The following is a 288,358-nucleotide window of genomic DNA, read 5'->3' as shown; positions in this document are numbered from 1 at the left end:
CAGACGCCTGGAATCCTGAGTCCGCAATCCCGTTTACACCACGAGCCGGTGGCTCAGGGACTTGACTCCACCACGAACGGGCGCACACCAAGAATTGGCACATGAACTGCCCGTTGCGGATGGATACAAGCCCTGATATGTTCCAATGTCTTTAAGTGAAATGTATTACTGTTTTAATACGTTACAATTGAATGTTTGCGACTGACTTACCTACACAGGTAAAACACTAGAAGGGAACCCAGACGATAGCCACACAACGGCCGACAGACTCACCCCCCCTCCACCCCCCACCCTTGGATGGGGCAACCCCTATCACTCTCCCCCAGGACTCTGACTCACACACAACCCCATCAAGACCTTGGAGATGCCTCCTAATCGCCCATCTCCTCGCCCCACTGAACCCCAGACACCGGGGCAATTAGTCTGGCGTTGACAGCACAGATATGCAATACACACACCTTAGCCCCACAAGGAAAGACTCCAGCATATCCCCAATTCAGAACCTGAGAACCTGAACACCGACCCACACAGACCCTAACTGACATTGACTCTTCAGGCATCTCCACGTTGTTTGTAACTTGTTAAAAAAAAAACTAAAACAGTACATTGATATCACCATCTAACTGCCACCTACATGTTCAACAATGGCATATTGTTTTCATTTTTGTATTATAACATGCAAAATAAGTAGCACTGCTAAAATAAAGAATTATTAAAAAAGAAAAAAAGTAACATGACTTGATTACTCTTTTCTGATGAACACAAAGCTTACATTATTTGCCACTTGTTTTGGAAAAGTCCCTCAACTAGAAAAACAGGTTTCTTTTAATGTTAGGTGAGATTAAACTCTGTTTAATTTATAACTTATTATTAAACATGATTATCACAGAGCATGTCTGGACAACTGGTCTTTCAGATACTGACATTAGATCATTGAAACTTACTAAAATAATAATATAATAAAAGTAAGTCCAAGGGAATGTCAGAAAATATTTACTGCTATTTTTCTATACAAATCTGGCATTAACTGAACATGCTGACAGTATCACACTCTTATCACCCTCAGGCAGCCAGTGCAAGCTGTGATAAGTGAAATCTCAGCATGCACAATCCTGTTACTGATAGAAGTGTGATTGCTGACTGCAATCACACTCATATTACTCTCAGGCAGCAAGCCCAGTACATGAGAGTAGATTATTCACTGTCTCACCTATGTGAGCTTAATGTAGTTGTTATGGTGAGTATAGTCCCTGCAGGCCCTTTCATGTAAGCACTGTCTATTTAGAGAAAAGGTTGTGTTTACATTGCTGCCTAGGGATACCTCCAGTGTCAGATGGCCACTAGAGGTGCTTCCTGGGTTAGTGCTGTACTGTGTGCAGCACTGGCGTACAGCATCTCTATGCTCTACATGGAGACGCTGAACTTTCTCCATAGAGATGCATTGAATCAATGCGTCTTTATGAGGATATGCTGAATGTCCAGGGTGGAATTAGGCTCCGCCTCACCTACTTAGCATCATCATCAGAATTGACATTCTCAGCCAGGGGCGTACCTAGAGCATTTGGCAACCGGGGCGGACCCTGAGTGTGCCCCCCCCCCCCTAATAAAAATGTAAGAAAACACCCACATTTTTTTCAATGTTTTCAATAATATTTATTGCACACATTTGTAAACTGCTTGTAAAATGCGCCAGTTTTGTAGAAGGGGGAAGACCAGTGCTTTTGTAGAAAGGGGCTGGTGAGAACCTTCTAGAAAACTCCTGCCCTGCCCCTTTCTACAAAGCCCCTTGTCTCGCCCTTCATATAAAAACCCTGCACCCCGATCACATAAATGTCATACACTCCCTACACATAAAAACCCTGCACCCCAATCACATAAATTTCATTCACTCCCTACACATAAAAATCCTGCACACCCCCTTAATAAAAAACCCTGCACACCCCCTTAATAAAAAACAAAAACGTGCACAACCCCTCTTAATAACAAAAAACCTGCACACCCCCCTTATAAAAACCCTGCACACCCCTTAATTAATCCTCACTTTCCCTTAATTAATACACTCCCCTTAATTAATACACACACCCCTTAATTAATCCACACCCCCCCTTAATTAATCCACCCCCCTTAATTAATCCTCACTCCCCCTTAATTAATACACCCCCCTTAATTAATCCACACACCCCTTAATTAATACACCCCCTTAATTAATCCAAACCCCCTTAATACACCCCCTTAATTAATACTCACCCCCATTAATTAATACACCCCCCTTAATTAATCCTCACTCCCCCTTAATTAATACACCCCCTTAATTAATCCTCACTCCCCTTAATTAATACACCCCCCTAAATTAATACACATCCCTTAATTAATACTCACTCCCCCCTTAATTAATACAGCCCCCTTAATTAATACTCACCCCTTTAATTAAACCTCCCTCCCCTTCTTTAATTAATCCATTATCCACCCCCCCTTTAATTAATTTAGCCCCATCACATAAAATGACTACTCACATTTTGATGATGTATGACCGCCAGAATATCCGTGAAGGCGGGCTGACGGCGCTGCGCACGACGTCATCATGTTGCGCGACGTCGAGGCCCTCAACACTCCTCCCCCTTCTCCTTGAATTAAGTCCCGCCGGGCGCAAAGGTGCTGCGGCTGTGCGCAGCCGCCGCAGCGTAATGATGGGGGGGTGACACATGACACTGGACGTCATGGCACCCCCCTAGTCAGTGGCACCCGGGGCGGGCCCCCCCCCCGACACCCGCCCCTTAGTATGCCACTGTTCTCAGCCAATCCAATGCTTTCTCAAAGTAAAGCATTGGATTGGCTGAGATTGTCAATTATGATGATGTCAGTCAAAGAGGTGGGGCATTGCCACCACCAGCGGACCCGTGCAGTGCTAGAATAAAGGTGAGTAAACTACTTATTTTAGGGACCTAAATAGTGTTAACATTATAGGGTCAGGAATACAAGTTTGTATTCCTGACCCAATAGTGCTCCTTTAATAATTACAAATAAATTGCAACTAGTAATCATGAAGAAAGTTGTACTGGACACATATAGAAGCTACTATACTAGCCAGTCCTTGCTGGGAGTGAAATTCTACTAGTCAGGATAACATTTTCACTTGTGAATAGCTAATTGACAAGTATAGATTTTGAGCCATGATTAGGTACAATAATAAGTTAACCTCACTATGGTTGCATGATGCCCCCCAACAGACTAGCCCACTGTGCTCATTGATACAATAGGTTTTTAAACTTACAGTAAGCAAAAAACAGTGTTCAGGAGTGACAAAGAGAACATTGCGGTAATGTCCTTAGTAGGTCTTGAAATTCGATAAATACAACTGTCCTCAGATGAACAACGCATGACATAATACACAGTATCATGATTTAAAGGGATCCTATAGTATCAGAAAAACAAAGCCGTTTTCCTGGCACTATACGGTTAATAGGTCCCCCCCCAAAACCCCTTCAGCCACTAACCTGAATCAAGCGCCGATGTCAGGCCGACAGGGGAGACCGCATGCGCGGCAATGGCCGCATGAGCATTAGACCTGTTAATGTACTGTGTGTGAGGGTGCTGTTTGTGTGTGAGGGTACTGGTAGTGTGCTGTGTGTGTGTTTGTTAGGGTCCTGTTTGTGAGGGTACTGTTAGTGTGCTGGGTGTGTGTGTGCTGTTTGTGTGCTTTGTGTGAGGGTACTGTTTGTGTGCTGTGTGTGAGGGTGCTGTGTGTGTTTGTGAGGGTGCTGTATGTGGGTTGGTGCTGTGTATGTGTGTGCTGTATGTGTGTAGATGCTGTGTATGTCTGTGGGTGCTGTGTATGTGTGGGTGCTGTATGTGTGTGCTGTGTATGTCTGTGGGTGTGCTGTATGTGTGTAGGTGCTGTGTATGTGTGTGGGTGATCGTGGGGGGTGGAGGTGGGGGTACATTACTTAATATCCCCCCTCCCTTCTTACCTTATGTAGGGAGAGGGGATCCTCGTTCCTACTGCCATCCTTCCCTGGTGGTCCAGTGGAGAGTGAACTCTAGCCTGCGGGGCTAGAGTTCACTCTCGCGAGATCTGAGCTTTGCCGCGAGAGGAACCTGGCGGAGTTGCTGGCAAGAGCTCCCCGGGTCCTCTCCTGCCTCCCTCACTGCCTGTGGGTCGGTGGGGAGGGAGGCTGAGAGCAGAGCCGGCCCTCGGATAGCGACGGCTCTGCATGAGCCGACAGGGGAGATCCTGAGATCTCCCCTGCCGGTCTCACTCCATAGGCGTGCCGCGGGGATTAGGGTGTGCCCAGGCACACCCGGCACACCCCATGCGCACGCCTATGCCTCCACATAGGAGAGCATTGTTGATTGTTTTCCAATGGGCAAAATCTGACGCTGGAGGTCCGAGAGCACATCCAGCATCAGATAACTGGATCAAAAGTCTGTTTGGATTCCGGAAGCACCCCAAGTGGCTGTCTGGCAGACAGCAACTGGGGGCAGACTTAAAGCTGCAATGTAAACATGTTTTACATTGCAGAACTAAGTGCAAAAGGGTCACAGCACCCAGACTACTTCAATTAGCTGAAGTGGTCTGGGTGCCTACAGTGTCCCTTTAAAAACGCTTGGATCATTTCCAGACTAGAGAATCCTTCTGTTTACCTCACATGGTCCTACAATGCACTTTTTTTTTTTTCAATTCTTTATTTTGATTAAGAAAGTTATATTGCGATCGGTATGCATTGTGTGGCTTACGTAGAAGCCCGGTGGTATCTTGGTAACCGTCAGATTTATTTTTTACATAAAACATGTATATCATGTATAGAGAACGTACAGAAAATAAACAGATGAATCGTAATAAACATACGTATTATTATTGTATGAGGCTAAGTGATCCGTTTTGCGTGTTGTGTGTATGCGTCGACTGTGTTGGTTTCGTGTTGTACCCTTCTGTGTTGTGTAATGCTTTGTCTCTGTGTTGGTCCTGCCTTTGTGATCTGGGTTTCCCCCAGCAGTCAGATGTCGAATTGTTCTACAATGCACTTTTAAAAGATGATTATTAAGTAGTGAATAAAAAAAAATATTTATTGTCTGAGGGGGCGCCATAATTACAAAGGTTCACCCTGCCCACGTTCAAAGGTTGGATAAATCCGACTGTGAGCATCGCAGCCAAGTCTGTTGCATCAGTCTGTGTACCAAGTAAGATCTGCATCCAAGAGGAGTGGCTTACCTCGCATATGGGCGTGTCCTGTTGGCGGATACCATTAAATGGGCGTGGTTTCAGAGCTGCTGTACACGGTGAACGCGGGGTGAAGGGGCGTGGACTCACTGAAAGGGCCGGGTTATTGCTGGCTCTGCGGATTATCGGGAATGAAAGGGGCGGGGCCAAAATGGAACGTTGCCCTGTTACTCCGTGTTCTGTATAGAATCTCAGGGTTCCAGGGAGAGCAAGCATTCACAGCCTTACTGGGGCATAGTCTGAGCACCCGCTGGGCACTGCCAACATGCTTTGGGCAGCCAATCAGTTTATCAGAAAGTTCTCCACCGCTTCGGTGAGTACCTACCGGACACACACAGGAATAATGCGATCACCCAGGATGTCATTGGCATGCATTGTGAAAGGGCCACACTAACCTGCTTTCTATCTAGCAGAACTGGGCTCCCTGGGAGCATTGGACGTAGGAACCACGATGCTGTATTTTATATTCAGCAGTGAAACGGTTAATGATCAGGGCAGGACTGCAACATGACCATGACCAATTACTATGGGAGTTGTAGTCATCCTACAGTGTACACACAATGCCATACACTAGTGCACCCCCTCCCCTCAGACACGGAATACATTCACTGCTGTTGACATTAAAGTGACCCCTATAATAAAGTCATCAAACACCATATACACTGTGCATCGTTAGCAATCGCAATGTAGAACTCAACAGACCGAGCCAATCTCATCTTTTGGTTTTATACGTAAATCACATATACAGTGTTATTGGATGCTCTGCACGTAAAGCAGTCTATTCTATGGGCTGGCAGCCTGCCAGGATCTCAGAGCTGCTTTGCCTTGTAACCATAGCTACTGCCAAATTCATACAATAGGCTTTCCTCCAGATTTGGAGTTACATCAGCAGCAGACATGGGGTGCACACGAGGTATAGCTTTGTTCATTGGATCCCAGAGATTATTCCCACAAGCACTTTGTTTTGTCTCTGGAGCACGTTGGATAAAAGTGATTCCTTAAAAATAGATGTAGTGCTAGCATTCAGGACTATTTAGCCCCATTTTGGAGAATTGAAAACTTGCACCATTGGGCCCCTCTTCTGTATAGGAAATTTAGGCCAACAATCTGAATTGGAAAATTCTTAATTCAGCTATTCTTTTGATTTCAGCTATTGTAACCTTCTTTCTAAACAATTCACTTTTGGTAAATAACCCTGTTAGAATGTTGGCTAATATCAAGGTGTTTTCAGCAAGGGAAGTCAAACATATTTTGGTTTTGCTTATTGGAAAATAAATGCTTAAAAATCTTTACAGAAAACCTAAAGACAGAATTACTGACAGCCACTAGAGGTGCTTCTGGGAAACAGTGGAGTAAAATTGCAATATTTCTATCAGATTGTCTTATGGAAAAGCCAGAAGTTGTCAAAAGGCAGAGGATTGCCTTCAACTTTTGTCCAATCCCAGTACTCATCACAAGTGATAACTGTGGGATTCAGTCATCGTCTCACCTATCAAAGCAAGACGTGATATGTGGAGGCTCCAATTGTTTAGCAGGATCCTCCGTAGACCTCAGTGTTGTACTTTCGTGCATGCGCACGAATACAACACTGGCCAGACTCCTGGCAAGGTGAAACATCAGGAGCTAAAAAGGATCTCCCAGAAGAATATGCCGGCAGCCGTGTGGAATATCTTTAGATCTTTTCCACCCTGTTGCCACTGGACCCTAATCAGAGGTGTCTCTTACTGGGGTCCTTGCAAAAAAAATGGACCCCCCCACCTAAAGTGTCAGCTCCACTTTAAAATGAGCATGTGACATAAAAGGTTTGAGAGTTGTTTAGACATCACTACCTGAACAAATGTTTGTATATATATGTATATATATATATATATATATATATATATATATATATATCTCATGTGCATTGGCACGTGCACACATGCCTAAGATGCTTCTTTTCAAACTCACAACCTCTTTTGTCAATGTTCTACTTGTGACACTACCATTCGACCATTCTTTTTATAATTCCTTCGGCCATATAATTATTTTACCTAATTTTATAGGTAAATAATTAATTGCTATTTAGAGTGTTAAAATGATAAGCTGTTTCTTTACTTTAAAATTCTATTGTTCATGTAACGTGATCTCTGGATTGGCTGATGGTCAGGTTTTCAGAACTGCCACGTTGTGACAAAAGAAGCCTTCTCTCTAGCTATTGAAAGTAGAGTTCACACTAGAGGCACTGGATTAGTGTGTGTTTATATCTTTAAGAGGAAATTCGATAAACATTTAAAAATTGCTACTTTTTAAAAAGTTTTTATATATTGCATCAGTATAGATTTGTAGAATTAAAATGAGACACAATATATAAGAAACAAGCTTACCCATCATACTATTTCATACCTGACAAGTGTCCCTATTTACGAGGGGCAGTCCCTAATTTTGTCTCAAATCGCTCTGTCTCAATCTTCTGTCGGTAGGTCCATCTTATCGAAGAGCTCTATATTGTTGGTGTGTCTGAGTGTATAACAGAGCTCCACAGCAATAATACTCACAGTTATGTGAATCACTATCACAAATCAAATTTCTCATAGCAGCTCTGCCCCTGGCAACACACCTAAAATCAAAGTGTCCCTCTTTATCCATCTGAAACATTGGGAGGTCTACTATTTTGTTTCTTTCTATTAGTGATAGAACTGTTGAACGTTCAAGTTTATTTTTTTGTTTTTTTTTTAAACCTTAGCAATGCCAACTGGTGTCATATTTACTTTGCAGCAAGCTGGAACAATTTGTTGTCGGGATGGAATGATGTGCTATAAAATGCGTATAAAATGTGTAAATAAGCAGAAAATAACTTTGTAGACAGAACGTGCAGCCTGTTAGATGCAAATTATCTACCAAAGTTAAAACTTCTTACTCGGGAGTTTTGGTATAACGTATCATGCTGGGTGTCGATGGCATTTTGATGCAGTAGACGTTTTGTTGAGTGTTGTCGTACAATATTCTTTGGAGAATACTTTTTTTTATTATTTTCAGTAGCATATGAAGCAGATACAGCAGTTGGCGTATCTTTTACACGCTGCATGACTCGTGATCATAGAAAGCTCATTGGATCTTACTTGTCACTCCCAGCAGTACTTTGCTTATCTATTTACATAAATTCCAAAGGCAACCTTCCAAATATGAGTGTTTAGTAACTCGCACCGTGTCATTGTCCTCATGGAATTGGAATAAAACAATCTTCTTTAAACAAGCAGTTTTATTTTCTTGTGATACTTAAAGGGACACTATAGTAACTAAAATAATTTTAGCTTAAAGGACCACTCTAGTGCCAGGAAAGCATACTCGTTTTCCTGGCACTAGAGTGCCCTGAGGGTGCCCCCACCCTCAGGGACCCCCTCCCGCCCGGCTCTGGAAAGGGGAAAGGGGTAAAAACTTACCTTTTTCCAGCGCTGGGCGGGGAGCTCTCCTCCTCCTCTCCGCCTCCGTTCCTCCCCGTCGGCTGAATGCGCACGCGCGGCAAGAGCTGCGCACGCATTCAGCCGGTCACATAGGAAAGCATTCATAATGCTTTCCTATGGACGCTTGCGTGCTCTCACTGTGATTTTCACAGTGAGAATCACGCAAGCGCCTCTAGCGGCTGTCAATGAGACAGCCACTAGAGGACATAGGGGGAAGGCTTAACTTTTTTTTTTTTTTTAATTTCTATTTATTGGTATTTTTTTACAATATAAAAGACAAACCAGTAAAACATTCATCAAACAAGTATAGTACATTGTGTATATAGATAAGATTATAGAAGCATATACTCAATAATACAAATTGTATTACCCTATAAGAATGTTTGAGCATTTCTCTATTCTCCACAAAGTACTTCTAACAAGTAAGCTTTGGTAGAGGAAGGAGTGCCAGAATTTTAATGACCTCCACCCCTATCTTCTTACTCTGCAGCCATACTGTCTCTGAACACATGCATATACAAACATACAAACAGTAAAGTTGGCATTTCTTTTCTTTATCAGTCATTTACTAAATTATACCTCTCCTAATTCGTAATTAATTCCTCCTTTTTTTTAAGGACTCCAAAAAGCTTACGGCACCTGAGGTTCCTAGTTGGTCTCCCATGCAAGTACTAACCAGGCCCGATATTAACCGTGAGGAGACTATCCTCGGTAGGATTTTCAAGAACCTTTATCCATTCATCCCATATCTCAAATAATCGGGTATTAATATTTAAGTGTGATGCTATACCCCTTTCCATTTTGCATTGGGTTAAGATAATCGCCTTAATATGTGGCCAAGAATCAATTCCTGTTTTTTTCCAATTTTTTGCTATGGCTAATTTAAATGCCATCAAAGCGTGTATCAATAAACACTTCTTCTCTTTTGTTAGTTGCGGTAAATTTATATGAAGGAGCAATGTATCTGGAGTCCAACTATGCGTAATATCTAAAAGAATGTTAATGTGTCCCATATATTGAACCCATGCTGCTTTAATTGGAGGACAATCCCACCAAATATGGAGTTCGTTAGCCCCCTCACAACCACATCGCCAGCAGCTAGAGGTCTCTCCCTTCGAAAACTTCTGGATCTTTTTAGGGGTCAAGTACCATCGATTTAGAAGCTTATAATGAGCTTCCCTAATATTTAAACAGTGTATCGTAGAGTACACTGTTTGGAGAGCCCTGTTCCAATCCCTTATATTGATTTCTATCGATAGATCTCTTTCCCATTTACATTTTGCTAGAGGCTGAACATATCCTTTTATGCTTTTCATGATCTCAGCACATCTGGTTAGTAATTTTATGTCCTTCTCTGTGTCTATTAATTCATTTAATTTGACTACTGAGGGAGACTTCAATTTACTACTGAGGGAGCTTAACAAAAAGCTCCTGATCCTAATGAAGTTGAAAGTCTGTGCATTTGAGAGACCATAAATTCTCCGTAGGTCGGAGAAAGGTATAATCCTACAGTCCTCTAATATGTCCGCTACTTTTTTAATCCCCTTTCCAATCCATTCTGTTGTTTCCAGATTTTCTATCCAGACCTCTAAACTTTTAAAGGGCACAGCGGGTAATATTTTGTTTTTTAGATCTAATTGATTTTTGAGTTGAGTCCAAAATTTTACAAGGGGTTTTGTTATCATGTTATCCGTAGTACATCCTGTATTTTTAGTTCGACTTTTTTTTCTTATAGGCCACATTAGATCTACACTATTATAAGGAGTAGTGATATCTTCCCCCTCTATTTCAAACCAGTTTTGTGAAGTTTTATCCTGTTTGATTAGTGGCAGGGTATGCATTAGCTGAGCCGCTTGGTGATATATAAAGATATTTGGAAAGCCAATACCTCCTTGTTTATATTTCATATACAGGAGCTCCTGCCCCAGTCTAGGTTTCTTCTGTAGCCATACATAATCTCTAAAAATCTTATTTATAAGCTTGAGTCGTTGAGGCTGCATCTGAATCGGAATCATCCTCAGAAGGTAAATAAACCTAGGAAAAATGTATGCCTTAATAAAGTTAACCCTCCCCCACCAGGATAACTGCATGGAGTTCCAGTGTTTTAACGATTGGATACATTCTTCAATCAAGGGGATTACATTAGCCGTCATTATATTTGCAGGGTTTTTCACTATATTGATCCCGAGGTAAACAAATCCCTTTTTTTCCCACCTAAAGGCAAAATGTTCAGATAAATACTGATACTCTTCCTCTTGCATATAGAAAGGTAAAACCGTCGTTTTTTGAACGTTAAGTTTATAATTTGACAGGCGGCTGTAATTTTCAATTGCCTGCATAGCAGCTGGTACAGACTTAGATGGGTTAGTTAGCATTAGCAGTGTATCATCCGCATATTGGCATATCTTGAAATGTTTATCTCTTTTTTTTAGCCCTGTTATTGCAGGGTTTTTACGTATTTCATATGCCAGGGGTTCAGCTGTTAAGATGTATAATAAAGGGGGTAAAGGGCATCCTTGGCGGGTGCCGTTTGATACCATAAACCAGTCAGACTTGATCCCCCCTCCAACAATCCTACTGGATGGCAAGGAGTAACAGGCCATAATTGCCGGGATAATGCGCCCAGAAAACCCGAAAGCCTTCAGAGTTGCTTGCATGAAATTCCATCCGACTCTGTCGAATGCCTTTTCTCCGTCTAAGGCCATCGTTAGAAAGGGGATTTTGTTCATATGAATCTTTGTAAGTATATTTAATATCTTCCTAATATGATTAGAGGACATCCTTCCTGGTATAAATCCTACCTGGTCTTCTGAGATCAGGGAGGAGATTATATTCTTTATCCTTTTAGCGATGATAGAGGCGTAAATTTTATAGTCGTTATTTAAGAGTGCTATTGGACGGTAATTGCTAATTTCTTCCGGATTTTTATTATTTTTTAAGATAGGTAGAATATTTGCAGTCAGCATCTCTTTCGGTAGTTTACCTGTATTCATCGCTAAGTTATAGCAGTCTACCAGTCTCTGAATCAGCCTGTCCTTATATGTTTTGAAAAAGAAATCTGTGAACCCATCTGGGCCCGGTGCTTTATTTTTTTTCATGGCGAGAATTGCGTCATGGACTTCTTGGAATGAAATCTCTGTATTCAGTTCTAATTGAGAATCATCTAGGAAGATGAATATTTAAGAAATAACTATCTATCTCCTCTTGGGAAGATGTGGCCGGTAAATTATTTTTTTTTTTTTTTTTTTTTGATTTGTAATTCTTTATTTTCGTTGTGCATAGGAGATTACAACATTGCTTGTATAGCCACAACAGCTCAAACAAGCGCGGTGTTCATAGAGTGATAGACATAGTTGTGGCATAAAAATAACTTGCACATTTTTTAGTTAATTAGACGTTTCATAGTATTGCTAACAAGTTTAGCGTGAGAGTAAAAAAAAGTAAAGAAACATAAGCTTAATATCGAGTAGAAGTTTAGCAGGTATGTGCCATGAGGAACAGTGCACTTTTTGCGTAATTTTTACATACATCAGGGAAGGCAAATATGTGCATCAAGGATAATATGTAGCTTTACAGTTTCATGGTATAGCGTATTATTTAAATACATAGCAGAAAATAACTAAGCCTACAGCACACAGTTTAGTCAAATTATGTCACCATGTATGTCAGTCTCAAAACGTTATATTTAAAATGATCAAAAACAGGTTAAACACGACTAACGCATATATTAATTTCAGTGATCCATAACAGTCGTCTACAATTGGTTATGTCAATTAATGAATGCTTATGAAAGATAAAATAATAATAAAACTTTAAATAAGACAGGAGCAGTGTTGTCCTCAGCATCTGAGCTTTCAGCAGGATGAGTCCTTTATGTTGTCCAGTTAAGATGGGCCATTCACACCCGCGGGCATCTCCGCAATGGGTCACCCTCTTGTGCCCCCACCCTGGGCAGACTCCAGTCCGTCGGTGGGTAGATCCTTGGTGCCGTGGGCACTCGGTTACTTGGGCAGTCCAGCTGATCCCCCCCCCACGTAGAATCCTCAGGTCACCCGTCCCCTGCACCTCCCCGGCTCTCCCAGGTCCACCCCTAGGCCCCAGCCATTCCATGCCTCGCCTGGTTCCGGTCACATACTTGGTACCAGTGCGCGCCCCCCGGCCACCGGTCCGCCGGAGGGTCATGCGCCTTCCGGTCCCACAGGGCTCACTGAATCAGGGGCAAAGTCCTCTGGATCCCCACCAAGTCCAAAGGGCCTGGCCGGCTCCGTGCCGACACACCGGTCACCTGAGGGCGGGCATCCGTGGGTCTGCCACCGCGGGGGGCCCGCGGTATCCCGGCCTGGTATGTGCTGTTGTAGGTGCATATGTCTCTTACCCGGGCTCCAGGAGGGAATGGGTAGTGTATTGGGTAGGATTCTCATCCGCAGTTGTTATAGTTGGGACTCAACGTGGGCTGTGGTGCCACCTCAGATGGTTGCATGCGTCCCTGTATTCCTCATTAGAGTTGTCCATATCTGCTAGCAGGCTGTTTTTCTTGCAGCTAGTGTAGGCGAGCGGCATGGGCCGAGCGCGGGATTTCCCGCCACCCTGCGGGCCGCCGCCATGATGCCGGGGTAACCCCCACCGGCCGGGGGGGGGGGGGGGGAGCGGGGCCGTGCCCCGAGCCGGGGTATCACCCCATGCCTGGAGGCTTTGTTTATGCGGCCCCTCCTGTCCCAGTGGAGCGTGTCACACCGTGGCCGTACAAGGCTGTGTGCGGGCCGAGAACGGCTGTGTGGCTGTGTGCGGGCCGAGAACGGCCGTTTCTGTGAACCCGGTGCCCGGTGTGTCACTCACGGGCATCGGGCTGATGCTGGCGTCACCCTCCATACAGCGGCAGTGAGGGCTCCGATAATGCGGCTAGTTTCATCTTCATTTTGAGCCCTTTCCACGAGCTCAGAGCTGGAGCCCAAGCGGATGGCGTCCAGTCGGCTCGGCGGCCCGGCCCCGCCCCCTGGCCGGTAAATTATAAAGTTTATAATAATAATTTCTAAATGCTTCTCCAATTTTTTTGGGTTCTAATACAATTTCATTTCCTTGTTTTATTTTTGTAATTAGTTTAGTTTTTTGTATATTTTTAACTTTATTAGTGAGCAATTTATCCGCCTTATTTCCCCTATAATAATAATTTGTTTTCATATACTGGAGATTCTTATTTATTTTAGTTATCAATATTTCATTTATTTTATTTTCTATTATCCTAATTTGATTCGAAGTCATTCTTGACGGTATCGTAGTATTTTTTTTGTAACAGTCACTTAATTCAATGTATAGACTGGAAAGGGATTCCTGTCGGTTTTTCCTAACCTGTGCTTCTAAACTAATAAGGTGTCCCCTTATGACGCTTTTGAATGCGCACCACTTTGTAATTGAGGAGACTTCGTTATTGTCATTATCCAGCCAGTACATATCTATCGCCTTTGCGATCTGTTCCCTATTAGGTTTGGGGATTAATAGCTTATCATTCAATTTCCAGTCTGTCCTATTTTTAAGCGATTGTTCTTTAGTTGTATTTTCACCATGTTATGATCTGACCATGTCACCGTGATTATTTTTGTAGATTTCACATTTTCTATTAATTCCCTAAGTCCCTAATTTTGTCTCAAATCGCTCTGTCTCAATCTTCTGTCGGTAGGTCCATCTTATCGAAGAGCTCTATATTGTTGGTGTGTCTGAGTGTATAACAGAGCTCCACAGCAATAATACTCACAGTTATGTGAATCACTATCACAAATCAAATTTCTCATAGCAGCTCTGCCCCTGGCAACACACCTAAAATCAAAGTGTCCCTCTTTATCCATCTGAAACATTGGAAGGTCTACTATTTTGTTTCTTTCTATTAGTGATAGAACTGTTGAACGTTCAAGTTTATTTTTTTGTTTTTTTTTTAAACCTTAGCAATGCCAACTGGTGTCATATTTACTTTGCAGCAAGCTGGAACAATTTGTTGTCGGGATGGAATGATGTGCTATAAAATGCGTATAAAATGTGTAAATAAGCAGAAAATAACTTTGTAGACAGAACGTGCAGCCTGTTAGATGCAAATTATCTACCAAAGTTAAAACTTCTTACTCGGGAGTTTTGGTATAACGTATCATGCTGGGTGTCGATGGCATTTTGATGCAGTAGACGTTTTGTTGAGTGTTGTCGTACAATATTCTTTGGAGAATACTTTTTTTTATTATTTTCAGTAGCATATGAAGCAGATACAGCAGTTGGCGTATCTTTTACACGCTGCATGACTCGTGATCATAGAAAGCTCATTGGATCTTACTTGTCACTCCCAGCAGTACTTTGCTTATCTATTTACATAAATTCCAAAGGCAACCTTCCAAATATGAGTGTTTAGTAACTCGCACCGTGTCATTGTCCTCATGGAATTGGAATAAAACAATCTTCTTTAAACAAGCAGTTTTATTTTCTTGTGATACTTAAAGGGACACTATAGTAACTAAAATAATTTTAGCTTAAAGGACCACTCTAGTGCCAGGAAAGCATACTCGTTTTCCTGGCACTAGAGTGCCCTGAGGGTGCCCCCACCCTCAGGGACCCCCTCCCGCCCGGCTCTGGAAAGGGGAAAGGGGTAAAAACTTACCTTTTTCCAGCGCTGGGCGGGGAGCTCTCCTCCTCCTCTCCGCCTCTGTTCCTCCCCGTCGGCTGAATGCGCACGCGCGGCAAGAGCTGCGCGCGCATTCAGCCGGTCACATAGGAAAGCATTCATAATGCTTTCCTATGGACGCTTGCGTGCTCTCACTGTGATTTTCACAGTGAGAATCACGCAAGCGCCTCTAGCGGCTGTCAATGAGACAGCCACTAGAGGAAATAGGGGAAGGCTTAACTAATTGATAAACATAGCAGTTTCTCTGAAACTGCTATGTTTATAAAACAATTAGTTAACCCTAGCTGGACCTGGCACCCAGACCACTTCATTAAGCTGAAGTGGTCTGGGTGCCTAGAGTGGTCCTTTAATTAAGCAGTATTAGTGTATAGAACATGCCCCTGCAGTTTCACTGCCATTTAGGAGGTAAATCACGTTCTTTATGCTGCCCTAGTTACACCTCCCTGCATTTGACTTACACAGCCTTCCTACACACTTATTGTAAAGAGATCTAATGTTTAAACTTTCTTTATTGCACATTCTGTCTAATTTATATTTTTGTTTCCACTGCTCTCTTTATCAGCCTTCTAGACCCTGCAGGCGCCTCCTATGTGTGATTAAAGTTCAGTTTACAGAGCAAGAGATTAAAAACTCCTACATCAAGTTAACATTTGATTAATGCAGGCTGTGTATCTCAGCCAGGGGAGGTGTGGCTACGGTTGCATGATCAGAAACCAAAGCGATTAAACTACTAAATGGCAGATAATTGAGCAGTGCGACTGCAAGGGCATTATCTATACACCCAAACCACTCCATTAGGCTAAAGTTGTTTTGGTGCCTATAGTGTCCCTTTAATGCTATATTATTATATTATTATAGGCAGTGGATGTGATAAATACAGAATTAAAGGACCTCTATAGGCACCCAGACCACTTCAGCTCAATGAAGTGGTCTGGGTGCTAGGTCCCTCTAGTTATAACCCTGCAGCTGAAAACATAGCAGTTTCGGAGTAACTGCTATGTTTCACTGAGGATTAATCTAGCCTCTAATGGCTGTCTCACTGACCGCTGCTAGAGGCGCTTCCGCGATTTTCACAGTGAGAAGACACTGGACCTCCATAGGAAAGCATTGAGTGATGCATTTTAACCCCTTCAGCCCAGCAGGAGGGGGCCCTGAGGGTGGGGAAAACGAGTTTGTTTTCCTGGCACTATAGTGCTCCTCTAAGGAGCATAATGACACATAAGAAAGGTTATAGGTGATTTTCATTGTTTTCAGAGACATGACGGTTTCTCTTTAAGTACTTATATTGTATTGGAGAACATATTTCCACATTACTTGCCACACAACACCATAAAACATGGATTCATGTATTTTTACTGGGATAAGTAATAGTTATTAATTTTATAATCCTTTACGTTAAACTCTGGGATTATTACCACATCCGTCCAAACTTTCTCTGTTAACTAATTAGCTAGTGCTGTAAAGTTTGCTAGCACTGTATAAATACATCGTGTGGCAATATATTATTAATGCTATCGCTTTGTCTTTCAGATCTACTACCAAAATAAGTTAAGGCTAGCCCTTATAGGTCAAAGCCTTTTCGGCCAGGAGGTCTATAATAATTTGCGCAAAGAAGGACATAAAGTTGTTGGAGTATTCACTATTCCAGACAAGGATGGGAAGGCAGATCCCCTGGGTAAGTAATCGATTCATAGATACAAGTTTACAGCAGGACTGCAAGGATCCATTTATGGAAGGTGTTATTATTAACTTGCAATACCATAAACGGACACTGTAGGCACTATAACCATTTAATTTCATTGAATCGGTTATATTGCCTGGAGTCTCCTGGTGCTGTCACTCCATTCATCCTTATTATGAGCACCTTAAGGGCAGGGAGCCTTTGAGTTTAAATCATTTGTGAATGGTTACAAAGTTACATAGCTGAACAGAGACTTGCATCCATCAAATTCAACCTTCCTCACATATGTTTTTGCTGTTAATCCAAAAGAAGGCAAAAAACCTAGTCTGTAGCGCTTCCAATTTTTCAACAAACTAGGAAAAAATTCCTTCTTGACCCCAAAATATCAGTCAGATGTCTCCTTGGATCAAGCAGCTATTACCCTACTACCGTATATACTCGAGTATAAGCCGACCCGAATATAAGCCGAGGCCCCTAATTTTATCCCAAAAAACTGGGAAAACTTATTGACTCGAGTATAAGACTAGGGTGGGAAATGCAGCAGCTACTGGTAAATTTCTAAATAAAATTAGATCCTAAAAAAAATATATTAATTGAATATTTATTTACAGTGTGTGTATAATGAATGCAGTGTGCGCGTATGTGTGTGTGTATGAGTGCAGCGTGTGTGTATGAGTGCAGCGTGTGTGTATGAGTGCAGCGTGTGTGTATGAGTGCAATGTGTGTGTGCATGAATGCAGTGTGTGTGTGCATGAATGCAGTGTGTGAATGCAGTGTGTGTGTGTATGAATGCAGTGCATGAATGCAGTGTGTGTGTGTATGAATGCAGTGTGTGTGTGTATGAATGCAGTGTGTGAATGCAGTGTGTGCAGGGCCGGTGCAAGGATATTTGCCGCCGTAGGCAAAAAACATTTTGCCCCCCCCCCCCATATGTCCTGACTTCCCCTCCTCCTCCCTCAGTGGTCCTTACCTCCCCACCCCCGTGTTCCTTCACCCCCCCCCCAGTGGTCCTGACTCACCCCTCCCCTAGTGGTCCTTACCCTCCCCTCCCCTAGTGGTCCTTATCCCACCCCCTCCCTCCCATAGTGGTCCTTATCCCACCCCCTCCCTCCCATAGTGGTCCTTATCCCCCTTCTCCCTCCCATAGTGTTCCTTATCCCCCCCATCCCTCCCATAGTGGTCCATATACCCCCCCCTCCCTCCCATAGTGGTCCTTATACCCCCCCTCCCTCCCATAGTGGTCCTTATCCCACCCCCTCCCATAGTGGTCCTTATACCCCCCCTCCCTCCCATAGTGGTCCTTATACCCCCCTCCCTCCAATAGTGGTCCTTATACCCCCCCCCTCCCTCCCATAGCGGTCCATATACCCCCCCTCCCTCCCATAGTGGTCCTTATACCCCCCCTCCCTCCCATAGTGGTCCTTATCCCACCCCCTCCCATAGTGGTCCATATACCCCCCCTCCCTCCCATAGTGGTCCTTATACCCCCCTCCCTCCAATAGTGGTCCTTATCCCTCCCTCCGATAGTGGTCCTTATCCCCCCCCCTCCCTCCCATAGTGGTCCTTATACCCCCCTCCCTCCCATAGTGGTCCTTATCCCCCCCCTCCCTCCCATAGTGGTCCTTATCCCCCCCCTCCCTCCCATAGTGGTCCTTATCCCCCCTCCCTCCCATAGTGGTCCTTATACCCCCCCCCTCCCTCCCATAGCGGTCCTTATACCCCCCTCCCTCCCATAGTGGTCCTTATACCCCCCCTCCCTCCCATAGTGGTCCTAATACCCCTTTTTTTGGTTATTATTAATTTTTTTATTATTATTATTTCTTATTTTTTTTCGTCCCCCCTCCCTGCTTGATATATGGCAGGGAGGGGGGCTCTCCTTCCCTGGTGGTCCAGTGGCAGTTCAGTGGGGGGGAGAGGGGGGCTGGCAGAGCTGTACTTACCTGTTCTGCAGCTCCTGTCAGCTCTCTCCTCCTCTGCGCCGTCTGTGCAGCTCCCTCTGTCAGCTTACACTGTAAGTCTCGCGAGAGCCGCGGCTCTCGCGAGATTTACACTGGGAGCTGACCGAGGTGCTGACCGGACGGCGCAGAGGAGGAGAGAGCTGACAGGAGCTGCAGAACAGGTAAGTACAGCTCTGCCAGCCCCCCTCTCCCCCCAGTCTGTATTATGGCAATGCAAATTGCCATAATACAGACCTTGACTCGAGTATAAGCCGAGTTGGGGTTTTTCAGCCCAAAAAATGGGCTGAAAAACTCGGCTTATACTCGAGTATATACGGTAATTAGAAATTTATCCCTGTATGTTATGTTTTTGCAAGTATTTATCCAATTGCATTTTAACCCCTTCAGGACGAAGTCAATAGTACACGTTCTGATCAAAACAAAATGTAAACAAAAACCGTAATTCACCTCTTTCATATTAAGTGCACCCACACTTATAATATATCATTTTGTTCAGGAGAGACAGGGCTTTTACAATGAACTATTCATATATGAAACATAATGTATTATGAATAAAATTTAAAAAACGGTGAGAAATTAAGATCTTTTTAAAAAATTGTAGTTTCGCCTGACATTTTAGCTGTTAATGTCATAATACTGTTTTCTGCAATAAAATGCACATATTTGTATTCAGCAAAGTCTCACGAGTACAACAGTACCCCCCATTAACAGGTTTTACAGTGTTTTGGAAAGTTACAGGGTTAAATTGAGCACATTCCATTTTTCATTTTTTTCACATTGAAATTTGCCAGATTAGTAATGTTGACTTTCAGACCATATGGTAGCCCAGGAATGAGAATTACTTCCATGATGGCATACCATTTGCAAAAGTGGACCACACAAGGTATTGCAAATGGGGTATGTCCAGTCATTTTTAGTAGCCACTTAGTCACAAACACTGTCCAAATATTAGTTTTTTTGCTTTTTTCAGACAAAAACAAATATGAATGCTAACTTTGGCCACTGTTTGTGACTAAGCGGCTACTAAAAAAGACTGGACATAACCCACTGCAACACCTTGGGTTGTCTATTTTTGCAAATGGTATGCCATGTCCAATCTTTTTAGTAGCCGCTGCAACACCCTGATCTATACTTCTACTTACTTCTTTGTTGAATGCAATAAAGTTAGTTTGACATGACCTATGTTTCATAAAATCATGTTGATTATTGCTAATAACAAAGTTCTTCCCAATGAATTCCTGAATATTATCCCTTAATAGCCCTTCAAATATTTTCCCAGTCACAGAAGTTAAGCTCACACGTCTATAATTTCCAGGCAAGGATTTTGAACCCTTTTTAAATCCAGTCCTCCGGTACAATACCTGAAACAAAAGAATCTTGACAAATTAAATACAGAGGTTCACTTATTTTCCCACTTAGCTCCTTAAGTACTCGTGGGTGAATACCGTCAGGCCCCGGAGCTTTATTTACATTCATTTTCTTTAACTGCTGTAGCACCTTGTCTCGAGTCATCCAATCACAAGTTATCTGCACGTTTTTTGCAGCAATCATTTGCATATCTCTTGCCATAGGATCCTCATTAATATATACTGAAGAAAAATTGTTATTTAAAATTTCTGCCTTTTCCTGGTTTTCATTAGCTAACAGACCCAGATCTCTGTTTCCAATGTACCTACACTTTAATTTTTTGTTTTTTTAGGATTGATGTATTTAATAAAAAAAATTGGGGTTGGTTTTGCATTCTTTGGCTATCAATTTATCATTTTCTTGTTTAGCCACTTTAATTGCCTTTTTGCACGCATTGCACGCATTGGCTTCCTTATATAGGATGCCTCTGATTTGCCTGATTTAAATGCCCTTTTCTTATTTTTAACCTCTTGTTTTACTTCTCTACTAAGCCACATTGGTTTCAATTAGTTTCTTTTATATTTATTACCCAATAGTACATACTGAGAAATGTACCTTTCTAATATTTGTTTGAAGAGTTTCCATTTATCCTCAGTGTTTTTTTCACTAAGGGTTTAACATACAAGATTTACATTTTATTCATTGTGAGTGAGCACTTTTTAAAATGTTGTGGAATGGGACCCAAATTATGTACATGACATTACTTTGGTGACCCGTTCTTTGAATGGGACCCAAATTATATACATAATTTATATACATAATTTTCATTACATTGATGACTGATTCTTCAGTTGTAAAATTTGCTCAGTTACTCACTCAATTGTAATCGAATATTGTAGGACTAAATTCCTACTAGGGAGTACTGCTGATGAACCTGTTGGCCAACATACACCTGGGCCTGAGCAAGACAGGTCGTGGTGAACTCTGACAGACAGTTAGCGGGGAGAAGAAACTAATTCACACAGACAGCATGTCTGTATGCAAAACCAAGTGTTCTGTTTATTAAACATAAAGTCAGGGGTCTTACAGACATTTTATTCAATATATTCCAACGAGTGGTACAAAACGAAACTTTTTCATTGGCTAGTATATTATCTGTCTTTTCCAGCTTCATGACATAGAAAAGGGCATCGCTGGACTCATCTTCAGTTTGTTATTCACTTCAAACGTATACACTTCTCTGCACACCTAATTAAATACTTCTATATGTGTCTGTTCGTTACACTCTATTAACTAGACCGCTATATTCACATTCAAGATATCCAACTGCTTGAATTGGGTGACTGACTGATTACCTCGTATTGCTTAGCTTTTGCCTTAGAACCATATGCCTTTTATTCCCCCATAATACCAACCTCTTACCTTACATTTGAACAAGTAAACACCTTTGCGAATCTCTCCCCTTTTATCGTTTATTTTTTTCCGTTTTTTGGTTCAATAGAAGCCCATTAATCTAAAGTCGATCCAGACCAGATATCCTGATGGCTTATTTGAAAATGGACTAATATAACGGTTTGTAATTGAGAGACTTTATGCCATAACAGACTAATACCATTAGTATCATTCTGCCATTTATTGACAGAAATGAGTGTTTCTGGGTAGTACATTTTAGGCAAATAAATATAGCCTGTTGGTTTACCTATTAGATATATAGTCACCCTACCGTCACTATATGGTATCTACTAAATTATCTCTTCCTCATTAATTGTTATATGTTGTGGGTACCACGCACACTGACCACCCCTGACCAGGATATCTCCCATAAAGGGGTTATTCAATATTTCTCCGTTGATCTATTCCATGCATCCACTACCCTCTCAGTAAAGTAATACTTCCTGATATTATTTTAAAACCTATGCCCCTCTATGGTCTACCCTTGAGAATGTTCACATCACTGCGCAGACTATGTAAGACAAGCTCTATGTGCTCTTTACAAATAGTAATTGTTTGCTGTGCTCAATAGAGCCACCGAAGGGCGAACAAACTGTAATACATATAGAAGGGAAATGGAAATAGGAACTATATGTGCATTATATTTCAGTGTCTTTAAGGTTTACAAAAATGGTGGCATTTGCAATTATTTTACATTTGAATCACCTTCTACACATAGGTTGCGGGGGAGGACAATTTCCTTTATCATTTGAAGGGTCTTTGGGATGTCCATTTATTTTTTTGCGGATTTTACAAGCCTCCACTCATCGGCTCAAGGGAGATCCGCGCCATGATCACCCCTTGTTATTTGTCTGGTCTTAGGGACCCCCACATTTTATTACTCATATATAGCCCGAGGAAAGAAGAGGGACCTGATCATAGGTGACTATTGTTATTAAGGGATATAGGATTTTTATTATTATTTAATTATTTATTTAACAGACTTTTTTTAATTTGAAGGTGATTTTTCACACGCTATACAAAGTCATCCAGCCTTAGTTTGCCATGTAAGCCATTTTTGTTTGCTTATTGCCTGTTCATTTTTTTTTTTTTGTAACTTTTACAGTTATCATGCATGCTCTCATGTATTTGATTTCCTCCTTTGTACTGGTGTACCAGTTCTTGATTCTACAATTAATCAAAATAGAGTGAATAAACGAGAATTGCAAGTATACAGTATACAGTGTATTTAGTCATTGTATTGGTGGGTGAAACTACTCACAGAGCATTTGTTAATCTGTAAGTCGAAATAAGTGCCCATCACTTGTACTGTGATCCACTAAACTTGGAAGTTAACCTACGCATTGTACATTTTGGGCTGAATTGCAGAAATGATTCTGTTATTTTTCTAATTCTGCTATTTCAGTCTAAAATTTGAAATTCCAATTCCATTTCTGGATTAAAGAATAACCCTAAGAGTGCATATTTTCTCATTTCTTATTCAATTTCATGAATGCTACATAACTATCCAATGTTTTTTTTTTATCTTTCCCGTTCTATTTTAGCGGTGGCTGCAGAGAAAGATGGAACACCAGTATTTAAATTTCCCCGGTGGAGAGTAAAAGGAAAATCTATCAAGGAAGTAGTAGATGCATATAAGTCTGTAGGAGCTGAGCTGAACGTTCTCCCTTTCTGCTCACAGTTTATTCCCATGGATGTCATTGACAACCCTAAACATGGCTCCATAATCTACCATCCTTCTATCCTCCCAAGACACAGAGGAGCATCTGCTATCAATTGGTGAGCTTTTCTTTTAATTTTTAAGTTTGCATCAAGGCCAGTGAGTACCTTCTGGCTCCTCTTAAAGGGACACTATAGTCACCAGAACAACTGCAGCTTATTGTATTTGTTCTGGTAAGTAGAATCAGTTATTTCATTTTTTTCTTGGCAGTAAACACAGCCTTTTCAGAGAAAATGCAGTGTTTACATTACAGCCTAGAGATAACTCCACTGGCCACTCCTCACATGGCTACTAGAGGTGCTTCCTGGGGCAGTGTTGCACACTCGTCTCTACCCTCATGAAGACACTGAACTTTCCTCATAGAGATGTATTGATTCAATTCATTTATATGAGGTGATGCTGACTGACCAGAGCTGTGTTTGATTTGTGCTGGCTCTGCCCATGATCTGTCTCCTTGACAGTCTCAGCCAATCCTATGTGAAAGCATTGTGATTGGCCCAGACCACCACTTCTGATTATATCAGCCAGGCAGGCAAATCAGGGGCAGAGTCAGCAGCTGCAGACTTAAACAAAAGTAAGATTTTACTATATTGAGGTAGGATGGTAGTTTTAGCACTATAGGGTCAGGAATACATGTTTGTGTTTCTGACCCTGTAGTGTTCCTTTAACTCTTGACTTGGAGATAGCCCTTCTTGTCACTGCAGTTATGTCACAGCTGTATTCCCAGACCCCAGATAAAAGACATAATAGGTCAGGAAACATTTAGAAAATTCCCCAGCAATCCATATTGAGTACTGAAAATCTTTTAATGGAAACTCTTTAAAGAGGACACATCACATACATAAACAGGTTTGCCGAGAATTGATACAACATATGTTTGTGCTAAGAACACAGGGGTTGTTGTAAAGAATGTTTGGGAAATAAACTACAACATTCTACTGAGCCCCTTATGTTCTATGTTGTAGCTCTCTCTCTCTCTCTCTCTCTCTCTCTCTCTCTCTTTCTATGTATGTTTGTTTATATTTATATATGTGACCCATAAATGATGTGAAATTAACTTATTTGCGGAGTTGTGGAGAAGCCATAATACATTCACAGTCAAGTAGTTTAGAAATATCTCCAGAACCCAAGGAAGGGATACCTTTCCCCCCAAAAACATGTCTTGTGTATATTTGTATTATTTAATGATATATTTAGGTTAGGGTTACTGTTAATGTAAGCATTTTTATAGTGTAGGGGTCACTTGTTAGTGTTACAGTAGTGTAGCAGTTAAAATGCTTAGCATAGTGAAATTTAAGGTTTACTTTCTAAGTTTCCAGTGCTGATTACTGCCATTAATGGGAGTTACAGTCCTATTTTAGCCGACACCATTAAATGGCAACAGCTGCCACTCTAGAGTGTAACTACCACTAATCTCGTGCGGACTGGGACATGAGTACCCCAGACTGCATGGAGGTGATCTGTGCATTATTACTCGTTCATTACAGGAAATAATTTCACCGATGACTTCATCAAACGTAAACGTAAACGTACCTGATTTTTAATTTCCTTAATTTTATTGTTGTGGTCTGAAATTAGTTTTTTTTGTCCTTATTTGCCGAGCCAGCTCAACATGTAATTAACGGTAATATACATTTTACACAATAAGTAATTAAACAGAATTATGGCATTCATTTGTGGCAAAGAAATTGTCAGTGAAGAAATGCAACTGCTACGGATAAAATTGTACATTTAATCTTATCTAAATGTATTATAAATTACATGCTTCTGTGTCCAGTGATTTTTAAAATTGCAAGGGAGGTTAAAACCATTAAACTACTAAACAGATTTAATATATATATACACACACAAAGTAAATTATGTTTTTGAATGGCTGCATGACTTTAAATTGAAAACCTGTGATGACATGCTATTTTAAAGCACCACTTTGCCAATCATTGACTTTTGTTGTGGGGGAAGTGTCAGTGTATCAATAAAGTACCCCACTTACCCCACATGACAGTCTTGTAACCTGTTGTCCAATTATTTGTGGACTCCACTAGGTGCCTTCTGACTGTATAGGCCTTAAAAATCTACCTGCCTCAAACCTGGCACAATCTGGACTGCAGGCGACTGTGCCCAAGGAGAAAAAAAAAATATTTCATAATATCAATTATTCATCCTTCATGGATCCACTGTTACATTCTGTCCTGCGCGTGTCAAATTGTATAATGTCCTTCCTTAGCAAAGATGTAAAGATGTCTCACAATAGGGAGCAGAGCTTTATTCAAAGTGTAGTAGAGTTAATTCAGGGGCATTGTATATGTATAGGCTGTGGATAGTTTGTCCTGGCTGTATATAATCTGTTCTATATATAGCGTGTGTGCCATGAGTGTAATGTGTGTATCAGCTGTGTAGCGTGCCAGCTTAGTGCAGGGGTAGGCAGCCTCCCTTCGGCACTACAGACTTTGTGGACTGCATCTCCCCTGAGGCTCTGCCAGTATCATGGCTGTAAGAGGATTATGGGATATGTAGTCCACAACACCTGGGTGCCAAAGGTCGTGTACCCCTGGTTACAGACTCAATGTAAAAGAGCTGTTTAAAGATAATTGTGTATAGTGCATCAGCTATACGTGTGCTAAGAGCCATGGAATTTTCCGGTTCGTAGATAATTTTCTTATACCAGTTTTATTTGCTGTGTGAATTTGAGTATTGCGCAAAAAGTGTTTTATTTAGAAGTCATTTACCTGGAAGTTTTTGTTTTGGTTTATCTATATTTTTACCAAGCTTACCCTGAGCTACACAGCAGATATTAGAAATTATTAAAGAAATGCTGCACTGGATGTTAAAAATTGTGTTTCTCTCTTTGAGCAGTAGATGTGTCTAATAGCCGCTCAGAGCTAGGAACACCGCAATTGACACTCGCCAACACAGCAGATAGCATGCACACATACTGCAGCTCTGACACTCCTATACAAACAGACGACAGAGTTGCAATTTCTTAAGCAATAACAGCTTAGCTCAGATAATAATGGATTTGGAAAAAATTTACAGTGTTGAATATCTTGGCTTAAAATTGACAATTTCAGTGTAACTGTTAGGAACTGTAATTGTTATGAGCTACAGTTTGCAATTTAGTTGTCCAGTTATGAGGAACATAAATATTCCATTATAACAATGCTAACATAATTGAATTTATTCACTGAAGTTAATGTAAATGTAGGCCATTACAGAATGCACCTTGGAAATCCCTTAGAATGCTTTGCATATCTCTCAATATTCGTAAATACCAGTGTGAGGGCATAACCTCAGGTAGTGTGTGTGTGTCATTAACACTATAATTTAAATGCTTCTTGCCAATCACTGTTGCAGCTGTCCCCAGTATTAATAGTTACATGGGTGCACATAAGGCTGTTTATAACACACTTAAACTTTTTATTTATTTATCTTCTACTAAATAAAGTAGAGTATTGTGGGTGTCAGAGATAAAATGCCAAGCACCCTAACAAATATTTACACTGTGATAATAAGAAGCTAAAATTAACATTCTAATAATTATGACTAGTTTCATAAAAAGAGAGAGTTGTAGATTTCCCCCCAAACCCCCCCTCGCACTGCAGCTGCTCTGAGCTCACTGCTTGCTGGCAGGCTAAATATTGCTAGGACATGCCTCCTATGGAAATTGTAAGCGGCTGTCCTGCCTCTCCTGGCCCCTGTCCATGGTACTGATACTTTGTGTTTGGTATTCAAATAAACACGTACAACGTATAGATTAGTTTAGTGGATTTATAAATTGGTTTCATATCCTAAGGTATACCTGTTCCTGAAACTTTTAGTTTGAGCAGGGAAATATTACATTGATATTACTTTAACAATTATTTTTTCTTACCTGACTTTCGTTGGTGCAATTAAAGAATAAATGCATAATCCTTAGTGATATTGGAAGCACAGTAACACTTTACATTTTTCCAGGGACACAACACATGTATCAGTCTTTTTGCCACTTTTTCTGACCGAAAAGTGTTATGTTTTTTTTTTTGCCACTGTAAATTTGAGTGTCTTTTTAAATGGAAATTTCTGCAAAAATAGTATTAAAGGATCACTATAGTGTCAGGAAAACAAAGGCATTTTCCTGACACTATATAACCCTTAGGTCCCCCTCCCTTGACGCCGAAGGGATTAAAATCCCTTGAGTTACTTACATTAATCCAGTGCCGGGCTCCCTCGGCGCTGGTGATCTCTTCTCCCCCACCAACGTCAGCCCCCAAGTGGAGCGGAATGCTTTCCTATGGACGTTCTGCATGCTGGATGCAATTTTCGCATCCAGCGTCGCAGAAGCGCCTCTAGCAGCTGTTAGGAAGACAGCCAGTAGAGGCTGGATTAACCCTGCAATGTAAACACAGCAGTTTCTCCGAAACTGCTGTGTTTACATCTGCAGGGTTAAAACCTGGGGGACCTGGCACTCAGACCACTTCATTGAGCTGAAGTGGTCTGGATGACTATAGTGTCCCTTTAATTTATAAATACAATAAAACTGTATGGTAAGGTATGTCTTTTTGCTGATACTAAGATATGTAACAGGGTTGGTTGATGTTCTAGGAGGTATAAGCCAAATGGTAAATAATTAATGTAAACTAGAAAAATGGTCAGAGTTGTGGCAACTGACATTTAATGTGGATAAGTGCAAGATAATGCATCTTGGACGTAAAATCCCAAGGACAGAGTACAGAATATTTGATAGAGTCCTAACCTCAACATCTGAGGAAAGGGATTTAGGGGTGATTATTTCTGATGACTTAAAGGTAGGCAGACAATGTAATAGAGCAGCAGGAAATGCTAGCAGAATGCTTGGTTGTATAGGGAGAGGTATTAGCAGTAGAAAGAAGGAAGTGCTCATGCCATTGTACAGAACACTGGTGAGACCTCACTTGGAGTATTGTACGCAGTACTGGAGACCATATCTTCAGAAGGATATTGATACCTTAGAGAGGGATCAGAGAAGGGCTTCTAAACTGGTTCATGGATTGCAGGATAAAACTTACCAGGAAAGGTTAAAGGAACTTAACATGTATAGCTTGGAGGAAAGACGAGACGGGGGGATATGATAGAAACATTTAAATACATAAAGGGAATCAACAAAGTGAAGGAGGAGACTATATTTAAAAGAAGAAAAATAAAAATGTTTAATTGTGCTCCCAACTTCAATTTAGATCAAAGTAATAACAATAGATTGGGATCCTAAAGTTAGAACTGCTAAGAATTTCAGTGAATTCCTGGCTAAAAATCCATTTTATGACTGTTGGAGGACTGTTAATCCAGGGTTGAGGGACTATACATATTTTTGTGTACACTCTGTGTAGCGTGGCCAAGCAGAGCAGTGCGCACTGCGATACAGGAACTTATGTTTCCTGTATCCAGCCGGACTGAAAGGAAGTGCTCACTGAAAGAGCACTTCCGGTCAGTCCGACCGGGTACAGGAGACTGAATCTCTTGTACCGCGGTGCGCACTGCTCCGCTCAGCCACGCTACTAGGAGACACACTGAGGAGCGTGGACCAAGGAGGGGAGATGCACACTGGGGACCAAGGAGGGGAGAGAGGGGCACTAAGGGACGAGGAGGGTACACTATGGGACGGTGGGGGTGGTAAGGAACACTGGGGGGGTTGGAAAGGAACACTATGGGACAGGGGGGTGGTAAGGAACACTAAGGTACAAGGGAGGGAAGGGAAAAGGAACACTGGGGTGGAGGGGGGGGACCACTAAAAGAGAAGGGAGAGGAACATTACGGGGAATGGGGGGGCACAAAGAGAAAGGTAAGTGGGGGCACTAAGAGACAGGTACAGGGTGGGGGGAAGTTCCTACCGCACATATTTACACACAAACACACTGCATCCACTACACAAACACGCACACACACTGCATCCACCACCCACATTGCATCCACTACCCATACTGCATCCACTACACACACTGTATCCGCTACATCTACTACCCACACTGCATCCACTACACCAAGCATGTCAAACTCAGTCTAGCACAGGACAAATAAAGGTTTTAAGTTTGTGTGGGCCGCAAAAAACCCCAAAACTTAAATTTTCATAGAAATGTAGGTATATACCAAATGGCACCGTCCGCACCCTGTGCCAAAGTGGATCCTCCCGCTACTTCTTGAAACCCTGTGAAGGTGGCGCTTGTCGACGTCACGTCAGAATGTGATGTGGCGTTGCGTGCCTCTGTGCACCTCCAGGTACTCCACTGTCCAGTCGCAACACTGACTGACACACACTCACTTACACAGACACACTCACTGACAGACACACACACACACACACACACTCACTGACACACACAGACAGACACACACACAGACACACACTGACACAGGCAGACACACTAACTGACAGACACAAACACACACACACACACACACTGGCAAACACACAGACAGACACACACACACTCACATTTACACATTCTTGCACACACTCACATAATTTCCTGGGGTCCAGTGGGGATCTTCTATCTGGAGCTCAGTCTTCCTGCTCCCTCGCGCGCAGTTTAGTGATGCCGGGTGCCGGAATGTGAGGTCATATTCCGGCACCCTGTATCACTTAAGACGTTGCCGCCAGGGACCTCTCCTCCCCGGCCGGATAAGGTTTAGCAGAGTAGGCACCTGCAACGTGGAGAAAGCAGGTGCCTACTCTGCTTTAACACAAAGCATGTACTCGCGGCTCGCCGGGCCGCAAAGAGGTCCATTTACATGCTTGCACTACACAAACAAATACATCGCATCCACTACACAAACACGCGTACACTGCATTTACTAATCAAATACTCTCACTGCATCCGTTATACACATATAAATATTCTAAAAACATAAATAAAATCTGACTGTCATGTATATTTTGTGCATTTACAACTTAATAAAAAAAAAAAAAGATTTGCACAAAAAAAAATATACAGTAAATGTACAGAATATCGGTAAACTATCGGCCTGAAAGTTCACAGATTATCGGTATTGGCTCTAGAAAATCAATATAGGTCGATCCCTACTTTTGATGTGATTAGACTGGAATAATGCTTTAATATCTGTTGTATTGTCAACCGATGTTTTATACAAAAAAAACCTAGTGATAAATTAATATTTTCTGTATATAGCCATAAATCAGATTTCTTTTTGTGGACCACTGTGCAGATGTTTTTGTGCTGTTCAGCTTACTCTCTTTATGCACTGTTTGGCACGTTGCATTTGGGAACATTTAACCATGTGAGAAACATTCATGTGAAAAGCTTAATTAATGCTGGCTTCACATAATGTCATAATTAGGACTACTATGTAATCTATTTTGCTAATTTTTAGGAATCTGCCTCCACATCGTCTGTAAATGGATATGATTTGTGTTTCCTATTATTATCAATGGCGCAATTGGATGATAACATTTCTTATAGTAATGGGTCATGTATTTAATATTCATTCATTGCCTATTCAGAAAACCTAGCTAGTATATACATAATACGATAAATGCTACATCATGCTTTAAACCGTGTGTGATTTAATATACTGTATATGGAGAGATTGGGAGTTGTTTACTTAACACCTGTTGTGCTATTCATAGATTTACTAATTTTGTAGCTAGAGTCGGGCAATAGTCTAGTAAGCCTTTTGCATGTATTATATATTTACACACATACAATGTATAGATTACATGACTGGCAGAACATGTTATAGAATTCCATGCTGCACTGATGATAAAGACGCCCGTTCAGTTATTCCCCATAATGAATTGATGGATACGTATGCACAGATCACCTCCATGCAGTCTCGGGGCCCTAATCCCAGGCAGAATTGGAGTATATAATAAAATATACCATTATTTTTTTTATTGTATATCCAAGTGCTACCCCAAAAGTAAAGTTCTCCCCTTAAAGGAACACTATAGTGTTATGAATACAAACGTGTATTCATAACTCTATAAAGGCCTGCTACCTATCTATGTGTCTTCCCGACAGGTAAGTGTTTGAAAGGTGAGTGTTACTTAACTTTAGGCCCATGCCATGCTGCCCTCCTTAATGCCGCTCCTCCTCATTGGCAGAGATAATTAATATTGATGATCTCAGCCAATCCAATGCTACCCCTTGACGAACCATTGGGAGGCTAGTGCACATGTGCAGCAAAACACTGTGCTACACCAGTGAAAGGCAGTATTTCAAATATATGTGCGTTTAGCTCAGTTGTAGCATAGGAAGCACCTCTAGTGGCTATCAGGAAGACAGCCAGTAGAGGCACGGTAAACCAGCAATAGCTTAAACAGACAGGGAAAGTGCACCGTGAACACTTCTTTGAGATGAAGTGGTCTGGGTGTATCTGGTGTCTCTTTAACTTCTACTATTCTAACAAACTACCCAACACATTAAAGGGATCCTCTAAGCACTAAAACAACTTTAGCTAAAGCCGTTTTTCTGTATAGTTCATGCCCTGGCAGTATTTCTGGTCAGTTCTCTGCAATTTAGAAGTTAATTTATTTAGAATTCACTTTTGTTTCTCTTGATTCAGCCCTATTCATACCTCTCCTGACTCACACATTCTACATGACAAAAATGTTTACTTAAGTTCTTATCTTGTACTCTGTTAAAGGAACGGCCTATTGATTAAAATAAATAAATACAATTTGTAGATAATTACCCAAAGAACACATGCATGTATTTTTATTCCTTTGCAGGGTGCATGCACAGACTTTCCCCAGACACAGACGTTTAGTGAATGCGCCAATCATCACTTTCTCATTAAGAAGCGCAAATGCCAAATGAGAAGCGCAAATGAGCTGTAGTACACACCTGCTTCTTCTGTTAGCTCTGTGCATGAAAGCCTCCTTAGCTGTGTGAGTGACATCCAGGGAGTGTTTTTGCCCCAAATGTTAAAGTGCCGAACGCTATTGAAATCGACCCTTTTCCAAACTGCCCATATCTGACAGATTCCAGACACATTAAGCAAGCTGAAGTGGAAAGCAATGGGCTTTTAGCTCAATAAATAACTTGTGCAGTGCTGCAAGTACAGGCAGGGAAGGAGTTAAGAGAAGCTAGTTCTAAACATTTTGCTGGAATGAACTTTATGATTAATTTAATGCATTTAATTAGACTCAGGTTTAGCGGCTGGCACTATAGAACGTTAAAGGGCTCTTAGCTGATTTGCAAAGTTAAAGGAAACGTATGTGCAAATAAGTTTGTAAAATTATCTTACTGAACTAGTTCCAAGAATGTTAAGCAATATATTTTCTGTGTTCGATGACAAGTCAGATTTTTTTTTCCATTTCCGTATTTTACTTGTGTACTTTCCTAAATTACATTGTCTGCTTGTCGCTATTGATCTCAGCCTGTTGAAGCTACACGTACACTTGAAGCTCATCTACTTGAGCTTCAGGGCCATCTTTTTCGCTTCCCTATTTCCCCCATGTGCTAGTCTGTCATTTTCTTCTTTCTCCCATTCTTTTTTTTTTTTTTGTTCAGTATCTTTCTATCCATTTCCAAACAAAATATAGCAAACTCCCCAGATAAAACAGGGGGGTGCAGCCTGAAATATATGTGAAGATAAGGCGCACTAAATACCACACCGATAGATTACTGCTTAAATACGGTAGTGTACAAATAATTCCTAAATAAAATATGACTTAACGGGTTAAGTCCTAGACCTCACCTGGGAGGTCCACGGGTAACTTGGTCAACTTGATTGGCCAATTTTGAATTTTTCTATCTCTTACTATCCATTTGCCCAACTCTCTGTCTTTAAACTTTTGGTCTGTTTCTTTCCCAGTTTGTCATTTGTAACCTAACTAGCATATCTCACTGTCTTTCCACCATTTTGTAAATGCATGTGGGGGAGGGTATGTGCCCTGTGTGGTGTTTATGATTTGTAACCTTTTTAAAAAAAATAAATAAATACGGTAGTTGGCATGCTAATTTTCATAATTGGTTATATATACCTGACATCACAGGACACAATGCCACCTGATATTACATAACATCTCAGGGAGTCGCATACAAGGAACAAAAAAACATTCAGAAGGGTAAAATTCCCTAAATCACTAATAAATTACTTACAATGTGTGTACTATGTCTGACTGCGCGTGAATGTGTAATAGTGTGAATACTGTCAGAATTAGTGTGTGTATAACAGTGTTTGCATAGTGTTGTCATAGTGTGAGTGTGATTGTGTGTATACTATGTCTAAGTGTGTGTATAACAGTGTGCATAGTGTTGTCATAGTGTGTGTGTGATTGTGAATACTATGCCTGTGTGTGTATAGCAGTGTTTGCACACTGTGTCTGAGTGTGCATGTCCATGTGTGCATACTGTGAGCGTGTGTAGCACTGTGTGTGTGTATATAGTAATGTGTGTACCTGCCATGTATAATTGAGAGAGTCAGAAGAGAAATTTAGTAAAACGGAACGGTAAGTGGGGAAAAGTGCAACAAACCGTGCAGGCTAGCCACTCAATAAAGGGATCACTCCCAAATCCCACAATCACAAAAAAAAATGCAAAGAGTATACTAAAGTACAAGTGAGGGCGCCACTATCACATTTGTTATAGTGGCGCCCTCACTTGTATATTAGCATTCTCTTTGCATTTTTTTGAGGAGAGAAATTTAGCCAGATTATCCACCTTTGAATCCCATCAGAGAAAAAAATCCCTGTAAATTTCCAGTATTTTTGCTATACTAGCACTGGCTATACAGCCTAAAACACCCGTAAAATACAGGCCAAATGGCAACCCTAGCTGATGTTAAAGGCAGGGCCGATCCTAGGGTCACTGATGCCTGGGTGGTGAGGATAGGGCTGCAATGGGTAGTTGAAGATGCAGTGGGAATAAGGGACTATAGTAGGGGGTTGAGAGCTGTAGTAGGGAGAGGGACTGCAGTGGGGGAATAGGGGCTGTTGTTTGGTTAAATGCATTGTAGTGGGGGAGGGGGGGATTAGGTGTTGAAGTAGTGTGATGGCTGCAATTGGGGAAAGAAGCTGTAGTTTGGGGGGATATAGGCTGTAATTGTGAGTTAGGAGCTTTAGTAGTGGATAGGTGCTGCAATGGGGGTATATGGGCTGTAGCAGTGCACAGGAACTGCAATCGGGGAGTAGAGGCTGTAGTAGGTGGGTTAGTTGCTGTAGTAGGTCTTGGGGGCTGTAGTAGGGCATACAGGCTGCAATTGGGGGACAGGGAGTAAGGGTAGTAGTTACGGCACATGGACTGCAATTTGTAGGTTAGGGGCTGCAAATTAGGGTTAGGGGCTGTAGGGAGTTAGGGGCTGCAGTAGGACATAGGGGCTGCAATTAGGGGACAGGGAGTAAGGGCAGTAATTACGGCATATGGACTGCAATTTGAGGTTAGGGGCTGCAATTTAGGGTTAGGGGCTGCAGTAAGGCATAGGTGCTGCAATTAGGGGTAGCGAGGAACCGCACTATTTAGGGCATAAGGACTGCAATTTGAGTTAAGGGGCTGTAATAGGAGGTTAGGGGCTGTAGTAGAACATAGGGGCTGCAATTGGGGGAAATAGGAGCAGAAGAAAAAAATACTAGTTTATTCCCCCCTCCCCAAGACTTACCTTGGGACAGGAAGGGGGAATCCTGTGGTCTGGTGGGAGATGTGCTGCTTTGTCTGCTCTGACCAGTGTTTGCGTTGTCCCAGGTGCCGAGTGTGTCGCGGCATTAACAGGTGTATAACATATCTAAAATAAATACATTTAGGTTATTTTATCTGTAACACTTGACTTCACTTTTTTCTCTGTTGGTTGTTAGCTAACAACCAACATATTAAATGTAGGCCAACACAGCTTAGCTGTAAATATCTCTCTAACTCAGAGTTTAATGTTTTGGACTATGTAGCATTGCCTACTCCAATTCCAACTCCCTATTTAACTCCCTATTCCCAGTCCTTCTGTGTTTACTGTATTTATTATAATTAATTTCCAGGACTTTAATTCACGGAGATAAGAAAGCTGGATTTTCTGTTTTTTGGGCTGATGAAGGTCTGGACACTGGGCCAATACTACTGCAGCGAGACTGTGAAGTAGAACCCAATGATACAGTAGATACACTCTACAATCGCTTTCTGTTTCCCGAGGGGATCAAAGCCATGGTGAGTTGTACATCATACTGCTAAATAATCAGCAGTTCATAGTCTAGCTAGCTCGTGGGATAGATGAACAGGGAACCCCATGCTGTTTGGATGTTGGTAAAACCACTGATGGGAAAATTCTTGAGGTTTTCTGAGTAGTTTGGTCGCAGGGCCATGGCCTACTTGATGAAATAGTGAAATAACCAGAAAACGAGGAACTAGTGATTCTTACACAGATTATGGTGCAATAACATTTCCTGCCCCTGTCTTTGTGTAAATATTTGCTAGTCACTGCAGCTATATCTTTGCAGCTTTAAGTTGATTAAATAAGTGGCAGGTGAAATAAGTGACTATCCTGATCCTCCCACTCATTTGGACCTTCCCATGTGGCTTCAGGTGACTCTAGATTATTATTATTATTATTTTTTTATTAAAAGTTTTTAAAATGGAATGCAGAAAAGAAAATGCTATGTCATTACATGTATCACACGTGTGGCCACGTTGTACAGGCTATTGGTAGAAACCTATTTTCCCATGATCATTATCAGTGTGTTGTGCATAAAGGCCGACAGACAAGAAAATCAACTGGATAAGTAAGAGTATTAAGAGAAAAGAAATTGAAAATGGAGGAAGGAGAAAAATATGGAGAAAGAGAGAAAATAAAAGGATAAAACTGGATTGGGAAGAGTTGAATGTTCCCCCTCTGTGGTCGCGGCAAACAGTGGGTTGGTAAAACTCCCCCAATGTCCCCAATGTAATGGTTATGGCATTCAAAAGAAAAGGCTTTAGTGAGCCCTAAGCCCATATATCTTTGTTAATTATTTAGACTTCCAGAGAGAGGGTGGCTTTCTTCTCAATTTACCATGTGGTCCTGCGGATCATCTTTCCTTTATATCTTTTTATTTTTTTCAGACAGAGGAACATAGAAATAAATAAAAGGTGTTGATGTCTCCAATGTGTTTTTTTTTTCCTGCAGCAGGGAGTTGTGTTCTGTAGTTCTGCTGCAGAATTGAAAGATTATATTCTGGATAGGCTTGTTATTGAGTTACTTCATCAAGCACCGACATTTAGTTTCCCCGCTATTTCCATGAAATGCTTTTATCCTGAAACATTCACCTGCCATTCTTCACAATATAGTCACAATCCCACCCTCAAACATATATTGTTCTGGGTGTGTATTACACAGTGTCATTTGGAATAATTAGCCTAAGGTTATAAAATGAAATGTCACGGTATTTCTCTCTATTTTCTAGGTGGAAGCGGTACAATTAATTGCAGACGGTAAAGCTCCTCGAATAGGCCAGCCAGAAGATGGCGCTACTTATGAAGGAATTCAAAAGAAAGAAAATGCAAAAGTAATGATTGACATATTTGTTGACAGTATTCAATCCTGCAAAACGCGTGGGTTTTTTGAAGTGCTTCTTGTAACATTATGTACAGCCTTAATGAATTTGTTAAAAATATATTCGAAAAGAAAAGTCATTGAATCTCTCTTGGCAAATAATTATAATTTCCTCATTAAACAACTATGGTTTGAAATAGGGATCTTAAGTATAAAAATATTTAATAAAAAAAAAAAAAAAACTTAATTGCAAATACTTTGTCAATAATTTATATATTTTTGAATATTTTTATTAGTGTCGCAGAAAAGCTTGAGCAGGCATAGTACAGGGTAATAAATGTAGTATATGGTTGCCTGCGCAGAAGCATATAGGTCAGGATAAACCAGCATTGAAGTATATTCAATAAAACATGCGGTACGGTAGTCATACATGGTGATAGGGTTATAAGAGGCATGCATCTCGGTGCGATGAAAAGTCCTATCTATGAACATTAAGACAGCGCCCAATCATTTACAAAACATGCATGCCGCGAAGTGTGTGCATAATCAATAGAAAGGTAACAATGGCACAAGTAGCCTAGAGCAGTTTAGCCCCCAGTAACTACTGTCAGTAAAGCAGAGTCCTAACTATATAACGTAATATTAAACGCATGCGGCTAGGATGTTATGTAGTAATCAAGCAACGTATGTCAGCGAGAAAAAGTTAATCTTTTGCTTTTAAATATTAAAGTGACATTTTGGCGTGTGTTAAAGTAAGCGGGTTTTCGAGATATAGCAGGTGATCTGACTGTGTATTGTTACCCGCAGCGTTAAACAGGTTGGACTGTTACAAGATCGTTACGGTGTTATGCTAATTGATATAGGAAGGATATACATTTTTTTACGTTAATGGCTGACCCCATTACGTGCTTAATCGCCAGTTCTTTAGTGTATCTGCCAACCAGTCTAAAAACGTTGCAGCATAAACTGCATGATCATAGCTAATACAGCTTCTGACATATGCAACATATGACTGATGAGTCAGAGCCATTTGTCACGCATCAGCGTCTCATAAATTATGGCGTAGGTTTATAATAATTATGAATTATAAATAAAATGATCATACTATATAGTGCGGTCTGACCTAGGCTGTAGTTAACGGTGCGGTGTTAGCTTATGAAATATATAATCAGACATAGTACATAGAATGCAGTGGTTGCGCCTAGTATGTTATGTCTCCAACATGCAAAAGTAACGTTCATATAAGAAATTAAATGCACTAATAAAAATAATAATCAATCAGCAGATATAGATTGACTGCGTGTTCTGGGGCGTTGCAATCCGTAATGCTTTGCATGTCGCTGTTGCGGTGTAGCCCTTATGTCTCCATGCCTCAGCCCATTCACCCCACACCAGCCCGTGCCCATAGGCCTGGGTCCTCCGCGGCGCCGTGGGCACTCAGGGGCAGAGATTGTCCACCAGACCCCACCACAAAGTCCGTGGCCCTCCCGCCCCCTGCACCTCCCCAGCGTTGCATTGTGCCCCAGAAGGCGAGCACCCCCATGTCTCGCCCACTGCCGGCCTCACTCTTGATGCTGGTACACAGTCCCCTCGGCCACTTAACCGCCTGTGGGTCCGCACACTCCTGCCTCACAGGGCTCGCGGCAGCGGGGACATTGGACTCCAGGGACCCCCATACCTGGAGATCGGGGTACTCACTGCTCCGGCTGGCGCGAAGGCAGTGTGGAGATTCCGTTTAGTGCTTGATACCCTCTGGGCCTGCCTGTGCTGTCCATGTCGGTTTCCCTCATTATGTACTGCTGAGGCATTCTGAATGGACTGCTAGCTTGCTGTCTTAGTTATGATCTGCAAAACTGTGTAGCAAAACAAGTAAAGTATCACCTATGGGCCAATTTGAGTGTTCGCAGAAGTTTCTGGGTGCTTCCACTCGGTGGCCCCCTTAAGACTGCTGCAGTAGAGCGTCCATATATGAAGCTCATTGTAAGGGTTCTTGTTGCAAGTCCAGGCGTTAGTTATTCCATTCGAACCTTATATGCAGAACAAAAAGTTATAGAATCTGACTGGCTGAATGAGAGCAGTGCGGGTTTGGCCCCTGTTGGCTTGTGGAGCATGTGGAGTTTCTGGGTCGCCCGCATAGTTCATGTGGCAGCCAGCGTCGCCTGCTTTCCCCGGGTGCCCGGTCTCCGCCCGCCCCCCCGTTCAGTCCAGGCTGCCTCCCGCAAGCACCTCTGTCCGGTGGGCACTTGGGGGCGACATGTGCTCCTGCGGTCCCCCCTCCAAGAATCCGCATTCTCAGTGCCCCCTGCACCTCCCCCTGCACCTTCGGTACCCCGGTAAGTACATGGGTTGCCTTGCCTGTCTCTCCCAGCGCCGTCCGCTTCTACGGGACAGGAGATGCATTACCTCTCAGCCACCGGTCCGCCGGAGGCGTGCGGCGTCCAGTCCCGCTGGGCTCTCAGCGGTGGGGACAAGTTCCTCCTTGTCAATCATTTTAAATCAATAAACAATGATTTATTGGGAAGTCACTAGAGAACTCTAAAGGGACAGCAGTACCAAAATCATGTAATCTTAATGAAGTCATTTTGGTGAATAGATACTTTACCTGTAGTAAATAAAAACTGCATCGGGTGTGAGAAACATCAATAAATATGAACAGATAAATTAATACAGAGGAGTAATAAAATTACATATATTTTTTATTACAATGTTGCTTTAAAGACAGGCAGAATGTTGCTGTAAAGACACTAGACTACTACAGCTCATTGAGAATCATAGGAAAGCTATAATCGGCTCTAGCACAGAGACGTTCTCAATGAGAAGACTCTGATAGGAGTATTCCCCGGCACAGACTGATCATACAAGTGATCTACAGCTTTTGCAAACTGTTTTTCATATAACCACAAATAAAACTTGTTGCATGTTTTCTTTTGGTATATATATTTTCTATAGTGTTAAAAACAGTGGAAGAAAAAATTCAATTGAGTGTTCCTTTAAAGCAAAGTTGATGAATCAGGGGGAAAAAAACAAAAACCTCTTCAACTCGCCAATTCTTATTGGTCCATACATTTTATTTTTTAAAATGGTACATGGTAGCATTGCCGTAGAAACATAGGAGCCTCAACTACATCCATATTTTCCATGAAAAATGATTTCTGGTCCAATAATTGGTCTCTATGTCTTGTAGGAAGAAGTTTTTTATTTATTTATTACTGGCATTTATAAAGCGCCAACATATTCCGTAGCGCTGTACAAGAAGTGAGTTACTTTAAAAACATTTGGCTGTATTATATTTCTAGATATGTTGGGACAACTCTGCTGAGGCTATCCACAACTGGATAAGAGGACATGACAAGGTTCCAGGAGCATGGACCATAATTAATGGGCAAGTAGGTGAAATCAAGGAATCTTCAGGCTTACGTTTACTGTTTTCTTTGGTAATACGTTGTATAAAGAGTAAACTTTTCAATTATTTTACTAGACAGTCACATTGTTTGGATCTTCTTTGCTGCAAGGTTCTGTGCCGGCTGGGGAAACATTACCCATTGATGGAGCTTCAAAACCTGGTCTCGTCACAAAAAATGGACTTGTCCTTTTTGGAAATGATGGAAAAATGGTAAGTTGACCAAACCTATTAGGGCAGACACCAAATAGAAATTCATTGACATAGTTCTAAACACAACACAATATAAGACTTGATGGCTTGTTTTCAGGAAAATATTTAAAAACTCACAAGACATCACATCTTTCTGCAGTGCCTCCTAGTGGCTCAACAAATCATTGCAGAAGCATTGAAATCCACATGTGGTTAAATCTTAATAATGATAGTCACAACCAATCAAAGGCAAAAACTCAAAAAATAGAAGGGAAGGCGTAACATTATTAAATTAATGGTTCATTAATGATGCAATAGAAATAAACATTTAGGGGTTTCCAGGTATTTTCATTTTATTAACTGCAGATACAGCGATTAACAATCATTCTTGAGATACAACTACATAGAGACCCAAATGGCTGTCAATGGTCTGTAAAATAATTCATGTGGGCACTGACTCTGTCTTTAAATACAATCCATCCAAGTTGTTTTAAGCCCTTGAAAGGAGAAGAGGCTACATAATCCCTCGAGTCTGGGGGCTCTCAAAAACTTTGCACGTTAAACTTGTTTTCTTAAGATCTGATACTAAATTCCTGCCATTTGGACTTCAACATGTAATATTACCTTAATTTTTTTTATTTTTTTTTACCTTGGGACACTTTTACGATCCATCCAATGGAATAATCTTTCCATGTGTTCTTAGTCTGTTTACGTGCTATTCTTTGGTATTTTCAATATGCATTAGCTTTGCTGCAGACATTCTTACTTTGCGTTTGGAATTAGAAGCTTGGCTCTGGTCTATAATTACTACATCAGATCCAGTCATGCTTTTTATTTCCATTCCCTAGTTTAATGTCACTGACGCAGTAGTAATGGGACCCCAGGGATACTCAGAATAGTGACACTTCCAAAGTTAAACCATGTGTTTACCAGCAGAAGCTGGGCGTTACAATAAAAGGCAATATCCAGAACTCAAGCGTGGAATCAATTACAATTTATATTAGAGGAATTGGCTGAAACTCATGTTTGAACAAGTCTACTCTATGTAGTGGCATTAACATTAGATGGCCAGATGCCCATACCCAGTACACTGACTGCCATGAATGAGGACAGCCGTGTCAGGCTCTGTGGCATTGGAGGTTAAATAGACATTTAAAAGCAGCCAGTAATACACCTGCTGGAGGTTATCTAAACTGCATGATTCTGAGGAGCTGTCATCATGGAAACCAATAGAACATTCATGCAGATCGTCCCTCTTGTAAAATTCTACACCAGAATCTCTCTTTTTACATAACGTGATTTAGTTATTTAGAAGTGTAATTTTTATGGATGTTAATCTCCCTGGAAATGTTATTATTAATTTATTTACAACTTTAAGAAAAAAATTAAGTCATTTGTTTGGAACAGGGGGTGGATACATATCTAGCATATTATATAAAAAGAAAACATCAGGTTAGTATATATAGTTCTTTATGGATAGGTAATAAAAATCTATTTTATGCACATTACAGAATCATTTCTTCGGATTACAGATTATGGATCTCTTATTGTGCATTTTTTTGACAGGACCGTTTTATAATAAAGTTTGGATTCCAATATCCTGTTGATTGATATGGTAAAAACATTGCCATATGTTATAAAGCATATGCATTGCCATCTACAAGTATGCCCTGATATATGCCCAAAGCTCTCCTCAATTCTCCTTCGCCCGACCTGTTCTACAATAGTACTCTACAGAGTTATGGAGGTTGCTGTCCGGGCCAGATTAACATTTCAGGTTCCTATAGGCACTTAAACAAAATTCAGATAAAGTAATACCGCTGTTCAGTAAGCATATATAAACTCAACATGCAGGCATATAGAAAGAACTTTTGATAAATAAACATATATAATATCTTCTATTTGGAGTTTACATGTACTGGAACAAGGTGTCCATATATCCCAGCTCCCAAAGATGTATATACATCCATCCCCAGACATCTACCAGTTACTGCAATGGATGGCACCATGCACCTGTGTAATAATAATAATACAATTAAATATGTATACACACACAGACACACACACAAACACACTCACCCAAAAGTAAGTAGTCAGTTGAGTCAATGAAATGCATCACAGATATTAAATGTTGTGATGAATTTCATTTATTCAACTGTATACCTACTTTTGGGTGATTTTGTGTGTTTGCGTATGTATGTGTGTGTGTGTGTGTGTGTGTGTATGTATGTATGTCACATATATATATGTATATGTGTGTGTGTGTGTGTGTGTGTGTGTATATATATGTATGTATATATATATATGTGTGTGTGTGTATATGTTTGTGTGTGTGTGTGTGTGTATATATATATATATATATGTGTGTGTGTGTATGTATATATATATATATATATATATATATATATATAAACAAAGAATGAAGACAGGAGCACTCTCTTGGATTTTCCAAAGTGTATTTAAAAAAAATCACCACCTCTACATCAACGTTATCTTTATCAAGATAATGACAGTGCCCAAAATATACATATATATAGCAAATCTTAACTATCAAACTTACCCCATCTGTGCAAAGTGATTCCCATTCCTCATCAAGTGAAAACTGCCGAAATGCGTGTGTGGTGACGTGGGCGCGTGTGTGCCTATGTTTGTATATATTTATATGTGTGTGTGTGTGTGTATAGATAGATAGATAAATCCTTTGACACTTGCACCTGAAGGCATGGGAATGATGTGAAAAGTAAGTCTTTAGTTATTTCCTTTTTGGGGTAAGTTGGTCATTTATTTAAATTCAATGCAAAACAAATCCAAGTCACTTTAATTTTATTTTCCCACTTAATAAAAGACACTGTCCATATTTTACGTGGCAGTAAGAACCAATATGTATCTTGCCTTCTGTTTACAGCTAATGACCCGGAACCTTCAGTTTGAAGATGGTAAAATGATCCCTGCTTCAAAATACTTCTCCACTGATGACGCGGCAGCTCTCGAGCTCACGGAGGAGGAGAAGGCAATGGAGTCAGAGATTAGGGTAAGTCTGCTGGGAGCAAAGAATGTGAGGCGTCTCCTAACACCAAACTTTTTATATATATATATATATATATATATATATAATGCCGCTGAAATTATCTTCACAGTATCAACATCGTTTTGAGTACGAAAAAAAAAAAAGGGCTATTGCCAGTTTATCTATGTCTTATCAAGTTGTGCTAAGAAAGTGTGGCATAGCATAAAATTAACTGAAATCAGTATAGGGAGATATACGCCACAGTGTGATAAAACATACTGGCAAACATACACACTGTATCAAAAACCATCCAGCAAATATTATAGTAATACATAATCCAACAAATAAATATTAAAAATATATATAAAGATATCTGTATGCCTTTGACTTCTATGAATTAAACTAACACAATTTTACATTATAATAGATCACAATATAATTCCGGTAGTGATTAAAATCCAAATATTGAGTTCCACGCTCAATTAGAAAGTAAGTTAATAGTTAGATCTGAGAGCTTACTGTATACTTCGTTCCCATAGAGGACAGGTCCGATTACCAAAGTATTGGATCTGTATATTTAGTTCTTGTAGGTGAAAGGTCCAATAAGCAAAGTCTTGATTCCTAAAAAGGATAGCCAAAAATAGTCCCACTACAGCTTCTAGTAGGTAGTGTTCTCTGTACTTCCCTATAATAGCAGTTTAGTAGATGAAGGCTTTAAAGAGCAAAAGAAAATCTATATGGTGCAATATCTTTTTATTTCCAATATATAAAACATAAAAATGATTTGCCTCCCCCTAAGTCAAACAAATGCAAAGTCAAACAAGGTGATCGCTCACTGCCTGCTCCTGCACGTTTCGTGAGGGCGTTCTCACCTTTTATGTTTTTTATATTTGAAATTAAAGGATATTGCAACATATAGTTTTCCTTCGTGCTTTTTAGGCTTTACCTACTAAATACCCAATATGCACTGAAAGTGTGCGATTAGTCCAGTGTGTACAACACATCCAGCTCTCCTCTTGCACTGGGTAGACCTCTCAAATATATAAGATATCAGTTAAAGCAACACTATCATGGCCACATCTGCTTTTGTTGGTTTTTTTTTTTTTTTTAAACCCCCTCCCAACTCCACTAGATTTTATTGCCCCCCTAGTCACCCCCAAATGACCCTAGATCCCCCATTTCACTTTTTTTTAAACCTATTTATTCCTTGCCCAGATCTAGGTCCTAGTTGTCGCCATCTTAGTGTGGGCAGAAGAAGGCCCTGCGGAACATGTCACCTGCCCACACTATGTAGCGCTATGAAATTCCCGCACATGCCCAGTTGCAGGGCGTGGGTGAGGGCGGAAGCAGGACACTATGTCCAACCTCCACAGTATTAGTATTATAATAGATCTCCCAACATGGGGTCATTAGGAACCTGTATCAGGTCCCCCTTTATTGAATTTGGGGAGTTTATTTTTTACAGACAGTGAGAAGCCACTGGCTGCTCACTGTTTAGTAGACATGCCCTTATTTGCGGCATAGCGAGTAGGGGCAGGAGGAAGATTTTAAACTCTCTTATTTACTAATACTAAGTAATTTTTACTTTTAGTTTCTCTGAAAGACCAAATATGGTCTTTCTAGCTTTTTTAGTAGATAGCTCCCTAATACTGTGTGAATTAGGAGGCTATCTACTAAATGGCCCAGATTGGAATTACATTCTCCGAATTAAATTCCAAACAGAAAATGATGTATGTTTTTCATCCTAAACTGAATGGACAAAGATTCGACATTCTGTTAGGACAAAATTCAGTGGATTCTCTGACGCCTTAGTCTAAATGACAGGACGTTCGGGAATGGCGAATAAAGCAGCATGAAAACACGGAGGAGGGTGAGTATTGTGGGAAAACTTTCTCTGACACAGGAAATGAAGATGACTTAAGTTCCTCCTTGTCTCAAAGAATATCAGGTGTAGGAAATGTACACAAGACAAAGTAGTCCCTACCTTGACTTATGTTTTAAAGAAAACTAGATCAAAAATGAAGACAAGGAGAACAGATTCTGAGAGAGGATGAGAAGAGGAAATGATGGGGGGGAAAGGCAAGTAAAACATTATTTTATTTTAAAGGATGTCTCAAGTAGTAAAAAGCCAGATGGGAAATGCAGCAGACATTATTTGGTAGTTTTGTGGAATATTGATGAAGATATGTACTGATAAAAGATCCAGCACATAGCCAGGTTTTTTTTTTTAACTTTTTCTGACAAATTCTGGGATCCTTGTCTCAGAAAACAATGTGTTGCTGCTACTATTTACATGTATTTTCAGTATTTAGAATGCCTTTCTAACGATCCACCTCACCTCTGTATTTAACAAACTGAAATCGTGGTGGTAGCATAATAACTCCATTATGAATTCACTTGTCCATACTATAATATCCATTTTCTAATCTGTATTCTCAAAATGGCGGCTGCATACATATGGTGCTTTTTATAGCCCTCAAACTGTCATAGATCTTCTGAAATTTAGGTTTTAGTATCTTACAGGTGGCAAGGTTTAAGACTATTTAGTAGAATCTAGCAATCTAGAGAAGACATCAGCTGGGGAAGGGAGCATTGAGAATTCTTTTACTGTATGGTTTTACGATGTTGAGCAGCAGATAGTTTATTGTTAATCTTACTATCCAATATTTTGGTCTCTTTTACCAATGCAGAACATTTGGAAAGCAATTCTAAGCAATGTTGCTGTGATTGAGGATACTACAGACTTTTTTAAATCTGGAGCAGCATCTATGGATGTTGTCAGGTGAGTAGGGCATGCTTGATGACATTATAGACATTTTAGTTTCTCCTGAGCCACAACCTACTCCCTTCCTTTCTTGTAGTTTGCAGTTCTATCAATGCTCTAGTGAAGGTACAAGGGGCGTCCAAAAGGCTTTTTTCCCCCGTAATAACCCTCCTAAAGGTACAAATTAATTACCCATGGCGGGACTAAAAGTAATAAAAAGAGAATAGTCAAAACCAAGCCCAAGTCAAAGGGAGCCAGAGAACAACCAAAACTAAATACCAAAACCGAGTCAAGAGAACCAGAAATCAGAGTAGTCCGGGAAAAGCCGAGTAAAAATCAAAATAGCCAAAAAAAAACAGATACAAACGCACTCTTGAGACACTAGTAAACTAGGATCTACAACAGGGCACTGAAACACCTGCTAAATGTGCTTTTATATGTTTGGGAGCGTGATTTATGTTGTCACGCCCCCAAAACGTGAGAGGGCTCCTGTAAATCCTGTCCATAGTACTGCCCATCGTCTGAAGTCAGCACGCGTCTTAAAAGGGGGCGTGCGCACAGCGCACAGCGTCTGGGAGACTAGCCAATCGGGCAGGAAGACTGGAGGAGGTGGTCCGCCCGATCAGAGAAACAGCTAATTGTCAGATCGCTAAGGTAAGTATCGGATTACTTACAATAACGTTCTCTAATTTATTTTTCGTGTTTGTGTATAAAGTGGTGTATAACACTGGAAACATTCACGTGAATGGTTACAAATAATGTCCCCTTAGTTTTCTTATGATTTTATGTTACAATATACAATGTTTATTAACTGGAGTTATTATACAAATAGGATTTGATGTAAGAATTAAAAGTTTGACAACACTCCTGTCCGCCCGCACCACCCACGCCTTACCCCTCTGTCAGTCCATGTATTGGCTTCCTGTAAGATATAGGGCTCAATTTAAAATTCTGATTCCTGCTTTCAGCTCTCTATATAATGCTACTCCCACCTATCTATCCTCCCTAATACACCAGTATGTCCCGTCGAGGCCCCTACGCTCGACCGAAGACCTACGTCTAACCTCTGTTCGTACTCCTACCTCTGATGCCTGCTTTCAAGACTTCTCTCGGGCTGCACCGTTCCTGTGGAACTACCTTCCCTTTTTCCGTTAGACAATCTCCATTCCTTTACAAAATCATTAAAAACTCACTTTTTCACAAAAACTTGTTAATTAAACTGTTAATGGCTCCAAACTGATTCCTGTCCTGCAACTGTCATTTAAAAAAAACAAACCACAAACACAAGTCTTCAGTGAATATTGTTCTACCAATTTACTTCCCTAATACTATCCTTACCTTTTGTGTCACTTTACCCCACTCCCTCTAGCATGTAAGCTCATTGAGCAGGGCCCTCAACCCCTCTGTCCTTGTGTGTCCAACTTGTCTGTTTATAATTACGTTTGTTCATCCACCCATTGTAAAGCGCAAGGGAATTTTTTGATTCTGTATAAAAATAATAACACTGTTGTTTATTTAGTTGATTTCTTATTTGCCCAAGTATGTAATATGGAATTAAGGAGCTTTGCCCTTCTTGGGAAATGGTTTGATGGAGTTGTAAGACAGTATATTAAGAAACTGGAAAAGCCCTACTTATGCTAAAAGTGACATATTGAAAGTTGATAAACACAGGTTGAAGGGTTACTCTTGCCACCATTAATCCTTCTAATCCTGCGGAGATAAAGAAAATGAAATCCTAAAAGAGAATAGCACATGAAATAAAAAAAAAAATAGAAATGCATTATGGAACCTATACTAGCAGAATGTATGCATAATAACATCTATTTTAAGTTAAAGTTGGAACCTTACATTTTGTTGAAACATCGTAACTGGGTTGAATACTGTGCCTCCTTATAAATGAAATAATTAATCAGTGGAATTTCTGGTGGGGAAAAAAAAATCTACAAATACAGACTTTAAATTTAATAAGCCCACTGGAAAAAAAGTAATCTTGTAGTCAGGAGAATTTGAGCGATGTTCTTCAATGTTCTCTTTCATTATTTCACAGGTTAGTAGAGGAGATCAAACAGAAATTTGGAGGACTAGAAGTCCAGAATGAAGATGTCTACATGGCGACCACATTTCAGGATTTCATACAGATGGTTGTAAGAAAATCAAGAGGGGAAGGAAAAGAGGAATTAATAATCGATTACGTAAGTTGGAATGTAGTATTATCTGTGAAATAAGATGTGTTCAAATAAATATAGAATTTAATTTTGGTAGAAAACACTAATTTCCCTACATTTGTGAAGATCCAGAGTTTTTTTTGGTTTTTATGTATTTCAGTTTCCGAGCCCTTTGTACCTCATCCAAAAGCTCAGAATTACATATCCATGAAATTAAGGATACCGTATGTCCTACCAAGTGTAATGAATACACACTGGGAAAAAAAATATGCTAAATTTGTTTTTATTCTAACATTAATGTTAATAATTAATGTTAATTAGCACTTGCCACTTCACTTAAGATCTATAATCTTGAATTTACTTTTTTTAAATGTTGTATGTGAACAAAAAGAACTGTGTTGATAAATAGTGACTGCCTTGCCCTGGCATTTCACTGTAGTGGACAGGGGAAACAATTATCTGAAATTTGTGATGCTACTGAATATCATTGTGCCCACAGTAAGTCAATGTTAGCTAGAACAATTTTTTATAAAATACTGAATAGATACTAAAAATTGAAACCCAATATATAATCAGTATTAATGTGATACTGCAAAACTTTGATGACATTTTTTTTTTTTTTTGCAATGGCATTTTTATTAGTATAAAGGCATTTACAAAGTTATAGAAAAAATAAGATCAACGCTAACAGTGTTCAAAAGTAACAAACATATTATTAAAGGAACACTATGGTGTCAGAAATAAAAACATGTATTCCTGACACTACAGTCCTGAAGTGCCTGTTTAAGTGACCGGCCCCCCTCCAATCACAGTAAAAAAGTTTTTTTACTTGCATTTTCTTCTACACTGCGCCAATCAGCATCTCCTCGTAGAGATGCATTAAATCAGTGCATCTCTATGGGGAACATTCAGCGCCTCCTTGCAGAGCGTGGAGACCCTGAATGCTACTACTGGACTAGGCAGCACCTCTTGTTGCCGTCTGAGTGACTGCCACTAGAAGAGTCACTAGACGCCAATGTAAACACTGCCTTTTCTATGAACAGGGCATACTGGGATATCCCTGTTGACCGCTGGGGGAGTGACACTTCTTGATGGCGGTAGCTCTGCCCTCTGTCATGAAGTGTCAAGCGGATGAAAAATACAACTTTGTCTTAGTATATCTTTTGACTGGTTTAGACTTTCAGTGAAAGTGTGTGTGTGTGTGTGTGTGTGTGTGTGTGTGTGTGGAGGGGTGAAAGTGCCACTTTAAATTGCTAAGCTGTGTCTTTAATAGTGTTGGAGGATATTTACAAAATAACACTTTTTCTTAAAGGACCACTATAGGCACCCAGACCACTTCAGCTCAATGACTTCCTGCAGAGGTGCCAGGTCCCTCTAGTTTTAACCCTGCAGCTGAAAAGATAGCAGTTTCAGAGAAACTGCTATGTTTAGACGACAGGGTTAATCCAGCCTCTAGTGGCTGTTTCCCTGACAGCCTCTAGTGGCCGCTTCCCTGATTTACATGGTGCAAATCACACTTTTTTGACGCTGGCCGTCCTCACGGAGTCCAGTGTCAAATAAGATCCCCATAGTAAAGCATTGAGTAATACTTTCCTATGGGTAGGTTTGAATGCGCGCGCGTCTCTCGCCGCGCATGCGCATTTGGCTCCACTCGGAAGCTGACGTCGGTGGAGGAGGAGAGGTCACCAGTGCTGAGGGAGTCTGGCGCTGGATTAAGGTAAGCAAAGAAATGGACACACTAAAATTACAAGTATAAAATGGCGCTGACAATAAAATATACATAAAAATCTATACTATACTAAGTAGCAGCACCGTATTTAGCTCTAAAAACACTAAAATTGAAAATATCAAACCAAAAAAATAAAGTGCGGTGTGCCTTTGAGAATTGTGCCAGTAGTTTATCATACAATAACCACAATATTGCAGATGAAAATTGTGCCAAAAATATCATGCAATACAATAACCTCAATATTGCAAAAATCAGTGCTAAAATAATGTGCAAATATTACATAAAAAGTGCTTCAATATAAAGTGCAATAACTCATCACATACATGTGTAAATAGCCAATTAAAGTGCTTATTGTGCCAATCCACTGTGAAAGTATTAAAATATTATACTTGCAAATTTGCAGAGTTCAAACAAAATATATAGTGTAACAATGTAAAACCCTCTGGGTCCCCCTCCCGCCGGGCTCTAAGGGGAGTAAGGAGTTAATTCCTTACCTTTTATTCCAGTGCCGGGCTACCTTCGCGCGGGGAACTCTCCTCCTCCTTTCCCCGTCATTGGCTGAATGCTCATGCATTCCTAACGCTGTAGTGTCCCTTTAAATGTCACAATTCGGTTTTAAGTTCTCAATAATTCAGTATGTGTTGATTAAAGCCCAAATGATTTACATGATAATATAGTCTGTATAGTTCTAATTTCTGATAACACTAATGTTGTTTCAGCTGTAGTTAACTAAAAAAAATCATTTGTGTTGCCTATTGTATTCATAAGGTTAAAAATAAAGATTAGCTAAGGGCTGGGCAAACCAGCATAGCCAGCTACACTAACCTGTACAGTACTCTGACAGGGGCCTAGCTTGTTATCTCTAACATAATGTCAGACTCTGTAGAACTAGCAAAAACTAAGACATGCCGTACTAAGGAAATGTTCTCTAAATCTCAGGGGCAGAACACCCAGGCTCAATTGCTCTTACTAAATGTAACCAAGCGGTATCTACCTGTTTAAAAATGTATAATGCAAACTAATGTATAATGAAGGATACGCGACCATAACTGTTCATAGTTACTCTTGCTAGACCAGTCTTGTGTAACCCTGTATGGAATGTTTCAATGACCATTGTGTATTTGCACCACTGTCAAGCAGTATTTTACTGTATATCTATACAAGCATATACCGTAAGTATGTTGTATTCAATAGACATGCATGAAACTATAAATAAAGATTTTAAAAAACCCAATTATAATAACACTCAGTTAAAACTTGTAAAATAGAGGCTGTTATTCGCAGGAGTTCCAGCAGTGACCTTGCTATCTTTATGTTTTACACACCATGTGATCTATGTGCACTAACTCCTGGCTTTACTTTCTGTATTGTTTTACTATATGCCTCAATAAAAACAAAGATTAATAACTTCATACAACGAAGAGGGAGGCTGCAAAATACACTACACATCTTACAAAAGTATACATTTTAAATATATATGAAAGATATGTAATGAATAAACCATTGAGAGCCTTTCATCTTAACATAATTATGCTTTGACTGACCATAGTTCAGATGTTTGCAACACCAGTCCTAGCTGGTATATGTATATTTTCTATAGTCGAATTGTAAGGCTTCTGGATTTATAATGTTTGCCTTGAACTGTTGTTGTAAAGGTATATTTAATTTTTTTTTTTTCTGTTATGTCCGCTTGTATGTATGTAATTTTATTTTTACAAGTCTTGTGATATGTATCTAAAAGGAAAAAACGTAATAAAGATTATTAAAAAATAAATAAAAAAATAAACCATTGAGAGCCAAGGTCTAGTAATCCTATTGCTTTATTTTCAGGTTATAAAAGACGTTAACAATATGACTGTGAAAATGCCTTACCAGTGTTTTATTAATGGACAATTTGTGGATTCAGAGGATGGAAAAACATACGATACCATAAACCCAACTGATGGTTCTGTAAGTACGGCTTCCATCATCCTGTTATGTTTTTTTCCCCCATGAACATTCACAAATCACATTCACTAGTAAATATCTTACCTTTCAGTGTGTGTTCTCTCCTAGGTAATCTGCAAAATCTCGTATTGCTCGGTTGCAGATGTCGACAAAGCCGTTTCTGCAGCAAAAGATGCTTTTGAAATTGGTGAATGGGGTAAAATGAATGCGAGAGACCGAGGCAGGATACTGTACAGGTTGGTGTGCTATACTGTATTACTTATATACAACTAATGATTGCATTGATTGCTTTCCTTTAAAGGGAAACACCAGTGCCAGGAAAACAATCCGTTTTCCTGGCACTGGAGGTACCCTCTCCCTCCCACACCCCAATCCCCAGTTGTTGTAGGAGTTAAAACCCCTTCAGTCACTTACCTGAAGCAGCGACGATGTCCCTCGTCGCTTTCTCCTCCTCCGTGCCGCTCCTCCCTCTGATTCCGTCGGCCGGTGGGCGAGACTGATCCCACCCACCGGCCGAGGAGACCTAATGCGCAAGCGCGGCAATGCTGCGCATGCGCATTAGCGCTCCCCATAGGAAAGCATTGAAAAAGATTTTCAATGCTTTCCTATGGGGAAATGAGCGACGCTGGAGGTCCTCACACAGCGTGAGGACTTCCAGCGACGCTCTAGCAAGGAAAATCCTTGCTAGAAATCAGGAAGTGACCTCTAGTGGCTGTCTAGTAGACAGCCACTAGAGGTGGAGTTAACCCTGCAAGGTAATTATTGCAGTTTATAAAAAACTGCAATAATTACACTTGTAGGGTTAGGAGTAGTGGGAGTTGGCACCCAGACCACTCCAATGAGCAGAAGTGGTCTGGGTGCCTGGAGTGTCCCTTTAAGTGTGTGTTAGTCATATTTGTGCATTACCTAATAAATTAGTGATTGACAAAAAGGCGGTAGTAGCAGGTAAAATAGCGTTTTACCTTTTTTATATATCTATGGTTAGATCAAGTCTGAATATACATCGACAGCTTAGGTACCAGTTCCTAAACTGGATATTAAGTTTATTAAAAAAAAAAATAGATTTATAAATAAGTTAATTAAATAAATAGGTTTTACTAGAGCAGTTCTTAATGGAGATTGCATGATCATAGTTATAGTGTTGTTAGGATTCAAAGTGTATTTCAAATTAAAGCCCAAAATAGCTGATCTGAAAACATAGCTGAAATTAAGAACTAGACTTTTTGGTGTAAAATGTGAAATTTATTTTGAATTGATTTGGGATTTTCATCAATTCAGTTTGCTGAATAATTATATGTGTGTTATATAAGTATGTTATATACTTGTAATGCTTGTATGAAGGGCAAAGACCGACGTATTAACAGGATTATTTACTAAAGTGAGATTTTTTCAGAATTAAAATTGAATTTTAAATTTAAAGGGACACTATAGTCACCAGAACAACCACAGCTTATTGTATATGTTTTGGGGAGTATAATCATTCCCTTCAGGCTTTTTGTAGTTAACACTGTCTTTTCAGAGAAAAGGCAATGTTTACGTTACAGCCTACTGACACCTCCAGTTTCTACTTCTCAGATGGCTGCTAGAGGTGCACTACTGCCATTCAGTGTCTATTCCCTCTGCATGGAGACACTGAACTTTTCTCATAGAAATGCATTGATTCAATGCGTCTCTATGGTGAGCTGCTGATTGGCCAGGTCTGTGTTTGGCTTGTGCTGGCTCTGCCCCTGTTTTGCCTCCTTGACATGCTCAGCCAATCCTATGGGAAAGCATTGCGATTTAAATCAGGCTGTTGCATATGGCAGTAGAACAGCTGATGGAGCTTTGTGTTGCTTGCAAGTCTGGGGCTGGATAGATTTTAAATCAGGCTGTTACTTTTTTTTATCTCAAAAATTGTTCTTTCAATTTGATTGTTAAAGGGACACTATAGCCACCAAAATAACTTTAGCTTAATGAAGCAGTTTTAATGTATGTATCATACCCCTGTTGTTGATACAGTCATGGTCACACCTACCTGCATGTGACTTACACAGCCTTCCTAAACATTTCCTGTAAAGAGTCATCTAATGTTTATACTTCCTTTATTGCATTTTTTGTTAAATTTAGAATTGCTTATCTCCTGCTCTATTAGCTTGGTAGACCCTGCAGGAGCCTCATGTGTATGATTAAAGTTAAATTTGCAGAGCAGAAGATAAAAAACTTTTAAAGTAAGTAAAATCTGATTGAAAGTAAAAGCATTTTGTTTTTATGGATGCTGTGTCAGTCACAGTCAGGGGAGGTGTGACTAGGGCTGCATAAACAGAAACAAAATTGATTTATCTCTTAAATGGCAGAGAATTGAGCAATGAAACTTCAGAGCCATGATCTATACACCAAAACTGCTTAATTGAGCTAAAGTTGTTTTGATGATGTAATGTCCCTTCAATTTATGTATTTATTTATGTATGGATTGAGGAAATTATTTGTGATTTTAATGTGTCTTGACATTTGTACACTGGTCCGGGAGTAAATTAAAAGAAATATGGAAAATTAAATTACATACTTACCTAGTAATTTTCTTTTCCTGGCTATTTATAATGGCAGCATCACTAATGGGTAGCTCCGCCCCTAACCAGATCAGGACAGGATAAACCAATAAAAAAAAGAGAGTGAGGCTGGAGGCATAAAAGGTCCCTCCTCCTTCCATACCTCAGTTAAGTTAAAAAGAAAGAAGGGTGCGTGACTGATGCTGCCATGATAAATAGCCAGGAAAAGAAAATACTATGTAAGTATGTCATTACATTTTCCATATTCCTGGCTAATCATGGCAGCATCACTAATGGGTAATACCCAAGAAGAAACCTTGAAAGGGAGGGAAAACAAATTGAATAGACACAGACTCATATTGATGTAAACTATATCTCATTTTTATTATGCATGTTAACTGCAGATAAGACTCCTCTCCCAAAGGAAGTAGTGGTAGAATGAAGATACAGTTTTTAGTGCTTACTAAATGTTGTTGGAGTGGACCTAGAAGCTGCCCTGCAGATGTCATCCGGAGGAACCTCTGCCCAATTAGCCCAAGCTGTAGCCAGGGATCTGGAAGAGTGAGCTCTGATCTTGGCCAGAGGAGTCAGCTTGTTCCGATAGTAGTCTGTTATGACAGAAGCTATCCATCTCCTTAAGGTAGAGGAAGAGGCCGCTTCACCCCTATGAAGACCAGAAGAAAGGACAATTTTTTTTGTTTTTTCTGAAGTCCGAAGTAACAGATACTAAATGAGAAGTTCTCTCACATCGAGTTCATGGAATCGCTCTTCCTCAGGAGAAGACAGGGAAGAACAGAAGGACGAGAGTACCACTTTCTGGAGAGGATGAAATTTAGAAACGACTTTAGGAAGGGGATCTTCTAAGGGAAAACCTCTTTCTTTCTTGCCTCTTGTTTCCAGTTGCTGCGATGGTTGTTGAACTGATTTAGGAAATTTAATTGAATTGTTCTTGAGTTCCATTGAGCCCAACGGACTAATCCTACGGTTGAAGTTAGTGAGCCCAGAATGCTCATGTACTCCTTGGCTGTTATGGAAGATTGGGGGAGGACCGAGAGAATCTTGTTTTCCAGTCTGCTCATCCTCTCTTGTGATAGAAAGACCTTTGCTTCCTTGGTGTTGATGTAGGCACCCAGGAAAGTTGTTTGTTGAGAAGGATTCAGAGAACTCTTCTCCTTGTTGATAATCCAACCGTGTTCTTGTAGACAGTTCAGGGCTTGTATTGTGTGACGAGAGGCTTCCTGAAGGGATGGAGCAACTATTAATATGTTGTCTAGATAGTGAAATATGACTAGTCCTTGTTTTCTTAGATGTGCTGTAAGAACCAATAAGATTTTTAAGAAAGGTCCTTGAGGCAAGGCTTAAGCCGAAAGGAAGGCCTCTGAATTGGAAATGCTGTCCTAATATATGAAATCAGAGAAACTTGCGGTGGAGAGGATAGATGGGAACATGGTAATATGCATCCCTCAGGTCTATGGGCATTAGCCAATTCCCTCTGTTGATGTTGGGAATAATAGTGGATATGGATTCCATCTTGAATGATAGGCATTTCAGAAATATGTTGGTGTTTTTCAGATCTATAATCAGTCTCCATTTCCCGTTGGGTTTTGGGGCCAAGAACAAGCATCAAATAGATGCCTTTGTATCTTTCTGAAAGAGGTACCTCTTCTATGACACCTGCTATCAAGGCTTCCAGTTTTTTCCCCGACGGTTTTCATGACCTTATGAAGAAGTTGATTGGAGGAAAGGAGTCAAATTAGATTCTGTAGCCTTGATCTAGGATAGACGTGACCCATGAGTCTGAAATATTCGTGGCCCAGACAGATCAGAAATTATAAAGCAGTCTGTATGGGCTGTAAACCTTCAGAAGTTTTTAGAAGGGGTTGGTTTAGAGGAAGAAGGCTGATAGGATCTCCAAGACACATATCTGTAATATTCTTTCCCTGGTCGATATGATCTGTTGTCTCGAAAGGACTTGTCACCTTTTCTCTTCACTTAGGTAGGTAGGAAATCTTTCTTGCTGCCTGCAGCTTTTTGGATGGAGTCACAGAGGATTTTTTCAAAGAAGGGAAGAGCACAAAGGGAGGCTTTTGAAGAGTAGTCAGCTCCCCAAGAGTGCCATGCTTTTGGCAATCATCTTGGATATATCCAGGGAAGCTTCGGAACTTAAGTCCGCTGCGAGTCTAAAGTTGTCCAGAAGGTGTTCTATTCTTACACCTCTTTGGATATCTTCTTTCTGTCATCCAGACCACCAGACGTGTTTGCCCCAGAAGTGTCCAACAGGGGATTTGAACCTGGGTACTTTGCGGTCCTGGGCCTGCTCTACTGCCTCTTCCACAGCAGCTCCTATTCCTCAGAGCATTTCTAGCCCCGTTCTCCCTGGGTATGTTTCCGGCACTAGGGGGCTGGACTTTTCCTGTGACTGCTCCTGTCTATCTCATCCCACCTGAAGCAGATGCCAAATCAGCCAGGTATAAAACACTGCCTCTCTCTCTGAGGGCAGTGTCAGTTCATGCGTCCGTGTGCTTCCCCAGCTAGCTCCCCCTATCCTGAATTTTAGCCCACCCTGTACATTCGCCAGTTGACTTTATAAATTGGTCTCCTGGATTAACATGGTCTGCGGAACTTTAGACTAAAAGTGGGACATTTGGTAAAAAAAAAAATATTCCAGAAAGTTCGTAATCTGTAGATTAAAGAGCTATTCCTCTTCTTGGTCACTTTACCCAAATCATTGAACTGCACCATTTTTTTTTTTAAAGTAGGCATATCAGGATTATAAACATGCTTTGGATTCTTATTTTTAAGGGTAACTTTCTTCTCTTTTCTGGCCCACTCATTAAGGATCATTATCTTTGAAGGATGCACTGGAAATGAGGGTTTGGAAGGTCTGAGGTCTTCTAAATATTTGTCGGATTCTAGGGATTCTGTCTTTTCTTCATGTACTTTAAGGGTATTCCTTATTAGGAAGATAAGCTTCTCAACAGATTTGGAGTCTAAGGATTTAAGGCATACTCCGTATCCTCCTCTTCTTCGTCAGAAATATCCTCAAAGAAGTCCAGCTCAGACTCAGAAAGAGGATTCAACGCTATGACGTTTTTGAGAGGAGGTGTGTTTTGTAGAAGCCTTGAAGCCTTCAGCTATGGCTTGGGATATCCAGGTTTTAAGTTCTTCTTGAGGGAAACATTTAATGTCTGCCACTTCTGACATACAGTTGAGGCATACGTTTTACCCTCTAGGGCAGTCTTGTTGCAGGCCAAGCAGCAATTAGATTTTTTTCCTTCTGTTTCCTGGGGTATCTATCCTGGCTCATGCTTGGGCTGCAAAATAAGAAGGGCCATGTAAGTAACTATGGGGCCCGTGTGGCACTCTTTTAACCCCTTAAGGACCAAACTTCTTGAATAAAAGGGAATCATGACATGTCACACATGTCATGTGTCCTTAAGGGGTTAATCCCCTTATATACATAAAAATGTTGGCTTACCTATGTTTCTTTGATCCTGAGCGATGGGAGGCAGAGGGAGAAGAAATCTATTAAAAAAGGAATAAAGGTTGCGAAGTCAGAAGACTTTTATTCCCGAGAATTTATTTATAACCTATGACTATTAAGAAATTGAAAGATAAGAATATAGTCTTACCTTAAGTCGAGTAAGAAAATACTATGGCAGTACTAAAGATAATTCTTTAGGAACAAAAGCGCTTGTCACTTTAAGATTCGTTAGGAAACCTGTAACTTTAAGAGAGGAAATTTGTGCATGCGCAGATGGTTTGGGAGACGGCTGAGCCGTTCGCTCCCTTTCTCTAGTTCAGTTTGCGCCAAATTGTGTAAACGGGTATAAACAAACTGAAGCTAGCCGGGGAATCCCTTTGAAAGGAAACGAACGCCGTGGCGTTCGTACGGCAGAATTAGATGAACAGACAGGTAAACACTTACCAGAATGCGAGCTGAGCCACAAGTGAACATCAAACTCCCGAACAAGGAATTCCACCGACCCGTGAGTACACAAAATGAGGAAAAGGGAGGAATAGGAGACAAAACTCCCGAATGAAGAGGAGAAAGGTCTATCTCCCAGATTGCCACAAGGTTCAGTAGGGGGGATATGTAAGGCTTCTGAATTTCCAACGAAGCCATAGTCCTCAGCATGTGGAATGTTCATCCACATGGCAGATTCAAATAACTAATTTGAATCTGACCCAGTTAGTCCTGCTCAAGCAGGCTGTTTACTGGGTCCTTCAGGCACAGAAAGGCTGATCTGTGCCTGGGAGAACTATGGTGCACATGGGAAGGTGGCCAAAAAGAAAAATGTTAAGGTATACATTTAAACCTGCCTTGTCCTGTTAAGGACAGGAAAAAAGACTGAGGTATGGAAGGAGGAAGGACCTTTTATGCATCCAGCCTCGTTCTATCTCTCTTGCTTTTTTTTTTAATTGGTTTATCCTGTCCTGATCTGGTTAGGGGCGGAGATACCCATTAGTGATGCTGCCGTGATTAGCCAGGAAATTCTGATTTTTAACAGATTATTTTGCTAAATAAAAAGTGAAAAAGAAAGGAAAAGAAAAAAAATTCTTGCTAATGGAGATTCACAGCTTATGGTCAAGCATATTATGACATGATTAAATCCCTTGGTAATATAGTATGAGATGGAAATTACACAGATTAAAAAAAAAAAATTTGAAGAAAAATCCAAACTCCAATGCTATAGAGCACATTAGTTTTTTAATAGGAAATGATTTTTTTTTATTGATTTGTTTTTAATCTTAAAGACTTGCTGACCTTATGGAAGAACATCAAGAGGAGCTGGCAACGATCGAGGCAATAGATTCAGGAGCAGTGTATACACTGGCACTAAAGACCCACGTGGGAATGTCAGTACAAACCTTTAGATACTTCGCTGGTTGGTGCGACAAAATTCAGGTAAGATGCTATCAATTTAATATATCCCATTACACAAAATTTACAATATATTCCTGTGGCGGAACCAGCCTCGCCACTGGGAGTTGGAGAAGACTGATTGCCAGCCTCCTGCCATGTGACTATGGCCCCTGGGATGTATTGCCTGCTGTCCTGTACTGTTGAGGTTTGCTAACAACTAGGTGGATTTGGCTATGGAGCTTGTCTAGTGCCCTTTGTTGGTAGCAACAGTAATATGCACTACCTGAATAGCAAGACTGGTTCATTTGCATATTCAGGTAGATTTGCATATTGCTAATTCTGCAGGCACGTTAGATATTTTCTGTTAATTATTGTCTTCCCCACCCATTTAAAACTATGCCATTGTGTTATAATAAGTCACTGTATGTTGCCTGCTATGATTTTGACTGTTTGTAATTTTATTGAGTTTTCACAGCAATGTTAATGTGATGACCATATGGGCTAGTTCTTCTTGATCCCTCAAAACGTAGCTTTGTCTCGTTATTGGAGGGAGCTGTTATAATCACACTGGGGATTGCAATGCTCTGCATACTCCCTTGAGCTTGAATCACTTAGCTCTTTAAGAGCTGTTCCTGTTACGCTCTCCTTGGAGGAGAGGTCTTCCCCACACGGTCCTGGATGCTGGAGGTTCATACAGGGTAGAAGGAAGAGGTCTTTCCCACATGGTCCTGGAGGACAGAAGCTGATCCAGGGTGGAAGGAAGACGGCGAGACTCCAGTCAAGATACTGCGGTTGCGGAGTCTGCGGTGGTTGTGGTGTCTGGTGCGGTGCTTGTGGTCCTCGGTGCAAGCTAGGAAGCGTCCATCAACGGAGGGTACTCGGTCGGAGTACGGGGAGCTCCGTTAAAATTCCTTTATTATTTTATATGTATCCTTACATACTTAATCAGTTATTGGGAACCCAGTATTTTATGCAGCTGTTTTTATATGTGTATATAAGGGAACACATATGCACATATACTTATATGGTAATTTATTTAATTTTTTAATAGATATTTTATGGATTATAAGAGAAAATATATTCCTACTTACCATAATTTTCTTATGTATGATGTGTTCGCAGGATTTGTAGCAAAATGTATATATTTAATAAGAGGTCTTTCTTTCACCTGTCAATCAATCAGCTCTCCGGCATAAATTTCTGTGCAGAAGAACTGAGTTACAGGCGAAGGTGTATCCACCCCCACCCTGCTAAAAAAAATGCATCTTCACCTGTGTTTCTTTTAACCCCCCCTTTTGAATGTTTTGCTCTGTTTTGTATTTTTATATCCCCTCTTTAGATTGTCGCTTTGGTGTATCTTATCCAGGGCCGGACTGGCCCACTGTGATACTGGCAAATTCCTCGGTGGGCCGTCGGCATCTGGGGCCGTGGGCATACAGCTGTGGCTGTCTGTGCTGGCGGCTGCTGGGCTCGGGGAGCTGTGCTGGCGGCCGCTGGGGGAGCTGTGTTGTCTCTGCTCCCCAGCGCGCAGCTTAATGAGACGTCATATTCCGGCCCTGGTCTCATTAAGTAGCGCGCAAGGGCGGGGGAGCAGAGCAGAGACGAGACGAGACAACAGAGCTCCCCGAGCCCAGTGGCCCCCAGCACAGACAGCTGTCTGCTCACAGCAATTGTGTGTGTCTGTCTGTGTCATGGTGTGTGTGTCTGTCTGTGTCATGTATTTTTTTTTTTTTTTTTTTTTTAAATAGTGTTTTTACTCACCTTTTTGATGATCTCAGCCAATCCAATGCTTTGCCATAGGATTGGCTGCAAAATGTTACACCAATCAGCATCTCCTCATAGAGATGCATTGAATCAATGCATCTCTATGAGGAACGTTCAGCGCCTCCAGAGGGTGGAGGCCCTGAATGTAGGTGCTGCACACTGTGCTGCACTGACACAGGAAGCACCTCTAGTGACCATCTGAGTGTCTGTCACTAGAGGTGTCAATAGGAAGCAATGTAAACACTGCCTTTTCCCTGAAAAGTCAGTGTTTACATTGAAAAGCCTGCAGGGACAGGCTATAGACACCATAACCACTACATATAGCTGTGTGTGTGTGTGTGCCTGCTAGTGAGTGAGCTTGTGTTTTTATGTCAATGACCTTATGTATATCAGTGAGATTGTTTGTCTATGAGGCTGTGTATCAATCAGCTTGTGTCAGTGAGATTGTCTGTGTCTGCATGTGAGGATGCTTACTGTATAATTAAACCTTTACTCTGAAAGGACCAATATTTTATATTAGAAAAAGCAATATATACTATTACTCAATCATCTGGGGTGGCAAGACATAGCTTTACATATTACATGTGACAATATATAGTGCAATGACTTATGGGGCTGGCATAGATTTTTTTTTTTCCAGGGCTGCTTTTTATCCCCAGGCCTGATCTTATCCCCCATTTTTCCCTTTTGTGTGTATTATGTATATCTCTTTCTACCTCCATGCACCTTTTGTGTATCTTTTTACCAGTCTCCTATCCTTCAGTTTGTCTTTTACCCTCAGCCCCTTTTGTATGTTTCTTAGCCCGAGCCCCTTTTCTCCCCTTCCCCAGCCCTGCCTCTCTCTGTGTCTCTGCCCCCCAGCCACTTTAGGTTGCTCTCTCTTTTTTTTTTTTTCTCAATCTTTTTTTTTGAAGTGCAGAGTAAAGTTCATAAAACATTACGGATGTATTTCATGACAGATATTGTACATGCAAAAGATAAGAAGTCAAGGTATATTGCACTTTTTTTTTATAAGAAAAAACTGGAGGAATCCATAAGCTTTGAAAACTCACTTCTTCGTTAAAGCGTATCAATTAAACTGTCAGCAGGCTTCTCATCCCCAACCCCATGACTCCTTTCCTGCAACTGTCAAAAATGACCTACCAAGCACTCAATAAACCCTTCTCTAACAAACTATTTAATTCCCCTACTTTAACCCGTTTGTGTCACTATACCCCACTCCCTCTAGCATGTAAGCTCATTGAGCAGGGCCCTCAACCCCCTCTGTTCCTGTACGTCCAGTGGTCTGATCTCAATTATGTGTCTGTTAGTCCACCCATTGTACAGCGCTACGGAATTTGTTGGCGCTATATAAATAATAAAATAATAATAATAATAAGCAAGAATACATGACTGAATGAATTACTTTAAGGAAAAAGCAAGACAAAGGCACAGAGTAATAATAAAACAGCTTTAACTGAATAGATATGCTAGCCTATGTAGCAAGTTTTAAACCTCTGGAGCCAAGCACTTCTGAATGGCGCCATACCACCTTTAAAAAGAACAATAGAACCAGCAGGGTGTCAACGGTGGTACTGGCTACAGGCAAAAGTACCCAATGCAGGAAGGCTGCTGAGTCCCGCAGTAGTGTAGGGTATAAGCGGCGTCAAGGCAGGGAGTTCTGCCGGTTTGTGGCAGGTGAGGACTGTCCTCCAGCCCCAGGCCTGTGTGAGGGCCAGTATCGATTCTGTCCATAGACTTGGGAGCCCCTTGGGATCAAGTCTTTTCCCTTATCAGGGTGAGCTGAGGGTTCGAGATGGTAGGTGCCTTTTGAGGCGGGCAATCCTCCGCTTGTGTGGTAGATGCCTGGAGGCTACACCTACACCCGGTGGGCTCTCTGACTAGGTAGGCGGACTGTAGAGTGTTGTGACACTTGTGTGGTGGGAATGCCTTGAGGGGTCCCCCTCTGTCCAGGCAGCTCTCCCCCCTCGATTACCTTCAATCGCCCAGATTGGGTAGCTTGTGCACGGGTCTGTAGCTTTAGCCAGAAGTGCTGGAATATAACATTTAGCCTCTGCAGGATAGATTCCAAGGGGTCATAGTGAGGCTTGGGAGGTGGAGGCACGTTCCACTTGGGCAATATGACAGCCGCCATCTTGGATTCTCAGTTTGAGCGATTTGCCCCCTGTGCAGGCGATAGGGACTGCTTGTGCCGCGTCTGAGAGTCCATTGGGAACCGGGATATCCCCCGGTCCAGTGAGGGGGGTGAGAGGTCAGCGATTTGTACTGTGAGTGGCCACCTCTCCCGAGCTTCAACACCAGCAGGCTGCAACGGTGCTCCCGGGTGAGTAGGAGTAAGCTTGAGGACTTGTTTTATTCCCCGGTGCACTACCGAGCTGGGTAGTACACTGTGGTGCTTGTAGAGGCTCAGTGATTGGGGGTAAGCTCCAAAACCCGGCAAGTAGTGCGGGAGCCTCTGCAGCATGTGTCTGGCCGGCTCAGTGATCAAGCTCCGCCCCAGGTTTCTCTTTTTCCCCTTCTCCAGCCCATGTGTGTCTCTTGTTCCTAGCCTCTCTGTGTCTCTTTCTCTGCCAAGCCCATTTAGTGTGTCTCTTTCTCCTCCCACACCCTCTGTGTGTTTTACTCCCTCTCAGCCCCTCTGTATGTCTCTTTCTCCCCCCAGCTCTTCTGTGTGTCTCTTTCATCCCCAGCTCCTCTTTGTCTCTTTCCCCTCCAGGACCTCTGTGGTCTGTTTCTTCCCCAAGCCTCTCTGTGTGTCTCTTTCTTCCCCCAGCCAGTCTGTGTTTGTCTTTTTCACTCCCAAGACCCTTTAGTGTGTCTATTTCTCTTCACCCCCCCCTCCCCCCCCCCAGCTTTGACCTCCTCAGGCCCAGTGAGTACTTCCTTTCAGACCAGGTATAGGATACCATGCTACATGTAGTGACCGGGAAGAGGGGAGTGCTCCTCCTGCCAGTCACCCAGCGATTGTGTGTCTCTAAATAGATAACTTGATATTTCTTTTCTTTTTTTATAAGGGTTCTACGATACCAATAAACCAGGCTCGTCCTAACCGCAACTTGACATATACTAAAAAGGAACCACTTGGGTTAGTAAGTTTCTGTAATGGAGAATACCCTCTTTAATTCCTTGTGATTAGTCACTGCTTATGTTAAAATCCGCTGTCCTCTATTTTCAGAGTCTGTGCTATTGTCATTCCTTGGAATTACCCTCTGATGATGCTGGCTTGGAAAAGCGCAGCCTGTTTAGCTGCAGGAAACACGTTGGTTCTGAAACCAGCACAGGTACCTTTTATTTATTTAAAATACAGATTAAGGAGGGGTGCACACACAAAAAAAACTGTTTTAAATTTAACAAGGCTACTTAATGTTGCCTACCTTAGCAAACAAATATGGGGATTTAGTTACACCATATGGCCGCATTCTGTTAAGCCCACCACTACGTCACAGCACACAAATAACAATGGGTCCTACCCTAGTTTTAACTAAGGAAATTAACATGCTATCTACAGAACTCGTGGCTTCCATAGGTATTAAGATGTGGGGAACATATTATAGGCAAAACCAATCAGCGAAAAGCCTTGCGTTCTTAAAGAAATCTTATATTGCCTACTTCAGTGGGTAGATAGCACATACCCCAATTTAATATTCTACGTCAAGCCCTATGAAGTTATAATCCACCTCCAATTGATGGCAGGCTTTAACTAGATTTCTAAAGTGTATTTGATTTGTTGTGTTTTGTTCCATAATGTTTATTTATCTGCACTTAGCCTTGTTAAATAATCTCAGACCTAGGAGACAGCAATTCAAATGCTTAAGGAAAACATGGGTTTTATCCCATTTATGATGGACCTCCTGGCACCATGACTGGGTACCTCCTTCAATTGCTGCTTCCTAGTAATCTTTGAGTACCATAAGCACTACATTAGACACCACAACCACTGTAAACCCCACAAACTGCTGCATCATGGTTTGGGTCTCACTGTCCTCCATCCACTCTGGACCCAAGACCAGGATCCAGCTTTTACAAAACCCCAAAATACCTTTAAACACACAAAATCCTCACAAAAGTTATATTTCCTGATAGTCCCGATCTGGATGACCAACATATCCAAAAATCACCCAGATCGGTTCAGGGGTTCAGGAATTTCCTGAAAATCATAGTTTGACCGACCGCATGCATGGACCCATGCCGAAAATAGTTACATAGAATCGTGGCTAAGTGCCGCTGGGGACCGACCGGAAACCGCAAAGTCTTCATGCCGAAAATTGTTCCAGGGCATTCGCGGCTAAGTTCCCCTGAAGTTATTCGCAGTTTTGGTCCATGCGAACTGCCGCCAGGGAGCTAGTGTTCAGTTCTATGCGCATGAATGGAAACCGCCGAACCAGAGGGAATAAAATATGGGTCTTTACAGTCGCTGACCTGGCCCATAGTTTGTGGGCAGGAGGCCAGCTTCCACACTCCTCCAGGAGTCCGTGGCAAAAGTCTGTGGAAAGCGGCATTTGTCAGGTGGTTCTAACCACATTATGTAATCCTTTGCAGTACATTCATTACAAAGTATGATGTCATACCATGCCCTCTACAGATGCAGATATTATTAGAAATTCCTGAAGTGTGTATGTAAGAAAATGTAAAGGATTTGGTTTTGAACGCATTTTTTTATATCTCTTAGGTCACCCCTCTGACAGCTCTAAAGTTTGCAGAACTGGCAGCTAAAGCTGGTGTACCCAAGGGTGTGATCAATATCCTGCCAGGATCAGGTAATGGGTGCTATTTGGTACCACCATAGTCTAACCACATATCTACATACAATGTAAAAGAATCTAAAAGAAATGTGGGATGGCTGTGTTCTTCATTGCAAAGGTTAACATTTGGCAGCATATTCAGATGATTTCGTTATTTCATTAACTCTGGCACACATCAGAGTATTCCCTGTCAGAGTATGCTTGCTTTGCTGGGACTGTTGGATTCATTACATTTTTTTGGGCTCGTGTAGGTGGTCTTGTAGGACAACGCCTGTCTGAACATCCAGATATTCGCAAACTTGGTTTCACTGGTTCTACGCCAGTCGGTAAACAGATCATGAAAAGGTACATAGCAATTATGATTGGCATGCAATATCCTGTTGCATATATGTTACTGTCTTTTTCTCAAACACACACTCCGGACCCACACCTGCAGGACTTCTTTAGGGCTGTCCTGCCTTATGGTATGCCCACCCACGCCCACGAATCTCACCAACTCTGCAGCCCTTTAAAAATCTTTAAACACACATTTCTTTAGAAAAGCCTATTATGCTGTGTTATCTCCAAACCACTGTGCATCCTCCTCGGTAACACTCCTTATCATTTCAAGTATATCCAGATCATTTAATTCCCTCACTTCTTCTTAACAGCATCTATCAGACAGGTAATGACCTGGCGCAACAACAAAAAATTGATGGCAGTCCCATTAAAGAAAAAAAAAAAAAGGTTTTATTTTTTAACTGTGAGCACAGGGAAATTATTTGTTTGCCAATTTCTAGGTTATTAATTCCTGTGATAATGGCCCTTTTATGAATACATTTGTGGATAATTTGATATAAATTGTGTTCATTGTACAGTTAGAGCCATATAGTTGGTGCTGCCAAACCAAAGTAGCTGAAGTTTATGGTTTGGGCTTGTAAAGTGAAGATGCATATCAAAATTCCACTTCCCCAACCCTGACCTGGTGAATTGTATAAATTCTTTAAGCAGGCGCCAAACATATTAAGGTCCTAGAAATCAAGAGGTCTAGATTTTAATATTTTTGGTTAAGCTTTTCAAATGATTTAATATTTTCGGATAAACTTTTAATGATTTATCTTTCAAAATCTTTAAATATCAAACATATATTACAAAAAATATATCAGTATAAAATATTAAAATAGTAAATCATTGAATTATATTTTTATTCAAAATTATATCATTTGAAAAGCTTATTCAAAATATTAAATTGAGTCCATAATGTGCAGTAATGTGGAACACAATGAGGGTTGAATTAATATATATTCAGATAAACCGCAACATACACTCCAATTGCATGCAGTCACTGGTATTGCACAACATTCTGACCTTATTTACACCGTAATTTGATTCACTGGCTCAAGCATACAGAGAATGATTTATACTCCGTGAAAGGTAATGGAACTGGCTTCTGTTTCCAGAGATACATTTATCTTCGGTAATTGAAAACCATTTTCCTATCATTTGCAACAGCCTTTAATGATAAAGTATTGATACAATTTATCCCAGATAACACATTCCAGTTTTGTGTTAGCAGATAAACTTCAGGTCAAAAAAACAAGCTTTGTAGGCACTCACTACACAAATCCAATTAAAGGGATACTATAGTGCCCGGAATACAAAGCTGCCCCCTCTGGTGAATAAAGGGTTAAAAAAACGATGTCCCTCTGCTTGGGGTCGACGCTCCGTCCCCTCCGACTTCCTGTGATGAGCAGGCGCTAATGCGCAGCAGGCACTGGAGGCAGACTTAGTGCTGCAATGTAACATTGCAGCACTAAGTGCAAAAGGGACCCTGCACCCAGACAATTTCAATGAGCTAAAGTGGTCTGGCTGACTATGGTGTACCTTTAAACAATGCATTGCTTTTCGGTGTCAAAATAAATTTTTCATAATTTTCACAAAATTATAGTTTTTTTTACATTTTACACCATAATGATCCATACAGTGTGTTGTCCTAAATCCTGCAAGTATTTAAAACTACTATAGCCCTCGTACCCCCAATCAAAACGTTAAATAAGGCTTGGACTCCCCATTATCACCAGTAATCATGGAGAATTGATAGATGCTTTTCTTGTACCCTCTACCGTCATTGCTTCCTGCCCCTGTCTCAAGTGATGGAAATGGATTTTGAAACTTCCATTATCGTAGCTGTTCTTACCTCCTGGTCCATCCTTCCCCTTCCTGTGGGTTTAGGATTAATTAAACCGGGGATGTTAAATCCCATGCATCTGTTATGGTACTTACTATAAAATAAATGCCAGTGGATGATACCCAGTCCCCCGGTTCTCTAACCAACCCAACCCCTGTAATATGTATAAAAAGATAACAGGATGCCAAATGCCCCTGCGCTATGTATGGGATATAGTATGCCAAAATGTTATTGCTTCACTTCACTGTAAGCTGTTTCTGTTTTTATAAAGCTGTGCTGTCAGCAATCTGAAAAAGGTTTCTTTGGAACTTGGTGGAAAATCTCCTCTTATCATCTTTAATGACTGCGACCTTGACAAAGCAGTTAGAATGGTAAGATCTCTTTAACAGATCTACACACACAGTATAGATTGAATAATGCCAGCAATTACAAACATGGTGTGTGTATATATCATTAAAGAATTGTTTCTAAAGACATAGCCATTGCATTATCCTGCTTAGCATTGCACTGGCTATACTCTCTTCCATCAAAATGTTTAGAAATGTAGGACTCTTGTATAATCACACAGATTTTATAGGATTCTGTGGCAATCACACTGTTGAATAAAACATTGAAATTTCCCCTTAACTTTTGTTAAACCTCTCCATGTGATGCTCGTTTTTTTTTTTTTTTTTTATGTATATTAACCTTTTAACAATTGGCATCACAGTCCAGTTCAGTCCTGGCACAGACCAGGCACATATCACATCGGGGGCATCTCTCGTCATGTTTTTATTCCATCATGTAATCATTTTCGGTAATTTGGCTTTTTTCATGTTACTTAGATCCTCCAGGTCAGATTCTCAGTTTCATGCCCACGCTGTTGATGCACGGCATCATGTTTGTGTCGATGTTGATGCCACACGAACATATCCTTAGTAATGCCAAGCGTCCTTCTGATTTTGATTGTGACATGGACTCTCTCTAAGTTCTGTTTATGGGTCTAATTTGATGCCAAGCCAATTAGAGTCAAACAAACAACACAGGTGTTGTACATTTCGGTGTAATTTTTTCGCAGACCAATCACAGAATTCCCAGTCCTTTATAATGCCTTTCTGACTACATCTCTTTGCCCTGTGGTTTATGAATACCCAAAAGTGTATTTATCTTGTCTATTATATTTTTTACTGATCTCGGTTTGTTTGACTATTCTTTAATTATGATCTTGGCTTGACTCTCGATTTTGTGTATCTCTGTTATCCTAGACCTCAGCCTGTTTCTTGTTTACTTTGTCTGCTTGCAGACATTCTTTTTGTCCTTGGCACATGCTCTTCTCATATCTCTAACAGGTGTTAGTGTTAGGGGAAAGACTAGTCCTGACAGCTTTTTAGCTTTTGTCATTCTATCAGAAATAAGGAAGTCCATATTCATGCTACAGTAGATAATACTGTTTCCCGTACTAAAATGGAGATGCCTACAAATGGTAGGACCTCACACCTTGCTAGGACAAGCAATGGAAACATGGAATGTGACGGCAGATAAGAACCATTCGGCCCATCTAGTCTGCTCAATTTTCTAAATACTTTCATTAGTCCCTGGCCTTATCTTATAGTTAGCCTTATGCCTATCTCACGCATGCTTAAACTCCTTCACTGTGTTAACATCTACCACTTCAGCTGGAAGGCTATTCCATGCATCCACTACCCTGTCAGTAAAGTAATACTTCCTGATATTGTTTTTAAACCTTTGTCCCTCTAATTTAAGACTATGTCCTCTTTTTGTGGTATTTTTTCTTCTTTTAAATATAGTCTCCTCCTTTACTGTGTTGATTCCCTTTATGTATTTAAATGTTTCTATCATATCCCCCCATCTCGTCTTTCCTCCAAGCTATACATGTTAAGATCCTTTAACCGTTCCTGGTAAGTTTTATCCTGCAATCCATGAACCAATTTAGTAGCCCTTCTCTGAACTCTCTCTAAAGTATCAATATCCTTCTGAAGATACGGTCTGCAGTACTGCGTACAATACTCCAAGCGAGGTCTCATCAGTGTTCTGTACAATGGCTTGATCACTTCCTTCTTTCTACTGCTAATACCTCTCCCATTACAAGCAAGCATTCTGCTAGAATTTCCTGCTGCTCTATTACATTGTCTGCCTACATTTAAGTCATCTGAAATAATAAACCCAAAATCCCTTTCCTGAGATGTTGAGGTTAGAACTCTATATCACATATATTGGTTTTTACGTCCAATTTACGTCTTGCACTTATCCACATTAAATGTCAGTTGCCACAACTCTGACCATTTTTCTAGTTTACCTAAATCATATCAACCCTGTTACATATCTTGTTACGTATCCTTACCATCAAGACCTTCTGCTATATCACTAATAAAAATATTAAAGAGAATGGTGACAAGCCCATGCTTGGAATATACTCCATTGACTACAACCCTCTGTTGCTTGTCACTCAGGCACTGCCTTACCCGTTTAACAATATTGGAATCCAAACTTAAAGGTTGCAGTTTTTTGATAAGCCTTTTATGTGCAACAGTGTCAAAAGCCCTACTGAAAGCAACGTGTACAAGTCTATGTGGTTGCTATCCAAAACATTAACGGTAGACCATTTGTCATGGAATTCAATGGAATAAATAAGAGTACTGTTTAGATTTCCATGGTGATTGCAATGGTTTTACAGAATTGCCCCACTTTTCATGTAAAGAGACAATGAGAACCAATTAAGGCTAAAAGAGGCAGAGATGCATTGGAACACTCAATTCCTGAGTCCGTACAATGACCCAACAATTACGGATGTTTTATTTATTATTTGAAGTCTGCAGCATTTACTAGATGCTAAGAGAGAAATATTGATGTATTACAAAGCCAAAATTCACCTCTTTGACCCGTGTTTGTCCAACATGCAGGGTATGGGAGCTGTGTTCTTCAACAAAGGAGAGAACTGCATTGCCGCTGGGAGACTTTTTGTTGAGGAATCCATACATGATGAATTTGTGAGACGAGTGGTAAGTTCTCTGTTAAGATAATTCACCATGCTCCTTTACTTTACAGCATGACATAATACACAAATAGGTACACCGAGAGATATAAGAACATTTTGTTGTCAAGATCAACAGTCAAGCAATTACACTTTACAGAAGACTCATCTCTACTTTGCAGTAATTGGGCTCCAAAGTGCAACAAACAACATGAATTAGAAAGGAATTTAACGGAATACTGATGTTGGATATGAGTCACAGAAAAGTAAAAAGTAAAAAAAAAAAGTCATGCTCTAAACCTGTAGACAGATCATCACGAATCAACCCTGTTCACATTTATAACAATTCATACTATGACAACATGCAATTTCTGATTAATTAACTACAAATTAGTCAAAAATGGAAAACGTTGAGTTACTGTAAGCCTCCAAGAAAAAACAAAACCATAAACCATGAAAGAAAACGAACACTGGTTGTTAGTTTTTTTCATTGTAAAAAAAAAATTACAAATAAAAAATTATTTCAATAGCAGGGTTTATTCAATTGACAGTGACTCTAAATTGTAGTGAATTAAAAAAACAATTGTAACAAAAAATATAAAATTTTGACGAAAATAGCTAATTTTTTTTTTTCTCCAACTTATCTCTGATCACAGCCTGACCATTTTCTACTAAATTTTGCAATTCCGATTTTTTAATTCACTGTGAAAAGAAATGCAGGCACTGAAACACTATGTAAAAATAACTGATAGTATATGTATGTGAATGGAGCCAGAATGTATGTGTCCTTTTCTCTTTAGTATAAAAGTACACACACACTGTAAGTTTGTGGAAAATAACACACAACAGGAGTTAGTTTAAAGTTGGCACATTTTCACAGCTCCAGGAGGTTCTGAGAAATGATAAGGCACGCATGTGATCAAGTGCTATTTATACACAATAAATTGGCAGTGATTTAGAATCGCCATTACCTTGAAATTCCCATCTGGAGATTTTTTTTCTTTTTCGTTTTTACTACTAATGATAATGCATTTTAAAAAATAAATTTTATTGCAGAAACCTAATCTTTTAGGAAAGCTTAGTATTGAGGAGACCTTCTTCTCCTCAGTAGATACTGCAAAACTCACGTGGAGAACGAATGAGGTGGCATTTAAAACTAGGTTTATTAATAGTATAAAGTCACAAACCATATGTAGCTCAAGGAAGCGAATGCTCGCTTGGCATCGAGAAATGCCATTAGAGTAGTAATATAATACCATCTGGTTCCTTTATAAGTTACCTTAAAAATCTGTTTTTTTGTTTGTTTTTTTAATGTATATAATTTGTGGTTAATCATTTTTGATAGGTGCCTGGAATTAGCTAAGCAACCCATTCATTAAAAATATTGTAATATTAAATGTCCATAACTTTTTTACAATTTCAGATTTAAGGCAAATAGCGGTAAACTGAATAAAAACAACTTTGTTTTTAGTTTTGGTATGGATATATTATACTAATGTGTGACATGTTCTTTGCATTCAGTTTTACAGGGACACTGTAGTCCCCCAGACCACTTCAGTTCATTGAAGTAGTCTGGGCGCAGTATCCCTTTTGCACTTAGTGATGCAATGTGAAACATTGCAGCTCTTAGTCTGCCCTCAGTGGCTGTCTACCAGACAGCCACTAGAGGGCACCCTGAATTGAAACAGACTTTTGGTCCGGTAACTGACGCTGGACATCCTCACGCTCTGCATGAAGAAAGCATCGAATCAAGCATAGGAAAGCATTGAATCAAGGAGGTCTAATGCGCACGCTGCATTTTCCAGGCATGTGCGTTTGAATGGGGCAGAGCGTCAACTGCTGTATGGTAAGTAAACAAAGGGACTGGGGAGGCAGGCGGAGCGGTAGTGCCAGGAACACAGCTTTGTTTTCCTGGCACTACAATATTCCATTAATGACAATTCACACATTAGTGAATAATCATTTTATTTAAAACCCTAATTGTGTTTTATATGATGCTCTGGTGAAGTTGTTAAATCGGCACTGTTACAATCTGGGAGTTTTGCTGAATTTGCAAAAAAGACCCTCGATGGTGATATTGCCTCGGGGGGTTCGGTGACCGGGGGTGGCAAAAGATTTGTTCTACTTAGCCGAACCTGTCCTTTGTGGGCACCGCCATCTTTTTCAGCCAATGTCACTGCTGTCCTCTCTCGCACTTGCATGTGCACAGCATTGAGGTCTATGGAGGATTCTTCAAGACCGCAGGATCCCCCATAGATAAAGCCAATTCCCTGCAGCTGTCACTGGTAAATTGGGGAACTGACAATTCTTGATGGCGTTGGTGTCGAAGTGTCAGGTGTAGGAGAAATACTGAGACAAAGCAGTCCCTATTTTGTCTCAGAATATCCCTTGACTGGGTTAGAATTTCAGTAAAATTACAACAGTCAGAGTGAGTATTTCAGAAAGATTCTATGTTTTACGAAATTGGAATTGGGATGGGGTGACAGTGCCGCTTTAAAAAATCTGTGATTTGAGTTGGAGTTCTATGTTTTGTGTCAAATATGATATATATAATATAACAATAAATATATATAATAAAAAAAATATAATACAGTTAAGTCAGTTACCCTGTTTGTAACATAAAACTACAACATCCAGGTTGGTTTTCATTATAAATTTTACGACCTCCGAATTCTAAAGTTGGCAGGTTCATGTTAACCCTATTGGTTGGCTGGTTGATTGAATGATTGATTAGCAGTTCCTTTAAAAATGAAAGTAAGCAGCATTATAATATCTATGTTTTTTTCCACTGTAAATATGACTAATATGACTCGCAGACATGCATAATGCGTACTGGAATGGAATCCATTTATGATATCTTCAGTTTTATCTGTAGGTGGAAGAGATTAAGAAGATGAGGATTGGTGATCCTTTGGAGAGGTCTACAGACCACGGGCCACAGAACCACAGAGCCCACTTGGAAAAACTGCTGGAATATTGTGAAACTGGAGTGAAAGAAGGGGCCACACTGGTGTATGGGGCCAAACAAGTACCTCGACCAGGTATCCTTGCATTATCCCACTGCTTAGTTATAGTTAAACCAGCGTCCATGAATATGCAGTATTATATATTACGAAGCAGAATCTCATTGAGCTCTATGTTATTTCCACATTGTCTCAGCACTCAATGTGCCATAAGTCCTACCATTGCAGCTATATAGAGCCACAGAAACTATACCCTGCCTGGCTGAGAATAATGGTAGCTGCAGCCCTCATTCCTTAATAAATGTATACAACTTACACCCCAACAAAATACCATACAAAATATATACAGGGAATACGCTGTTCCTGAAACACAAATATACATAACTTCGTGTAATGCAGTATATAAATAGGCACCAAATCTATTGCACTCACAAGATTTAGAAGTTATGAATCAGCATAAAAGGTCCCTCCTCCAAACTGGGAATCGCACATTTTAGGGCAAATAACAGAGCATAAAATTCTTTTGATTTGGCTATATTGTCCTAAATAATGCAATTCTACTATCAATTCTCTACAAATCCAAATGTATTAAGAAACCAATAGATTATTATTATTATTATTATTATGATATTTATAGAGTGACGTCAAATTCCGCAACGCTTTACAATAGGTGGACGAACAGACATGTAGTTGTAACCAGACAAGTTGGACGCACAGGAACAGAGGGGTTGAGGGCCCTGCTCAATGAGCTTACATGCTAGAGGGAGTGGGGTAAAATAACACAAAAGGTAAGGATAGTATTAGACTAGTGACAGTTGCAGAAGAGGAATCAGTTGGGAGTTTAATTGATACGCTTTTATGAAGAAGTGGTTTTTTAACGATTTTTTGAAGGAGTGGTGGGCATCTAACGGAGGAGGGAAGCGAGAAACATACAATGGTGATAAAAGCACAGAAAGTTGTTTTTTAAGTTTTGTTTGTCAGTGTGTGTTTTCAGTACTGTTTGGAGGATCTCAGACTCTCTTCCTTTAAAAAACTGATTAAAAAGCAGCATTGGTTTATTCAGAATCGCTGTGAGAGTAAAGTGATATGTATTCGTGACTTTCACCCAGAGAGCAAGGTGTGTGAGTGACATCCAGCCAGTCTGCAGAGGGGCAGCGTATAGGAGAACTTGTTAGCCAGAGAGCAGGGGACTCAATGTGATTCTGTGACATTAAGCCAGGCAGTATTCTATACGAGTAACATTCAGACAGAGAGTGTATATTAATAATGCAGAGCCAGGGAACAGAGGAGCAATATCTGTGTCACTTTTAGCCAGAGTGCAGTGTGGGAACATAAAGCAGTGAAAACAGATGGGGTAAGCATTGTGCGGCCAAGAAAGCCATGTGAATGGGCGAAATTCAGCCACGGAGCACCTCGCAATACGTCCTTGGCCAGTAGCCATTAATGATCTCACTGCAAACTGTGCAATTTAACTTTAACAGGATTCTTTATGGAACCAACCGTATTCACCAATGTTGAAGACCACATGTATCTTGCAGAAGAAGAGTCCTTCGGTCCCATAATGGTTATTTCGAAGTTTAAAGATGGGTATGTTACAGTAAAATCATCTTTGTGGTTCAGCCAGCAAATAGGCCCACAGCTGCTTTAAAACGACATGTCCCATGATGCTTTCCTAAACGTTGGAAGCGTTTATCTGCTATACAATTGCTTTAGATTTTGAAGACATTTTCTCCTTTAATATATAAAAAAAAAAAAAATAGTAAATCTATTTGTACAAAAAAAAAGTATTTGGAGCATTGAAAAAAGACAATTTGCAAACCATAAACATTAAAAACTTGAACCCAGGACATAGTTGAACATGAGAGAAATCTCAATGTATCCTTCCTGGTAATATATTTTATAAATAAATAAATGTATTTTCAATATTTTAAAAACTGAATTTTAACTAAATCTATCATAGCTGTAGTCTAGCCTACAATATTATTGTTTATATACTGCCATCTAGTGGCCAGGCAAGATTACACACAATAAAAAAAAATATGCTTGTATTTTCGTTGTTTGCCCATTCCCCTACATTATTTACTGTTAAATGTTTTAGTGCAACTTTTGCTAAAAAGGTTGATTGACGTTTTATATAGTGCTTGTTAAAGGGATACTCCTAGAAACATGACCAGTTCAGTGATTTGAAGTCGTCATGGTGCCTGGAGTCTGTCTCTATGTGCTAGCTTTCGCTATGAAATGCTGCACATACAGAATTTAACCCCTTTGCTGCCGCTGGAGTAATTCTACCTCTGGCAGTGTCCATTGGGGCCTGATTAGCTAGCCCGGAACCAGAGTTCAGGGCTGGCTTATGTGAATTCTGTGCATATTGGTGTCTGACGTCAGCACGCATCCCTCCCATGGTGCCCATGTCCTCCCCCCAAGCCATCCTCCCCCTACATCCCTCCCCTTGCCAGCATGGGGGAAGTGAGAGGGGTGGGGTGGGGGGGGGGGGGGTGAGAGAGAGTAACATGAGCGGAGGTGGATCAGCCCTGGAATGGAGGTAAGTTGTAGATTATTATTTTTTTTTTTAATGTTGGGGGGACCAGGATAGGAAAACTTACTCCAACAGAAAACTGGATCTTTATTAGAATCGTCAACAATTAAACACATTAGGTGTTTGTCAAATATTGTTTCTGTAATTGCCAAGAACAAACTTGGTAGAAATGAGAAATTACAGTGACAAACCGCAAAACCTCATATAACTCAATTAGCAGGCCCTGTTCAGTTACCTTGTATCCAGGACTCATTCAGGATCTATGCACCTTTTACCTACTGCCAGTCTTTGCTCCAGAGCAGTCAATAAATGCACTAGAAAGGATTCCATACACTCACTATTCATGTTGCTAAAGGTCCCACTGAGTTCAGTTTAATGGGGATTCAGGCGTGCATTGCAGCTCGGTGGGAATTAGGAAGATTCAATTTTAGATCATGTTGAGAAGCTCTGGTACTCTCAGACACCTTGGGGTAGATTTCAAATTGTTTCCAACAGAAATGGAAACAAATGCAATCAGAAGGAACATTGCAATTGGTTTCCACGGCAACTGCTCAAACACACATAATGCTATTTGACCTTAAATTTGAAATTCATTTTGAATTCAAACTTTACAGGGAGTGCAGAATTATTAGGCAAATTAGTATTTTGACCACATCATCCTCTTTATGCATGTTGTCTTACTCCAAGCTGTATAGGCTCGAAAGCCTACTACCAATTAAGCATATTAGGTGATGTGCATCTCTGTAATGAGAAGGGGTGTGGTCTAATGACATCAACACCCTATATCAGGTGTGCATTATTATTAGGCAACTTCCTTTCCTTTGGCAAAATGGGTCAAAAGAAGGACTTGACAGGCTCAGAAAAGTAAAAAATAGTGAGATATCTTGCAGAGGGATGCAGCACTCTTAAAATTGCAAAGCTTCTGAAGCGTGATCATCGAACAATCAAGCGTTTCATTCAAAATAGTCAACAGGGTCGCAAGAAGCGTGTGGAAAAACCAAGGCGCAAAATAACTGCCCATGAACTGAGAAAAGTCAAGCGTGCAACTGCCAAGATGCCACTTGCCACCAGTTTGGCCATATTTCAGAGCTGCAACATCACTGGAGTGCCCAAAAGCACAAGGTGTTCAATACTCAGAGACATGGCCAAGGTAAGAAAGGCTGAAAGACGACCACCACTGAACAAGACACACAAGCTGAAACGTCAAGACTGGGCCAAGAAATATCTCAAGACTGATTTTTCTAAGGTTTTATGGACTGATGAAATGAGAGTGAGTCTTGATGGGCCAGATGGATGGGCCCGTGGCTGGATTGGTAAAGGGCAGAGAGCTCCAGTCCGACTCAGACGCCAGCAAGGTGGAGGTGGAGTACTGGTTTGGGCTGGTATCATCAAAGATGAGCTTGTGGGGCCTTTTCGGGTTGAGGATGGAGTCAAGCTCAACTCCCAGTCCTACTGCCAGTTTCTGGAAGACACCTTCTTCAAGCAGTGGTACAGGAAGAAGTCTGCATCCTTCAAGAAAAAACATGATTTTCATGCAGGACAATGCTCCATCACACGCGTCCAAGTACTCCACAGCGTGGCTGGCAAGAAAGGGTATAAAAGAAGAAAATCTAATGACATGGCCTCCTTGTTCACCTGATCTGAACCCCATTGAGAACCTGTGGTCCATCATCAAATGTGAGATTTACAAGGAGGGAAAACAGTACACCTCTCTGAACAGTGTCTGGGAGGCTATGGTTGCTGCTGCACGCAATGTTGATGGTGAACAGATCAAAACACTGACAGAATCCATGGATGGCAGGCTTTTGAGTGTCCTTGCAAAGAAAGGTGGCTATATTGGTCACTGATTTGTTTTTGAATGTCAGAAATGTATATTTGTGAATGTTGAGATGTTATATTGGTTTCACTGGTAAAAATAAATAATTGAAATGGGTATATATTTGTTTTTTGTTAAGTTGCCTAATAATTATGCACAGTAATAGTCACCTGCACACACAGGTTCATTGGGTTTTTGGGTTCATTGAGAACATGGTTGTTGTTCAATAATAAAATTAATCCTCAAAAATACAACTTGCCTAATAATTCTGCACTCCCTGTAGTAAAGTACCAGCATACGGTTTGGCTATTTTGGCCCTAAATTTGAAATTCACTTTCAATTCTTTTTTTTTTACTGAAGAACCCTGACAATTTAACAAATGACTCAGTGACTTCTTATGTGTTTACTCAATCAGCTTATAGTTTAGTTTGCCCTGTTGGCTCGTCCTGTTAGGCACCGGATCCCCTCGCTATGCAGATTTATGACATCTGTTTCTGCAGAAGCCGGAGGTCATTATTGGTGTCAGATGACTGTTTTCAGTCAATTGCACAAAATGGACGCTGTGTTGCACACATTGACTCCAGGCACCATGACAACCTCAAATCACTTTTGTGGTCATGTTGTTTGAAGTTATCCTTAAAATCAATACCTTTCAGACGTACAAATGTTCAATAAATCTTGCAAGGCATGGCTGGGTAACTCATTTACTTCACTACACTGAAATATGCAAATATTGCTGTTCGTGACAGACCTATTTTTGTTTGAAGCTCAACATGTTGATATTGTTTTATGCAGAGACATCGATGGAGTGTTGGCACGAGCCAATAGAACAGAATATGGACTAGCATCCGGCGTCTTTACACGTGACATAAGTAAGGCCATGTATATCAGTGACAAACTTGATGCTGGAACGGTTTTTATTAACACCTACAACAAGACAGATGTTGCAGCGCCGTTTGGAGGCTTCAAACAATCTGGATTTGGCAAAGATTTAGGTAATTATATAGAATATTTATTGGGTTTATGTATAAAGAGCAGACTTAAGGTAGGGTTATAAAGTGGAACAATTAGGAATTACATTCCAGTTTCCATGGTGACTGCTCACTTGCAGAGATTTGGCTCACAATTGCTCTTTGCATATCTCCTTCAATGACTAGTGATGGGTCAGATAGTCAATATATATATATATATATAACACTCCACTTCTAGAGCTAAAACGTAAAATACTCAGTCCAAGAATACTGCATCTGGCAAATTGGCTATATGTCACTTTAAGGGCTATCGCCTGAACTGTGAATTGAGAGCAACTGACAAGAATTTTTGTTTGTTTTAGTTTTAGGACAAAATAGTCCTAAAGTGGGAGATTAAGTGAGAATTTTTCCAACCGACAAATTTGAATTCACTGGTCATTTGCACCAAAACTGTGAACCCCCCAAATAATCAATGGATCTACAGAGACATTCCAAATGTAAGCACAAAACAGTTGAATTTGAAAAATGATCCAAGTCAGCTGCTTTGAGCCCAGATATCGTGGTCTTAAAGGGACACTGTAGGTACCCAGACCACTTCAGCTCATTGAAGTGGTCTGGGTGCTGTGTCCTTGTGCACCTCATGCTGCAATGTAAAATGTTTTCATTGCAGCACTAAGTCTGCCCTCAGTGGCTGTCTACCAGACAGCCACTGGGGGCGCTCCCGGAATCCAAACGGACGGTCCTCATGCACGCTCTGCATGAGGACCTCCAGCGTCAGATTTTCCCCGTAGGAATGCATTGGTTCAATGTTTTTTTCAGTGGGGAGGTCTAATGCAAGCGCGGCATTTGCCGCGCATGCACACTAGACAGCGCTCATCGCGGGGCAAAGCTTCAACCGATAAGGTAAGTAAAGGGTTTTTAACCCTTTATTTACTGGGGAGGGAGGGGGAGGCAAAGGCATCGGTAGTGCCAAGAATACAGTTTTTTATTGTTGGCACTACAGTATCCCATCAAGTTTGAAATCACTTTGAATTATAGTTTGAAATTGTCAGGCTTAGTGCATAACTGTTTGAATTTCAATTATTTATCTTCTAATATTGTTTTACCTCAGGTGAAGAGGCCCTCCATGAATACCTCAGAACAAAGGCCGTCACAGTGGAATATTAATGTGAATCACTACCCAGGCTGTCTATCTGGGACTTTTCATCGATGCCCAGATTTACAGAAAACTACACCACACACGCAGAGGTGCATACGCACAATTTGTACCAGCTAAAATTTACCTGGACAGAAACATTAAATGGAGTAAATGTATTTAGATTTGAGGCAAAGGAAATCATGAAAAAGTAGTAGAAACTGCATTGCAATATTTGCTCTGCAGGTATAGCATGGGGCTTGTGAATGTAATTTAACTTACTATGTAGGCATATTATGCAACACATAACCGTTACAACTAGATTTTCAGATCAGATAGATCTAGCTACTTCGTCCTCGTAACGCCCTTGAGAGTCAAGCCTTCAACAATAAAATAAAAATATCCCCGACGATTTGTCCGTTTGTTACCGGCATTGGACATACCTCTCTACCTTATATCTTCTGCCTGAAAGATCATCTAAAGGTTTTGGTGGAAAAGGAGTCAACACACTCTTCATATTGACATTACGTTGAAAATAATTATTCCGTGGTATAAAAACGAGATGGCACGCAGAAATACGGCCTTTGTTAAATCATCTTACTTCCAAGGGTTTGCAATAAAACATGCACAAACAAGGGTTCTTGGTAAAGGAGACCCAATACAAAGATTTGGGTGTTTTTTAAGCTTCCATTTCTATACTTTCTACATCATCAAATGCATTTTAAGATTAAAATTATGTGTAATGAAAGTTAAAACAGTGGAGTACTTATTTCTTTTCAAAGTGCAAATTATACATGCATACCAGTACACAATATAGCGACACTTAACTTTGTATTCCAATTTGAAATACATCTGTCTTTTTACCTTTAAATGCAAATAAAGTGCATGTAGTGTAAAACCTTAAATAACCACAAATGAGTGCTTATGGAAAACTCGATAAACACGATACAGAGGTATGGAACCTAGCTCTCATGTGAAGGGCCTGTTGGTTCGTTAAGGGTGACCACTCCCCACTTCAGTGAAGTAGCTTCAATTATTCTCAGCGTTTATCAGGATAAGGAAGATCGACAATATAGTGAAGTTCAACTTGACAGTAATGTAATGGTGCTTGTACTTACAATACTCACAAGTGTAGAGCCTGTAACCTGGCTCCGTAAAAAGCCTTAGTGTAGTTTGGGACTACGGTCCCTTCTATATGAATGCAGGAATCCAGATAGGTATTGTATAAACAATAAAAGTAAAGATACACCAGAAAATCATAGAAATGCATTTTGCAGTTTTCCTGCCTTCTTCAGTCTGTTGATGTGGCTCCTCTAAAACTATGTACCTGGAATAGCGGACTCACACTGACTTTATTTGAGGATTGTTAATATTTTTATTCACATTATGTGATTGGCAGCAAGCCTTATGTTTGTTTATCTGTCCTTAATCAATCAATTAACCATGAATAATTATTCATCCTAATTTGAAATATTGGGTATAATGTTTTACAGCCTATACACAACTCCATGTCAAATAATTCTACAAAACAAGTTCATAAGTCAGAACAAACATGAATTTTGTAATATAGTAATACAAATGGTTAAATACCCTGCTCTGGGGTAAGGAATATGCTGGTATTTTGGGATTGTAGACCACCCCGCTGTTATTACAAAAGAAATGACGGATACAAATAGAAGCGAATATAACAAAGCAGTAAACGCGTGATTCCAAGGCATTAAACAACTAAAGTGTTCCTATAATTTTAAACTTTTTTTATGTTTAGAAACTGCAACGTTTACTTTGAAGAGTTAGATCCACCTCTAGCAGCTGTCTACCTTAGAGCCAGTACTCTACAGACTCTGCTGTGACATGAAAACTTGCATGCAAACCAGGTCCACAATGCTCCTGGGGAGCATTGGATTGGCCATCGGTAAAGGAGGCAATGCCTCAACGTTGAGGGGAGCAGTGCTGAGGAAGTCTTCATACTGGAATAAGAGGAGTAAAACCCTTTACTTTAATATTTTTTTATGAAAAATGAGGTGGGGCTATATTATATATATATATATATATATATATATATATATATATACACACACACATATGTACACCTAGAGACAGGGGCACTACAACCATGGGCGTAGGAACCCAAAAAAATCTGGGGGGGATAGCATTTTTACTCGCCGGGTATATTCTTATTCCGTAAACTAGGAGTTGTTTATCCCATTGTACAGCGCTACGGAATTTGCAGTCGCTATATAAATGATTAAATAATAACAACATTAAAGGGTCACCACAGGGAAGGGGTTTTACTTACCCGGATACAGCGCCGGGATCCTCCTGATTAGAACCACCCCTACCCTTCCCATGAATATTAGAACCACCCCTACCCCTTCCATGCACAAAAGAACTCCACCTACCCCTTCCACGCACATTAACTCCCTACCCCTTCCATGCATATTAGTACCCCCCTAACCCCTTCCATGCATATTAGAACCCACTCTACCTCTTCCATTCATATTAGTACTCCCCTAACCCCTTCCAATAATTTTTCTACCTACCCCCTCCTCCCATCCATATTAGTAGCCCCCCTAAACCCTTCCAATTATTTTTCTACCTACCCCTCTCCCCTATCCTTATTAGTAGCCCCTCTAACCCTTTCCAATTATTTTTCTGCCATGTTAACTAACGCCAGTGCTGGAGTGCCTACATTAAAAGGCCTGCAGGGACAGGCTATAGACACCAGAACCACTACACTAAGCTGCAGTGCTTCTGGGGACTATAGTGTTTCTTTAATGTGAGGTAAATTAGAGATTAGTGCAACGAATAATATGCTAGATTGCCTACTTACAACCAGATGAGGATGATGATGGGCTCTAGCTGCAGTCTGGCTCCACTGGTCTGGTGTAGAACAGGCTCTCTGGAGGCTGTTTGTAACTGTGGTCACAAAAATCAATGTTCTGTGAGAACGGGAAGCAGCTCCATTTTTTGGGGGTCCTTTACACAGCTCAAGGTCTGGATCCCAGGGTCCACCTTCATGTTCCACCAATGAGTTTGTTCACAGGGGGTGGAGTGTGTAGGGGATGTCCTGATATGTGTGTAAGGAATGCATTGTGTGAATCTGTGTTTGTATGTGTAAGGGCTGCAAGGTGTGATTCTGTGTATGTACGGGATGCAGTGTGTGCGTCTGTAAGGGGTGCATTGAGTGTATGTACGGGGTGCATTGAGTGTGTAAGGTTGCATGATTGTGTGAGTGTGTGCACGGGGTGCATTGAGTGTGTGTAAGGATGAATTGTGTGTTTCTGTGTGTGTAAGGGTGGTATGATTGTGTGATTGTGTGTGTGTGTGTGTGTGTGTGTGGTGGATGTCAATCTCTCTCCCTCCCTTGTCACTCTTTCTCCCCCCCCCCTCCCTGCTTCTTTCTCCCCCCCTCCCTCCCTGCTTCTTTCTCCCCCCCCCCTCCCTGCTTCTTTCTCCCCCCCCTCCCTCCCTGCTTCTTTCTCCCCCCCCTCCCTCCCTGCTTCTTTCTCCCCCCCCCTCCCTCCCTGCTTCTTTCTCCCCCCCTCCCTCCCTGCTTCCTTCTCCCCCCCCCTCCCTCCCTGCTTCCTTCTCCCCCCCCCTCCCTCCCTGCTTCCTTCTCCCCCCCCCTCCCTCCCTGCTTCCTTCTCCCCCCCCTCCCTCCCTGCTTCCTTCTCCCCCCCTCCCTCCCTGCTTCCTTCTCCCCCCCTCCCTCCCTGCTTCTTTCTCCCCCCCCTCCCTCCCTGCTTCTTTCTCCCCCCCCCTCCCTCCCTGCTTCTTTCTCCCCCCCCCTCCCTCCCTGCTTCTTTCTCCCCCCCCTCCCTCCCTGCTTCTTTCTCCCCCCCCTCCCTCCCTGCTTCTATCTCCCCCCTCCCTCCCTGCTTCTATCTCCCCCCTCCCTCCCTGCTTCTATCTCCCCCCCTCCCTCCCTGCTTCTTTCTCCCCCCCCTCCCTCCCTGCTTCTTTCTCCCCCCCCTCCCTGCTTCTTTCTCCCCCCCCCTGCTTCTTTCTCCCCCCCCCTCCCTGCTTCTTTCCCCCCTCCCTGCTTCTTTCCCCCCCTCCCTGCTTCTTTCTCCCCCCTCCCTGCTTCTTTCCCCCCCTCCCTGCTTCTTTCTCCCCCCTCCCTGCTTCTTTCCCCCCCCCTCCCTGTTTCTTTATTTCCCCTCCCTCCCTGTTTCTTTATTCCCCCCCCTCCCCCCCCCTGTTTCTTTATTTCCCCTTCCTCCCTCCCTCCCTGTTTCTTTATTTCCCCTCCCTCCCTGTTTCTTTATTCCCCCCCTCCCCCCTCCCTCCCTGTTTCTTTATTCCCCCCCCTCCCTGTTTCTTTATTCCCCCCCCCTCCCCTCCCTGTTTCTTTATTCCCCCCCCCTCCCCTCCCTGTTTCTTTATTTCCCCTCCCTCCCTGTTTCTTTATTCCCCCCCCTTCCCCCCCCTGTTTCTTTATTTCCCCTTCCTCCCTCCCTCCCTGTTTCTTTATTTCCCCTCCCTCCCTGTTTCTTTATTCCCCCCCCTCCCCCCTCCCTCCCTGTTTCTTTATTCCCCCCCCCCTCCCTGTTTCTTTATTCCCCCCCCCTCCCCGTTTCTTTATTCCCCCCCCTCCCTCTTCCCCCCTTCCTGTTTCTTTCTCTCCCTCCCTCCCCTACCTATGATGTAGCGTGGCCGAGCGCTGTATAGTCCGCCGGTACAGGTAGCTTTTGTTTCCTGTACCCGGCGGACTAACAGGAAGTGCACACTCAGTGTGCACTTCCTGTTAGTCCGGCCGGGTACAGGAGACAGATGCTCCCTGTACCGGCGGACTATACAGCGCTCGGCTACGCTACAGTGAAGGAGTGACAGGAGGGAGCGCTGAGCGCTTCCCTCCTGTCAGCCCCTCTCTTCATGCTGCGCCCGGGCGGTGCGCTCTCATGGACGCACCAGCCCGGGCAAAGCTGCAGCCGCCTGAGGCTCTCTGCAGAGCGCTCGGGCGGCTGCAGCATCAGGGGGGGGGGCGGCGGAGCTGGGGGGGATTTCCCCATACCTGTCCCCCCCGCATGATTTGCTGGGGGGGATGCGTCCCCCCCATCCCCCCCGGTTCCTACGCCCATGACTACAACATTCGGAATACAGGTATGTATTTCTAATGCAAATCCAAAAAGGCCCCACTGAGATTACCTAGAAAGTGAAGCAAGGAAACTGGTAAATTTAGCTATGGTTGGGGCCATAATGCTGGACATTAAGTACAGATGAATAACATTTTCTGGATAGGAAAATCTGTATTTTTTTAAAGTTAAACCATGAGAGACTAAATGTGTGTTGTGGGGGAAAAAAAGCCATCATGCTTCATAAACAAAACACTGGTTTTAAAGTTCAGCTTTGGAGTCATCCATGAGAAAAGATCTGGCTTTCATCAGTGTAGGAAGGAAACTTGTCCCCCAAAAGTGGATTTTTTTTATATATAATACAGACAATATGACACTCGTAATTTCTACAATGCTACCACATCAAAAAAAATTGCAAACAACTATATCAAAAAGTTCAGAAGAATACAATCTTTACTTTACTAAGTTTTTCTCCTTTTTTTTTTTTTGTTTCTCTTCGTGCACAAGGAAAAGAAAAAAGAACAGTTTTTGAATGTACAAAATGTCGGCATATTCTGCATTTGAATAACAAGTAACAGTCATAAACCAGGACAATGTTAATGGGCATCAGTAGTACAGCACAGCAGAATGAATCTAAAACACCATACCCAGTACATACGAATGTAGTGGCTATTGAGTTAATAGGCTGCAGGCACCATACCTCACTTCAGGGTCAAATGATTCGATTCACTTATCCCATCAGTGTCCAATATTTGAACAAACTGATACGGTTAATGAAGATAGTGTAGCATCTGCATTAGCAACAAGGTGGGGAGGGCAGGGATGCAGGTACCTAGGGAGATCCCTGGTTTAACACAGAACCAGTTGACAGCACCCACAGCATAATAGCACCATAATCACTGCAACAGCATTAGAGTACCCATTTAAATTGAGGTTCTTGTGTAATACAGAGGGTGGAGGGAAAATTAGCCTTAAGACAAATACATAGCTAACCAATTACTTATTGAGGACTTTGTTAGCGGTTTTGGTCTCCGAGCTGCAGCATATTTATTCAAAGACCCATGCAACAGTAGGAAATAATCTGTACTTTTATATTTTATTTCCATGAATAATAAAAGCAGACTGTTTTACTTTAACCCCTTAAGGACACATGACGTGTCTGACACGTCATGATTCCCTTTTATTCCAGAAGTTTGGTCCTTAAGGGGTTAAAGGGACAATCTAAGCACCAAAACAACTTTTGCTGAATAAAATGGTATATACCGTATATACTCGAGTATAAGCCGACCCGAATATAAGCCGAGGCCCCTAATTTTACCCCAAAAAACTGGGAAAACTTATTGACTCGAGTATAAGACTAGGGTGGAAAATGCAGCAGCTACTGGTAAATTTCTAAATAAAATTAGATCCTAAAAAAGTTATATTAACTGAATATTTATTTACAGTGTGTGTATATAATGAATGCAGTGTGTGTGTGTATGAATGCAGTGTGTATATAATGAATGCAGTGTGTGTGTGTGTGTGTGTATGAATGCAGTGTGTATATAATGAATGGAGTGCAGTGTGTATATAATGAATGCAGTGCAGTGTGTGTATATGAATGCAGTGTGTGTATGAATGCAGTGTGTATATAATGAATGGAGTGCAGTGTGTGTATATGAGTGCAGTGTGTATATAATGAATGCAGTGCGTGTATGAGTGCAATGTGTATATAATGAATGCAATGCAGTGTGTGTATGAGTGCAGTGTGTATGTATGTATGCAGTGTGTGTATGAGTGTGTGTATGAATGCAGTGTGTGTGTGTGTGAGTGCAGAGCATTGGTGGGGGTGGGCATTTTATTAATTATTATTATTTAATTATTATAATATATATTTTTTTAATGTTGTTATTGTTATTATTTTATTATTATTTTTTTTATTTTTTCGTCCCCCCTCCCTGCTTGTTAGCTGGCCAGGGAGGGGGGCTCTCACTCCCTGGTGGTCCTGTGGATGGGCTGTAGGAGGGGGGCTGTCAGGAAGCTGTAACTTACCTTCACCGCAGCTCCTGTCAGCTCCCTTCTCTCTCCTCCGTCCGTGCAGCTCCCAGGTCAGCTTCCTCTGCAACTCTCGCGGCCGCGCGGAGCGTTGCCACGGTAACCCGTGGCAATGCTCTGACCCCGCGGCTCTCACGAGAGTTGCAGAGGAAGCTGACCTGGGAGCTGCACGGACGGAGGAGAGAGAAGGGAGCTGACAGGAGCTGCGGTGAAGGTAAGTTACAGCTTCCTGACAGCCCCCGGTCCTTGTCTGTATTATGGCAATGAAAATTGCCATAATACAGACAACTGACTCGAGTATAAGACGAGTGAGTGTTTTTCAGCACAAAAAATGTGCTGAAAAACTCGTCTTATACTCGAGTATATACGGTAGTTATTACCAGTGCCGTCTCACTGCTCAGTTCTTTGCCATTTAGGATATAAATCACTTTGTTCATGCAACCCTAGCCACACCTCTCCTGGATGAGACACACACAGCCTTCCTAAGCACTTCCTGTGAAAAAGATCTAATTTATAAACTTATTTTCTGTGTGTCATTAAATCAATTACCAGTAATTGTAAACATACTGTGCTGTCACATCTGATTGAAAATGAAAAAAATAAAATAAAAAAAATTCATGTTGGAAGTGTAAAAGTGGCTAGTGCTGTATAAACAGAAACAAAACGTGATTTAACTCCTAAATGGCAGTTAATTGAGCAGTGAGACTGCAGAGGCATAATCTATACAATAAAACTGCTTCATTAAGCGAAAGATGTATTGGTGCCTACAGTATCCTTTTGAGGCTTACAATTTATTTTTTTAATTACATGTAACTTGATCACATGATATTGTGTTAAACTTTTCAAAGCTTCTTACAAAATAATGTATCACTGTCTTTCATAAATGAGAAAATAAAATGTGTTTTTTCCCCCAAGCATACTGAACTATTACACTTTGTCCATATCTAGTATATAAATCATTAATGTATATATAAATGCCCAAACACCTTTGTTGAACGAGGTGTGAACTTTAATAACTTTTTTAAATATACTTTTATAAAAAGCATGCAGAGATCTCTGTCCTCAAATGACAATACCTTGAAAAACAATACTTTTAAGTACACATTGTAGAAAGATTATTACAGTGATGTCAGAATATTGGAACAATATGAGATCCCCCTTACATGTTTCTTCCAGTTCTCTCTATGTAGTTATTGACTTATTCTGTCTTCCAAACTGGACCATTCACCAACAAATTCACATTCTGCTACACTGGGATTGCAAATTAGCCACTGTGACCTGCAGAATTCTGTTACAGTAATGGAGCGGATGTGCTCCTGTGCAGTAAGTAAGCCTGATGAGCAGAACTTTAAATCAGTTTTCCAAGACTTCAATGTTGCCCTTTTTCACTTTTTTTGTTAATCTGATGTTCTCTTCTGTCACTTCTTCAGAGACATCACTGTCTGAGCTGCTCGCTGCCTCTCCATCGCTGGTATCAGAATCATCAAGTTCTACTACTGATACATTCTGTAAAATAAAGACATACTTTAATTACACTTCTAAAATAGATAGTAATGGTTAATACTGATAATAAACCAGACAAAACGGTTACTTTATTAACAAAATTGTGTAGTAGGGATATCGAAAAAACCTGGACCACTTGTCTGGGGATTGGTTTGGAATTGTTGTACTAGCCACGGCATATAAATTTACATGGGTGCACTGCTAATATGAGGAAATTTAACAAAATAAATATAAAACTAAAAACTGTGCTTAGCGGTTTAGTAAAAGGAAAAATTAAAAAAAAAAAAAGACATTGCAGTGAATAGTGAAATAGTGAAATCTCACGGTATTCTGCCAGTTTAATTAACGTTCAATCAATGCCATTTAAAGTTTATGACAAACTTCAATCATGAACACTATGCATACTGCAAATTCGATTTCTATACACTTCCCGAGGATTTAAATCTTTACCCACAAAGCTACATTGTTTTTTCAGGAAATTATCAAAAACTCAAACTTGGTTTAAAATGTGAACATAAAAAATCAGTTTGAATTGTGATAATTCACACTTTGCTTACTATTTACACGGTCGTGTAACTAAACATGACAATGCAGTACTTCCAATATATAAATTACAATGCTAGATGTGATTCCTACCATCTCAATGATCTTTTCCTCGTGGTCTTCAACTTGTTCTATGTCAAAAACACCAGCTGGTGAAGACTCTATTTCCTTGCTGAGTCTTTCATTGGCCTGGGCCAGCTGAGGTAGAAAGTTCTGGACTCTGTCCAAGACTACAGATGCAATAGCAAAAACAAAACAAAGTTCAATTATTGTTCTGATTCATAAACAAAACATACAGCTTACCCCATAGATCTATAAATATTAATACATTTCCTGGGCAACTATTCGAAAATGTTGGAGTTTGCAAGCTATAGAAACAGTGCCATAAAAAGGAACACAAGCAGATACACAAATTGCAAATTTAGGTACAAAATTTAGCACACCTTAGACTCTGTTGTAAAATGCAAGAAATTAGTCTATATTTTTCTTTCTTAAAGCACATATGGCTGTAGAGTTGGCAATACTCAATTACATAAAAAAACGCCAATGTCTGTCCAGGACTTTTGCATCAAAATGTGTGAATTGTGCACTATTACTATATATTGTACAACACAGTTGCTAGGCAAACTGGGTTTTGACACTTTATTGCTAGGATTTACTAAACATGGCAAACTTGTTGGGCATTATGGTATGAGAAATGGGTACACTGGTAAATGATCGTCACTGTAACCTACAGTTCACAGTTGAAAGAAAGTGGATTGTGCTTTACACTAGTTAAGTGGGTTTTTTTTTTTTTTTTTTTTTTTTTTAATGGAAATATGTGCAATAAATTGCAGTCCCACCTTTTGTAGCATGTCAACATAAGCTATAAGCTAATATATATATTTTTTTATTGGTCACGCCAACAGATACATAGGAAATTTTTCTTACTGCTACTCCTAGGCATTCTGACGATTGGTGACCCTGGTCCATTGTTGCTGTGTTTTTTGTTGATGAGTAGTTTGTTATAAAGTCCTAAAAATGAAAGCAACATGTTAACATTCTCTTATGGATCAGGCTAGAAAATCACAACTATTACAGCTACCTTAACTGCATCACTTATAGGTCCATCCATATAGTTGCTTTTAAAGAACAATTGTAATGTTAAAAGTATTTTTAATATAATAAACCTTTCATTAAATTTTGAAAGGGTATAGTTTTCTTTTTAATGAAGTATAAGTAAAACATTTGAAAATAAAACTAATCCGCAGCTTTAGTATATTATAGAAACCTTCAGCAGCCATATACATACATATACCTTGGATCAGACAGTGTTTGATAACAGACAGTCTGGTCTTCCCTGATTCTGTGCAGGGAAAACCAGAGAGACTAACTGTTGGTTATCAAGCACTATCTGACTCAAAGTGCATATATATGGCTGAAGCATCCAGTCGTCTACTCAAGGTAGGGATGCGTTTCTCTCTTTTTTTTGTGTGTGAATATACTTAAATATATACAGATATTGCCTTTAAAAACTTGATAAAAGAATGACAATAAAAAAAAAAAAAAAAATACATTTTGAGGAGAGTTTTCTCTAGTGATGTACACGTTGCAGCAGGGTTTGCTGAAGCTGAACCACAACTACCGCAACCCTGACCCATCTATATATCGCAAACTATAAATTAAAAAAAAAAAAAAAAAGTTATACAACAATGGCTAGCTCAGGCTGTTCTCATAACAAACATGACTTATGCAATGCATTTACCTGCTGCCCAACTATTGTTTAGACATATATATTCTAATATTATACATATGTATATAATAAACAAACACTATTGAGCCCATATGTTGTCTGATTTGCAGAAGGGTTTTAAATATCTTATAGGTGAAGAATACAGAGTTAAAAACAGCAGTCAACGGAATCAGGGTCGTAATGAAAGGATTAACATTTAACTTGAAAAATAAGGTAAAACATTTGCAGGAAAAAAAAAATTGTTGTCTCACTATTTAACATTATTACAAGTCGAAGATATGAAGTAATAACTTTAACCAGTGCAATAAAAGCAAAGTCATGCCTGGCTAAAATTAATTCAATTTGAGGTCCTGGGTTATGTTCCACTTTCTCCCAGTCAAAACAGAGCCATATATCTGCCATGTGCTCTGTGTGGGAGCGGTAGGTGACCCATTAGGGGAGTATAGGGTTAATACTTACCTCCTGTGCCACTGCCAACACTCAGCAAGTCCCTGGAGGTAGAATCAGGGGCTTTACAGCCCTCTTCGCCTTCCATGCCAGCCAGGAGTGAGGAGAAGGCAATGTGCTAATGTTACAGGCAACCCACGCAGGAAGTGGACGCAGAATAACCACGTCACAACATTAAGCACCTGAGTGAGGATCTACAGAGGGCGGAAGCACTATGCTTAGCGTTAGACATGCCCATAACAAAAATGGTTCCCACGTGTATTACGTTTCCAAAAGCGACCGAACTTCTTTGAACGCGACAAGCTTGGCAAAGTGTGATGGGGTTTTAAAGGGACAGTACAATATTTAGTTAGGATGGATGAATGAGGCTTTGTAAAAAAAAATAAATATATATATATATATATATATTTAGGGTGAAGGTGACTCCCATTATTTAATATGAGTTATGTAGATTACACTTACAGAAAAGCAAATAAAGAGAAAAAAAAACTTTAAGAGCAGGGAATCAAGTAGGCAAGCTATAGTATGTTTACTACTCCTAGCAGTGATCCTCACAGCTTTGACCAAAACATATTTCCATATAATAGAAAAATATCCCTCCATATTTACTGTATTCACTTCCTCCAGCTGTTTCTTGACCGCTTCATTCATGGGTAGCTCTTATAATGTTATACAGCACATTGAAATGTAAATAGGAGGCTCTGGACATAGTACCCAACCCCATTCTTGTAACTAGCTGATGGTGGGTGGGGGCGTAATACTGGAAATGAAAAGTACAGTAAATATGTAAAGAATGTTCCCTATAAATATGACAGTATTACTCTTGGCTAGTAACCAGGCAATAAAACACATGGGGAATTTTACTTCCTCCTGGCTGCCGCAGTATCACAAAGGTATGACAGGTGGATGGTGATAGGCTGATACCGCCTATCACCGTGTAGAATCTGACATATTCTATATTCATATTAGGTGTGGATGTCTAATGGGTTAAAAAGAACAGATGGTAATTTGTACCAGGATAAGTCTGGAATGTGGGTGCATAATGAGAGGGTCGAGGGTCTTCATACGTGTCTTTATAGGACCTGAGTTTTAGTTAGAAGTTCTGACGTCATTACAGTCGTGTCTATGAAAGAACAGTAGAAAAGGACCAAGTTCTACTACTCTTCGGTTGAATTTATGGACAAAGACGATTACTTTCCATCAAAGATCTCTCTCTGTAACATCAGTTAAGCTGTACTGTCTGTTAAGTTTCTACGTATGTATTGTTGTTTACATTGTTAGTAGAATTAATGTATAATTTTTTTATAAAGAACTTCAGATTGCCTATTAAAATGTTTGTGAGCCATTAATACAAGAAGATATATACATAAAAATACATATTCCAATCACCCTTAACATATACATATTTATTAAACACTGGCCGCCCATTGAGAGACATAGTGCTTACTAGCTCGTTTGAGAATGGTCCTCAACTACCTATTGTTCCTGTTACAATTTATTATTGTCTCATTTGGTAAATTCCACTCTTATTGTACAGCGCTGCGGAATAAGCTGGCGCTATATAAATACCAATAATAATAATACTATAAATCTCAGCGGGTGGCCAGGATGCTGCCACACTACACTCATTTGTCCTGAACAGAGCATGTGTCATATTCCTGGTGCACATTCCCAAGCATCTTTCCTGCATGCATGTAAAAGCATGCATGTATTCTTGGCGAGAAAGAGTGACGCAAACTAATGTGCACATAATACTACCTATATAAACCCCTCAGACACCTAAGTGTCACAAATCCACATTTACTCGGCGCCTACACCACTCCTCTCCTCGGGCTGCGTGTCCCGAATTCTCCACGTGGCCACGCAGCCAGATTAAAATGCTTACCTTTGGTCCCGCGAACGGCTCCCTCTGCTGGTTCGCGGGATGAACTGCAGCCCCTAGAAATAAAATATAAAGCCATGACGTCATTACCTTAAAGGGAGACTATAGTCACCTGAACAACTTTAGCTTAATGAAGGAGTTTTGGTGTATAGAACATTCCCCTGCAGCCTCACTGCTCAATCCTCTGCCATTTAGGAGTTAAATCCTTTTGTTTATGAACCCTAGTCACACCTCCCTGCATGTGACTTGCACAGCCTTCCATAAACACTTCCTGTAAAGAGAGCCCTATTTAGGCTTTCTTTATTGCAAGTTCTGTTTAAGATTTTTTTATCCCCTGCTATGTTAATAGCTTGTTAGGCGCTGCAAGAGCCTCCTGTATGTGATTAAAGTTCAATTTAGAGATTGAGATACAATCATTTAAGGTAAATTACATCTGTTTGGTTTCTGTTAGATCCTCATCTAGTGCTCCTAGAGATTTCCTTGTGATTTCTTGTGTTTGACCTCGGCTTCGTATTTGACTTGTGATTTCTGGTATCCTGACCTCGGTTTCGTATTTGACTTGTGATTTCAGGTATCCTGACCCGGCTTTGTCTTGAATTATTATTATTATTATTTTATTATTTATATAGCGCTATCAGATTCCGTAGCGCTGTACAATGAATCTGAGTATTTCTGTAATCCTAACCTTGATTAATATTGACCCTGTTTCTTGTTGTTTTAATACGTTAAGTCCGGCCATTCTAAGGCTCGGTAATACGTCTTTTGGATCCACCTTTTGTGGTTTTCCTCTTTCCTGCGTGTTGGGACACTAAGCTCAATGTTCCAACAAAGTAGCACACTTAAAGAAATTGGTTAAAAAAAGATTTCCTGTAGAACAAATTTCCTTGTAGTTCACATAAGCTCATTGCCTGGTTGTGGTTTTCCTCCTTCCGTGTATTATATAGTGTGTATCTCCAGCAAGCACTCAACCACCATTGAAGTGTCAACATCACTGCTGCTGATAGGGAAGTTTACTGACTGACATCCAGGTGAGATATGCTCTAGAACAGAAGAAAAAAGACTCTCAGAGGGATCATTGTGGGATCAGCCCTATGGCTCAAGCTAGGGAACCATGAAAATACGTGAAGAATGGCCAGAGGCCACTTCAGTCTGACAGCATTAGAAACTTTGCTCCTTCTCTTCTACATTTTCTCTGCTGACAATCTCGTAAAATCCTTGTGGGTGGAGGGTCAAACCCTTGAGAATGTATACTAAACTCTAGAGCAGGGCTGCCCAACAGGTAGATCCCCAGATGTTGTAGCACTACAACTCCCATGATGCTTTGTCATTTTAAATGCATTCTAAAGGCATGCGAAGCATCACGGGAGTTGAAGTTCCACAACATCTGGGGATCTACCTGTTGGGTAGCCCAGCTCTAGAGAATGTTCATTACCCTGAGCTTACGCTCAAAGAAAAGATTCAGTAATCTCAGAGGGGAAACTTGCAATGAATGGAGGTGTAGGAGACTAGCTTCGCTAGAGTGGCCTCAAAAGCAACAATACCTAGCGACTATAAAGCACTAAATCGACCCAGAATATTCGGGGTACAGATGAAATACCACTGGGCCGAAGAAAATGCGGATAACAAGGACAAAAAAGCGTTTTGTTGTATTCATCTATATATATACCCCCAATGAAAACATGCATGCATTAAATTCTGCTTTTTTTATTGAGCGTATATCTAAAAACAGCTTGGAAAATCTCTAGGTAGCTGCATTTCCAAGCCCTCCCATTCTTCTCCTGCCCAGAAATTCTGTGGCTGTCCAATCCAGGTGCTCTGGACAAGTGCATACTTCTTTAGTTTAGCTCATATTTCTATTAAAATCTGCACTTTTTGTAAAGTGAAAAACAGAGGACACACTCTTCACACCTAAAACACTTCAGCAAGCAAACAAGTCATTATTCAAGTTGACAAGAAAGAAGGTAAAGAGTTAGCAAAAGAATATAGAATATAATACACTTCTGTAACAAACTCTCTTTACCATGGATGTTTTCCACGGACTCCTGGAGGAGTGTGTAAGCTGGCCTCCTTGTCAGGATCGAGACAGGGATCCAACACGCAGAGTACTGACAACTAAAAAGACGTATACTGGACCTTAGAGTGGCCGGACTAACGTCACACAAACAAAGAATGGTCAGGGACGAGCCGAGGTCGAGAGAACGAGAAGACCTGAGAGCCAGGCGGAGCACCGCATATTGCGGCCGCAGGAGTTTCTGAAAGTTGACCGGCAAAAGCACCAAGCGCCCTGGAACTGTTTTGGGCATAGGGCCATGTGGCGTTTTCCCTACACTGCATGGATCTGAGCGCTCTTTGGAGAACTTGGGCGCTCAGAGCAGGAGTATTTGGGAATGTATTATTTGTGGGGTTATTGTATATTTTTATGATGTTTTGGGGTATTTTATATGTTTTATATTTTTGTGTGTGCGCCTCTCTGTTCCCGGGAGATAATTAGCTTACCAGTCTTTAACACAATTATCTCCCAGGTACAGAGATCTCTGGGAGGGGCTTGTGTTGTATTGAATGGAGATCCCCTGCTGGGTGCTGTGTATATAAGCAGGCAATTTGGCCATAATAAATCAGTTCATTTGTACTCTTCATCAAGTCTTGGTTGATGTTTGGGTAGATCAGAGTTATAATCACTGCTTCACTTCGGGAACTGGGAGACTCTTTAACGGATATACTCAGTCGGAGTCTAGGGGATCTGTTACAACTTCTAACCCCCAATTCAAAGAGCAATGAGACTACATGGTGTAATAAGTAACACTGCAGATCTATTACAATTACACCCAGGTTGAAAGCTATTTTAAACTAGCATTTTGGATTCCTACATTGTGTGAATATGCCTTTATTGTCAGATCTACAATCTAGTCACTCACTTGATTATGAGAAGCAACCGTGCTCAGTTATCTGCTCTTTAATTGGTGCGGTCTGGCACAATTAAGAAAGTTATGTGTTACACAAACTTTGTCAGCATATTCTGATGTGGTGATTGCACTGCAGGAGTTGAAACAAAGTATCTCACAGGTGACTATATATATAATTTATGCTAAGGATAGCCCTTTAGACGTCAGATGATCAAGATTGTAGCTGTATAGTCATTAATTCCACTTGCCCCCGGCTATGCATTCAATAGCAATAAACACCTTCACTTTATCGCTTAGGTTATATTTTAAGTAATAAGCAGTTGACATTGCTTCATTATAATAATAAGCATAAACTGGCATCATGACAAGTATACTTTAATAGCTGTGTTTCATTTGAAGCCTTTGCATAATTAAAGGGATTGTGTTTTACAGGCACAGATAAAGTAACACTCCAAGCACTATAACCACTGCAGCCTACTACGGTCATGGTGCTAAGAGTGCCCTCCCAGGATAAATAAGCAAACTGCTTGCGAATGGGGTCTGCCAATCGCCTCCTCCTGTGCATCTTGAATCTGCAGCTAGTGAAGGGATAAGCTCATTGGCTGAGGGTGCTCAGCTGAAGCCATCTACCACCAGATTTAGCTCAGTGCTGCAGCTTCCAAATTCAAAGTAGGCAGTGACCAGTCGCACACATCCACCAATTTGTATCCCCAAGGAAAGGGATGGCAAACTATTTGCACTGTAGCTGCTGTGGATTACACTTTTCCTTGATGTTAAATCAGCTGCATGGGCATCATGGTAAATGCAGTCCACAATAGCTGCCTTTACTCACTGGTATATGCTACTATTGATGGGCAACTTTTCATTCCATATCACTGTGTAGAAATTTCTCCCACAGAGTGCTGAGGTTTCCAAAAAGTTACTTTATATGAATCAAATTGTTCTGCTGACAGATTTAATGTGTGTTGTAATAAAGTAGTCCTGGTAACATTAAAGTACATTTAAATATATGTTTACCTCATAAAAAAAAAATATTGTTTGCTGTTTATATAAATTTACATATAGTGGAGTTTCTTATATTGCAGGCTACATCACAGCCATCGAGACAAGCGTCCCAAGTTAGTACAAGCATCTCAATGATGGGATGTACTGTATATGTTATTATTATTTTTGTGGAAATGAGATTTTCCCGTTCTTTGTTTTTGTTTAGGATTTGGTTGTGTGTAAGAAAACAATTAGTGAAATGTGGCTTTAAAGTGGCTTAAAATGACTCCAAGCACCATAGCCACTTGAGTGATTTGCTTCACTGTGAAAAGCAGTGCATGCAGAGTCAAAGGTACACTATAAACACCCAGACAACTTCATCTCATTAACCCCTTAAGGACCAAACTTCTGGAATAAAAGGGAATCATGACGTGTCACACACGTCATGTGTCCTTAAGGGGTTAAAGGGGTCTGGTTGCAGAGTCCCAGGCCCCAACACCCTGCAATTGTAATTATTGCAGTTTTTGATAAACTGGAATAATTACATGTGAGGGTTAACTCCACCTCTAGTACTAGACAGCCACTAGAGGGACTTTTGGGTGGTTAGACAACGTTTGGATGAGGACATCCAGCGTCACCCAAATGCTTTCCTATGAGGGAAGTTATAATGCGAGTGTGGTAATTGCCAAACATGTGCATTAGGTCCCTCTCGCCGGCAGACATCGGCAGAGCCTGAACAGGTTTTTAACCTCTTCTGCAGCATGTGAGGGGAGTATGCACTATAGGTTTGTTATAAGAAATAAGGTTTAACTATAACGAAAAACAATGATTCTAGTAAAAATACCCTTTGAGCAATCCAGAGTTTCTTGTGACACACACACACATATATATAATCTTTTTTTTTTTCGGTACAGGCTGTAGCAAAAGTTGTAAGTTGTACAGGAAATCACAAGCCACAACAGATATTCACATTAATCTTGTGATATGACTTCTTTATTTAGACTATGCAATTATACATAATTTACCCGAGATCATTATCTGTATCATGTTACTGGATTATAATATTATGCAGTGTTTGCTGAGTTAACATTAACAAATAGAAAATAAATTATAATGACAAACTAAAAGACTTTCAGGGTTATTCATTAAAATTGCAAATTACTTTTTTTAAATAATTGAGCTAGAAACCTTGTTGACTTGGATATTTTTTTTAAATTCAGGAATTGTGACTTACAATTTGCATTTTATTGGTGAATTCTATTTTTGTTTTTTTCAATTAGAGAATGTTTTTAATTGTAATCGGCATAATTTTAGGGAATAATAGGAGTGAAGCCTTTGCGGTTACTATATGTCCTGGCATTTTGTTAAATTTTTTTTTTTTTTAATTCTTTATTTTATTGAGGTATGTGATTATTGTGGTACAGAAAAAAGAGAGGGAGACTTGCAAGAGTTGTACAGATTAGGGTCACTATAACAGATTACAGAAATCTCCTAGGATTATCAACCTCTTTTTATATTATATTAACAAGCTTAGACCATAGGTGAATAACAGGTGTAGTATTTGTTAAACATTGCAAATTTCCTGATAATAGTATTTTCTGTTTCTAGCTTAGTTGAGTAGGTTTTTGCTGTAAGCCTTTAAAACACAGGCTAAACAAACGGAAAGGGATTAGCGAACATGCTCACTATTGACATGGAGCTAGAAATTAGTATGGTTTAAGCATGTTGGGTTACAGGCTTTGCAAAATAACATCAGTTACAGTTTTCTGTAGATTTAACCACCAGGGGACAGTGGAGAGCCGGGCTTGTCAAGTTGGGTACATATGTAAGCTTATGCATGTTAAGTGCTTTCTGTGGGGGGCTCCCGGGGCTGCATAGGTAAAATCCACTGTAGTGAATTAAATGTGGTGTTAAGAGTAGTGCACTAAAATAAAGATTACACAGTGATATGTTGTTACTTTAGGTGTATGTGGTTGGCAGTCGCTTGGTCATTCCTGCAGCTGTGTCTGGCCGGCTGGCTTTCTGGTTGTGATCAAGTTCCTTGTTTCATGCTTTGAAATGCTTGGGTACCTGCCGGCCAGGAATGTGTTCGCTGTTACCAGCCTTGGGTTGGGAGTAGCGCTTGTGCCCGTGTCCATCGCTCCGCTATGTCTAGGCAGGGTCAGAGTCCGAATATAGTCCCCACAGACCCGCCGGTGGCAGTGGGAGGTGTTGTTTCGGATGCTGTGAAACGAGCTGAGCCGGCGTGGTGAGTATGTACCTTTTAGGGTTATCCGATATACTCTGTTGCCAGCGGGCCGCGTTCAGTACACTGTGTACTTGTCAGCGTCTGTTCCCAGACGGCGCCCAGCCGTTGCTCCGATGTTGTGGCTTGTAGTAGGCGCGGCGGCCATCTTGTGTCATGCGGTTTCAGGTTAGGTTTTTCCCCCTGTTCAATTGTCATGGGTGGTGATCTCCACTTCCCCGGTGGGGTCCGGGATAACCCCCCCGGCCCACAGGGGGGGAAAACGGGGCCCTCTGCAGGCAAGCGAGAGGTCCCGCCGGACCAAGCGCAGGGGATCGGCCGCTTCCCCCACCAGGGCCTCACGGCAGGCCGCAATCCCGCCCGCCTCTCAGTCCGCGTCGCCGCAGGACGGGAGCCAACAGCCGCCCCGAGGGTTCATGCTTAGGTCCCCTTGCCTTCTTATTAGTGCTGATGATTTTTCAGGCGAGATGGGGTTGTTTAGGGCTGATTTTCGGGGATTCCTCGGGGAGCCGAGGTGCCCCGCGTCCATCCAGTTCGGCGGTCAGGCCCCGCCCCCTTATTGGTGAATTCTAGACAATTAGCAGTTTAGCGGAAAACCATCAATCACCTTCATTAGTAAACAACTATTTGTTTTGAATTGAGAACTACATTTGCTAAATTAATTTTAAAATAGCCAGGTTTGCAAAATGACTAAGATGGAGGATCCCAGTATGGGTCAGGTGCACCCAGAAAGTGGTTGTGCCTGCACAGAAAGTGGGTGAGCCTGCTGGTGACAGACTTAAGGAGATTCTTCCTTGTATGCAGTGCTCCTGCAAGGGCAAACATTGATCAACCCTCCCTCCATGTGTTCCCTATGTGATTGGACTGCGCGAGGGTTGCTGTGACATCAGATGGAGATCAGCCATTTCAGATAAATACAAAAATATCTTTTAGAACTGTTTAAGGGAGTGACTAAGCTAGATATGCCAAATAGGGCACTATTAGTAAAAATAAAATAAAAAACTTTATGCGAGTTGGAGTAAACCCTTTAATGTAAACCGGTGCCTAATGCGGGTACTATAGAGAAGTGCCTGAGCACTCATGCGCTTGTAACATTGTGGGGGCTGTTTTTTTTTTCACTCTGCAACTCACCTTAGTATGCGCTTTATGTAGCGTGGATTGACATGTTTTATAGAAAGTGTAATACACAAATGCAGGGGTCAGTTTTATTGGTTAGGCTTGATGTATCAAATTTTATATATATATTAATTAAAGACTTTTTAGCTGTCTCAGTGAGATGTTTTAAAATGCTTAGTAGCAATGCTTTGTAGTGGCCTTTTCCTTGCCTGCAAAGCTCGTACCAAACCGCACCCTGTGGGTGAGCAGGCTCGCTTATCTACTCCTAACATTAAGAATTATGCATAATGTTAGAACTGTGCCAAAACTGTGCCAACCGCGATTGGCTGAATAATGTGTATCACCTTAGACTGAAAACCTACATGTCCCCTTAGATGTGGGGAATTAAAACGAAAGTCTTGATTGAAATACATTGCGTTGTCCTGTAATTTCTAACGGGCCTTTTCCCATATCTGAGAGAGAGTTAAGAGAAAAAGCAGACACTTGGTGACAAGTCCAATGGCAGCGTGAGAGACCTGAGAAATATCCAGCCTTAGAGTTATTCACTAAAGATAATATTAGTGTTTCTGTATTAATCCAGTACTGTAGATGCAAAATAATAAGTATGTAATATTTATTTTTTGTAAAAACCTTATTTTTTTGGAGTTACAGAAATTTATGTTATTTTTAATATTGTGACTTTAAAACAATGACACATTTTTGGCCAATGTAGGTTAACAGGAAAATTAAAGACCACACAAGTGATGGAATAATTGATGTTTAACAGAATGACACGCACCATAACAACTAATCCCCGGGTAATTCCTACACACACCAGTTCTCTCCCACCCTGCCCATCAGCAGCAGGCAACTGCAGGATTCACCGACCGCGCACACACACTTTAAGGGCAACCTCCGATGACGTCAGAGCCACATCAGCAGGCTGGCCACGCCTCCACCTGGCCGCGTTCTGCGCGCATGCGCCGTCCTTCCCTGATCGCACCGCTGCCTGGAGACCCCGGGAGGGAGGGGGGAGCAGAGCAACAAGATGGACCGGAGGGGAGTGAAGGCGCACAGGTAAGTGACAGCGGTACATAGCCCGTGTCTGGGGTGGGGGTGGGGGTGGGGGTGGGGTGGGGGAGGGGCTGAGTGACAGACCTTTAATTGGACTTGAAGGGATAGCAGTGACCTGTCAGCATCCATGGGACCCTGGCAGCTGTCTGCCTGGTCTATCACTGGCCCAATACTGAGCCATGGTGGCCAGTCACGGCTTACCCGGCCCTGATATGGTGGCCAGAAGGCAGACCTCGGCTGCTGCACAACTACAACTTCTCTGTTGTTTAGCCTGCTGTAGGGCTGGCGAAGCATCATGGGAGTTGTAGTTCTGCAGGTGCGCCCATTAGTCCCCAGTATTGATACACAGGGTTTAACGTGCTGCCACCTGTCTATCCTGAGACTGAGAGTGGAACATCATGTCAAATAGACTGATACACCCCACATGTCATAGATAAAATTGGAAACATTGGGGGTTATCTACTAAACTGGGGAGAATTGACTGGAATTTAAAATAAGCAAAACTGGAAAAAAATAGCAATTTTGGCAAAAACTATATATATATATATATATATATATATATATACCATTTTCAATTTTCCACAGTTCAGTAAATAAACCCAGTAGCTTTTATTTCCTCGTATACCCTTCTGTATCTTATAGTTTTTTTTTGTTTTTTTTTTTTACTGTTTTTCATTTTCAGTATTTACACACTATACACTCACTAACTTGTTTTTCTATAAACACTGTCTGAGGAGTGTTACTGCTGTAGTACTAGACTTTTATTACATCTCAAGGAAGTAAATTTTTACTCGTATGTTAACAGTCTTATTACTATATTATGGCTTTAATACCTGCTAACCATTGTAATAAAAATAATAACCTTTTTTTTTTTTTTTTTTAAAAAGAAAAGCTAATATTTTAAAAAAAAAAAATATATATTATTTTATTACTTTTTTTTTTAAATAAAAAAAAAAAACCTGATATGTTGTAAGATATGTTTGCTACTTTCAAGCTGTAATGGCCACTGTATATTAGTTTAGGTTATCTTCTAATCCATGGGGTTGTTTCCCGAGTCCTCTAAGTACATGTGTATCTTGCAATATTAGTAAAGGTCAGTGATACTTTGCTGAATTTACTTAGTTGTGTCATAAAGAGAGATTACGTAAAACCAATAACTTGGTGCGTCATGAAACTGAGAATCAGGGTGTAAATTCAACAGGGACTTGCACATTTTAAGCCAAACTTGAAAAAACAAACAAATAAATAAATAAGCAGAGAATGTTTACACTCTGGCTATTATGGTTACACTCACCAGTTCGTTGATCCTTAAAGTTCCCTTCGATAGGATTTGATGGCACATAAAATGCGCTGTATAGAACTTCAAGAGATGTTAAGCTGTCCATCACTGAAACTAGATGCTTTTTGACAGATGCTTAATATGTCTTCTGCCACTGTACCTTAACTGAAAATTACCCTATTTTGGAGCTAAAATACCCATCCAGCATCTAAAAAATTAATCATCTGCAGGTACCCCAGAGTTAAGCAATACCATAACAGAACATTAATTTAATGTAAAATTAAAAAGTGCAGGCCTTTTGAAGGGTTAGTGTTATGGAAAAATTGTTTCCGTTCTGTACTTTCAATCGAAAATTTTAGGGTATTCCGAATCACTCATGGGCACAAGTCTTAAAAGCTGATTGGTATACAAAAAAAGGTGTTTTCACATTTCTTTACTCCAGGCCAAGGATAAAGGCATCTGTTCTATTCCAGCAAAGTGATAACTGCATCCATCCTTTTCCAGGCCCGTGAGAATGGCATGCTTTCTGTTTAAGATTGAGTAAAGAACTGTCCACAATTATTTGTTGCTGGGTAGAGTATAGCACACTCTTTCTGGCCTGGGAGAATGGTGTAAACACGGTAGATTATTCTCCCCCATCTATGACGTGTACACAGGGTAGATTTATACCCCTACAGCTTTTTTCAGAAGTTGGATGACATCTACTTTAAGCCAAGGGGAACATTACCCAATCTATTTCCAGTCATATATAGCATCTATTCTGGTAAAGGCAAACACTTAGTAATCATAAGGTCATCAATGACATATCTGCACATTATATGTTAACCCCTTTATTACCAGTTTAGTATTATCCATTGTGAGCCTTTTATGTTGCTCTACAGGCCTTAACATGCAGTCTAGTTGGCAAATTTCCTAATTGCATTTTATCCCTAAATTGCATATTTTGTTTCAATAATTCATGAAAAAAGTGGTATGGTTCTTCTGACTTTATTACATAATTTTAGCAGTTTTGCTGCAGGCAGATGGAGCATTTGCTGGTAATATTTAGAATTCTAGACTTTACGTAAGTTTTGTCTTTTGGGACACTTGACCCAATTTCATCTGTCCAAGTACACCGATACTGGTAAGCTATACTTTTCTGGGATTGCATTCTCACCGTCCAGCAATGCCTCTAAATAACAGATGTGCCATCTCACAATATCTTGCATGCTGACACACACCAAGAGTTGGGGCTTGTCTCTCTGTCACTTTAGGAGTGGTTATGGTACAAGAAGTGCACTTGCGTTGTAAAACCTATTATCTGGTATTATGAGCTATTTGACACGTAGTTTGCTGAGCTAGTTGCTGGCCTGATAAAGAGCAAGTTCATACTTCTGCATTATGTGACCCATCTTTGGCTAGGAAGGGGGGCATGAATCTTCATTTAATGCTTGGTGATCTAGTGATGTGGTCTGCAGTCTGCACCTTCCATGGGTGCAGAACCCTGCTGGGTCTCACTACAGTCTTGCGCTTTACCAGTGAATCTGAACATTGCCATGGTAGCCCTTGGCAATGCTTTGAATCATTGAGAAGTGCCACATTTTGATGGAGAGTTCCCTGTGTTGTCTACACAAGCTGGAGGACTTCTGTCTCTAAGCTGGCTGGTGAGATCCTCTGATCTAGGTGCTGGGTGGTAAATGGGGTTGGTTGTTTTTTTCTATTAATTTGAGATTCTCCTGCAGGCAAGAATTGATTAAAATAACTTGTAATAAAGTCCTCTAGATCTGTGTGCAAGTCCTTAGCATCTAATTTATCTTCGAGGTGTTTTGAACGCTTTAGAACATTCCCTCAGGGAAAATGATCCTTGCTGCAAATTCATCAGTGTTTTGGTAGCTGTAGCTTTGTACATCACAAAACTCTTAAGGGCATATGGAATTTATTGTTATATATGTGTTGGTTTATGTTTTGCACCTTATCCTGACGAAAGTTCTGCACAAGAACTGAAACGTTAATATTTTGTGACGGCTGCTGAATAAAAGCTAAGTTATTTTCACTACATATTTCTTTGAAGTCCTTGGAGTGCTATCTTCTACTATTTTGTTATATATATATATATATATATATATATATATATATATGTGTATGTGTGTGTGTATGTGTATATATATATATATATATATATATATATAATATACATACATACACAGATTAGGTATAGTAAGAGTTATAATTGACTGAGGTATAGTAAGAGTTATAATTGACAAGTTCCCCTTCTAAAGTAAAAGGGAACCAGACTGCAATTTTTAATAGAGAATAATCTATTTTCAAAACAAAATCAGGAAATCCAAGAACAGAGGAATCAAATTGTAAACCAACATCCTCTCAAGCACTTTAATCTTCTGGAACAGTCCAAATGACACAAAACCATACACAATGAAATGTGAGGTGTATTTTTTTAAAGGATAGTTATAAATAAAGCACAGGTATAAGTTTACATGTATATAGGCTACAAGTTTACATGCTCTGTGGATGCTGATGTTGCTATGTGGTTTTAAAAGAGGTTGGGGTGGAAGGGCCAGATGCACTGCCCTCCACTCTGACGGCATTGTGTGTTTAAAATAAGAGACAAGGAAAACTGACACAGGTAGTGTTACGCAAGATGGCAACACTCACAACCATTGGAATATGTCAGAGAGGACCCTAGATCGACAAGAGGACAGAAAGTATAAAGGGACAACTTCACATAGCTGGTAACTTACTATGAGTATGCCTGAATTGTTTTGGCTTTCAAATTGAAGCGACAATTTTAAAACCAGATGGTCCACACCAGTTGGGCAGGAATATGCTTCACATGGTGCACAGGAACAGGATGGAAGATCCAGCAAAAAACGTTAATTTGAAACCATCCAGCAACTATTCTCCCACAGGCTTAATAAAAGCTGAAAGGATGCTGGAGGATTCCGAATAAAGCTATAAAGCTGTTCTCGGCAGGACCAGTGTCAGGATTTTTGGCTGCACAGGCGAAAATGCATTTTTGTAGCTGCCTTTCGTATTCACCTCCAAACAAAAAAAAAATGTATCTTCATCTGTGTGTGTTCGCGGCCCTGTCATGGCCGAATCCGATTATTTTTTTTTAACCCCCACCCCTCCCGACTCCACTACATCCAGTTGTCCCCCTAGTCACCCCCAAATGCCCCTAGGCCCCCAAATTTCTTTGACCCACAGGAAGTGGGTCAGAGGGGGTCAGGCGTAGGAAAAATACATAAGGCAAAGTAGTCCCTATTTTGTGTTATGTTTTAAAGAAAACTAGATTAGACAGGATCCTGAGAGAGGGAGAGAAGAGGAATTGATTGGGGAAAGGTATGTTTGGCATGACAGTGCCGCTTTAATACCCCTTTTGAATTTCTAGAAAGTGAATCGTGAGGTGTATAGGGCTTACTGGAGTACCCTGTATCTTTCTGCCACTTCCCTAGCCTCTGTCTGTCTCTTTTCCTCTTTCCCAAGCCCCTCTGTGTCTCATTGTGTCTGACCCTATTCCCTCTGGGCGTCTCACCCTCAGCCCCTCTGTGTCCCCCTTTGTGGTTTCTCCCCTCTGTACCCCTTGACCTCCCTCCTGTCTAGAGTGTCCAAGCAGCGGACTGTGATAGTAACTTCTCCCTGGTCAACAGGAAGCAGTTTATGCTCCCTGCGAGCACCTCCTGTCAGACCGGGCAGAGCATACATAAGCTACTGAGGCTCGGCCATGCTACATACTGTGACTGGCAGGAGGGGAGCACTGTGTACTCTCCTGCTGGCCTCATACATCACAAAGGATTTAATGAAAAAGTTATGTTACTACATGGCCCAGAAGAGAAATGAAATGCTTATACCATTCGACAATGCTTGTGGGACCTAAACAATACAGTTGCTGGGCTTGGACCTAGGCTGACAGTGTAGCACAACATTTTTGTCAACTTCAGGCATTACCATAAGACAAAGTAGAGTTTATCTATGGATGGCACTCAGTCAGCGAGACTGAAGTGGATCTTAGATGCTGAAAAATTAAAGAGCTTATATATTCAATATAGAATCAGAGTAGAGATTGTAGCTGTATTAGTCCAGTGATGCAGATGCAAAAGAACAGATGGAATTAGTATCTTGTAATTCCTTTTTTATTGGACTGACAGTATTTTCAAATTACAGGATGTTGGGAAATCCTCCCTTTTCAGGTCCAAAGCATTTTCAGAATCATTAGAAGAAACCTTGGGAGTTTTATATTCCTGATGTCCCACTTTCATTCACTTTCTGTCCAGTGAATGAGTGTCTTGATTGATTATCTCAGCCAATACAAACAATAGCCAGGGGGAAACATAAGAGCAGTCAAGGGTTGCTGCTGTCTTTTCGCCTTCCGTACTGGTAAGATTTGTTAGACTGTCAACCCTACACCTACCTACCTGCTAATGCCATGGGAGCACAGTACAGAGATTTGATCCTCCTGGAGAAAAGTTGAGGGCTTTTTTTTTTTCTTCTTCTTCCCACGTGGTTACACTATTGCAGGTTAATATTGATTATACCCATGGTTTTGTTTGTTTGTTTATTTTTTTGGTTTCAATTTACCTGCAAAAATGTTTCCACTGATAATGCAGAATTGTATCCTTATAGCAGTTACCTGAATGGTAAATGGAGTGGGATTTGGATGTCAGGGAAAGCCAAAGTTTTTGTCTCTGGTTTGACATTATTACCACTACATTTGGCTCTAGTGGATATAGAAACATGTGACTGACATGTGAATGTGACGGCAGATAACCATTCGGCTCATCTAGTCTGCCCAATTTTCTAAATACTCTCATTAGGTCCCTGGCCTTATCTTATAGTTAGGATAACCTTATGCCTATTCCACGCTTTTTTGCTTGGTGAACTTCACCTGCGTGCAAGTAATCATTGCATGTGCGCCAGACCTACCAGGAATCTTTTTTTATTAGAGCCCTGTTAACATGAGCAACGAACTAAGACAGCCCTTTTTCCAGCGAACTTGCAGGGGCGGCGCTTCTTATAAGGCGCCACTTAGGAGGGGGCGCCCTGCGCCCTCATCGCTGGCCCTTCTAATGCTGCAGCTGCCTGAGCACTCCATAGAGAGCTTCAGGCGGCTGCAGCACTGCCTCTCTCCCCCATTTCTCTTCACCCCCCTCCCCTTCCCTGTGTAGCGTGGCCGAGCTCCTCTCTGGTCCGCGGTACAGGAACATCCGTTTCCTGTACCTGGCCGGACTGACAGGAAGTGCTCACTCAGTCCGACCTGGTACAGGAAACAGAAGCTCCTGTACCGCGGACCGGAGAGGAGCTCGGCAACGCTACACAGGGAAGGGATGGGGGGGGGGAAGGGGTGAGGAGAACACGAGGGGGGGGGGTTAGAGTCCACTAATGGAGGGAGAGGAGGTGTGAGAAGAACGTGGGGAGGTTGAGGAGAATGTGGGGGGGGGGGGAGAGACCACTAAGGGGGGGGGAGGGAGGGAGGAAGTGGTGGAGAGACCACTGGGGGGGTGAGGAGAGACCACTAAGGGAGCGTGGGGGGAGAGCAGAGACCACTAAGGGAGGGGGGTGAGGAGAACGTGGGGGGGGGGGAGTCCACTAAGGGAGGGGATAGTGAGGAGAATGGGAGGGGGCGAGTCCACTAAGGGAGGAAGGGGGGGGGGTGGGTGAGGACAATGTGGGATGGAGGGGGTGAGGAGAACATGGAGGGGGGAGAGACCACTAAGGGAGGGAGGGGGTGGTGAGGAGAGACCACTAAGGGAGGGTGGGGGAGAGCAGTGACCACTAAGGGAGGGAAGGGGGGTTGAGAAGAGACCACTAGGGGAGGGTGGGGGGAAAGGAGAGACCACTAAGTGTGGGGGGGAGGGAGGAGAGGCAACTAATGGAAAGGGGGGCGATGAGGGGAGACAACTAATGGAAAGAGGGGGAGGAGAGACCACTAGGGGGGCAGAAGAGAGCAGAGACCACTAATGGAAAGTCGGGGAGAAAAGGAGAGACCCCTAAGGGGGGATGGAGGAGAGTAGAGACCACTAAGGGACGGAAGGGAGAGCTCTATAGGACAGGGGGCAGGACAGGGAGCTCTTTCACACTACGCACACACACAATGCATCCCTGTACATGCACAGAAACACACAATGCACCCTAACACACAGAACCATAACATGCTTCCCTTACACACGAAGAAACACACAATGCATCCATTACACACACACACACTGCTTCTAACACAATGCATCTCTTACACACACTCAATGCACCCCTTACAGCTTACAGACAAACACACTGTATCCCTTACATAAACAGAAACACACCTTGCATCCCTTAGGCATACAAACACAGATTCACACAATGCATCCTTTACACACAACCAGAAACACACAATACATCCCTTATACACAAACACATACTGCTTTCTATCCCTTACACAAAAACTCACTGCTTCCACTACAAACAAACACACTGTATCATCTACACAAACTGGTATCCTTATACAATACATTTCATAAGCACACACATTAGATCCTCTACAATAACACATAACACATCCCCTACACACTCCACTCCCTGTGAGCGAACTCATGGGTGAAACCTGTAGGTGAACTTATGGGCATACTCACCGTCAGGCCCTGGGGCCCAGACCTTAAGCTGTGTAAGGGGCCCAAAAAAATAGAGCTGCTTCCCGTTCTCCCAGAACATTGAATTTTGTGACCACAGTTGCAAACAGCCTCCAGAGATCCTGTTCTACACCAGACCAGTGGAGCCAAACTACAGCCAGAGCCCATCACCATCCTCATCTGGTTTTAAGTAGGCAATCTAGTATATTATTAGTGACACTAATCTCTAATTTACCTCACATTATAGTTCCCAGATCCACTGCAGCTTAATGAATGTAAACACACACTGTGTGCAGCACTGGCGTTAGTTCATATGGCAGATCATATAGGTGGGGCATTGTGGGGGGGGGGGGGGGGGGGGGGGAGAGGGTCAATTGTATCTTTTGCCTAGGGCTGCAAAAATCCTTGCTAACTTGCTTTACCAATTACCATCATAGCACAACCGATACACCCCTTTACCTGCCAACTCCCCGTCTCCATCTTGTAGCAATTTTGTGTTGTTGAAAGGTATGTGCTATGCATGTGGTATTTGAATTTCCTTTTTTTGAGCTTGGCGTCTTTAACTCTCTCCCTTAGGTAAGATGTCAGTCTTTTTGTCTTTAGGCAATTACATGAATTTTTCCGATGTTTTTACAGCACATTCCATTTGTAAGAAAAAAAAAAAGCTAGTAAGCTGGTCTTAACAGGCATTCTTCATTTATGATACTGATATGTAACTCGTTTTGATAACTTACTGAAAGATATATGAACATAAGATTCTCAGCACAGAGTTTTTAGTTTTTTTCATTTTCTTCCGAAGTAAAAAAAAAAATCCACTTGTCAATCTGTGAATGGGAATATGTATGCAGCCAACAGTTTACATTAATTATGCAATCCTTGATTCAAAGTGCATTGTAATGTAGTTACCTAGTAGAATAGTTTCGATCCCTTTGAGTCATACTAAGCGAAGCATAAAGTACACTAATATTTCATTGGCATTTACTGCAGTTCACGTTGTCCACCAAAAAAAACAATTGACCAGGATTACATCTGTATGTCAACATGAATAACCAGTCATTCAAGAATGTCATTTTTCCATCTTCCACCAAGATCATTTACACAGCAGTTTTCTTTGTCAGTACCAAACGGTGTATTTTACTGCTGTGCTAGTGCCGGTCATTTTTTATCTTTTCGTGTAAATTTATATATTTATATTTTTTAAATAATTCTTTATTTTGGTCGTGCATGAATAGGAACAACACATTGGCAGAATTGACAGCATAACAATAGGTGAGATCAAGTTTCAGTATTCAAAATATGTAATCTGCACTTTTTTGAATTCTTTATTTTTGTTGTGCGTATAGACGTAACATGGTGCACATGCGGTACCCCAAAGGCAATCCACATGCTTTTGCAAACATAAAGTACAGTGGGGTATATAACAGTTCTTGCACATTTTTAGTATTAAGTTGAGTAAGATTAGGGTGTAACAGTACTTGGAATTATTCTTGGCATAGTAGGTACAAACTGAACAACTGGTTTTACATAAACGTCTGGCTATATTGGTTCTGACATATTATGTTGGAGTCGTCGACTTCAAAGTGTATGTTTAAAACTATGATTAGGCTTAGTCTGCGCGTCAGCGCGTCTGTTAACATAATAAATTCTGCGCGTCTTTTAACATCATAATTTCTGCCTTCATAAGGATTCCCGAGAGTACTACGGGCTGGCACTAAAAATTGTCTACTTCGTTAATCGACAGATTACAATAGGTCGCACGTTTGTTGGTTCTAAGCCCTGGCAGGAAAAAAAAAAAGCAACAAGCCATATAAAAACGTCTGACCACATGAATTATATTATATACTGCTTACGTAATTGACTGTAGGGTGTAAGTGTATAGCTATAATCAAACTTAGTCTGCCCGGTAGCTGATCTGCTGACCTCCTAGATTATGCATATGTTGCATTTCAAGTGGGTACTGCAGGTTAGTGCTAGGAACTGTCTTCAACTCTAATGTACTGGTAGTACACAGTAGGTCGCTCGTTTGCTGGTTTTGTGCCGTAGCAATAAGGGTAGTGAGATTAAGATAAAACAACATTCTATACAATAACTTCTGATCACATGAATTCCTTTGAGTGCTGCTTATGTAATCGGCTCTAAAGTGTATATTTAAAACTGCATCTAGGCAACATACAAGGGCTGCAGAGCATATAGTAGTGGTTTTCAAGTCAAGGAGAATATCGTTACATTCGGTTATTATTAGCGTGTGTCAGGCCCAGTAACAAGGAGGTATACCATCAATGAAATGTCAGTGAAAAACTGATGCGAATTGTATCCTTAGCATATGTTAGCAGGTGGCCTAATGCAGTGCTAGTTTATGTTGTAATTCATGGACCGTTGTGTGTATGGTGTACTCTGCTGGTCAAGACCTGCTTGGAGCATAACTATATATGCTGGCTATAGGGGAATGTACTATTCTCCTGGCTGCCTGCCCCTATGGTGTGGTAAAATTGTTAAACAGTGAGATAAATAAACGGAGAAGTGAGTACAGTTGAACTAATTGGTAGTGACTTGTGTTCCACTAGTGTGGGTAGTTTAGCCGTGTTGTATATCCAGGGGAGAGACTAGGTGCCAGGGGGTAAATAAAACATAGGGTGCCTTATCTAGTATGCGGGTGTGCTGCCGTTAGGCGAGCAGGTAAGGCAGGAGCCTTCTAATTACTTCGTGCCGGAGCAGGCGGTGGGGCAGTAGCAAGGGGTGGTGTGATTAGCATTCACGGTGTGTTAAGCAACAGGTGATACGTGTTACGGTAATGCCTTGGCCGCAATCAACTAGCAGTGAGACCTTAATATGCAGGATAAACATAAACAGTTAAATCAATATTAAAATTAAGATGATCGAAACCAAAAATAACACATGGAAACATTAGTCAGGCCTGCAGTATGTGGGTTGCTTGGCCTCGTAGTAACAGTCACCCGGGCAGGGTGTTAAATCTCCGCAGTCCGGTCATGTGGTAACTGTAGCATATGGGTCGGGTGTTAGTCCCTGTGGTACAAATGGGGTTGTTCGGGATGGGTCCCAGGTGCGGTTCGGGGATGGAGTGCTCTGGCAGTTTGGCGGCGTGAGGGAGTCTCGTGGTAGGCCCAAGGCCTGTAGTAGCTGTGCTGCCTCGCTCATGTCGCGGATTTGGTGGGAGTCTGTACCCTGATGAATTGTTAGTGCGTGTGCTGGCTGCCATCGATACTGGAGGTCTCGGTCTCGTAGGAGCGTGGTGAGTGGCCTGAAAGAGCGCCGCCACGCTAGGGTGTCGCTCGATAGGTCCGCAAAGAAAGACAGCGTCATGCCCTCAAATTGGAGTGGTGATTTTCCCCGTATGGCAGTGAGGATTGCCGCCTTGTCTTGGTGCGTGCGGAAGGCCAGGATGATATCCCTGGAGGCTGAAGGTGGCGCTTTGGGTGAGATGGGGATCCGGAAGATACGTTCAGGGCCTGTTCTTTCAGCTTGAGCGTGCGACAGTATGGTCGTGAGCAGGCGATTAATGAGTGGTGGTAATGCCGCTGTGGGTATTGCCTCAGAGATCCCTCTCAGTTTAATATTATTGCGCCTTCTGACATCCTCCTGGTCCGCCATGCGGCGCTCCATGCTCCGCTGCTGCTGTTGTAAGTCACTCACGGTTTTTTGGAGTTCCCCAATGTCTTGGGCGTTCTTTGTGGAGGTGGTTTCGAGGGTGTCTATACGGGTTGTCAGGCCTCTCAGGTCCCCCCTTAACGCCAATATATCTGCTTGCAAGCTGGTTTGAAGATCCGCGAGCAGTTGTTTGAGGATCAACGTGGTTACCGGAGCAGAATCCGGTGAGGGTCTGTTAGGCTGTGGAGGTATTCTTGGCGCCGGAGCTGGTGTGTATTCTTCCCCCGACAGGTCGTCGGAGAAGTCTGAGCAGCCTCCGTGGAGCGCCGCCATGTTGTGCCCGCTGGCGCCATGTGCTTGTCTCCACATATCTCCTATCGTAAGCCCTGGGGTGGCTTTGTCTGCGTGGATTTTCTTTGATTTGCGTCCCATGTCGTGGGGGGTGTACCAGGGTTCCCGGTTCTGTTCTGGGGGGTACACAGATTGGGTATAATGGCTCGGTTTTCTCGTTTGGGCCTAGGAGCTCCGGTTTGGTGCGACTGCTGTCTGCTGCGGCTAGGCTCCGCCTCCTAATCTGCACTTTTTATATATATTTTTTTTTTAAATGCAAGCTTACTTAAAAAAGGTATGCTAAGACAGGTTTATAGTTGGGTAGAACAGTCTGTAATATATGAAACAGGGTTTGTAAAAGAATACAGGTCAGCAGAAAATTGTAGGAGAAATCTTCAAGCTGCACCTACTGACAGGATGATCAGGAACACAGAGAAAGCGAGATCGACGGTACAGCAGAGAGCTGTGAGTACAAGAGGTGATACCACTGAATGAGTTGAATCAATCGACAAGCAAGTGTGGTAGTAAGGTATGCTAACAAATGGGATAACACATGCTAAGACCTTCATGAGTAAGCCCTACTTTAGCCTAGCAGAACAAATATAAGCCAAAATAAAAGGTTTACATCGCCGTTTGTTGGGTTATAAAACTTGTTGCTTAACTGCTGAGTGAGTGGGACTTGCAGTCCATGTGCAGGGCTGTTCAGTCTGTGCCCAGTTTACCTGTAATTGTATTTGCCTTGTTGTCAGAATACAGCATTGGGGGATATTATTGAAAATTGAACACACACAGCTGTACAGTATTGTGTTTTTTTTTTTCTTTTTTTAATGCCTTCATTGGAATGGTTTACATGTTTTACACTGTTACTGAAGCAAATATGTTTTTCTTTTCAGGTAAGTAACTTGTTAATGATTTATTATGATATCGTCGGCAAGTCATAAATGATTGTCTAAATGTTATATATTTTCTAGTTATTAAAATGTAAGTTTCAGCCTTAGATGGAGACCTAGCTAATACAATATTGCTGTGCTGATGGTATATGTTCAATGAGCTTTTTAACAAGTTGTTGTCCAAAACTCTTTTATTTCTAAACCTTTCCAGGGCTAGACAGATGGTAGGGGTTTGATTGGTTTAGCTCCAAGCATTTCACTTCTCGCAACCATAATTATTCTGTTATTGTAAGTTGGTCTACATGCATTGAATTGAACTAACCTTGATCACATGCTGCTTTATCATTGTTGCTGCAGTCTTACAGAATATGCAATCACACGCTACTCTGGACAAGATATTTAACCCCTTAAGGACACATGACATGTGTGACATGTCATGATTCCCTTTTATTCCAGAAGTTTGGTCCTTAATGGGGTTAAAAGAGTTAGGGGAAGGATAGGCATGTCTGAACACATTGCACAGACTTTACATCATTAAATTGCTATAATGTGTTATTAAAGAAATTAATGCTTTTAGTAAAAAAACAAAAACCTGTATTTAAGATACTGTATGTAGTATAAATTTGAATGTGTAGTACCTTTTTGTATTCATGTGCATTCCCTGAAGAACTGCAGAATCTCATACCTAATTTAGTAGATATTATTTGACAGTGACGAAAAGTCTCTTCCTATATCAAACCAAAAGCACATGTCTCACATTCTCGGTCTCGTGTGAGTTTGCATGCCGTTTAAAAAACGAGGTGTGATTGTCATAGCAGCTATTGGGTGGTGGCCAGGATACACGACCCCCCATCTCTCCTTTAATCATCATAATCCAACCGTTACAATGATGTATGCAGGTACTTGATTGAACAGAAAATGTGTGCATTTTTAAAGTATTTAGAGATTACAACATGTTAAAATATTGTGTGTAATTCTAGGTTTTGAGGTTTTTTTTTTTAAAGTAACTAATTCTAAATGTAGAACCATTAATCATTTAAAACAAGGTTGTTTTTTTATACATTTTGACTTTATTGTAAAATGCTTTTTTTATAAATTCAGTTCATTCATTGTAATATGCAGTTTTTGCATTTTGAGTAGTGATGTTTTGTCATGCCATAAGGTATCCGCCAAGGCACAATGACAACGCAGACACCATGATGGCGAGACATACAATGATTGATTAATTGATTGATGCATAATGCATTAGAAAATAGAAATGGAATAAAAAAAGAAAAACAAAATATAGTTATATTGCAGTTCCTGAATTTGCTGCAAATCTCAAGGATTCACAACTTGTGCATTGAGTACTCCTTAGACTAGGAAGTGGCTGAGATCTCCAATCTAGCCTTCCCTTTTAAAGCAAAGATATTAGGGATATATCGTTTAGCTTTTAGCTGTCTCATTGATCTCAGTAGGAATATTTCCTTACTTTTTCGTTGCCTGTCTATTTCAAACTTTACTTAGTGACTGTATTCCTGCTAAACAAAAAATGCTTGCCCGTGAATTTCAGTTTCAGCACCTAATGGATATTCTGATTGTGTAGTTACAGCACATGCATTAGAAAACACACATTAAATAAAACAAAAAAGCAAAAACGTAAAAACAAAAAACAAAAAACTTTCAAGTTCCAAAGTCGCATTAACTATGGGAAATGCCCTGATTTTCAGCTTTTGCTTTGAGTTCTCCCTAGATTAAGAAGTGGCTTTTCTAGGTTTTTTTTTGTTTTGTTTTGTTTTAATCATCCCACGAATTGAGGTAGTAGCAGCTATGACATGGGCTCCATTATAAAAATGTAAGAGTTGAGGGGAAATTTTATATTAAAGGACCACTATAGTCACCCAGACCACTTCAGCTCAATGAAGTGGTCTGGGTGCCAGGTCCCCCCAGGTTTTAACCCTGCAGATGTAAACATAGCAGTTTCAGAGAAACTGCTATGTTTACATTGCAGTGTCAATCTAGCCTCTAGACTAGTGGCTGTCTTCCTGACAGCCGCTAGAGGCGCTTCTGCAACGCTGAATGCGAAAATTGCATTCAGCGAGCAGAACGTCCATAGGAAAGCATTGAGAAATGTTTTTGTATGGGCGTTTTTAATGCGCACGTGGCTCAGGATGCGCATTCCGCTCCACTCGGGAGCTGACGTCGGAGTGGGAGGAGAGGTCACCAGCGCAGAGGGAGCCCGGCGCTGGATTAAAGTAAATAGCTGAAGGGGTTTTAACCGCTTCAGCCCAGCGGGAGGGGGGCCCTGAGGGTGGAGGGGACCTAAGGGTTATATAGTTTCCTGACACTATAGTGATCCTTTAAGATTCCTGGTAATTGTTTTACATTCTACAGTTCAATCTCTGCTATTACTCATAAAATATGCTGCAGTGCAGCTGTATATTTGATTTGTAAAGTGAATATACTAAATCACGAGTGATATTGGAGAAGTAGGCTTTGTCCCAAAATCCCTGTTTTTTTAGTCTAATGTCCCTCTTTTCCAAGTGCTCCACATGGTTGGTGTGTCTGAGTGTATAATAGAACTTCTTCTCTCCCAGTAATGTTTCTTTAAAACACAGTAAATGTGTTTAAATATCAGTCTGCTTAAATACATTATTCCTGTCCTAAACTACATTTTAGTTGCATAAATTGTTATTAGTAAGTCAACTACAATTTCTCAGAACAGCCCCACCCCTGGCTATATGCTCACTCATTTCCCTAAAATTAAATGTAATTCTTTGTCCATTTGAAATATTGGGAGGTATAGTGGGTCCCTCTGTCTAGTACACCACCCCATTGACCCCTTGTGGTTCTGTATTAATTATATGATACCGTGTGCAGAGATATGACCATTATATAACATCCCAGCTCACTGTGCCATCCAAACCCAATGAAAGCAGTAAGAGATGTGTGTACACAATCAGACAGCCTCCACCCCCAAGGAAAATATCAGGGAGCTTGTGGGGCGACTAAGAGAGAAGCTCCAAAAACCCCAAATGAACTGGTCAGCGATTTAAATGTAAATCTCATTAAGCTTCCATAGTAAATCCTCAACAACCACCCACTGCAATAATACCATATTGACATGTCCGTTTCAGTCCCTGGATTTGTTTTTTGTTTGATTTTCCATGACTCTGTTTCATTTATATATTTTAATCCTGAACGCTGCTGTACATCAAATAAATTAATCCACGTGCAAGAGTTGTAAAATATTAAACCAAAACGAATATTAGGTGTAACATCTATGTAATTAGTTAAGTAAACTTTTGCCCTCAGATACAATCCCCATCACAGTCAGGCAGTGCTGTCATTTGCCTACACGCAACATCACATTCAATTACAATCACACAAACATACAGCCCCAATCATCACTATTTATTATAGTTATAGATCATAAACAGATTCCTACAGCTCTGTGCAGTTCAACAGGGTTATAAGGAAGTTGTATAAAGACATTACATAAAGCTTACATGATGATCATCACTTCTAAAAATTATAAGTATTTCGTTAACTACCCTTTACATTTAACAAAAGTGTGTGAGGTCTGAAAATTAATAGTTATAACAGTTTTGTCCAGCTTTGAACCAAATTCTTTTGCTGAGAGTGTCATTTGACGTTTCCAGCCATTGTTTGATGTGTGAAAGTGGCTTGACTCCTTACTATGTGTAGCTGTGGCGTCCTGGGATTCCTGCACCATTGCCTCGTTAACACATAGAGTTTTTTAATTTTGCACAAAAAACGTGTACTTAACTTTTGATTGAAGGATGCGATTTTTTTTTTTCTATTTGTTCCAATGCGACCGGTCTCACTGTGACACTGTGTAGGAGCTCCCTTTTCCCCAGCCGGGTACCTCCACCAAGCTCGCTTAGGGAAGGGGGTTGGGACAGGGGTCTGTAGAGGGGAATGGACAGGTGTCTGTAGAAGGGTGAAGGCACGGGTTTGTATGGGGGACAGGGGTCTGTAGAAGGGGATTGGGCAGGGGTCTATAGAAGGGGGGTGAACAGGGTTTTTTTTGTGAATGGGTGGGTCCAGGTTTTTTTTTAGGGGGGACAGGGCTTTTGTAGAGGGGGTGAGCAGGTTTTTTTTGTAGAGAGGGGTGCAGGAATTTTGTGAATGGGGGGTGAAGGATGTTTGTAGGAGGGCTGGGGTCTTGTAGAGGAGGGCAGAGTTTTTGTGAATGGGGGTGCATGAGGTTTGTAGAGGAGTGCAGGTTTTTTGTATAGTGGGGGGCATGGGTTTTTGTAAATGGAGGGTGCAGGGTGTTTGTAGGGGGGGCAGGGGTCTTGGAGAGGAGGGCAGGGATTTTGTGAATGGGGATGCAGGTAATTTGCAGGGGGGACAGGGGTCTTGGAGAGGAGGGCAGGGATTTTGTAAATGGGGATGCAGGTAATTTGCAGGGGGGGACAGGGGTCTTGGAGAGGAGGGTAGGGATTTTGTGAATGGGGATGCAGGCAATTTGCAGGGGGGCAGAGGTCTTGGAGAGGCGGGCAGGGATTTTTGTGAATAAGGTTTATAAAGGAGCGCAGGGTTTTTTAGGGGGCAGGGGATATGTAAAAGGGGGACTGGGCAGGGTTTTTGGTTTTTTTTTAGAAGGAAAGTTTGTAGAAGAGGGACTGGGCAGGAGGTTTTGTAGAGAAGGGGTGCAGGGGTTTTGTAGAAAGGGGGGTTTGTAGAAGGGGGACTGGGCAGGGGGTTTTGTAGAGGGGAGCAGGGGATTTGTAAAAGGGAGGCTGGGCAGGGGCTTTGTAGAAGGGGGGCTTGTAGATGCGTGACTGGGCAGGGTTTTTTATAGAGGATGGGTGCAAGTTTTTTGTAGAGGGGATCAGGGGTTTTATAGAAGGGGGACTGGGCAGATGTTTTGTAGAAGGGGGGACTGGAAGACAAATAATAAAAAAAAAATTAGAATAAGAAAATAAATAGTGGGGGTTTTACATTTGAAAGGCGAAGGGGGCGGGGTGGGGGAGTGGTTACAAACACAGGATCCACCCCGGGTGCCAAATGCTCTAGGTATGCCCCTGCTTTCACTGATGATATCATTGTTGTGATACATTTTACTGTTTTGAAACCCTAATATTTGTGTTCAGCGAAGTCTCCCGAGTATAACAGTTCCCCCCATGTACAGATTTTATAGTGTTTTTTGAAAGTTACAGGGTCAAATATAAGGCTTGATTTTCCATTTTTTCACATTGAAATTTGCCAGATTGGTTATGTTGCCTTTGAGAGCGTATGGTAGCCCAGGAATAAGAATTACCCCCATGATGGCATACTATTTGCAAAAGAAGACAACCCAAGGTATTGCAAATGGGGCTTGTTCAGTCTTTTTAGTAGCCACAAACACTGGCCGATGTTAGCATTCATAATAGTTTTTTGCATTTGTAACATACAAATATAAATGCTTACTTTGGCCAGTATTTGTGACTAGGTGGCTTCTAAAAAAGACTGGACATACCCCATATTGAATACCCTGAGTTGTCTACTTTAAAAAAAAAAATTAAAAAAATGTACATGTGAGGTTTGATTCAGAGATTTATGACGATAACAGTGTTACAATGTCACTATTGATACATTTTGAATAAATATATATTTTGAAACAGCAATGTCCTACTTGTACTTATAGCCCTATAACTTGCAAGAAAAAGCTAAGAACATGTTAAATGTTATAAATTATTTAGCACGGGTGTTTTTTTTGGCGGTTGTAGATCAGCTGACCACTCTCAGCCAATGAGCTAAGTCCTGCACCACTGGTCTTGGCACAGATGGAAAGCTTCTGACTCTCTGTCTAAAGTAGAAGTGGCACACGGAAGATCAAAGTTAAAAGGAAAGTATAGGCTAGGAATACAAATTTGTAGTTCTATCACTATAGTACTACATAGTGCCCCCCTCGCTCACGTGCCTCCCTCACTCCCCCCGCAGCATAGAAATGGTTTTGTCACTTACCTGAATCAAGCACCGATGTCCCTATGTTTTTGGTCAGGCTCTGCCTCCGCTCCTCCTCCCACGATGTCAGTTGATGTCGAGCACCGCCATCGCATTAGGATTACCCTGTATTAATGCATTGCTAGGTGAGGACGTCCAGCATTAGGTAGGCTACCAAAGTCTCCTAACAAGCTGGATTGGTCCACTAGAGGTGGAGTTAACCCTGAAAGGTAATTATTACAGTTTATCAATAGGTGCCTATAGTTTCCCATTAAGAATTCTGACAGTTTTGAAATTATTATTTATGAGGGAGGTGGGTGCTGTATTGGTTATGGTGCGAGGCATGTTCCTTTAATGTGGAGCATGAAGTCTCTGTGTTATTCTTACAGTAAACATTTTATGGCTCTTCAGATTTGTATGGACTTAGATCCTCTTAACCACAAAAAAAAAAAAAAAATCACAGAAAGGCTAAATATGTAAAGTAAAATTGCAGAACGTTTAAAGGAACACTATACCATTAAGAATACAAATGTGTTTTCGTGATGCTATAGTGCCCTGGTGACCGTTTAGGCGACTGACCCCCACCTGCAGGGAGAAAATAAGTTTTTAGTTACCTTTTCACATAGCTGCACTGGTCTCTGTAGCTGGCCCCATCTCGTTTTTTGAGATCATTGAGACCGATGATCTCATTCAATCCAATGCTTTCCTGTGGGAAAGCATTAGGGAAGCAAGTGCTCATGCGCGATAAAATGCCAGCCTGTGCCAATTAGATGGTCTCTTTGAGATCATCTAATAAAAATAGAAGAGTTTTGCTAATTAGTTAGAAATGCCTCTAGTGGCTGGCTGAGAGACAGCCTTTATAGGTATTTAAATGCATGTCATAATGTCAATGTTTTCCCATGCTGGGTTAAAACGAATGGACATGACACCCAAAGATAAAGTGCTCTGGGTGAGTGCCTTTATTAACACAAAAAAAATCCCATTAATAGTGAATATTTTTTTTACTTTCAGATAAGAATAGAATATAAAAGTGTTTACTTTTTTTTTACAACTCCAAACACTTTCGGATCAGGGAAGATAATCTTGAACTTGGTATCTATCCTCTATTGTTGTGATTGTGGGGCGAAAAAAGTTCCACAAACGGGCAGCATGATATGAAACATTGACATTTCTCTCTGAAAGTGTTACATTCCTCACACAGTGCAGTGAACAGTGTTTACCAGATAGCTATATATTTACAGGTTTATAGGAAGAAATGCATTTGATTTCAATGTCAGTCATATTTCATAATTGACCGTCTCTTTTTATATTCCATATTCTGTTTGGAGTTGATCTCTTGTTCAATCTCTTGTTTCTTGTCCTTCAGTCTGTAAGCATTCTCAGAATACCTGTTTTCCCAGTCAGTCCGCTTTAAGGGCATTCGTCTTAAAAATGCTTATCGGGATTTGGTACCTGTGTATTTTGTTGGATCATAAGGAGCCTTATATTTAAAAAAACAAAAAAGAAGATAATTAGCCAGGAAAAAGTATATTCTATATAACATTGAAAGGAACGCTATAGGGAGAGGAACACAAACATGTGTGCCTGCATTGGCGTACATACCGCGGTCGCAGCTGCTCCAGGGGGCCCGGCCGCCCTGCGACCAGGTATGTACGCCAGTATGCCAGCCTCTTCTCCTGGGGGGCCCACTTCAGGGCCCCCCGAGGCTGTCAGTGCTGTCAGTTGGCGCGCGCGCGAGGGAGCATTCTCACTGCACTGATGCCGGAATATGACGTCATTCCGGTTCCACCATCAGTAAGCGGCGCACGAGGGAGCTGGGCAGAGAGCACTCAGGGGAGAATGCTCCCTCGCGCGCCCAAAGTGACCGGCCACCCAGCAGCACCTCTGGACCCCAAAGGTAGGGAGACTGGGGGATGCAATTTAAAAAAAAAGTGTGTTAGTGTGTGTGTGTGTATGTCTGTTACGGAGTGTTAGTTGTGTGTGTCTGCTAGTGTGTCAGTGAGTGTTAGTTTGTGTGTGTCTGTTATTGAGTGTGTGTCTGCTAGTGTGGGTCAGTGTGAGTGTGTAACTGTGTGTGTCTGCTACTGAGCGTGTTAGTTTGTGTGTGTGTTAGTGTGTGTCTGTTAGTGAGTTTGGTGTCAGTGAGAGTGTAGGTTTTGTAAGTGAGTGTGTATGTATGTCTGTCAGTGAGTGTGTGTCTGTCAGTAAATGTGTGTGTCTGTTAGCTAGTGTATATGCGTCTGTTCGTGAGAGTGTGTGTGGTCAAACCCCTTCAGCACTTAACTTTCTCCAGTGCCAGGCTCTCTTGGCTCTGGGGATCTCTCCGCCCCGATGCGCCTCTCGGGTCATTCATACCGCTCATAGGAAAGCATTACTCATTGCTTTCCTATGGACGTCCAGCGTCTTCTCACTGTGAGAATCGCGGAAGCGCCTCTAACGGCTGTCAGTGAGACCGCTACTAGAGGCTGGATTAACCCTCAGTGAAATATAGCAATTTCTCTGAAATTGCTATTTTTTTTAGCGTCAGGGTTAAAACTAGAGGGCCCTGGCACCCAGACCACTTCATTGAGCTGAAGTGATCTGAGTGCCTATAGTGGTCCTTTAAGTGTATGTATCTGCATGCGTGGCGTACATACCGTGGTTGCAGGAGGCACAGCCGTGCGACCCATGCGACCAGGTGCCCGCCGCCATGTGTTGCGACCCCGGCCCGCGCAGAGTGAGCGTGGGGGGGGGCCCACGGATCAATTTTCCCACCGGGGCCCCATGGATCGTGTGTACGCCACTGTGTGCCTGGCTCTATAGTGTTAAAAGCCCTGTCTAGCCCCCATGGCTATAGGAAGCAATTGGATTGGCTGAGATTGATCTCAGCCAAGGAGGCGGGCCAAGGGCAGAGCCAAACGCCACCCTGGCCAATCGGCATCTCATCATAGTGATGCATTGAATCAAGGTATCTCTATGAGGAAAGTTGAGTATCTCCATGCAGAGGGTGGAGACACTGAATCTCCGTACTGTGCAGCATCACCTCAGGAAGCACCTTTTGCAGCCATCAGAGGACAGGACACTGGAGGTATCCCCTAGGCCTAGACTGTAAAGTAAACACTGGCTTTTTTCTAAAAACACGTTTATTGCAAAATGCCTGCAGTGACTGACTATAGTCACCAGAACAACTACAATAAGCTGTAGTTGTTCTGGTTACTATAATGTTCCTTTAATTTATATCGAGTTGCGTGCCTTCCATAATCTGTTCGATGAGCAGAAAAATGCCGAACTTTGTATAGAAAATCAAAGGGATTGGTGGAAGAGTTCTTTGTTAATGGATATAAATGTCTGATGAAATTATAGTTATTTTGACCTCTTATCTTTGGTACGTGGAACATTGCATTTACATATTGTATCAAGAGAGTGAAAGGACTGTCCCATTGATTTCCCATAATTACATGCTGGATGTGCAAATTCAAAACTTAATGTTACTTTTTTTCCAAGTGCGATGACTTGTTCACCAATATGCTTTGAGTAGATGATCAATATGATAACTAGTGCGTTGATTTTCCTCTAAAGTATATTTCCAGAGCACTCCTTTAGCAGGATTCATTTGTATGCAGGTACATCTACAGAAATCCCGCTGATATGTTGAAAGCATTGAGTAAGTATTGCTATACATATTTATTGGAGACATTGGCAGTACAATGTGAAGATTAAATTTATGTTAAATAAACCTTGGCATCTACATTTCTGACTTCTCAGTGTTCTATTTGGGGTCTTCGTCATTCTGCATAAGAGATGGGTGACCTTCCTCAAAGCTTGTTTGTTTATACAAAATCTAATTAAAAAAAAGATCAATAGATTCATTTAATCTTTCCAATATTACAGATTGTTTCTGGACCTTGATCTTGTAACTTTTATAAATTAAAAGTGAGTAACAAGCTCAGGAATTGACATTGTGTCCAGTGACATAAATTTGCCTGCATGGCTCCCTTGTCTTCGTTGTACAACAATATTTTAGGGCACCATTCCAACCATTTTTTCAGTACATTGGGTATGTGTCCATTGTGATCTTGTTTTTGACCCAAATATCAGAAATCGGTTTGTGTGTTTTGCCAAAATCTGATGTTACAACTATATACTTGCTTGTTGTCGTGGCGACTGTCTGGGTCTGGTTGAAGTGGTGGAACTCCGTTGCAGGGAATAGCACACCCTTACTAACACGTTCCTTAGGAGTAACCTGGAGGTAGAAACAGGGTCCTGATAGGTCTGTGGTGGCACGGGCGCTTTATTGAAGAATAGAGTACATGACAATGGGCAAGATGAAGGCGAAGTCAGGATAACCATAAGTGATAGCTGGCAATGAAGTAGCAGAGTCAGGAACAAGCCAAAGTCAGTATACCAAGAGAGACAATCATTGGGAAGGAAGAGGTACATTAAATAATAGGACGACAGGAACAGAGCACGCAGCAGCAGAATCACAGTAAGCTGAAAACAACCAGGCAACTGCTGGGGATGCGCACATGGTTTTTATTGGCCAATAGGGTCACATGACCCATTCCTACCAGAGGAGGAGTGCAGGTGATGTCCATAAATCAGACCCATCTTGGATGCTTCACTGTCCCTTCTGCTCCACAAGCACATCGACCGATTCTCTGTGATCTTCAGGCACTTCCCTGGCCAATCCTGCATGTCAGTCGCCATTTTGAATCAATCTTACTTCCCAATCAGAGGATCAGCCATGTGGTCCTGATCCTACTTTCTGGACGCAGTGGGCGCCCATGGACAGGTAAATTACCTGTCGTTTGTGACAGCTGTTTCTCTCCAGTTGTGGATTATTGCCAAAACATTGCAGGCAACACAGTATGATTTGCAATGGTGAAACCGCTGTCTGAAAATTGTTCAGTAGAACTTAATAAAACCTGGTGTGTCTGCTTTTCAAAGACACATGCTTTCATGTAGATTTTATTTCTCCTTCAATTGTAGGCTACTAAACTTCCTCAGATGAACTAAGCAACCAAAAAGCAGTGAAAGGAAATGTTTCAAAATTGTATTGTCACTTACACTGGAAGTTCTAACAATTCAGTAAAACTGATATGTAGGGTCTTTCTGTAATCTAAAAATTTAGCTTATTATATTATAGATGGCAAAAACTAGATAAAAAAAAACAACAACATTGTATTATTTATAAAGACCACATGAATTCAGGAAATATAAATCTTCCTTATTGTAATTAATTTTATAACGTGTATAAATTATGATGAATTGTAGAATAATATAGTGCTGTATAAATGGCAATAAATATTAACAGGGCTATTCACTAGTGGGAATTCAGTAGATTTAAAATTTAAGACCAAAGTAGACAAATTAGAAGCATAACGGGCATAATTATTTTTTCCAGTTCAGCATTTTGAGCCTAAATTTGAAATTCACTTTGAATTCCCAACAATTCTCACTTTTGAGAATTACTCTGCAAGTGATTTCTATAAATACTATTTTTGAACTTTAGCTTTTTTGCAGCTTACCAGCTGTTACATCTGCTTGTTTGTAGAGGATAAATATATTGCCAAGTTGTTCCAGACTTTGCCCTCAGTCAATATTTTAATTTTATAGAAATGGAAAGCATGCGTCATTGACTCTGTGTGTTGCATGCATTGTGCTGTATGAAGTGCTTAATACAAAGAAGTTATTTATTAATCTAATAGTGTAGTAAATTTTACAACTGCACACATATATATATCTACACATATAAACTATTTAGCATGTTGTTTTCAGACTTTCAGAATTAAAGGAACAATCTTCCTTTTGGTTTGCGCTGCAGAATGAGGGAGGTTTATCTGGTTGGCCGCTGAGAGCATCAGTCTATCAGAGAGGAAGGATGTTGGGAGGTAGACTTTTGGGGTGCCTGTGCGCCACATTTTGAGTTAAACCATTGAACACTGGTTAACCCTGAAGGTCAAACAGCACCTGGTACTCCTGTCCTTTTAACAATTTAAAGGATCTTAAAGAAACACTATAGGGTCACAAACATGAATTCCTGACCCTATAGTGTTAAAACCACCATCTAGCCCTGCTCACCCCCCTAAATATAGCTAAATCTTACTTTTATGGCAGTCTGCTGTTGCTGGCTCTTCCCCTGATCACTACATCATCAGTAGTGATATTCTGAGCCAATCACAATGCTTTCCCATAGGGAAGATTTGGATTGGCTGAGCTTGTCAAGGAGTCAGAGCCAGCAGAAGCCAAATACAGCCCTGGTCAATCAATGCATATCTATGAGGAAAGTTTAGTGTCTGCATGCAGAGGGTGGAGACACTGAATGTGTGCAGCACTGCCCCAGGAAGCATCTCTAGTAGCCATCCATGGAGTGGCCACTGGAGGTATCCATAGGCTGTAATGTAAACACTGCATTTTCTCTGAAAAGATAGTTTTTTACTGCGAAAATCCAGAAGGGAATGATTCTACTTACCAGAACAAATACAATAGGCTGTAGTTGTTCTGGTGACTAGCTATACAATAAGCTATAGTGTCCCTTTAAGTTGTAATGGCAATAGAGTGTTCCTTTCAAACATTTGTTAGCTATCAAAAGCTCTCTCCATCCATCGGGCTCGGCCTAAGTGAATATTTTTCCCCAGCTCTCCTTTCCCAGGAGTTGTATAGACACCATGTCATCACCTTTGAGTCCCTGGCGCAGAAGCTTCCCACGCATCTAATTCTACATGAGGAGGCAGTACGACAGGGTTGCCTACACCTCCAACAATTCGTGCCTTTATAGAAAAGTTTTTTGAGACGAGCACCACACATTTTTTTGTGAGTAGCCTGTGACGCACATTCAAAATTTGCTTACTCCGCTATTGTTTAGAGGCGGATCTATCCAATTTCTCTGGAATAATTAGCTACAAGCCTCTCTACTATGAGTGTATACACAATCTACTGCATTTTTTGACCCCCCACCTTGCAGTCCTTTGTTGCCATTCCAATAAGGTCATGACTTGCCTGGAGTTTATTTATTTTTTATTTTTATCCCTTTGCCTTATTTTGAATCATACATACAAGCCACCCTTGTTTCAGCAATTTCTCCAACCCAATTTTTGTATAGGATACTGCAATGATTCCTTATCTCACTTGTTAATTTGGGAAACCACAATCTGGGATAAACTCTCACCTCTGAGATGCTGCTGGTCTGAACAGTACCAAGATGCCTTACATTTTCCTTTGGGATTGTATAAGATCAGGTAGCTTGGCCTAACTCGATTTTTAATGCACAGTTTCTTTGGGATAACTTTTTATAACCTATTATGCACTGTACAATGACCCATCCACACTGTGATCACCAATTCCCCCCAATTCGAGGGATTCCCAATGGTCCCCACCAAGTTATTGTCCGTTGTTGCATTGTTTCAAGAAACTTGCACATTGTGCCAATTATACAGCAATCAAACAATACCAACTATGTTTTCCAGGGGCAAACTATTCCTTAAATGCAGGTTGGAGGAGTGGACTTTCTCCATTGATTCTAGAGATGTGTTTTGGTGTTCAGCAACATCTCCCAAGTACAACAGTGCCCCCAATGTACAGGTTTTATGTGTTTTTGCAAACGTACAGGGATCAAATGTAGGACTTTCCCCTTTTCCATGTTTGCACATTGAAATTTGCGAGATTGGTTTTCTGGTCTTATGTTACATTTGAGACCGTATAGCAGCCCAGGAATGAAAATTAACCCCATCATGGCATACCATTTGTAAAAGTATCACTCCCTCCCAGTATACCCCCTCCCTACCAGTATTCCCCAATCCCTACCAGTATTCCCCCCTCACACTATCAACCCTCTCCCTCCCAGTATCCCCTTTCACAGTATTAACCCCTCCCTTTCAGTATATCCCTCTCCCTTCCACTTTCACCCACTCCCTCCCAGTATCCCTCCTCCCAGCATTCCCCCTCCCTCCCTGTATTCCCCCTCCCTCCCTGTATTCCCCTCCCTCACACTATCACCCCCCTCACTCTCAGTATTCCCCTCCCTCACACTATCACCCCCCTCCCTCACAGTATTTCCCCACTTACAGTATTACTGTCCTCCCTCCCAATATTACCCCCCTCTAGCACAGTATCCCACCTCCTCCTTCACAGTATCCCACCCCCTACCTCACAGTATTTCCCCCCTGCCTCACAGTATTACTTCCTGCCTTACAGTATTACCTCCCTCACAGTATCCTCCCTCCCTCACAGTATCCTCCCTCCCTCACAGTATCACCCCCTCCCTCCCAGTATTACCCCCTCCCTCACACTATCACCCCCTTCCCTCATAGTATCCCCCTCCTATACACCATGACCCTGCTCCCTCACAGTATATCCCCCTCCCTCACAGGATCACCCTCACACACACAAACTGTCACCACCTCACACACACAGTATCATCCCCCTCACACACAGTCACCCTCCTTTATACACACTGTCACCCCCTACAATATAGTGTCACCATACTCTCACACTGTCAGCCTCCCCTCACACTGTCACCCCCTCCACACTTTCAGCCCTTTCACGCATCCACGCTAACATTAACCACTCCTAATCCTGTTAATCTAAGCCCCTCCAAACTCACCTGCCCTCGATCTGCCACACTCACCCTGTCACATTAACCCCTCTTAATCCTGTCACACTCCCTTCTCCAACCATGCCACATTCACCCTTCACCCCAAAACTGGGATACTCACCCCACCCCAACTATGCCACTTACCCTGTCACATTAATCTCTCCAATCCTGTCACACTCGTCCCTCCTACTATGCCACTATTGCCCTGATACACTAACCTCCACTCGCCCTGTCACACTCCCTCATCAAACCATGTCAAACTCGCCCTCCCTCATTCTCTCTCACAACTCCCCACCCTGTCCCATTTGCCTCCTTCATCCTGTCACACTCTCCCTTCCACTGGTACCCTTTACTCTGTCACAGTCACCAGCTTAAGACATAAATCATACACACTTTATTATTTGGTAAATGATTTTTTAAAAGCTTTGTTGCTAAAACAAAAATTACATTTTTTGTTTTCGAGAACCCCTTCACACCGGTACTTATGTATACACGACTGCCCGGCTATGCAACCATTCCCAACAATTGTGTAAAAAACAATTGGCATACTAGCACATGAAATTTATTTATTGCAAATTAATTTTGTTTGCAAATTATGCTACAACTACAGCCAGAGAGCTCACAATGCAGGGGCACAGAAAGCCGTGACACTGCAAGCTTCTGAAGAATGAATGCAGAGACTGATCTCTGTATCCAGTGCTGCAAGCCCGCCTTTCATTATAGCGAATGCTCCTTACGCACACACAGAATACAACCCTATTATTTTATACTTTGGGTGTTTGTGGTGCCTCATGCTTGAATTCTGCCTAAGGCCTCATAAAGTCGAGAGCCGCCTCTGTATGGCAGTATAACACTTCATAGGTTGCTTAGCTATGCCGTCAGAGTATAGGAATACCCCTGTATGTACCTTTGCCAGGTATATGTGGATGTTGAATAGGCAAATTTTAGACGCAGCTGTGAAGATTTATGCTGTGTCCATATTCCTTTTTGCAATAGTTTAGCTGGTTTGTTATTCAAACTGTCACCACAAACACATACCATTTTTAAAGAATACACCCTGGGGTATTTCATTTTTTACACTTGTAAAATATTTATAAACTTTTTTTTTTTTTACCGTTAACTAGCAATAAGCAGCACTTAACAGTAAATTTCCCAATTTCCCATTACTTTTACCCACCCCAGCTAGCAAAATATATCATTTTAAAATATTTAAATTAATTTAATGAAATAAATGAAACCCCTAAAGGTTAAAAAATAAATAAAAGTTAACCCATATGGGTTATAAAAAATCAGAACATAGTATAATACAGTGATCTGTATTTTGATCACTGTAGTTAGTGATCAAATGGCAGTGAAGGGTTTAATTTAAATAAACATAGGTGAAAGTGGGGTGGGATTTAACTTTTGCAAAAAAGTTTTTCTTTTTTTTTTTTTGCAGGGAGAAGATCAGCACTGATCCGTCTCCCTACACTGAACGCGGAAGCGCAGGGAGGTGGGCCAGGAGTCCCTACAGCACATGTGCTCACTCTGACAGGCTGTCAGGGCGATCACAGCTGCAGGGCCAGTGCGATCCGGTGCTCCCGGTCTGCCTCGGAAACCGAGACAGACCGGAGGAACATTAACCCGCTATCGCCGCGATATGGGGTTAACTTTAGAAAATTATGGAAATTTTCCATCATGCGTCCTTAACGCAAGGACAAGCATGACAGAAAATTTCCGTCTAGCGGCGGGAAGGGGATAATTGATGCTTGACTGAATTAATTACTGGCTGTCGCTCAATCTCTTCATAGCTATAGCAGTACTAGGTACATGACTATTGGTTATTTGTTTTTTTTCTCTTCGCTCTATGCAAGAGATCGGCCTATTTATGTTCATGATAGAAGAAATTTCTGTACAGGGTACTTATTTGCCTTCTCCAATAAAAAATATTTCGGATAACAATACACGCAAATTTATTTACTAAATTGAAAAGTGAATTCCAAATTTAAGTCCAGAGTAGGCGAAGTGAAAGCATAGCTGACTGAGATAATTTTTTTCAGTTTGCTTGATTTGGACCTTACATTTTTAAATCACTTTGAATTCCCACTTTAGTAAATACACTTAACAGTGTTTTAACATTCTGTTTCAGCAAGTGATATTTTAGATGTATGTTTTCTCTCACTATTTTTTTTTTTTTGCCAATTACAGCTCAAATGAGAAAAATCTTACAGAATGGTCATTATTCTTTTTTTTTGCACAAGAAGTTCAGTTTCTCGTGGGTTTTTTGTTTTGTGTTTTTTCCCCTCTGTTTTGGCTGGTTAGGTTGCACTAATCCCAGCTGTAATATTTAGTTTTAAGAGCAGTAAATATAATGGCTGCAGTGCTTTCATTTGAGCATAATGGGAGTTGTAATGGACCACTAAAGACACCCACCCCACTTGAGCTCAATTAAGTGGTTTAGTTGCAGTGGCCTTGTAGTTTTAACATAGCCCGCATCCGCCCCTTTCTTACGCAAGATGCTACCAAGGAGCTTGTCCATGCTCTAGTAATTTCCCGCATGGATTACTGTAACCCTCTCCTGATTGGTCTCCCCAAAAGCCGTATTGCCCCGCTACAGTCTGTAATGAATGCTGCAGCTAGACTGATTTTCCTCTCTAGTCGGTCCTCTCACACCTCGCCCCTCTGCCAGTCCTTACATTGGCTCCCTGTATCCTAAAGGAGTCAATTCAAAGTGCTAACCCATACATTTAAAGCACTGAACAATTCCAGCCCCTCTTCTATCTCTTCACTGATCCATAGGTATGCCCCTCCTCGTACCCTCCCCTCTGCCCGTGACCACCTCCTAACCGCTGCTCACACCCGTACGGCCAACTCGCGCTTGCAGGACCTCTCGCGGGCGGCTCCTCTCCTATGGAATAACCTGCCTACCGCCATCAGACTCTCCCCTAGTCTTCAATCATTTAGGAAGGGCCTTAAAACCCATCTCTTCAGGAAAGCTTATGGCCTCCCAGAGTTATCTCTACCTTACATACCTGTCTCTTGCTCTCTCCTATGGGACAGTGCTTTGCTCTCTCCTCCAGCTCTGCTCCACTCCTACTTGATATTTCATGTCCTAATGTTTCTAATACCCCACCTCCTATAGTCTTTAAGCTCGTTTGAGCAGGGTCCTCTTCAACCTATTGTTCCTGTAAGTTTTCTTGTAATTGTCCTATTTATTGTTACATCCCCCCCCTCTAAAAATATTGTAAAGCGCTACGGAATCTGTTGGCGCTATATAAATGGCAATAATAATAATAATAATAATAATAATAATAATAATAATAATAACAACCCTGCAACGTAAAACATTGCTGTTCTATAGAAACTACAATGTTCCCACAGCAGAGTTCATACACTTCTAGTGGCTGTCTTCCTGACATCTACTAGAGGCACATTGATATTGAGAACTGAGTCAAGTTCGGTTATCAATCAAATGCTGCTCATAGAGCAGCATTTGATTGATGCAGCTTGGCGTTTTGCTGCATATGCACATTAGCCTCCCAATATTTCCCTATTGGGAAGCATTAAATTGGCTCTTGATGATTTTGGCCAAGGAGGCAGAGTGGCAGGATGGAGACCCGTGAGGGCTGAAACGTAAGTAAAACTCACTATTCAAACCTTCACAGGTTCAGGGACTGACACCTAAATAGGTACATTAAAACGATAGCCTTGGAGATGCATGTTCCTTTAAGAGGAGTTTAGGGCGTTGTGTAAATGTTGCAGCTGTTTTTTCTAAGAAATTCTCAAGAACCCTATTTAAACTCTATAAGCACATTCCAGGGGACATTAGTGAGCCTATTTGACAACTATACTCGCATACATAGTAGCATTAGTGAGTGCAAATTACAGACACACACATTACCAGCACATAATTAGCCAGAACCCAGTTAGCATTAAAGGGTCACTTCCGGGTGGAAGCAATCTCTGATATAATTTGTATGCATACAAAATACAATAATGTGTTACATGAAGCTTAATACTCATTACAGCCTGCAGTAGTAGTCTTGATCCCAAGAGTATGTGCCGTCTCCTGGCAGTAGGTTCAAATATGTTGAGAGCAAAAAACAGTCCGCAAGAGAATACTGAAAACGGGCAGCAGCTAAAATAGCCTGCCCTTCGATGAGTCCCCGCTCAGATCTCAGGCTGGTTTTAGCTCATATATGTTGCAATGGTTTGCTCTCTTACCTGGGTACCTGCCAGGCACCTGGCTTCTGCAGAGCTGACAATCGCTCCAGTTATTCATTGGCTGAGAGCATCAGCTGGGTGCCTTCAGCTAAGTAATGACCCTCTGTGTAAGGAATATGCACAAAGTTCACATCAGCCAGCCCGGAACTCTTGTAATGTATTATATAATATATATATAATCCTGTAGCAAGTGTTTTGGTGCAAATCCTGTAGCAAGTGTACATATGATCTATAAAGATTCTGCAGAGTCTTGCACCACTTTTTTTTTTTTTTTTTTTTTAAATTCTTTATTTTTCGTTCCGACAGTCAAGCATTGTTACAATAGTGCAGACATAGGCATGTAAATAACCGTGCAAGTTTTTGTTTGCATGTAGTACAGAATGCAGAGTAGTATTGTTAGTACAGGCATCATTCACATACTGTGCACTTTGTGTGCGTGGCCGCCAGAGTTTTTCTTTTGTGTTGGCAAGCAATATATAACTATTTACAGTGGTAGTGTTGTTGAGGAGTGTGCTGTGTCAGGAACTCTCAGGTTGGCTTTGATGAGTATGTTGTGCTGTTGTGGCCCAAGCGTATGCGTGGTGTATTCTGCGCTTGCCTGGTTAGGTCAGGCATTGTGCCCTTCCTGCCTGCTCTGTCCATGCCACCCTCTGAGTGTTGTCATTCCGCTATGTGCGTAATCAGGCAGAGTAAGATAGTGTTTGAGCCTTTCTCTCCTCCTTTTTGTTTACAGGTCTGGTGTGCTTGCAATATATAAAAAGATACAAGAAAAGGTTAGATATGTAGAGACAAGTAGAAGTAGTAAGGTATTGAAGTACGGAGATGAAGTGATCTCCTGGGGGCCGTGAACCCGGTGCCGCCCGCTTCCGTGGGCTGCGTTCCGTGTTCCGGCTTTAACCGGTTACCCGTTCTGCGGTGGAGCCGCTTCCACCCGTCCGGGTTACGGTATGATGGCGACCGTTGGGTGATTCCCAGTTGCCGCCACTGAAGTGTACCGCGCGGATGCCCCCCCACGCCCCGAGTCATGATTCTATGTGTCGTATTGCTCCCATGGATCCCACACCTTGTGGAATGTGGTCAATGTGTTCCGCACTTGGGCTGTAAGTTTATCCATCAGATAATTGTCACGTAGTTTTGTCTTGACCAGAGATATCTGCGGGAGGTCCGGGCATGACCAGTGGTATGCTATGGCCCTGCGGGCCGCTAGGTAAATCATGTTGAGGAGTTTTTGTTTGTGTCTAGGGAGGCCCTCTGTGGGTCTAGACAAAAGGCACACCCATGGGTCTAGTGTCATCCGTTTTTGTAAGATTTGGGAGCTGAGGTCTATTATACTGCACCAATATGTCGCAACCATTGGGCATTCCCACCACATGTGTATGTATGTGCCTTTCCCCCCGCACAAGTGCCAGCAATCATCTGTAGGGATCAATCTCATGTGTTTTTGTTTCATGTACCATGTGTCATGTACCAGCGGAATAGTGTTTTATAAGATTGTTCTTGGAGTGTTACGCATATGGTGGTTTTGGTGCATGCTTCCCAAATATCCTGCCACTCTGTTCCCTCCAGGACCTCCCCCAGGTCGGCTTCCCACTGGTCAGCGTATTGTTGTGCGTTGGTTGTGTTGAGGTGGTTGTACATTAATGTAATTAGCTTGGATTGGGTAGTCTCTGTGTAGCATAGTCTCTCAAAAAAGGTAAGTGGTGTCAGGGCTGCCTTCTTTACGTCAGGTCTCTGTGCAAAGTCTCGGATTTGCAGGTACCTGAAATAGTCTCTAGTGTGTAGTGTGGATTTGGTGTTCAGGTGTGCGTATGTGACTATTTCTTGATTTATGAATAGGTGGACGTATCTTTGGAGCCCTGTGGCCTCTATCCCCTTGTAGTCCCGGGCACTCATTCTCGGTGGGAACGCCCTGTTCCGAAAGACCGGTGTCATGGGGGACAGGGGGGGGCTTAATGAGTATTTCGTTTTAGTTTGGTCCCATATCCTTTTGGAATTTAGTATGGCCGGATTTGTGGTTCTCAACATGGCCCTTTGTGTTTTCGGTGCCCATATGAAGAATTGTGGGAGGTCCTGTCCCGTCATGAGAGACTCCATGTCGACCCAGCGCCTTGTATCAGGGGGTGTGTGCCATTGTATAATCTAAGCTAGCTGTGCCGCTAAGTAATAGTTATATACATTAGGTAGTCCCAGTCCCTCCCTGGGCTTTGGTCTGTACATGAGGGTGCGTGCCATTCTCGGGCGTTTGTTGTGCCAAACGAATGAGTCGATTGCACGCTGTATGCCCGTCAGGTCCCCCCGGGAAATTTGCACCGGGAGTGCCTGAAAGAGGAACAGGAGCCTCGGCATCACATTCATTTTTATTGTGTTGACGCGTCCCAGCCAGGATATGGGCCTATGTGTCCACTGCTCCATTTCCGTAATCAGGGTCCGGAGCAGTGGTTTGTAATTGCGGGCATAGAGCGACGATGTGTTCGCTGTTAGGCGGACCCCCAGATACAGGAATTCCTCTGTGTTTATTTTGAAGTGATATTGGTTGCGTATGTGCGCTATGTCTTGGGGCTGTATGTGGAAGGGCATTGCTACTGACTTAGAGTAGTTGATTTTATAGCCTGCGATGTTCCCAAATTTTTCTAGTAATTGTGTCAGGTGGTGCAGGGAGTCCAGTGGGTCTCGGAGTGTTAGCATGACATCGTCGGCGTATGCCGATACGGTGAATGGTGCACCGCCTATCTCTATTCCCTGAATTTGTGGGTGTTGCCTGATAGCCTGTAAGAGTGGCTCTAGGGTTAGGGCGAAGAGCAGAGGGGACAATGGACATCCCTGTCTGGTGCCATTGCTTAGGGTGAACGGCTTTTTGTGCGCCCCTGTTATAAGTGTTTGTGCCCTTAGGTCGGTATAGAGTGCTTGTATGGCTGTCACAAATGTTTCCGGGAACCCCTGGAATCGGAGTAGCTCAAAGAGGTAAGGCCACAGCACCCTGTCGAACGCCTTCTCCGCATCTAAAGAGAGTGCTAGAGAAGGCGCTTTGGACTCCGCCATGTACCACAGGATGTCCACCCCCCGTCTGGTATTCTCGTTGGCGTCCGGGCATGAAGCCCACCTGGTCCGGGTGGATCAGGCGCGGGAGTAGGGAGGTGAGTCTGGATGCTAGTATTTTAGCAAAAATCTTGAGGTCTGTATTGATGAGTGATATTGGCCTGTAGCTAGAGGCTAGTGTGTCATCCTTATCTGGTTTTGGCAGTAGTACTACATTTGCTGTCGCCATGTCCCCGTCGGGCACCCCGCCTTGCATGAAGTGATTACTAAGGGCTGTAAGGGGAGGGGCCAGTATCTCCTTGAATTGTTTGTAGTAATTAACATCGTATCCGTCTGGGCCTGGGGCCTTGTTTCCCTTAAGAGATGCTATGGCTGATTCTACCTCGATTTGGGTGATCGGTTCGCTTAGGAAACCTGCTTCTGCCTCGCTCACTTTGTGTATTGTAAGTTCTGAAAGAAATTGCTGTATGTCCGCTACATAGGCGGCGCTATTGGCTTGAAGGCTGGGGGAGTGATTGTAGAGGCCGGAGAAGTAGGAGGTGAATACCTCATTAATAGCTTCAGGGGTCTCCACTAGCGTGTTGGCGACCGTGCGTATTTTCGTGATGGGTTTGCCCTGTGGCCTTGGGCAGAGCACCCTGGCTAAAAGTGTGTCTGTTTTATTCGCTTTCTCGTAGAAGAGTCTTTTGGACCATTGTATGGAGCGTGATACCGCCTCCAGGGATATGTCCCTTATAGAGTGCCTGAGGGCGTTTAGTTCTCTAAGTTTGGATACGTAGGGCTGACTGTAGTTCGAGTAGCCTTTTTGTTTTAGCACGCTTTTTGTGTTGCAATTTTAAGTGCCCTCGCAGGACTGCCTTGTGTGCTGCCCAAACCGTGGTGAGGTTGGTGTCGGGTGTTGTGTTTAGCTCAAAATATTCTGTGATAGCCTTTCGGGTTGTTTCTAGTGTTTCGTCGTCTCTGAGAAGACTAGTATTTAGTTTCCACGACCAGTTGGACTGGTATCGTAGGTTGCTTAGGGTGAGCGTTAAGTCAGCGTGATCTGACCATGTGATGCTACTGATGTCTGTGTGTAGGGCCTTATCCATCCCCGCCCCGTTAAGGAAGATGTTATCTATTCTAGAATATGTGTTGTGCGGTGCGGAGTAAAACGTGTAGTCAGATGTGGTCGGGTGCTGTAGTCGCCAGACATCCAGCAAGCCTGTGTGTGCCAGAAATGTGTATAGCATCTTGTCTTGTCCCCCTCTGCCCTGAGATCTCACAGTGCCAGGTTTTGAGCTTCTGTCTGATGCTGGGCTTGGCACGGCGTTGAAGTCGCCCCCCACCAGTAAGACCCCCCCCCCTGGCCCCAGCCACTAGCACCTCTAGGCCCTCCCAGAATTGCTGGTCCGGCTCGTTAGGTGCGTAGACATTGATTATATGTATTTTGGTGGTATAGAGGGTGCCTCCTATATATATATAAATCTCCCCTCCGGGTCAGTTTGGGTGATAGTTATTTGTAGCGGGCAGTTTTTATGGATGAGGATCGCCAACCCCGTTCGCTTACGTAGGGAGCGTGCCTCATGTACTGTCGATTAGGTCCTGTCAGTCAGTCTGGTGGGTGCCGACCTGGGGAGGTGCGTCTCCTGTATCAGTGCTATATCTATTTTCTTGGTCTTTAAGTCCCTCGCTAGTAATCTCCGTTTGTTTGGGGAATTTAGGCCTTTGACGTTAAACGATAGTACCTTAAGAGCCATGGGGAGGTGTTGGCGGTGTTGCTGGTGTTACCGGTGCTCTGGGTATCTGGGGATTGTTGTGCGCACAGTGTGTGGGGTCTGGTGCGGGGTTTACCCTCGGTGACGCGGGCGGCATCCAGGCGGCGTGACGGAGTTGGAGATCAGTACTTGTCATTAAAGAGCGTAAGAAATAGAGAACATGAGTAACAAGTAACAAGTTCAATGTACATACAAATAAACATGTAAAATAAACATAAGGTAATAATCTGGTCTTAACCTGTGCCAGATTAGGGTGGGGGTGCTCACCCCTCCCGAGTGATGTGAGAAAGTGCACCTCTCGGGGTTGGTGATCTCCCAGCGCCCTTCCACTGTGATGTAATACACAACCAGCTGCTGCAGAACTTACAGTCTGGTTTGTCCCAGTTAAAGAGAGGTGGTCTTGCCTTTGTCCCTCCCTGGGTAACTTAGTGTTTGCTCCCTTCCCTCCCGCTGTTAACTATTTTTGCCCTCCCTATCTTCTGCGTGGGAGCCTTCCCCTCCATTTAGGCTTAGTGGCTACGTGCCGACCCCCTCCTACTAACCCCACTCCCTCCTCCCCTCTCCCACCATTCTGTCACATGTGCTAACCCTTGTTCATGCCCTTTGATGGGCGCATTATCTGTGTTATGCTTTTTTTTTTTGTATCCCCCAGGGTTTGTTTTGTTACTTGATGGGACCATCTTCTTGTCCCCAGTACTAAGGCGGCATATTATGTCGTCTTACCCCCCTCCTCTCCTCACTAGGGCAGTTTGCGAACCCCCCAAAGAATAAATTGCCTGGCGCAGTGCCCCCCTCAAAACGACTTAGCTGTCCCGTGCATCTATCGTGCCGCCAGAGTCACTGTGGGTGCCCCTTTGGGGCTGAGCAGGTCGGCGTGGTGCCTTAGTCCTCCTGGGCAGCCGTTGCTGCGACTGTGTACCAGTCTCTTGGGAGAGGTGTTAGGATTCGTCGAGCGGGTCCTGGTAAGGCGAAATCCCTCGGGGGTGTGATAGCCAGGTCATGGAGGAATTTTCGTGGGTCCCCTCCAGGTGAGCATGTGAGTGTTTTTCCCACTTTGAAAGCCACAATTTTAAACGGGTGGCCCCATGTGAAGCGGATTTCGTGTTGTCGCAGAAGATCCGTCAGCGGTCTCCATTCCCTCCGTCTTTGGAGTGTGCTTGGTGCTAGATCTTGATAGAGAGAGAGATGGGCTTGCCTTTGTGTGTTAACTCGTGATTTCTGTTGTACCTCAGAATAGCCTCCTTGGTGGTATAGTGATGAAAGCAGATTATGATATCTCTTGAGGTGTCTGTGTCCGCCCGCCGGGCGCGCAGAGCCCTGTGCGCCCGGTCCATTGCCCACTGGGCTTTTGGGATGTCTGGGAGTAGGCCGCTAAAGTATGCCTCCATTAGTGCTGTGAGAGGGCCTTCATTAGGTGTTTCAGGCCTTGCACCACTTTTTTAGGTGATATTAATGTTCTACAAAAGAGCTCGCAACTAACTATAAAATAAGGCATTTTTTATTTTTTTTCATAAGTGAGATTTATACTTTGATTTTTGTATAAGTTACTTCGTCTGTTACTTTCAGATATGCAAAAGGATACTATAGTACCAGCAATACAAAGCTGTATTCCTGGCACTAAATCCTTTATGATCCCATCGCTCATGTCCTTCGGCGCTGGGTCGTGACTCTGCCTCCTCCGAAATGTTATGTCCTTCCCAAAGGAAAGCATTACATCAATGCTTCCCTATGGGGAAATAGCTGACGCTTAATGTCCTAGCACAGAGCATGAGGACATCCATCGTCCCTTACCGGAGCAAAAGTCCGGTAACATTCCGAAAGCACCTCTGATAGACAGCCACTAGAGGCCGTCTTAGTGCTGCAATGTAAACATTCTCTAAAACTGCAATGTTTTACATTGCAGCACTAGGTGCAATAAGGACACTGTACCCAGACTACTTTAATGAGCTAAAATGATCTGGGTGCCTAAAGTGTCCCTTTAATGACACTGTGACATGTCCTATCGTTTAATACCATTATTGTTGACATTTTATGACTGTGATTTGTCCTGCAGTTGCATTGATCTCACTATATTGTGAGATACATTTACCTAAATAAGAAATAAATTACAAAACAAAGACTCACATGTTCATGGTTTATAGGTCATATCAAAATGTATCCGACTATGTACTAAAATTCCTCACCACCCAATATTATACAGAAAGTTTCAGCCTTGCTTCTTCTTTCTCTCATACCGTATATACTCGAGTATAAGCCGACCCGAATATAAGCCGAGGCCCCTAATTTTACCCCAAAAAACTGGGAAAACTTATTGACTCGAGTATAAGACTAGGGTGGGAAATGCAGGAGCTACTGGTAAATTTCTAAATAAAATTAGATCTTAAAAAAATTACATTAGTTGAATATTTATTTACAGTGTGTGTATATAATGAATGCAGTGTGTGTGTATGAATGCAGTGTGTGTGTGTGTGAGCGCAGTGTATGAATGCAGTGTGTGTGTATGAATGCAGTGTGTGTGTATGAATGCAGTGTGTGTGTATGAATGCAGTGTGTGTGTTTATGAGTGCAGTGTGTGTGTTTATGAGTGCAGTGTGTGTGTGTGTATGAGTGCAGTGTGTGTGTGTGTGTGTGATGCAGAGCCTTGGTGGGGGGTGGGCCTTTTTATTATTATTTATTAATATTAATTTGTTTGTTTTATTATTAATATTTTTTTATTTTTTTATTATTATTATTTTTTTATTGTAAAATTTTATTTTATGTATATTTTTTTTCATCCCCCCTCCCTGCTGGTTAGCTGGCCAGGGAGGGGGGCTCTCACTCCCTGGTGGTCCAGTGTGTGCACTGTGTAGGAGGGGGCTGGCAGGAAGCTCTTACTTACCTCTCCTGCAGCTCCTGTCAGCTCCCTTCTCCTCCGCGCCGGTCCGGTCAGCTCCCCTGTCAGCTCCCAGTGTAAGTCTCGTGAGAGCCGCACTATGAACCCGCGGCTCGCGCGAGACTTACACTGGGAGCTGACAGAGGTGCTGACCGGACCGGCGTGGAGGAGAAGGGAGCTGACAGGAGCTGCAGGAGAGGTAAGTAAGTAGGTAAGTAAACGCTCTGCAGCCCCCAGTCTGTATTATGGCAAAGTAAATTGCCATAATACAGACAGTGACTCGAGTATAAGACGAGTTGGGTTTTTTCAGCACAAAAAAATGTGCTGAAAAACTCGTCTTATACTCGAGTATATACGGTAAATAACATCCACTTAGAAAAAAAAGAAAAATGCTAATTCTTTTAACATGACTAGCGAAATGTTTCCCATTTACTTGAGTAGTAATACATTTTTTGTTATTTATTTTTGGACTTTGTATTTATGTGCCACATTCTAATGTTTATCTGTTTTTGTTGTTATACTTTAGCGACTCTGTCAACTCCATTAGACTCTTTCTAAGACCGCTGCTACCCCACAATGACTGGCACCTATGGAGAAACGCACAGAGTATCTACACTCGAAGGTCCCATTAACTGGACTATTACCTTGAAAGCCATTCAGACTGACAAGTTCCTATCTCTGCTATTGAGTATGGTTCCTATAGTGTGCCACAAAAACCAGGAGGAGAGACTGAAGAAGGTCAATTGCCTGTCACCCACGGGGAATGGTTTTAACCTTCGAGCAGACCAGCACTTGGAATACCATCACTTTTCGGAACCAGTATATCACGGAAATGGCCCGCATTGTACAAACATTTGCAGCACAAATTATGACTATAATAGTTATGATTACTGTGACGGGAGGGATTCTTCTGAAACCGATTCCATGCTGCAGGACGGCAGGCCACCTGGCGATGGAGATAACGATGCCCTTTTGGAAGGGAGCAAAAAGCCGCCAAAAGAATCAAGTATTTTCATGGCCCTGCAGATTCTTGTGCCATTTTTGCTAGCTGGGTTTGGAACAGTGTCGGCTGGTATGGTTTTAGACATTGTACAGGTGAGTGGTCATTTGCTATGTCTATAGAGGTAGATGTTTAGGCCAATTACCAACTGTCTGAATAACAGAGGTTTACTTATTTTCCATAAATTCAACTTGAAAGGGACATCCTATTTTTTAATTTTCATTAAAGGGACACTATAGTCACCCAGACCACTTCAGGGTTAACCCTAGATGGAACTGGCACCCAGACCACTTCATTAAGCTGAAGTTGTCTGGGTGCCTATAGTGGTCCTTTAAGTGTCTAATAAACCCACTGTCTTGTACAAAACATATGTGTGAATAGCTAGAAGTTTGCTGAACTAGCAAGGATGTCCAGTGTATGCTTAAAGCATGGCACTAGACCACAATGGACAATGTTGATAACTCATTGATGATGCATTATCAATATTTTCTTTTCTTCTTCTTCTTTTTTTTTTTTTTCTAATAAATTAACATCAGTAAGCCACCAGTACATTTCAGGATACAAGGCTGCATGGTACCTAGCCATCATGAGGTTTCTTTAATTGATAAGCCTAGTGTTTTGCTTGTGGTTTTATATTGGTCAAAAATAAAAGTTTCTATCTTCTTGGGAATTAAGATAGAACAACATATAAGACATACAAATATTGCTCATTTTAAAACCTCTATTTTATCTTTAAGTATACCTGTGCCCAAAAACACAGGTAGATAGATTATTATTTTTTTGCAAATTAAAAAGTATCATCATGCGATTTGGAAAACAAACCTTTGGTGATCACATGTTTTTCAGTAGTTTATTTACTACCTCCTAGAGAGCTGTCAAACATTAAATTTTGTACAAGAGTACATTGAATAAATTCAGTGAAACGCTTAAATATGTGAATAAAACTTAATGGTACACCTAGTGCAAAGAAGGAATGTATATATACCTTATTTTTACATATCCTTGAACATATATATATATTAAAAAAACAAAGTGCAGTACCCTTATGTACACAAGTGTGATATACACATAAATTGGAACACTCACATATTCCAGAGCTATAGCCTAGCTCTGGGAGTTATTCGCCTGTAGTTTCGTTTAGGCGACCTGCCCCTTTTTCTTTATGAAGAGTAGTTTAGGAGTTTTCTTGTGTATTCAGCAGTAGTATGCAGTATCTCAAGGAAAGATATGTATATATAGTGTGATACCGTTTGTAACAAAAATTTTCGTATAAATTGGTAAAATACTCACAAGCCTGGATCCTAGTAATTGGCTCAGTTAAACAGCAGAGTATGCAGCTAGGGACCACACCACCCTTGGTTGTAGAATGCAGGAACATTGATGGTTAAAAAAAAAATTAATAAAAGTATAAACCTTAAAAAGTATATACGTTATTAGAACTTACAATTAAAATATGAAATAATATAATAAATAGTCTCAGAGACACATTTCGCCTGAATGGCAATCTGGTGCAGTAAACCATCAAGTCACACATTCCGTTTTTATATGGTTCCTAAATGCTGTAATTCTCTTTAGTTGTGTTCTTCCTGTATTCCAAGCCTCTATCTGATGTTTGATTTCGGCGTTGTCACTTCCTGTCAAGTCATATCCTTTTTTTCATCACAGATTAATAGGCTCCACCTTCTTTTTGCGTTCCAGTGAGTCTTTTATTTTTTTTTTGGAAGTTGTTTCAAAGTCTCATAATGATGGCATTGAAAACAAAACATATACACATATTAGTAAATACATTGTTATTGCCTTATTGGTATTATTCTTAATTTATTACCAATTTCTTAGAGTAGAAGTAGTTTTTTCACGACTTTTATACTCTTTTAGATATACCTCTTGTACATTCTTATTGTTTTGAGTATAAGTAGTTTCTTCACGGCTTTTTTACTCATATATATATATATATATATATATATATATATATATATATATATATATATATATATATATATATATACCTCTTGTATATTCGGATTTATAATATCTATTAATGTCCTATTACGAATTAAGTAATATTAGACTATAATAGTATTTCCAAAATAGGATATGAATTTCCCCAAAAACTTATAATAATTGATTCTGGATATATGGAAATATTTTTGATTAAGGATAACATTGCCCTAAATTAAGAATGATACAAACATGGCAATAACAATTTATTTACTAAAATGTGTCTATGTTTTGTTTTCAATTCCACAATTATATGCCACAATTTAATATATATATTTTAAAAAAACAAAAAACTATTTTCTGCTCCAATTGATCACTGAAACGCAAAAAGGAGGTGGAGCCAGTGACATCGCCGAAATCAAATGTCAGATTGTGAGGATATCTATGAGGATTAATTATTATTAATTAATTTAAAAATATTTTCATAAAAAAATATTAAAATTAATAATCTAATAAAGGGGTTGATATTTTATTGGCACCATTCCCATTTATTATTTAAAGTATCACTGTAGGGTCAGGAACCCAAACATGTATTCCTGACCCTGTTGTGTTAACACCACCATCTAGCCCCTCATGCCTCCATAAATATAGTAAAAATCTTACTGTATTCAAACCTGAAGCTGTAACTCTGCATGCTGTTAGACTCAGAAAAACAAGCAGTCTGTTGACATATGGTAGCCTGATCCAATCACAGTGCTTCCCCATAGGATTGGTTGAGACTGACAAGGAGGCAGATCGGGGCAGAGCCAGCATGATTCAAACACAGCCCTGACCAATCAGCATCTCCTCAGAGATGAATTGAATCAATGAATCTCTATGAGGAAAGTTCAGTGTCTGCATGCAGAGGGAGGAGATACTGAATCACAGGATGCTGTGCACAGTGCTGCCCTGTGCTCTGCTGACAGCAAATCTGAGTGGATGGAGGCATATTATACTCCTAAGTCCCTCTGGTTCACTCTGAGTGACTGCAACTGGAGGTGTTCCTTACTTTCAATGTAAACACTGTATTTTCTCAGAAAAGGATATGATTGTTAGTTGATGATATATTCAATCAACCGGATTAGTATATGGAATATGTTCTTCATACACTATTGATTGAGACAATCAGCAAATAGAATGTTACTATTTGTTAAATTATAAGGAACCATATGAGTTTATCAGCATATGGATTATTATAATTTAAAGACAGAATTTTTCAGGATCTTAAAATACAATCTTCGCTTTTTACATCTTAGTACAATTTACAAACACATGTGGATTGTTTGCTTATTGTAAACACCATTCATTAGACTTAGCTGGACAGAGTTCATTATTTACTTAGGTGATCTATACACAAAGTTCTACAACAATGTTCTAACAGCTAGCACAGAATGTTAACCAGCTCAGTGCTATTTCAGAGTGATTAATTATGATTAATTAGTTCATCCAGTAACTAAATTCTTGCAGGTTTAGTTAAAACAGTTTTTATCTGATACATATTTCCTAGATGTAACTCTTGATATAACTCTGGGTAACTCTTGATATTCTATTTTTTTATTTCATGATTTTGATTAATATTCCAGTCTGCGGTTTGAAATATCAAATCTTTTTCATGAGCTATTATGAAATCCAATCTGGCTGATTTCGATCAAAATATTAGTTTTAGTTACGTAACTTTACAATTAGTATAATTGGCTTATAGTTACCGATAGATGTTCCAATGTTATTTCTAAGATTGTTTTAAGATGTCTTCTTGTCCGTCTCTTGTCTTGTGTCCTATCTCCTTTCTACTTCTGTGTGTATCTATCTCCTTTCTCCTCTTGTGTGTGTCTTTTTTTTCTTTTCCTTCTTGTATGTGTATATCATGGGTTTTATGCCATTCCTTATCTGTTAACCTTCTGACCTGGTCCAATGAAATTTGGGGGCAAATCATTATGTTAATGGCCATTGACGTCATTTTGATATATATTTCTATATTCTTAAACAGCAGGTGGAACTGTTGGTCTACGTCAGGAGTGTTACCAGCTGTTATCACATAGGGTTAATCCTTGTTCAGGACAATTTAGGAATGTTTCATTTCAAGATGCTTTGGTCAGCATTTCTTATTTTATCTCAATGTGGACTTTGGTCTCAAACCAATAAACCAATGTGTCCCTGTTCACCTAAGCGTTATGGCAATTTCAGGATATTTAAGCTAACTTAATTTATCTAATTGCTAATTATATTTTTATATGTATATAGTTTCTATATATGTAAATTGCTAACCTAGGATATATCACCCTATATTTCTATTTTTATATATAATTAAACTTAATTATCTGTGTTCTTATCTTTTTTTGACACAGATGTATTTACTCACCGTCTGGCTCTTTTAGCTGACAGGGTCATACTTTGAGAAAAACATCTTGTTTCTTCATATTAGCACCTCATGGCATATTGGCTAAATTGCGTTTTTGCTATTATGCATGTATTATTTTTATCACACACTTTATACGTATTTCCTTCCAATAACTCTGACAATATAGATGATTGGAATACAGGAAGAACACACCTAAAGAGAATTACAGCATTTAGGAACCATCTAAAAACTGAGGACTTGATGGTTTACTGCGCCAGATTGAAGAAGCCATCTAGACAAAACACGTCTCTGGGACTATTTATAATATTATTTGATATTGTAATTCTAAGTTCTTATAAAGTATATACTTTTTAAGGTTTATACTTTTATTAATTTTATTTTTACCATCAATGTTCCTGCATTCTACAAGCAAGAGTGGCATGGTCCTTAACTGCATACTCTGCTGTTCAACTGCGCCAATTACTAGGCTCCAGGCTTATGAGTGGTATATATACAAAAATATTTGTACAAACGGTATCACACTGTATATACATCTCTTTCCTTGAGAGATGACTAAGAGATGAATTATTTTGCACAGTCAATCGATATAACACTTGCACTTTAATAAGCGCTCATATACATCAACTGTGTACATTGAATAAATGACTAATTTTACTTGATAGACCATACTGTTGTCAAAACAGAAACTGGTTATCACTAATGAGAGCTGGTAGAGTGGAAGAAGCATATGGAAAAAAGGATAAATAATACTTGTAGGAATAGAAATTAGCTTGTAGAAGAAGCTTGATTTAAATCAACATGGTGAAACAAACAAAAAATGTGAAAAATATGGAGCATGGCATGAAAGTACATATAAGATACATGTTTCATACAATATATTCTCAAAAACAGGTACATGCAGATAAAGGAAAAATAATATTTTAACCCACGTTAGTCCAGATAAAATCAGGTACCGATTTGTAAAAGCCATATGGCGGAATGTGCCTTGGTGCAACATCAAAATGCTCCTGACAGGGCAAACCTTTTTATGTTGTTTGTATTGTTGTTTTTAATGCAAACCTGGTTAGGTCCCAACTTGTTTTACCCTGGGCGGACCTTCACTGCTGTATATGCTTAGCACCTGGGAGGAGGCAGTGTATCGAGTGAGCTATACACTTGTTTCGTTTTCTCGTGTATTAAATATAACATGATTGCACTATATTTACTATATAGTTCTGTTTTTTATGCTGCACGATTCCTATATGAGGAGATAAGGAGATAAGGTTGCAGCCTCATAACTGACTTAAAGCGTTGTGTTACAAATTAAGGTACATCAGTAATGTATAATTAGCGATTCATTGAGATTCCTAGGCAGATTCTCCTCCTGCTATAGGAACCCATCTATCCAAGTTCACTGGGTCTCCAAAAGAGAAAAATCAGGTCCCCAAGCAGAGTACGGAATGTTCAATCATATTTAAAGTGCGATACAGCAACAAGAAAAGGACATTGGGAGCATTAGGTACAGCAGCAGTTTTCATATCACATTCTAACTGTAATTTGTTTCCTTGTTTTTTTTTTATTTCACTCATGTGTTACTTGAGAGGAATTCACAAAAGCTATTGGCAGCGTTTGAAGTTTATATTTATGCTGATAATTGTATCAAATACTTTTAAGTTTTTCAGAATAATGGAATCTTTATGAAAACCTCAATTACACTTGCAATTAAATTCCAGCACGCACAATTAAAAGATATCATAAGACAAAGTGGAGACTAGTTGGTCTTATGAGCAGATTTTGCTCACAAAGTGGCAAAAGGCAGAGCTCCAATGAGCTTCCACTTGCTAGGCTTGCTATTTCCCATAATTCATCATTTGAAACATCTATGGGAAAAAGCACCTTCTTGCCCAGTGTGTGAAATATGTCTGTGCAGTATACAAGACCACCTATGAAGGTCTTTGACTTGCAGTAATGTAATTCCTGGGGCTTCATCTGCCAGGATTTAAAAAGGTGAGCCTTAACCTGGAAGATTGAGGTAAATGTATCTCTCCACCCATTCCACTGGCGTTCCTCCAAATTATGTATATGGAATTATCCAAAATACCCATCATTAAATGAAAACAAATTCAGAAAACCACTTCTTGTTTTCAGAGGAGTCTAAAATGCATGAAAACTTGTTAACTTTCTTTAACGTTTTCTGCTCTGTAAATTAAACTTTAAAGGAACACTGTGGTATCAGTAATGCAAGGTTTTAGTGCGAACACCAAAGTGTTCCTACATTAAACAGACTGTGCTATGAAAGAACCTATCTAGAATCTAGGTTCCTTTTCAGGAAGTGTTTAGGAAGGCTGTGCAAATCACATGCAGGGAGGTGTGACTAGGGCTGTCTAAACAAAGTGATTTAACTTCTAAATGGCAGAGATTTGAGCAGTGAGACTGCAGGGGCATGATCTATATGCTAAAGCTGCTTCATTAAGTTAACATTGTATTCCTTTAAATGTGGATAGGGCACCTGAGAACCGATGTATCTGATATGTCAGTTCCAATATAAATACAATGTGCTTGCATTTATTACTATTATTATTATTTATAAAGTGGCAGTAAGTCCTTAATGAAGTTAATATTACATAATTACATTGTGACATATTGGCATGCATTTTTGTAACTTTATTTTATTTTTTTTGTTTTTTTTTTTCCGACAGCATTGGCAAGTATTCAAAAACCTTCCAGAAGTTTTCATCTTGGTTCCTGCGCTGCTTGGTCTTAAGGGGAACCTAGAAATGACATTAGCATCTAGACTGTCAACTGCTGTAAGTAGCTAGTAGGGGTGGTTTGCTAAAAATGTGATGGGGTGACATAACAGCTAGAAGGTGTTTTACAAGTTACTGAAAATAATTAGATAAAGTAGTGAAAGAAGAGAGTAAATACTCAAACTTTCAAAGATAAATGTTCAATCAAAGTTGGTGTATCAACTAAACAGTGAAATAAGATAAATGTTCAATCAAAGTTGGTGTATCAACTAAACAATGAAATAAGATAAATGTTCAATCAAAGTTGATACACCATTTATTCAAACCGACTCCTGGTGGAAGGTTTGAGTATTTACTCTCTTCTTTCACTACTTTTTATCTTTGTATTTTCTAGCCCAGGGTAGGTGCTTTATAACCAGCGGTAGTCTACATCTATTTTATCCATTCTCCATTTCCTTCTAGTGGTAGTGTAGGGTAGGATATACACAGGGGTCAAGTCCTGGGGAATAAAGTGTGGGAACTCACTCGAGTTCCACCCTGACCCCACCACCAGAAAAAAACAAAACTTGCATGCATATATAAACACGTACACACACACTCAGGTGCACACATACACTCACAGACACACACACACTCACAGACAGACACGCATACTCACAGACACACGTACACACACACACACACACACACATACATACATACTCAAACACACACACACACACTCACAGACACACACACCCACACACTCCCAGACACATACACAGACACACACACATACACTCACAGACACATACACACACACACACCCACCCACACATACACTCACAGACACACACACACACTCATCCACTCACAGACACACACTCACACACACATACACACACACACAGACACATACACAGACACACACACACTCCCAGACACACACACACACACAGACAGACACACATACTCACAGACACACACGTGCACACACATACATACTCAGACACACACACACACACCCACACACTCCCAGACTCATACACACACACATACACTCACAGACACATACACACACACACACATACACTCCCAGACACACACACACACACACTCCCAAACACATACACATACACACTCACACATCCACTCACAGACACACACTCACAGACACATACACACACACTCCCAGACACACTCCCAGACACATACACAGACACACACACACACACTCCCAGACACATACACACACACACTCCCAGACACATACACACACACACTCCCAGACACATACACACACTCCCAGACACACACACATACACTCACAGACACACACACTCACAGACACACACACACACACACTCACAGACACACACACACTCACAGACACACACACACACTCACAGACACACATACACACATACACACTCACAGTCACACATATACACACACACACACACTCTCACAGGCATACACACATACACTCACAGACACACACATACACACTCCCAGACACATACACACACACACATACACTCACAGACACATACACACACAAAAATTATTTGTATATATTTTTTAAAATGTAAAAATGTACACCCAGCCTCCCTACCTGGAGAGCTGGCGTGGACCTGTCCCTGGGGTCCAATGGGGCTTCAGTGCGGCCGGCTCTTGTCTCCTTCTGTCAGCCGCGGCGAGGGAGCTGTGTTCTCTCTGCTCCCTCTCGCCGCGCAGGCTGTCTGCTGATGACGGGAGCCGGAAATGACATCATATTCCGGCTCCCGGCATCAGCAAACGGCGCGCGGCGAGAGGGAGCAGAGAGAACACAGCTCCCTCGCCGCGGCTGACAGAAGGAGACAAGAGCCGGCCGGGGGGGTCCATCAGGTGGCCATTAGGCCACCTCTTGGACCTCCCATGACAGGGGGAACACGGGGACATTTGGGGGCGGCATTTTTTGCCGCCCCCTGCGTGCCTGCAGGACCATAAACGGGAACGGCGTTCCTGCACTAAAAAAAAGTGCAGGAACGCCGTTCCCACGCGTTCCTGCAGGACTCGAGCCCTGGATATACAGTGTTACAGTATATGCTTGCTTCTATAGTTACCATATTCGCATTTTAGTGCTGAAAATAATTGCCTAAGAAGTGAAGATGGGAGAAAAGAAAATGCATGTATGAAGAGTTGGGTACACTTTTTTAGTTTGGATTGTACTGTCTGCTTTATAACCTACAACGATCCAATAACAACCCATGCTTTTACTACTATTTATATATTATTTTTCTTTCTCAATCTTCTTTAGTTTTAGAAATAATCTGAATCCATTATTGATATTGCTTCGTAGGCATATATTTTCGGCTCCTCCTATTCATCCTGTAGTTTTTTTTTTTTTTTTTGCTTAATCATAAATATTGCTGTTAATGATTTTGGGACTAAGATTTCTCGGAGTTGTAGTTCAGCTGTTAGCATCACCCAGCAGAAGGTTGACATCTGAACTACAACCTTCAAAAAAAACCCGCTCTGTCCGTTAAGATTTTGCCATGGGGAAAAGGTTCAGAATTGCTATATTATTAGTATTATTACTATTAATAATAAAAATATTTAAAGTGCCAGCATTTTCCTCGGTGCGGTACATATGGTAGAAAGTATATCGTCTTTCCCCAAAAATAAGACTGGGTCTTATCTGAATTTTTCGGGGAAAAACTTGCAAATAAAGTACCGCAAAAATATATGTTCGAGGAAACTTCCCCGACCATAGATAAGATTACTTGCGAATGGAATCTTGTGTATCTATGTTCGGGGAAGTTTCCCCTAACATAGATAAGCTTACTCGCGAATGGAATCCCGCAAATCTATGTTCGGGAAAAATTCCCAGAACATAGATTAACGAAAGACTAGGGCTTATTTTTTGGGGGTAGGGCTTATATTAGGAGCTGTTTTAGGGGATGTCCTATTTTCGGGAAAACATTAAATTACTTTCTTTTTTGAAGAGAATGCATTTTGCACAACCTTGAACATTGCAGAATATACTTTTGTGTTTTAATTTTAATTTTATTTTTTATATATATTGTTTTTGCATTAAAAAAAAAAGAATATGTTAGATGCAGCCTGTAGAGTAATTTGAAGCAAATTAGTACATGCGTTTATAGGATAAAAACACATGCACATAGCTTCCCTTTTTAAAACGTTGATGTGGGAATAAATATCCATCTGGACAGTGACATCTGCTGGTAATAAGTGAGCACTACATAAATTTGTAAAACATTTCTAATAGTTCTGTATTATCACAGTTGACTGTTCATTTGTCCTTAAAGAGTTATGTGTTCTTGCTTTTTCAATGTGTGTTCAATCAGACTTTCACCCAGCCTCCACTCCTTCAAAAAATCTTTGAAAACTCACTTCTTCATTAAAGCGTATCAATTAAACTGTCAGCAGGTTTCTCACCCCCACCCCATGACTCCCTTCCTGCAACTGTCAAAAATGACCTACCAAGCACTCAATAAACCCTTCTCTAACAAACTATTTAATTCCCCTACTTTAACCCTTTGTGTCACTATACCCCACTCCGTCTAGCATGTAAGCTCATTGAGCAGGGCCCTCAACCCCCTCTGTTCCTGTACGTCCAGTGGTCTGATCTCAATTATGTGTCTGTTAGTCCACCCATTGTACAGCGCTACGGAATTTGTTGGCGCTATATAAATAATAAAATAATAATGTATTTAGGATCCATGTTTTCAGTAGCTATAATAGAATTCATGTTTAATTTTTTTTTTTAAATGTTGAGTTATATTTGGATTAGCTGATTCTCTGTTTATCTGCTTTTCAAAGAATATCATTTTGTTTGTGCTTGCATTATGGTTTATGATATTGCCCCTTTAACCTCTCCCTTAATTAATTTCATATGTTTTCATAAAATGGTGCTATGTGAATGCTGTTCAGCTGGTGGCCCACTAGGCTGTCACTGTGTAGAACATCTTTCTCCCTCTGGTATCTCTTCATTGCTGGGCTGTACACTTCTTTTTCAGGGAATTACTCAACACGGGGGCAGGATGTCTAATCATGTCTTAAGAGTAGAACCCTGATAGCAGGTCACATCATGCACTATGATGCATGCTATAGGGCAGTAATAGCTTTGCCCTTTTAATGTCTGACAACAGTAGTCAATGTTGATGTCTGGCAGCAACAAATGGGAATTTTGAATTACATCTTTAAGATAAGCTTAACTGCAAACTTTTGGGACTACATTTTCACGATGCCCAGCATAGTTTATGAACAGCATGAGAACTGTAATATCCAAGGATCTGCAATGCAAGGGATGGCTAGCCATGTCTGTGAACCATACTTTCATGGTGTTCAGTTGGCGCAGTATACTTCCGATATCTGCTGGCCTTGTCAAGGTTAGATTTCCCAATGGTCTGTATGCAAGGGATTGCTATGTCCCAAGATTCTTAGCATCATGGGAAATATTGTATTTATATATATATATGAAGGGCCAGATGCGGTTTCATGAACTGATGGTTAACCTTATCCTACAGACGGCATTTCACATGATTCTAGGCAAGGGTAATATAACTGAGATACATTTACAAGGCAAAGTTATCCAGAACTTGTTCTACAGACCTTTAGATACTATTTATTCCCCAAATTGGCAGTTTTTTATTGACTCTGGTGAATGCCCATTGTGAAATGGTTACAGAAGAACTCTTGCCATCCTTAACCCATTCAGTGCAAAAAAAGGTGTTTGCAAGGTGTTGAGCATGTCTTTGTTGCTTAAAGTGTTAAAACCAGTTTAGCTCACTGGGGAATGCTCATGAATAAAATTCTTCCAATCTGCAATGAAAGTACTGAGTTAGGGAGCTAGCTGCACACAGGAGTACGAAGAAACAATATCTGGCAATGCTGTTTAAGCCGCTGATGCATAGGGCATGAAAGCGATTCGCCCAAGGTCACGCTCACAAAAGCAAGCATTGTGCATTGAGATTTAGAGCCCAGCAGTGTGATCAGAATTCTCCTCCAGAACCGCTCAATGCAAAGACAATGTTATGAATGTGTAACTCAATCCACGCACTTGTCCAGACAAAATGTTATTTATGCAGGTTTTTATGTAAGACACATAACTTGGAAAATCAATGCTAAAATAATTACTTTCCGAGTTGCACATGTTGGTAAAGATTATGACTTTGGAAAGATTATGGATCCTATATTTTACAAAGATAAAAAAGAACAGCTGTCTGCGTTCTAGATAGAAAGCTTCCGGTAAAGTGTCTCGTTTCGTGGAATATTGCTATAAATACTGGGCAAAGAGCTTCAATTGCTTTTTCCCTTTGCCCTAGAACTGATCCGTGTTGAAGAAGGCAATAACTCCTGCCCTAAAAAAAGCAATATAATACTGATGGATGTACACATCTGGTGAAGAATAAACACAATCTGAACAGAAGTAAAATTTAACTCTGTCACAAGAAATTGTTTTTCCACCTAGTGATGGAACGAGTAATACTATGCCTATAGATTTTTCTATTGAATACATTTCTTATCGGAGGAGCAGGACATTACTTCTGATAATGGTAGTATTAAAGATTTTCCAATTGTTTAGTTTCAAAGTGTAGCCACTCTACCTTGAAGGATCATTTTTCCTGTATGAGTCGGAAAGATTTATGACGGTGTTGCAGGTCCCTTTATATGCCATAGTTCAGTTATAAATAATGAGCGGGGAATAATAAATGCATAATTGAATATAGGAACATCCCGAGCACCATGACAACATATATTTCTTGCACTGGTTAAAGTGTAATGAGCTCCCTTGTTCCTGTCTTGCTTCTTTTATTTACTAATAATGGTGATTGTTGTAAATAGCATTGGTTGTTAAATACATCTGCAGGTATAAGACCAGCTCCTCACTAGAAATGAAGGAACCGTGAACATGCAAATTCTGTTAAAGACCCAGCCTTTCAGAGTCATTATTTTAGCCGGAAGAACACAACGCAGTTGTAAACTCAAATTAAGCCAAACCCGGTGTGACAAACTGCCATTTGCCACTGGCTTTCTATGTGTCAAACTGCTCTGCTGCCCTGGCTTATGTAGAAGCCTGCTTGCCAGCCTCTTGCCACATGACTATGGCCCTGGGGTGTATGGCCCTTTAAAACCATTACTTGGTCTCATTGACTTTTATTTGGACTAGTGCTGGCTGTTTAAAAACGGTGTATGGACATATTGAAACTTTTGGGACACTTTTTCTGCCCCTTTGAATCCATGGGAAGGTGTGCCTCTTCCCCTCCCCCTGTCCCATTGTTCTCCAGCAGGGCGTTGTCCCAGGGACACTGCCAAACCAGTTGGAACTGGCTGCTTTGTTCCCTTCTCGGTCAAAATATGACTTCCACCTATCTCCTGAACCACTTAACCGATTCAAGTTATTGATATCGCATGTAAACTCACAAAGTTATGAAAATATATAAAAAGTGTAACTTTTCAGCTTGGAGATAATTGAGTAGATACAGTTAATTAACTCAATTATCTCCTAAGCAGAGGGGAGGAATTCACTGTAACTGCTGGGTGTTCTCTATTGTCATCTTGTGTATGATTGGTTGCTGTAACTGTATTGTCGGTGCCCCACAAGGTCCAGTGGGTGGTGTTTAACCTGTAAAATCCTGCGTAAAAGCAATAAATGCTCAGTGGAGTCAGTTCTTCTTTACCCTTCAAAACGTAGCCTCGTCTCGTTATTGGAGGGGGCTGCTATAATCACACTGGGGATTGCTATGCTCTGCATACTCCCTTGAGCTTTAATCACCTAGCTCTTTTAAGAGCTTGTTCCTTATACGCTCTCCTGGAGGAGAGGTCTTCCCCACACGGTCCTGGAGGACAGAAGCCGATCCAGGGTGGACAGAAGACGGCGAGACTCCAGTTAAGCTACGGCGGTTGTGGAGTCTGCGGTGGTTGTGGTGTCCAGTGCGGTGCTTGTGGTCCTCGGCGCAGGCTAGGAAGCGTCCATCAACGGAAGGTACTCGTTTGGAGTACAGGGAGTTACGTTACACCCGGGTTTACAGGATATGGTCTATAGGACTAGTTCCACTCGCCTACTAGCCATTGGCGTGTGAAAATTCCACCCTAGTGGATAAAAATTTACCCGTGGTGAGTGTGCCATGGACCTTTCACTGCCAGTTAATTTTAAATGGGATGTTTGTTAAAGTCTTGAGTTGCTGACTTGATATAATGACAATTGTCAATGATAAGAAGCAGATTTACCTTCATCATGTTTTTTTTGTTTTTTTTCTTCTTTATAATCAAGGCGATAAACCAAAAAATTAATTCCTACAAAAAATATGGGGATATAATCTAAGGCAGGGCTCAAGAAATCCTAGGCACCAGGTCGCCATGGCAGCTTGGAACTTTTCCCTGGCGACTGGGTGTTTGTTAGCTCATTCTGTGGAGCGGAAGTAACCTCACTGCACGCCTGCAGTGGTTGGCAGAAGCAGAATGGAGCCAGGCGGTGAGTGAGCTGTGATCTTCGTGTGCTGCTCTCTTGTGCACCTTGCTGTGATGCCAGGAGCCGGAATGTGACGTCACTCTGGCCCCGGCATCACTAAGCAGTGCGGGGCAGAGCAAATAGTGCTTGAAGAGAAAGGATCCACTCCAATCCTCCCAAAGGTAGAGAGTCTGGATGGACTTAAATAAAAAAAACAAATAATTTGTGAGTACCGTATATACTCGAGTGTAAGCTGAGTTTTTCAGCACATTTTTTGTGCTGAAAAACTCCAACTCGGCTTATACTCGAGTCAAATGTCTGTATTATGGCAATTTACATTGCCATAATACAGACTGGGGGCTGTGTGCGGTTACTTACCTCTCCTGCAGCTCCTGCCAGCTCCCTCCTCCTCCGCGCCGGTCCGTTCAGCACCTCGGTCAGTGACTTACACTGGGAGCTGCACGGACCGGCGCGGAGGAGGAGGGAGCTGACAGGAGCTGCAGGAGAGGTAAGTAACAGCTCTGCCAGCCCCCTCCTACACAGTGCCCATCCACTGGACCACCAGGGAGTGAGAGCACCCCTCCCTGCCATGTATCAAGCAGGGAGGGGGGACGAAAATAAAATAATATAATACAATAAAATAAAAACTAATAATAAAAAATAATTAAATAAAATAAAAAATAATAATAAAAAATAATAAAATAAAATAAAAAATAATTAAAAAAAATAATAAATAAATAAAATTGCCCGCCCCCCACCAAGGCTCTGCAACACACACTCACTGCACTCATACACACACACTGCACTCATACACACACACACACTGCACTCATACACACACACACACTGCACTCATACACACACTCACTGCACTCATACACACACACTGCACTCATACACACACACACTGCACTCATACACACACTCACTGCACTCATACACACACGCTGCACTCATACACACACGCTGCACTCATACACACACTGCATTCATTATATACACACACTGTAAATAAATATTCAATTATTTAGAAATTTACCAGTAGCTGCTGCATTTCCCACCCTAGTCTTATACTCGAGTCAATACGTTTTCCCAGTTTTTTGGGGTAAAATTAGGGGCCTCGGCTTATATTCGGGTCGGCTTATACTCGAGTATATACGGTAGTTGTGGGACTACTATAATGAATTAGTCAATTGTTACAATAAGAAATACAACATTTTTAAGGAGACTGGGGCCAGAGGTTACTTCAAGCACGCATGAACAGCACAGACTCCACAAAAATTGGTATCTTTAAAGGGACACTATAGACACCAAACCAACCTTAGCTTAATTAAGCAGTTTTGGTGTATAGATCATGCCCCTATAGTCCCACTGCCCAATTCTCTGCCATTTATGAGTTAAATCACTTTGTTTATGCAGCCCTAGTCACACCTCCCCTCATGTGACTTGCATAGTCTTCCTAAACACTTCCTGTAAAGAGCCATCTAATGTTTACACTTCCTTTATTGCAACTCCTGATAAATTAAAAATGTCATAACTCCTGTTCTGTTAAAAACTTTCTAGACCCTGCAGGAGCCGCCTGTATGTAATTATAGTTTAATTTACAGAGCAGAAGATACAAACTTTTAAAGTAAGTTACATCTGATTGAAAATGAAATTATTTTTGTTTCCATGCAAGCTGTGTCAGTCACAGACAAGGGAGGTGTAACTAGGACTGCATAAACAGAAACAAAAGTGATTTAACTACTAAATGGCAGAGGATTGAGCAGTGAGACTTCAGAGTTATCATCTGTACACCAAAACTGCTTAATGAAGCTAAAGTTGTTAGGTTGACTAAAGTGTCCCTTTAACACATTTCATTTTGAGGGGAGAAAGAAGAACCTTAGACCAGGGCTTGACAACTCTGCTTGAAATCTAGAAACCAACTAAAAAAGTTAGGAGCCAGTTTTTTTGTTTTTTTTCAATTAACAAAGTTTTATTTTCAACAACAAAAATACAGTTCTTAAAGGGATACTACAGTTACAAGAACCACCACAGCTTAATGTAGAGGTTCTGGTGTCTATAGCCTGACCTTAACCCCTTAAGTACTGGACTGTTTTTGTGATGTTGTACATTTGCGACCAGGCCTCTTTTTACACTTTTGCGGTGTTTGTGTTTAGCTGTAATTTTCCGCTCTCTCATTTATTGTTCCCATACAAATTATATAATGTTTTTTCAGGGCAAAAGGGGCTTTCTTTACATACCATTATTTATATAATCTCATGTAATTTAATTGGAAAAAAAAAAAAATATGATGAAAAATTGAAAAAAATACATGTTTTTTGACTTTTACTTGAAAAATCTTTTACTCATCTACAAAAGTGAATGAAAAAAAAACTGCTAAATAGATTCAAAATTTTGTCCTGAGTTTAAAAATACCCAGTTTACATGCTTTTTTTTGTGTGCAAGTTATAGGGCTATAGGTACAAGTAGGATATTGCGGTTTCAAAACATACATTTTTAAAATGTATCAATAGTGACATTATAACACTATTATCTGTCATAAATCTCTGAATAACACCCACATGTACATATTTTTTTTAAAGTAGACAACCCAGGGGATTCAATATGGGGTATGTCCAGTCTTTTTTAGTAGCCACTTAGTCGAAAACACTGGCCAAAGTTAGCGTATATATTTGTTTGTGTGGGAAAAAAGTAAAAAACTAAATTGAGCGCTAATTCTCTTACAAGTGGCTACTAAAAAAGACTGGACATGCCTCATTTGCAATACTTTGGGTTTCTTCTTTTGCAAATGGTATGCCATCATGGGGGTAATTCTCATTCCTGGGCTACCATACGCTCTCAAAGGCAACGTAACCAACCTGGCCTTTTTCAATGTAAAAATATTTGACCCATATATTTGACCCTGTAACTTTCAAAAACGCTATAAACCTGTACATGGGGGGTACTGTTATACTCGGGAGACTTTGCTGAACACAAATAGTGTTTCAAAACAGGAAAACGTATCACAATTATATCATCAGTAAAAGTGCGGTTTGTGTGTGAAAAATGCAAAAAAAGTCACTTTCACTGACAATATCATCGCTGTGATGTGTTTTACTGTTTTGAATCACTAATATTTGTGTTCAGCGAAGTCTCCCGAGTAAAACAGTACCCCCCCCCCCCCCCCCCCATGTACAGGTTTTAGGGTGTCATAGAAAGTTACAGGGTAAAATATAGTGCTAGCAAATTAAATTCTCTGGACTTTTGACCTGGGTTGGCAGACAGGTCCCTCAAATTGCAATCAATAAAATTACTTAATTATGTAAAAATATTACATAAATACGCACGTAAAAATTTAAATATATATGCATATTTATATACGGTAAATGGATTTGAAACATGATCCTACATTTTTACTCCAACCAAGTATTTCTAGCCGTTTGCTTCCAGAGGTGTAACTCCACCACTGGTAGCGTCATTAGCCAACACGGAACAAGAGCTCAGGGATGGCTGATGTCTATTATGCGCCTATTGGATGCCTTTAGAGCATGCTGACAAAACACAAAAAATAGCTGCACATAATTTACATTAGCCTTCCTTGAACTCTCGTTCCATACTAGTAAATGACGCTTCCAGGAGGTGGAGTTAAGAACCCTGGCAGCAAAGAGCTCGATTTCTATATGTGTAGTGAAATGCTGCACATACAGACTCCGAACACCATGACCACTTCAAATCACTGGAATGGTCATGGTACTAGAAGTAACTCTTTAAAACAGCCTTGTATCTTTTTTTTTTTATTTATTGGTTATTTCAGAATATTCTAAAATTTCCGAGTAAACAGAAAAATAGGTTTACATAAAACGGAAATAAAAGATGTTGCAAATATGACACTGAGACTTGCCTATCTTTATTTGAAGTATACTTAATATGTTATGTATATATTAATAGTGGCTAGTGCATTGGCAAATTGTTGACACATTACAGCTAATGCACATATGTTACTGAGAAGGTCCAGTGACATGCGTTAATGATTCTACAATTAACTTGGCTGATGCTTTAGGCACAACATTGCAATCCTGATATCTTTTGGCTGCTAATAAATCGTGTGAAAAAGCTGTCATAACAAAAATGCCAGATTGTAATTAATTGACGCATGCAAATTAATATCCAGTAATTTAAGTCTTTTGAAAACACTCTCGTTAACTCTCAACATTCCAGTGTTTGAAAGTACTGCCAAGCTCAACAAATTACAAGTTTTTGGCTAATATTGCGTACTTGATATGGAGATTTTTTCCCCCAAGCTGATCTATTTTCGATTAATGTTGGCAATTTCCTGAGAAATTCTTTAAGGGACACTCTAAGCAACCTAACCACTACAGCACACTGTTGTAGTTATGGTGCCAGCCAGGGCCGTCTTTAAAATTGATTTGGCCCTGGGCAAGAATTTGATGGGGCTTCCTGACCCCCACTCCCTGACATGCAATCACGCTCTCCACTTCCCAACGCAGTAGCGGAACCATTTTCCCATGCTTGCAGAGTCGTATTTAGCACTGAGTTGTGTTTGGTGTTTGAATGGAAGCATGTTTGTGTATGGAGTATGTTTGTGTAAATGTAGGGGTGTGTTTGTATGTGGTGTTGGTGTTTGAATGCAAGCATGCATCTATGTGTAGTTTTTTTTTGCTTATTTTTTTAAATGCTGGGGTGTGTTTATATATATTTTTGGTGTTTATGTATTGTTGACGTTTCAATGCAGGACTGTGTTTGTATGTAGTGTTGAAGGTTGAATGCAGGGGTGTACTTATGTGTAGTGTTGGCGATTTGAATGATGAGATGTATGCACATGTACACATAGATTGCCACACACACAGACACACACTGAAACACATGCAGATACACAGACATAAACACTGACACTCACACTAACACACATGCAGATACAGACTGACACAGATACACACACTAACACATACAGACACACAGATACACAGCCTGACACACACACATACATAGACATATATACAAACACCTACACATATGGATACTCAGACACACTGATGCATATACTGACACACATGCATACACAGATAAAACCACTGACTATATACAGATGCACACACAGATATACACACGCCGGTACACACACTGACAACATACAAATACATACAATGATAACATACAGATACACACACTGACACACATACAGACACACAGATACACAACCTGACACACATGCAGATACACACAGACCACATAGAGAAACATAGATATACTAAATACAGATACACCGATATACATACTGACAACAGAGATACACACTGACAGACATACTGATACACACACAGACACCCTGACAGACATACTCACACACATACACAGACATACTGACATACATGCAAAGTTTACATTTTTACACACTGACAGACATACTGACATACTGACAGACAAACTGACATGCACACTGATGGACAAACTGACATGCACAGACAGACATACTGACACACACAGACAGACAGACATACTTACACACACAGAGGCCCTGACAGACATACTGACACAAACACAGACATACTAAGACACACACAGACACCCTGACAGACATACTCACACACATACTAAGACACACACAGATATACTGACACACACAGACAGACATACTAAGACACACACACACACACACACAGAAATGGTGACACACACACACAGACACCCTGACAGACATACTCACACACACATACACACATACTAAGACACACAGACATACTGACACACTGACAGACATACTGACACACTGACAGACATACTGACACATACACACACACAGAAATGGTGACACACAGACACCCTGACAGACATACTCACACACATACACACATGCAAAGTTTACATTTATAAAGCCAGCCTCCAGCCTACCTTATGGGTTTGCTGGGGTCCAGTGGCAGACTGAGGTCGTTGGGAGTGTGAGGCTCCTGCACTCCAACTACCTCCTGACGGCCTCCTCCTTCCTCCCGCGTGGCTTTATTCTATCTGGGAGGAAGTGACTCACGGCAGTCACTTCCTCCCAACCTGCTGCAGTAAAACAAGGGGGCCCGGTCGCGCTGTTAAAGAGCCACAGCGCACGACCGGGCCCTCTTAGTGTGTGGGCTCCCGGTGCAGCCGCAGCACTGGCGGGCCCATGGGGCAAATTAAAAAAAAAAATTGGCGGACAGCGGGGCCCACGGGGTAGCTGCTTTGGGCCCCCGAGGAGTGAGTGGGCCCGGGGCAGCTGCCCCGTTTGCCCCACTTTAAAGACGGCCGTGGTGCCAGCATGCCCTTGATGCTGTCACACCGTTATATGTCAAATAGTTTTTTAAACAGTTTGAAACAAGTCAATGTTTCCCCAAGTTTCACCACCCACCCCATTGCTGACCATGTTGTTATTTCAGAAGCATACACTTCAGCATTGGATATATCAATTTTGTCCAAGTTTGGATGAAATTAATTGGCTGAGTGTGTCAGCTGAGGTAAGGATCCGGCTTAGGTGTTCGGGGGACCATAGGTTTTTTTGTGAAGCAAACAACAAAAACAGCCTGACATGTAACGGTGGATGGTTGGCACTATGAACACTATAGTGTCTAGTAGAGAAGTCCTTCACAAATGTGTCCCCCCAATCATTTTTCTCTTTGACCATTATTTCAATGATGCCCTCCAGGGACATGAACAAATGACATTAGAGCTTCAAAAGAATCAATCAATATGTTTTAAATACAGTCAATGGAAATGGCTATGCCTGTAAACGTGTGCCTCGGTTAGAAGCAGTGAATTGCATCATCGTACAAAGATAAACAATAATACAGTAGTAGTCTCCTGGTTATTAAGTCACTAATGTAAATTATTAAGAATAACATGTATTATTATTATTATTATTATTGCCATTTATATAGCGCCAACAGATTCCGTAGCGCTTTACAATATTATGACACATATGTCATAATTGTAATATTATAATATGTATAATATGTATAATTGTAGATCATGCATATGGCTATAATAATAATAATATCTAGCAGTTATATAACGCCTTTCTTAAAAGAACACTCCACGCACCATAACCACTACACAGCACTAAGCAGGAGTTTCCATTAGCTCTCTTTATTGAAGCTTACCCACTGCACCTTCAGGCTTAGCTCAGACAAGAGCAGAAAGCTGTCTGTCTGAAGTAGTGAAAGTGGGTAGCGGCTGAAGTCAAACTTTTATAACAGTTTTGGCTACTTACAATGGGGAGCACCATAACCCCAAGGATGGTGCTTGGGGTCTTCCTTTGGAGACTATTGTAACATTGGTGAACTGTCGAAATATAAAAAGAGAATAACAAATAATAAACAATTATAATATTTACACATACAAGTACCACAGAATAATTCTCAAATAATAATGAAATAACAATTATTTATAGAAAATATAAATAATAAAAAGTAAATAAAGACATCACTAAGAAACTTTAATAGCAAAGATGTCCATCTTCTCCCTTTAATTAACAGTCAATTCGCTAGACTAAAACTAAGAGAGGGGGAATAACTCATGGTCATCGTTGAAATGTTTAGGAAGTAAACTGTCTAATCTATTGATTCACATAGTCTCCCTGCGCCTTCGTATCCTTTCACAATGACCACCTCTGTGTGGCCTGGGGTTATGTTATGGTCATTAAAGTGAATGTGTACTTGATTAATGTTATCCCTTCACATATTGGGTCCAGCCACTTGTTTTTATGACACATGATGGAATCTCACTGGATGTAATCACTTGCCCTGCGCTTGACTCGAGTCCCTCCGTTCTTTTCTTCCAGGAATTCAAAGTTTTAAAGTTCTTCAAACGTTTAACAAACCACATGGAGGGTTTAAATAAAGAAATACATTTCATAAGCGAACTTACATATAAAAAAAATCCATACAAAAAAATATTTTTTTTTTACACCCATAAAAGGTCATGTGTGATAAGTGTTCGGGTGTGATATGAACACTGTATAATTCTTTTTTAAAAATCAGTGTTGGCGAATATTTTTTAAATTTTTAGTAACTGAAGAAACTGAAGGTAGGAAAAAAAGTAATTTGATCATTTTCCTGGGCTCTCTAAAACGAAACTAATCCTGTTGAGAATTAATCTGATTTCACGGCAGGATCTATTATCACACCCCGAGCATGTATTTCTTAACAGTGGTACTGGTACTGCTGGAAAGACGTACATTTATAAAGATTGCATGTTAAGAGAATAGAGCACACATCCATGTCTGACGGAGATCACTTATTTGCTACAGGACCATTTTTAGGGAAATATATGAGCTTCTTGATTTAGTATCTTTTACATGTTGAAATTATTTTAAATTTATTTGTAATTATTATTCATGGCATCAGATCCAGATCTTTGTTTTCCTTTTTTTCCTTGCTTATTTTAGATTTAGGACTAAGTTGCCATCCATTACAGCCCCTCCTTCCCACAATGTTGCTAACGGGCCCTGTGTGCATCTTCTGCTCTATGCTTTCCATTCCTGGTTGTGTGTGATGCTTTTAAAGCGGAGGCTAGAAATTCTATACATTTTGTATCCTGAGAAGAGTTGTTCGTTAAATGCTAACATTAGGTTTAAAAATTACAGGCAGCTGCTCTTGGTTCATACAGCCAAACATACACTGATTTAATCTTGTGACGTGATGGTCTTTGTCTTTTTCTGTTGTTTTTTTATTTTTTATTATTGGAAACGATTGTCCCCAATATGACAGACACACATATATTCAGATGGCCAGGCAGACATATAGACAGCCACACACACACTGGCATACAGAATACTCAGTATCGGCTATCTTACTCCTCTCCTGCAGCTCAGTTGTGACTGCTTTTAGTAACTGAGCTGCATATATACAGAAATGCAGATATCCGTATAGAAAAGCGTTTAATTGAAGAAAAAAAAAAAAAAAGGGCATGGCTAACAGCCAGATTAAGCTGCAGAAAATTCTCTGTTTTCTTCAAGATCCCTAAAGAGATTAAAACAAGGAGAAAAAATACAACCGAACTAGGGAGACACAATGTTAAATGACCATAACATGTGCTGGTACTCATATTATGCCTTTAGTTGGTGATCACCAGGGCTCACAATTTCTAGCAGGCTACTGACCCATGACAAGTAGTTAAGAAGGAAAGTAGAACATTCTGTATTTTTATTTTAATTTTTCTTAATACCGAACATTAGTTGAGAGATTCCTCCTCCCTCCCATATCTGATTAGTCCATTACTCTTAGGAAAGCCTATCAGTAAATGTAGGTATTTTTCATAGTGCTAAATAGGTATTTTATCTATTTATTTTAGGTTAATGTTGGGAAAATGGACTCACCAATTGAAAAATGGAATCTAATCATTGGTAATCTCGCTCTAAAGCAGGTAAGTGATCTAATAAACAAATATAACATACCGCGCCGGATATACTCTGTCATGCCTCGGCTAATTAGTTGCTAAGCTACAATTAAAGTTCCATTTTAGTATTGGACAACAATGGAGGATGTGCTCTGTGACGCTCAGCGCGGTGATCATATAATGTTGTAATATTGCACATAAATTGTAGAGAATTGCCAACGGAAATATATTTGAGTTAAATAGCCAAACCAGAAACTTTTTACCATCTCATCTGCATACCTAACATTAGGGGCTATGAATCTATGCAGAGTCCTTAAGGTGTGTGTTGGTAGATGATCCTACCAATAGGATCCTATAAAATGGGAAGCGGGCATTTAACAGGCCAGTGTGGCTACAGACCTATCTTTATTAAGGACATTATTTCGGCTTCACCAGGGAAGAAGCCCAAGACATCGGGACAGGTGTCTCACACTGGAACTATCCATCTGAATCAGGGACTGTTGGGAGATAATGCATCTGTTTTCCAGCTGTCCATTTGACTTAAAAATATATGATGTTTCCTTCTAAACCATTCCTACTTTAAGGAATAAAGCCAACATTAATCGATATCTTTTTAATAAATATCTATCCAAGTTTTCCACCTGTAAATCACTGTTGAAAGCACACTTTACTAGATGTATTCACTGATTTTTAATAAGCGGTTTTCCATAGCAGCATTTGAGTAATTTATACCCCTTTTTCTGTAGGTACAGGCAACAGTAGTTGGTTTCTTGGCAGCTGTGGCAGCTGTTATATTGGGCTGGATTCCAGAGGGAAAATATCGCCTCGATCACGCTATACTTCTGTGCTCCAGTAGTGTAGCTACAGCCTTCATCGCCTCCCTTCTGCAAGGTAAGATTTATATTCCTTCAACGTCATGATCCATGCCAACCAATACACCGCAGTGCACTAAAAGCAATGAACCATGCCCAGAAATTGAAGGGGATTATGGCCAGGTTATTCATATATCTATTTATTTTCTGCAAAATTGTAACAGACATTGGAATGAAATGTATTTAATGACATACCAAAGGTAAATTAGATCTTGAATAACAGAAGATAGGAAAATGGGAAAAATGGGAAATCATGAGTTTATCTTGCAAAATATAAACAGTTTGAACAGAATTTTATTTACGTTTAATTATCGAGTGTCCTTTGATTTTAGGGACAGTTAGTTAACCGCTGCTAACATATTAATAATGCATCCGGCATTTAACTGTTCACCTGGCTGGTCCACAGCAAACTACATCTTACAAGGGTAGAAACCTAAAATTGCTTTACCCACCAGTATGTATTAATTTATCAAACCTCTGGGTCATAGTTGTTTGTTCTCTGTTATTCTGACTTATCTAGTGGATTTCTGATTCCAAAATCTTGATAGGTATTTTCGGTGGGGCAGAAGAGGATGAAGTAGTATTTACTATTACTTTCTCTGATCTCAGAATTATTGGCAAGAAACCATTATTATTTATATCTGCCAAATGATTGAACTTTTATACACACACCCCCTACAAAGTACATTACACTACATTCCAAAGTAACTTATGGTTATATAAACTCCCTAGATAAAACAATGAGGACTAGAGATGATCACACATTGCAAAATTACGTCACAGAACTTGTTCTCTTAAAAATGTATCTAATTTCATGGGCAGTCATTAGGTTAGGATGGAATGGAACTTGGCCGTATTGAAGTGGTGGTTGTGGAGGATAGTGTGATTGATAGGTGGGGAGGTGGAGCAACAGAATGTTGATAAGACATGTTGTGAGCGACAGGGGCGATTGAAAGTGTATGACAGGATGACATAAGGATAATAGAGGCAATATGAGTTACAGAGTGTGATTAAGGGACTGTAACTGGGTGAGAAAATGTAGGAGGGGACTATGTGCGTGAAAGGAGGTGGGACAGTTTGAATAATAGAGTGATTGAGTGTGTGTGATTGTGTGAGATCATGTTGGGGAGCACTGATGAGTGAGTGACAGGCATTTCTGAGAGTGACTGACAGTTGCAGGAGAAGAATTGATATTATGAAACTGAGCAATAAACTATTAGACTGCTTGTGTTCTGTGTGAGAATATATATATAAGGCACAAATTGTTGTAAATCAGTTAAAATTAGTGGTAAACAGGGAAAGACAAAACTTCCAGTGTCCTCTATCCCTTCCTGTATTCTTAGCTTGATCAGACAACAGCAAGAGGCTACACTAGTTTTTCTGTCCAGGGTCGATCAGATATTCATTTGCAGGGTTATTTTTCATTGTATCTATTGATAGCATTATTCTGACCATCCTGGGCAAGTTATTATTATTTCTAGAGGTCACTGGACAGTTTTGTCTTTCCCTAATTACCATTTATTCCTAAGGGTTATCCCTTACTCTCTCTGTCCAGTAATATTCTGTATTGCTTCAAACCCCGTTTTTGTTTATCCGTTAAAATTAGAAAATATATAAATTATATACAATCCATCATCCAAACATGGTGATAACCCAGGAAGTAGAAGCTTAAAGAGACTGCACGTTGCTAGTTTACCTATTGACAAATAAGGGAATTAAGTGGAAGAATGTTATTAATAATATTTTTGTAACCTTTCAGACTGGCTGTACATTTTAAGCACAGCTACCTGCTTTGAGAAAATATGACATTTAGAGGGATAGAAAGCTGTTAATTACCTTTTGAAAAGCTAACACTGTTTCTCTTATCAAATTCAGGTATTATCATGGTTGGAGTTATTGTTGGATCAAAGAAAACTGGCATAAACCCAGACAATGTGGCCACTCCTATTGCTGCCAGTTTCGGGGATCTTATTACTCTTGCCATTTTAGCGTGGATTAGTCAGGGACTCTACTATTGTATCGGTAAGGACATAATGTCATTAGTTTATTTACCTGTTAAATATTTTGTAACACATACCATTCTAAGTTAAGGATTAATAAAGAGCACACAATGAAAGCCAAAATCTGTGCCCTTTTCATTGACATAATTCCAAAACCTGCCATCTTCTGTTTCACCTCCTTGTTTGCAATTTATGCCCTGATTGTTCCTAGACTGAACTGGTCGGGGGTTCCATTTGTTAAATCTTTAATATTAATTGAAAGTAAAGCTGAGCATCACATAAAAGGTTCAAAAACTCGTTTCTATGTGATATATTCAATGGTAATATTTTATTCAATTGTGTAATGACAGTTCCCTTTAAGCCAAACCATCCCCCATTCACTTCTCCCGGGCACAGCCAAAGTGATCAGTTAATGGTATGTTTAACAATATCCGCTTTTTCCATGCTAGTAAAGTGAAAAAAAAAATAGCTATTTTTCGTTTGAGAAGTCTTAAAAGTCTTTTCATGCATCAGATTTCAATGGTCTAATATTTAAATGTCCTTACAAAATCTCTGCAAATTAACAAAGACAGCAGGTAATCTTTTTCTTTGTTTTTGTTGTTGTTTTGTTTTCATAATGTAGTAGTATATAGTTCACTGTTAGACATTGATTTGATATCCATATACTGAGAGCCGGTCAATTTAAAATGATGTCATGCAACAACATATAATGAAAGTGCTAATGGTTAAAGTCCACATAGACTGCATGGGGGTTAAGCTGATATTGGGTAATAAGCATGCATGCCTCCCATCAGAAAGCTAATTGACTGTCTCAGTTTTACTGCTGCCACTTTTAGGTTTGTGGGTGGTATTCTTGTGCCGGTAATCATACGGTGTCACCAGAATCTCTTCCTTGATGCCAGGAACCAATGTGGTTGCTATCTGCTCCTCCTCTTGTTTCGTGACAAGCGACTGCAGTCGCAAATGTGTTTATAGTAGCAGCTTAACCCTTTTAGCAAAGTAGATATTTGAGGCTGCAACATATATTTATAAAGAAGCTACAAAAGTACAGGCATTAAAAACAAAATCATGGATTTTTTTATTTGGAAGATAATGTGATGAACAAGATTTGGATCAGTATATTCATACATTTATAACTTGTATATATTGTCAACCGAAGTCTTAAAAATGCAGACCAGAACACATTCCAGACATTTAGGGGTGAATATTCCTATTGTTTTATTAAAAGACATAGAATCTGCGGTGCAATTTGTACCTCCAGCTTGTCTGTCACTGCCAAAAAGAATATGCAAGGTCGGCCTGCAGCCCTGAAGGAGTTAAAGGAACACGATACCTTTAGGAATGCAAACCTGTATTTCTAACGCTATATTTCCCCCTGTCCCTAGTTTTTTTATAGGTAACCCCCACCCCTGTGTGTAATAAAAAAAATGAATGAAATAAAGGATTTTACTTGCCTTTCATTTAACCCCGAGGGAGGACGCATGGTCCTAGTGCGCATGTGTGGCTAGTGCCTCGTATGCATCCAAGCTTCCCCATAGCAATGCTTTTCTATGGGCTTCCGTATCACGTGACTGAGGTTTACTTGCCTTAGAAACGACTCTAGTGGCTGTCGGTATGACAGCCACTCAATGTGTTTTTAACACTGCAGTTTAAAAAAACCACAGAACTGCAATGTTTTACATTACTGGGTTAAAATGACAGGACCACTGCACCCAGACCACTTCATTCTGATAAAGTTGTCTAGGTGACTGTAGCATCCCTTTTGTGCTCATCTGCTGCGTTGCTGTTTACATGTTGATGGGAGAACACTCACTCCATAGCCATTGCTTAATACTGCCATGTGATATGTAGACATAGAGGAGGGTTTATATTAATGTGGAGAGGGAACTGCAGGGAATGTCGGGGTTAATATGTACATAATTCATATATTGCTAGCTGAAATTAACAATCCTGAAATGAAGAGAGCTTATACAGCATTTCCACAGTGAACATTGAACATCAGTCTCTTTATCATTGTTAGAATTAGTAATGGCTTTATTTTCATTCTTTGTCTCTTCCCCCAGTGTTCTACGTTTATTACTAGGTAAAACTTATAGCAATCACAGAATAGAATGGTCAACTTGACAGGGAATAAATTAATTAGGCTATATCCCTCTCTAATTAGTTAATATGTAGAAGTATAGAATGAAATGAATAGTGATAATACTCTATTGTTAAAAACTCACCAAATGGACAGTATAGGCATGACATTTCTTATGCCCTTAAATATAATTTAATGCCTGATTTTTAGATGCCTGATAACCTGATGGGATGTTTGCACATCTATCATTTTTGACGGCTTTGAAATGTTGTTATTCTTAATTTCAACCCCTAGAGGGCTCCTTCTAACTGTAATAGAACGTTATAGGGCTGTTTAGAGTCTTGGCATATAAAAAAAAAAAGAGAAACAAGCTTGGTCAGTACAGGGAATCCGATATGGTTAATAATAACATTGTCAACCCAAATGGTTGGAAACTACATTTTCATGATGTTTAGCGATTTTGAGAAGTGGAATTCTTTTGAAGGACAGTATACAATATTTTAACCTGTGTATCATGTTGCTTTAATTACAGACATGACACATCTTATACTTTGTAATGGACTGCTTCACAAATCTTGTCTTAGAGTCCTTTATCAATCCACGCTATGCATTGAGTATATCGGTGGGTGAGGGGGCAGCTTTTGGCAGCTTTGCTCTAGGTCTTTATTTGATGCTTTGTATCAAATTGGCAAAGTTAAATTGATTGTCATTCTCTTCAAACACATACACATTCACTTCTTTCTCATTTGGGCCAGCAATTCTTAAAGAGACACTCTAGGCAACATGACATAGTTGCATTTTTGAGATTGGTTAAACCATCTTTGTAAAATCTGATTGCAAAAATAGCTTACACCATCCCCTCTTTTTCATGCCGTCCTTTGCAGTGTCAGTGTTGTCCAACTTGTGAGTGCAGAAAGTAGGCAATGCACATAAAAGTCAGAAGGATTTTCCTGCTCGGAGAGAGCTGAGCTACTGCCGCACACATCTAAGCAGATCGTAACCCACTGCCCAGTCAAGCTGTTGTATGGCTCCTACCAGGTTAATAGAGCAGTTCTATTCATGCTTTGTGTACAGCTAAACTGCTAGGAGATAAACCACTTATCCCTTAAAGTCAATCTGTTGTTGAAATCCTAACTTTATAAACCCATTTTCCTATTGCTGTGTGGTTTCAGAAGATCACTGACCTTCAGACTAGCTTTATAGAGATTTCAGCATACTCTCTTCCTTCCTAACGGATCCAGTACCACAGTTAGCCCACCTTCTTTTCAGATCTGCCACCATTTGGAAAGCCTGTTATGGTTGCCCACACCTGGCACAGCCCCTGATGACGCATGCATTAAGCAGTGTCTGGGTACAGTAGGCATGTTCTCTTGCCCAACGACATTGGCATGGAGTCTATGCAGATAGTCTGTCTGTCAGGAGGGAGGGTTAGCGCGATTTAAGCTCTGTTTTTATATACAGATCTATACATTTGATAATGCAAATGAAACCTGTCATATATCATTGAAATATAAATGAAATATGCTATTTAAATGGACACTATAGTCAACAAAACAACTTTAGCTTAGAAAGTTTAGATCATACCTCTGGGCCTTATTGTTCAATTCTCTGCCATTCACAAGGTTCTGTTTATGCAGCCCTACCACCCACCTCCTCGTTCCCCCGACTTTTGCATGAAAACTAAATGTTTTAATTTACATTTAGATGTTAACTTGTTTTAAAAATCTCCTGCTCTGTGAATTAAACTTTAATCACACACAGGAGGCTCCTGAAAGATCTAGCAAGCTAATAACATAGAAGGAGATAATAAATTCTACATTAAACAAAATTTGCAATAAAGGAAGTTAAACTTTTTTTTAATTATTATTATTTATTGCAAGTTATAACCACTATTACATGCATACAAATAACATAAAATTACTATTACAAAGTTTGGTAGACCGTAAAATTAAATACATACATTTGAAGCAATGTCACAAACAATAAAACTAAATCTAGAAGAAAAAAAAATAAGAGAAAACGACCAACCATAGACAAAACAATAGACAATCAATAGACAAACAGGTGAGCCAACTGAAGACTTATTAAAAGGTAAGAGCTTCATAAGTGGATAGAGCGGGATAATTAATTTAATACAATTGGACATGGACCCTGATAAAAAGAATGAAAGGGAAATCGGTAATATTAGAACTGTATTCTAATTTTATTATCAGGAAACCTAACCATGGCGACTATTTAGGTAATTCATGGTGAGTAATCCCATGTTGGAATGAAATACCCCTTTCCCTATTATATTGGTATTTAAGCTAGTTTAATACCTGGGCCGAAGAGGGGATTTCCTGTGTTTGCCAATATCTTGAAATGACCACTTTTGTAGACATTTTGAGTTGGATTGTTAAAACTCTTTTCTTATACTAAAATATTGAGATATAGTCATCTTTAAGATCTTTTTCTACTAATTCAACAAGTTTTTTCATAACCTTATTCCATAATGGTCTCATGGTGACACAGGCCCACCAAAAAGGTTTTAAGCTTCCCTTGATTACACATCCAATAAAGGAAGTGTAAACATTAGATGACTCTTTACAGGAAGTGTTTAGGAAGGCTTTGTAAGTCACATGCCAGAGAAGTTACTAGGGCTGTATAAACAAAGTGATTTAACTGCTAAATGGCAGAGATTTAAACAGTGATACTGCTAGGGCATGTTCTATACATTAAAACTGTTTCATTAGGCTAAAGTTTCTTTGGTGACTATAGTGTCCCTTTTGCATTCTGCCAAGTGGAAAGTGACATGACAGGTACCGTTCAAACCCCTCTTGGACAGAGATTTATAGGTTTATGTAGGATAAGATCAGATCCCATAGACCATATTGAGAGGTTCCTGATTGGTCTGGTTGCTATGTGACTACAGGAATTGTGAAGGTAGGTATCTTTATTTTTTAGCATTAGTAATACAATGCATTAAAAATGGGGAGGGGGTATTTTTTGAACAATTTATTCTTTAATCCCTAGTTTGGAACCCCAAATTAGATCCACATGCTGTTGCAGTGGGTTTCCAATATTTGGAACAGGTTTGGCATGTGGTCCCAGTGGCATAAATGTATCAAACATAACTTTCACATTTGTATGAGTCTAATGAAGTTGTCTTAGAGAATTTATGATGATGAGTGGTATTGGTGGGAATAAACTATTAAACCCATAAACCTCTGCTAGACATACATTTTTGGGATAAGGAAAAAAGAAACATAGATCAGTGTTTACACGGTCCAGTTAACAGTTAGTGAGCTGGACTTGGAACCGTGATCGACAAAGCAATCAACAATACTCGCACAAAACTACCGCTCAGCTCTCATGGAGTAGAGAGAGGATATACCCCAGTTATGCATGCAGCATATACACTGCTATACACTACACGGGACCTTCTTATACCTAAAATTATTGTTACAAAAACAATGTAGTTCTATGCTACACTAAAAGCTGAGAATTGGTGCTATAATGCAAAGTTTAATGCTTCTTATATTGACCTTTAAAATGTTGTTATATGCAATTATAGAGTAACAGATAGTTTTGTCTGTTGTTTGAAACAATCTCACTTTTGTTAAACATTATTTATTTAGTCTAAGCCAAAGAAACTGGCAAAAAGTGATTAAACATGAAGGATTCCTTTGATTTCCTTACTGCTTATATTTCTCATTCTAGTACTGTAAGCAAGTTATGTAATACAGTTTTAATTTGAATGAAAGGCATTCCGAATTGTGACCCACACTATAATGGATAGACATACCAAATCTGATATAACCATATGTAAAGCTGTTTATTGCTGTTTGTAGCAGAACAATCTGTGACAACATCTCACCACCACATGTGCAATGACTAAGATGACAGACCCCAGTGGGTAGCTAGTATGTGTCACCAGTCCTGTCAGTCTTTGAGGAGCACTGTGCCATGTGAAATGTTATCTGATTAGTTAATGTTCTTGTGTTAGTAGTACAATGTATTTAGGTTGTGTTTTGTAATAAACCTAGTCACATTTGCTATTTTTCTTATAAAGGAACACTTCAAGCACCATAACCACTACAACAAACTGTTGTTATGGTGTCATGAGTGCACTGGTGCCCCTCCCAATCTGGAGTCCACTGGATTCCACCCCCATCTCTACTACCATCAGCTGATCACTCTGAGCTAGGAGATCCAATGGAAGTTCCTGCTTTCAGTTTTTGGCTGATGGTAGTGGAGGGGAGGGGAGGCGACCATTGGACCCCAGGTAAGAAGTCAAACCTTTCAAAAACGTTTTGACTTCTTACAAGGAGATGGGTGACAGGGCATTCCTAACACCGTAACCACTGTAGTTGCTATACTGTTTGCCGATTTCCTTTAGTCCTTGGTTTATTGTTTTTCTTTGATTCCTTTGATTGTTTGTCTTTCCATTCTCTTCTTTTCAGAAGTCTGATCCACACATATAAGGATCAGTAGACACACTATTGTCAACACCAAGGCTCATGTAAAGGTGCATACAGTCTGTCCCTTTAGCTCAAGGCTGTGTAAATATGATTTAATACATCAAGCTGCCTTTTATATACCAGTTACTTCATTTCATTACCTGAGGCAGATATGACCCTTTGAACCTCAGAGGATCTTTCTCAAGCCAAATTTGTGGTTGGGAACCTTCCCTTAAATGCCCTGAGCAAAGTAATTCTATAGCCTACATTTAACAAGAAGAGCATTGTTCTTTGTACTTGTTACATTTATTTATTTTTTCTTCTTTTTCATGTGTTTGCCACCTTCCGTTTTTATAACATAATGTTTTAAGACGCTAATAAGGACCAACAAATAAAAGATTCTGTGAAATCAGAATGAGTGGATACGCTACATTTTATAGTTGTTTGTCTAATTAAAGGAGCTTTGATAGTTCTAAGTGTCTATATAAAACCACAATGTTCTGGTCCCTGTAAGTTTCTTAAGGCTTTTTTTTTCCACCATCAGATATTCAATGATACCTTCTTAATGGCTATTCAAGCTCCATCAAGAACCTGGTGAGGTGACAACCTGGAAATTATAGCTATACCCTGTGCTGAGTACTAATTAAATACTCTCTTCATTAAACTTCAATTTAAATACCTCAACTTCATTAGCTGCTAAGTGAATAGTCAGACATGAAGAACAAGCAAATTTACTATGGTAGAAACTGTGGTGGGTCCACTACACATAGCTGTGCTTTTAGAATCAACTTGGCATTTCAATTGCTGACAGATCCTATGTTTTAGACTCATATTAAAATTTCCTGTATTAAATCAGGTGCCTAGAGTTGCTTATTCCCATGCGTTCTTAGGAGTACTATACTCTCAAAGTAAAGGTCATTTCCATTTGCTGTTTCCTTTGTGGTCAGATGGTTTTGTCTTCTTGTTACCTTTATGATAGCTTCATCAGAAATATTGGGGAGAAGAGAGAAGACATGCAGACTTCATGTTCATTTCCATTTTCATGTCAACTTGTGTGAGGACTTTATAGAATTATGGGCAACTTCAACAATGCTTTTAGTTTTGATCTTCCTGTTAAAGGCATTTGCAGATGTTTTTCCATCCGAAGTCCTACATTCTTACTTCATAGGTCTCTACGTCTAGCTAAAGAAAGTATGCTTTTTAAATAGACATGTCATTGAAGTGGTAATATCTTTTAGCAGATACTCTAGTGGGAATCATAATTTAACTGGTCGGCCATTTTGTTTTTATTTATCTCGATTATTCTGCTGCAGGGGATGTCTGCAGTGCAGTAATTCAGTATTCTCCTTGAACTGTCTTCAAGAGAATCCAATACACCAGATTTTCAAGGCTAAAATGGCTTAAGAAAATTGTCTTCGCGATAATGTGAAGAAGATTAATAGGGTCATTAAATGCTACTTAGGGGGAAAAAATGTGAGAGTTGCCCTGAGTAAGGCAGCATAATATAAGTCCATTACAGTGACATTTGGGATAATTAAAGAAACATGAGAAATGATTATGAAATTTTCATATATAACTTTAAAGGTGAGGCCATAAATACAAAATGCTAGATTTCAACAACGATGGTTTTAGTTTGATTTATTGAAGCTAAATTAAGTGTTTCAACTGAAAACACTTAAATGTTAAATACTGTGCTACATAGTTACATAGCTGAAAAGAGACTTGCGTCCATCAAGTTCAGCCTTCCTCACATATGTTTTTTCTGTTGATCCAAAAGAAGGCAAAAAACCCAGTCTGAAGCGCTTCCAATTTTGCAACAAACTAGGAAAAAATTCCTTATTGACCCCAAAATAGCAGTCAGATGTCTCCTTGGATCAAACGGCTATTACCCCACTAATTAGAAATTATATCCCTGTATGTTATGTTTTTGCAAGTATTTATCCAATTGCAGTTTAAACATCTGTAATGACTCTGACAAAACCACCTCTTCAGGCAAAGAATCATATCCCTATTTCCCACTTCTGTAGTAAGTTGTAAGTAAAATGCAGGTTGGTAGTTGTCAAGTTTTGTTGAAGATTAGGTGGGGACATCCCATAGAAATTCACATGCATATGCATAATCAGTGAATGGATACATTGGTTTTCCTGCATATTGTGTATCTCTGGTTATTTTTCTAGACCTCTATTTTTTTTTTTAGTGCTGGATCATTTATTTTATCCTCCTGGATAGTTTTAGGCATTATCTGTTCCTGCTGCTAAAACAGGGGTACCTAGTAGGTAGTTTTTCTAGGCCTTGTACACCTATAATCTTTATTATACAACTGTGGGCTAACTGATGTTATGGATTGATCTACAAGTCCTGTCTCTTAATGGTACAGCGGAATCCTGGTTGTTGCCCTCATCCTAAAGATTGTCAGTAACCTGGGGGTTTAAAGTCAACTGGCCACAAATAGTAGAAAGAGCTTTCAGTTTACTCCAAACCAGGGTAGAGAGCAAGAGGAGATGCATATAATACCTAACAAATGTGGGCTGAGCGTCAGCTTTAATGTAGCCGTTTTATGTTACCGACAAATTTTTCTCTGAAGCTGAAATTTTTACAAAAATCTAAGTTTCCCATGAAATCCTTCATGAACTGCTATTTGTTTATGGACCCTGCTAAACACAAAGTTAATGATCAGACGCTGATCAAATCATTTGAGAGTACATAATGTCAACTTAACATTAAATGTCTTTCTATTGATTAGAGCAGTACACTGATTCATATTGCAATTCAAAAGCGTCGTTAATACTACACCATCATCTCTCAAACCACCCACGCGGCCAAGATAAACACACGCTTCTAACAATTCTCATATTGATCTCCATTTGTAACTTCAGTTCTAATGATATAGAGAAAGAACAACTCTACTCCCAGGGATGGATTAACAAGTGGAATTCCTCTAGGTGCTTTGTTTCATTTAATTGGCTCTGCATATCAAGTTAGCTTTTTCTCTACCGGGGAAAGAAGTTACATCTGTGAAGCAAGAGAACTCTTTAATGTAATTCTAAAAGTCGCTTTCCATGTCTGAGGCACTTTCTTGTCTGCTTTTTATTTGCATTAATTTGCTGTGTTTTTATTCTGACGACATTAAATATTCCTTATTCCAGTATTGGAGAATTTAGAAACTCCAGCTGCTTCAGGGCTATAGTTTTCAACAACTTTGGGATACCAGCTTTGTTCCCTTTGATGCCCACTGCATCATGGGGTTCTTCTCCCGGACCTAAGGTTACTTTGCTACGTTAATTTCAGGCAATAAGTGCATTTGGTCTAAAACGTTGACTGCAAATAAGTTTGTTTTCTTAAATATTTATTCAATTCAAAAATCTGTCCGAAAATAGGTTACTGCAAAAAGTGTTTTTCGTAATAGTGCAAAACATAGCATACAAGCGTGTGTGGTACGGGGTTTAAAAAATGTTGCTAATAGAAATGGTGGTGCAAAGTTCTAAAAGCAGAGCTATCACCATGGAAGTCAACGGAATGTCCCCATGGCAATTATGGCAATTCTATCTCTAATCATTTTTCCAAATCTTCTGTTAATACCACTATTGAAGGGAAACTCTAATGTTAGAAATACAAGCACATATTTCTAAAGTAAGAGGTATTTTTTGTCTAGCACTTTAGCTTTAGGGCCCCTCATTCAAATAAAAAATACATCGTTTTTACTTGGCTTCTCTCCTTGTCATCACTGATGATAATTTCAGCCGATCCAGTGCTGAAATGAAGAAAAAAAAACTAATGGTTAGCAATCGCCTAACCATGGATACAACATTATAAGAGTGCTGGCGTGGCCCAGACATACAAGATCCAGCACACTCACTCATTCACTAAACAACAACTTCAAACTCTCAGAATGTAATAGTTTTTAAAAACACCTAATCTGGGCAAAAACAATGGGGGTTTACTTACATTATATTATCATACATTGCGTAAGCCTGCCACAATGTCAATGTACGCCATTTTGGGCATTTTTTCTATCCTAGAAACCTAATGCCTGCTCTTATGAGATTAACCCACTTATTTTTTTGTTTGTGAAAATTACAATAATGAAATATCTCTACTTTGTTTTATGTTTCTTCTCTAGGTATGTTCTCCTTGTTATCTCCATTGGTTGGTTTCTTCTTTTTGGCTTTGACTCCAATATGGATTGTTATAGCATCTAAACATCCAGCAACAAGAACAGTTCTCCATTCTGGCTGGGAGCCAGTCATTACTGCGATGCTTATTAGCAGGTTAGTAGCTTTTTTTTTCTTGCTATTCTGTTATGCATGCAGTGTTTATGCAATAATCTTTTATAAAATGTGATGCAAATGTACAGATTAATTATTTCAACTTTTTACTATTGTCATAAAAAACTACGTACACAAATAAAGTTGCTAAAGTATCTGCATTCATTCATTCATAGCATGATGTCCCACAATGCTTGGAATCTGGCTGATGAAAGCTTTGGGGTTCACGTCCATTGTTCTTGCAATTTTTGGATAGATCTCAGCATTGTGACCTCTTTTTATATATATATATATATATATATATATATATATATATATATATATATATATATATATATATATATATATATATATATACACACGTTTATATGCATTTTTGCTAATTTCATCTGTAGATTATATTAGAGATCAAATTTACCCACGCAGTGGCCCTTTTCTTGCATCCTAAATTCTTTAATTCAGCAGTCCACCCATTTTGGAAAGAGTGTTATGTCCGAGTCCCTTGCATACATCTCTGCGACCAAGTTTGCTGGCGGTTTGGTCTGCATCATGTCTGCAATAAAACCCTTATTTGCTGTGGAGATTAGCAGTTTGGGAAGCACTGTTTGTGCTCCTTCCAACATTAGTGAACACCAATCAATTGCCACGCTACAGGTGCTGGGGTGCAGTGTATATAATATGTGTAGTTGTATGTGCATGTACTGGAGTGTGTGTGTATGGCACTGTGTAGCTGTGTGTTTATGGGAGGGCTGATTTGTGTATATGGCCACGCTATTGACAGTATGGTTCTGTGGCCTCCATGGAAAATGACAAATTGGTCAATGGCCCCCATGTAAATTAACTGTTAAGCCCTTTAGATTGTATTTATATGCCAACCTGAGACTCACATTGTTATGTAAACAATAAGTCTATTTTGTCATTTTTCTTCAATGTCAATCCAAAAGCAGATATAAATGTTGAGCATAGATTGTACTCTAGGAGTTGAAATGGCAATATTTTGTGATTAAAGGACCACTCTAGTGCCAGGAAAGCATACTCGTTTTCCTGGCACTAGAGTGCCCTGAGGGTGCCCCCACCCTCAGGGACCCCCTCCCGCCCGGCTCTGGAAAGGGGAAAGGGGTTAAATCTTACCTTTTTCCAGCGCTGGGCGGAGAGCTCTCCTCCTGCTCTCCTCCTCCGATCCGCCTCTTCTCCTCCCCGTCGGCTGAATGCGCACGCGCGGCAAGAGCTGCGCGCGCATTCAGCCGGTCACATAGGAAAGCATTCATAATGCTTTCCTATGGACGCTTGCGTGCTCTCACTGTGATTTTCACAGTGAGAATCACGCAAGCGCCTCTAGCGGCTGTCAATGAGACAGCCACTAGAGGAAAAAGGGGAAGGCTTAACTAATTGATAAACATAGCAGTTTCTCTGAAACTGCTATGTTTATAAAACAATTAGTTAACCCTAGCTGGACCTGGCACCCAGACCACTTCATTAAGCTGAAGTGGTCTGGGTGCCTAGAGTGGTCCTTTAAGGGTTTTTATTATGGTATAATAAAAGAGGGTAACATTGCATCCTGCAAAGGGAAAAGACACAGTGGATCACATAATTAGCTGTGTAGTAGTAATGAGCCCAAGATGCCTCTCAAATAGATAGGAGGAGCTGAAGGTAAATATACCTAGATAGAATTTCAAGAGACTAATACCCACTGATATTCTGTGGGGGTCAAGGAAATGAGCTGTGGGAAGAGGGGGGTGGTTGGGAAATAAACCCTATGTGCCAGAAGACACAGGAACACTTAGTATGTCATAGAGGAATTGTTAAGCAAAATAATGAAGAAAACTATAAGTTAACACAAAGACTAAACAATATACTGTTAGAACATCAGGTAATCCATTAATTATATCGCTGAGGATTAGGGGTTTCCTCGTTGAACACCTGGAATAAATGGATGAACCCGTTAAGGATCCCATGTAGTCGGCTGTGCAGAGTGCCTTTTGGGTTATGGCCCAGGAGAGTCAATGGGCAGCCCAAGCTTCTGGAAGGTGGAGGTTACCTCTGAGGCCTTGCAAACATTTAACGTTCCACAGTAAAGACGGATTAGCAGGCATCTTGGTGCCATTTGTATGGTATCTTTATAAGCGGCAAGTTACTTAGTTATGTGCCACAGAGATCTCCGCCAGCCCATGGTAGCTCTGGACAGATCAGGGGAAAATGTCAGGGAATGGTCTTCGAAGCGATATGGAGATTTATTGCAGACTGCCGCCATAAATGCCAGTCTGTCTTGACTGTGTGGAAATCGGACTAATAGCAAGTCCATCTTAATTCAGGCTGTCCTAATTTAGAAACAACAAGTTAAGTCCCTAGCCTATGAGCATATTGTGCCAGATAGACAGACCAGGGATGTCTGAGGTCCTCACCCTAGTAAATATACCAAGAATATGTAGAGTGAAAACCTTATACTATCATGTCCATTAGCAGTGGTAATTGATTATCATTGTGTGGAAACAATGTTACAATATAATAATAGGTGATGGAACCCACTCAGGCTTTAATAACATAATGCTTATGTGAACTACCAGCTGTATCTAAGAGTATTTAATTGAAACACCCAAAATATATTACCACAAAAAGGTTGAAGATGTCTAGAATCTATGATTATGATAAGACCCAACCTAAGGTAAAGTAAAAATGCAAAATCAAGGAAAAAAAATTGTCAAATGACAAAAAGGAGTACAATGCAGAAAGGAGATTGTACGGAAAATACCTCGGCTGTGAGTTTAAAAACACCAGCAGCCCACAAGCCAGACCTCTACCTTAAAAACTAACTAGACAGAACAGGATACTAAAGGGTGGAGCCGAGCAACTGACCTGAGCACGATTGACGAGCTCCGGGCTAATCTACCAAAACCCGGCGAAAATAACTACTCTGTGAGCCTCATTACCACAGTCTCAAAGCCCCTAACGACATGGGCAGGAAAACTGCAATAATTTGACATTCCGGGGAATACCGGAGGGCATCCCTGCGGCAGAGCTCCCACATCTCATCGGGCAGCTCGTCAAGCAGTCTAGACAGATAAATCTGGACGGCCTCTTCCGGGTTCCGAAGCCCAAGAGAGCACGTGACTCGGCACCCAGAGACCTGATAGTGTGGTTTCGCAACGGAGCAGACTAGGCGCTGGTGCAAGCTGTGTTTTAAAGGGACACTATAGTCACCTGAACAACTTCAGCTTAATGAGGTTGTTCAGGTGAGAACTATAGTGCAGCCTTTCTCATGTAAACACTGTATTTTCTGAGAAAATACAGTGTTTACATTGAAAGCTAGGAACACCTCCAGTTGCAGTCACTCAGAGTGAACCAGAGGGACTTCTGAGTTGATGGAGGTATAATATGCCTCCATCCACTCAGATCTGCTGTGCATGAGCATCCTGTGATTCAGTATCTCCTCCCACTGCATGCAGACACTGAACTTTCCTCATAGAGATTCATTGATTCAATTAATCTCTATGAGGAGATGCTGATTGGCCAGGGCTGTGTTTGAATCATGCTGGCTCTGCCCCTGATCTGCCTTCTTGTCAGTCTCAGCCAATCCTATGGGGAAGCACTGTGATTGGATCAGGCTATCACATGTCAGCAGACTGCTTGTTTTTCCTTAGTCTAACAGAATGCAGATTTACAGCTTCTGGCTAGAATACAGTAAGATTTTGACTATATTTATGGAGGCATGAGGGGCCCAGGGGGGCTAGATGGTCGTGTTAACACTATAGGGTCAGGAATACATGTAGTTGTACTGGTGACTATAGTGTCCTTTAACCCCTTAAGGACACATGACATGTCTGACACGTCATGATTCCCTTTTATTCCAGAAGTTTGGTCCTTAAGGGGTTAGGGGGACTACTTCACTTTGAGAACATGGCTCTCTTTCTTCGCGGATCTCTCCGGCGAGACACTACAATAGTGCAAAACGCTACAATCCCTCATTCCCCATCTCTGCAGCCACGACAAAGAATATTGCTGGAGATCTCCACGGTCCTTACAAGTGAGACAGGGAGACGTGGTAGACTCCATCACGGATATCTCCGAAGCACCTGCACTTCTCACCAAACTAAGCTTTCCAGGAGACTCCCTACAACGACCTAGCAGCCAGGCACCGACATCGGCGACTCATCGATGGGACCCGACTACGATCACACCATTCATCCCGAAGAAAACAACGCCTGCGGCAGCCACTACAATAACTACCTGAAATGATGATGAACAACAGGAACCTTCCTCCCTTAATACACGGGACTCACTCGCACTGCGGTTCGAAGTTGGTTAGACTTTTATTTCTGAACCTTTCTCCCTTTTCATTTTTCTATTTAGTGGCCCACCTGACTGCACCACTGGTCAGATATGTACAGTTTCTACCTGGCCCTGAGCCAGACTGCTACACACCTATGGTAAATCACCGTCAACCCCCAGACAGCAGGGAAACTTCTTCCCATCTGAGGTCTCCAGTTTATTTTAATGTTGGTCTTCTCTCCTACACTCCTAAATTGCTCACATGTCTTAGACTGCCTAGGTACCTGCGTATGTCTTATTCTTACCTTTTTCCACAAACATTGTGCATGGATACTATGTGCCACAACGTTAGTACAAATGGTATGACTTCAAACGTTTAATGTGCATGTTGGGACTTTGCAAGCCTGTTTTACCTTGCTGCACGCAAAAATAAAGAATAAAAAAAAACAAAAGCAGGATACTAAAGAGCACTATTAAAGTCAGTAATGCATATCGTGCTGATGATGGTGCAAAAAAGCCAGCCCCAAGAGTGTTAGCGAGGCAAAAAAGCCCATCCAAATTTACAAATCTTCCTAGTCGACAGTTTGATTTACTTTAGAATGCCCTAGTGGGCATTGCTAACAAGGTTTCCCCTCTCTATACAGCAGTAAAATAAAAAAGTCAACATCAATTTATTTCGTTTTCTATACCACCACCCAACACCACCAAGGATGTTGCACGGTCCAATCAAATGCTTGAGCTGGCTATCTATTGAGCGAGTCTTAATAGAAATGTACATTGCTCCCTCCCATAGAATCTTTATCCATCTGTCTGCCTAGGTGAAAGAGAGCCAGCTGCCTTTAGGGGAGCTATCACGTCACTTCTGGCTTTGACAAATGATCAGGCACGACAGTGGTTTTCTATTGCTTTTTAATGGACTTGCCATGTAGAGTTAAACTTCTAGTTTTTCATGCTGACCTGCATTTGTTCAGGAATGAGGAAGGTGGAGCTGATTGTTTGGTTAAGGGGCTCATCTTTCATAGTTGCAAATCTAATTTGTACCTTAATATTATGAAATATTCCTCTAAGGGTCAAACAAATATTACACAGATATATTTTTGCAGAGCAAATATTTGATATGTTTATTGTGCTACTGTATAGACGTTGCATAAATGAATCGGTGTCTGGGTTATCAAAACCCCCTCACCAAAATAAAAAATGTAAAATAAAATTGATTTTGTTATACAAGGTTCCCAGCAGTTATGCTTGCGAGATGTACAGATTAGGATGTTTGCTTTGCACAAAGCAAAGATGTAATCTAATAATCTGTAACAGATAGTTTTGTGTGCTTTTTCAACAAAACAAAAATGGGGGCTTGGTGTAACCTTGACGAGAAGCGGTGGATATGACAAGCAACAACATAGTTCTTATCCCTCAAGGGCTCAGATGTGTGTTTGAGGTATAACTTAAGTGATTTAAATGGAAAAACGCAAACATGAAAGTCATTCGAATGTGCTGTCAATCAAACATCAAAATAACCTTTTTCTTGATTAGATGCCATTATGATTCTCCAGCATCCACTTTGCTTGAGTGCAAATATAACCCACCTGTGTGTTTAGACTTTATGTCTAATGAAAAGGATATCTGAAAAGTTCTGTTTTAAATACATTTAGTTTTCTGAATAATTTAAATGTTCTCATTATTAATTAAAATAATCAGTGGAAACACTTGTAAAGGATGGCTAAAGTCACCCAGACTACTTCATCTCAATTAAGTGGTCAGTTTGCAGTAGTTCTAAATTTTTAACCCTTTCATGTAAACCATTGCCTTTGTGTAAAAAAAACATTTGATGCACTTCTGTCTTGCAATCAAATGCTGCTTATAGCAGCAATATGATTGGAGGAGCGCAGTATTGTTTTCCTTGCATGCGCTCTCAGGTGGTATCTGACTACCTGCTGAGATCACTGGAGTGGAGGATTACTGGTGCAAGAAATGAGGAAGTTATTGTTACCTAACTTAAAGGATTGCTATAACTCTTTTGAGAGGGGACCTTTCTGGTGTAATATGCCCTATTGGGCAGTATGGGGAAGGTCCCATCTTGCACTCTGTAGTGAAACCTTCAAATAAAGAGATTTACTTGCCCCAAATCCAGCGCTCAGCGAAACTTCAGTGCTATTCTGCGCCCACTCTTGCCGTCACTGGGTCCAATCACAGGCTTCTTATAGAGAAGCCTGTGATTAGACGTTTCTCGACGGCTCAGAGGACATGGAGCCAATTATCCTGAAATAACTTGTTATTTTAAGCACTATAGATTCCCTTTATGTGTTTAGAAGCATTGGTCAGCATTAGCCTTTCATTGATGAAGACTATAAATACAAAAAGGACAGACATTATGCAGAACATTAAAAAATATCCACAAACAAATATGTAGTAGTATTAATTACAGTTAGTAATCCTAACACTTGAAAACTGATACACTAGTGGTACGTAACATTATTACAGTTTAATTATTTTTGGGGTTACTTTCAAAGTCTTATGAATAAAAATTAAGTCCAGGAACTATTAATCAGATAATCAATGACCTGTGGACTTCCACTCCTGTGAAAGAGTGATGATGTGTCTGGAAAGAAGTAGGCCCGTATTCCTGTTGTGATCACAATTTGTCTTATAAACTTCCAGAAGACAGTGTACCAGGATTACTGCATGTGTAGCACACCTACGAGGTACCTAGGTAGACATGGACAGCCTGTGTGGCCTGCTCATTATGTCTAGCTTGCTTGAGCGGCTCTAGGCGGTGGCAGTTGGTGGTTATATTTGCGATAGATCATTATCTCAATGACTATGTTGAAGTTTGGTGGACTGAAACAACATAAAGCGGGCCTTAGAATGGCCAGACTTAAGGTAGAAGAGAATGGTCAAAATAACAAGCCGACAAACAGCCCGGCTGGGCACACGACACATAGACAGTACACACACACCACCACCTAGCATCTGAACAAACAACTATTTACAATATACTTTTTACATATAAAAAGAGGCTGACAAATCTCGGAGATAATTGGATAATGTAATGTGATATCCTTACCCTATATGATTTTTTTTATTGTCTCCCCCTCTTTATTCTGTACCCGATTACATTTATGCCTCAATAAAAGAAATATTGACAAAAAAAATAAAATAAGCCGAGGTCGGGAATACAGAATGAGACAATACGAAATACTAGCCAACAGTCAGGATACCAGAAGTAGGGAAAGTCAAAACAAGCCAATGTCCAAAACCAGAAAATATGACCAAGAACACGCTCTCTGACAACCAACAAGTGGAAACCACGACAGGGCACTGAGAAAAGGCATTACAGGGTTTAAATATGCCTCTCAGTGCTGTGATTGGTCAGTACATGGCCTTTGACCTTGTGATGTCACACGCACACCGGCGCCATCTTTAATGTGGGCAGTGTGCCCTTTATCAGTAAGAACGGGACCGCAGCGGACTGCGTCCCTTAGAACGCCGCACCAGCCGGGACCTGTCTTCTGGGAGGATCGGGTGGCACTCCGCCGCGATCCAGCTAAGTTAAACTTTCACTTTTCAGCGCGACCGCCCTGCTCATGTGCGGCCGTGCCAATCAGGGACTCACTTTTGTCTGAAGTATCGGCACGACCTCACTGATCAGGCGCGGTTGCGTCGATACAAACCCCCTGCTCCATGACAATTACACAGAGGTTCCCCTGAACCTGCACTTTAAAACTGGGGCTTATCAAGAGTAAACGTTCAACCAGACTGGCACCTGGGAAAAAAAAAAAAATAGAACTAGCAAGTTTCCAAGATCCCTGAACCCAAAAATGGAGGTAAAACACCACTGGAGTTGTATTAACTGATTACAGAGATAGTAAAAGAGATGCAATAGGGAAAAGGTGGAGTAAAAAGGGACAGACTATTGGCAAATATAGAGTAATCAGGGAAAGGGCTGGAAAGACATTAAAAGGTAAGGGTAGAATAGAAAAGGTCACTAAATAAAGGTTAGATCACAAAATATAGGTTTCAAATAAAAAGACGAAAAAACACAATAATACAGCATAATGTAATTGGATACAAACACTCTGATCTGTGCTTATACAGGAGCAGCAAAGAAAGATGAGGTGGCTTTGCTGTCGGTGGCTTAGATTACCTCTAACTACTCTTTTGTTGCTGTGGAGTTCAGTAAAGAAAGTAAAGCAAAATGTGACGCCTCCTATCATGTTATAGAATTCAGCAATCACTCTACGACTAATCTCACATTATAAAAATCATACCAAAAAGAGAGGCCATATGGGAACGAATGTTAAACCTAATAGTTTCACCAAATGTATGACCAAATGTGTGTACATAGAAACATAGAATGTGACGGCAGATAAGAACCATTCGGCCCATCTAGTCTGCCCAGTTTTCTAATACTTTCATTAGTCCCTGGCCTTATCTTATAGTTAGGATGGCCTTATGCCTATCCCACGCATGCTTAAACTCCTTTACTGTGTTAACCTCTACCACTTCAGCTGGAAGGCTATTCCATGCATCCACTACCCTCTCAGTAAAGTAATACTTCCTGATATTATTTTTAAACCTTTGTCCCTCTAATTTAAGACTATGTCCTCTTGTTGTGGTAGTTTTTCTTCTTTTAAATATAGTCTCCTCCTTTACTGTGTTGATTCCCTTTATGTAGTTAAATGTTTCTATCATATCCCCCCCTGTCTCGTCTTTCCTCCAAGCTATACATGTTAAGATCCTTTAACCTTTCCTGGTAAGTTTTATCCTGCAATCCATGAACCAGTTTAGTAGCCCTTCTTTGAACTCTCTCTAAGGTATCAATATCCTTCTGAAGATAGGGTCTCCAGTACTGTGTACAGTACTCCAAGTGAGGTCTCACCAGTGTTCTGTACAATGGCATGAGCACTTCCCTCTTTCTACTGCTAATACCTCTCCCTATACAACCAAGCATTCTGCTAGCATTTCCTGCTGCTCTATTACATTGTCTGCCTACCTTTAAGTCATCAGAAATAATCACCCCTAAATCCCTTTCCTCAGATGGACTGCCTCAGAACATCATACACAAGCTACAGTTGATACAGAACGCAGCTGCAAGGCTACTTACGGGTGTGGCCCGCAATGACCATATCACTCCATCATTAAGAGCCTTGCACTGGCTGCCCGTTCGTGAACGGGTTCTGTTTAAAAATGGTTGTTTGGTATATAAGGCAATCCATGGTATGGGACCAGACTATCTGAAGGATAAATTCACACGCTATGCTCCCAGTCGATCCTTGAGATCGGCTGATTTAGCCTTATTGAAGATTCCAAATTTTAAAAAGAAAAAGTGCGGAGGGAGAACGAGTGATGTTCAGGGAGCGCAATTTTGGAACTCCCTGCCTCTGACATTAAGACTTGAGAATGATCTACTGAAATTCCGCCGGAGCTTAAAAACAGTTTTATTTGCTCAGGCGTATGGGATGACATGAAATTTTTAACTTGGTTCAAATGCATGTGATTATAATGCTGTGGTTTTGCTGGATATTGTTTTGTCTGTTTTTATTGCTGGTATGCGCATCGAGACCCTATGGGTAATAAGACTGCGTTTTCTTAAGAATTTTTAATAAATAAATAAATAATAAGATGTTGAGGTTAGGACTCTATCAAATATTCTGTACTCTGCCCTTGGGTTTTTACGTCCAAGATGCATTATCTTGCACTTATCCACATTAAATGTCAGTTGCCACAACTCTGACCATTTTTCTAGTTTACCTAAATCACTTGCCATTTGGCTTATCCCTCCTGGAACATCAACCCTGTTACATATCTTAGTATCATCCGTAAAAAGACACACCTTACCATCAAGACCTTCTGCAATATCACTAATAAAAATATTAAAGAGAATGGGTCCAAGTACAGATCCCTGAGGTACCCCACTGGTGACAAGCCCAAACTTCGAATATACTCCATTGACTACAACCCTCTGTTGCCTGTCACTCAGCCACTGCCTTACCCATTCAACAATATTGGAATCCAAACTCAAAGATTGCAGTTGATTGATAAGCCTTCTATGTGCAACAGTGTCAAAAGCCTTACTGAAATCTAGGTAAGCAATGTCTACTGCACCATCCTGATCTATAATTTTAGTTACCCAATCAAAAAAATCAATAAGATTAGTTTGGCATGATCTCCCTGAAGTAAACCCATGTTGTCTCTGATCTTGAAATCCATGTGTTTTTAGATGTTCAACAATCCTATCCTTTAACCCCTTAACGCCGTTATGGCGTACCATGCCGTCACGCATTAAATGGGCTTTAAAGCCGTTGCGACGGCATGGTACGCCGTAACGGCTTAAACCCCCAAGAAGAGAGGTGTACTTACCTCCGCCGCGATCCTCTTCTGGGGGGCTGCCTGAGAGCCCAGGCAGCCCCCTTCCGGCAAATGAGGCCCCCGATCTCAAAGAGCGATCACATGGCCCCCTATAGCTGGCTGTGGATCTGCCAGCAGGGGGACTGTCTGAAATATCAGACAGTCCCCCTGCTGGTAGGAGGTGTTAAAAAAATAAATTAGACATGTGTAAAAATAAAATAAATATATTTATATATATATATATATATATATATATAATATATATACATATTATATATATGTAACGTCATACAAAGTGTATTTTAATATTAATATAAGTACATATATTAATATTAAAATACACTTAGAATGATGTTACATATATATAATATGTATATATATTATATATATAATAGATGTACATATATATATTATATATAAATACGTATAATTAAAAAAATAAAATTTAATATAAATTATATATGCATATGTAATTTCATTCTAACTGTATTTTGTTATTAATATATATATATATCGGTAACAAAATACACTTAGAATGACATTCTATATATATATCTATCTATATATAAAATACAAATAACCGCAAATATATATATATATATAAATACATATAATTACATAAAAGATTACATTAGTATACGCGTAGAATTTAAATACCTATAAATTCATATATATTAAAATTCTACGTGTATATTTAAATAATCTTTTAATGTAATTATGTGATTTGATTAATTAAAATTTGATTGACATGCCTGACAACACAGGGAGAAAGTGCAGAGAATTTAATTTGCAAGCACTATATTTGACCCTGTAACTCTCCAAGACACCATAAAACCTGTACATAGGGGGTACTGTTTTACTCGGGAGACTTCGCTGAACTCAAATATTAGTGTTTCAAACTGGTAAATTGTATTACAACGATGATATTTTAAGTAAAAGTGACGTTTTTCGCATTTTTTACAAGCGAACAGCACTTTTATGGTCTATATTATTGTTGTAATATGTTTTACTGTTTTAAAACACTAATATTTGTGTTAGTGAAGTCTCCAGAGAATAACAGTACCCCCCATGTACAGGTTTTATGGTGTTTTGGAAAGTTAGAGAGTCACATATAAGGCTTGCATTCCATTTTTTTCACATTGAAATTTGCCAGATTGGTTATGTTGCCTTTGAGAGCGTATGGTAGCCCAGGAATGAGAATTACCCCCATGATGGCATACCATTTGCAAAAGTAGACAACCCGAGGTATTGCAAGTGGGGTATGTCCAGTCTTTCTTAGTAGCCACTTAGTCACAAACACTGGCCAAATATTCGTTTTTTGCTTTTTTCACACAAAAACAAATATGAACGCTAACTTTGGCCAGTGTTTGTGACTAAGTGGCTACTAAAAAAGACTAAACATACCCCACTTTCAATACCTTGGCTTGTCTACTTTTTCAAATGCTATGCCATTATGGGGGTAATGCTCATTCCTGGGCTACCACACCGTCTCAAAGGTAACATTACTAATCTGGAAAATTTCAATTTGAAAATGGAATGTTCTATATTTGACCCTGTAACTTTCCAAAACAACATAAAACCTGTTAATGGGGGGTACTGTTGTACTCGTGAGACATTGCTGATTACAAATATGTGCATTTTTTTGCAGTAAAACCTAACAGTGTTATGACATTCACAGTTAAAATGTCAGACGGAAATGCACATTTTAAAAAAAATCTAATTTTCTCACATTTTTTTTTTATTTTATTCATAGTAAATTATGTTCCATATATGAATAGTTAATGATAGATTAAAGCCCTGTTTCTCCTGAACAAAATGATATATAATAAGTGTGGGTGCATATAATTTGAAAGAGGGGAACTACGGGTGAACAGACATATAGCGCAAATTCCAGTTATTGTTTACGTTTTGTTTTGATCAGAACGTGCACTATTGACTCCGTCCTGAAGGGGTTAACATGGTTTCCATCACTTTCCCCACTACTGAAGTAAGGCTTACTGGCCTATAGTTGCCCGACTCCTCCCTATTACCTTTCTTGTGAATGGGCACAACATTCGCTAACTTCCAATCTTCTGGGACTACTCTTGTTAACAATGATTGGTTAAATAAATCTGTTAATGGTTTTGCTAGTACAACACTAAGCTCTTTTAATAGCTTTGGGTGTATTCCATCAGGTCCCATTGACTTATTTGTCTTTACTTTTGACAGTTGAAATAGTACCTCTTCCTCTGTGAACTCACGTGTAATAAATGACTCATTTATCCTTTTTTTTTCCCCCATAGGTCCCTTTCCTTCATTTTTAGCTGTAAATACCGAACAAAAATATTCATTGAGGCAGTCAGCTAGACTTTTATCCTCATCTACATACCTTCCTTCTTTTGTTTTTAATCTAACTAATCCTTGTTTTACTTTTCTTTTCTCATTTATGTATCTAAAAAAAGTTTTGTCCCCCTTTTTTACTGACTGTGCTATTTTCTCTTCTGTTTGTGATTTGGAAGCTCTTATAACTTGCTTAGCCTCTTTCTGCCTAATCTTATAGGTCATTCTGTCTTCCTCACTCTGGGTTTTTTTATAATTACTAAATGCTAACTTTTTTTTTTTTACTATTTTGGCCACATCTGCAGAGTACCACAGTGGTTTCTTGAATTTTTTGCTTTTACTGACAAGCCTAATGCAATTTTCTGTTGCCTTCAGTAGTGCAGCTTTTAAATAATTCAATTTCTTTTGGACTCCATTTAAGTTGCTCCAGTCTGATAATGACTCCTTTACACATATTCTAATTTTAGAAAAGTCTGTTTTTCTAAAGTCTAAAACTTTTGTTTTTGTGTGGTGTGACTCAGTCACTGTTCTTATATTAAACCACACTGACTGATGATCACTGGATCCTAAACTTTCACCTACAGTAATATCTGATACCAAATCTCCATTTGTTAACACTAAATCTAGTATGGCCTCTTTACGAGTTGGCTCCTCAACGACTTGTTTTAGAGACAATCCCAGCAGGGAGTTTAGAATATGTGTGCTTCTGGCACAAGTAGCTATTTTTGTTTTCCAATTCACATCAGGAAGATTAAAGTCACCCATGATGATAACTTCCCCCTTCATTGTCATTTTAGCTATTTCTTCAACTAGTAGATTATCTAACTCTTCAATTTGTCCTGGGGGCCTATAAATCACACCTACACAAATTACTGTGTGATTACCAAATTCTAACGTAACCCAAACGGACTCTATGTTCGCCTCACTAACCTTTATTAGGCTAGATTTTATGCTATCCTTCACATACAGGGCCACCCCCTCCCCCTTTCTTGCCTTCCCTGTCTTTTCTATATAAAGAGTACCCTGGTATTGCTATGTCCCAGTCATTCTCATTATACCATGTCTCAGTAACAGCGACTAAATCTACACTATCAGTTGCCATTATTGCCACAAGTTCATGAATCTTATTCCCTAAACTGCGAGCATTTGTAGACATGACTCTAAGCTTATCATTTTTTAACACACTTGCTACAGGCACCTTCTGTCCTTGTTTTGGGGGACAATTGGATTGATGTTTTATCACCCTTTTGCCCCCCTCTCCTAGTTTAAATACATCCTAGCAAAACCTCTGAACTGCTCACTGAAAACATTTGTTCCCTTTTGAGAAAGATGCAAACCATCTTTTTTGTACAGTTTATTTCCATTCCAAACAGAGCTACCATGAGCAATAAAGCCAAATCCTTGCTCCCGACACCATTCACCAAGCCACAAGTTAAAGTCCCTAATACGCATCCGCCTGTCATTCTGAGTGTTATGCACAGGCAGAACTTCAGAGAATGACAGTGTGGAAGTAACCTGCCGTAGATCATTGGCAAAAACACTAAAAACTTCCTTAACCTCTGAAACCTCATTGCAAGCCAAGTCATTTGTCCCTAAATGGACAAGTACATCCAATTCCCCTTCCTGCTTTGCTTGCTTAACAATATTACAGATACGTCTCCTGTCTCTGTGAGCAGTAGCTCCGGGAAGACACCTCACAAGACCACCATTGTCCATCTCCACACCTCTTATGATGGAATCCCCCAACAACAACTGCTTTCTATTAGGCCTCACCATAGTCTTCAAGCCTCTCTGCACAACACCACTAGCCTCAGTGCCTCTCTGCACAACACCACTGGCCTCAATGCCTCTCTGCACAACACCACTAGCCTCAGTGCCTCTCTCCACAACACCACTAGCCTCAGTGCCTCTCTCCACAACACCACTAGCCTCAGTGCCTCTCTCCACAACACCACTAGCCTCAGTACCTCTCTCAACAACACCACTAGCATCAGTACCTCTCTCAACAACACCACTAGCCTCAGTGCCTCTCTGCACAACACCACTAGCCTCAGTGCCTCTCTGCACAACACCACTAGCCTCAGTGCCTCTCTGCACAACACCACTAGCCTCAGTGCCTCTCTGCACAATACCACTAGCCTCAGTGCCTCTCTGTACAACACCACTAGCCTCAGTGCCTCTCTGCACAACACCACTAGCCTCAGTGCCTCTCTCCACAACACCACTATCCTCAGTGCCTGTCTCCATGACACCATTACACTCTGAAAGTGCAGAAAATGAATTATGTAGAACAACAGACTGTGCAATATGCCTTTTATCCACAGCTCTAAGTCTACCAGATCCTACAGTAATCCATCTGCCATTCCTAGGATGTCTCTGTGGCAGTGGCTTTGCAGCAGTTCCAGCCTGAGTTTGTTTACCAGATAATTTACAAATCTCAGACTTCAAAAATACAATCTCCTGCCGCAAGATAAAGAACTGTCTACAGATTAGACAACAACCAAACCTCCAAAAAGTGGAACGCGAAACAAATGCATAGCAACTATTACACTGAACTAAGTCTGCCATTCCAATGAGGTGAATAATTTAAATCAAACGAATCTTAACTTTTTATTTATCCTCCTGAATACCTCAGATTACCTAGAAGGGTTATGGGTTAGTAGGAGAGGAGGAGAAACAAACAATATTTAAAGGAACACTGTGGTGTCAAATTGCATTGAAAAGTTGAGTTTACTAACAATTTTTTTTGCTCCATGGCTGAGATCATCAATCCCATAGGAAAGCACTGGGAGGCTGTAACGGATCACCTGGCACCCCGACTGGGTACCTCCGTTGAAGGATGCTCCTAGCGCTTCCTGAGGGCTCTAAGCACTCTAGCCGACACCACAACCACCACAGACCGAACCTCTCTTCCTTCAGAGCGAAGCAGGAACAAGCTCTTAAAAGAGCTTAGGAGTGATTATGGCAAGGGAATATACAGAGCATAGCTATCCCTTGTAGCAGATTCCCCCAGTAAGAGACGGCACTCCACATTGAGGGTGAAGTAGAACTGAAGCTTTTAATCAAACACTCTACTTTTATGCACAATTTACAAACACAGTACCGACCACAGGGTTTTGCAGAACAACCAATCAATACGTACAATACCCACAGACACTCCCACACAAAATCCTCCCCTCTGCCTGTGATATAATTACTGAACACAATGGGTTAATGTAATTATCACAGGCAGAGAAATACAGTTTTTACACATGTACTGTAACTTTAAAAATATGCATTCAATCTTCATAAAACTTACATATTATTATTCACACTTTAATTATAAACATAGTCAAAATTCAGTCAATTCCATGCAGGGGTTAAAAAGTTAGCTGGAAGTCCTTTTATGACCGACCGCAAGGACATTTTCATGCCCAAAACTGTTCCATAGAATTGCCGAACGGGACTTAGTCTCTGCAGCTGAAAATTCAGTGTAGGAGAAGGTAAGGGTCAGCGGTGTTCATGGAACTGTGTAGACGATTTCAGTTCCATGAATTTGGCTACACACACCGCTGACCGCATTTGAATGAAAAAAGATGGCGCCGCCACATGTTCGTTTATGCGAACGGCGGCCACCCAGCGGTCGGCAATTTACCTACAGCAGGCTCCCAGCCTGTGAGGTAAATTGCCTGCACGCTTCCACTTCTGGGTGGTCCGCCTGTGTGGTACTTGGTTCAGTAAGCCCTATTTACTGAACCAAGTGGGAAAAGGGCACAAACAAAGTATATTAGGGGGATAGGGGACACAGTCTTAAAGGGGCATTGTTCCCAAAAGTCACAGTATGTACCCAGATGGTTCTTAAAGGGCCAGCAGCATAATAAAATACAATATGCCCAAATACTGTACTTAAAGGACCAAATCTCCCAGGGACCATAGTCAGCAGGCAAGAGGCAGGCAAACAGTCCCCCTCCAAAAAACAGTGGCGAGGTCCCTTTCATCACAGAGGCTATTGCACATGCACAGCAAAACACAATGTCAGCATCTCCTCATAGAGATGCACTGAATCAAAATGCAGTTTGTGGATACACTGAATGTGAGATACGAAGCATCTCTAGTGGCCATCTGAGTGACTGCCACTAGAGGTGTTACTAGGCTACAATATAAGCACTGCCTTTTCTCTGCAATGGCAGTGTTTACATTGAAAATATTGCAGAAACTGTAAACAACAGAGCCACTACATTAAAGGACCACTATAGGCACCCAGACCACTTCAGCTTAATGAAGTGGTCTGGGTGCCAGGTCCATCTAGGATTAACCCTGCCTGCTGTAAACATAGCAGTTTCAGAGAAACTGCTATGTTTACATTACAGTTAATCCAGCCTCTAGTGACCGTTTCATTGACAGCCGCTAGAGGCGCTTCCGCGCTTCTCACTGTGATTTTCACAGTGAGAAGACGCCAGCGACCATAAGAAAGCATTGAGAATGCTTTCCTATGAACTGGCTGAATGCGCCGATGACGTCGGAAGGAGGAAGAGAGTCCCCAGCGCCAAGGGAGCCTGGCGCTGGAGAAAGGTGAGTGTTTAACCCCTTTCCTCCCCCTTCAGCCCGGTGGGAGGGGGACTCTGAGGGTGGGGGCACCCTCAGGGCACTATAGTGCCAGGAAACTATAGTGGTCTTTAAGCTGGTGACTATAGTGTCCCTTTAAGACTCTCCTCATTCCTCATTTGAATTATGTGCCCTGGCTGTGCCTAGACTTTGCATTGTAATGTGACTGGCTAATGGAAAATAAAAAACAACAAAATATTAACAGAAAGTTAAATTTTTGGCATATTATTCGAAGGTATAATTTCAACAGAACTGACTTTATCAAACTTTTATTTTTTTTAAAAGACCCTGACAAATAATGCATTTTATTTTCTTGTGGCTCAATTAATTGTTTTATGTGTAACTAATTAAATGGTGCATTTGTATGAACTGCCATCTGTTGACTGTGTCAGCTCTGTATCTAACTTTTTTTTTTTTTACTATGATTCCTCTAATAATTGTCACTATTGTTCACAGTGTATATCTGCTTTGCAGCTTTTTTTCATGTCTTCTAGTCCTGGCCTCAAGTTTGCGTAACGATTGCCCTTGCATGAACTTAATATTATACAGTATAGGAACAACAGGGGTTTGTGGTTAATATGAAGGCCTGAAGTATGTATTTTGAATTTTGAATTTTACAGGTGTTCCCTGTTGAATCAGGCACTTAGTAATCTGAGTATCACCATGTGTTCTAAAAATGCAAAGACTTTTGCGAGAAAATGTCAGACAGACCATGATCCACTGTTTTATGTTTAGTACATTTAAGCACTTGGTGGATTTTGCATGCTTAAAGGGACACTCCAGACTCTTTAAAACCTTGAGCTTGCCGAAGCGCTTTATGTGTGAATATTGTGCCCTCTTTTGTTCTTTCTATTGTCCGTTTTACCAAAAGTGCAGATTTCATTAGACTACTTCATGGTTGTTTAGCTCAGTGGAACTAAACTTAAGAGGCAGCAATTGCCCAGAGCACCTGCCTTGAGCTGCATTGGGAAATCAGTATTTGTGCAGCCACAGAAAGTCTAGGCTGGGTAGAAAAGGACTGTTTGTAAAGGCTTCAGAAGAAAAAAAAAAGACATTACGCTTTTTCAAGCTGTTTTTAAATATATACCTAATGGAATAAATGCATGCATGTTCTCATTGGGGGTATATTTAGTAAACAGTGATTTTTTTTAAAATTGCGTTTGGCCAGTGGAGTATCCCTTTAAGGCAGTCGTCCTGAACCAGGACCCATATTGATGTGGATTAATTTAGAAATAAACAAATATGTTTAAATGTCTATCTGTTCCTGTCCAAATCTGAGATGATTAAATTGCGTATACGCAGAAGTAAGCTCACACTGACACATGGAGTTCAGGTTAAAAGCACTTCAGAAAATTTAATACAATCTGGTTGGAAAACAGTTGTGCAGATCTTTTTAAAAGCAAAATGACATCATCATTGAATATCAGATAATAACAAATAAACATCATTAATTGGATTAAACATTATGTGACTAACTTCGTGTCCACCCACCAATATTATTAATTGGCTCAGGGGTTTGAGTGACCAGCTAGGTGTCCTCCCACCGGGAGGTGGTATTGTTCTGGACAAGGGTGTGGACAGAAGGCTCAGGCGCCATCTTTCCCAGCATGAGGTTTACTCGGTGGAAAGGGGGGCTTGAGCGTCATTTTACACAGTCAGTGATATCAGGCCTCATGTCCAGGTGCAAGGTCTCTTATGAATAGAACATTTCATTACTACTGTGTTCTCGTGGCCTTCAAACTATACTATCTTACAAGTTTAGGGAGTAGTCAGCAACTCCTGTGTCTTTGCAGGAAATACAGTCTTTGTCTACTATACTAATTGGGTTGGGAAATTCAGTCACGTAAGGTAGTTTTAAAATGAACAAGTTAAGTCATGAGGACAAAATGGAGGATTTGAAGAAGTCAGGTTAGGAGGACAAAATGGAGGATTGTCACAATATAAGGTTAAAATGGAGTTAGTACAATAATTCAATACAAGTACAATAAAGATTTGTAATAATCCCACATCAGTCCCCCCTATGAAATGTTAAATTCTAAGAGATAAAAACTTTATTAAGTTAGTATCAGGAAGACGTGTTAACCCAAGGCACAGAAATGACTGGAGTAACGGTTCTCAAAGTCTTCTTAGTTCTTCAGAGGGACATCATAAATAGACAAGCTTACATTACCATATGGACTTGTGTTATCTGGAATATAGGCACAAGTAGTCATGGGGACAGGTAAACGTTGTTGGTTGCAATAGATATAATAAATGCAAATCAAAATATTATTATTATTATTAGCAGTGACGGTTGGGAAAATGGACTCAAACTTTCCTTTTACTGCAAAATCATCTGGTACCCCCCTTGGCACACCTATGGCATCAATATATATATATCAATCAAACCTTTCCCTTTAGAGGGGTGCTCCTCTTTATGTTCTGAAGCATGAATGTGGTGTGTCAAGAGTACCTTGTCATGTATTATGTGCATGGACATAATAACCTTGGCTAGGGCGCATTTGCTTATGCATTGTAGTATTAAACCTGTCCCACGCTACATCAGCGTAGGTGGACTCGGATCATTTAGTCAATATTAATCTCACCACAAACTCAGGATGGGCAAATAATCCTGAGGGAGCTTGGCGTTTGGATCTCTTTAGCTTCACGAGGTCTCCTTTTGGGGTCCTCGGCTTTCCATCGATGGCAGGTGGTCAGGCATTATTATGGCCATCAAACACCTACTTGCTGGTATCTTTTTATTTAACAAGTCATTTTTTCTTTAGAGTCAAAAGTGTGTCAAAATCAACAAATGTTACTTCTCATGTTGCAGAGAGAGAGAGAGAGTCTTGAATCTGGAACAATGAATCAACTGAGTGATCTCTGCAACTTTCACAATGCACTACTGGGTATATGGTCTTGGTTGTCACATTGATGACCGGCTAGGCTTCTGGCCATCCTGACAAAATGTCTATGATAACTAGTGCATATTTGACCCAGTAGCTCTTTGTCACCTGGATTCTTGAAAGGGATATTGAGAGTTAGCTAGGTGCTTAGGGGTATTTTTTTAGAGATCAAAGAGTTTATGAGGGTCTTGGATAGGTATAAAGTTCCATGGGCTCACTGCCCAGTACATGTTTTTGGGTAAACAGAGCTTAAGAGCGTTGGAGTACAGCCCGTCTTCAAGGGTTGCCCCTTTCTGTTTTTCCAGCTTTGTATTTCTTCAGGGTCAGTAGCTGCTTTGTCATTCTTTTAGAAGCTTGAGATCTGTAGGTAGGATCTACATGGTGAGTATAGAAGTTTCTTTAGCGGACACCATTCTGTCCACTTCCCTTGGTGCACTTGTGGCTTGGTTGGCAGCTTTTAGTCAGCTGAGTGGTGCTTCTTATCTTCCAGATTGATCCAAAATAATGTGCTGCACCCAGGGCATGTCTTGAGTCAGTGTAGATATTGGCATGTCTTCCTTCAGGCATTTTGTATGCCACTGAGAAGGCTGTCAATTCAGCGTCTTGAGCAGATGTGAATGAGGAAAGTGAAGATGCTTGACGTACCTGATCTTCTGTAGCAACAGCAAATCCAGTATGGTACCTTTCCTCTTTATCCGCAAACAGAGTGGAGTCAGGATCTGGTAAAGCTACTGCATGCTCTGTTGAAAGGTGTCTTGTTTCTTCTTTCATCTGTTCAAAGCAACCATGAGGAGCAGTAGAAGAGGTTTCCTCACCTATTTCTGTGTGAGATTGGGGGGTATTTGTCTTTCTATTCACAGTTCTCTTGCTGACCCCCCTCTGTAGAGATTTGTAAATTGAATGTTCATGTTTTGTTCTAATGAGTCAGGTTCCTTTCATGAGATTTCTGGGGACTTAGTGAAGAAAAAAACATGAGGGACAGCCACCCCCCTTACAGGTGTCTTACTTCCATGGGAATCTGGGTCAGGACCGCACTATTTCCTTGAGAGTGCCCAAAACAATTCTTTCATGTCTGAATAATTTTTCGTTAGTGTGGTATTCCCCCCTGGGAAGTGGCGGAAGAGTGGCCAGAGCAACTTTTCTTCAAAATGTAATGTTGTCAGGCAGAGGCAGAGTTGTCTATGAGCGGAGGAAATTGGTAAGGAATAAGAAGGGAGGAAGCATATAAAGGATATAGATATGGTGGTGGGGAGATGGAAGAATGAGTAGTGGATAGAGTGAGAGGGAAGAAGGTGGAGTAGGAGGAGGAGAAGGCGGAGTAGGGGGAGGAGTAGGAGGAGGAGAAGGAGGAATAGAGGAGAAGTAGGAGAGAGGAGAAGGTGGAGTAGAAGGAGAAAGTGGAGTAGAGGGAGGAGTAGGAAGAGGAGGGAGGAGTAAGAGCAGGAAGAAGGAGTAGGAGGAGGAGAAGGTGGAGTAGAGGGAGGAGTAGGAGGAGGAGAAGGAGGAATAGAGGAGAAGTAGGAGGAGAGAGGAGAAGGTGGAGTAGAAGGAGAAAGTGGAGTAGAGGGAGGAGTAGGAAGAGGAGGGAGGAGTAAGAGCAGGAAGAAGGAGTAGGAGGAGGAGAAGGTGGAGTAGAGGAAGGAGTAGGAGGAGAAAGTGGAGTAGAGGGAGGAGTAGGAAGAGGAGGGAGGAGTAAGAGCAGGAAGAAGGAGAAGGTGGAGTAGAGGAAGGAGTAGGAGGAGAAAGTGGAGTAGAGGGAGGAGTAGGAAGAGGAGGGAGGAGTAAGAGCAGGAAGAAGGAGTAGGAGGAGGAGAAGGTGGAGTAGAGGAAGGAGTAGGAGGAGAAAGTGGAGTAGAGGGAGGAGTAGGAAGAGCAGGAAGAAGGAGGAGGAGGAGGAGGAGAAGGTGGAGTAGAGGGAGGGGCAGTAGGGGAAAGTGGGGGACTGCAGATGAAGGGGAGGGATCGGTGGGAGGAATAAGCGGGGGTGGGCAGGTAAGGGAGCAGACAGGTGATGTAGCAATGGAGGAGACATCAGAAATCAAGACTAGGTAGAAATGCAATGGAGGCTGCAAATAGCCCATGTACAACAACTATTAACTGGCCCTAAGCTTTCCCTAGAGAAAAATAATAAAAGGCTAACATGCTCATCTTGTCTCCACAAGCCTCGAACGTTTCACTCCCATGGGTGGCCCATGATGGCTTGCCCACCACTTCTCCACACGGGGTCTTGTGCCCGCGGAGACAGACGCTATCCCTGACTCTCGTTTTAAATTTAATAATTTATATCTAACATCTCAAAATGTAATTTCTACTTATATCACAAATATACATTATCACAATTTTATGTCTTGTAAATGGGATAAAATTTATTCTACTCTTCACTGATAATGTATTTTTAAAACATACAAAATAGACAAATAACATTGCCTTCTGCAAAATAAATGGAAAAGATAATGGAGATTTTGTTAAGCTTATAAATGGCTATACATTAATTCACATTTCTTGTTCTCCAGTTTCTGGCTGTTGATGACAATGTACAATGTAATAGAGCAGCGGAAAATGCTAGTAGAATGCTTGGTTGCATAGGGAGAGGTATTAGCAGTAGGAAGAGGGAAATGCTCATGCCATTGTACAGAACACTGGTGGGACCTCACTTAGAGTACTGGATACAGTACTGGAGACCATATCTTCAGAAGGTTATGGATACCTTAGAGAGAGTTCAAAGAAGGGCTATTAAACTGGTTCATGGATTGCAGGATAAAATTCACCAGGAAAGGTTAAAGGATCTTAACAGGTATAGCTAGGTGAAAGGACGAGACAGGGGAAATATGATAAAAGCATTTTAAATACATAAAGGGAAAACAACACAGTAAAAAGTGGAGACTATATTTAAAAGAAGGAAAACTACCATAACAAGAGGACATAGTCTCAAAAATAGAGGGACCAAGGTTTTAAAAATAATATCAGGAAGTATTACATTACTGAGAGGGTAGTGGATGCATGGAATAGCCTTCCAACTGGAGTGGTAGAGGTTAACTCAGTAGAAGTGTTTTAAGCATGCGTGGGATAGGCATAAGGCTAAGCACTTGCTGATAGTAACAGATCTAGAATTAATATACTATAATGCCCAAAGTCTCAATTCCTACGCATATGCAATAATAAAATATCTGGGCTTACAACAAAAATTATGTTAGTCAGTCTTTAAACTTGGCTTATTCATTTGTTCAAGAAATCTTGGTTTATTAGAACTTTCTTTTAGTAAATGTTCTTTAAGATAACCCTTCTTTCAGCATGTTATCAATCTTTGTACACAAAGCTAAAACACACTTGTTACTTATACGTGAAACGATAGACATATATATTCTATCTACATATTAACCATTACTTGTCACAGACACTTTCCTGATATAGGGAAACTAATAGTAGGATAATTTTAGTAATTGTAACTTTTTTGTTCATAATATATGGGAATTAAGGAAGACAGCATGTCTTTAAGATAGGATGAGCATGACACTGTTATGGTACTTTTTGCAGTAAACCAAAATGTTTAAATGTCTATCTGTTCCTGTCCAAATCAATAAAATAAATTGCGTATATACGCTGAAGTAATTAAGTCTGACACACAAGGTTCAGGTTAAAATAACTTCGAGAAAATTTATTGGCAAGTGATTAAAAAGCGGACACGCAGGTCCTTTTAAGAGACATTTTACGTCATCATTGCTTATTAGAATATCAGTAAATAAACATCATTAATTGGATTAATTGTCAAGTGTCGGGATTAGTGTCCACCTATCAATATTATTAATTGGCTCAAAAGACTAAGTGGTTAATCCCGTGTCCACCCACCAAGAGGTGGGATTGTTCTGGACACGGGTGGGGGACAAGGGGTCTTGAGCGTCATTTTACACGGTCGGTGATCTCAGGCCTCGTGGCCAGGTGCAAGGTCTCTTATGAATAGAACATTTCATTACTACTGTGTTCGCATGGCCTTCAAATTATACTTTGTTGCAAATCTAAGGAAAAGTCAGCAATTCCTGTGTTAATCATATCTTTATAGAAAATACAGTCTTTGTTCTATTGTATTAGATGTGCTGGGAAATTCTGTCATGTAAGGTGATTTTAAAATGAACAAGTTAGGTTATGAGGACAAAATGGAGGATTGAAGAAGTCAGGTTAGGGGGACAAAATGGAGGATTGTCACAGTATAAAGTTAAAATGGAGTTAGTGCAATAATTGAATACAAATACAATAAGGTTTTTTAAATAATCCCACATCAGTCCCCCCTATGAAATGTTAGATTCTAAGAGATAAAACTTTATTAAGTTAGTACCAGGAAGACGTGTTAACCCAAAGGCACAGAAACCCCGTGGCCGCTAGCTAGGTGTTAATGCAAAGTGCAAGGCTGTCCCTAGATCTGACCCTAATAGGCTAACTCATCCGTCAGTATGGCTCTCGAACACTTCACACCCATGGGTATCCCATGGCAGCTAACCCACCACTTCTCCAACACGGGGTCTTTACCATTCACTGACAGATGCTGTCCCTGAGCTAGTCCCTTCCTAGAATTCCTGCACTTTATCAACAAAAGGGATTGTTTGCAGCGGCAGACAGGGTGAGTGAGCCGTGATCGTATAGTGGTAAGTATCCCCGCCTGTCACGCGGGAGACCGGGGTTTTTCTAAATGCAGCATTAGAGGCAAGGAGCACAAGGCTGAGGTGTCTGATTCAGATAGAGGTGTGGACATTTCTACCTGCCCATCCGGGGTAAAGGTGATGGATGCTTGCAGGCGTGAGAGAACATCAGCACCTAATAGGTTAATTGGGCATGTGGAGGATACCACAAAGCGAGCAAGCAGGCTAGAGCCAACTCGTAATGGAGTTGTTAAAGGGCTATGTCTTGGCTGGCCATCCACTCCAACACAAGAGACGTCAATATTTGACAGAAAGGATGGGTCTGGCAGGTCTTGTTCTCGCAGAACACTACGGGCTGCACCTGTGTCAACTAGAAATGTGGTAGGGTGGCCTTCAATGGGCAAAGTCACTGTGGCAAGTGGCCCCCCTCTATCCCCTGTAGACACTGCCATGACAGGGGTTGCAGACACAGGCTTGCCAATTTCCTAATCATCTGGTTCCTCAATTATCGGAACCTGTTTGGTGGCTTTGGGAGCTGGGGCAGGTTTGGAGGGCTTTCTGGGCTCCCTTGGCTCCTTTTTAGGTTCTGGGCAGTCACTTCTAAAGTGCCCCTTGGCTCCACAATTAAAACAATGTCCCCCCTCCTCCGGTCTAGTACCTTTTGGGACTGGGGTGGAGCGGGATACCATGAGAGGCGCTGAAGTGGATCTTCTTGGGGTCTGAGCGGATTCCAAACCTCTAGCAACTAAAAGTAGGGTGTCCAGGGGAACAACCTTATATTCAGGGCGTGCAGCAATGATTCCCTTGCGTATAGAGTCCTTAACACCTTGGACAAACGCACCTGACAGCATTTGTGAATGAATTTTGTCAGTAAGATCAAACCCCAAATCTGTAAACATTTGATACAGTCTTGCATGAAACCTTTCCACTGATTCTCCTTTATCTTGAATAACATCAGTAAGGCCAGCAGCCTGATCTGCAAGTTTGTCCTTAGCCCATTCTTTTAATTGGGTGCAAAAAGTTACTCCAGAGGGGTAATCAACATCACTGTTGAGCTGATCTGTACTGAGGTGTCGGGCCATACTTGGCCAATATGCATCCCCTGCTTTAATAGCACAAATGCTCAATAGATCACGCCATGCGGCTGAATAAGTCTTTTGAATTTGAACTATCCCTCGGTAGAAGGGCATGGGCTGCTTTTCTGGGTCCGGGAGTGATTTCATCAGAGCACTAGCTTGAGTGGGGTTAAAAGCTACATATTTAGGAGGGGCCTGTTCTCCCCGACCCTTGTGGCCGAAGGGATCATCGATAGAACGATGAGATGGGGCTCCTGCAGCAAGTTCCGATGAGACATGGGACACCCTGTCCATCTCGTCATCATCGAATTCTATGATATTGACTCTTCTACGCGGTGCAGGTCCCGCGTGAGGTGAAAGGGTCGGTGGCTGGGAATGAGCCCCAGATGCAGGGGTGGCTAGCGAGTCGTAACCTGGGGACAGGTAGTCGCCGGGAATTACTGGCATCAGGGCTGAACTGGGAGCCGCCATATTGGAGGCGGGGAAAGGAGTTGCTTCAGGATTAAGGGAAGGAGCGGCGGCCATATTTGATATGGGCACTTCCGGGGTAGATTGGGCCGGACTGGGCATGACCGGAACCTGGGGAGTGGCTTGGGGAAAGGGAGGGTAACCGGTGTCGGGCAGGGCCATGGGATATGGGAAGGGGTAGGGCCAGGCAGGGGAGGGCAAAAGAGTAGGGTGGGCAGGTACGGTTAAGGAGGTAGGATATTGGACTGGGGCGGAGCTGGTTATCGGAGGAGACAGGACAGGATTAGTAGGGATGGATGCAGAAAGAGGAGTCGTAGCATGGGAGGGAGGGGTAGTTAGCTGGACGGGTGCTGATGGAAGGGGATTAACCATAGAGAGGGATTGCAGGGAGGAGGCGGCAGATGAGATGTTAGGATTAGGCATGGAAGGAAGCGTGGGGATGGCTGAGGATGATGGGACCGTTAGAGAAAGGGAAGGGGTAAAGAAAGATCCATCAGAATTCAGGACCGGGCAGACAGGGGAGGTGATGGGATGGGATTCGGGAGGATCGGGAGTGGGGAACATAGTCAGCTGGCTATCACCTATGGCTGACTGAACCTTGGGGATGGACATCCCCTGGGCGCCATTTTGGGGCGCTGGCTGAGGGTAAACCCCAGCAACACAATTTTTATGATACACAAACAATTTTACACCTTTGTGATTTACTTCTTCCTCAACCCAACCTTCTAACTGAATAGCCTTCGCTACTCTGTACCATGCTTCAGCAGTCTTTAATAAACCATTATCTGTAAGCTTGCCTTTCATTTCTGCTAGTAACTTGCGCCAACTTTCTGGTTGCAATCTCCCACATGTCGGTACAGCAATTTTACATACTTTTGCAATCTTTTCAACACCTTTAACCATCTCTTCACCCTCTCTGTTCTCTACCAAATCACATGCTAACCAGCCCTTGCTGGGCTTATCTAAATCCTGTCCCATAGTCCCTTTACCCCTATACCAGCGTCCTAGATATAGAGAGAGAGAGGGAAATTTGAACAAGAACGTCTACAATGCTCGACTGCCACCCGAGAATCTTGGGACTTTCTCAGGTGCGTCTTCCCAAAACGTAGACTAGTCACTGAATCCGCCTACCCGGGGTGGTAGACACGGATTGGAGCGAGGTGAGAAGTGTGTGACCAATCACTTCTCTTTTAAGAGGAATGGGAGTGGATAGTATAACAATATAGAGAGTATAGAAAAGATGAAAGGCAAGGAAAAAAAAATCCTTAGAGACAGACACAGGAGTACATGAGACTCCTCTTTAAACAAACAAGACAACAATACAGTTGAAATACAGTGTATGCATCACAGTTCAAATGAAATCAACAGTAATTCTTTTCCTTTACTCATGTGCTTACTCCAAAGTCACCTCCCTCAACCCCGTAGTGCCCCTATAAGACCCACTTATAAGTCTCACTACCACAAATAAACAGAAAAACTGGAATTCCACCAGCCCCCAGCGCTCAGGGCGGCGGTTACCAAGAGAAAACTGGAATCCCCCCAGCCGAAGCTGAGGTTTACCAAAACTGGAATCCCCCCAGCCTCGGTACTCGGGACAGTGGTTACCAAAATTGGAATTCCACTAGCCCCAGTACTCGAAACTGTGGGTTACCACGTGCACAATGAGGCTAGCTAAGCTCTCAGAGTGTCACGAGAAGGATCACAGGAAATTATGAGTCTACACAAAATCCACAGTTCCAACAATCCCCTTTTTCCTTACAGCCACAGCCACGAGGCTCCTAAAAGAGGTAAACAGGCAAAGAAGACCCCCAGGAACGCATCCACAGGTCAACCCCCCTTTTTCCCTACAACCACGGCACCGTGGTTCCTAAAAGGAGTAAAACAGGCAACAGAAGACCCAGGCAAATCCCCTCGGGTCCACCCCCCTTTATCCCAAAAGGGGCAAAATACAAACAGATAGACAGATATACTGAAGACCCAGGCAAATCCCCTTAGGTCCACCCCCCTTTATCCCAAAAAGGGGAAAACAAGCAAGACAGAACCCCAGGCAAATCCCCTGCAGGTCCACCCCCCCTTTATCTCAAAATGGGGAAACAGGCAAACAATTCAAACACAATTCAAACACACCCAGGCAACAGATAGACTAAAATGCAGGTAAACAAATGAGTAACGAGACACCGGGCAAGATATTACCTGTCTTTGATGTCCTCCCGGGAAGCAGTCACAGACACGTGGACGGGTCAATCAAAGGGGCCGGAACGTACCGGTGGCTCTGCAGAAGTCTCTACCGTGTATCTGGAGGTGATCAATCTCCCTTCCTTCCCCCTGGATTCCTCCGTCCACCCTTGTCTTCCTTAGGACGGCTCACCGGCCGGACATAGCCCGATGCCCCACGTTGGGCAGCCAAGTTGTTATGGTACTTTTTGCAGTAAACCAAAATGTTTAAATGTCTATCTGTTCCTGTCCAAATCAATAAAATAAATTGCGTATATACGCTGAAGTAATTAAGTCTGACACACAAGGTTCAGGTTAAAATAACTTCGAGAAAATTTATTGGCAAGTGATTAAAAAGCGGACACGCAGGTCCTTTTAAGAGACATTTTACGTCATCATTGCTTATTAGAATATCAGTAAATAAACATCATTAATTGGATTAATTGTCAAGTGTCGGGATTAGTGTCCACCTATCAATATTATTAATTGGCTCAAAAGACTAAGTGGTTAATCCCGTGTCCACCCACCAAGAGGTGGGATTGTTCTGGACACGGGTGGGGGACAAGGGGTCTTGAGCGTCATTTTACACGGTCGGTGATCTCAGGCCTCGTGGCCAGGTGCAAGGTCTCTTATGAATAGAACATTTCATTACTACTGTGTTCGCATGGCCTTCAAATTATACTTTGTTGCAAATCTAAGGAAAAGTCAGCAATTCCTGTGTTAATCATATCTTTATAGAAAATACAGTCTTTGTTCTATTGTATTAGATGTGCTGGGAAATTCTGTCATGTAAGGTGATTTTAAAATGAACAAGTTAGGTTATGAGGACAAAATGGAGGATTGAAGAAGTCAGGTTAGGGGGACAAAATGGAGGATTGTCACAGTATAAAGTTAAAATGGAGTTAGTGCAATAATTGAATACAAATACAATAAGGTTTTTTAAATAATCCCACATCAACACAATACACGGGCATATGACCTCACTGATATGGTAAGGGCAGAGTGAGGGCAGGAGGAGGCGTGGGTACTAAGGACAACCTTCTTTTGTTCTAGGGGCCATTTTCTTTTAGGGCATTTCAGCTGACAAATGAAAGCAATATACATGTAACAGCCCGTGAAGCTTTGAAATAACATGGTGCAAAAATAAAAAATAAAAAAAATAAATAAATAAATAAAATAAATAAATAAACTCACGGAATGCAAACAATATACCTACAGCCATTAATCACTTTTCCTCTTCACAATCTAGCTTAACAACTTTGCATATTCCCTCTATCCACATTGCATAGTAATGCAACAAATCACACTTGCCTTTACATTTTTAACTCGTCCAAATAATTCTCTATTCCTGCATCAGATTCACTTTCCTAACCTTCGTAATAAACACTGAGCTACATCCCTGACTCCTTATCTTATACAACAGTCTTGGAGAAAATACTTTGTTCCATTGCTAAATCTTATTAGTTTCTGAATAATTTTACTGAACGCAGAACTGAAAAACCAGGAATGTCACCCCTCCCTCTCCCCCCTCGCGTCTCACAGAAGGCAAGGAGAGAGCCAGCATGAAGTTTTTTAACCATGTCAGCGCTGGAAAGACCGTTACGTTACAATTATTGCAAAAGCAAAGAGACACAAAAACACAACATTTAATAATACTCTTCAGTGAAACTCAATACAAAACCCCCACCCTCTACCAGGGTAATGGCTAACACAAAATACAAAAACAATTATTATAATATACATACATTCTTAACCCTTTGTGATCTAGTTCTTCCTCAACCCTACCTTCCTGCTGAATAGCATTGCTACTCTGTACCAGTAAGCTTGCGTTCTTCTCTGTCAGTAATCTACCACATGAAGGCACAGCAATTTTACACACTTTAGCAATCTCTATCTTCAACTAGATCACACGCGCTAGTCAGCCCTTATTGGGCTTTTCTAACCCTGTTCCATTCCCCTCCTATACAGGCGTCCCAGATATAGGGGAAAAAGGTTTTAAACAGTGTCTACAATGGTGGACTGACACTCGAGAGGGGTGGGTCCCCCCCAAGTGCGTCTTCCCAAAACGTAGACTAGTCACTAATTGGAGCGAGGTGAGAAGTGTGTGACCAATCACTTCTCTCACAATAGAAATAGGAGAGGATAGAATAATAATATAGGAAGTATAGAAAAGGGAAAAGGCAAGGAAAAATCCTTAGAGACAGACACAGGAGTTTAAATAACTCCTAATTACACAAACAAAACAACAGTACAATTGAAATACAGTGCATGCATCACAGTTCAAATGAAATCAACAATAATCCCTTTCCTTTACTCGTGTGCTTACTCCAAAGTCACCTCCCTCAATCCCGTAGTATCTTACTACCAGCGGCCAAGGATAACAGCTAACACCGGTCCGAAATCCATATGCCTCCCTCGTCACAGCAGCCCACTAATAGTGTCTGCGCTACCCTCACTCTTGTAGTGCCCCTATAAAGACCCACTTTATAAGTCCCACTACTCCGTGGTGATGAAGACAGCAATGCCTGCCCGAATTCACACACCACCAAATAAAAATTGGAATGGCTCCAGCTCAGCGCTCAAAGCTGGAGGGTACCACCACTCTGCAAGCAGAGTAACGTGCACAGAGAAGCTAGCTAGGCTATCAAAGTGACACAAGAAGGATCCCCAGGAAACTATGAGTCTACACAATCTCCACAGATCCAACACACCTCTTTTTCCCTACAGCCCCAGCCACGAGGCTCCTAAAAGAGTTAAACAGGAAAAGATGACCCCCAGGAACACATCCACAGGTCAACCCCCCTTTTTCCCTACAACCACAGCACCGTGGTTCCTAAAAGGGGTAAAACAGGCAACAGAAGACCCAGGCAAATCCCCTCAGGTCCACCCCCCTTTATCCCAAAAGGGGTAAAATACAAACAGATAGACAGATATACTGAAGACCCAGGCAAGTCCCCTCAGGTCCACCCCCCTTTATCCCAAAAAGGGGAAAACAAGCAAGACAGAACCCCAGGCAAAACCCCTGCAGGTCCACCCCCCCTTTATCTCAAAATGGGGAAACAGGCAAACAATTCAAACACACCCAGGCAACAGATAGACTAAAATGCAGGTAAACAAGTGAGTAACGAGACACCGGGCAAGATATTACCTGTCTTTGATGTCCTCCCGGGAAGCAGTCACAGACACGTGGACGGGTCAATCAAAGGGGCCGGAACATACCGGTGGCTCTGCAGAAGTCTCTACCGTGTACTTGGAGGTGATCAGTCTCCCTTCCTACCCCCAGGATTCCCCCGTCCAACAGCATCTTCCTTAGGACGGCTCACCGGCCAGAGGCCATAGCCCGATGCCCCACGCTAGGCGCCAAATTGATGTGGATTAATTTAGAAATAAACAAATATGTTTAAATGTCTATCTGTTCCTGTCCAAATCTGAGATGATTAAATTGCGTATACGCAGAAGTAAGCTCACACTGACACATGGAGTTCAGGTTAAAAGCACTTCAGAAAATTTAATACAATCTGGTTGGAAAACAGTTGTGCAGATCTTTTTAAAAGCAAAATGACATCATCATTGAATATCAGATAATAACAAATAAACATCATTAATTGGATTAAACATTATGTGACTAACTTCGTGTCCACCCACCAATATTATTAATTGGCTCAGGGGTTTGAGTGACCAGCTAGGTGTCCTCCCACCGGGAGGTGGTATTGTTCTGGAAAAGGGTGTGGACAGAAGGCTCAGGCGCCATCTTTCCCAGCATGAGGTTTACTCGGTGGAAAGGGGGGCTTGAGCGTCATTTTACACAGTCAGTGATATCAGGCCTCATGTCCAGGTGCAAGGTCTCTTATGAATAGAACATTTCATTACTACTGTGTTCTCGTGGCCTTCAAACTATACTATCTTACAAGTTTAGGGAGTAGTCAGCAACTCCTGTGTCTTTGCAGGAAATACAGTCTTTGTCTACTATACTAATTGGGTTGGGAAATTCAGTCACGTAAGGTAGTTTTAAAATGAACAAGTTAAGTCATGAGGACAAAATGGAGGATTTGAAGAAGTCAGGTTAGGAGGACAAAATGGAGGATTGTCACAATATAAGGTTAAAATGGAGTTAGTACAATAATTCAATACAAGTACAATAAAGATTTTTAATAATCCCACATCAATATATTGGTCCCCATGTGAATTTAGCTTATTCTTTTTGCAAGAAGAGGCACATTCTGTCTTTTTCCCATGCAAACACCAACAATAAATAGTTTACTGTGTAGCTGCAATGCCCTCCCCAGTGCAATGTTAGGGGGTGTCTAATGGAGGTGGATTTAAGTTGTGTGTTTAATCTACTGTATACTGATTTGCAGTTGAAGATTGGATCATTGTGCTAATTTTCCAATTGAGGAGCAGGGCACCAGTCTAATAGCATGCACTAGAGTTAAAAAAAAAAAAAAAAAAACAGCTTAACCCCTTAAGGACACATGACATGTGTGACATGTCATGATTCCCTTTTATTCCAGAAGTTTGGTCCTTAAGGGGTTAAAGGCCACTGATTTAAGGTGTGTTTCTGTTGCTGTACGCAAGTTAAGACTGCTGCTTAAGACCCATTTTCACATTCATGCTGTTAAACCATAACTGAATGCTATCCTTCATTATACCACTACTGTTCCTCTGTTAGTCCTCCCTTGCAGCTATAGACCACCCACGTTATTTATGTCTAACTGAAAATTGCACAACAGTAGCTATAAGGCTTTTTTTTTTCTTTTTCTAAGGAACTTTTTATTTTTAAGCCTTATCTTGCAAGTTATTTGGGAGTTTTTTTTCCATTTCTTATATATATATTTTTTTGTTTGTTTGTTCTTTTTTTTTCTGTCTTCTTTTTCTTCTCAGCTCTTACTCGTCTACTAATTAAGTCTGTGCCTGAAGCTAAGATAGTGCATTACTGAGACAGACTACAAAGGAAAACCTGCATTGCTTGTGACAAAGGATCCCAAAGGATCTAGCATAGCATTTGAACTTATAGCATTTTAAATCAAGATTTTAAATAAATCATGAAGTACCTGCTGCATTCTGCTAAATCTAATGAATAAAATATGTTTTCCAGCATTGGTGGTCTTATATTGGACACAACGGTTTCTGATCCGAACCTGGCTGGAATGGTTGTCTATACCCCAGTCATTAATGGTAAGCATGCATATATATCAATGTACTTTTAACACTGTCTGAAGTGATCTGCGAGATGATTAGAGTTGGGGCTGTATTTATGATTAAATGTGCATGCATACTGAGTACGTTTATGAAGTAGTCCCTGCTTACCACTTACGTTCTTAAGAATATCTAATACAGGATTCACTGTCGAATAAACGCTTTCTGAATGAACTAGTTCACTTAGTTTACAAGCCTCTCGCATGCAGATATAAGGGTAATATTTATTTCACAGCTGGGAAGGCTCATTTCAGAACACTCTTTTCAAACGTGAAATTATTATTTTTATGCTAGACGTAAGAGCATCATCATTTACTCCCATGTAATCCATATTGTGTTTTAGTAATTTCCTGATGCGTGATCATTATGTGTGTTCTCAAATGAGTTCAGGAATTCTGCTCGATGCTTCTTGAGTTATTACACTTATGGTTAGAAGCATATGGCAGCCCGTACATTAAACAGCACAATGCGTGAAGTGGGAGGCAACTGATCTGAACGCTACAGTAAGTGCTTACCACTAGCAACATGAAAGCGATGTCTGTCATAATAAAACCAATTACAGCTGCCAATGTGACTCCCACTCCCCGTCGAAGCATTAGGTCTACGTTGGCCAAAATAAGATGTTGAATGCGGGTAGGTTATTCCTAGTGTATATGATTATAGGGTCACTCTAAGCCTGAAGTGGTTATAATGCAGATTTACATTTACATAATGATTTTTTGTGTATGTAGCCCCTTCCCTGAGCTGTCAATAAATTATTTTTGTGTAAGATTTAATATACAGGTAATAGTATGTACAATTTTATGTTAGCCCTGGTTTATTTAGGGCTCCTTTATTTTTTTATCAGTTCTGTCTCTGTGCTTAGCCTTTGAAGGAACACTATAGGGTCAGGAACACAAACATTTATTCCTGACCCAATAGTGTTAAAACCAGAGTATAGGTGGCTTGCTCCCCCTCAACCTTCTTAAAAGGTAATAAAACTTACCTTACCGAACTTACCTAAAACTTACCTTATTTCCAGCGCTGCGAGGGTCCGCTGGTGCTGGCCCCATCCTGATCTGCCCCTTGCTGACATCATCAGAATTTATGATTTCAGACAATCCAATGCTTTCCCATAGGAGGCGGGATGGGGACAAGACCAAACGCAGGCTTGGCCAATCAACTCTTCCTTCTAGAGATGCATTGAATCAATGCATCTCTATGAGGAAAGTTCAGCATAGCGACACTAAGTGGCGGTGCTGCACACTGTTCCAGGAAGCACCTCCAGTGGCCATCTGAGGAGTGGCCACTGGAGTTGTCCCTAGGGGGCAATGTAAACACTGCCTTTTCTCTGAAAACGCCTGCAGTGAATGATTATAGTTTCCCTGTAAATAGCATCTGGATGAGGTTGTTAAATATCCGTGGGCCACTGAATTATTAAATGTTTCTTCAGAAGATGGCGGCATCCTCAAGGCAAAGCTTTTTGTTAGTTTCTTCTTCCCCATGGTTACTACACACCAAGCACTCATTCCGACTCCTTTGAGGGACTTTGCAAAAATTACAGAAACACCAAAACTAACGAAAGTGTTCTAATAAAAAAAAATCATTTTAAAAACAAATTATAATCCTTTTAATATTTGTTTCAGTATATCTAATTAATTGCTATGGGATTTTTAGACCTTGGGGGGTGTCAATCCAGTAAACTGTGAGGGGGGGGGGGGGTTCTCAAGGAACAGACTTTGCATTTTATAATTAAAACATGCAGCATTCTGATGTCAGGATGTCTTACAAAAGTATATTGTTATAGTGCATGTTGTATTCCAAGTAACAGGTTAGTCAAGTGGAAACAATCCTACTGTGTTGGTGATCACGGTGATCTCACTCGGTCTGTAGATAGCTGGCATGACATGGGAGATTTGGCCTGGGCTTAAGAGGGTAAAGAACAAACATTCCAACATAGATGCAAACTCAATCAACAATAAATCCCTTGTTATACATAAATCACGTTCCTAAATTCCACATTCCTTCATCCTAATATAAGCTACTGAAGCTTAGAGTGAGAATTGTAGCAGAAGGTAAATATAAACCAAACTTACTCCTGCATCGTTTGTGTCCATTTCATTGCTCCATATCATTCTAGCAATAGCTATTTCTGGATACATCAGTCGGTTTAGACGCATGCATGCACTTCCAAGGGGGTTACATTTATTTGTATAGAATGATAACAGTGTGGAACAGGTGTTGGATGGGCTGTGACTTGCAATTACACAGCATCCGGTGAGACGACATAGAAATTGGTTAGTCTTGTCCAAAAAGGAGTGTCAGCCCCTGGCGTGCAATCACACCTAGTAGACATGCAGACGCACTTGCCAGCCTCACTCTGGGATGTACATAAGCGTCAGCGGTGTTGTAGCATCTTGTGTAAGTTCAATGTCTTGAGTGAATTTGATCTGATCTGATGGTACTATGCTGTTTTTTGGGGGATTTTTTAAATCGCACAACCCACAGATTTTAGTTGTGTAAAAATCTCACATATGACAGACCGTTCCCCTTTAAGGAGAAGCAGTAAAAAGTTACTGCTTCTACCCTGATTACTCTACTATTACCAAGCCTTCCTATTAAACTTTAATTCACAGTTTTATACAGCGGCTTATCCATGTATAATAAATGGAATCGGTACTCATACATGGACATTACTGTTATTGGATATCACAGCTCTCATTACTAGTCGCTCTTTGTACCGGCCATCATTAAATCCTATTTCACTGTTTTGGCTTCGAAGTAGGACACATTGAAAGAAAATGAACATAAGCATGTCATTCTATATTTTATTAGGTAATATGTCTGTAGTTTTATTTTTGCACAAAATAGAAAATAAAAGGTGCGTAGTGTATATACCAGAAGGCAAACTCCATTTGAATGTGTTACTTATAAATACTAAGGAGTCATGATGTATTTAACCTTTTAACAGGCCAGACTCTTCAATCCAGTAACAGAATGTGTTTTTGTAGTGACTTTCCCTATTCTCACAGATCTAATAACACTTCTTTAACCTTGGTGTGATCACACCAAATAAAATTTCTCCTACAAGCTATATAAACGTGAGGCAATGGCTGATAACTTGAAATTCAGTCTATTTAATATTGCTTATTATTTTATTGCCTTGCAATATAGTAATTTTAATCATTAATTGTTTTATTTGTATTTTATAACTGGGCATGATGTCTATGAAAGAGCTCGAAGATGAAGAATTACCTAAGATAACGCCAATGTCTTTCCTTTAACCCAGAGTAAAATGTACCGTATCTTTTTTTATTTTTATTTTTTTCAGTTCCCCTAGTGTCCGACTGACAGGAAGGTAGTGTAAACGAGGTTAGGGAGAGAGAAAAGGCACAGGGTCCACAGAGAACAAGGGACCAGATAATCTGGTGTAAACGCAGAGGAAAAGCCTCAAAGAAAAAAATACAAATCTCTCAATTCACTCTAAGATACCTCGACACCGTGGTCTGACCACTAGTGTCTACCTGAACCAACTCTCCCTACTAAACAGGGCCGGCGCAACCATTAGGCGAACTAGGCATTCGCTTCGGGCGCCAGCCTGGCTGGGGCGCCCACCAGGATGTTTCCTGGTGGGCTGCCCCTGTCTGGGTCCGCAGCGCTGGGCGAGCGGCTCTTGAGCCGCCTCCAGCGGCGTTCCAATCCTCAAGGTGCCTGAAGGCTGGGGCACCGAGAGGAGCCCTGCCACAGGGGGGCCATGAGGTGGCCATCTTGATGGCAGGTGCCTGCTATGCCAACAAATGCCGGTCACCGGAGGAGAGGGGGAAGGAGAAGCCAGGCGGCAAGGGAGGCTGTTTTTGCAGCCTCTTACCCCTCCCTCACACAATATGACGTCATTCCGGCCCTGGAATACTAAACAGCACGCTGGAGGAGTGAGGCGCTGCCCCCACACTGGACCCCAGGGAGGTAGGGAGGCTGGATCAAAAAATAAAATTGTGCGAGTCTGTGTGTCAGTAAGTGTGTGTTTGACTGTCAGTGAGTGTGTGTGTCTGTCAGTGAGTGTCTGCCTGTGTGTGTGTCTGTCAGTGATTGAGTGTATGTCTGTGTGTGTGTGTCTGTCAGTGAGTGTGTGAGTGTTTGACTGTCAGTGTGTGTGTGTCTCTGTCAGGGAGTGTATGTATGTATGTCAGTGAGTGTCTATCTTTATCTGTATCTGTGTCTGTCAGTGAGTGAGTGTATGTGTGTCTGTCAGTGTGTGTTTGTGTCTGTCAGTGATTGAGTGTATGTCTGCCAGTGAGTTTCTGTGTGTGTGTATGTGTGTCAGTCAGTGAGTGTATGTCTGTCAGTGAGTGTGTGAGGGACATGAGGGGGTGGAAAAGTTGCACCGACCCTGCTACTAAAGTTATAAATAAATATACAAACACCTAAAAATCAATAAACATAGTGGTAACAAAAATTAAAAAGTGCTACAAAGTGCAGTGATTAAAGAAAAAGAAAACGTTCAGCGCACGTTTCGGCGTGTTCAAAACGCCGTCGCCAGGAGCCTGTGGTTTACTTTATTTCTCCATCTTCTGCATGAGTTGTAGTGAGAGATTGTTCTTACCCAAGTACCTCAAAATCTTTTCCTGTGCTGTCCATCGATATGTATGTGTGATATGTGTCCCACAAGCACATGGTGAATATGGTAACCCATACCTAATGTGCATGCAAGCTACAAAAACACATTCAAACGCTCGAATCCCACTTCTGAGAGCAAAGGAGATACACAACAGTGTGCTAGAAATCCCAATCTTTGTAACTGTAAAACTCTTTGCTGGACAGCTTTCTGTTATTCTGTTGTTTTTATTGTCCAAAGGTATCACGTGTGCTTCATTTTTTGCGCTTGAGAATTAATTAAATTTCTTCTTTTTTTTTTTTTTGATGAAGCCCTTCACTGATTTTCTTCCCACACATTTGTCAATCTGAGATAAAAAATAATTTATGCCAAAGATTAGCAATTTATCTCTGAAATTCCACATGCACAAATTGTCCTGATCCTTTGCTCATAGTACAAATAATTTACATGTCTGTAGTCACACCATTCATACCGAGCAAGGCCCTATGAATAATTGTTTTACTTCTGTGAAGAATTATTCTTTATCAAGGTCTATGGCAAGCTGCCAGCTTATTTATTTAGGCTGCTCGTGATCTCAACCCAGCATTTGCAGATGACCTATATGAAAAAAAGGATAAAAAGCTTAGCATGACAACAACTGAGAAAAAGGATGCTTTTAGCATCAAAAAGAGGGCACGTGCTATCATCTGAACATACATAACAGCCTGTCTTGCTCTGTGGATTAAAGGAAAGATGTTCCAAATATCATTTGAAGCCCACTGACTTCTTTTATAATGTACTGGTGGTATTTCAAATGAAAGCACACAATATATGGGCTGTAATGAGCACAGAAACAGCTGTACACTAATTCTGATTGACCAGAATAGAAGGAAGCAGTATGATTCTGTCTCTTCAAAGTCGATATCGAGACCGTGAAAAGGTTCAGAAGCGGGGATAAAAAAATAAAATGCCAGGATCCTTCAGAACAATTTTTGTGTTTGTCCATAATTAAGAACAGTCTGTCAGAGTGATACCGGAGAAACTGACGGAAGCCAAGCACAGAGAGATGGACACAGGTTTCTTCAGGAAGGAAGAGATTCTTTATTGGATCACCGATCGGGACTCAGAGGGACTAGCGTCACCAAAATACAGCAAAGTCTGAGTACTGAATACATAGAGTACATTCCTTATATAGCACTGTAGCTCCTCCCACAATTAACTACACCCACACATACCCTTAACCTATTTAATAAATAGAGTCTAAACTCATCCATCCGGTCTAACCACGTGGCTCATCTGATACAAAGGAGAGGGACGCGTAATTCCAGTTCTTACATTCCTGCACCTGGTCAGTACAGTGATAACAGTATCTTAGCTACGTGTAATTAACTAACTGATACTACAAACACATATACATACATATGCCTTGTGGCAATCTTAGCCTGCTAAACTTGTATTTTACTGGAATTACATCACATTCCCCCCTTTGATGCCTCTGATATTTCACAATTACTTGAGGCATCACTTAACCTTGGTTTGCATATACCTCAGGTTACCATGAACCAGACCAGACTTATCTTATGATGTGAATCTTCAACATTCATCTTCTTGCATTGGTTCTCCCTGATCTAGAGCCTTATACTTATATATCGCCATTATCTGTGCAGCAGCCTTCCTCTCTGCTATACTTCCTATCAGGCTTTGCACAGACCTAACTACTAAGGGTATAAGACACGGTAGGAGTAGACACAACAGTAAAATCAGTAGGACTCCACCTACCACTGCCTTAAGCCCTCCAAACCACTCATACCAGCTACCAAACCAACTACTTGGATTGTACCCTTTCCATACCTGAGTAGGCACATGCGCTAGTTTAACCATATGGCTAGTAAGCTCAGCTATTGCTTGCCCTTCGTCATCTATTTGAAGACAGCAATTGCTCAGGTTAAACTTCCCACATACACCTCCCTCTACTGCCAAAAGGTAATCCAAGGCTAATCTATTTTGGTAGACTGCTGTCCTCATCCTGGTGTTATGCTTCGCTAGAAGATTGAGCGCTTGTGATGTCTCATTTGTGATAATCTCAACCACCGCCTGTAATCTTATAATACGGTTGAGCATATAAATAGGGGTTCTATAACCAAAGGTACCATCCTCAGCCCACGTGGCTGGCCCATAGTAATCTATAATACGCTGGGGAGGCCATTCATCATCTTCCCAGGTGCCTATCTCTAAGGGTCCCCTTTTCTTCCTATGATTCACATCATACACTTTAACACCTAAAGTCTCACCTGTTTCAATCGGTAACAAGAAGAAGGATGGTTTGAGCATACCCAACACACATGCCCCTTCCCAGTCCTGTGGCAACTCCGAATAGGCTTTCTTACCACAGATCCAGTACAAATTTGCTGGGGCTCTCCAAGTAGATGTGATGGATAGATCAAACCACACATCCTTTAAATTGGCATATCTAGCAAACGGGTTAGATGGTTCTGAGACATTTGAAGCCGACCACCAAGTTGTATTTTTAGTATCATCATCATAAGCTTTTTGCCCTAGACAAGTTAATTCTCCTACAGAAGTATTATACATTATTCCTTTCCTTGCTATGCAAACATAACCTATGATGGAGGTCTTTAATCTCCACTCAGATTTACCTCTAACACTCAAATGATAATCGGCTTGTGTAGATATTAGTTGGTCAACTGCCTCAGAACCGGACATTACCTCCTTTGCTTCCCAAGGCCATTGGTCTCCCATGTTAGTACCTCCACACACATAGCAGTTGGTAACATTAAGACTACCGGCAATACTTTCAGCTAGGTCAATGAACAGGTTTTTAGCGTTATGGGGGATCTTATTATCTATACTCATCTCTTCATAAAAGGAATGGTATACTTGATGAGTCTGGGAGGATACCGTATCAGTCTCTATTCCTATAAACAATAATGTCCCAGGATCTAAACCCGTCCCGTATATTTGAAACCCAAATAAATTTCCATACTTATCTAAGAACTTGTCGGGGTTATTAATGAGTATATGGACTGGGTTGCATTCCATAGACTTACAATAAGGGCTAGTCGGCAACTTAGTCACTATCATGTCTTTGTCTACTGTCTGTCCCCAAGTTGCCCACCCCACACAAGACCAATATGGGCAAAAGTTATAATCTCTATTTGGGCATCTAGGACTTACATATTTATTTTTGCTACTGAGACAAATATATTTATCGTTAGACCCATACGTCCTCTCCCATCTAAGATCCCCACATACATTCCACGGCTTTCTACCACTCGATATCGCTTTACACGCATCAAATAGCAGAACACCCGAAGAATGTACGGATTCTAACACCGTTTTATTAATTAGGGTCCCCTGAGGATCTCCATTCCTGAGAGTCAACCAAATTGTACGAGGTTGATACTCTGGACTGAAGCACTTAGGTTCTCCTACTCCTAAATGGCACACACTATAGTCTATATTTAGGTATCTACATCTTGATACCTCTCCTTTACATTCGTATTGTGAATGCCAAATTAGGGTTTGGGAAATATGGTTACCTGTTCTCGTAGTCTTAATGCATACCTCACAGCTAGGAGTGTCGGTACCTCTACCTTCCTGAATATAAAAACACATATAAATAAACACAATCAAAAGCACATCTTTCGCCGTCATCCTCAGTCTTCGTCCGTGCGATGGAACCTCAGCTTCCAGGATGTGAGGGCTGCAGGGAATGGAGTTCTGCTCGTCTTCACAGGTGTCCCTTCGAGACTTTCCTGGCTTATACACTATGTGTTGGTAAGCGGACAGGCTTTATTATGGCCTTCTCACTCACACCTGTAACAATAAAATTTGTAATCCACAATAATTCCTCGTTACTCCGACTGAGTAGTGCGTTTCAACCGGATCTTGCAGGGATTCTCTGGATCTGCTGTAATTTGCCAAGAATCGACTGCTGCTGGTTTAACCCTGGAGTGATGTATCCACGGAGTTACTTCGGCTACTTTTATCGCTGTAGGGGTAGACAAAAGAACAACATAAGGACCTCTCCACTTGGGCCCTAACGGTACATTATTCCACTCTTTAATCCACACTTGGTCTCCTGGATGATAACTATGAACAGGGGGATAAATATTCACAGGTAATCTATCTTGTACCCATTTCTGTACCTCCTCCATAGTCTTACCCAACTCTACAACCTGCTGCCAGGTAATTCCTTCTCCCAACTGACTCAAGTCCCCCCTTAAGTTACCAAGTACGGGAGGTGGTCGCCCATACATGATTTCAAAAGGAGAGAGGCCCATCCTTCTGGTAGGGGTACTGCGGATTCGCAATAAAGCTATGGGTAAGAGAACGTTCCACTTAAGTTGGGTTTCCTGACACATTTTAGCCAACTGGTTCTTTATAGTTCTATTCATTCTCTCTACCTTACCAGAACTCTGGGGTCTATATGCAGTATGAAGCCTCCACTTTATACCAAGCATATGAGTCAGTTGTTGTAGGCACTGATGAACAAAAGCTGGACCATTGTCCGATCCTATAGAACAGGGTAGTCCATATCGGGGTATTATTTCTCGTAGCAGGAATCTTACAACTTCTCCTGCTTTCTCTGTACGAGTAGGACATGCTTCTACCCAGCCTGAATAGGTGCACACAATTACCAACAGGTAACGATGTCCACCCGATTTAGGCATTACTGTAAAGTCTATTTGTAGATCGGACATGGGGAGTCCCCCCATAAACTGGACTCCTGGTGGCTTTACTGGTCCTTGTCTTGCATTATTCTTAGCACACGTTACACATCTGCGTACAATGGCCTGAGTCAAGTTGGACAATCTTGGTATGTAGAAATGTTTCCTGAGAGATTCTTCAGTACTGTCTCTCCCAGAATGTGTCCCGTTGTGATAATTTTGGACAATTTCTACCGCTAGTGATGCTGGTATGACTATTCTTCCATCTTCTAGCTGATACCACTTGTTCTCCAAATACTTTCCCGGTTCAGTCTTTAACCACTCCTCTTCTTGAGCTGTATAAACTGGAGTCCATTGGGACAGTGGAGTTGGTATAAGAGCAGCTATATGCCCCACATACTCCTGTCTTCCTGATTCAGCAGCACGCTTAGCTGCACTATCTGCCATCCGATTTCCCTTGGTTACATCACCATCTCCTCTCAGATGCGCTCGACAATGTATGATACCGACTTCTTTCGGCTCCCACACTGCTTCCAATAGTTGTAGGATTTCAGCTGCGTACTTGATTTCTTTGCCTTCTGAATTCAGTAGTCCTCTTTCTTTATACAAAGCTCCGTGGGCATGAGTGGTTAAAAACGCATACTTAGAGTCCGTATAGATATTTACTCTTAAACCTTCAGCCAATTGTAACGCTCGTGTTAGTGCTATTAATTCTGCCTTTTGTGCTGATGTTCCTTTCGCCAGTGGCCGAGCTTCTATCACCTTGTCTATTGTTGTCACTGCATATCCTGCATAGCGGATCCCTTCTTTCACATAACTACTGCCGTCGGTGTAATATTGAACATCGGGGTTCTGGATGGGAAAATCACGAAGATCTGGTCTACTTGAAAATACTTCATCCATTACTTCCAAACAATCATGTTGACTTTCAGTAGGTTGCGGCAAAAGGGTAGCTGGATTTAAGGTGTTTACAGTCTCTAAATGCACTCTTGGGTTTTCACACAACATTGCTTGATACTTGGTCATACGGCTGTTACTAAACCAATGATTTCCTTTGTAATCCAACAACGTCTGTACTGCATGTGGGACTCGTACATAAAGTTCTTGACCCAGAGTGAGTTTATCGGCTTCAGCTACTAGCAGGGCGGCTGCAGCTACGGCTCTTAGACAAGGTGGAAGTCCGCTGGCCACTGCATCCAGTTGCTTAGACATGTAGGCAACAGGTCTTTGCCATGATCCCAAGTACTGTGTCAATACTCCCACAGCCATTCTTCTTTGCTCGTGTACATATAAGTAGAATGGTCGTGTGTGATCAGGTAGACCTAATGCTGGGGCACTCATCAAAGCCTTCTTCACATCTTCAAATGCCGTTTGCTGTTCTTGGGTCCATAAGAAGGGGTCGTGCTCTGTACCTTTGATGGCTGCGTACAGAGGTTTTGCCAGTATCGCATAGCTGGGAATCCATATCCTACAGAAGCCTGCTGCCCCCAAGAATTCTCGCACTTGTCTTCTATTCTTGGGTATTGGTATTTGGCAGACAGCTTCTTTTCTCTCTGGCCCCATAATCCTTTGACCTTCAGAGATATGGAATCCCAGATACTTGACAGTTGGCAAACACAACTGAGCCTTCTTCCTGGACACCTTGTATCCTGCCTTCCAGAGAATATGTAGTAGATCGTGCGTTGCTTGCTGACATTTTTCTTTTGTAACTGCTGCTATCAACAAGTCATCTACATATTGTAACAATACACATTCTCCTGGGATAGACTCGAAATCCAGTAGATCTTGACTTAGAGCTGAACCAAATAGGGTAGGTGAATTTTTAAACCCTTGGGGCAGTCTTGTCCAAGTCATTTGGCGTTTTGAGCCCGTTACAGCGTTCTCCCATTGGAAAGCGAAAATACATTGGCTTTCTGCGGCAATTCGGAGGCAAAAGAAGGCATCTTTGAGATCTAAGACTGTGAAGTAAGTAGCCCCGCCCGGAATTAAAGCAAGCAGGTTATATGGATTGGGTACAACTGGATGTATGCTAACAACCGCATCATTGACTGCTCTTAAGTCCTGTACAGGTCGATACTCATCTGTACCGGGCTTTTGAACAGGCAGCAATGGGGTGTTCCAGGGGGAAGTACAGAATTTTAGGATACCATACCGTATGAACTTATCCAGATAGGATTGGATGTTCTTCTTAGCCTTCTGCGGAATGTGATATTGTCTTAGGCTCACTGGATAAACCCCATGTTTCAGTTCAATTTTTATTGGTGGAATATTGCGGGCCAGTCCTGGTGGGTTGTTCTCTGCCCAAACTCCTGGTATGTTAAACAATGTCTCATCACTCCTAGGGTTTTGGCTAGTCAACACTGTATAAAGTCGCCACTCTTCTTCCTTTGGTACGGATAAAGTCATAATACCTGAAGGTCCATTAAACTTTAAGGATGTTGTTCCATTTGGTAGGAACGTAATCTGCGCTTGTAATTTTGATAGCATATCACGTCCCAGCAATTGGACTGGACATTCAGGCATATAAAGGAATTGGTGTTTTACTACGTGGCCTCCCAATGTACAGAGTCGACTTTTAAGAACCGGTTTTTCAGCACTTCTTCCAGTTGCTCCTATCACAGTAATAGTCCTTCCAGATGGAGGAGCAACTAGATTAGTCACCACTGAATGTTCAGCACCAGTGTCGATCATGAACGCACTCCTCTTCCCCCCTATTGATACATCGACCATAGGCTCCGCTCGACCAAGGGGGAAGGAGCCCGGTCGGTATCAATAGTCCTCCATGACAGTGTCAGCCAATCCTACAAAGTCCCTACCTTCTCTATCGCGGGACCTTTGCGCTGCTGGAATATACCTGTCTTCCCTAACACTTCCTCTGTTCCCATTACTCCCTCTATAACCATTACTCCCTCCGGGGCCTCCTCTACCTCTCGCTCTACCTCTAAAGTTTCCGTAGCCTGCCCTGGGTTGGTCTCTCTCGTACTGCTCTCTTTGCGGACATTCGTTCCTCCAATGCCCTTCTTCCTTGCAATACGCGCATTGATCCCTACTCAAAGGCTCCCTACTCCATCTATTATTGCCTCTATCTGGGCCCCGTTTATCTACGCCTGCGATCGCTACCGCTAGCATATCAGCCTTTTTACGCATCTTGCGCTCTTCCTCTTTCTTACTTTCTGTATCCCTGTTCATATAGACCTTATTTGCTACCTCCATTAGTTGGGTGATGGACATACCTGCAAACCCTTCTAACTTTTGTAGCTTGCGCTTAATATCTCCGTAAGCTTGGCTGACAAAGGCGGAGTTAACCATTCGGGAATTGTCTGCGTCTTCCGGATTAAAGGGGGTGTACAAGCGGTACGCCTCCAATAATCGGTCATAAAAGACACTGGGCGCTTCATCGCTTTTCTGGATCACCTCAACTGTCTTCGACATGTTAATGGCTTTCTTTCCTCCGGCTTTCATGCCAGCAATTATAGCGTCTCTATAGGCTCTGAGTTGAACCATATCAGCACCATTTACGTTCCAATCGGGATCGGTGTTGGGATAGTGTGTCGCGGCCCATGCTGCTGGATTGGCTTGGTTCAAAGCACGGGCTCTATCCTCTAATGCTTTAATGGCTGCTTGATTTATTCTTGTCCTTTCCTCATTGTTAAATAAAGTCATTAGTAACTGCTGGCAATCAGCCCATGTCGGATTATGCGTCTGTACTATTGAGGTGAACAGATCAGTCATAGCTTGTGGTTTCTCAGTATACGAGGAATTATGGGTCTTCCAGTTTAAAAGATCGGTTGTGGTAAATGGGACATATACGAAGACTGGGTCAGCGTGTGCCATTTGACCTGCGGCATCGATATAAGCTGACCCGGGATTCAGACGAAGAGGCATCTGATAGTGCTTTAATTGTTGGGCACCAGTCAACTGTCGGGTTTGGATGGGGCTACGTAGAGAGGCGTCAGTCATGGGTTCCGGTCGGGGAGAGATAGGGTATGGGGATGTGGGAGGTCGGTTTTGGGAAAAGGTGGTAAATAGAACACTTCGGGCCGAGCTAGATGAAGCTTGACCGGAAGTCTGAAGTGGCGCCAAATCAGGATATTCGTTTCTAATGGGGGTGGGTTCTGGTTCCGGAAGGGGAGATTTAGTACGAGGGGGGGTGGATCCTGTACTGGAGGAGGAAGCGGAAGTGGATGAGGGTAATGAGGGAAGGGTTACAGGACTTCCTGTATTTGCGTCACTTCCTCTTACCGGAAAGTAAGGGGGCGGCAAAGGGATCTCGGACTCAGGGGGCGTGTCCAAAATGGGCCTAACACCAGTCCTAGTGGACGAGCAAGTCCTAGCTACCATGAGGCGACACTGCTCCTCGTGGCATGTCTGGAGCCATTTTGGCGAGTCATTTACGGCCTGTCTCCAACAGTCAATATAAGGAAACTGGCCGTAAAGTTCAGGCCTACCTGATACAGCCACGTGTAAGCGCTGTACCAGAGTTGGATCCAAACTGCCACGTGGCGGCCATGCCGCAACCAAAGTAGGCCACTCCCTAGTGCACAAAGTGACCAAACGTACAGGGGACATCTTAACCCCAAAATCACAAACTTTGAATCCCTTTTTAAAATTCTTAACCATACATCCTAAGGGATCCGGAATCGTTGACTGCGACGCACCCATATTTAACAGTGGAACGTCGTCGACAACGATTACTATACACGCGTACTATTCAACAGTCACACCCGTTTCCTCTGGCAACAGCACCACGTGGTACGGTTACCAAGTGAAACGTACACAATAACAATAAACACTCAGGGAATTCCCGTACACACACAGCTGTTACACCAGTCACTATATAATCAATATTATGCCCTTTGGCGTAACTATACAGTCACCCACGCTATAATTCTCTATATACGAATTACCCGTCTATAACACACCCCAGTAACATCGTCTTTTACAAATAGCGGTTACAGTACGGTTAGCATAGGTCAAAGCACAAGTTAAGGTCACAATACAATTATTAGTGGTTATGGTGTTAAACATGCAATGGACGACAATGATTAGTACTTATTATATAATGTCAGTAAATATACAGGGTTATGGTACCGTGCACTATAATACAGCAACACACTATTAACACTCTCGCTAGACGGCTGAGCTCGCGCTATCTAACAAGATATACACTTTACTAAAACAATCGTTAACACATTTACAATTCCCAACTAAACTATTGGCCAGTACCTTGAATGGACTACCTAAAACTATATACACCCGTTTTGGTTAGCCACACTGCCCAATCACCACATATACATAGCGAGCTAGAGAACCGAATTTACACAGGCGCCTCTTAGTCGCACTATACAACGAGCTAGAGATCCGAATTTACACAGGCGCCTCTTAGTCGTACTATCAAAAGTCTAGTGGGTTCCAAATTTACACGCCTTCCCACTTAGCCCAGATAGGATGAGAACTAGCGAACCGAATTTACACAGGCGCCGCTTAGTCTCCCGGTCCCTCCGACCTAGCGAACGTAATATACACCCTAGAACGCTAGTCTAGACAAGACACCGGTGTCCGGCTAGGGCTATCTTACACCAGGACCCCGCCTGACTAACCAAATCAAACGGTCTGACTAAAGAGCGTTCGATCGAGCGGTGCGCCTTCGCTCCTTCCCTCCGACAGAGGGGGCAGATACAGATTCAAAAACCCCTTTGGGCCTACCGCACAATCGGTATACCCCTAGTGGGTCCTGCCGTCTAAAACAGCAGTTGTCTTACCTCCTCGTTCCTGAACCTGAGTTCACACTCATCGACGGGGACACCCCAGCACTTCTCACGTAGAGGCCGATGATCTCCTGGACAACAGACCAGTGGCGCCGAGACGAAGGGAGGTCCACGCAGAAGTTCAGGGGTGCAGCCGTAGAGAACGTGGGCAAAGATAGACCGTCTCACGCCTCTGCCTCTCAGCTACCGTTGAACGATGAGCTTCCCGGCCAATGCACCAAATGATACCGGAGAAACTGACGGAAGCCAAGCACAGAGAGATGGACACAGGTTTCTTCAGGAAGGAAGAGATTCTTTATTGGATCACCGATCGGGACTCAGAGGGACTAGCGTCACCAAAATACAGCAAAGTCTGAGTACTGAATACATAGAGTACATTCCTTATATAGCACTGTAGCTCCTCCCACAATTAACTACACCCACACATACCCTTAACCTATTTAATAAATAGAGTCTAAACTCATCCATCCGGTCTAACCACGTGGCTCATCTGATACAAAGGAGAGGGACGCGTAATTCCAGTTCTTACATTCCTGCACCTGGTCAGTACAGTGATAACAGTATCTTAGCTACGTGTAATTAACTAACTGATACTACAAACACATATACATACATATGCCTTGTGGCAATCTTAGCCTGCTAAACTTGTATTTTACTGGAATTACATCACAAGAGCATCACTATTTTCTTTCAAGAATTCACCAGAATATGAGAGCCAAAATGTTGAAGAATCTCTCTTAAATTTTGAGATGCTGAAGGGAAAATATGTCCCATATTAATAGTATACCTAAAGTGACACTGTAGTCACCAAAACAACTTTAGCTTAATGAAGCAGTGTAAGGATCTTGCCCCTGCAGTCTCACTGCTCAATTCTCTGTCATTTTGGAGTAAACTCACTTTGTTAATGCAGCCCTAGTAACATGTTACTGCATGTGACTTGCACAGCCTTACTAAACACTTCCTGTAAAAAGAGTAGATCTGTAGAATGTTTAAACTTACTTTAGTGCAAATTCTGTTGAATTCAGAATATCTTACCTCCTGCTCTGTTAATAGCCTTCTGGACCCTGCAGGAGCCTCCTGTGTGTCCAATTTACAGAGCAGAAGATACACCATTCTAAACAAAGTTAACATTGAACTTTTTTCATGCAGTTTGTGTGAGTCACAGAAACAATAGTGATTTATCTCCTAAATGGCAGAGGATTAAGCAGTGAGACTGCAGGGACATGATCTATACACCAAAAAAGCTTCAGTAAGCAAGATTTGTTTTGATGCCTATAGTATCCCTTTAACTGTATGGCTGCTCATTTCCTTAAACTCAACCTGTACAAAACAAAACTTCTGGTCTTTCCTCCCTGAAGTCTAGCTACTCCTATATCTGTCTACGTCCAAGTCAATAGCGCTACCATCACTTTTACCCCGCCGGCTCGTTGCCTTGGATGTTCTCCTTGACTCTGATCTCTCCGTAATGCTGTTCCAACCTACCTATCTCCCTAATATACAAGTATGTCCTATGCTCTGCCGAAGAACTGCGTCTATCCTCTGTCCATACGCCTACCTTTCAATCCTCGCCTTCAAGACTTCTCTATGGTGATCATTGAAAGCTCACTTTTTCAGGAAAGTGTATCAATTTTCCATACTTGCACCCTGATTCATCTCCTGCAACTGTCAAAAAAAAAAACACACTAACCGCTCAGTGAATACTATTCTAGCAACCTACTTTTCTACCCTACCCTTACCTTTTGTGTCACTATACCACACTCCCTCTAGCATGTAAACTCATTGAGCATGGCCCTCAATCCCTCTGTTCCTGTGCGTTTATCGCGTCTGGTTACAATTACATGTCTGTTAGACCACCCATTGTATAGTGCTGCAGAATTTGCTGGTGCTTTATAAATAACTGTAAAAATATCATTTTTTTTGCGCACATGCTAGTTGCTTTATACTAATGTGTTTCCCCGAAAATAAGACCGGGTCTTATATTAAATTCCCCCCCTAAAAACGCACTAGGGCTTATTTTCGGGGGAGGTCTTATTTCTCCCGAACATAGACCAATTCAATAGGGCATAAAATCCTGCAAATCTATGTTTGGGGAAACTTCCCCGAACATAGTTTAGTTCAGTGGCAAATGGAATCTTGCCTATCTATGTTTGGCGAAATTTCCCCGAACACAGATTAGCGAACGACTAGGGCTTATTTTCAGGGTAGGTCTTATATTAGGAGCATATCCCAAAAATAAGCTGGGGCTTATTTTCGGGGGATGTCTTTTATTCTGGGAAACACTGTATATAATTAGATTGCATGTGAGAAAAAAAATAATACCCACTTTTCAGACCTCAAAAGATGGCAGTTGAATTTTTATAATGCTTTATTATTATTATTTATATAGCGCCAGCAAATTCCATAGCGCTGTACAATATAAATGCAATTCACAAAAAATGCAACAATTAATTTAACTCTCCTTTAAGTTCAGCATTTCTTTCAATCTGCAGTAACCAGGAAGTGTGTAAAATGTCTATGCCAATCCAGTGACAATTGGTTTTAGAAGCAGTGTGCGTATACCACTTACACCCACCTGTTTTTAGAAAATTGGCACAGCGGCAGGACACTTAACCATCTCCTAATATTGCTATGATTCAGTCCTACACGCATGACCAGGGATGTTTTAATCGGTTATCAATGCCAGAGATGGGAGGCAATTTAATAGGGCTGCAAGATATCCCTTTTTTATTTATTATCTTTAAAAAGGAAATAAAAGGAGAACTAGGGGGGTGTAGTCTGCTGTCGGAGTGAGCTGGACGCATCCAAGTGAAGCTTTGCAAGGACCATAAGGCCAACAGCAAACTTAAGCGATATTACACGGCTTTAACCCCTTAAGGACACATGACATGTGTGGCATGTCATGATTCCCTTTTATTCCAGAAGTTTGGTCCTTAAGGGGTTAAAGATTACCTAACCTGAGGATAGCACCATGGATAAACAGGCCCCAAAACAGTCCAGGAAGCAGCCGGAGCAGAGCACAATGGTCTCAGACCTGTTTGCGGCCTCCTGAGCCCTGCGACCAGAAATCCAAGAAAGCACTGCTACGTCAGGCACACTGGCGACTGATACCTCACAAATCCCTACTGAAGCTCTCGGAGGTGCACACCTACCTTGCAGTGGAGATAGCTCGAAACACTGCCGAAGTCAAGGCGGAGATTCAGGCCTTGGGCACGAGAATGGCGTTACTGGAGTGGAGTCCAAAGCTGTGGCCCACAATGAAGCCACTGCCCAGATAAATTGCCTCACGTTCAGATTGCCGGCAGGTGAAACTGCCTTGGAGGACCTAGCGAACTGGTCCAGGCGTAATAACCTCCGCCTGCGGGGGAAGGCTCCTTAATTGATTTGGTGAACACCATCTGCAAACCGTTGCTTCCTGAGGTGCCAGACCACATGTGGCATATTGAGTACGCCCACTGGGCACATCGCGCTAGACAAGCAGATAATAAGATGCCCAGGGACGTGATCCAATTTTATCAAACTAAAGAGGCACTCTTACAGCGGGGCAGAGAGGGCCCGATAAGGCACAAGGACTCTGCGATCACACTGTTCCAAGATCTGACACCGGCCACGTTGCAAAGACGTTGAGAGTGGATGTCCTATACCTTTCCCTGCCTACCCTTGCCGGGGGGGGGGGGGGGAGGCAGGGGACGGGGAGGGACTGCCCACATTGCGGTTGTCAATTAGGGACAATTAGGGACACACTACTGGAAAACACGGCACGGGCCATAGTTTGGTCCAGGAGAACCTATTACGAGAAATCAAATAAAATGGACACATTGTTAATAGATCTCTTCTCCCGAGACAACTAAAAACACACATCATGAAAATCAAGGACTTTTCGGGGGCTTATCCCACGACTCCTGGCGATATAGCTAAGGTTTTTACGGAGTACTTTGCAAAGTTGTATAACTACACTAACCCTGATTCTGTTAATAAAAGGATGAAAGCCAATGGTATCCGGGCTTTCCTAAGCCAGTTGGACTTCCCAACTTTGGCAGGGGCGGATTCAGACACCCTGAGGAACCGGATCTCTCTTGAAGAAATTGATCTGGCCATATCTTCTCTGAAAAGTAACAAAACTCCAGGCCCGATGGCTTCTACAGGAGTTAAAACATTTTGCAAGGAATTGTCACCCCACCTGCAGTCGTGGTTTAAAGGTGGCTGTGCAACAGCTAACTTTCTTTAAAAAAATGTGTATTAGGGAGCAATTACCGAGGGGCATGATTACAGCTTTTTACGCCCACCTTAGCACCAATACTTCAGAATGGGGGTAGTTAACATATATCGACCAGTGGGAAGCTGATCTAGGCAAATCTTTAGAGGGGGTTGGGTGGCATGAAATTTGGGAAGCAAACTCGACTTTGTCTATATGCATCACTCTGCAGGAGCAGTCCTATAAGACCATGTTTAGATAGTACACCACCCCTGTTAAATTGTGTATAATGAATAAGATCCCCATAGACTTGTGTTGGAGAGGGTGCGGACAGAGGGGAACTTATATCCACATGTGGGGGGAATGTCCAGACGTGCAAAGGTTTTGGACAAAGATCAGAGAATTATTGAGGGATGTTCTAGGTAAAGATGTTAAGTTAGACCCGTGGGTATTTTTATTTGCTAGACCCTTGGATGAGTGGATAAAAACGGAGTAAAAACCTTTGCACAAATTACATTTGGATTCAATGAGGGTGTTAGCACAAGTCTGGCTTCAGAGAGAGACTCCTTCAGTGGAAGCAGTGGTCCAACAAATCAAGGACACTTGTCTCATGGACAAGCTAACGGTCCAAGTGAGGGACACTATGAAGACATTTGAGAGGGTATGGTGGGGCCCATGGATGTCCAGTGATGTGGGCGACTGAGTGATGGGCGGGGTGGGTTCAGTCCCCCACCTTAACCACGCCTACACTCTTCACGCCTTATGACGTCACTGGTTCCATCTCGTGTCCCCTACTGGGGGGACTTTAAGGATCCCTGCGGGGGATATTCCCCTGCCTCGATCTCTGGTAAGATGGGTAGCCTGTGGATGTTTTCGGGCCTCTTTTGCCCGAATTGGCTTCCTCCTCCATCCCACCCCCATGTTCAGATACTCACAGCACTTTACCACCCCTCATCCCCACTTTTACTTTTTTTGTCTTTTACTTACGTTCTTATTGTCTGTGGTGCCTACCGTCTATTAGAAGGGGCCTGTGGCGACAGTGGGCACATGTTCTTCCCAGCTCCTTACAAATTGGAGGGCAGGAATCAGGGCTGGCGTTAAAGGGATGACATGTGCCTTGCTGTTATTTATTGCTCACTAGTGTTCTTAAGCTAGACACCAAGACTTTTTAGGTCTTTCTTCCTGTTGATACCGGAGAAACTGACGGAAGCCAAGCACAGAGAGATGGACACAGGTTTCTTCAGGAAGGAAGAGATTCTTTATTGGATCACCGATCGGGACTCAGAGGGACTAGCGTCACCAAAATACAGCAAAGTCTGAGTCCTGAATACATAGAGTACATTCCTTATATAGCACTGTAGCTCCTCCCACAATTAACTACACCCACACATACCCTTAACCTATTTAATGAATAGAGTCTAAACTCATCCATCCGGTCTAACCACGTGGCTCATCTGATACAAAGGAGAGGGACGCGTAATTCCAGTTCTTACATTCCTGCACCTGGTCAGTACAGTGATGACAGTATCTTAGCTACGTGTTATTAACTAACTGATACTACAAACACATATACATACATATGCCTTGTGGCAATCTTAGCCTGCTAAACTTGTATTTTACTGGAATTACATCACATTCCCCCCTTTGATGCCTCTGATATTTCACAATTACTTGAGGCATCACTTAACCTTGGTTTGCATATACCTCAGGTTACCATGAACCAGACCAGACTTATCTTATGATGTGAATCTTCAACATTCATCTTCTTGCATTGGTTCTCCCTGATCTAGAGCCTTATACTTATATATCGCCATTATCTGTGCAGCAGCCTTCCTCTCTGCTATACTTCCTATCAGGCTTTGCACAGACCTAACTACTAAGGGTATAAGACACGGTAGGAGTAGACACAACAGTAAAATCAGTAGGACTCCACCTACCACTGCCTTAAGCCCTCCAAACCACTCATACCAGCTACCAAACCAACTACTTGGATTGTACCCTTTCCATACCTGAGTAGGCACATGCGCTAGTTTAACCATATGGCTAGTAAGCTCAGCTATTGCTTGCCCTTCGTCATCTATTTGAAGACAGCAATTACTTAGGTTAAACTTCCCACATACACCTCCCTCTACTGCCAAAAGGTAATCCAAGGCTAATCTATTTTGGTAGACTGCTGTCCTCATCCTGGTGTTATGCTTCGCTAGAAGATTGAGCGCTTGTGATGTCTCATTTGTGATAATCTCAACCACCGCCTGTAATCTTATAATACGGTTGAGCATATAAATAGGGGTTCTATAACCAAAGGTACCATCCTCAGCCCACGTGGCTGGCCCATAGTAATCTATAATACGCTGGGGAGGCCATTCATCATCTTCCCAGGCGCCTATCTCTATGGGTCCCCTTTTCTTCCTATGATTCACATCATACACTTTAACACCTAAAGTCTCACCTGTTTCAATCGGTAACAAGAAGAAGGATGGTTTGAGCATACCCAACACACATGCCCCTTCCCAGTCCTGTGGCAGCTCCGAATAGGCTTTCTTACCACAGATCCAGTACAAATTTGCTGGGGCTCTCCAAGTAGATGTGATGGATAGATCAAACCACACATCCTTTAAATTGGCATATCTAGCAAACGGGTTAGATGGTTCTGAGACATTTGAAGCCGACCACCAAGTTGTATTCTTTGTATCATCATCATAAGCTTTTTGCCCTAGACAAGTTAATTCTCCTACAGAAGTATTATACATTATTCCTTTCCTTGCTATGCAAACATAACCTATGATGGAGGTCTTTAATCTCCACTCAGATTTACCTCTAACACTCATATGATAATCGGCTTGTGTAGATATTAATTGGTCAACTGCCTCAGAACCGGACATTACCTCCTTTGCTTCCCAAGGCCATTGGTCTCCCATGTTAGTACCTCCACACACATAGCAGTTGGTAACATTAAGACTACCGGCAATACTTTCAGCTAAATCGATGAACAGGTTTTTAGCATTATGGGGGATCTTATTATCTATACTCATCTCTTCGTAAAAGGAATGGTATACTTGATGAGTCTGGGAGGATACCGTATCAGTCTCTATTCCTATAAACAATAATGTCCCAGGATCTAAACCCGTCCCGTATATTTGAAACCCAAATAAATTTCCATACTTATCTAAGAACTTGTCGGGGTTATTAATGAGTATATGGACTGGGTTGCATTCCATAGACTTACAATAAGGGCTAGTCGGCAACTTAGTCACTATCATGTCTTTGTCTACTGTCTGTCCCCAAGTTGCCCACCCCACACAAGACCAATATGGGCAAAAGTTATAATCTCTATTTGGGCATCTAGGACTTACATATTTATTTTTGCTACTGAGACAAATATATTTATCGTTAGACCCATACGTCCTCTCCCATCTAAGATCCCCACATACATTCCACGGCTTTCTACCACTCGATATCGCTTTACACGCATCAAATAGCAGAACACCCGAAGAATGTACGGATTCTAACACCGTTTTATTAATTAGGGTCCCCTGAGGATCTCCATTCCTGAGAGTCAACCAAATTGTACGAGGCTGACACTCCGGACTGAAGCACTTAGGTTCTCCTACTCCTAAATGGCACACACTATAATCTATATTTAAGTATCTACATCTCGATACATCTCCTTTACATTCGTATTGTGAATGCCAAATTAGGGTTTGGGAAATATGGTTACCTGTTCTCGTAGTCTTAATGCATACCTCACAGCTAGGAGTGTCGGTACCTCTACCTTCCTGAATATAAAAACACATATAAATAAACACTATCAAAAGCACATCTTTCGCCGTCATCCTCAGTCTTCGTCCGTGCGATGGCGCCTCAGCTTCCAGGATGTGAGGGGCTGCAGGGAATGGAGTTCTGCTCATCTTCACAGGTGTCCCTTCGAGACTTTCCTGGCTTATACACTATGTGATGGTAAGCGGACAGGCTTTATTATGGCCTTCTCACTCACACCTGTAACAATAAAATTTGTAATCCACAATAATTCCTCGTTACTCCGACTGAGTAGTGCGTTTTAACCGGATCTTGCAGGGATTCTCTGGATCTGCTGTAACTTGCCAAGAATCGACTGCTGCTGGTTTAACCCTGGAGTGATGTATCCACGGAGTCACTTCTGCTACTTTTATCGCTGTAGGGGTAGACAAAAGAACAACATAAGGACCTCTCCACTTGGGCCCTAACGGTACATTATTCCACTCTTTAATCCACACTTGATCTCCTGGATGATAACTATGAACAGGGGGATAAATATTCACAGGTAATCTATCTTGTACCCATTTCTGTACCTCCTCCATAGTCTTACCCAACTCTACAACCTGCTGCCGAGTAATTCCTTCTCCCAACTGACTCAAGTCCCCCCTTAAGTTACCAAGTACGGGAGGTGGTCGCCCATACATGATTTCAAAAGGAGAGAGGCCCATCCTTCTGGTAGGGGTACTGCGGATTCGCAATAAGGCTATAGGTAAGAGAACGTTCCACTTAAGTTGGGTTTCCTGACACATTTTAGCCAACTGGTTCTTTATAGTTCTATTCATTCTCTCTACCTTACCAGAACTCTGGGGTCTATATGCAGTATGAAGCCTCCACTTTATACCAAGCATATGAGTCAGTTGTTGTAGGCACTGGTGAACAAAAGCTGGACCATTGTCCGATCCTATAGAACAGGGTAGTCCATATCGGGGTATTATTTCTCGTAGCAGGAATCTCACAACTTCTCCTGCTTTCTCTGTACGAGTAGGACATGCTTCTACCCAGCCTGAATAGGTGCACACAATTACCAGCAGGTAACGATGTCCACCCGACTTAGGCATCACTGTAAAGTCTATTTGTAGATCGGACATGGGGAGTCCCCCCATAAACTGAACTCCTGGTGGCTTTACTGGTCCTTGTCTTGCATTATTCTTAGCACACGTTACACATCTGCGTACAATGGCCTGAGTCAAGTTGGACAATCTTGGTATGTAGAAATGTTTTCTAAGAGATTCTTCAGTACTGTCTCTCCCAGAATGTGTCCCGTTGTGATAATTTTGGACAATTTCTACCGCTAGCGATGCTGGTATAACTATTCTTCCATCTTCTAGCTGATACCACTTGTTCTCCAGATACTTTCCCGGTTCAGTCTTTAACCACTCCTCTTCTTGAGCTGTATAAACTGGAGTCCATTGGGACAGTGTAGTTGGTATAAGAGCAGCTATATGCCCTACATACTCCTGTCTTCCTGATTCAGCAGCACGCTTAGCTGCACTATCTGCCATCCGATTTCCCTTGGTTACATCACCATCTCCTCTCAGATGCGCTCGACAATGTATGATACCGACTTCTTTCGTCTCCCACACTGCTTCCAATAGTTGTAGGATTTCGGCTGCGTACTTGATTTCTTTGCCTTCTGAATTCAGTAGTCCTCTTTCTTTATACAAAGCTCCGTGGGCATGAGTGGTTAAAAACGCATACTTAGAGTCCGTATAGATATTTACTCTTAAACCTTCAGCCAATTGTAACGCTCGTGTTAGTGCTATTAATTCTGCCTTTTGTGCTGATGTTCCTTTCGCCAGTGGCCGAGCTTCTATCACCGTGTCTATTGTTGTCACTGCATATCCTGCATAGCGGATCCCTTCTTTCACATAACTACTGCCGTCGGTGTAATATTGAACATCGGGGTTCTGGATGGGAAAATCACGAAGATCTGGTCTACTTGAGAATACTTCATCCATTACTTCCAAACAATCATGTTGACTTTCAGTAGGTTGTGGCAAAAGGGTAGCTGGATTTAAGGTGTTTACAGTCTCTAAATGCACTCTTGGGTTTTCACACAACATTGCTTGATACTTGGTCATACGGCTGTTACTAAACCAATGATTTCCTTTGTAATCCAACAACGTCTGTACTGCATGTGGGACTCGTACATAAAGTTCTTGACCCAGAGTGAGTTTATCGGCTTCAGCTACTAGCAGGGCGGCTGCAGCTACGGCTCTTAGACAAGGTGGAAGTCCGCTGGCCACTGCATCCAGTTGCTTAGACATGTAGGCAACAGGTCTTTGCCATGATCCCAAGTACTGTGTCAATACTCCCACAGCCATTCTTCTTTGCTCGTGTACATATAAGTAGAATGGTCGTGTGTGATCAGGTAGACCTAATGCTGGGGCACTCATCAAAGCCTTCTTCACATCTTCAAATGCCGTTTGCTGTTCTTGGGTCCATAAGAAGGGGTCGTGCTCTGTACCTTTGATAGCTGCGTACAGAGGTTTTGCTAGTATCGCATAACTGGGAATCCATATCCTACAGAAGCCTGCTGCCCCCAAGAATTCTCGCACTTGTCTTCTATTCTTGGGTATTGGTATTTGGCAGACAGCTTCTTTTCTCTCTGGCCCCGTAATTCTTTGACCTTCAGAGATATGGAATCCTAGATACTTGACAGTTGGCAAACACAACTGAGCCTTCTTTCTAGACACCTTGTATCCTGCCTTCCAGAGAATGTGTAGTAGATCGTGCGTTGCTTGCTGACAGATTTCTTTTGTAACTGCTGCTATCAACAAGTCATCTACATATTGTAACAATACACACTCTCCTGGGATGGACTCGAAATCCAATAGATCTTGACTTAGGGCTGAACCAAATAGGGTAGGTGAATTTTTAAACCCTTGGGGCAGTCTTGTCCAAGTCATTTGGCGTTTTGAGCCCGTTACAGCGTTCTCCCATTGGAAAGCGAAAATACATTGACTTTCTGCGGCAATTCGGAGGCAAAAGAAGGCATCTTTGAGATCTAAGACTGTGAAGTAAGTAGCCCCGCCCGGAATTAAAGCAAGCAGGTTATATGGATTGGGTACAACTGGATGTATGCTAACAACCGCATCATTGACTGCTCTTAAGTCCTGCACAGGTCGATACTCATCTGTGCCGGGCTTTTGAACAGGCAGCAATGGGGTGTTCCAGGGGGAAGTACAGAATTTTAGGATACCATACCGTATGAACTTATCCAGATAGGATTGGATGTTCTTCTTAGCCTTCTGCGGAATGTGATATTGTCTTAGGCTCACTGGATAAACCCCATGTTTCAGTTCAATTTTTATTGGTGGAATATTGCGGGCCAGTCCTGGTGGGTTGTTCTCTGCCCAAACTCCTGGTATGTTAAACAATGTCTCATCACTCCTAGGGTTTTGGCTAGTCAACGCTGTATAAAGTCGCCACTCTTCTTCCTTTGGTACGGATAAAGTCATAATACCTGAAGGTCCATTAAACTTTAAAGATGTTGTTCCATCTGGTAGGAACGTAATCTGCGCTTGTAATTTGGATAGCATATCACGTCCCAGCAATTGGACTGGACATTCAGGCATATAAAGGAATTGGTGTTTTACTACGTGGCCTCCCAATGTACAGAGTCGACTTTTAAGAACCGGTCTTTCAGCACTTCTTCCAGTTGCTCCTATCACAGTAATAGTCCTTCCAGATGGAGGAGCAACTAGATTAGTCACCACTGAATGTTCAGCACCAGTGTCGATCATGAACGCACTCCTTTTCCCCCCTATTGATACATCGACCATAGGCTCCGCTCGACCAAGGGGGATGGAGCCCGGTCGGTATCAATAGTCCTCCATGACCGTGTCAGCCAATCCTACGAAGTCCCTACCTTCTCTATCGCGGGACCTTTGCGCTGCTGGAATATACCTATCTTCCCTAACACTTCCTCTGTTCCCATTACTCCCTCTATACCCATTACTCCCTCCGGGGCCTCCTCTACCTCTCGCTCTGCCTCTAAAGTTTCCGTAGCCTGCCCTGGGTTGGTCTCTCTCGTACTGCTCTCTTTGCGGACATTCGTTCCTCCAATGCCCTTCTTCCTTGCAATACGCACACTGATCCCTACTCAAAGGCTCCCTACTCCATCTATTATTGCCTCTATCTGGGCCCCGTTTATCTACGCCTGCGATCGCTACCGCTAGCATATCAGCCTTTTTACGCATCTTGCGCTCCTCCTCTTTCTTGCTTTCTGTTTCCCTATTCATATAGACCTTATTAGCTACCTCCATTAGTTGGGAGATTGACATACCTGCAAACCCTTCTAACTTTTGTAGCTTGCGCTTAATATCTCCGTAAGCTTGGCTGACAAAGGCGGAGTTAACCATTCGGGAATTGTCTGCGTCTTCCGGATTAAAGGGGGTGTACAAGCGGTACGCCTCCAATAATCGGTCATAAAAGACACTGGGCGCTTCATCGCTTTTCTGGATCACCTCAACTGTCTTCGACATGTTAATGGCTTTCTTTCCTCCGGCTTTCATGCCAGCAATTATAGCGTCTCTATAGGCTCTGAGTTGAACCATATCAGCACCATTTACGTTCCAATCGGGATCAGTGTTGGGATAATGTGTTGCGGCCCATGCTGCTGGATTAGCTTGGTTCAAAGCACGGGCTCTATCCTCTAATGCTTTAATGGCTGCTTGATTTATTCTTGTCCTTTCCTCATTGTTAAATAAAGTCATTAATAACTGCTGGCAATCAGCCCATGTCGGATTATGTGTCTGTACTATTGAGGTGAACAGATCAGTCATGGCTTGTGGTTTCTCAGTATACGAGGAATTGTGGGTCTTCCAGTTTAAAAGATCGGTTGTAGTGAAGGGAACATATACGAAGACAGGGTCAGCTTGTGCCATTTGACCTGCGGCATTAATATAGGCTGACCCGGGATTCAGACGAAGAGGCATCTGATAGTGTCTCAATTGTTGGGCACCGGTCAACTGTCGGGTCTGTATGGGGCTACGTGGAGGGGCGTCAGTCATGGGTTCCGGTCGGGGAGAGATAGGGTATGGGGATGTGGGAGGTTGGTTTTGGGAAAAGGTGGTAAATAGAACACTTCGGGCCGAGCTAGATGAAGCTTGACCGGAAGTCTGAAGTGGCGCCAAATCAGGATATTCGTTTCTAATGGGGGTGGGTTCTGGTTCCGGAAGGGGAGATTTAGTACGAGGGGGGGTGGATCCTGTACTGGAGGAGGAAGCGGAAGTGGATGAGGGTAATGAGGGAAGGGTTACAGGACTTCCTGTATTTGCGTCACTTCCTCTTACCGGAAAGTAAGGGGGCGGCAAAGGGATCTCGGACTCAGGGGGCGTGTCCAAAATGGGCCTAACACCAGCCCTAGTGGACGAACAAGTCCTAGCTACCATGAGGCGACACTGTTCCTCGTGGCATGTCCGGAGCCATTTTGGCGAGTCATTTACGGCCTGTCTCCAACAATCAATATAAGGAAACTGGCCGTAAAGTTCAGGCCTACCTGATACAGCCACGTGTAAGCGCTGTACCAGAGTTGGATCCAAACTGCCACGTGGCGGCCATGCCGCAACCAAAGTAGGCCACTCCCTAGTGCACAAAGTGACCAAACGTACAGGGGACATCTTAACCCCAAAATCACAAACTTTGAATCCCTTTTTAAAATTCTTAACCATACATCCTAAGGGATCCGGAATCGTTGACTGCGACGCACCCATATTTAACAGTGGAACGTCGTCGACAACGATTACTATACACGCGTACTATTCAACAGTCACACCCGTTTCCTCTGGCAACAGCACCACGTGGTACGGTTACCAAGTGAAACGTACACAATAACAATAAACACTCAGGGAATTCCCGTACACACACAGCTGCTACACCAGTCACTATATAATCAATATTATGCCCTTTGGCGTAACTACACAGTCACCCACGCTATAATTCTCTATATACGAATTACCCGTCTATAACACACCCCAGTAACATCGTCTTTTACAAATAGCGGTTACAGTACGGTTAGCATAGGTCAAAGCACAAGTTAAGGTCACAATACAATTATTAGTGGTTATGGTGTTAAACATGCAATGGACGACAATGATTAGTACTTATTATATAATGTCAGTAAATATACAGGGTTATGGTACCGTGCACTATAATACAGCAACACACTATTAACACTCTCGCTAGACGGCTGAGCTCGCGCTATCTAACAAGATATACACTTTACTAAAACAATCGTTAACACATTTACAATTCCCAACTAAACTATTGGCCAGTACCTTGAATGGACTACCTAAAACTATATACACCCGTTTTGGTTAGCCACACTGCCCAATCACCACATATATAGCGAGCTAGAGAACCGAATTTACACAGACGCCTCTTAGTCGCACTATACAACGAGCTAGAGAACCGAATTTACACAGGCGCCTCTTAGTCGTACTATCAAAAGTCTAGTGGGTTCCAAATTTACACGCCTTCCCACTTAGCCCAGATAGGATGAGAACTAGCGAACCGAATTTACACAGGCGCCGCTTAGTCTCCCGGTCCCTCCGACCTAGCGAACGTAATATACACCCTAGAACGCTAGTCTAGACAAGACACCGGTGTCCGGCTAGGGCTATCTTACACCAGGACCCCGCCTGACTAACCAAATCAAACGGTCTGACTAAAGAGCGTTCGATCGAGCGGTGCGCCTTCGCTCCTTCCCTCCGACAGAGGGGGCAGATACAGATTCAAAAACCCCTTTGGGCCTACCGCACAATCGGTATACCCCTAGCGGGTCCTGCCGTCTAAAACAGCAGTTATCTTACCTCCTCGTTCCTGAACCTGAGTTCACACTCATCGACGGGGACACCCCAGCACTTCTCACGTAGAGGCCGATGATCTCCTGGACAACAGACCAGTGGCGCCGAGACGAAGGGAGGTCCACGCAGAAGTTCAGGGGTGCAGCCGTAGAGAACGTGGGCAAAGATAGACCGTCTCACGCCTCTGCCTCTCAGCTACCGTTGAACGATGAGCTTCCCGGCCAATGCACCAAATGATACCGGAGAAACTGACGGAAGCCAAGCACAGAGAGATGGACACAGGTTTCTTCAGGAAGGAAGAGATTCTTTATTGGATCACCGATCGGGACTCAGAGGGACTAGCGTCACCAAAATACAGCAAAGTCTGAGTCCTGAATACATAGAGTACATTCCTTATATAGCACTGTAGCTCCTCCCACAATTAACTACACCCACACATACCCTTAACCTATTTAATGAATAGAGTCTAAACTCATCCATCCGGTCTAACCACGTGGCTCATCTGATACAAAGGAGAGGGACGCGTAATTCCAGTTCTTACATTCCTGCACCTGGTCAGTACAGTGATGACAGTATCTTAGCTACGTGTTATTAACTAACTGATACTACAAACACATATACATACATATGCCTTGTGGCAATCTTAGCCTGCTAAACTTGTATTTTACTGGAATTACATCACACTGTTACTAATGTTATATTTTATTATTGATAAAAAAAAAAAACCTTGATGTGTCTTCTACTGGTTTGATGCCTATACATTGTACAAAGCTGTTCCCATATGTCATATATATATGCTGCAAAGCTGCTGTCATCCACTACAGTAAGCCATTGTTAAGAGGCCATGGAAGTAGTTAGTTTAAGCAAGATTACTAAATTACACTCTTTTCCCCATGATACTGTTTGACCCAGTATAGGATGCCTAGTCATCCACCTGCCAGAAGTGATTAAAATTAAAATATGAGTTGTTTTGTATTGTTGTAGACACACCTAGACTTCTACATAACTGTATGAATCCACTGCATAGTGATGAATATATCTGTAAGCTATACACATTTCACATAAAAATGCAGTCCGATATCCTCAGACACATTCTATGTATAAACATATGCACGTTGACACATCACATATGCAGTAATCTTCCCCGAAGGGTTATTAACTAAAGTGCAAATTATTGTGAATTTAAAGGGAATTTCACATTTTAGGACAAAGTAGCTGAATGAATACATATACTGCAGGGCCAAAAAAAAAGAATTGCCTCCTGGATTTAACTAAGCAAATGGGTAAGAGCCTCCTACTGGATAGTTACTGCATGGGCGATTATCTTTCAGGTGGCAACAAGTTATTTAACCCCAACTGATTCAATGAGTAGCTTCTCATTTCTTATTTCTTAAACAACCATGTCGAAAGACACATCCCGTGATCGTGGGAAAGATGTTAGTCTGTTTGAGAAGGGTCAAATAATTGGCATGTATCAAACAGAGTCCAGACCTTAACACCATTGAGAATGTTTGTGATGTGCTAGAGAAGGCTTTGCGCAGTGGTCCAACTCTCCCATCATCAATACAAGATCTTGGTGAAAAATAAATGCAACACTGGACAGAAATAAATCTTGTGACATTGCAGAAGCTTATCGAAACAATGCCAAAGCGAATGCGTGTTGTGTAATTAAAGCTAAAGGCAGTTCAACTAAATATTAGAGTGTGACCTTTTTTTTTTTTTTTTTTGGGCCCGGCAGTGTAGATAACTAAAGATTCTTATGGTTTGGCTACTGTGGCCCAAAATTGGTAACTCGCTTTGAATACCTGACCGTTCACGGCGCCGGTCACGCAGACATACGTTGCCAATTGCACATATCAATTCACAAACCCACATCAAATGCAACACAGTTCTGTTTACTCTATCTATCATAATCATGTATTACTTACATATGCATTCATTATCATGGTTAATGCATGGGTTGCTTTAATGTTACACCCTTTAACCCCTTAAGGACACAACTTCTGGAATAGTTCCGTCATGTGTCCTTAAGGATTTAAAAGGAGACTCCAGACCCCTATATCACTTGTGAACTGTGTGTACTTGTTTTCATTTTATAAAAAGTATAGATTTCAATATAAATTGGTTCTTTTATAAATTAATCTTGTTACACATCCCTGGCTGTCAATCAGACAACCAGTCCTGTTACTTCCTGGTTGTTTAGCTCAATAGAGCTAAACTCAAGAGGCAGCAATCGCCCCGAGCACCTGCCTCCTAAAGACTTCTCATTGAGCTGCATTGGAAAGTCTGTGATTGGACAGTCACAGAAAGTCTGGGCATGGAAGAGAAGGGAAGAGTTTACAAAGGCTGCAGGCAAGAGAACTGCAGCTTTTGCAAGCTGTTTTTAAATATACACCTAAATTGTGTTTTGTTTTTTTAATTGATTTTTATTTTGTCAATGGAATGTCCCTTTAATTTTTATTATATTTATTTATTTATTTGAATGCTTCTTTAATTCAGACCAGGTTGTGTGGAAGCTCAAATATATCATGATTTTTGGTTACAATATGAGGTTTCCCTGTGACGGTAGAGTGGGGAATTGCATAAAATTGCATGAATGAATTATTTTGCCCCTAGTCATGTGATTCCATTAAATAAATGTTTGTGAGTCTAACCTGTGACCTTTAAACATAGCCTGAGGTTTTAAATCATCAGTCATGGTCCTGGAATTATTCAACTAACCTAGATACTCTTCTAGCTAGCAGGATTAAAAAAAAAACAACTTTTTTAATGTATGACTTAATGTTTCAGCACATTCATTAGCGTTTGCCACTGCACAAGGCTAAATAGGATACATAACACTTAACAGCTGCCAGTGTAATGATTTAATTAGTTTATCCATACATTTTGGGTTCTAATGTTTCTATATGTTTTTGACATTTCATTAGGCATTGGCGGTAACTTGGTAGCCATTCAGGCCAGCAGAATTTCTACCTACCTCCATTTGCACAGTATGCCCGGCGAATTGCCAGAAGAGGCCAAAGGATGTTACCATCCATGCAGGACTTTTTATGGATCAGGTAAGCTGCCATTTCCTGCATACTTTCCCCACTGTGAAAGTTGTATGTGTACTTGCTGTGAATAGATTCACATTTTGCTGAAGACTTAGTTTTAAGCTGAATTAACCCTTTCATGTCAGGATTGTAATAATAAATAGGGATTCCCTTACTTATTATGTGTATTCACTTACTGCATTTGCGTATTTATTACATCATGGTTAAAGGGAAACTCCAGTGCCAGGAAAACGATCCGTTTTCCTGGCACTGGAGGGTCCCTCTCCCTCCCACCCACCAATCCCCGGTTACTGAAGGGGTGAAAACCCCTTCAGTCACTTACCTGAGGCAGCGGCGATGTCCCTCGTCGCTGTCTCCTCCTCTGCGACGCTCCTCCCCATTCTTCCGTCGGCCAGTGGACGAGACTGATCCCGCCCACCGGCCGAGGAGACCTAATGCGCATGCGTGGCAATGCCGCGCATGCGCATTACGTCTCCCCATAGGAAAGCATTGAAAACGAATTTCAATGCTTTCCTATGGGGATTTGAGCGAAGCTGGAGGTCCTCACACAGCGTGAGGACGTCCAGCGACGCTCTAGCGCAGGTTTCCTGTGTTATAGAGCAGGAAGTTCCCTCTAGTGGCTGTCTAATAGACTGCCACTAGAGGTGGAGTTAACCCTGCAAGGTAATTATTGCAGTTTATAAAAAAAACTGCAATAATTACACTCGCAGGGTTAGGAGTAGTGGGAGTTGGCACCCAGACCACTCCAATGAGCAGAAGTGGTCTGGGTGCCTGGAGTGTCCCTTTAAGTAGTTAATGGAGCATTTCAACCACCATAACAACTTCTGTTTTTGCACAGGTTATGGTGCAAGTAGCTTCCTCTGTCTGTTTCACTGTATCCTATTCATTACAGCTGCAGGTATAGCCTCTCCCATATCTGTGATACCACACAGCTTACAGACGACTTCTTTCATAGCTTTTATTTGGGGATGGGGGGGTTGCTAGTACAGCAGCCAAGGTCATTTCTGGCTGTGGGTTGTTTCATTCATGAAATAACATGTATATTTATACACAGCAAGCTAAGGGAATCCTAGCTGCCATTAGTTTTCAGATATGTAGCATCAGACTGCTGTGGATGTGGTTTATATCCTATAAATCTTATGCCGTGCAACAGTGTGGGTTATGGACAGCACACAATGAGAGGGTGAGGAAAGGTGGATATTCAGTGGTGCTGAATTTTTTTTTTTTGTGTGTGTGGTTCTTTCAATGCATTTATATCCACAAGGGAGTAAGCCTCATCTTGGAGTGTCCCTTTAAGTTGTGTTTTGTTTCTTGCTACAAGGCAGTAGATTTAGAGATTATTACATTCATAGGACTTGGTTCTGTCAATTGTATCACATATAACCTGTAAGTGATCTGGGCTAGAGAAGAAACCTTTTCAATTAAGAGGACCAGGCTGATGCGTACAGAGTCACCATGGGAGAGCTGAGCACCTGTGGTGTCCCTGCGTTAATAATAGGCATCATCAGCTGGATCTAGCGTGGGGTAAGTAAGCCGGCTGATGTGATTTGATTGATCACAAGAGAGCTGTGGGCACTAAATATGCTTCCACCGTATATAGGGGAGACTGCAGGCAGCTAAGGCCTTCTGAATTGGGTCACAAGAAGTAGAAGTTAAGCTTTAAATAGCATAACGCTTAGTAGCTCTAACACCTGAACTGGATATAACACTGCTTCGACAGCAATGTACCTGTAAAAATGCCTTATTAACCCAGCTGTGTTTCCGAATAGCTTTATCAGCATGGGCTGTAACTTGAGAATATGTGCTGTGTAAAGTAAACGGCAAAGTTATTGATTCCCTTGCTACAGTTTCATTATGCAGATTTAGCGAGTACATTTCAGAAGATTAAAGCTTGCTAGCAAGGAAGGCATTTGTTTGAACGCAAATCAATCAGGCATATTTTTTTCTTCTTTCTTTTAATATCCTTATACGTTATCCCTGTGTCATGGTATATATCTAGCCGTACAGAATCCTTTCATACATGAGGAAGAAAGGCATATAGAATGTAAATGAGTAGTTTCATTAAAATGATTGAGCAGCATTTCATTAACCGAATTGTTTCATAAACTAAAACGAACTATGTCTGTGTAAAAAGGAATATTTTTTTCTCTTGTAGGAGTAAACCATAAATCGGCACAAGTTCTCCTGTCCTTGGTGATTCCAGGGCATTTAATTTTTTTATACACCATCTATTTAATGAAGAGTGGACACACATCCCTGACTCCTATCTTCATAGCCGTTTATTTATTGGCCGCCATGTTGCAGGTAAGACTTACTAATGCCGTCAGTATACTGTGCTGTACCAGTGTGCCAGTACTGCTTTTGATATAGATGATGTAACTATTTACTTGCATCTAGTTAAACATGGGCTACATACTGTCTATCAGACCAAAGTGTTAATTAAATGAACGTGCATTAAACCAGCCAGCAAACACTTTTAAACAAATATACACATTAAAATAAAGAAAGAAAAACGTTGAAAAGTATGTAATAAATGTTTATAAACGTAACCGTAGTCTTGACTATCTCATATAATCTTGACGTATTATTGCAAGCATGTCTGTTAAACTACGCACGACAAAAAAAATGTTTGGAAACTTAGTTAGATTGGATTGTCGAACACCTCTGAGCTAGAGGAGCGTCTTCATTCCCCACCCACCTCTTACCTACTCATTTTAGTTTCAGACAAGTCCACTAATGACAGAAACAGGGCATCATTTTACAAAAGCAGGAGAGAGAAACCAGACACCAGGGCTTGCTCTACATGATTACACTGATCAGACTCCCTCACTTTTTCTGTCAGGTTATTGCAAAGTGAAGATATCTTCCAGCTGCACATATGTAAACCTGTCAGGCATTCCTAGGGATAGGACACTGATTGGTTAGATCATTTACCCCCTTACTTTTAGAGTAGTCTGGAAAGCATAATAAAGAAGAACAGGTAAATATGAAAAAAAAAACATGTTATCCTACTTTATTCAGCATGCAGAGAGAGGCAACTCTCTCAAAGCTAAAGCTTTTGAACGAGACAGGTAGCTCAAAGTGACGTCTGCCCCTTTAACTTATTTGTAGGTGGAGCAATCACAAATGTAATGAATGTCTTTACGACTCTTTAGTGTAATAAAATGGCGATTCACTTTTTATTTATAATCATTGATTTGTGGTCACTAACTCACCAAGTAAACATAATTAGCCAACCTGGTTTATTTTGTGAAGACAAAATAAAAACATTGGTGAGCCTCTGCTTGTAGTATTGCGTTAACGGTAAACCTGTACACAGTTATTCACTTAAGTGGAGAATGTTGTGAATACAAAGTCAATTTTAAGATCAGAAAAGCTGAATTGGAAGAATTCTCCAAGTTAGCTATGCTTTCAGTTATGCTATTTTTTGCCTAACAACTGAACAACTCTTTTATTGGAGGAGATAAAATATCAGAATGTGTCTGACTCAGCAGGCAGACAATTCACATGACAATGCATATAATCCAGACTTGTGCAGGACAAAACAAAAAGTACAAAAACAATATACCCCAAACACTCTTTGTAACATTATACTTCTCATCACCCCTGCAGTCTAACTGCTCAGTTCTCTGCCATTTAGTTCTTAAATCTATTTGTTTATGCAGCCCTAGTCACACCTCCTGGCATTTGACCTTCACAGCCTCCCTAAACATTTCCTGTAAAGAGTCATCTAATGTTTAAACTTCCTTTATTACGCAGTCTGCTTGATTTAGAATTCCTGTTAATAGCCTTATAGAGCCTACAGGAATTAAAGTCTAATTTACACAGTAGAAGATAAGAACTTCTAATGTAAACTGTAACGGATCCCCTATACTCCGGCAGAGTATATCCGCTGAAGAGTCTCCCTAGTCCCGCAAAATGAAAGTGTGATATAGCTCTTGTATCCCCAAGCATCATCCAAAACTTGATGAAGGGGAAATCGGTCTGTTTTATTCAGGCAAAAGGTACATATATTTATACAAGGAACCCCAGCATGGGGTCTCTATTCATTCAGTACTAAGCCCACCCAGGCTAATTGATAATTGAGCTGATAAGCGGTAAACTAATTATCTCCCGGACACAGAAGATGCTACACACAAATACCCCCAAAACAACATGGTATCCCCATAAGTCATATATCCCCTGAAAGAGAGGATCCGAGCGCCCATTCTGTGTAAATAGTGCTTGGATACGTGGGGAATTGTCCAAACGCCACTAAGTTAACTTTTGGACCTACTGCTGTTAAAGTCCTTCCCAAAAATAGTTCCAGGCGGTCAGGGCTAAGTGGCGGTCTTTTACTGGTGGCTCTAGCGGACTGAAAAGGGGGGGCTTCCTCCATCCCCTATTGAGCGACTGTTCAGAAGGATGGAGGTAACATAACCTCCAAAGAGTGCCTTCCTAGCTCTTTGGGAAAGGGGTTAAAACAGGGGTGTAAAGGGACCGGTGTGAGGTACTTGTCCATATCCGAGCTGGAGTTCCAGAGAGATTGTTCGTATTTCCCGCTGGTTGAGTAAGATGCTCCGGCTGGTTTAACAGGCTGGGATGAGCTGAAATAAAAAAGTTTGCTGGGATGGCCGTCCGTGGAAGAAGATGTAACGAGGGAGGGAATGAGAGTGATGATAGTCTTTTGACAACAGTTTATTACATGTTTGTTTATGCAGATTATCTTTTCACCGTATACTTTTGATGCAGATTATCTTTTCACCGTATACTTTTGTTGCAGATTATCTTTTCACCGTATACTTTTGTTGCAGATTATCTTTTTACCGTATACTTTTGATGCAGATTATCTTTTCACCGTATACTTTTGCTGCAGATTATCTTTTCACCGTATACTTTTGTTGCAGATTATCTTTTCACCGTATACTTTTGTTGCAGATTATCTTTTCACCGTATACTTTTGTTGCAGATTATCTTTTCACCGTATACTTTTGATGCAGATTATCTTTTCACCGTATACTTTTGTATTTTGCCACATGTATATGTTAGTCACAGCCAGGGGAGGTGTTGTTAAGACTGCATAAACAAAAACTAAAAAAAGTAAATGACAGAGAATTGAGCAGTGAGACTGCAGGGGCATTATCTTTACCAGGGTAGGCAACCTTTAGCACTCCAGATGTCATGGACTGCATCTCTCTTGATGCTTTGCCATCATTGTGGAAGCATTTTGGGAGATGTAGTCCACAATATCTGTACTGTGGAAGGTTGTCTATCCCTGATCTATACACTAAAACAGCTTTATTAAGCTAAAGTTCCCAATAGTATCCCTTTAAATTAACTCAATCTTGCGGGTAAATGCAGAAATCATGGAGGCGGCATTGTACATACACGTGTTTCTCCGTGCTTTCCATTAAAAATTTGTGAGTATGTACATATGACATAATACATAGTACACTCTTCCTATTTCATGAATGCAAGTGAACATTTGGCCAAGGATCGTCTTGGATAGCTCAGACAGTTCCAATATTATATTGGGGGTATGGGAAGCAGCCCTTTTGTCTGGGAAAACATGCAAAAAAAAAAAAAAGAATATGCAGAGGTAAGTATATTTATATCACTTATTTTTTTTAACATCTTAAAAAACTTGCGAAATTTCCACTCACCCACTAGCCATTGGCAAGCGGAAATTCTGCACGGGCATGTCAGCCTTGGATGCCCCATGACCTGTGCGGATCACAGCATGTTTTTAACAGTGCCTGCAATGCTGTTGTCTGTGGCTATCGAGAATTGCATTGAGCAACAGAGCACTGTCCAAGTTCCTCTCTCCTCTTCATATGTCTAAGTTCTGAAGGGATACTTCTAAAGGAATAAGAGTTAATCACAGCAATGTTAATGAAGTATTGGTAACCCACTCTGCTTCCTCTCTTGCAACTCTGTCATCCAAAAACCCAACCCTTCTTTTTAAACAATTCTAGTAACTTACTTTTTCCCCATTTATGAAATACATCCCACCCTTACCTCTTGTGCCGCTTTACCCTACTCTCTTTAGAATGAAGACTCGTGTGAGCAAGGCCCTCAACAGCCTCTGTTTCTGTGTGTCTAACTTGTCTTATTGCAAATACAGTTAGGTCCGGAAGTATTTGGACACTGACACAATTTTCACAATTTTGGCTCTATACCCCACCACAATGAATTTGAAATGAAACAACCAACATGCAATTGAAGTGCTGACTTTCAGCTATAATTCAAGGTGTTGAACAAAAATATTGTATGAAATGTTTAGGAATTGCAACAATTTACATACACAGTCCCTTATTTCAGGGGCTCAAATGTAATTGGACAAATTAACACAGTCATACATAAAATGTTAATTTGTAATACTTTGTTGAGAATCATTTGCAGGCAATGACTACTTTGAAGTCTGGAAAGCATGGAAATTCCTCCTTTGTGATGCTTTGCCAGGCACTTACTGCAGCTGTCTTCAGTTGTTGTTTGTTTGTGGGTCTTTGTATCTAAAGTTTTGTCTTTAGCAAGTGAAATGCATGCTCAATTGGGTTATGATCAGGTGATTGACTCTGCCTTTTCAGACTGCCACGTCCTTCCCTTAAAAAAAAAAAAACTCCTGGGTTGCTTTTACAGTATGTTTTGGGTCATTGTCCATCTGTTAAATGAAGGGTTGTCCAGTCAACTTTGCTGAATTTGGCTGAATCTGGGCAGATAATATATCCCTATGTACTGCAGAATTCATCCGACTGCTTCTGTCGCATTGCCAATAAACACTAGTGACCTAGTGCCATTGGAAGCCATGAATGCCCATTGCATTGAGTGCTCCTTTGACCACATGTTGTGGGTTCACAGCAGCTTCCAAATGCGAATGCCACATCTGGATTTTACCTACTTAATTGATGAAGAAATAATGAAGGAATAGCCCACACTATTGTTTGAGTCAATTGTCCAATTACTTTTGGTCCCTTGAAAAAGAGGGGGCTACATATTAAAGAGCTGTAATTCCTAAACCCTTCCTCCAATTTAGATGTGAATACCCTCAAATTGAAGCTGAGAGCCTGCACTTTAAGTCCATATTCATTATTTAACTGTAACTTGAATTGATTTTGGTAAACAGCCGAAATAACAAACTTGTGTCAGTGTCCAAATATTTTGGGACCTAATTGTACTTGTCTGCATAATTTGTTGGTGCTTTATAAATAAAAATACTTACTGTGATTAACTTTTAAATCAGAGTTCCTATTACAGGAGGGACCTTCGTTAAAATTAATAGGTATAATTTCACATGTATCCTTTTAAACTATAGGACCTAATTTTTACTTCCTGGATAATAATGTTTGTGCCAATCTGTACCTTGTCTTTTTGTTTTGTGTTTAGTTGTTTTTTTCTTTTCAGAGTGAATTACTGCAGTAAAGTTAATTACCATTTTAAAGGCTAAATTAACCAAACAGTGAAATAGCATAGGGATTGGAAAATATAATTATCCGGTCGCTGCGGTTGCATTATCATTGCAATTTCTTCAGTGTCTTTGATCACAGGTATTGTAAAAATCTGCATGTGGCAGAGTACCAACTGATTATACATAATAAGAATATCAAATTATTTCTTCAAGCAAAGAATTAGAAGCCCCACAAAATTCACAAAATACAGCTATAGTTAAAGACAAGCAATTTTATGGGTAAATGTCCTCATGCAATGCTGGTAGGATGAAGGAATCACATAAGGGACCAATGGTCTTTAATAGCCCTATACCTAAAAGAAATAGTATATTTTATTCCCCGCTGTTTTTTTTTTTAAATTATGAGACACTCTACTGTCCAAATACAGAAAAAATATAAAAAATACTTTAGTAGATATACCCCAATGAAAACATGCATGTAATTAATTATGCTTTTTTTTTTTATTGGGATTGCAAATAGCGGTTTTAGCTAGAATTTCTTTGGGTTATTTGTTATCTTCAACTGCAAGTTGATCCTATTATTTTGTATTGAATATGTGCTTGATAAAATATTTTTTTTTTCATTGTCTCTGTTAAGAAAAAAAAAATATCAAAGATTTATAAATTCACAAAAAATATTTCTCAAAGGAGGATTCATTTATATCTTGCTAGTTTAGTTTTCAGGTTTGTCCAACGGTCTAGTATTTGTGTATTAGTCATTAGTCCTCTCATTCTGCACTGCACAGTCTGTTCTGTAAAAAAAAGAATTCTGAGTAAAGCACTCTACAATCTATAATATGTAAAACCTTCCCAGGTGGGATTAAATCAAGCTTATAGCACTGTACCACCTGGGAGTTCATTCTGCCTTCAGTAACCGTATACACCTGGAATAGTGATGCAGACTGTAAGGTTCTGTTACAGGTTTTCATTACTTATATTGAAATAATGAAAATGATATAATTATGGCTTCTGAAAGGAACTAGGACCAGGCGTTCTATAACTCTACATTCAATTCATGGAGAGAAATGTCCAAAAACATATATATATATTGTAGTTTGGATTAGCCTTATAAGTCCAGTAGACAAGATGTCAAACCACCAGAATATTGCAGTATGTAATCATACCTTCTTACTGGACTAACATAATATTTCAGACAAGCTTTCAATAGTTTTTCTCTCTTCCTCAGGTCTGAAGCAACTCTCGAAAGCTTGCCTTTGAAATATTATGTTAGTCCAATAAAAAAAGTGTCATTGCGTACTGCAACACTCTGGTATTTTGGCATTATATATATACATATAATAACTGTATGGGGGTAAATATGTAGGCAATATCACAGTACAGTAAAAAAGGAGAGGAAGTGAAGGGAACATTGATAATAAACGCTAGAGTATCCTGCCTTCATTGAATGTGGTATGCAGATAAGCAAACCATTTAGTTTGAAGGGACAGTATAGTCACCAGAACAACTACACCTTATTGTATTTGTCCTAGTGAGTATAAACGTTTCCCTTCAGGTTTTTTTTTTTTTTTTTTTTTTGCAATAAAACACTGTTTTTACAGAGAAAAGGCAGTGTTTACATTACAGCTTTGGTACACCTCTACTGGCCACTTCTGATATGGCTGCTAGAGGTGCTTCCTGGGGCAGTGCTGCTCAGTGTGACTGCCATTCAATGTCTCCACCCTCTGCATGCAGACACTGAACTTTCCTTGTAGAGATGCATTGATTCAATTCATGTCTATGATGAGATGCTGATTGGCCCGGGCTGTGTTTGGCTTGTGCTGGCTCTGTCTCTAATCTGCCTCAGTCTCAGCCAATCCTACGGGGAAGCTTTGTGATTGGCTCAGAACACCACTGGGGGGTCGGGAGGGGGGTGAAGGGTGGGGGCTAGATGGTGATTTTTAACTCTATAGGGTCAGGAATACATGTTTGTCTTTAAATGTCTAGACAGTGAACATAATGGCATTAAATTAGCTTTAACGAACAGATTGAACTATACTGGAAAAAGGTCAGGAAGCATTTAGATTACAGAGTTTTTTAGATCTATGTGAGACCATGACCCGACTATCAGTGTGTTTCTGCAGATCACCTATATTGGCCGATTGTAGGCAAAGTGTTTAAAAAGGACTTCAGGACAGTGAATAATCAGACTATGGGCAGCGTGTATATATATATATATGACATGTTTTATTGTGCCACTGCTCAATACCTTGCATCCAAACAATAAATAATCTCCTTATACACTTCACCTCTTGTAAGAAATATCACTGCACTCTTTATGAAATTTGAAAGCAAGCAGATTTAAGCCTGCTGATGAAAGAATTATTAAAGTCCGTTACAATATTCCTGTCAACAGAAAGACACATTAAGTTCTCCAATAGTTTCCAGCTCTGGAGAGAAAGGCATTAGAAGAGGGGGAGATAAGTATTCATGACAACTAATAGCCCTGTGATTTTTCACATGGGTACACTAAGTACTGTACAAGTCATACTGGGCCGGAGAGATTTATTGTTTTCCTCGCTCCTCATCCAGCATATTTGGCTGGCTAGACATTTTATCGTCTTTAGTAATCACAGTTTTATATATATATTTTTGGTGAAAACCGCAATGTAATGCAAAATGTATTGAATAGTTTAAGACACTTCTAAAAAGGTTGGTGTTACAATTGCACAAATCATTGTGACCTAGGAATTGTTTGCATGTGCCAGCAATATATGTCCTTGTTAGGTTTGAAAAGGCTAAATATATCCTTGATTTGCACATCTTGATTTGCACATTGCATGTGTAAGAGTGCATAGGGTCTATGCTGTATGTAGGTGGGTGAGATGTGAAAATCTTAATGTCTCCCCCTTCCCTTCTTCTTACCTTTTACTAGGGAGGGGCTACATAGTGCTGCTACCCTGGTGGTTCAGTGATAGTATGTTCACTTTAGCCTGCAGCTCCTCCGGCTGCAGGGTGATTCTCCTGTCCTCCAGCAGGCACAGCACTGTATCGGAGCATTGCCGTGGAAACACGCGACAACGCTCCAACCAGCCTGCTCGCCGGAAGGAACACAGAGCCTCCCAGGCCTTTCCCTCCCTCTGCTGGAACCAAGTGCCAGCGGGCCGGTGAGGGAGATCTTTGGTCTCCTCACCAGCCCTGGAAGGCTTACAGAAAGGCTGGAAAAAGAAAAAAGAACAATATCTGTCCCAATGATAATATTAAGATACAAAGAAAATTACTAAAGTGTTGCTTAAAATCTTGAAGATACTTTATTTTGGATGTCAAAAGACAAGAAAACCAACAACAAGCGAACAAGAACCCTTGCTACGACTACCTGGTTGAAAAAGTCAATAATAGTAGTCTATGCAAGGTGCACACATAAACGGGAGTAAGGGAGTGAGGGATGACACATAAAAATAACAAAGTGAAGAGGCTGAGTTTGCGGGATATGTCCAGAGCCCATAAAAAATAATAAATAATTTGCAAAATAGTGATATCTATTAGTGGATAACTTTGTATAACCGTGTGTCAGTAAACACGTATGTAACACTGCAAAGTATCCAAATTTATGGCAAAAAAAGGGCAGTCAACTCGGACCCGATACACAATTACCACATAGACTGATTCAAGCTTGTCAAGTCTATGACTGAGGCAATCTAAGTCAGAGGGAATCTAGCAGACAGGAAAAATGCCTTGGTGGGCCTTATAGCTAAAGAAAAGAACTTGCTCAGCTGCCTACTGGTAATACGGTCCCTATATAAATAAGGTATACCATGGATGGAAGGTAACCTCTCAGTAATGCCCTAGTACTAACTTAGATACAAAGTTATAGTACAAACAGACAAAAATCATTCGAGAACGTGGTGCACTGGTTTGCAAAATCCTTCAATTGTCTAGTCAAGGTAAGTAGAGAGACTCATGTCTAAATATGATAGTTAGAGAGCAAAAGTAAAGCAGATAGAATGGTGCCTTCATGGGCACCTTGCAAAGAAAGAAGAGTGTGGAAATAGGAGACCTTAGCAAGTTCAGCGAGAGCTAAATAGTTTTTAGTAATAAAGTACTGCGGATTCTTACTAACTATAATTGAAAATACCCTGGTCGGTGTATTACTTCCGTGATAGCCGAGACTGCTGTCAGCCATCTGAGTCCCCAGATACCTGGATAACTGCTGAATATGGCAGGCGATGTGAGAGGTATCTCGGGTCTTGGGAAACGGGAAGCAATATTGAGTGTCAAGGCTCCGTATTAGCCGAGACGGCTGTCAGCCGTCTGGGTCCCCCGATACCTGAATAACTGCTAGATATGGCAGGCAATATGAGAGGTATCTCGAGGGACAGGAGACAGTGTGGAGTGTCAAGCCTGGCTCTGCTTGGGCCGTCAGGGAAGATGAAAGGATTTCCCCGGCCGGCCTTGGTCCGTGGCCATCGAGGCCCACTCTGGGTTTTCTGTAGAACCCACCACCGCATACCTGAAATCCCAGGTTGAGCACCCCTGGGCTAGTACGTGGTTTATGTTTTCCTTTTATTCAACATCTGTTCCAGGATGCCTAATTTCAATCCTGTGCATAATTTAAGACGGTCGTCAGCACGCACAGGGCGCTGTCAACAGGCGTATTGAGGTTCTTCCCGTTTGTCTCCCTCCTTCCTTAAGTAGAGCCCTCCCCATCCCACGTCCCTATACCAGTGCTAGTTTTTTCTTTAATTCACACTAAATCTCTCTCTCACTTCCCCCCACCCCCACGTATGCGCTCTGGCCAGCTAAATGGTCCAGTAACAGGCTTCTTTATGAGAAGCGATTGTATTGGACTTCATGTGGCCAGGTGGACTTTGGGTTGAGGAGTGAAAGGCAGCACTGGAAGCTTAGCCTGACGCAGGATTCCAGGTGTGTAAAATAATTGTAATTTTTTTTTTTTTTTGCAGTTTTACTTCCAAATATAGGGGAGGCCTAGGGAATAGTGCCCAATGGGGAATTTTACATAGGAAGTTTTTTTGTTTTTTTTTTAAAGGTTTGGAGTAACCCTTTAATGGAAATTTTAGCCCTCCAGAATAACAGATACTGTCTTCTATTCTAAATGATGAAATCTCTCTATGGTGAACAAAAATAGTTTATGCAGATAAAGTATCAACAATGCAAGGCAGAACCTTAAAGGAAAACTTTAGTCTAAAACTAAAGGGTTCCTGTGGCAAGTAAAGGGTTAAAAAAACTCTTTAAAAAACGTACCTAATTCCAGTGCTGAAATCCCTCTGCGCTGGGTCGGCCTTCTCCTAGACCTAGTGAGAAGAAGTGGTCTAGGTTAAAGTGCTTGTTCGTACGAAAAGAGTATATTAAGAGTCGTTGGTCTGTTGATTTTGAGTGATGATTTTAAGCCCATATGTGGAGTATGAAACTATTCATTTTATTAAACATTCTATTAATGAATTTTAATGATATTCAGGATGACCTTCTTCGCTGTATCTATTTATAAGCATCACACAATTTTTTAAATGTTTATTTTTTTTTTCTTTGGAAGATTTGTTCATTTGTACCTTGATATTTCCCCTGTATCCCTGTTTCAATTATTTAAACACTCACCACTTTGTAAGAACATACATGCTTCACAAGAACATAAATACACAGTCTTCAGCAGAACAGCCCAGTGCATTATGGTAAAATGACAAGATCATCTATGTATTATTCAAATATACTGAAGATCACACATTAAAAGTATGTTAACATCTTATCTTACTTGATATGACTACACCAAAGCAGGCCACACCCTAATTAGACCAATCAAAGAGAATATCAAACCATTACTCAGTATTTTATCATGTATGCCTTCTAAGTACATTTTTAATTTGTACTGCTCCTGTCATTGTCCCAGTCACCCTGATCCATAAAGAAACTATCTTTGTGACCTCTCTGTAGATACTTAGCACGGATATATGTCTAGATTGAAGGCACACCTCACCTTGCTAACCGTTTCTAATAGTCAAAGCTTGTGCAAACAAGCCAACACTGAGATACTATGCAAACTCTACTCCCTCATAAATATGTATTACAACAAATTTATTTCCAAAATCTGATGTGGAAAATTACTGTTCAAATGAATTGTGACATTGAAAGCTTGCCACCAGCCATTAATCATGATTATAGGTGTTATGCAGCGGGTTACTATATTAATAAGGTATGAGAATTTTTATTTTTAACCAAGTATTAGCTTACTGCTTTATTGCTCTACGTTTAACTGTGTATAGTCATTGCCCTGCATGCGCGTTATATAGATGTTTTCGGAATATAACTGCATTCATCAAGTGCAACTGGGTGACATGAGGTAGGTTAACGACCATTGCTGTTTGGTGGTCTGGATCAATGAAGAAGATCCATACCTGCCTTTCTTGCACCATGTCTTCTCCAAACTCCATGTATATCTCTTGAGTATAAGCTACACAATATTGGAGAAATAAATATATTCATATTACTAAAATCGGTAAAACGAGTGAGAACTATTTCGCAAAAGGGGATTTAACACACGTTAAATGTTCTTAAATTAAGAAGGGCCTTTTCAACAAAGCAATTCAACAACTCTACAGCTAGTTCGAACAAAGAGTAGTGCAGTGCTTATATATTCTATAACTAACTCTAGAGTGATTTCGAGGATTAAATGGGTCTACGGTTTTAAAGAAAGCTCGGAATATGGTTAGTCCCCATGGGCCAATTCATTTATTCTATGTTGTCAAATTGCACATATTGAGATCATTCCACAACACTTTATTAAATTAATCCCAATTTTGATTTAGTGCCCTGGTTGTTTAGAGCTTTTGTAACAAAATTAAATGAATTTAAAAGCAACAATTTCAGTTTATGCATAAAAAAATAAAAAATAAATAATTAATAAATCCGAAATTCAATAAATAATTGTGAAATAAATATTTTGTAGCAAGAAATCTCTTTTGTCTTACACCAAAGCAGCATAGTCTTACTGCACACGTTAACTGTTATTATTGTTAGGCTTACTGTACGCGTTGCTTTATTGTGTCACGCGCAGTAGTTATGGTACTTAGAATGTCCCTTTAATATTTCCTTGGTCAGTACATCTGATGACTGTTCTGTTAGTACACATTCATTTAATTTATTAAACATACTCTCCTAGATCAATGTCTTGCCTAGTCTATTTTTTTTTTTCTTATCGATTCTAGATGGTTACATTTCCAGTAGGCATAATTCCTTCTTGACTCCATAAGAAAAATTCCGGGTTTGTTTGTTTATACATTGACATCTTCCCATATAACATATTAACTATGGAAGTTATGGGGGTACTTACAGTGCACATTTTGTGACCTTTTATTTATTTTATTATTAAAACATGTTGTTTGTTTAGACATGGCACCATATATCGTGTTATTGTGTTATGGTTTGATTTGCTTGTTACTTCATTTTCATGTGATGAACTGTTATAGAATGATTTCTAGCTGCGAAGGTTCCCCTCCCATTCATTATTCAGTATTATTAAAGCCCTCATCTGTTGACCACAGATGTTGCCTGGGGGAGACAATAAGTGTGGCCCATTTATTATTATAGCCCCAACCCGCGGACCGTGAGTGTTTATTATTATTGGAGCCAGGGGCGTATTAGCCGCGAGGCAAACAAGGCATTTGCCTTGGGCGGCATTTTCCAGGGGGCGGCAAAAAAAGCCGCCCCCAAATGCCCAAGGCAAATGTCTTGTTAGCCTTGCGGCTAACAGACATGCCGGCGGGCTGCTGGGCGATCGTGCGGCACTGCCTGGCGGGCGGGCGGCCGGCCGGCCGGCGAGGGAGCACTTCCCCTGAGCTGTCTGCTCAGCTCCCTCGCCAGCCGCAGAGTGAGACTGGGAGCCGGAGCCGGAATATGACGTCATATTCCGGCTCCCAGTCTCACTCTGTGGCTGGCGAGGGAGCTGAACAGACAGCTCAGGGGAAGTGCTCCCTCGCCGGCCGGCCGCCCGCCAGGCAGTGCCGCACGATCGCCCAGCAGCCACTGGACCACCAGGGAGGAAGAGACACCCCCCTCCCCAGCATTCCCAAAGGTAAGGAGGCTGGGGGGGGGGGGGGGTGTTAAATAAAAAAAAAATGTGTTAAAAATAAATGTAAAAAAAATGTGTTAAAAAAAAAAAAATGTCTTAAAAATAAATTTTAAAAAAATGTGTTAAAAATAAATTTTAAAAAAATGTGTTCATGTGGGTGGGTGAGTGTGTGTCTGTTAGTGTTTCTGTCTGTGTCTGTTAGTGTGTGTGTCAGTGTGTGTGTCTGTTAGTGTTTGTGTCTGTTAGTGTTTCTGTCTGTGTCTGTTAGTGTGTGTGTGTGTGTCTGTTAGTGTGTGTCTGTTAGTGTGTGTGTCTGTTAGTGTGTGTGTCTGACTGTGTGTGTGTCTGACTGTGTGTGTTTGCCTGTGAGTGTGTGTGTATGTTAGTGAGTGTGTGTGTCTGTTAGTGTGTGTCTGTTAGTGAGTGTGTTTGTCTGTTACTGAGTGTGAGTGTGTCTGTTAGTGTATGTGTGTTTCTGTTAGCGAGTGTGTGTTTCTGTTAGCTAGTGTATGCGTATCTGTCAGTGAATGTGTGTGTGTGTATTTAGAATGCGGGGCGGGGGGAAAGGTTGGGTGGGGGTGGCGCGGGGGGAGGTGGGGCGCCTGAGTTTTGTCCTGCCTAGGGCAGCACAAAACCAGGATACACCACTGATTGGAGCTCTGTCCACTTACCACGGTTGGGGACAATATGTCCCTCTTCCCCCCTCCATTTTAAAAGTGAAGTCTCCACCCAGTGCAGTAGCTGGAAAGTCACTAGTATTTTATTAGACATTGTTACACCAGTCTTTATTTAATAATAATTATTATTATTAATAATTAATATAGTAATTATTTGTTTAGCGGATATTCCCTCACTTGCCACATGTCGGAGGGGCCAGATTTCAGTCCCCTATTCTAATATGGTGGTCATAGTGACCATAGGCTTTCATTGCATTTATTTTTATTTTTTTAACATTTTTTTTTTTCCAGTGCGATGTGCGATGAAAAAGTCAGAAATGATAAACATGGTAGCAATTGCTACAGGGAACTGCTTGAAATTTCAAATATACCGCACTTATTTGTTATAAAATAACAAAAAGAAAACAGGCTAAATATACACGTCTGGACCACGATTAAAATAAAAGCTTACTAATAGAGAAACTATGCAGCCTAAAATAATAGATTAAACATACATACAGTATAAGGCGGAGTATCTTCTTATTTGAATAGCTGACAATAGTAAATATTTTTAGAGATAAAACAGAATGGGACACATAATAGTGCTATATTGTCTGTATACAGTTTTAAAGTGCAAGAAGTGGATGCAATTTCACTCACAAATAAGGAGCCTATGGATAAGGCTCAACTTTCCAGCTTTGTGGGTTATCAAGGTTCCCACTCCCTTCTTTATACTGCCAGGAGGTTTCAAGTAATGAGATATCCTCTCAAAGGTTAGTATAGAAATAAAGTGCTTTATTAAAAGTGCACAAGTTACTATAAATAAAATAAATAAAATCAAGACCTTACAGTTATGAAGGTAAGTCTTTGAAATAGTCCTTAGTAGTGCAAAACGCGTTTCGCCTCGTTCAGAGGCTTCCTCCGTTGATGATTCCTCATATAATCACTTCTTGCACTTTAAAACTGTATACAGACAATATTGCACTATTATGTGTCCCATTCTGTTTTATCTCTGGAAATATTTACTATTGTCAGCTATTCAAATAAGAAGATACTCCACCTTATACTGTATGTATTTTTAAGTTTGTTGTGAGGGTAAAGGGAAACTCACTAAGGTGTTTGAGTATCTATTATTTCCTGTGTGTCTCACTGGGATACTGTTTTCATTCACAATAGATTAAACATGTTTGGCTCATTAGAAATATTACACCTGAAACCACTATTATACCAGCGCTCCAAATACATTTAAACAAAGGGACATAGAAGAAAGAACTTGTCAGCATATATTAAATGGCTACTGCAGATATTGTCAGGGCACAAAATCCATGCAGTGGGACAGAACAGGATGTAATCAGCTAACTCCCCTAATAGGAAATCCCAGGGTGTACTCGGTAGTTTCGTTGGGGAAGGCCAAAGAGCAGTATCAGGACGAGACGTCCCTACAGCCCCAAGCATGAACGAGGGCCGACTCCTCCAAACACCGGGAGCTCCCATCGACAGAGGCTGTTCCCTTCAGGAGACTGCAGATACCCCTTCTAGCCTGGAGCCGTCTCCGGCTGGGCATTCTCCCACTTGTGTGTGTGTCCAGGGGAGGTAAAACTTTGTACGAGCTTCAGCCTAGGCAGGCCCGCTTTCCAAAGGACAGGAGCTTAAGTTGGTGGTGTGACCAGAGGAGGACCCTCCACTCCCTGTGACATATTGCTCCGGGCTCCTGCTCGTACTGCCGAAAGGATGGTTACTGTGCACTCCAGTAGCTTTGCCCAGAAGTGAGTGAATATCTCTTCCATGCGCAGTAGGCAGCTCTCCATGGACACATGCTGCATCTTTCTGTGCTGTAGTAGGCCATGCTCCACAGGTAAAGTTGCGTCAGCCATATTAAGCAGTAGGATTGCGTGTAGGTGAGAGGTAGGAGCAGGTATTTGGGTCTTTGTGTTTTGTGTGATTCAGCCCAGTGGAGACCCTGGGAAAACCTCTACCAGTCCAGGGTGTAGGAGAGCAGCGATTACAGGATACATACTGGAGCTTAGGAGGCCGGCCCCCTCTCCCTGGACCCGTCAGTATGGTGCCTCAGGTTTCAGGCAGAGTGTTGCTTCGATTTAAAGTGTTGATTCGTCTTCGGCAGCAGCCAAAACCAAGCTTGAAGTGTGCTTGACAGTATGTTTAGCTGCACAATAGCACAGTGCCCCAAAAGCAGCCCAGAATTCAGGAGCTCAGGCACCACACGTCTGCTTTGCCTGGTACCCTGCCCCCCCCCCTATTTCTTTTTAAATTACTAACAAGGTTATGATTAAATGTTATAAAAACATGTAATACTAACTTCTTTAGATAAATCCTTTGGAAGTTTTTCTAACAGTATTGAATCATTTGGAAAGCTTATGAATTCAAGGCCGCGTTTGAGATGAGGATGTGATGATAAACTGTGGTTTTGTATGAGACAGGCATTCTGCTCATTATCTAATGTCTGGAGTTAGAGCTACAATGGTTAATTGACATGTAGAATGTCATTGATGGTTCATTAAAACATTACTCTGATTAAAATGTCATTATGTTGACTAGTGATCTCCATCAGTGTGGGGAATTTGTGTTGAGTGAGGTGTCATACATTAGTGGTGTAGCTAATTGGTTTGCTACTTGTGTATGGAGCTTACAGATTTGGGATGATACTTCAATTTGCTGAATGCAGCTCCCTGTGTGCTGTTGCATTTGCTTTTAGATATATGTATTTATCAGAGCAATCATCTTTGCTCATAACAGTGTTTCCTCGACTTCCAAAATACATTTTTATTGCCAGTTTAAAACAGTGATTTTGAACCCAGCAATGGGTCCAAAATTATTTATGTGGGTCACAATTGGTTCTAATAGGCCCATCTTATTCATTAGGCCCTAGGCAGCTGCACACAATATAGTCACGCCATGTATATAATTTGGATCCTTGTCACAAGTGTAAAGAATTGTGAGAACAAGTGTCAATCACCTTTCCCATCATAGAATGTCCATTTTAAAAATTATCAGCTTTCATTTTGTGGTTACGGTTCAGATTATGCCTGTTTCTAAGGAACATTAACCAAAATCAACCAAAATTAGGCAAATTGTATTATCTGAGAATGATTCGCAAGCAACATTTTCTAACAAAATAGTTTTGAATAATTTTTGAACTGTAAAAATTCTCTAGCTCACATAACATTTGCAATTTTCTCTAAAATTCCTAGCTTTCCCCCCAAAATGTTCTGCCAAGTTGCCAATCTTTTATGATGTATTTATAGCTTGGTCATAGTGACCCCCATAGGCTTTAATTAAATTTGTTTTTTTAATGACCAACAGGGTTAGTCATTTAAAAAAAAAAAAAAAAAAAGTCTGATAAATGTGCTTATGAAGCATATTTGTCAGGGGATCCTTCTCGACCCGTTTGGTGCCTGGTAACAGATCAGATGTATATTACAGGAAAAGTTGCACTGTAGTCGGGATGAATGAAATAAAAAACTTTCACCAGTGCGACACTTAAGCGTTACCTTGTTGACAAATGTATTTCCTGCACACTTCTGTAGGGGGTAGGGTGGCTTTTGAAACATATGCACACAGGTAAGGGGTACACACCGTGATCTGCACGTCAAGGTGGTAAGTCTTTTTGGTTTCTCTATATCTATATGCATATTTTACTGCTGCTAAACGCTTTAGTAGGAAACTGAAACGTTGATTTTTATTTAACAATATCTAAAGATTTATAAACGAAGACCGGCACAACTTTTCATGCAATATCTCTACCTATGGTCATATTGTGGTCAACCCAACCAATAATGGTGGAGAGCTTGAGAGTTGGTTTAGATTTGTCCCACCTCTCTTACAATTAATCTCCCAGTTTGTTTTCAGGTTTTTTTGGTAAACCCTTAAAAAATTCCTCTATAAAAGTTCTGCAACATTACAACTTTGGGTGCTGACTGTATTGTTCCTCAGTGCTACTTCTATCAAATGAGGTGGGAGTTCACTCCTTGGTTTAATGATCGACTACATCAAACTGTTCTGTAAATCCATTGCGATTGTTCAAAAATCAATAGACGCTTGGGAGTAAAATCTCTTAAAGCCATATTCTTGTCCTTGTTGATTTGCTGTATACAAAGCACCGCTTAATTTGCATTTCTTGTGCTTTCTAAAAATAGCAAATTTGGATTAGTTTTTTTTTTTGTTTGTTTTTTTTCTATATCAAACCTGCCTTTACCATATGGATCAATAGTGCATTCCATATCAGCAAAGTATAGAGGGATGGATGAAAATGCATTCTTATCATCACAAATTAGCAAAGTTGTACAGTGCTTGACATTGATTTTATTGATTTCCATTTGTACATCCAAAGGTTGTTTGTATTTAAAAGATGAGTGATTTAAATACAGTACTTCCAGAACAGAACGCATTTGATGCATAACAATTCCTCTTCCTGTTCATTCCGTTTCAGAATTTTCCTATAGTGCATGAAGGTGTAATGCACAAATCACTTGGATTAGCTCTCTAAATATTTACCAGCGTTTAGTAAAGACTATAGAGTATTAGTAGTAAATTAAAATCCAGATTGCACAATTGATGATAAAATAGACAAGCCGTGAGTTGAAGGATGTGTTCATATCAGCTATTTTTTGTCAAAATGTTGTGGTTTGCCTAACTTTTTGGGGGTTTTCATTTCTACATTTTGAATTTCATTGAAGCCCTTTGAATTTGAGAGTGAACCATGGAATGTGATTTGTGAACACAACTCTCTCTCTCTCTTATCCAACAATATTAACTTTGAATATCCTGTTTTATTAAAAAAAAATAGATCTACAACAATAATTCGGCAAGTAAAATAAGTCTCTCTCAGTTTTAAAATACATAAAATTGTTTGTTTTTTTAAGCACTTTTTTGTAACATTTTTATAAAAACAAAATTGTCTCCAACTGCAAGACACAATACTGTAAGTGACTTAATGCCTGTGTTCTTCACGTGACAACATTTTAACTACTTGCTATTTTACCCACATTTTGTCATTTTTTATCTTATTCCTCTATAAGAGTAGCCAGGAAGAAAAGTGGCTGATGTGCAACACAAGAGTGTGAATCATTCAGTCATACATAATTGAGTACATTACTTCTAAATTACTATAGATTTTCCTTATATCCACAATGACCTAAGAGAATCATTTACTTCATTTAAAGGTTAGCGTTCACAGAATTGTATGTTGGCAGTTAACTTACACAAAGTTGTCTAATGGCTGTGCAAGAATCTAATGCACTGTATAGACCTTATCCTCGAGGTGCCGCGGCATTTTAGGCATTTAATACAGTGCATTACCGTGCATTTATTTTTGCTGATGTTGCTTAATGAGGTTTTATTATTGCTTGTTGAATATGTCTCAATGTTGCTTTAGAAAAAAACCTCAGTAAGAGAGTTTGCTTTAGATCCTGGCTACTCTTTAAATGGACATACCAGACTTGGCTTGACACCCTCCCCGTTGTAATCTATGAATTGTGGGTATGTAGCATTTAAACATACAAAAACTGTTACGTTTCGTTTTTTTTTGTTGGGGGTGCAGGAAGACGTTGTTTTTTTTTTTTTTTAAATGGTGCAATTTTAGCGAATGTTACAGCAAACGTATAGCTTTAGTACCCTGTGATACAAAATGGATTGTACTTAGTTTTACAGACTGCTAGCAGTGAACCAATTATCTGTACATTTTATAGCTTGTAGCAAAAATAGTCACTAACATCTGAGGGATGAACCATACCAAGTCCATGAGATGATAATATAGAATGTCTCATACCTTCAGGCAGGAAAAAAACTATAAAAAAAACCCTATTTGGAGCCACATTCAGCTCACAAGCCTCGCTTAGTTCAGTTGCACCAACATTACACTGTTGCCCTAATATATGACTGTGATGTATATTGCGTACAACTATATGGCCTTCAATTTGTTCAGACTTGAGCCAGCTTCATTGCAAAGATCTTCCAAAGAAAATAAGGCATTTTAAATAAGTATTTGGAAATAAGTCAGCACACCTAACTTGTGCATAATTAACTGGGCTACACTGTTGCCTTATGAAGAGTGCCTATTTGTCCACACAGTGCGTGCGTGTTTTCTGAGTAAACATATAAACTGTTTGTCAGTGTCAGTTTAAAAACAGATTGGAACCTTAGGTAAAAGTGTTAATTGTAAACAGAAGAATCAATAATTTATTCCAACATGTCGTATCTCTTCAATTAACTACATAAGAGTCTGTATCTGTGTTAGAATTCTGAATCAGGCAACTGTGGGGCGTCGGTGAGGGACAGAAAAACACGAAGTACTAACAGTCTGTCAGGCGCTCTTCTGAGCAGATTATTTATTTAGAAACAAAACACACATACACACCCATTGTCCCATTCGTAACTTATAAATAGACAGCTGAAATGTTCTACTACGAACAGTTGGGTTACTTGCCACTGCAAATATGGCCACGTAGTTAAGTGTTGATCTTCATTGCATCTGTGAATGTTCTGTGTTTAATGTATCTGTTACTGGGGAGTGTTCATTGTGTCTGTGAATGGTGAATGTTCATCGTGCATGTGACTGGTGAGTATTCATTGGGCCTTTGAATTGGGAGCGTTTATTGGGTCTGTAAATTCTAGCTCTATATGTATGTAGTGTTAGAAGTCGTTGTGGCATTGTTCTTGTTAATGTGTGTTAATTCCAAGATGTATTGTGTGAAGGGTTTGTGTTTGTGTAAAAAAACAGGTGTTAATTTGTGTTGTGTTGTTATTGTGAGAATGCAGAGGTGTGTTGATTAAATACAGTTAGGGAGTAGAGGACAGTGGCAGTATAGTGGGCAATGCAGTCTGGAGTGAAAAGATAGGAATTATGTAATGTAGCATTATTTTTCCATCACTGAGCAGCAGGGAGTGGAAGCATAATCAATAGGAGTTGTGTTTTTTAAAAACAGGACAATATTACAGTGGTAGGAATTACACTTGGGGAGTTGTGGAGATGCTCCCTTCACCTACCACCTCTCTTGACCCACACCTAATCTAAGCCGTGTACTCAGAAATATGTGGGCACAGCAATCTGATGTCTCCACCAGACTATCCTAATGCTATTTTGTTTTGCACACATAATAAGTTATATTTGAAAACATGGTTAAGTGACACAGTTCTCTTACCAATGACTTGGCTTTTGCATTACATATAATACTGGGAATTCTGTAATTTCGTCACTCCATAAATAAAGTAATGCAGACAGAAAGATTGTATTTTGATAGGTAGTTAGGAACACTCCAAGCACGATATCCAATACAGCACTTTATGATGCCAGGAGGGACCTAATGCAACTCCATTGTAATAGTGTTATTCACTAAGTACCGAATGACTGAAAATGACAGAAGTCCGACCGCACTGTAAAATTCACAGATATATTAAAGCCAGATGAGCTCAGGATTTGTTTGGTCCGACCACATCTTTATCGTTCATTCGAAAGCATTTGGAAATTCATTAGTATCCGCATGAGGACCAACATAAAGCACAGGAAACTGACATTTGTCAACAACCACATAGCCACCGAATATAAACCGAATGCATCAGACAGGATGTACATTCATATATTATAATTTGCTGGCTTTTCGCAAGTGAATTAATAATTTGAAGTACTGTTTGCCCACTGGCCGTGTTAAGACCCAGCAGGCAAATAGTTTTTTAAAAATCCTGTGCGGAATGAGGGTTAATTGTGTGGCAGCTGACCAACACTTGCTAACCAGGCGCCACATTAAAAAAGTTAAAATAGAAATCAATCTATAAAAGTTCTATTACTATTCCATAGTATTGTAATGGCGGTATTGTACCTCCACATGCCCTTACTTGCCACATGTCTCCTAAATGTTTAAAACTAACAACTGGGCCATTGCTGCCCATTCATTAGAAAAGGCCCCAATCCATAGTGATGGGGCCTGTGAAATATCTAGTGGGTGCATAGCCCCTCACCTATTGGCGATGTGTGTGGGCCCTACTATTAATAAGTAAGGGGGAGGACCTAGAAAAAAATAGAAAGATATGTAACAAGGCGCTTAATATTCTATCTTAGCCTGTACATAGGAATTTTGATTACATTAGCTGCTTTCCACTCCACTAATCAACAATTTTGTTATTGGAGTGTTGGCCCTTACCAATAATAAGGAGAGGACTTAGTGTCCCACCCAGGCCCAAGCCATGGGCAACAGGTGGGGCCCTAACTCTTGCCTTATAATTCATTGGACTGTAATAATTTCCATCTCCCATCCATGTGTGCTGATTGGGGGGCCCTAATTAAATATAAAACAAGTGGGTTGGATATGCCCCCCCCCCTCTCTATTTAATAGCATGCTCCCCGCTACCCCCACCTAGCTAATGGTCCCATTGCTACTTTCCAACAAAAATCAACTAACCTACCTAACCACTTCAGCCTAATAGGGCCAATTAAACTAATAACTGTTGTACTTGCTATCAGAAATCTTCTTTCTTCTAATTCTTATGTTCAGCCCCAGAAAAAGCCAAATAAAAATGCAGAAATAACTACGCCCAAAAATTTTAAAAAATCTCTCAAAAAAATCTTTTTCAAAAACTGAAAAAAATCGAAACTTCACCACAATTAAAAAATATTCCATCCTCACCCATCGAAGGATCGCCGCAGAACTAACGCTGATAGTGGTTAAAGCCCCTATACAGGCTTTCCAGTGCTATCTCAGTTACCGCAGGCATGGGGAAATTTCAAGAGCTTTGCAATATGATCAAGAGCTCGCTGATTAGTTGGCTAGTAAGCACTCTGTCAGCTATGTCTATCACAGGGGGATGTCATGCTGTTATTTGGGCACTGGCTAGCAGTGACATAATTTACCCTTGCAATACAGAGTTTTTTTTTGGGGGGGGGGGAAGGGGGGGGTTTAAACTACCCTGACCAAATTAAGGTCTGCTCAGTGCCTGATTTACAAAATTCGACCAATGTTGAATTCCAAAAACAATGTCTGGATTTTGCCGTCTGAGTGGCAACATACAGCAGTGGATGGTTTTGCCCAATTCAGTACAGGGCCGTTCGGACTTTAGTGAATAACCCTGTAAGTATTCAAACTGTTTTTTGAACGGTTTCACTTCTTACTTGGGGTCCACTGAGTTCTGCTCCTTGTCTTCACTACTTCTGACAGATATCTGGAAGCAATATGTCTGAGCTAAGCAGTGCAGGGCTCAGCAAATTGTCTGAAAGCAACTAGCTGATGATCTCAGCCAATTGGCTGGCTATGGTCAGGACAGCTAATAGACGCTCCTGCTTATGCTCCATTAGATTAGGTTAAGTAGTGGAGGCATGGATCATTGTTCTAAAACAGTTTGACAGGGTACTTCTGACGCATAACCACTCCAGTAGGCTGTAGTGGTTATGGTACTTGGATTGTTCCTGATTGATATTGTGGCTAATTATGTGTGTTGCTTAATAACCCTTTGTATGTAAGATGTGCGACTGACACGTTGCCTTGCAATGCATTGACACACCTCTGGCACTCAAACTACTAGTGAATTTATTTTTCTTGGCACACAACATTTAGTTCTGGCTCCCAAAATGTAGGAAAATTTGTCAGGCCCTACCCTTTATACAGATTTCATCCAACGTCTAGGCTTTCCCACTTTTGAAGCCTTTACTGAAATGATTACAGTACAATGAACTATAAGGCATGAGCTAGTATCAAACAGAAGGTATGCGTAAAGAATGCCACTTCTACGCTACGTAGATAACCTAGCTAGAACAAACACATTCCACCGTAACGCTTTTCCTCTTCAAGTTTTTAAACATCTCATTGATCTCCAGTTGCATAGTAAAACGAAACTTTAATGGAACGAATAAAGCACAGAAAGCATACATTACTGTTAAATAGAATTCATGAAATTCATTTTATTTTTATTTTTGGATAAGTTCTTCTTGACAGAAAGTAAACCAGTCAACCGTCTTAATAAAACATGTTTGGTATGTCGGCCTTAGCTCTTCACCCATTGCAAATAAAGCAGTGTTTGTCCCTATATAATCCAGGATGTTTCCAGAGGGGTAAGCTTGTGGAATGCATTGCCAGTTACTGAACATCCTGCTTGTTCTGTTTGCGGCATAGTCAAGCCATTGATGACTTACAGAGTATTTGTGTTCTGTTTCTCGTACTGCAGGTATATGCTCTTCTGTGGATTGCAGACTGGATGGTGCATCATTTTTGGAGGAAGGGAAAAGATCCAGACAGTTTTTCCATTCCTTATCTCACTGCCTTGGGAGATCTTTTAGGAACTGCCTTACTTGCCTTAGGTTTTCACATACTCTGGCTTATTGGAGACAGAGATGGAGATGTTGGCGACTGATGAAGATTCTGGCAGGCTAAGCAGATTTGTGACCAAGCTCTTCTAAAGAGAATCATCTATATTTCATATCCTGCCAAGGATGAAGATCCAATCGCTGTCATTTCAAATTCCTTAACTATCAATAGAAAATAAACTTCATTGGAAGTCAGCTGAAACACAATGGTTTCAACGAACAGTTTAATCTCAAAATGCACCATGCATATTTTTCAATTGTTTTTTTTTTTCCTTCTTCGTTGTTAATTTAACGGATCCGTGTTTAAAGAATATTTATGCATTATTCCTATGGTTTGCTGATGTTTGGCAAACATGGAATTTAATGCTGATTTTTTTTTTTTTATAATTCTTATTTTTAATATATTTTTGAGATTACATTTATTATTAATGCTTATACAATTGCTTTCTCCACCCTCCTTCCCCCAACAAATTCAGTGTTTGTCTTAGAGCTTTTAGTCTAATGTATCACTCAGATTTCCATACTTTTAATTTATTCAACATTTTCCAATTTGTACTCGTAAAAAAATGAACAGATAAAACATTTCAGAACTTGTTTATAGTACAGGGTGGAATTATAGCTTCATGCGAAACGTTCAAAATTATATGATCATTTTAAATGGTACAATTTATGTAGAATCAACCTTATCTTTGTTTTGACTTTAATATGAGAAATGTTACCACTTATCCCACTTCAAAACATTATGCAAACTGGATATATTTTATGTGGAAAATCTATTAATCTATATACAGTATATATTCTTCATCTACATTCGTAGCATTGCAAGTGTTCTAAGGGTCTGGATGAGTCACAGATCTACCTTTAACAGAAGTGCCTCCAAGGCTCTTTTGTGACAAGTGTCACATACATTAATATTGTATTTGAAAGAAATACACAGGTACTATTTTGTGTGTTAGGCACTGTGGCCATGTGAAATATGTTTACATTGATATGATGCCAATACTATGTCATGATGATGTTTAACCATTTTCAAAAAGCAATCTAGACACAGCGAGGGTTATGTATAAAAGTGTTGCATTCCCCCCTCCCCTCAAAAAAATGTGTGCTCACATTAAATAGTGGTTTAAAAGTTGCGAATGTTGTCACATACACTTTGTACATGTGAGCCCAAAGGTGTGCATGTTTTAGATCACTTTATTAAATCACATCCTGTGTCTAGCTCTATCTGCCCTGGGTAAAGAGTCACAAAGTCATACCTCTCAGATATGTCAGATGTGATGGGCCAGCCCCAATTTGGGTCTCCAGTACTGACATGCCGTGTTTGTTCTATGGCGTTTTGCATCTGGGGACACCAGAAAGATGTTCTCAGAACACAGAGCATCAGAACACGACTGTGATCTGCCCACCCCCTGTTTGCATACTTACCTCCCAGTGCTGAGATAGGTATCCAGTATAAGAATAAACTGTTTCAAGATGACAATAAAAAAAAGTTACAAAAGGGTCACATATTTGCACCATTAAAGGGTGAAAAAGTAAAACTATACCACTATATAGATACTTGGTGTTCGAGACAGTGCCATTACGTATACGTAACCCCTCTGTGTATACATGTTTTCATGTTTACTTTCGCACAAGTGCTTTGTTCAAAGCGCACAGGTTTTACATGTTGTCTGTTATTTTTTATTTTTTTTTGTTTTGTTTTGTTTTCATTTAGTAGTGTACATGCATATTGACAAAAAAGAAAAAAAAGTAATGGTAACATCATTCAACCATTGTGCATACACATTGCTTTTCTAAAGGGTAGAAAAATGAACAACACATTTAATACCTATTCGTACAAAAGAATAAATTTAGATGTTTACTGTCTTAATTTTAACTCTTTTAGTGATACATTGTTAAACCAGATACTGAAGATTTTAATTGTATTCAAATTTTAGTTATATGTTCATAGGCAACATGTCTTTTATTCATTCCTAGCTTTTCATTTTCAGACACATTATTGTTTGAATCTAAATTTAAAGTCCCTTGCTTTTAACATTGTTCTTAAAAACCTAAAAAATCATCATTAAAAATGAACCAAGGCATGATTACTCGATGATGCCTATTGTTAACTGCCAATAAAGATATGTAAGGACTCATACTTTTGTGGACTATGCGGTTTCACTTCTTAAATGAAACCACGCTGGATTTATTTTAAAACCACGTGGCAGCTTTGCTAACATAGATAAAGTGTTGTTTGGAGAAACCTAGATCTTAACAATGAACTGCAAATGTCTGTCTGTCTGCTGAACCAGCGTGCCATTGGGTGACAAACCTGCCCTCTTAGTAGCTAATCAACCCACAGCAGGAATACGTAAATCAGAATAGTTGGCCAACAACCGATTGAATGATCCCTTTTATTTTAAAGGAAAAAAATGTTAGTGGTTACACAGTACATCCCAGCAGCCAGGATCAAGCTGCACATGTATGTATTGGGGACCATTGTACTGCCATTTTAAGGTTTTCCTCCTGTTAATGGAACATTAAGAAAAGTAGATGTCCATCACTATGGGGCTGTCTGATTAGGGTTGTGTCACAATAACTCAGATGTAATAAACATACTTATGAGGTATGTCTGCTCCATTTAATACACATTGCTTAACTTGCATACCCCACTCTAGTGCCTCCCTTTTCAGTCCTAATATAATAAGGACCCGTGTTGGGATGTAGTGGTCAAATAGAAATAAGGAAAAGCTCAAAGCAGCCTTGTGGAATATAGTTTGTAGATGCTCTTTGATCATGATTCCAGAGCATATGTGTTGGAGAGAGCAGTGGTATTAAACGGGCGCTCAAAGCCTTATAAACCCCTTCTGTTTATTATAGTGGAGATGGTGCAAGGAGTCTTTAAATGATGGGCCACTGTATTTTGTCAAACTGTTTGCAGTCAGTAAATTTGACAAAAACCTTGGTTTTAATTGGTGACATTGAATCTAGGGCTCTGTAATGACTATCAAAATATGGTGGTGTAATTTTAATGGAAAAGTATGCAATTAATGATCATGAAAGGTCAATCAACCATATATTTATAGAGTTACACAAAAAAATGATGGAACTGAATAGAGTCATTTACTATAAAACCATAAAAAAGGGAATTGTGGGCACACCTGGAACATGCACCTCTTAGTAATGATGCTGCCATAGAGACTAAAATGTATCCAAAATACAGATTTACATTACACGCCTGGTTAATTGTGCTTCATCTATACATGTTAGTTGTTGTAATTTTACTTTTACTTTGTTAAATTTGATACACTTACAAGTCTCACGCTCAGCATAATCTGCTACTGTAACACTCAAGACAATCAAATCCAGTGGTCTTCACCCCCATAGAACCATCTCGTGTCTAAGGAAAATCTGTCAACTGTTGAATCTATTTCTTGTTTAAGCATTAGACAAATTGACTATGTTGAGTACCTACACCTACACAAAAATGTGCTTATGTCTCATATGCCATGCCTATTTTTTTTCCTTTGTTTGATTCCATTGTACTTGCTTACGCTATTGTGGCATAGTTTGCCTCTGTATTTCATGCACAGAAAAATAAAGAATTAGAAGAAAAAAAATATACAGATTTTGGAACAGCACACACATACAATTTGAAATTTTACAAGGCTGCTTAAAATTATCTCAGTAAACAATTATGGGGAGATTCCTTTTGGGTTGTGCATTCACCCATATTGGTGGCAATAGGCACAGTAAGGCGCAGAATAAACGCAGAAAGTTTCCGTGCCAGACCTCCAAGACATTAACCACTACTCACCCATAATCATAAGTAAAGTCGGCTCCAATATGCTCAAAATCATATAAATAATTCACAGAAGTTTTTGGATTCTATTCTGTGGAGCGATTTAAAAAAAACTGAAAAAACTGGAGCGTTTTGGCCCAAGAGATCAGCGGTATGTCTGGAGAAAGAAGAATAAAGCATAGGCTACAAAGAGCACTCTGCCTACAGTTAGGCATTGTGGTGACTTGGTGATGCTCTGGGACTGTTTTGCATCTTCTTGCACTGTAAACCTGCTGCATGTGGAAGGCAAGATGGATTCACTGAAGTACCAGGAAATCCTAGGACAACACGTCATGCTGTCTGTGAGGAAGCTGAAGCTTGGGCATTATTGCAACTTCCAACAAGACAATGATCCCAAGCAGTGGTGGCTCTAGACTTTATGAGGCCTTAGGCGAAACTCAAACATAAGGCCCCCACTAACACCCAAAGTAAAAAAAAAATAATAGGGGTTGCATCATGTGTATAAGGTGCTGTAGTTGTATTTGAGGACAAGCTTGCAGCTAGTCTCTGTATTCATTGTTCAGAGGCTCATAGTGTTGTGGCTCCCTGTGACACGGCATTGTGATCTCTCTGACTGTAGTTATGGCATAATATGCAAACTAACTTAATTTGCAATAAACACATGTAATTTGCAATTATGCCAATCGTTTATACACGACTGAGGGGTATGGTTACATAGTCTTGCAGGCGTGTATACATAAGTGCTGGTGTGTGTATTTCTGAGTGTAACTGGCATTGTCTACCTGTGTGTGACAGGGTTTTTGGGTGAGTGTGGCACAGTTGGAGTACAGGATTGTAAGGGTTTATGTAATAGGGTGAGTGTGGCAGGGTGAAGGGGTTGAGTGTGACAGTGCAAGAGAAGGCGAGTCTGACAGTGTTGATGGGGAGTTAATGTGATAGGGTAAGTGTGGCAAAGCAAGGGCCGGTGAGTTTGGTATTGTTGGAGTGGATGAGAGTGACAGGATTAGGAGGGGTTATGTAAGTTTGGCTGTGTGTAGGGGGTGACAGTGTGTGGGGACTGAGGGTAGGGGGTGACAGGGTAGGGGGTGATAGGGTGGCTGGGACAGGGCAGGGGATGGTAGGGGGCAGAGGGTGGTAAGGTAGCTGTAGCAGGGGGTAGTAGGGGGTTGTGACAGGGCAGGGGGTGGTAGGAGGGCAGAGGGTGGTAGGAGTGCAGTGACAGGGTAGGTGGTTAGAGGGTGGTAAGGTGGCTGTGGCAGGGGGTGGTAGGGGCAGAGGGTGGTAGGAGGGCAGTGATAGGGTAGGGGGCAGAGGGTGGTAAGGTGGTAAAATGGCTGGGGGTGGTAGGGGGCTGTGACAGGGCAGTGGGATGGTAGGGGGACAGAGTGTGGTAAGGTAACTGTGGCAGGGAGTAGTAGGGGCAGAGGGTAGTAAGGTAGCTGTGGCAGGGGGTAGTAGGGGCTGTGACAGGGCAGGGGGTAGTAGGAGGGCAGAGGGTGGTAGGAGGGCAGTGGCAGGGTAGGTGGGCAGAGGGTGGTAAGGTGGCAGGGGGCAGAGGGTGGTAGGAAGTCAGTGATAGGGTAGGGGGCAGAGGGTGGTAAGGTGGCTGGGGGTGGTAGGAGGGCAGTGACATGGTAGGGGGCAGAGGGTGGTAGGATGGCAATGACAGGGTAGGAGGGCAGAGGTCGGTAAGGTGGCTGTGACTGGGGGTGGTAGGGGGCAGAGGGTGGTAAGGTGGCTGTGGCGGGTAGGGGGCCAAGGGTGGTAAGGTGGCTGTGGGTAGTAGAAGGGCAGTGACATGGTAGGGGGGCAGAGGGTGGTAGGGGGCAGAGGGTGGCTGGGGCAGAGCGTGGTAGGAGGGCAGTGATAGGGTAGGTGGGCAGAGGGTGGTAAGGTGGCTGTGGCAGGGTGGTAGGGTGCAGAGGGTGGCTGGGGCAGTGGGTGGTAGGAGGGCAGTGATAGGGTAGGGGGCAGAGGGTGGTAGGAAGGCAGTGACCTGGTAGGGGGGCAGAGGGTGGTAAGGAGGCGGTGGCTGGGGATGGTAGGAGCTCAGTGACAGGGTAGGGGGGCAGAGAGGGTGGTAAGGTGGCTGTGGGTGGTAGGATGGCAGTAACAGGGTAGGGGCAGAGGGTGGTAAGGTGGCTGTGGGTGGCAGGGTGTGGTAGGGGGCAGGGGTCATAAATACCTTTATTTTAAATACCTTTATAATAAATGTTCCCTGGTGGTCCGGTGGGCATGCTGTATGCTGATTCCCTGGTGGTCTGGTGGGCTCCCTTTACGGTCTGCAGCTCCGCCAGGTGCAGAGCTGCAGACCATGTGGTAAGTCTAGTCTTGCGATCTCAGCCAGTCAGAGCGTTGCCGTGGTAACCTGCGGCAACGCTCTGATTGGCTAAGATCGCGAGACCCCCTCAGTCTGCAGCTCTGCACTCGGCGGAGCTGCAGACGGGCAGGCATAGGAGGGGCCTCGCACCCAGCGGCATAAAGGGCAAGCCGCCGGGCCCCCTCTTGTGTCAGTTGGGACCCGACATGTCACTGCCCTAAGGCGATTTAGGTGGCCACGAGGCCCCCATCAGCGCGAGGCCTTAGGCGGCCGCCTAAATCGCCTAATTAGAGAGCCGCCTCTGATCACAAGCATACCTCAAATTCCACCAAGGCTTGGTTGCAGAAGAAGTTCTACAGTAACCGTCACAGTCACCTGACTTGAACCCCATAGAAAATCTCTGGTGGGATTTAAAGAAGGTGGTTGCAGCATGCAAACCCAAGAATATCACTGAACTGGAGACCATTGCTCATGAGCAATAGGCTAAGATTACTCAGGAACGCTGCCAGAAGCTGGTGACTGGCTATGCATCTCGTTTGCAGCAGGCCATAACAGTGTAATGGTGCTCTACTAAGTACTATAGATGCTTTCCATTAAGGGGTTGAATAATTTTGAGACTGGAGAAGTCTCACATCAAAGCACTTTCACTTTAATTGTTTAGTTTTGACATTATCTTTTTAACAGTGTTTTTTATCACATTAATTTTTCATTGTAAATATTCACAATGCTCTTACAACAGTTTAATTAAATACACTTTAGTTCATTTAGCACTATTTCATTGTCTCCCACATTGGAATTAGTGTAGGACCCACCGCTTCTACTTTTGTGTGTGTGTCAGGAACACAAACATGTATTCCCTAGGGAGCAATTTAAACACTGCCTTTTCTTTAACCCCTTCAGGACCGGCCTGTTTTTGCGATGTTTGTACGTTAAGGACCAGAGCAGTTTTAACACTTTTGTGGTGTTTGTGTTTAGCTGTAATTTTCCGCTCTCTCATTTACGGTTCCCATACAAGTTATATACTGTTTTTTTCACGACAAGAAGGGCTTTCTTTACATACCAGTATATATATTATGTCATATATTGTATTTAAAAAAAATAATAAAATATGGTGAAAAATAAAAAAAAAAACATGTTTTTGGACTTTTACTTGAAAAATCTTTTACTTATCTACAAAAGCTAATGAAAAAAACTGCTAAATAGATTCAAAATTTTGTCCCGAGTTTAAAAACACCCAGTGTTTACATGCTTTATTGCTTTTTTTTGCAAGTTATAGGCCTATAAATACAAGTAGGAAATTGCTGTTTCAATATATATATATTTTAAATGTATCAATAGTGACATTGTTACACCGTTATCTGTCATAAATCCCCGAAACACACCTAACATGTACATATTTTTTAAAGTAGACAACCCAGGGTATTCAAAATGGGGTATGTCTAGTTTTTTTTAGTAGCCACCTAGTCACAAACACTGGCCAAAGTTAGCATTTATATTTGTTTGTGTGTTAAAAATGCAAAAAACGCTAACTTTGGCCGGTGTTTGTGACTAAGTGGCTACTAAAAAAAGCTGAACATACCCCATTTGCAATACCTTGGGTTGTCTTCTTTCGCAAATGGTATGCCATCATGGGGCTAATTCTCATTCCTTGGCTACCATACGCTCTCAAAGGCAACCTAACCAATCTGACAAATTTCAATAAAAAAAAAAAAAGTAAAATCAAGCCTTATATTTGACCCTGTAACTTTCACAAACACTATAAAACCTCTACATGTGGGGTACTGTTATACTCAGGAGACTTCGCTGAACACAAATATTAGTGTATCAGAACAGTAAAATATATCACAGCAATAATATCCTCAGTGAAAGAGCTGTTTGTGTGTGAAAAATGCAAAAAACTTCACTTTCACTGACAATATCATCGCTGTGATATGTTTTACTGTTTTGAAACACTAATATTTGTGTTCAGCGAAGTCTCCCGAGTAAAACAGTACCCCCATGTACAGGATTTAGGGTGTCATAGAAAGTTACAGGGTTAAACACAGTGCTAGCAAATTAAATTATCTGGACTTTTGGCCTGGGTTGGCAGGCAGGTCCCTCAAATTGCAATCATTAAAATTACTTAATTAGGTAAAAATATTACATAAATATGCACGTAGAATTTTAATATATATACATATTTATATATTTGACGTCTACGTGTATATTTATGAAATTATTTATGTAATTATGTATGTGGACATATGTATATTTCGTATTATTTTTATTTATTTATTTATACATAGATATATATATCATTACATTCTAAGTATATTTTGATATAAATATATATATATATCAATATCAAAATACTGTTAGAATAAAACTGAATATATATATATAATTTTTTTTTAATTATTAAAAATTATTTTTATTTTTTGTTATTTATTTTTATTAACATATTATTTGTATTTTATAATAATATATATATACCATATATATAGTTATTATATATATTGTATATATTCGTGTGTAATTTAAATATAAGTGTATTTTTATAATTATATACGTATATATAAATATAAAAATACACTTAGTGTGACATTATATATATGATATATATACATATATTATATATAGGTATATATAGATATAATACATGTATATATAGCATATATATACACATATTATTTTTTTTTTTTTACACAGATTTTTTTTTTACACTTTATTTTGGATTTTTCACTTGCAGGGAGACTGCCTGTCAGCACAGACAGTCCCCCTGCAGGCAGACACATGGACACCTATTGCGGTCATGTGATCGAGTGATCACATGGCCGTGGGGTCCTGATCTGCCGAAGGGGGACTGCCTGGGCAGACAGGCAACCCCCCTGGACCGGGTGGAGCACTGATCGCCGCCGTGGGACCGACGGCGATCAGGTAAGTAGCCCAAAACCGTTATGACGGTTCAGGACCGTCAGCGGTCCAAACGCACGTTTTACCGCTGATGGTCCTGAACCGTCAGCGGTCGTTAAGGGGTTAAAAAGACAGTGTTTACAACACAAACCCTGCAGGGGCGGAGTATACTCACCAGAACAACTGTATTAAGCTGTAGTTCTGGTGGCTATATTGTCCCTTTAATCTGTATTTTGTATTAACTATAATAGCAACAGATCACTGAATATTAAACATGATTACACAATACTAAAACTGTGCTGCATAACAGTGTTACCATTCTCTTGAAAATAAAAATTGTCATATATAAAAAAAAATACACAATACTACATTTAGTGTATGGTTGTATATCGTATTCAATACATGATTAAGTTATGTCAAGTTTTCTACTTTCTCGTAAACGTGCATTTCACTATCTGCCCACATGATTTGAAGCACAGTGGTTTAGATTGGGCAAGTAAAATGCTTATGGCCTGTTTCTTTTTATTTTTGGTATATGTGTGTGTGTGATATATAATGACATACCTGTAATCTGTTCTGTACACACTCCAGCTTACCTATTTGAGGGTGAGTGATGAGTCATCTAGTAAATTACTTGTTAGCATCAAGGAAATCAAAAGTTGCTGGGAAGGCCCCACTGAAATCCATCATCGTGTTGGCTACAGGTTTACAAGAGATATTTAACAAGCACCATTAGATGCTATCATCAAACTCCCATTTAGTTTCATGCGTGGGATCACAACTTGACAATTCAGAGAGGGCAGCAGCTAAGACTTTTAGCGATTCACCATTGTGTTCAGTGATGCCTAATCATATCTTTTAAACATTAATTATGTTAATTGCCATCTTATCTGCACATATTAAATATAATCGCAGGAGAATAATAATTATTAAGAGTAATGTCAATTCGTTTGTAGATCTGCATTAATCTGGAAAATTGGCTTTGGAATTTGTAGGTATTTAATAAAAAATTAATTTCTCCTTAATCTATAATTTTGGATTAGAAAAAAAAAAAGAAATCTGAAATCGTAAATTGTTAGATATTGTTGGAATAAAACTTCTATTTATTCTTTAGCCATAATAGGCTTGCAGCATAAAATTATTGGAGTTTTACTTGAATAATATCATTAGGTAGGTTAACAGATCATTGTGACGGTAGTAATCTGTATTACCGTCCAGTATTCCCTTTTTCCCAATAAGCAGAGTATCGCCTAGAATCCACAGGACCAAATATCGCTGGTATCGCTAAATAATCCACACATGAGCCAAAGCTTAATGCTGGAACAAGGCTGATTTACTGGAAGCAACAGGCATTCAATTTATACAGTACAAGCTCCTCCTCTGGGCCAGGCTAGATAATTGAGTTTCAGCAACATACTAAACTCAATTATCTGCTGGCCAGAAACATTAACAATTTTCAAAATTTTTAGAAATATACTTTCTATATGATATAACAATCTAAAAATCCCTGGGTAGCTGAGGATACTGGGAGTAACATATCTAAATTGCACGAAAATCGGTTCAGTGGTTTCTGTGTCGCATCGTGTGGAAGTTTGACCCGCTCGCCACGCGGTTGTATCCGATTTAGAGTTCCATGAAATTGGTAGTAAGAGCAAGTCTCCGTTCGTGCAGAATTACACGAAAACCACTATAGGTAGAATGCAGCTGGTTACATGATAATGCTCCCCTCGTTCGGTTGATTGAAACCCCCGAACGCCGGTCTTGTACTGCAAGTAGAAATAGGTCAGACGGAGCTTCCATAAAGACCGGGCGAGTGCCATGCCAAAAACAGTTCCAGGCACTCGACGACCAAGTCCCGCTGGCCTCATTCAGGAGTTTAAGATGACCACCATCCTTTGTTCTCGCAACGTGTTTGCATGCCGAATGGCAGCCACCTAGGAGCACTCAATTACCTTGTGGTTTTGTGTTGCAACATGGTGTTCTACGTTCTAATTGCTACCCAGGGTGGTCTCTGTTTGGTAGAACGAATACTCTACCGAACACACACAGAAAAACGAATGCTGCCAAGTCATTTAGGTAGCAGGGAGAGGAAATAGTTGAATGAAGCCAGGGAATACAGGGAAACCCTTCACAATCATAATTACTAGAATAATGTTTACTAGTAAAGAATAAAATTAATTCTATCATGTAGGAGAATAATGCGAATGTTCACACAAGCATTAAAGATCGAACTAAAGTCGCAGCACAAAGAAATCCAGATAAATCAGTGCAAAACCCAATTAATTAGTGTTATTTACAAGTTCTAAGTTTACAGAAAGTTGAACAGTGCATTATGGGAAAATTGGTGCATTATCATGCTGGACAAGGCAACTGGCCTCAGGAAACAACATTGCAATGAAGGGGTCTGCAACAATTTCTAGGTTGGTCTGTGGTCTGCGTGGTCTGCAACAATTTCTAGGTAGGTGGTACGTGTCAAAGTAACTTCCAAATGCCAGGACACAGGTTTCCAGCAGAACATTGGTATATCACAGCAATCAGCTATAATTGCATAAACTTGGTATATCATAGCAATCAGTTATAAACATGGGCATCCACTGCGGGGGGGGGGGTCGTCCCCCCACGCCCAATCTTATCATGCTGACTGACTGCTGCCTTCTAGGAGAGAGACAGCTTATCCGGCTGCAAATTCTCCCAGTCACACTCCCTTTCCCTTTTCAAATTCTGCTTGGGAACAAAAATAAAGATTACCAGAGTGAGGATGGCAGCTTGTCACCCCCGTTTTTTTGCCGCCCCCTTGGAATGTGCCGCCCAAGGCAAGTGCTTTGTTTGCCTCACTGAAGATCCACCACTGTCCTGCTGCCATCTCTTCTCCAGGTAAACAACCACACACACTGGGCCATGCACCTGATCTAAAAGAAAATGTGACTCATCAGACCAGGCAACCTTCTTTCATTACTCCATGGTCTAGTTCTGAAGCTCATGTTCCCATTGAAGGTGCTGTCAATGGTGAACAGGGTCATCATGGGCCAGGGCCGGACTGGGGATGCAAAGCAGCCCTGGAAAAAATCTATGCCAGCCCTATAAGTCATTGTGCTATGTAGTGTGTGTTTTTATATATATATTATAATATATATATTAAATAATATACCAATAATATATATGTATGTATATGTATATATGTGTGTGTGTATATATATATATATATATATATATATATTTATTATTTTTTTTTATTGGTATATTTTTCTTTTCTAGTTCAAAATATTAGTCTTTTCAGGGAAATCAAATGATACAGTAAGGCATACTCACATGCAGATACAGACAATCTTACTGACACAAGCTCATTGATACACAGGCTCACAGACAATCTCATTGATATACATAAGCTCATTGACATAAAAACACAAGCTCACTGATGCACACAAATAGGCTCACTGACAGACAATCTCAATGACACACAGACAAGCTTACTGGTACAAACACACACATTTAGTACAGACAACCTCTGATACACACACAAGCTTACTACAGACAAGTTTACTGTCACACACACGCTCACTACAGACAAGCTCACTGGCGCGCACACTCTCCCTATAGACAAGCACATTGAGACACACGCTCCTTACAGCAGAGCTCACTAACACACAGATTCACTACAGACAAGCTCACTGACACACATGATAACTAGAGACAAGCTCAGTGACACACACATGCTCATTACAGACAAGCTCATGGTGATACACATGGTTACTAGAGACGCGCACTGCACACACATGCTCACCACAGAAAAGCTTACTGACACACACATGCTCTCTACAGACAAGCTCAGACACACTCATGCTCCCTACAGACAAACTCACTAACACACACACATGATCCCTACAGACAAGCTCACTGACACACATACAAGCTCACTCACTAGCAGACACACACGCTCACTTACTATCAGGCACACACACACACACACACACACACAAGCTCACTCACTAGTAGGCACACACACACACACATACACACTCACTAGCAGGTGCACACACACACAGAAGCTCCCTCACTAGCACACACACAAACACACAGAAGCTCCCTCACTAGCACACACACACCCACACACACAGAAACTCACTCACTAGCAGATGCACACACACACACACAGAAGTTCACCGACTAGCAGGCACACACATAAACTCCCTCACTAGCAGACACACACACAAAAGCTCACTCACTTGCAGACACACACACAGAAGCTCCCTCACTAGGACACATACACACACACAAGCTCACTCCCTAGCAGGCACACACACAAGCTCACTCACAAGCAGGCACACACACAACCTCACTCACAAGCAGGCACATACACACAAGCTCACTCACTAGCAGACACACACACACACAAGCTCACTCACTAGCAAGCACACACGCTCACTCCCTAGCAGGCACATACACACAAGCTCACTCACTAGCAGGTACACACACACACACTCACTCCCTAGCAGGCACATACACATAAGCTCACTCACTAGCAGGCACACACACACACACAAGCTCACTCACTAGCAGGCACACACACACAGAAGCTCACTCACTAGCAGGTACACACACAACAAAAAAGTTCCCTAACTGAGACTGGATGTCCTTGCGCTCGTAGGGTTTCAAAATAAACAAAAGAGCAAATTTATTTTAAGTAATGCATTTGCATATAAACAGCGTTTCAATCCAACTACCTTGACATATTAAGAAATGTTTGGTAATGGGACTGAAATAGTGAATGTATGCTGTTGCACAGCTGTAAAAAACAAATTATGTTATCATGTTTATTTTGAAGTTCTATGAGTGTGTTCAAACTTGATGATCTCAGCCAATCCAATGCTTTCCAATAGGAAAGCACTGGGAGGATATTGTGCATGTGTGGCAAAAAGCTGCGCGGCCAAACAGTAGACATGTGCAATTTGTTTCGTTCCGAATGTGAATTCGGACAAATTTCAGGCAATTCAGACATTCGGATACTCCCGAATGTCCGAATAGTTGAACGGACGAATTTCCGAAGTGCTGAAGCACAGAATTGCCGAAGTACTAATATACCAGTGGCAGAATGAAGAATGTTACACTGTGTACCAGTTTAAATAAAAAGTATACAAACAGCCAAGATTCAGCTGTAAGCATTTGCAACACTTACAACAATCAAGTAACACGTTCATATAAAATGTAAGTTACTTAGCCAGTCAATGGATGGGAATGAGTAAGTAGATAACTCCCGAATTCCCATGGTATTAGGGAGCTATCTACCAAAAGGCTGAAAGACCTAAATTGGTCTTTCTGCCAAATTTACTAATACTATGCAATTATTACTTAGTATCAGTAAATTCTGCCCCTACTCGCTATACCGCGAGTAAGGGCATGTCTATTAAACAGTGAGCAGCCTGTGGCAAGTGGGGGCTTTTAAACTGAAGGGGGGACCTATTGTGTTTATATGTTTATATATGTTTTATAAATCCCTACCTACCCCCCTCAATTAACAATGACTAAGTACCTGTAAAAAAAAAGAAATAAAACTTACCATTTGATGTCTTCTTTTTTCTAAAATCTTCTTTTTTCAGCCCTAAAAAAGGCAAAATAAAAAAACCATAATATCTGTTGCACTTAAAAAAAAAAAAGCCTTGCCCCGCCCTGCAATTAGGTACAGAGCACTCTGATTGGTTGGTTTAAGCCATCCAATCAGAGTGCAGTGACAGGTAAATGAAGAAACTGACAGGTAAGTCTCTACATTTACCTGCCACAGCACTCTAATTGGTTAGCTTGAAATCCATCCAATCAGAGTGCTCTGTGTCATTTTACACAGCGTGGGAAAGTACTTTGGAATTTTCCCACACTGTGTAATTTGACTCATAACTCTCTGATTGCCACTAGAGATGGAGTTATCCCTGGATAGTAATTATTGCCATAAGCATGCGCACGGGGTGTGCCTGGGCACACCGTAATCCCCGCGGCCCTCACATGGATCAAGCCCGGCAGGGGAGATCACAGGATCTCTCCTGTCAGTCCATGCAGAGTCGGCGCTATCCGAGCGCCGGCCCTGCTGTGTGCCTCCATGGGCCGGTGGGGAGATCAAAGATCTCCCTCACCAGCCCAGAGGCAGGAGAGAGGAGAGGACCTGGGGAGCTCTAGCCATGGCAAAGCAAGAGTTCTGCTGGCTAGAGTTCACTCTTACCACTAAGACCACCAAGGATGGCAGCAAGGATCCCACCTCCCAGGCAAAAGGTAAGAAGGGATGGGGGATCCTTCTTACCTTTTCTAATCTGTCCCCGCCCCACCCCCACACACAATCACTCCAAACAAATTCACACATTTAGCACCCTCACACACACACAAACACAGCACCCTCAGACACACAGCACACTAACAGCACCCTCATACACACAGCACACTAACAGCACCC

The 288,358-nt window shown here is 41.1% G+C and overlaps 3 protein-coding genes across 3 annotated transcripts; 2 read left to right on the top strand and 1 right to left on the bottom strand.

Annotated features, from left to right (window-relative positions):
• The first annotated feature begins 5,360 nt into the window (after positions 1-5,360).
• On the top strand, positions 5,361-80,727 carry ALDH1L2 (aldehyde dehydrogenase 1 family member L2). The gene is made up of 23 exons (XM_063447222.1): positions 5,361-5,531; positions 16,847-16,991; positions 23,299-23,533; positions 35,410-35,575; positions 36,808-36,909; positions 40,193-40,282; positions 40,375-40,509; positions 43,394-43,519; positions 46,186-46,277; positions 48,307-48,451; positions 51,984-52,103; positions 52,209-52,336; positions 59,384-59,534; positions 64,271-64,341; positions 64,432-64,537; positions 65,926-66,013; positions 66,250-66,343; positions 68,437-68,536; positions 71,066-71,164; positions 74,012-74,177; positions 75,581-75,686; positions 79,247-79,446; positions 80,534-80,727. Exons 1-23 carry the CDS (start codon positions 5,484-5,486, stop codon positions 80,587-80,589), a joined length of 2,769 nt encoding a protein of 922 aa, XP_063303292.1. The 5' UTR covers positions 5,361-5,483; the 3' UTR covers positions 80,590-80,727.
• A 7,830-nt stretch (positions 80,728-88,557) lies between these two features.
• NOPCHAP1 (NOP protein chaperone 1) lies at positions 88,558-92,047 on the bottom strand. The gene is made up of 4 exons (XM_063445189.1): positions 91,904-92,047; positions 90,643-90,726; positions 89,806-89,942; positions 88,558-89,172 (listed from the first exon to the last, which is right to left on the bottom strand). The coding sequence occupies exons 1-4, from the start codon at positions 91,977-91,979 to the stop codon at positions 89,020-89,022; spliced, it is 450 nt and encodes a 149-aa protein (XP_063301259.1). The 5' UTR covers positions 91,980-92,047; the 3' UTR covers positions 88,558-89,019.
• A 9,931-nt stretch (positions 92,048-101,978) lies between these two features.
• Positions 101,979-275,069, top strand: SLC41A2 (solute carrier family 41 member 2). The gene is made up of 11 exons (XM_063447218.1): positions 101,979-102,077; positions 141,676-142,244; positions 149,164-149,271; positions 165,962-166,033; positions 166,753-166,897; positions 168,754-168,900; positions 179,518-179,665; positions 213,549-213,628; positions 246,402-246,533; positions 248,683-248,831; positions 272,791-275,069. The coding sequence occupies exons 2-11, from the start codon at positions 141,726-141,728 to the stop codon at positions 272,974-272,976; spliced, it is 1,686 nt and encodes a 561-aa protein (XP_063303288.1). The 5' UTR covers positions 101,979-102,077; positions 141,676-141,725; the 3' UTR covers positions 272,977-275,069.
• The last annotated feature ends 13,289 nt before the right edge of the window (positions 275,070-288,358 follow it).

This window comes from Pelobates fuscus, chromosome 3 (assembly GCF_036172605.1).
Source record: "Pelobates fuscus isolate aPelFus1 chromosome 3, aPelFus1.pri, whole genome shotgun sequence".
Classification (NCBI taxonomy): Eukaryota; Metazoa; Chordata; class Amphibia; order Anura; family Pelobatidae; genus Pelobates; species Pelobates fuscus.
Note: the sequence above shows the minus strand (reverse complement) of the source record. Positions and strands in the feature narration are given on the sequence as shown.

What these genes read in the sequence shown, in the direction of transcription:
- ALDH1L2 (XM_063447222.1), top strand. Translation starts at nt 5,484, where the DNA reads ATGCTTTGGGCAGCCAATCAGTTTATCAGAAAGTTCTCCACCGCTTCG. An exon ending in AAAAGAAAGAAAATGCAAAA is followed by an intron (nt 36,910 to 40,192) that starts GTAATGATTGAC and finishes TTATATTTCTAG; the next exon opens with ATATGTTGGGACAACTCTGC. An exon ending in ATGAATTTGTGAGACGAGTG is followed by an intron (nt 71,165 to 74,011) that starts GTAAGTTCTCTG and finishes TTTTATCTGTAG; the next exon opens with GTGGAAGAGATTAAGAAGAT.
- NOPCHAP1 (XM_063445189.1), bottom strand. Translation starts at nt 91,979, where the DNA reads ATGGAAGGCGAAGAGGGCTGTAAAGCCCCTGATTCTACCTCCAGGGAC. An exon ending in CAGAATGCCTAGGAGTAGCA is followed by an intron (nt 89,943 to 90,642) that starts GTAAGAAAAATT and finishes TTGCATCTGTAG; the next exon opens with TCTTGGACAGAGTCCAGAAC. An exon ending in AGGAAAAGATCATTGAGATG is followed by an intron (nt 89,173 to 89,805) that starts GTAGGAATCACA and finishes TTTATTTTACAG; the next exon opens with AATGTATCAGTAGTAGAACT.
- SLC41A2 (XM_063447218.1), top strand. Translation starts at nt 141,726, where the DNA reads ATGACTGGCACCTATGGAGAAACGCACAGAGTATCTACACTCGAAGGT. An exon ending in CATCTAGACTGTCAACTGCT is followed by an intron (nt 149,272 to 165,961) that starts GTAAGTAGCTAG and finishes TATTTATTTTAG; the next exon opens with GTTAATGTTGGGAAAATGGA. An exon ending in CTATACCCCAGTCATTAATG is followed by an intron (nt 213,629 to 246,401) that starts GTAAGCATGCAT and finishes ACATTTCATTAG; the next exon opens with GCATTGGCGGTAACTTGGTA.